Genomic DNA, 288358 nt, shown 5'->3' on the forward strand with positions numbered 1-288358 from the left:
ACAACAAACTCATTGACATCTCAAAACTTATTACTGGACATTTCATTGTACTCGAGAGAAGAAATCCAGCTCCACACACCAGAACACCGACACAAGCTTCCCTAACCAGAAAACCTTGACAAGTCACCCGTCCATCCCCACCCACAGTGAGGAAATTCCACAATAAAGAGGAACCACCACTGCCAGAATACAGAAAGGCCACCCCAAACAAAGCAATATAAACAAGATGAAAAGGCAGAGAAATATCCAACAGGCAAAGGAATAGGATAAATGCCCACCAAATAAAACAAAAGAGGAAGAGATAGGGAATCCACCTGATAAAGAATTCCAAATAATGATAGTGAAAATGATCCAAAATCTTGAAAACAAAATGGAGTTACAGATAAATAGCCTGGAGACAAGGATCAAGAAGATGCAAGAAAGGTTTAAAAAGGGCCTAGAAGAAATAAAAAAGAGTCAATATATAATGAATAATGCAATAAATGAGATCAAAAACACTCTGGAGGGAACCAACAGTAGAATAATGGGGGCAGAAAATAAGATAAGTGAGGTAGAAGATAGAATGGTTGAAATAAATTAAACAGAGAGGAAAAAACAAAAAACGAATTAAAAGGAATGAGGACAACCTCAGAGACCTCTGGGACAATGTTAAATGCCCCAACATTCAAATCATAGGAGTCCCAGAAGAAGACAAAAAGAAAGACCAGGAGAAAAGACTTGAGGAGATAATAGTTGAAAACTTCCCTAAAATGGGGAAGGAAATAGTCACCGAAGACCAAGAAACCCAGAGAGTTCCAAACAGGATAAACCCAAGGTGAAACACCCCAAGACACATATTAATCAAATTAACAAAGATCAAACACAAAGAAAAAATATTAAAACAAATATTAAAAGCAGCAAGGGAAAAACAACAAATTACACACAAGGGGATTCCCATAAGGATAACAGCTGATCTTTCAATAGAAACTCTTCAAGCCAGGAGGGAATGGCAGGACATACTTAAGGTGATGAGAGAAAATAACCTACAGCCCAGATTACTGTACCCAGCAAGGATCTCATTCAAATATGAAGGAGAAATCAGAAGCTTTACAGACAAGCAAAAGCTGAGAGAATTCAGCACCACCAAACCAGCTCTCCAACAAATGCTAAAGGATCTTCTCTAGACAGGAAACACAGAAAGGGTGTATAAACTTGAACACAAAACAATAAAGTAAATGGCAATGGGATCATACTTATCAATAATTACCTTAAACATAAATGGGTTGAATGCCCCAACCAAAAGACAAAGACTGGCTAAATGGATACAAAAACAAGACCCCTATATATGTTGTCTACAAGAGACCCACCTCGAAACAAGGGACACATACAGACTGAAAGTGAAGGGCTGAAAGAAGATATTCCATGCAAATAAAGACCAAAAGAAAGCAGGGGTAGCAATACTCATATCAGATAAAATAAACTTTAAAGCAAAGGCTGTGAAAAGAGACAAAGATGGACACTACATAATGATCAAAGGATCAATCCAAGAAGAAGATATAATAATCATACATATATATGCACCCAACATAGGAGCACCTCAATATGGAAGACAAATGCTAACTAGATAGCATATTCAAAAGCAGAGACATTACTTTGCAAGCAAAGGTCCGTCTAGTCAAGGCTATAGTTTATCCAGTAGTCATGTATGGATATGAGAGTTGGACTGTGAAGAAAGCTGAGCACCGAAGAACTGATGCTTTTGAACTGTGGTTTTGGAGAAGACTCTTGAGAGTCCCTTGGACTGCAAGGAGATCCAACCAGTCCATTCTAAAGATCAGTCCTGGGTGTTCTTTGGAAGAAATGATGCTAAAGCTGAAACTCCAATACTTTGGTCACCTCATGTGAAGAGTTGACTCAATGGAAAAGACTCTGATGCTGGGAGGGATTGGGGGCAGGAGGAGAAGGGGACGACAGAGGATGAGATGGCTGGATTGCATCACCGACTCGATGGATGTGAATTTGAGTGAACTCCAGAAGTTGATGATGGACAGGGAGGCCTGGCGTGCTGCGATTCATGGGGTCGCAAAGAGTCGGACACGACTGAGTGACTGAACTAAACTGAACTGATGAAAAGGGAAATTAACAATAACACAGTAATAGTGGGAGACTTTAATACCCAACTCACACCTATGGATAGATCAACTAAATAGAAAATTAACAAGGAAATACAAACTTTAAATGATACAATATACCAGTTAGACCTAATTGATATCTATAGAACATTTCACCCCAAAACAATGAATTTCACCTTTTTCTCAAGCACACATGGAACCTTCTCCAGGATAGATCACATCCTGGGCCATAAATCTAGCCTTGGTAAGTTCAAAAAAATTGAAATCATTCCAAGCATATTTTCTGTCCACAATACAGTAAGATTAGATGTTAATTATGGGAGAAAAACTATTAAAAATCCCAACATATGGAGGCTGAACAACACACTGCTGAATAACCAACAAATCACTGAATAAATCAAAAAATAAATCAAAATATGCATATAAATGAATGAAAATGAAAACACAACAACCCAAAACCTATGGGACACTGTAAAAGCAGTACTAAGGGGAAGGTTTAGTACTGCTAAGGGGAGGAAAGCAATACAGGCTTACCTCAAGAAACAAGAAAAAAATCAAATAAATAACCTAACTCTACACCTAAAGCAACTTGAAAAGGAAGAAATTATGAACCCCAGTGTTATAGCCAAGCATTTTGGGAAACAAGAAGGACAATGTAGATAGTGGAGTGTAGTTTATTACACCAGTGGGCCCAAGGCAGAGTCTAATCTCTTCTAATACCCATTTTTGTGATCTGGCTATAGGTATCAGGCACTGTTCTATGCACTGGAGTTACAGCAATGAAGAAAACAAACTGCTTGCCTTCATGGACCTGAGTGCCTAGAGGGAGGTGACAAGATCAATATACAAGTAAATGCACGCGATTTTAGGTTGTGATAAATCCTAGTACAAGGAATAAAGTAGGAGAATAACATATAGATTGCGAATTGAGGCCTATTTTAGTGGTTGTTGGGAAAGAACTCTTTGAAGAAGTGATATTTGATCAGAGGCCAGAAGGAAGTGAGGCAGTAAGTTAAGCAGATGTCTTGTGGGAAGAACTTTCTAAATGTAGAAGACAAAGAGTGAAGCCTCTAGAGTGAAACCATGTTTGATTCAGTGACCAGTAAGAACACCAATGTGGTTGGAGCAAAGAGGGTGAGGGGAAGAGTAGGATGAGTCCAGAAGTCCTCTAGCTCAAAGAGGATTTTATAGACTACAGTAAGCACTTCTTTTGGATTTTATCCTGAGGGTACTGGGAAGTCAAGGGAGGGTTTTGAGCTGTATAAACAAATCACCAAATAGAGATGTTTTTTATGGGGCCGGATACATGACCTCATCCAACTGCAAGGGAGGCTCAGTCCCAAATTTCTGGTGACAGGGAAGGAGCATGTTTAACATGACTTAGCTTCTGGATTAGTTAACAACTACTCTACTATGGCATAGCAAATTACCCCCAAACCAAGTGGCTTAAAGATATGTTTGTTAGCTCATGGTTTCTGTGGGTCAGGTATCAGGCATGGCTTAGATGCAGTCTATCCTATAGAGTCTCTAACAAGGCTATCATCATGGTGTTAACTGGGGCTGTAGTCTTATCTGAAGACTCAACCAAAGAAGGATCTGCTTCCAAAATCACTCACATGGGTACGTAGCGAAACTCAGTTCCTTATAAGTTGTTGGAGTGAGGCCCGAGCTCCTCATGACCTGTTGACTGGAGGCTTCTCTTGGTTCCTCTCCATAAAGCATCTCACAACATGGCAGCAAGCAAGCAAGTAGGCAGGAGATAGTCACGATGACAAAGAGAAAAACAGAGAGCTAGCAAGATGAAATTCACAAGCCATAGTCTTTTGTAATCTAGTCATTGACGTGTCATCCCATCACTTTTCCATGTTCTGTGAGAAACAAGGTACTATGTACAGCCCACACTTACAGGGCAGAGGATTGCACAGGTCATGAATACATGGAAGTGGGAATCATAAGCTGCCTACCATATCCTCTATCTACAGGGGGTTCTGATTGGCCTACAGAATTTGCAGTGTGGTTCACACCAAGGTCCAACCTGGCTCCAGCACGTGAATAGGAGCTAAGGACCCGGGACACAGTAAGCTGGAGTAAGTCAAAGGAGAACATGGTATGTTTAAAACATTTTAAAATATGTAGGAATATTAGCAGTTAGGAAAAAAGGAAGCAGGTACAACCAGAGTAAAAGGTTGAATTAATAACACTATTCTGGGCACATTCTCATCACAAGTCTATGCAAAGCCCTGCTTACATTTTTATCTATGTCAAGGATTCATGCATTCCTCTTTTACTTTTTAATTAAAATTTTTTTTTGGCCACAACATGAGGCTGACAGAATCTTAGTTCCCTGATCAGGAATCAAACCTAGGCCCTGGCAGTGAAAGTGCCACGTCCTAACCACTGGACTGCCAGGGAATTCACTATGCATTCCTTTTTAAAATAACAGATTTACTGTAATATAATTTACATATCACAAATTCTCCCATGTGAATTTGTACAATTCCATGGTTTTAGTATACTTATAGAGTTGTGTAACCATCACTACAACCCAAGTTTACAACATTTTCATCACCCCAAAATTCCATAGCCATTGTCTGTCAAGTTCTATCTCCCCTACTCCTTGCACCTGGCAACCATTAACTTGCTTTCTTTCTTTTCTAAAGTGCATTTTATTTATTTATTTTTGAGTTGAAGGATAACTGCTTTACAATGCTGTGTTGGTTTCTGCCAAACATCAACATGAATCAGCCATAGGTATACATATGTCCCCTCCCTGTTGAAATTCCCTCCCACCTCCGTCCCCATCCCACCCCTCTAAGTTGTTACAGAGCCCCAGTTTGAGTTCCCTGAGTCAAACAGCAAATTCCCATTGGCTATCAATTTTATATGTAGTAGTGTAAGTTTCCATGTTACTTTCTCCATACATCCTTCCCTCTCCTTCCATAAGTCCCTGTGTCCATAAGTCTGTTCTCTGTCTCTGTTGACTTGTCTGTGCTAGATATCTCATTTAAATAGAATCATGCAACATTTGTCTTTTTGTGTCTGGCTTATTTCATTTAGCATAATGTTTTCAAGGTTCATCCACATTGTAGCAGGAATCAATACTTCATTTTATGGCAAAATAATATTACATTGTATGGATAAAGTGCATTTAAAAAGTTCATTCATCAGTTAATGGACATTTAGATTTAGACTGACATGAATAATGCTGCTATGTGTGCACAAGTTGAGATTTTATATACATATGTATGCACACATATATACATACACCATATAAATACATAAAAACGTATCTATAAAAGGAAAATTGCTGGGCCATTGTGTATACTTAATTTAATTGAGTAATACTTGACTGCTCTCCAAATGGTTGGCCCTGTTCTGTATTCCCACAGCAAAACATGAAGATTTCAAAATTTCTCAATGTTGTCAACACTTGGTAATCTTTAGCTTTCTAATTTTTCTAGGCCAACAGGTGATATCACATAGATATTTTAATTTGCATTAATCAATTAGTAGGAACCTTTTCTATGTACACTTTTAGAGTTTCTTCTTTTAAAAATGCCCTGTTCCTTTATCCTTAAAAATGCCCTGTTCCTTTATCTTTTGCCCATTTTCTATTAAACTTCCTGTCTTTTTTGTAATGCTTTTAAAATATTGGTCTTTGTTGGTTCTAAATATTGCAAATATTTTCTGTCATTCTATTATCTGTCTTTAATTTTGTCCATGGTGTCTTTCATTAAGCAGAAATCATTAATTTTAATATAATCAATTAATTTTCACCTCATATCTTTGGTTTTATGAGTCTTATTTTAGAAATCCTTCTCTCCTCTAAGATAAAAATTTTTATAATATCTTTTTTTATTTAATTACTTTTTAAAAATAATTATTCTTGAAACAATCTGAGATTATCCTTCATAGAGGTTGTTAGATGGGAATCTAGTTTGATTTTTCTGCCCATAATGAGATGATTTTCCCAGCATCATCTACCAAATAAACTGTGGTGTCACTTTTACTGTATCCTATGATTCTATTTATGCCTTGTTCTCCCTATTTATTCTATTCCATGGTCTACTTCAATTTGATAGTCTCTAGCAATGCTTTCAGAGAAGGCAAAGACACCCCACTCCAGTACTCTTGCCTGGAAATCCCATGGACGGAGGAGCCTGGTGGGCTGCAGTCCTTGGGGTCGCTAAGAGTCGGGCACAACTGAGCGACTTCACTTTCACTTTTCACTTTCAGGCATTGGAGAAGGAAATGGCAGCCCACTCCAGTGTTCTTGCCTGGAGAATCCCAGGGACAGAGGAGCCTAATGGGCTGCCGTCTATGGGGTCGCACAGAGTCGGACACGACTGAAGCGACTTAGCAGCAGCAGCAGCACACCTTTGGGGAAGAATTAGGCACACTGTGAAGAATATCCACTCCAGTGTGCCATGAGTCCCAAGGAAAGTCTCCTTGTAGAGTTGAAGGCTCAGTTCAATGTCCAATAACCTCCTCACTCTTTTTCATTCTTTTTAATTATAAAAAGTTTGTGGCCATTCCTTGCCCCATGAGGGAACTAGGAACTTGTGCTATAAATTGCTATAAATCAAGGCCTTTGAGGCAGTTCTAAGTAATCCAGTAGCAACCAGATTTTCTCAAATAGCTTAATTAAATGATGCTTATTGTTAATTTACCCTAGCATCCCATTAGTAGTCCACAGAGATTTTTATTATCCAACACAAATAATGAGAATGAAGTGGGTCTTGTTTGAAAGACATGGGGTTAGAGTATATAAGTACCTTCAGGTGATTTCAAATAGAGTACTAGCATATATTTATATTATAATTATATTTGTATCCTCTAGTTAGCCATTACAAATACTATCAACTGTGTTTTATAGTGATTTTGTGTCATGTTTAAAGTAATCATAAGGATGTATATATATTTTGCTCAAATATTTGATCTCCAGATGAATGAAGCCCACTTTTGGTACAAGCCAACTGTGGTTCATGGCTGTGTGCAAGCAAAATATGGTATCTTTGCAGTTGGGTGTAATTACCAACTTCCTACCCTCTTCTCACTTTCAGGTCTGCCATACACACCAGCTCCCACTCCTAGACATCTATTTTATTGTAGCAAATTTGTAATTGATATATAATTCACTTATTCTAAAGTATACCCTTTAGAAGAGTACACTTTAATGGTTTTTCAGAGTATTCACAAGGTTGTACAAATACCACCATTATGTAATCCTAGAACATTTTGGTCCACTCCCAAAGAAACCCCTTACCCATTAACAGTTATTCCCCATTTTCCCTTCCCTCAGATCCTGGCACCACTAATCTATTTTCTGTCTATATTGGTTTGCCTATTCTAGACAGTTCATTATAAGTGGAATCTATTTTTATTGTGGTTAAATACGCATAACATAAAAATTTTAACCATTTTAAGTGTACAGTTTACTAATGTAGAAGTACATTCATATTGTTGTGTAACTAATCTCTGGTGAAAGTTGTTCAGTCGTGTCTGACTGTTTGCGATCCCATGGACTATGTAGTCCATGGAATTCTCCAGGCCAGAATACTGGAGTGGGAGTCCTTTCCCTTCTCCAGGCCATCTTCCCAGCCCAGGGTTCGAACCCAGGTCTCATGCGTTGCAGGCGGATTCTTTACCAGCTCAATCAATCTTTACTGCTGCTGCTACGTCGCTTCAGTCGTGTCCGACTCTGTGCGACCCCATAGACGGTAGTCCACCAGGCTCCCCCATCCCTGGGATTCTCCAGGCAAGAATACTTGGGTGGGGTGCCATTTCCTTCTCCAATGCATGAAAGTGAAAAGTGAAAGTGAAGTTGCTCAGTCGTGTCCGACTCTTAGCGACCCCATGGACTGCAGCCTACCAGGCTCCTCCATCCATGGGATTTTCCAGGCAAGAGTACTGGAGTGGGGTGCCATCGCCTTCTCTGGAACCAATCTCTAGAACTCACTAAATTCTGCAAAACTGAAGCCCATAATCAACAATTTTCTGTTCCCTCTTTTTTCTAACCTCTGGCAACCAGCCCACCATTCATTCTACTTTCTGTCTATATAAATTTGACTACTCTAAGTATCTCATACAAGTGGAGTTATACAGTAGATTTTATTTTGTGAGCACCTGATTTCACTTAGTATAATGTTTTCAAGCTTCATCCGTTTTGTATCATCAATTAGTACTTCACTTCTTTTTATGGCCCAATAAAGAATGCTCAAACTACCACACAATTGCACTTATCTCACACAGTGATGCTCAAAATTCTCCAAGCCCAGGCTTCAGCAATACGTGAACCATGAACTTCCAGATGTTCAAGCTGGTTTTAGAAAAGGCAGAGGAACCAGAGATCAAATTGCCAACATCCATTGGATCATCAAAAAAGCAAAAGAGTTCCAGAAAACATCTATTTCTGCTTTATTGACTATGCCAAAGCCTTTGACTGTGTGGATCACAATAAACTGTGGAAAATTCTGAAAGAGATGCGAATACCAGACTACCTGACCTGCCTCTTGAGAAATCTGTGTGCAGGTAAGGAAGCAACAGTTAGAACTAGACATGGAACAACAGACTGGTTCCAAATAGGAAAAGGAGTACGTCAAGGCTGTGTATTGTTACTCTGCTTATTTAACTTCTATGCAGAGTACATCATGAGAAACGCTGGGCTGGAGGAAGCACAGGCTGGAGTCAAGATTGCCAGAGAAATATCAGTAACTTCAGATATGCAGATGACACCACCCTTATGGCAGAAAGTGAAGAAGAACTAAAGAGCCTCTTGATGAAGGTGAAAGAGGAGAGTGAAAAAGTTGGCTTTAAGGCTCAACATTCATAAAACTAAGATCATGGCATCCAGTCCCATCACTTCATGGCAAATAGATGGGGAAACAGTGGAAACAGTGGCTGACTTTATTTTTCTGGGCTCCAAAATCACTGCAGATGGTGACTGCAGCCATGAAATTAAAAGATGCTTACTCCTTGGAAGGAAAGTTATGATCAACCTAGACAGCATATTGAAAAGCAGAGACATTACTTTGTCAACAAAGGTCTGTCTAGTTAAGGCTATGGTTTTTCCAGTGGTCATGTATGGATGTGAGAGTTGGACTGTGAAGAAGGCTGAGCACCGAAGAATTGATGCTTTTGAACTGTGGTGTTGGAGAAGACTCTTGAGAGTCCCTTGGACTGCAAGGAGATCCAACCAGTCCATTCTGAAGGAGATCAGTCTTGGGTGTTCTTTGGAAGGACTGATGTTGAAGCTGAAACTCCAATACTTTGGCCACCTGACGTGAAGAGCTGACTCATTGGAAAAGACCCTGATGCTGGGAAAGATTGAGGACAGGAGGAGAAGGTGACGACAGATGATGAGATGGCTGGATGGCATCATCGACTCGATGGACATGGGTTTGGGTGGACTCCGGGCATTGGTGATGGACAGGGAGGGCTGGTGTGCCACGATTCATGGGGTCACAAAGAGTCGGACATGACTCAGCGACTGAACTGAGCTGAAGTGAGGTGAAGACAGTCCACTCTGGGTTTGAAATTCAGCTCTGTCTCTTGGGACTAGTTATTTATCTTTCCTGGGCCTGTTTTCTTTTCTGTAAAAAAGATGTTGAACCACACTCATGTTAAATGTATGTGAAAAAATCTACACACATCTGGTGCAGAACAGGTACCCAGTAAATCTCCATTTATTTGTTTTTTGAGTCTTACCAACCTTTAAAAAATTGAAGGTTTACTAAAATTTCCTTTGAATTCAGCCCTTGAGTATTCCCTGTTAAGGTCCTCTGGTTTTTCATGACAGGTAACACAGAGAAAGTGGAGAATACTCCGATGACTTTTCTGGAGAGAAGAACATTTGGTTGATGTTTTAAAAGGTGGCGGGGGAAGGGGGACATGAAACCCCTTCACGTTTCTGTATTTTTGAAGCTTCATGGTCTGAGACAAGCTGTGCACCTTAAGTTGCTACAGTTGTCATGGAAGTGGTGTTTTCTTTCCATAGCAACAGAAGCTACAAATAATTAGATGAATGCAGAAAAAAGGATAAACGGAGGCAAAAGCTTGCCTCACTCACACAGTCATTAGGTTCTGCACCCGAAGCCTATGCTTTTGGTTTTAGCTGTTCCAAGATGGCTAGTAACTGCCTTACAACAGAAAGGGGTGGAGTCCCATGGCTCTTTACTTGGGGAGGGGAAGTTAGCTCTAGGGGCTTATATTGACCACCTTAAAAAGATGAAACAGGTCAGTGATGGCCCAACTTGACTGAGGTCTCTCAAAAAAGAAGAGACCAACAAGGCTCGAATTAAGTAGGGTAAGGCAAGGGAGGTGCCTAGGACACAGAATTTAAGAAGGCTCTCAGTCTCAGGGTTGTGCAAGACTATGTGGGTGTTTTGGAAATACGAAAGGTGGGATGCTGAAGCTGCTTGGAGGAGAAATTTATTTGACTTACTGTAGCATCCTGAGCGACTTCACTTTCACTTTTCACTTTCATGCATTGGAGAAGGAAATGGCAACCCACTCCGGTGTTCTTGCCTGGAGAGTCCCAGGTACAGGGGAGCCTGTTGGGCTGCCGTCTATGGGGTTGCACAGAGTCGGACATGACTGAAGTGACTTAGCAGCAGCAGCAGCATCAAATCACACATTCAACTCACCCCCGCACCCCACCCTATCCTGTTCTTGCACCATGCTGAAAATTCCCATATGACCCCTGTCCTCTGGAGTTGCCAGATGATAGTGGTGGCATGAAAGAGGGTCAGAGGGAGAAGCCTTGAGCAAGTGAAGAAAGTGGCCTGACCAGGACAGAGATGGCACCACTGCAGGAGGCAGCAGATAGGAAGCTGGAAAGGAGGTGGCCTTGAGCCAGTTTGGGGAGGCAAAGATGAACTAACATCTATCAAGTCCAGTACTTGTCAAGATAAGGGAAGCCCCCACTTCTCCCCGCCAGCCCCTGCCACTGGTTTGGATGGCTGGAAAGGCCAGAGAAAGATAGGACAGTTAAAGAAGCATTGTCACAGTCCAGTGCAGAGGGCTACCATAAGGGTCCAAGGCAGTGACTGGAATGCATTGGAATGGGAGGGTTCTTGTGGCCAGCATATTTATTTCCTTACCTAAGAACTTCCTGAAGAACTGCTTATAGTTTGGAAAGCAGCTTTTGCCAGAGGCCTTTTCTTTTCTTTCATTTTTTTTCTTTCTTTTTTTTTTTTTTGTAAAAAACAAATAAATACAAGCAAATGAGAAAAAAAAAAAAAAACAAGTAAAACTAGCTTGCTTTGATTTTTTAAAATAAAGATGCACTTTAAATTAAAAAAAAAAAAAGGAAAAAAAGAAAGATTGGCCTTGGGAAATTGTGATGGTGACCCATCCTGCTACATGAAGCTCAACTCACTTGTAACTCCCCCATATCCCTGACAGCCTTGCGAAGCATGGGCATGCACACACCATGGTGTCCATGGCACATAGCCAGGGACTCTCTGGTCAACTTGAACCAGAGTGTTCCCTCTTGCAGATGTCCCAGGAACATGTCCTTCTATTCTTTCTTTTGTTTTCTTTTAAGCTAGATTATCATTTTATTATAAAAGAACATAGTCAGTAATAGCCACGGGAAAGAGAAGCATAAGACAGGTATGTGGGAAGGGGGACCTCCTTGGTTAAGTTTCTCAGTATTTTTATTCTTTTTGATGCTATTGTAAATGAAATTGTTTTCTATTATATCTTCTTAAATCGGGTCTTTTATTGTTATGGAATCTTAGTCTTTATCTCTGGTAGTATTACTTGGTGTGCAGTCTACATCATCTAATATGAATATAGTCATTTCATCTTTTCTATGTAATCATAGGAAATTCTAATGAATTTGCAGGCTATCTAGTTTCTCATTCTTTAACTTTTAAATGCTCTTCATCTTTGTATTTAAACTTCTTCCCTGTAGAAAAGAGTAGATGTCAGCCTTGCTTTATTTCTCCAGTCTGACAATTCTTATCTTTGAATTGTGGTTTTTAGACTATTTTCATTTAATGTACTTATTGACACGCTCACGTTTAAGTCTATCTTTCTATTTATCGGGGATTTAGGAAGAGCTTCAGAAGTCTGTCCACCTTCTGTTTCAAAGCAACTTTTTTGTGGGGGCAAAATACATATTGATATGATAAAGTGGAGGCAGCCTGGCCCAGGTTTGCCATCTGGGCACAGCGAGCTCTAGCCCTCAGACTCTGCACAGTCCTTCTCACAGGACTCAGTGGGCCTCAGTGTCCTCAGTTAGAAAGTGAGGATCTGGGCCAGACCATCTAGGAGGGCCAGCCTGGATGTGCCAGGGTCACCAAGGCAGGAGCCCCAGCAAGCTCCCTACTCCCACTCACGCGCATCTCCCTTGGGAGCTTCATGAACACTCTGAAGGTGGAGAACGTAGGTAATTTCCATGTTCTAAACTGATTCTTGTTGAGAGTAGAGGAAGAAAAAAGCATAGGTGCTTAGGCTCTCTGAGAACATATTTCAACATCTTCCTTTTAGTTAATGATCTCCCAGAAGGGACCTTTTTTTTCTTTTCATGGTTCCAATGTCAGAATATGTCCCTTCCATAGTTTCTCAATTCAAAATAATTAGTAAAAGTTATAGCAAAGTTATAGATATAAAATAAGATGTATATAATATCCTATTATGTATAAGGTCATTTTTCTTTCTCTATATATATATAAAACAAGATTATATATATATGTGTGTGTGTGTGTGTGTGCGTATCTTCTAACTGTTGTGAAGTGAGGACAGAAAAGCATCCATTACAACTGAGAGGGTATTAGAGGAGGTGAGAACAGTCTTGGGCCTTCAATAGCCGTGGTGATTGGGAAGCTGACAGTATCTAGACCATAGGTATGATGTGACATGAACATTTTTAGAGGCTGTGCTGGCTGCTGGGTGGAGAACAGTTCTGGAGAGGCTGAGAGTGTGGGAGTTGAGGATTCTAGTTAAGAGTGCAGGTTAGAGCTGCTGACATGGACTAAAAAGGGGAAGCCAGTTCACACATCTTTTTTGCCTAAGGAGCATTTTTAGTATCAGAAAGTATGACTCTGTTTCTGGAGTTTTTACCAGGGAGCAACAACCATGCTCTACAGAAGATGTTTGGCATCTAGAAGCAGATCATGTTTCAAGCACACACTCCTGGCTTAATGGAGAATGTAGTAGGTAGCAACATAGAGGCTGTCCACTTTCTACTTGATGGATAGAACTGAAAAGCATCAGGACATTAAAGGAAGATCCTTCCAGAATTCATTGATAGATTTTTAAAAGTTCAAAATGAATTAAAATAGCATTCCTTAAATTCCTCCATGTATTTATCACTGAATTTTTTAAATAGCAAAATAGACCATAATTCATTAAGGTATACCACTATAATATCATATCAGGAAAAATGGGGGGCATTTAATGGAATCTCCAATCACACACTGATCAGTATATTTCAGATGTAGTTGAAATATTGCCGCAGCTCCACAAAATGGCCTCTGAATGAACTGGAGATGGATGAGGGTGTGGGTGTCCTTACAGGCCGGGAGTGACTTGTTGTTGGTTGTATACAAACATGTTATCTTTTCCTTTAAGAGATGTGCAAATGAGATAACTCCTTTGGGGATGAAGCAGACAACCAGAAGTTTGATGACCACACAGAGATAAAACTTTACATCACTGGGTTTTTCGTCTTTCAGGGAATTTCTTTGGAGACTTCCATGGAATTTGAGGGCTTGCTATAGAGGCTACTTATGACTATCCTTTCTTTGCTGAGGAATGTCTAGCTACTTTCCGATATTGGCAGGTCCCCTGTGAGAAAGACCAGAGGTAAAGTGATTCCTCCAAGCAAGACCAGTGGAAGTTCCTCAAATCTTGTACATGCTATGTTCAGGGGGGAATGGGCACTCTCCCTGCTTCTGTGATTCCTGATGGGAATTACAGCCTCACTGACAAGGGCCTCCTTCCTCCTAGACCTGGTACCAGGCATTCTGCATGCATCATCCCAGCGAATCCTCCCAACTCTATGAGGCAGGGATGGAGATATATATATATATATATATATTGCTTTAGATGTGGACCATTTTTGAAGTCTTGTATTTGGAGTCCTCCATGAGGTCCCATCATAGGTATCATGGTGGGAAACACTCTGTGTGCCTTCGGAAATTTTGAGGAAGTTTCTAGCATCAACCTAAGTCTAGAAACATTTTTTTTTTTTTTTTTTGATGTCAGTGAGTGAGGAACAAAGTCAGAGGCTTTTCTGGGTAGGTGGGCTCAGTGGGCCTCCAGTAAAACAGTAGATGTGGAATGGAAAGCCAGAGACCAGCTGACTTTAAGAGAAAGAGCAGTTGTGTGCTGTGAGTCTGTACACTTTCTGATTTTGAGGGCCATGTTGCAAAGGTAGCTTTTCAAAGGATCCCCATGAGGGTTTTCGTTCATTTTTTTGTTTTTTTTTTTAATATTAAATTTTTAAATATTGTATCATTTAAGTGGTTTTTAAAAATTGAATTATAGTTGATTTATAACATTGTGTCAGTTTTGTGTGTACAGCATAGTGATTCATTATTTTTGCTGATTATACGCCATTATAGCTTATTACAAGATAATGGGTGTAATTTTCTATGCTCTATGGCACATCCTTGTCGCTTACCTGGTTTATATATAGTAATTTGCATCTGTTAATTTGACTCTCCGCCCTCCCCTTTGGTAACTTCTAGTTTGTTTCCTATATCTGTGAATCTTTTTCCGTTTTTAAAATAAGTTCTTTCATATCATTTTTAAGATTACACATATAGGTGATGTCCTATGTTGTTTGTTTTTCTCTGTCTGATTTACTTCACTTAGTATGATAACATCAAGCTCCATCCATGTTGCTGCAAGTGACATTATTACATTCTTTTTAAAGGCTGAATGGTATTCCATTATACACACACATATATATATACCACATCTTCCTCATCCAATCATCTGTCAGTGGACACTTAGGTTGCTTCTATGTCTTGGCTATTATAAATAGTGCTGCTATGAACATTGATGTGCAAGTATCGTTTCATATTAGTGGGGATTTTTGGTCTTTAGTTTTCGAATGTGCTGGCATAGGGATGTGTGTGTGAGTGTATCAACACTGAAAGCATAGAATGCCTGGCTACTGAAAATTCTTTCTTGTAAAGTAGAGTAATACCAATATACAAACTGAAATTACATCCATATACTTAAAAGCCTGTAGTATATGTGACTGAAGCCTTCATGAATATTAACAAATGTTCCTATCAGTTCAGTTCAGTCACTCAGTTGTGTCCGGCTCTTTGCGACCCCATGAATCACAGCACGCCAGGCCTCCCTGTCCATCACCAACTCCTGGAGCTCACTCAAACTCATGTCCATCGAGTCGGTGATGCCATCCAGCCATCTCATCCTCTGTCGTCCCCTTCTCCTCCTGCCCCCAATCCCTCCCAGCATCAGGGTCTTTTCCAATGAGTCAACTCTTCGCATGAGGTGGCCAAAGTATTAGAGTTTCAGCTTCAGCATCAGTCCTTCCGATGAACACCCAGGACTGATCTCCTTTAGAATGGACTGGTTGGATCTCCTTGCAGTCCAAGGGACTCTCAAGAGTCTTCTCCAACACCACAGTTCAAAAGCATCAATTCTTCGGTGCTCAGCTTTCTTTATAGTCCAACTCTCACATCCATACATGACCACTGGAAAAACCATAATCTTGACTAGACGGACCTTTGTTGGCAAAGGAATGTCTCTGCTTTTTAATATGCTGTCTAAGTTGGTCAAAACTTTCCTTCCAAGGAGTAAGCATCTTTTAAGTACATAGGACCACTCCAAAGGCGGGGGGTGGGGGTGGGGAAAGTAGCAAAAACTTAAGTAAACAACTCAGTTTGAGGGAAATCTTTTATGGTTGGTAGAACAACTTATGTTAAAATGATTTTATTGTCTTTAAATTGATGTTTTTAAAACTTCTCTTTCTTTGAGGAATATAGTCAAATTGCTTTAGAGAGGGGACTCTCGAAAGTTTGAGTTAACTATTTGTCTAATTTATCATCATGTTCAGGATTAGGAGTCAGAGTTGCTATAGGCTGTTCTGAACAAACAAATAAATATGGAAACACCTTAAACGTAACAGTTAATTATGCTGGAGTACAGGACACTAGGGGTGTCTGGGAACATCAGTTTACATGAGCCAGGGCTCTAGCAGGGCCTTCTTGTGGTTCAGAATAGATGAACGTAGCATAGTGTGTGTTTTTTGCTTTGTGTTGTCTCATTTAGCATGGATCTATATGTTTGTATTATCCTTTTTGTCTTATATGTTAATTATGTTACATCTGTATTTACCTTATTATAATACTTTGAGTTGAGGGGAAGTTTCACTGAGAGGAGAAAAACCAAACAATTTAGTGAGGTATGCCATAAGATCATACTGATTCAAGGAAAGGGGCAGAGCAGAACATTGTCTAAATGGAAATCTGAATTATAGAGTATTTTAGGGAAATATATAACTTGCAGATAGAATGATATTTTAATTGAGGTATAAATTATATTAATGAGACAAGATGAGTAAGCAGTTATATTCAGATAGGACTGTACTGTGCTGTTTATCACACATGGATCTTTTGCCATAGGGTCAATCGCTATATCCACAGATCGGAAATGTAGTGAAAGGCATGCGTAGATTTTTGAACTTTTGGCTTTTAAAAGGGACCTATAAGGAATTCTTTCTATTGTATATAAACCCCTGAAAATTCATGGAAGACAAATCATTATTCTTTTTGCTGCATATATCATATCATCTGAAATATTATAAGTCCCAAACTTCTTGGTGCTACATGAATTCAATTTTACAATAACTCTTACTGAATATTCTTTTAAGTATTAAGTTGGGATAGCATTTAGGCTTGGTTTTTTAAGATGTGTAAAATGTTCTCTGCGAAATTGTTCAGGTCATTGTCTCCTTTTATATACAGTTATTTATTGTAAAGGTCAGCGAATTAAGATATTTAAAGTGAGAGAACCTAATTATTTACAGAAGTGAGTTGTAGCTTGTTTTTTGACAGAACCAAATGAATTTTTTCTTTTTTAAAAAAACCAAGCTTTTAATTTAAAGATGGAAGCAATGGAAACATTACTATGTTTTTGATAGTAAGAGGAACCAATAAAGTATTTTATTACCAAAAGTTAAATGAAAATGTGATAAGCTAATTTCTTTCTGTTGAAAAGTATCAAATACAGAAAATTGCATGACATGTAATTGTGTACTTTAAAGAATAGTGATGCCAACACCAGTGTAGCAGCTATTCAGATTAGCATCTCGAACTTTGTTGGTGAAAGGTCTCTGTGTGCACTTTCTTAATCACATACCCTCACTCTGTCCATATTAGTCACTATCCTGATGATTTTTGTGATAATTTTTCACTTATTTTTCCTCACTGTTTTCCCGACTATGTATGTATATCTACACAATAGACTATTTTGCCTGTTTTGAATTAATATGTGTATTATTTCATCATATATTCTCTAACCGTGGTTTTTTTTTGTTGTTGTTCACTCATGTTAATCTCAAAATTAATTCATTTTGATTACTGATTAGTATTCCACTAAATGAATATACTGCAGTATTCTTTCTGCTCTTTACAGATATTTGGATCACTCAGTTTTTTGTTGTTTGTTTCCTTATTTTCTTTTGCTGTCACAATGTTGCCATGAATACTGCTGTGCGTGTCTCTTACGGGCATTTGAGAACTTCTCTAGGAGTAATGATGCTAAGTCACCAGTGTGTATATATTCAACTTACTTCCCAAAGTGGACCACTTCCAGCACTGTAAAAGATTCACTTTGCATCCCTGGCAATACTTAATTATGTCAGACTTTTTAATTCTTGCTAACCTAGTGGGCTTTAGACATGAATCGTAGTTATAATTTTCATTTCCAGTGTTTTTGCCCATTATTTTAAATTCATAGGAATTCTTCACATATTCTGAGTGCCATTCTTACTGGTTAAATGTTTGCAAATATCTTCCCTGGGATGTGGCTTGTCCTTTCCCATTCTTGATGGTACTTTTTGATGAATAAAAATTAACTTTAATGTGTTTAGTTAATCTTTTTTCTTTATGTATTCTTTTTATTATTAATTTTTGACATCATAATGGAGAAAAATATCTTAAAGCTGTTGTTCTGTATTATCTTCTGAATACTTCATACATGGCTTTGTTCTTAAGGATTGTCATGGTTATTTGTAACCTTTATACTTTCATAAAAGTTTTAGAATAAGCTTGTTAAGTTTCACACACACAAAATAAGAAAGAATGGTATTTTCTGGACCTTGTTATGTGGGGGAGGGCACTGGCTTGACTTTTAACTCCTATATGAATTTTTAAAATGGAGTTTTCACTTACTAATGGGACCCGATAAGCTCAATATATAGGTAGAGAAGTTTAATTAATTATTTTCTCAGTGGTCCCTGACTTTATTATTAACAAACACATACTGGCTTCATTCTATAAATTCAAATTCTGCTTGTAAATAGTGATATAGTTTACAATTCTGAAAGTCAAACTACCATGAAGCCATGTGCCAGGAGTTTGAAAAGGGGAATATCCAAAAAAAAAAAAATTCCCATGAAATGTGATCAGGTCATGAATATTTTAAAACAGGGGTGCCTAAATGCCATTGCAGCCAGGACTGATGTTGGCTGCAGTGATTGTGGTAACAAGGTTAGTGGCAAGCAAGCTGGGAAAGTATGATTAAAGGTGCCAAGTAATTTGGAGGTTGTAAGCAAGTAGGAGAAGCCAGGATTTGTAACATTTCAAGGAATTTTGTTCTTTCTCAGATGGAAGCAAAACTTGAAAAAGGAGAGAATAGATAAGCTGTGAAATCTGGCAAGGCAGGGAGAGAAAGAGAAGAGATAAAAAGGAGAGGGCAAGGTCTGTATAGTTTGCTTGTGTTTTTCTGGCTGTTGTTCAGCAGCAGAATACTAAGTTCTCTGCAAAACATGAAGAAAGAATTGGAAAGCAAGGATAATTTTCATCATACTCATTAGGGAAATGTTGCATTATTATTGTTCAACCTATTTCTTTAAACAAAACAAAATAAGAGGATCAACATTTCACATAGTGACTCACCCCTCAAAAGAGTATGATTTTTTCCTTGTTTTAATTGTAAATGACTGGTGAGGAGCCCCAGAGTTCTAATTGCTTGATATTGGGAGAGCAGTGTGAACAGGCAGGCCAGTGAGTCATCCAGGTGTCTGGATGGGGCACTGGGGTTATTTTATGTGTAACTGAATTAAAAGAAGAGGCCCTTTGCTTGTACATTTCAGTGGCTCCAGGTGTTCCCTGCAGGGAACCTTGGGTGGTGGGTGAGGCCAGTGGCGGGTCGGGGTATTGAGCTAAGCAGTGATAGTTCACTTTTCTATTCTTACCTGGTTGTTTTTCCACTAAATGATTCTCTTTTTGGTCCTTGCCTTGTGAATGTTGCTATTTCTATCAGGAAAATACATGTTTAAACAATGCTGTGAAAGGTTTTGATGTGCAGTGTATCTTCATAGGTAAATGAAATAGCAAAGCAATATATTTCTCCCTGTTGCTCTTAATGGAACAAACACCTGCTTTGATCCTACTTATTCTCCCTTATTTTGAAATTAGCTGCTTAATTCCAAATATCATGGTAGAGGAAATTCTCAGGCTGAAAGTCCATCCCAGACAATGGCAAGACCTCTTAGCAGGTCTTTTCCAAACCACGGCTGCAGGTGTACAAAGGAGAAAATGTCATTTCCTGAGTAATCACAGATCCCTCCTGCTTTATAAAATTAAGCAATTCTGCTGTCAACTAGGTAGCCCAGTTTATTTTAATTTCTCCAGAAGGCTTCCCTGGTGGCTCAGCTGGTAAAGAATTCATCTACAATGCAGGAGACCTGGGTTCTATCCCTGGGTTGGGAAGATCCCCTGGAGAAGGGAGTGGCTACCCACTCCAGTATTCTGGCCTGGAGAATTCCATGGACTGTAAAGTCCATGGGGTCACAAAGAGTCAGACGTAACTGAGCGACTTATAATTAAAAATCATGAAGTATGATATCTCTCTGGCTTTGTTCTTAGGCTTCCCCTATAGTTCAGCTGGTAAAGAATCCACCTGCAATGCAGGAGACCCTGGTTCAATTCCTGGGTCAGGAAGCTCCCCTGGAGAAGGGATAGCCTACCCACTCCAGTATTCTTGGGCTTCCCTGGTGGCTCAGATGGTAAAGAATCCACTTGCAAGGCAGGAGACCTGGGTTCGATCCCTGGGTTGGAAAGATCCCCTGGAGGAGAGCATGGCAAATGGATCTTCTCTTGTGGCTCAGACGGTAAAGAATTTGCCTACAGTGCAGGAGACCCAGGTCTGATCCCTGGGTCAGGAAGATCCCTTGGAGAAGGGCATGGCTACCCACTTCAGCATTCTTGCCTGGAGAATTCCATGGACAGAGGCTCCTGGCAGGCTACAGTCCACGGGGTCACCAAGAGTTGGACATGATTGAGAGACTAACAGTAAGTTTATATAATAGACATGAACAGTCATCACATTTAGGAATAAATACTGTCAACAAAAGTGCTTGCTCTAGAAAACAGTCTAGTTGTGTCTGAAGTATATAGTCTTGTTTTGCGTATTTCTCCAGCTGTTCTAGAAGAAAAGGAAGGATTGAGGCATGGCTACACCAGACCTCCAAAGAGGATCCTTTCATGAAATTCCAGGGAATTGTTGGAAAACACTTGACCCATGACTTTGAAAGTCCTTGGGCCAGTGTGGCCAGGTGAGAGAGGCCTTTGGACTTAGTGATGAGAAGGCCTGAGCACCGACCCTTCATCAGTCATTCCGTGCACAGGGAGATTCCTGCCTCTGAGCCTGGGCCTGGCACTTGTGGGGAGGGGTGGGAACTGGACCCTTCCATTGTCCCAGAGCAGACTGAGCTGTAAATGAAGAACCAGAGTCCTCGAGGTTTCTGTGGACTCTTAGTGGGTGTGGGATGATGGCTCTGGTGTGGGAAAACAAAGTCACACCTACTTGCTCCAGCCATAAAAACTGCTTTTTCTGTCATGTCTTGTGACTTATGCTGTGTCTGAATGTTCATAGGTTCAAGCCACGTGTGGCAAAGGTTCCCACTGGGTTTGCAAGGTGATAATCTCAAAGTATCAGTCTCTTGAAAAGTGAAAGTCGCTCAGTCCTGTCTGACTCTTTGCGACCCCATGGGCTATACAGTCCACGGAATTCTCCAGGCCAGAATACTGGAGTGGGTAGCTAGCTTTTCCCTTCTCCAGGGGATCTTCCTAACCCAGGGATAGAACCCAGGTCTCCCACATTGCAGGTAGATTCTTTACCAACTGAGTTATCAGGGAAGCCCAGGAGCCAAATAATTGTCAGGTTTTGTAATATAGCACATAAACTTCCTTGGAAGTAAGTCTCCTCATTTAGACTCTGCAAGGAAATGGTGCATTTTCCCTTTGCCTTTATCGAGAGCTTAAGAACTCTGTCAGGCTTTTCCAAAACATTATATAAATATTAAATTGACTTACAAAATATTGTTTATGAGAAGTAAAATATTGTTCTTTCTTCATTTTTTTTTTTTTTAAATTTGGACTGCATCCTGCAGCATGTGGGATCTCAATTCCCCAACCAAGGGTCAAATCTGCATTCCCTGCATTGGAAGGCGGAGTCTTAACCACTGGACCTCCAGGGAGGTCCCTGAAAATATTGTTCTTGTTTGATACATTTGGAGTCTGTCTTGACTCATTTCTAATAAATGCCCCAGGATGGAAGGATACTTTGAGGGTTGATGAGTTTTTCTTCTGATTCTATTTCTAATGATTGGGCATACTATATAAGTAACAGGTTGTTCTTTAATTGTAGAGTGAGCATGACAACTAATAAATGTAATCCATATTTACATATACAAGTGCACCTCTGGGAGGGCAAGGAGCTAAGGGCAGTCAGCCTTTCATATGCTAATGCCTGAGCTCAAGGCACATTAGATATTGCTCAATCAAGCTAATATTTAGCTTTGGAAATTAAAGCATAAATTCATGAATTTGATTAGCATTCTTTCTCTTCATTGCTATTTAACCATAATATATGTATGCACACAATGTTCCAAGATTTTTCCCTTTTGCTTTTAATTTTTACAATGTATCTTTTACTTACTGCAGTATTTGTTGAATTTGTGAAGGCTGTTGTTTTTCAGGAGGAAGCCAAGAGGTGTTGAATTCCCACTGTGTCTTCTTGCTGTTTATCTCCTTATTAATGTGAACCTTAGACTTTCCATGGAACTGCCCCTCGTTGATGGTATCTGATGCTCTCTATGTCGGAGAAGGCAATGGCACCCCACTCCAGTACTCTTGCCTGGAAAATCCCATGGACAGAGGAGCCTGGTGGGCTGCAGTCCATGGGGTCGCTAAGAGTCGGACATGGCTGAGCAACTTCACTTTCACTTTTCACTTTCATGCATTGGAGAAGGAAATGGCAACCCACTCCAGTGTTCTTGCCTGGAGAATCCCAGGGACGGGGGAGCCTGGTGGGCTACCGTCTATGGGGTTGCACAGAGTCGGACACGACTGAAGCGACTTAGCAGCAGCAGCAGAATGACTGTATGGGTTTGTGGCATCAGGGCTTTAGCATTATTTTATAGGTGCTCAGAGATGGAAGGTGACTTGCCTAAGGTCACACAACTACTGCAGAGCTAGGACTGGATTCTAAGCATTCTGACTTCAAGAATGCTTTTGATTTCCACTTTTTAAAAAATCTTTTTATTGAAGTATAGTTGATTTCAATATTATATAAATTTCAGGTGACAACACAGTGATTCAATATTTTTATTGATTATACTCCATTTAATATTATTATAAAATATTGGCTATATTCTCTGTGCGGTATCTTGTAGCTTATTTATTTTATATATAGTAGTTTGTACCTCTTAATCCCCTACCCCTATTTGCCCCTCCCTCTTTCCTCTCCCCACTGGTAACCACTAGTTTGTCCTCTGTATCAGTGAGTCTGTTTCTGTTTTGTTACATTTGTTCACTTGTGTTTTTTAGGTTCCACATATAAGTGAGATCATAGAGTATTTGTCTTTCTCTGTCTGACTTATGTCACTAAGCATAATACCCTCCAAGTGCAGGAGTGAGCATGCCTTTGTGCACACTCTTCATGAGCAGAGTCTAGGTTTCCTGCAGCCCGCCTGTAAGTCCCACTGGTTTTCAAACCAGCTAAGAGGTCTTTGAATAGCTCAATCCCCAGGGAGGATCTCTGAGCACCCAATGTCCCCCTCTTCTCCCATGTCTCCTCCTAGGGGAATGGGTCCCAACCCACTCACTTCTTTTCCCTTCCTACCTGACTTCCTGTGGATATGTATGGCCTTAGTCATAGAAGAGTCTTTCTGCCGGTGTCCTGCTTGTTTCAGTGAGGACTGCTCTGCATTTAGATGTCACCTTGATGTATTTGTGAAGGGAAATGAGTTCCACATCCTCTTACTCCACCATCTCCATGGCCTGTCTGATTTCCACTAGTTTTGTGCTCTTGTTAAGCCACTTGGGGGCTTCCCTGATAACTCAGTTGGTAAAGAATCCGCCTGCATTGCAGGAGACCCCAGTTCGATTCCTGGCTTGGACAGATCCACTGGAGAAGGGATAGGCTACCCACTCCAGTATTTTTGGGCTTCCCTTGTGGCTCAGCTGGTAAAGAATCTGCCTGTGATGCGGAAGACCTGGGTTCGATCCCTGGGTTGGGAAGATCCCCTGGAGAAGGGTAAAGGCTACCCACTCCAGTATTCTGGCCTAGAGAATTCCATGGACTATACAGTCCATGGGGTCACAAAGAGTCAGACACGACAGTGTCTTTCACTTTCACTAAGCCACTTGAGTAGTAATTTTTAAAGTGTGGACTAAAGCAATTTTTTTGGTTTGTTTTTTGGCTTGCTATACTCTAACTTCAGATTGCCCATTTGGGAAAATGAACTTGTAAGTCAGTTGTTTCTTCATAGAAAGCAATACATATATCCCTTAGTCTAGGCATAAGTTGTGGAAAGCTTCATTTTCCTTCTTAGGCTGGGTCAAGACCAGTTTGAAACATTTCTGGGTACCATACAGACAGAGCTTTGTTAAATCTTTCTATTCTTTGCCTTCTATAGTATCAGCTCTGTCTGCTGATCTTCTCAGGATACTTAGGTGCGAGCTCTGCTGTATGGCAAGGACCACACAGCGCTTGGAAATAAGAACACTTGAAAGTCACAGGCAGGAGTTGCCTAGGAAACAAGGGTCTGTCTTCACAAAAGGATTGTACTTTGAGGTGAAATTCTCAAACAAAGTCAATCAACATGAAAACTCTGGAAACTCTCATTACGAGCTATTTCATTTTTCTGTGCATTCCACAAGAAGCAAGTGGGAACCTTTTGTGTAAAGTTCCAGCACATGTGATCCCAGAAAGTATTTGAAGTGTATTGAGCAGGGAGGATATTGCAGCTGTCAGCCAAGGCATTCACCGAGCATCCCTTTCATGTGGCCATGTCTCAACCATTAGCACCGAGAAAAGGACTGTGTGAGAGTGGATTTGGGAGGAGGATGTCTGGTGTGGTCATAGCCAAGAGTCAGCAACAATGAGGGAGATAATTTTAATTGAGGAGGTCTACAATTTTTCATTGAGGAAATGGAAGGTTTCTTTGGCCCCTCTCTCTAATTTGAGAACTGTGTAGCTAATAAATTAAGAATTAATAAATTTACTAAAGTGTTATGTATTTTTAAATTTTTCACTGGGGAAGGAAATGGCAACCCACTCCAGTATTCTTGCCTGGGAAATCCCATGGATAAAGGGGTCTGGTGGGCTACATATAGTCCACGGGGTTGCAAAAATGTCGGACATGACTGAGCCACTTTCACGAAAATGTAAATAGCAGATTGAAGTATTTATTTTAGTAATCTTACTAAAAATCAAAATGTCATTTGTCCTTAGCAGTTTTATTTAAATATCTTAAAAATAGCCAAATAAATTCCTCATTAAGTGACATAACAGTCATACTCTATCATCTCTTAATTTCTCAAAATCATGATACAAATAAGTGGCAAAATTATAGAACATTAACATTCTCATAACCAATTGATAGTTCATCCCAGAAGGTTGTATTTCTAAAAAAAATGACACCATAGTTAATAAAAAAAGATTTTAAGACAATGAGAATGATCTACCAAAGAGAAATTAATAAACACACAATAGAATAATGAGTCAGTTTTATAAACTAAAAAAATATAAAGTGATTAGATAAAACATAATGGCAGATAAAAAGAGGAATAAAGTAAATATTATTTTTCTTTTCTGGGTTATGAAAAATTGTTTAATAATATTTTTATTCAGTTGTTGCATTTTCCTTCCAAAATCAACATATGTCAACAAACATATGCCATTTTTTTAAGGATACTTTTGAATTGTAGCTAACCAGTATTCCAAGTTGAGCAACTATTCTAAGTTCTGAAAATCAAAAATAAAAAAGGTTTTTGAAGAAGTAAATATTTCCAAAAGTAAAACCTAAGATGCTTATTTGGAATAGGTTATTTTTTGATGTAATAAAAATACATGTATGGTTTTTTAATCTTTTGTGTGATATTTGCGCATAATTCATATATTGATCTTAAATTATTTTTGTTGCATAAGTGAATATGACCCCTTTTAAAAAATGTTCAACAGCTTCTGGGAGACAATTTTCCTGTTTTTTGGGGGTAAGGCAGCCTAGTATACACAGAATAATGGACTAGGATTCAGGAAAACTGGGGATTGGGCTGGGGAATTACCTTAAGGCAAGGGAATTAAAATAAATTAGGAGAAACCACTATACTTCTAAAGGGCTTATTATTCCTTAGTTGAATAATAGAGATCAGTCAGAGAACAAACTGTATTTATAGAATTGTCAAAGCTACATTGAAAAAGACTGGGAAGAAATCATCTGAAATGGCAGTATTTGCCTCTGAGTGGTAGAATTCCGTTTGCCTTGAGTCTCTGCTCTATTTTGTAAATCTAACACTCTCAAAAAGAGGAAATTGAAAATCAGGTTTCTTTTTAAAAATTTTAAACTGCAAAAGAAATCAGAAATCTGGCTCTTTCCCAGCGTTCTAATGGGAAATTATATAGAGATCCACAAAACTGTCGAAAAGGCTGCGCCCTGCTGATAGATTTCGATCTCTTCAAGAAGTATTGTAGGGAATGGCAGGTCCCTCAGCTCCTCTCCTTTGCAGAGATCAGGCTCCCGGACCTTTGTCTTGAGCAGCGAGAGCACCCAGCATGCAGCCACGCGCACCAGCAATGGTCTGTGCCTCGCGGAGCACCTTTGGGGGCTGAAGCTGACAATTGTCCTGCCTCTGATCGGGTAAGCTGTCCAGCCTGTGGGCTGCCAGCTGCCTGAGCTTTACCAAAAGGAGGCGGGTCATTCCTTCTTTCACTGGATTGTCAGCTGAATAAAGCGGCCTGCCACATCCTGTGCACAAAAGCTCTCCATTAGGATTACGCTGCCAGGTTGGAGAATGGCCCTTTCAACGCTGCAAGGCCTCCAAGAGAGGCTGTACTCTGCTGACCACCTTTATGCAAATCCCTCTTTATTGTCCAGAGGCCCCATGACGGAGGCCAACTAAGTCTTTCTGGGTGGATAGGCTCTGTTTAGGGCTAGGAGGGAGCTTGCCCAGGTTAGGTGTTTCTAGGAAGAAAAGCACAACGTTTTGTAAAATGCTAGTGTTAATAAATTGTACACTGGGAAGAAAAACATCTTCTTATATTTTGAGATGTTATTGATCAGGAACAAGTGATTCCTCAGATGGAACAGATGGAAGTAGTATAGAGTCTGGGAAGGCAGAAATTATGGTGCTCTGACATTATGCAAAACTGATAACGTCTGTATATGCTTTTGCCAGTTCTCTCCTGGTTTCTTTCCTGATCCTGGCCTTCTTCCTCATCCTCCAGGATGGAGAAGCTGCCTGGTCTTCTCACTTGCTTGGGCTCTCTTATCTCCCCTGGTTGCTGCTCACTCCCTCCATCCTTCTCATTGAGTATTTCCAAGGTTTTATTTTCCCTTCCTCAGGTCACTCCCTTGGAGCACTCATAGTGATGCATCAAATTTCAAATGTTCTTTTTTTAAAAAAAAAAAATTATTTATTTTAATTGCTTTACAGTATTGTGATGGTTTTTGCCCTACATCAGTATGAATCTGCATAGGTGTACACATGTCCCCTCCATCCTGAACCCCCCTCCCATCTTCCTTCCCACCCTATCCCTCCAGGTTGTCACGAAGCACTGGCTTTGGGTGCCCTGCTTCACACATCAAACTTGCACTGGTTATCTATTTTCCATATGGTAATGTATATGTTTCAGTGCTATTCTCTCAAAGCATCCCACCTTCTCCTTCTCTCCTTTGTGTGTGTCTTGTAGAATGGACTAGAAGAGATCACCAAGTGATGCATCCAACTATTGCTCTTATCTATCTACATGGTCAGATTGATCATTCTTGTCAAATAGAGAGTAGGTTTTCTTGCATGTTTCATTGATGCCTAAACATGCAAGAGAACCTGCAGTTTGTGATTTTTCTTTTCAGACTCTTCCATAATCCAGTTTCCCTCCAGTAAAGGATACCTTTGGCCTTGTGACTTTCAGCCACTTCAGCCCCTTACTGCCACAGGCCCGTAGAGGCAGTGTCATTTCTGCCTTGTAACTCATTCTTTGTCTTTTCTCCTTTTCACCTGCCTCCTTTATACCATGTCGAAAATCCATCCTCTCTTTCAGCTTTCTTCTGTTCCTTCTGCTGACCTCCTAAACTCAAGCCTTTCCTCAGCCTGTCCACTCAGCTCCTGGCATCATCTCTCTTAAAGTTGCTTTGATCCTATCAGTCCCTTCTCAGAAATTTGCTATAGTGCCCAGTTAGCTTACAAATTAAGTTAAAATGTTAACATCTTCAGTTAGAGAACATAACTTATCTGACATCAGTTTCCCCATTTGATTCTTATACTTCTCAATATTCTACCTTTTCTATTTTTAGATAATTATTTTGGCAGTTATGTAGCTCTTTGAAATAATTATTGTTTCTCTGTAGGTCTTTTAGCTTTAAGACTGACAATAACAGCAATAAAAAAACCCAGCACAGTGCTTTGCCCATAGTTGGTAACTATTTGGGATACAAACAACTAACTAAATCCATGGAAGCATTTGAAATTGCTGAAGACATCTAAATTTGCCCAGAAAACAGAAGCATAGGGCTCAATGTTCTGAAAACAGAATTCTTGCTCCCTTGGTAACTTCTTATGGAGTCAAATAGAGTGAACTTTAAGAAATATGGACCAAGAGTGGCCTAAAATACTCCAGTGTAATATGTATCAGGTTCTTGACTCAAATTCAGTATTTCTGTGAGTTTGTATATGTGATTTCCTAGAAAGTTCTTCTATGAAGAGTTCCTGTATAATTTTCCTTGTTTTTTTTTCACCAGTTTATTTTCAGAGTTTTAAACTGAAAATGGACTGAAAACAGAGAAAACTTACCTATCATATTCTTTTTTTGTGGCACATGGGATCTTAGTACCCAGCCAGGGATTGAAACCATGCTTTGTGCAGTAGGAGCTTGGAGTCTTAACCACTGGACTGCCAGAGAAGTCTCCAGAGTCTTAAGTGATTCACTAAGACTTCTTTCAGTGGTTCACTTAAAATATACCTTTATGTAAAGAGAGAAGGCTATCTACATATTAAGCTACTTCTCCTACATTTTTTCCTACATCTTTTTCTATATCTTAGACTATTATTTTCATGAATCCTAGGGCCTCTCAGTCAGTTTAATTCAGTCACTCAGTCGTGTCTGACTCTTTGCCACCCCATGGACTGCAGCAGGCCAGGCTTCCCTGCTCATCACCAACTCCCAGAGCTTACTCAAACTCATGTCCATTGAGTCTGTGATGCCATCCAACCATCTCATTCTCTTTTACCCCCTTCTTCTCCTGCCTTCAATCTTTCCCAGCATCAAGGTCTTTTCCATGAGTCAGTTCTTTGAATCAGGTGGCCAAAGGATTGGAGCTTCAGCTTCAGCATCAGTCCTTCCAATGAATATTCAGGACTGATTTCCTTTAGAATTGACTGGTTTGATCTCCTTGCAGTCCAAGGGGCTCTCAAGAGTCTTCTCCAACACCACAGTTCAAAAGCATCAATTCTATGGTGCTCAGCCTTCTTTATGGATCAGCTCTCACATCCATACATGACTAGTGGAAAAACCATAACTTTGTCTATATGGACCTTTGTCAGCAAAGTAATGTCTCTGCTTTTTAATATACTGTCTAGGATGGTCATAGCTTTCCTTCCAAGGAGCAAGCATCTTTTAATTTCACGGCTGCAGTCACCACGTGCAGTGATTTTGGAGCCCTAGAAAATACAGTTTCTGTTTCCATTGTGTCCCCATCTACTTGCCATGAAGTGATGGGATAGGATGCCATATCTTAGTTTTTTGAATGTTGAGTTTTAAGCCAGCTTTTTCACTCTCCTCTTTCACTTTTATTAAGAGGCTCTTTAGTTCCTCTTAATTTTCTGTCATAAGGGTGGTGGTATCTGCATATCTGAGGTTGTTTATACTTCTCCCTGCAATCTTGATTCCAGTTTGTGCTTCATCCTAGGGTCTCTGGAGAAAGAGAAAGCTCTTGTCACAGTCCTTAACCAGTTGACTACGACCTATTCTTCACAGTTTTGCAGGCTAGGTTCAGACAACCATGTGTTGTTGGGAGGAACTAACATTTTTCCTGCCCTTGGGGGGAAACAGACAACATAAAAAATTTCATACACAGCCAGATAGGGCAGGTGCCATTTGGAGGACAGGAGAGGGAAAGACAAAAGGCTTCTTGGGGAAGATGCTTTGGAGAAAGTGGCTTGAGGAATAGATACAGCTTCAATCATTAAAAATATGAAGAAAGGCCTTCTAGGCAGGAAGACTGGATGGGTCTGGATAAAGGAGTGTGTGACAAGGCAATGGTGCATACTTCCTGGAATTCAGAAAGATGTAAGCTATGGTATGGCTAAAGAGGTGAGGTGTATTATATTCTAGAGGGTCTTGGGTGACAAGCTGCAAAGAGAACACATGTAACCATGTATGATACCCACATTCAGTAAACATATGGAACCTCTTATATTCTCCCCTTACTAACGTAATCTTATCTGCAGTGAAATGACATGGAATTGGCCTAGTAACCGAAGTGAAACCCAAACCTACCCAATTAAGGTGGGGCCCAGGGTCCACATTACTGCTCTTGCTGGCTTCATAATGGTTTCAAATGACAAATTTTGTCAGAGGCTCTTCCTTGAGGTCAGAGCTGGACCAAATAGTTCTGGATGCCAGTCACCAGTGGAGTGTGAATTGGGTGTGAATGCCAGACGGCTTCTTGCAGATGCTCTTTGGCCAGTGTGAATTGAGGTCACATATTGGGAATGGCCCCTGATTTCCTTCAGTGGGTGCTTCTTGCACTTCCATTCAGTGCCAGGTGCTGGGGACAAGGAGTCAGGAGACCAGATTCTGCCCTTGCACTCATACTCCAGTGGTGGGGATAGACAAGGACTCAAATAGTGATCAGACATCCTAGAAAGTAACAAGTGCCCTGAAAGAGAAGTAGACAGTGAGCTCTAGAGGGCTCAAGCAGGAAAAATCTGGGGAGAGCATGGGCGGGATTCTGGAAAAATTTGAGAAAAATGGTATCTTTTTGACACAAATTCATATAATCCAGACCCCCGGATACCTTCAGAAACAGATTTTTATTTGAGGACCATACTATTTGGCTTTATCCTTAGTACCATCCAGATAGTACAAGGATTATGTGTCCCTCAGAGAAGGCAGGGACACTTCTTGTTTAATGCAAAGAAAATCCATCACACTTGATAGAAGAAATTCCTGAACGTCAGCATCACTTCTGTATCTAAAAACCAAGTAAAGGATTACAAGTAAACATTTTTCTCTAACTGCACTAAGAGGAGAGTTTGTATAGTGGCAGGTGTTCACTTCATCTCTAGGGCTCTTATCAAGCAGACAGGTCAAGTTAGCATAAGAAAGCTCAGTGCCTTGAGTTGAGTAGGCTGCCATTGTGATTCAAGAGGGGCTACAATTAGTGAGAAACTCTGGAAATTTGACTTCATGTAGAAGCTGGCAGCAGTTTAAGAACATTTTTGGGTGAAGAGCAATCCCAGTTTATCCAGCCCATAGCATTGGTATGAGAATCATAGCATTCTGGAAAAAGTCACTTCTAACCTGGGAAATCTTAGTTCTTGAAAAGGGTTCTCTTATCTTTATTTGGGGGCTTCTCAGGTGGCGCTAGTGGTAAAGAACCCACCTGACAATGCAGGAGATGTAAGATACAAGGATTCAATCCCTGGGTCAGGAAGATCCCCTGGAGGAGGGCATGGCAACCCACTCCAGTATTCTTGCCTGGAGAATCCCATAGACAGAGGAATCTGGCAGGCTACAGTCCATAGGATCGCAAAAAGTCAGACATGACTGAAGTGACTTAGGACACAGCACACATCTTTATTTTAAATGTACGTGATTGTTGACTTCCGTGGTGTTGCTAGAAAGGCTGTTTTGATCTAGAAACTCCTCTTCAAAAGTCAGCTAGATAGACTATAAGTGTCCACAGACAGAGATCACAGTTTCTTCAATTCTTATTCTTGCATAAGAAAATGCCTTTATCTTTTGGATTTTTTCCTTTATGCTTACTTTTTATATTATACTGTGTGCTTGTAACCTAATGAAAGTAAGAGTCCTCTGTGTTTTGCAATTGATTGGCAAGTTCTAACTGACTGGGGGGAAATCTAAGTAATGAGCCATATTTTAAAATAATAATAATAATAACACCTGAGTAATTCATACAATCAAGATGTCCTCAGTTAGTTAAAGCACAGGTCAAGATGTAACATTATTCAAGTAGTCACAATCAACTCCTAACACATGTGAAATTGTGTAGCACAAGGAATAAAAGGATCTGTTTAGAGATGTCATTGATTTTTACCACCTACAAACTTAAAATGCAAATCATATTATTCTACTTGGACACTTTAAAGGTAGCACTGTACCCATTTCCCTGAGAGAATTTTAAAACCAAGTGAGGGAAAGAAAAGATGTCTTGGCTTTGGCAAACTGGATATTTTAGATCAGTGATATGTGTGTTTGTATGTGTGTTTGTGTATGCATGCATATAAACTCAATTGTTGAACAAATGCAAATAAAACTGAGCTTGAATGTTAATTTTTCGCTTCTAATTTTATATTTATATAGGTATATATATGGTAACATGTTCTCATAGATGAAAAACCAACTACGTATTTCCTTTGAACTGTGATGTATAAAATAAAACTTATTGTTCTTGCAGTAAATATAATTTGGTGTTTAGGTTCTCTGGAAACTTTGTTACTTCTATAATTAGAATGTGAAGAGATGAAAAATAAGATCATAAATATTTTTCTTTTAATATAAATTTATTTATTTTAACTGAAGGCTAATTACTTTACAATATTGTATTGGTTTTGCCATACATTGACATGAATCCGCCACAGGTGTACATGTGTTCCCCATCCGAACCCCCTCCCACCTCCCTCCCCATCCCATCAGCCCCGAACACCCTGTATCATGCATCAAACCTGGACTGGCGATCTATTTCACATATGATAATATACATGTTTCAATGCCATTCTCCCAAATCATCCCACCCTCGCCCACTCCCACAGAGTCCAAAAGACTGTTTTTTCTATACATTTATGTCTCTTTTGCTGTCTCGCATACAGGGTTATTGTTACCTTCTTTCTAAATTCCATATATATGCGTTAGTATACTGTATTGGTGTTTTTCTTTCTGGCTTACTTCACTCTGTATAATAGGCTCCAGTTTCATTCACATCATTAGAACTGATTCAAATGTATTCTTTTTAAAGGCTGAGCAATATTCCACTGTGTATATGTACCACAGCTTTCTTATCCATTCGTCTGCTGATGAATATCTAGGTTGCTTCCATGTCCTGACTGTTATAAACAGTGCTGGGATGAACACTGGGGTACATGTGTCTCTTTCAATTCTGGTTTCCTCAGTGTTTATGCCCAGCAGTGGGATTGCTGGGTTATTTGGCAGTTCTATTTCCAGTTTTTCAAGGAATCTCCACACTATTCTCCATAGTGGCTGTACTAGTTTGCATTCCCACCAACAGTGTAAGAGGATTCCCTTTTCTCCACACCCTCTCCAGCATTTATTGCTTATAGACTTTTGGATAGCAGCCATTGTGACTGGCATGAAATGGTACCTCATAGTGGTTTTGATTTGCATTTCTCTGATAATGAGTGGTGTTGAGCATCTTTTCATGTGTTTGTCAGACTGGTTCCAAATAGGAAAAGGAGTATGTCAAGGCTGTATATTGTCACCCTGTTTATTTAACTTATATGCAGAGTACATCATGAGAAACGCTGGACTGGAAGAAACACAAGCTGGAGTCAAGATTGCTGGGAGAAATATCAATAACCTCAGATATGCAGATGACACCACCCTTATGGCAGAAAGTGAAGAGGAACTAAAAAGCCTCTTGATGAAAGTGAAAGTGGAGAGTGAAAAAGTTGGCTTAAAGCTCAACATTCAGAAAATAAAGATCATGGCATCCGGTCCCATCACTTCATGGGAAATAGATGGGGAAACAATGGAAACAGTGTCAGACTTTATTTTTCTGGGCTCCAAAATCACTACAGATGGTGACTGCAGCCATGAAATTAAAAGACGCTTACTCCTTGGAAGGAAAGTTATGACTAACCTAGATACCATATTCAAAAGCAGAGACATTACTTTGCCAACAAAGGTCCGTCTAGTCAAGGCTATGGTTTTTCCAGTGGTCATGTATGGATGTGAGAGTTGGACTGTGAAGAAGGCTGAGCGCCGAAGAATTGATGCTTTTGAACTGTGGTGTTGGAGAAGACTCTTGAGAGTCCCTTGGACTGCAAGGAGATCCAACCAGTCCATTCTGAAGGAGATCAGCCCTGGAATTTCTTTGGAAGGAATGATGCTAAAGCTGAAACTCCAGTGCTTTGGCCACCTCATGTGAAGATTTGACTCATTGGAAAAGACTCTGATGCTGGGAGGGATTGGGGGCAAGAGGAGAAGGGTACGAGAGAAGATGAGATGGCTGGATGGCATCACTGACTCGATGGATGTGAGTCTGAGTGAACTCCGGGAGTTGGTGATGGACAGGGAGGCCTGGTGTGCTGCGATTCATGGGGATGCAAAGAGTTGGACATGACTGAACGACTGATCTAATCTGATCTGATCTGATGTCTTCTTTGGAGAAATGTCTGTTTAGTTCTTTGGCCCATTTTTTGATTGGGTTTTTTATTTTTCTGGAATTGAGCTGCTGGCGTTGCTTGTATATTTTTGAGATTAATTCTTTATCAGTTGCTTCAATTGCTATTATTTTCTCCCATTCTGAAGGCTGTCTTTTCACCTTGCTTATAGTTTCCTTCGTTGTGCAGAAGCTTTTAATTTTAATTAGGTCCCATTTGTTTATTTTTGCTTTTATTTCCAATATTCTGGGAGGTAAGTCATAGAGGATCCTGCTGTGGTTAATATCGGAGAGTGTTTTGCCTATGTTTTCCTCTAGGAGTTTAATAGTTTCTGGTCTTAAGTTTAGATCTTTAATCCATTTTGAGTTTATTTTTGTGTATGGTGTTAGAAAGTGCTCTAGTTTCATTCTTTTACAAGTGGTTGACCAGTTTTCCCAGCACCACTTGTTAAAGAGATTGTCTTTAACCCATTGTATATTCTTGCCTCCTTTGTCAAAGATAAGGTGTCCATAGGTGCATGGATTTATCTCTGGACTTTCTATTTTGTTCCAGTGATCTATATTTCTGTCTTTGTGCCAGTACCATACTGTCTTGATGACTTTGGCTTTGTAGTAGAGCCTGAAGTCAGGCAGGTTGATTCCTCCAGTTCCATTCTTCTTTCTCAAGATTGCTTTGGCTATTCGAGGTTTTTTGTATTTCCATACAAATTGTGAAATTATTTGTTCTAGTTCTCTGAAAAATACCATTGGTAGCTTAATAGGGATTGCACTGAATCTATAAATTGCTTTGGGTAGTATACTCATTTTCACTATATTGATTCTTCCAATCCATGAACATGGTATATTTCTCCATCTATTAGTATCCTCTTTGATTTCTTTCACCAGTGTTTTGTAGTTTTCTATATATAGGTATTTTTTCCTTTAGGTAGATATATTCCTAAGTATTTTATTCTTTTCGTTGGAAAGGTGAATGGAATTTTTTCCTCAATTTTATTTCTGTTTTCTCATTATTAGTGTATAGGAACGCAAGGGATTTCTGTGTGTTTATTTTATATCCTGCAACTTTACTATCTTCATTGATTATTTCTAGTAATTTTCTGGTGGAGTCTTTAGGGTTTTCTATGTAGAGGATCATGTCATCTGCAAACAGTGAGAGTTTTACTTCTTCTTTTCCAATCTGGATTCTTTTAATCTCTTTTTCTGCTCTGATTTCTGTGGCCCAAACTTCCAAAACTATTTTGAATAGTGGTGATGAGAGGGAGCACTCTTGTCTTGTTCCTGAATTTGGGGGAAATGCTTTCAAGTTTTCTCCATTGAGGATAATGTTTGCTCTGGTTTTGTCATATATAGCTTTTATTGTGTTGAGGTATGTTCCTTCCATTCCTGCTTTCTGGAGGGTTTTTTTTTTTATCATAAATGGATGTTGAGTTTTGTCAAAGGCTTTCTCTGCATCTATTGAGATAATCATATGGCTTTTATTTTTCAATTTGATAATGTGGTGTATTACATTGATTGATTTGTGGGTATTGAAGAATCCTTGCACCCCTGGGATAAACCCCACTTGGTCATGATGTATGATCTTTTTAATATTTGTTGGATTCAGTTTGCTAGAATTTTGTTAAGGATTTTTGCATCTATGTTCATCAGTGAATATTGGCCTGTAGTTTTCTTTTTTTGTGACATCTTTGTCAGGTTTTGGTATTAGGGTGATGGTGGCCTCATAGAATGGGTTTGGAAGTTTACCTTCCTCTGCAATTTTCTGGAAGAGTTTGAATAGGATAGGTGTTAGCTCTTCTCTGAATTTTTGGTAGAATTCAGCTGTGAAGCCGTATGGTCTTGGGCTTTTGTTTGTTGGAAGATTTCTGATTACAGTTTCAATTTCTGTGCTTGTGATGGGTCTACTAAGATTTTCCATTTCCCCCGGTTCAGTTTTGGAAAGTTGTACTTTTCTAAGAATTCATCCATTTCTTCCAAGTTGTCCATTTTATTGGCATATAGTTGCTGATAATAGTCTCTTATGATCCTTTGTATTTCTGTGTTGTTTGTTGTGATCTCTCTATTTTCATTTCTAATTTTGTTGATTTGATTTTTCTCCCTTTGTTTCTTGATGAGTCTGGCTAATGGTTTGTCAATTTTATTTATCTTCTCAAAGAACCAGCTTTTGGCTTTGTTGATTTTTTCTATTGTCTCTTTTGTTTCTTTTGCATTTATTTCTGCCCTAATTTTTAAGATTTCTTTCCTTCTACTAACCCTGAGGTTCTTCACTTCTTCCTTTTCTAGTTGCTTTAGGTGTAGAGTTAGGTTATTTATTTGACTTTTTTTTGTTTCTTGAGGTAAACCTGTATTGCTATGAACCCTCCCATTAGCACTGCTTTTGCAGTGTCCCACAGATTTTGAGTTGTTGTGTTTTCATTTTCATTCATTTCTATGCATATTTTGATTTCTTTTTTAATTTCTTCTGTGATTTGTTGGTTATTCAGCAGTGTGTTGTTCCGCCTCCATATGTTGGAATTTTTAATAGTTTTTCTCCTGTAATTGAGATCTAATCTTACTGCATTGTGGTCAGAAAAGATGCTTGGAATGATTTGTTTTTTTGAACTTACCAAAACTAGATTTATGGCCCAGGATGTGATCTATCCTGGAGAAGGTTCCATGTGTGCTTGAGAAAAAGGTGAAATTTATTGTTTTGGGGTGAAATGTCCTATAGATATCAATTAGGTCTAATTGTATCATTTAAAGTTTGTGTTTCCTTGTAGATTTTCTGTTTAGTTGATCTATCCATAAGTGTGAGTGGGGTTTTAAAGTCTCCCACTATTATTGTGTTATTGTTAATTTCCCCTTTCATACTTGTTAGCATTTGTCTTACATATTGTGGTGCTCCTATGTTGGGTGCATATATATTTATAATTGTTATATCTTCTTCTTGGATTGATCCTTTGATCATTATGTAGTATCCTTCTTTGTCTCTTTTCACAGCCTTTGTTTTAAAGTCTATTTTATCTGATATGAGTATTGCTTCTCCTGCTTTCTTTTGTTCTCTATTTGCATGGAATATCTTTTTCCAGCCTTTCACTTTCTGTCTGTATGTGTCCCTTGTTTCGAGGTGGGTCTCTTGTAGACAACATATATAGGGGTCTTGTTTTTGTATCCATTTAGCCAGTCTTTGTCTTTTGGTTGGGGCATTCAACCCATTTATGTTTAAGGTAATTATTGATAAGTATGATCCCATTGCCATTTACTTTATTGTTTTGTGTTCAAGTTTATACACCCTTTCTGTGTTTCCTGTCTAGAGAAGATCCTTTAGCATTTGTTGGAGAGCTGGTTTGGTGGTGCTAAATTCTCTGAGCTTTTGCTTGTCTGTAAAGCTTTTGATTTCTCCTTCATATTTGAATGAGATCCTTGCTGGGTACAGTAATCTGGGCTGTAGGTTATTTTCTTTCATCATTTTAAGTATGTCCTGCCATTCACTCCTGGCCTGAAGAGTTTCTATTGAAAGATCAGCTGTTATCCTTATGGGAATCCCCTTGTGTGTAATTTGTTGTTTTTCCCTTGCTGCTTTTAATATTTTTTCTTTGTGTTTGATCTTTGTTAATTTGATTAATATGTGTCTTGGGGTGTTTCACCTTGGGTTTATCCTGTTTGGGACTCTCTGGGTTTCTTGGACTTGGGTGATTATTTCCTTCCCCATTTTAGGGAAGTTTTCAACTATTGTCTCCTCAAGTATTTTCTCATGGTCTTTTTGTCTTCTTCTTCTGGACTCCTATGATTTGAATGTTGGGGCATTTAACATTGTCCCAGAGGTCTCTGAGGTTGTCCTCATTTCTTTTAATTCATTTTTCTTTTCCCCCTCTCTGTTTCATTTATTTCTACCATTCTATCTTCTACCTCACTAATCCTATCTTCCACCTCCGTTATTCTACTATTTGTTCCCTCCAGAGTGTTTTTTTATCTCATTTTTTGCATTCTTCATTATATATTGACTCTTTTTTATTTCTTCTAGGTCCTTGTTAAACCTTTCTTGCATCTTCTCCATCCTTGTCTCCAGGCTATTTATCTGTGTTTCCATTTTGTTTTCAAGTTTTTGGATCATTTTCACTATCATTATTCGGAATTCTTTATCAGGTAGATTTCCTATCTCTTCCTCTTTTGTTTGGTTTGGTGGGTATTTATCCTGTTCCTTTACCTGCAGGGTATTCCTCTGTCTTCGTCTTGTTTATATTGCTGTGTTTGGGGTGGCCTTTCTGTATTCTGGCAGTTTGTGGAGTTCTATTTATTGTGGAGTTTCCTAGCTGTGGGTGGGGTTGTACAGGTGGCTTGTCAAGGTTTCCTGGTTAGGGAAGTTGTGTCAGTGTTCTGGTGGGTGGAGCTGGATTTCTTCTCTCTGGAGTTCAATGAAGTGTCCAGTAATGAGTTATGAGATGTCAATGGGTTTGGAGTGACTTTGTGCAGCCTGTATATTGAAGCTCAGGGCTGTGTCCCTGTGTTGCTGGAGAATTTGCATGGTATGTCTTGCTCTGGAACTTGTTGGCCCTTGGGTGGTTCTTGGTTTCAGTATAGGTATGGAGGCGTTTGATGAGCTCCTGTCAATTAATGTTCCCTGGAATCAGGAGTCCTCTGGTGTTCTCAGGATTTGGACTTAAGCCTCCTGCTTCCGGTTTTCAGTCTTATTCTTGAAGTAGCCTCAAGACTTCTCCATCTATACAGCACCATTTATAAAACATCCAGGTTAAAGATGAAAAGTTTCTCCACAGTGAGGGAAACCCAGAGAGGTTCACAGAGTTACATGGAGAAGAGAAGAGGGAGGAGGGAGATAGAGGTGACCAGGATGAGATGAGGTGGAATCAAAAGAGGAGAGAGCAAGCTAGCCAGTAACCACTTCCTTATGTGTGCTCCACAGTCTGGACCACTCAAAGATGTTCAAGGAGTTATACAGAGAAGAGAAGAGGGAGGAAGGAGACAGAGGTGGCAGGAGGATAAAGAGGGGAATCAAAAGAAGAGAGATCCAGCCAGTAATTAGTTTCCTAAGTGTTCTCCACTGTCCGGAACACACAAAGAGATTCACAGAGTTGGGTAGAGAAGAGAAGGGAGAGGGAGGAAATAGAGGCGACCTGGTGGAGGAAAAGGAGAATCCAGAGGGGGAGAGAGCAGTCAAGCCAGTAATCTCGCTGCCAAGTAAAAATGGGTACTGACGATTGGGTTCTTAAAGGTACAAAATTGATAACAAATACCAAAAAGCAAAGATTAAAAATCTAGAGTAGAGATTGGATTTTCAAAAATAAAATATTAAAGAAAAAAAATAAAAAAAGTCACATAAATTATATAATATATATATATATATGAAATTTGTTTTAAAAAATAGGGTCTCTCTTTTTTTTTTTTTGCAAAGTAATAGTTGGTTATAAAAATTAAAATTAAAGAAGTAATAGAGGATTTAAAAATAAAAAAATAAAGAAGATTGTAAAAAAATAAAAATATATCTAGGACTTTCTCTGGTGTTGCTGTGGGCAGTGTGGGGGTCAGTTCATTTTCGGATAGTTCCTTGGTCTGGCTTATATTTCTCCAGATCTATAGGCCCCTTCCTATGTAGTCAGTACTAACTACAGGGTTTTAATCTATTGCACCTGTCACTTCCAAGGCGGGTCCCTCTGTTTTAGCTTCTTCTGTTTGCTGGTCTCTTCAATGTCTAATTTCTGCCCTGGCACAAGGGGGCGGTGGTGGACACTTTTTTAGGCTCACTTGTTCAGTCGTGCTGTGGGGAGGGAGGGATGCCGCAAACAAATATATCTGGCTTGTGTGGGGAGTGCTCCCAGTGTCTTGGCCACACTGGGTTTGCCCCCGCTCATGGCATGTGTGCTTTCCCCATTTACACAGATTAGGTTCTAGGTTGCTGTGCCGGGAATTGTCTGAGGCTGGCCCTGGGTTGTATGCACTTCCCAGGTCTAAGCCACTCAGGTTCAGGTACTTGTGTAGTCCTCAGAGGCACAGACTCGGTTGGGCCTGTGTTTTGTGCCCTTCCCAAGTCCGAGCCGCTCAGGTGACCAGGTGTTTGGCGAAGGTGGTCGCTGTGACTTATCACCTCCCCTGTCCCTACCGCTTGGTTTTCTGGGTGTACAACTGGCGCACCTTCTCAGGTGGATGTTGACTGTCCAGAATCCCAAGAAATCTTGGTTAGCAATGAAGCCTGCTTGCAGTTTGGTAGACGATGCCTCTCTGAGGCCACGATTGCCCCCTTCTGGCTCTGGCTGCCCTCGCCTGCCTGTCACCGGAGGGGGATGGGCTGGTCTGCAGCCGGCTAGCTCTGTTCAGTCCTTTGTTCTGTGAGCGGGCCTGACAGTGTCTTGCTGCTGCTACTGCTAAGTCACTTCAGTCGTGTCTGACTCTGTGCGACCCCATAGACGGTAGCCCACCAGGCTCCCCCTTCCCTGGGATTCTCCAGGCAAGAACACTGGAGTGGGTTGCCATTTCCTTCTCCAATGCATGAAAGTGAAAAGTGAAAGTGAAGTCGCTCAGTCGTGTCTGACTCTTAGCGACCCCATGGACAGCAGCCTACCAGGCTCCTCCATCCATGGGATTTTCCAGGCAAGAGTACTGGAGTGGGGTGCCATTGCCTTCTCCGGTTAGGGCTTTTCGTGTGGTATCTATCCCACAGTCTGGTTTGCTAGCCCAAGTTAGCTCCCTCAGATTGCCCTCGGGGCATTCAGGCCCTGTCCTTACTCTAAGGAATGCAGCCCGTGCCTCCCTGCCCAGCCCCTGCTTGCTTGTGGCGGATGCAGGCATCTGCGCTGTTTCTCCGCTGGGGGAGTTACCAATGGGCATGTAATCTGTGGGTTTTAATTATTTATTTATTTTTCCTCCCAGTTATGTTGCCCTCTGTGGTTCCAAGGCTTGCCACAGACTCGGCAGTGAGAGTGTTTCCTGGTGTTTGAAAACTTTTTGCTTTTTAAGACTCCCTTCCCAGGACGGAGCTCTGTCCCTACCTCTTTTGACTCTCTTTTTATCTTTTACGTTTTTCCCTACCTCCTTTCGAAGACAGTGGGCTGCTTTTATGGGTGCCTGATGTCCTCTGCTGGCATTCAGAAGTTGTTTTGTGGAATTTACTCAGCGTTCTTTTGATGAATTTGTGGGTGAGAAAGTGGTTTCCCTGTTCTATTCCTCCACCATCTTAGGACTGCCCCCGTCCTTTAGCTTTTTAAGTTACAGTGTTTTCATATATCTGAGTCCTAAAGGAATTCAGATGAAGTCTAGGGGAAATCAGAAGAGAATCTAAAAGAGACACTACAAAAATCTTTGTATTTTTGCTTTATATTCATTCTCAGCTAGATTTATATTTGTTCTCAGCTAGATTTACATTCATTCTCTGCTAGATTTTTAAAATGTCAGTCAGAAGATTACAAATTTCATGGACTAATAAAAAACCAAGGTTGATATTCAGTGCCATGGCTCAAAGTATAGGGACCACAAAACATAGTTTTAAGAGTACAAATAGTTTTTAAGAGTACAAACTTTCTAGCATAAGTTCTGGAGGTCTAATAATGTACAGCAATGTGATGATAGTTAATAATGCCATACTCGAAGTTTGCTAAGTTTGTCCATTCTTACTACACAGACACATACACACACACCAAAGATACTTATGTGAGGTGATGGATGTGTTAATTAATTTTATGTGGTTATCATTTTGTAGCTTATACGTATATAAAATGTATAGAATTTTATTTTTCACTTATACCACAAGAAAGAAAAAAATAGAAATTTATTTAGGGAAAAAAACAGAACTCCCACCCGAACCCCACAGTAGATGATTTTCATTGTAAAGTGAAGTTTAGCATTAATAATAAAGGTTAAAGAACGGGTCTGGGGAGGAAGTGCCAGATGGGCCATCCAGAAGCAAAACAGTAGTATTGTCCCTGTGAATCTTCCATCATTAGAGCTCCTTTTCTGCCTCTCAGGGGTTAAGGCTTCTAAGGATTGATATCTAGGTTTAATTCTAGGACATGCTTTGGGAATAATGAAAAACATTAAGTTCTACAGGGTGACTGAACTTTAGTTGAAATCTAGTCTGCCACCTGGATACCTACAAGGCTCATTTGCTAGTTTTTTTGTTGTCCAGCTACAGTGACTAGCAAATAAATCAGGCACATCAGATCAGCAGAGACTGTGGATCAATTCTGCTTTTCCAAGAAATGAAGTCCTAGGAGATGTTTTGTCCTTTTAGTGGAAGTCAGACTGAGGCTGCAGTTCTTTTTGCCTGTCATGGAGTGGAAGTAGCCATGGACAGTTAAAGTTATTGTGAACCAGCACTTTAAAAATGCCAGACACTTGGAATTCATTTATTTTGTAAGTGCTTTCATAGGTCATTACCCATTCTTTACCCCTTTGAAACCATTTAAGATATGCTAGGATTGGTAATCGGAGAAAGCAATGGCACCCCACTCCAGTACTCTTGCCTGGAAAATCCCATGGATGGAGGAGCCTGGTAGGCTGCTGTCCATGGGGTCGCTAAGAGTCGGACATGACTGAGCGACTTCACTTTCACTTTTCACGTTCATGCATTGGAGAAGGAAATGGCGACCTACTCCAGTGTTCTTGCCTGGAGAATCCCAGGGATGGCAGAGCCTGGTGGGCTGCTGTCTATGGGGTCACACAGAGTCGGACACGACTGAAGTGACTTAGCAGCGGTAGCAGCAGCAGTAGCAGCAGCAGCAGCAGGATTGGTAAGCCTCACACAAAATTCACTTTGGACATTGAATAGATTGGATTTTTTTGAGCAGTATTTATTCTCTAAGATTCTAGGACTCCTGGGGACCACATCCCTTTGATTTTTGACATTCAGAATTTCCATTTCTTCCATTCTGTCATCTGGGTGTATGAGACTGTGAACCTTGCAAAGAAGAGAGAGAGCTGTTAACATTAGTTTGTGCCAGCACTCTCACAATATATCTAAGTTCTCTATATTGTATTTTGTACTTTTGTAAATTTAATTGGATTAAACAGGTACCCAGTGCTTTGTGTGTCTGGAGAAGATTTCTAGGTACTTTAATGTACAGAAAGCAGAGTAAGAGTCCTATGGCCCGAGAAAGCTTACATTCTAATAGACACAAGGCACAGTGTGTATCATAGTCTTGAAAGGAAAGACTTTGGGGAGATCTGGGAAGACTTCTTAGAAAGGATGACATAAGACTAGAAGGCAGTCGGGTGTAGTTTTGAACTCTAATACTAGTTTCTTTGAATTCAAATTGCTGGTGTACCACTTACTCGTTGGATGATCTCGGGCTATCTTCTTGCGCCTGTTTCTTGAGGAACTCAGATGATAACATCAGATCAGACCTCACAGCAATGTTGTGAGAAACAAATAAGTTGCTTACTGTAGAGGTCAGGGCCTCTCCATTGGTCAGGGATAGCAGAGGACCCAGGGGGAGGGCTTAGGAGGAGGGTCAGGATTGGGTTGGTGGATTGGATCATGCTGTCTGAGAGGTGAGGATGGAGTGGAGTGGGACAAGAGTGTAGATGGATGAGGGGGATGTGGTTGCAGGGTTTGAGATGAAAGGGCCTGAACTTGAGGTCTGGTGTAGATGATCAACAGAAGCAGACAGGCATGAGCCCCAGTGCAGAGGCAGATGCTGATCAGACTGGCCCAAATGGGGGCAGAGAGACAAGAGAGTTATGGAGGGTACCTTGGCAACCTTCGTTTGCAGGACTAGATTGATGATGGTCATGCTTAGGAGTTTGGTCATACAACTGGGGTTTTTCTCTGCTAATATCTTGCAACCAAGGGAAGCAAATGTTGGGTTTGTTGATGAATGAGGAAGGGGCAGAAACAAACCTTAGGTCACCTCCTTGCTGTTGATCAGCCAGATTCCTAGGTAGCCTTGGGATTCAGGAGGACAAGGTTGTGGAAGGAACACTCAGTTTGACCATGGATGAGGATGGAGATTACTTAGAGACTTCATGTACAACCCAGGCAAAGGCTGGATGATAGGATGTAGAGAGCTGTGTCCGAGTAGTGGGTGGCCAGAAAACTCAGAAGTGTCCCATTTATTCAGATGCTGTCTTCTCCAACAATTGGGCCTCCAAAATAGTTTAGAGAGCTTTCAGAGTAATCATCTCAGGATTTAATGAAAGAGAAATAAAGTGGGTGGTGTAGCAAGACCTTTTTACTGAGGTTTGAAAAGCAATGTAGGGGAGACGAGGCACATGTGCAAAGACTCATTTGAATCCCACTTCTGTCAGGTACTTACCTGTGTCCTGTGTCCTGTGTTGATATGCTTAGCCGTGTTTGACTCTTTGAGGTCCCATGGACTGTAGCTTTCCAGGCTCCTCTGTCCATGAGATTTTCCAGGCAAGTATACTGGAGTAGGTTGCCATTTCCTTCTCCAGGGTATCTTCCCAACCCAGGGATCGAACCTGCGTCTCTTGTGTCTCCTGTACTGGAAGGTAGATTCTTTACCACTAGCACCTCAGACAAATTACATCAGCTACAATCCTAAAACTTCTTTCCAGTTTTATTGAGATATAATAGGCATATAACATTGTGTAAGTTTAGGGGGTACAATATAACAATTATATATATTTATGAAATGATAACTTCAATACATTTAGTTAATACCTATCACCTCACATAGTTAAATTTTTTCCCCTTGTGACAAGAACTTTTAAGATCTACTCTCTGAGCAGATTTCAAATATACAATGCAGTATTGTTGACTATAATCACCATGCTGTAAATCACCTCCCTAAAACTTATTTACTAAAATGGGAAGTTTGTATGTTTTGACCACTGTCATTAATTTCCCCCTCCATCTCCTCTCCATGGCCCACCTCTGGCAACGCCTGATCTTGTTTCTATGAGGTTTGTTTGCTTGTTTGTTTTTAGATTCCACATATGAGTGGCATCATGCAGTATGTCTTTTTCTCTGTCTGATGTATTTCACTTAGCGTAATGCCTCAAGATCCATCCTTGTCAAAAATGGCAGGATTGCCTTCTGTGTTATGGCTGAATGATATTCCACGTGGCAAGTGAGAGTAATAGTACGTTATGCACTGGGCTGTTGTGAGGAATGAAGAGTGGTTCATGAAATACTGACACGAGCTATGTGTGAATAAACTCCATAAAATTGTGGCTCCACTCTGCTCAAGCCCTCAGCCTCTCCCAGCCCAACTCCTTGAGTCTTCTAGCCCAGTGCTTCTGCAAGGTCATTGTGCATCGGCACCACCTGGAGATCCAACACCACAATTTATTTAGCAGGTCTGGTGCAGCCTGAGACTATGATTTCAGGTAGGACCCATTTTGCCGAGCTGGGAACCACATTTTTTTAAAAAAAAAATGTTTTTAGATTTTTTTTTAAAATGTGGACCATTTTTAAAGTCTTTATTGAACTTGTTACAGTATTGCTTCTGTTTTATGTTTTGGGGTTTTTTGGCCACAAGGCATGTGGGATCTTAGCTCCCTGACCAGGGATTGAATTTGTACCCCTTGCATTGGGAAGTCTGGATTTTGCAATCAATGGGACCTGGATTTAAATTCCAATTCTACATCTTTATAATTGTGTGAGTTTTGTTGAGTTCTTTAACCTTTATAAGTCTTAGGTATCCCAACTGTAATATCTGGATTATAATACTGACATGTCAAGGTTTTTGTGAGAATTAACATATAGAAAGTGGCACAGAGTAGCTACTCAAGAAGTGGTAGCTTTCATTAGAGATATATTAACAGCAGTGTAAAGTCAAAAGGACTGTGAGGAAGGTGCAATCTTCTGAGAGGGAAGCAATGGCAAAAACAAACAAAACAAAACAAAACTGGCACTACAGAGTGGTTTCTTGATACCACTTGTTGGGGCAAGAAGGAGAGAACCCTGAGATCAAGCCCCATGCAGTCAGCAAGCCGCAGAAATCTAACACGCCAGGGACTGGTGGTATTTCAGATCTGGATGTAGGGTTGGGCCATGAGGATACCTAATGGATGTCCCCATCATCAGCAATGTCAGGGGAAAGAGCCTGGCTCCGTAGCGGTACCAAGCTGCACAGAAGCCTCATTTTCCCTTAGCAAAGCACAGCTGCCCCTCTGTAGCAATGGAGGAGGGGGGTGATCAGATTGACGCTTCCTGGGCGTCTTTCTGAGCACCAAGACAAGGATATTGGCCAGAAAACGTACTTGAAGTCTGGGACCATAATGTAAAGATGAACTAGTAAAGATGCTGTGGGATTGGATGGAGGCGGGGAGGTTCACAGAGAGGAAAGGATAGCAGTCAAGTGGCTGGAATGAACTGGAGGAAGGTGAAGAGGAGGGCTCCTAAATGTGCCACAGAAAGGGCAATGGTAGAGAGTGGTCAGGGGACATTGCTGGGGAGGAGGCAAAGGAAAACGTCCCGGTGGTTTCCAGTAATCCCTAATATACCATCATGAAAAATACTCTTTCACAGAGAGAGAGAGCATGCACAGCTCTTCACCCTTCCACACCCCTGAAGGGGCTGAAGTTAACTAGTTAGTAAGCACTCAGTCACCAAGGAAAAACTGCCTTCTCTGTGGGGTTCCCTGAATCCCCTGCAGTTCCTGGGAGGCCTCATGAGCTAGTCAAGCGGATTTAGTCTTGTGTTAGCAGCAAGCCGAACTCCACTGGGCTTTCCCCCACCTTCCTCCTGCCAGTCTGACAGAGACAAGGAAGCCCCTGTGACCTACACCGTGCAATAATGGCCAGAAAGTGTTTGGCTTGTGTAAACATCTTTTCAAATGTTTATGTGGAATTGGAAAGAAAACCAGAGAGAGTCTGAAGAAAAGCAGAATGTAGAGGTGAATGCATCTTTGGCTCTAACTGTGGTTTCCATGTATTTGTTTCTTTTTCAAGTAAAAAGCTCCAAGTATTTTAAATGACATTCACAACATCATTGTGGAAGACAATCACGAAGTGTATTTGGAGTTATAAAATTTGCTGCACATCATCAGGGATTAACTCTAGTCTTTCTACAGACACACGCATTTTTCTATAAACAATTGCTCAAAAAAGTGGTCTTTCAAATTTCAGTAGAATGCTGTTTTTTTTTTTTTAAGTTTATAGGAAGAAATGCATGATGGCATGCTTCATCAATTTGAAGTTATCTTCTCTCACTTGTATAAGGTTTATTAAATATATTTAATCAGTGAGGATGAATGAAATTTTTACAATTCTCATGTAGACAATAATGTCATTAAATGTGTATGGCATAAATACATCAGCCCAGTCGGTGGGATTTTCCAATTTATTTTCAATCAAAACTTTCTTCAAAAATTATAACTCACAAGATTATATGTCATCACTTGTTCATCCATCTGAAGGGAACATAATTTTCCAATTGTTAAAGTCAAGAATGGAAATTAACCTACAGTGAATTATGCAGTATGTGTACCACATACCATGCCAAATAAGCCAGGAAGGGCAAGTGGCAAAGCCACGCTGCAAAAGAGACCCAGAAACAGAATCAGGCTTCCTGATTCCGTCAGGGTCTCCCTAAAGAGTGGCTTTTCTTTTCTTGAACATGAGTTCCTCCACAGGCTCTCCCTGCATCAGCCAGAGTGCTTACCTGGGTGAGGTGGTGGACAAGCCAGTCAATGAAGACAATGAGCCCCATAGCACAGGTGCACACACAGCAACAGGTCAAAGGTCCACTCCTTCTGAGATTGAAGCTGAGGTCTGTTCTCAGCATATCTTGTGTCCCCTTCTGAGGACAGTGTCAGGTCAACTGTGTCCATTGTTGTATTCCTAGCATCCCACACTGAATAAATGTTTGGTGAATAAAAAAAAAATGAATGAAAAAACACCAAGTTCTGCCTGCCAAAATGCTGGTGAACAACTCTCACCCAGTTAATCCTGTTCCTAAAAGACAGACTGGCTAAAAAAAAAAAAAAAAAGGCAAACTCAGATCTGCAGAGAAATCTAAAAGTCTCAAAGTGTATCTCTTACTGGTTTTGCACTTTGAGGGAATGTTGTCTCCAGGTCTCTTACCCTGAGGCAGTGAGGAATACTAAAAGGCAAAAGGTTCTTCCATCCTTCACCATTCTGACAGAATAGTTCAAGTTTCTGTACGGTGTAGTAAAAACTGGCACTGAAAGAGATCTGCAATTCATTAAATTCCTAATCCTAGTCTTACTTCAATTGCGACTGTGGATTGTCTATATACCCCTCTGAAATTTTGCAATCCATTTAATCCCTGTCCGCACTATTCCTTAGAAGCACACTGATTTACGGCTGATATCTATATAAATTCACTGACTCAAGGCCAGGGAATAAGCACTGCAGGACAAGAAGCTTCACAGAAGGCAGTACCAAAGATTGTTGTGTAATGGACACAGACACCTTCAACCAGTGGGTGGAAAGAACATCACAGGCAGAAAACAGAGCCTGAGTAAGGGCACCAAGGTGAAAGGTCATGGTTACATCAAATGGTCCTTACTGCTTCCTAGCATGTGATCTTGGGTGAGTTACTTAACTGTTTTGAGCCTCTGTGTCCTCATCTGTAAAATAAGAATAATACTAGCACCATTTCACAGGGCTGTTGCAAAAATTCACAGGCATACTGGATATCAAAGTGCCCACCCGAGTGCCAGATACAGAGTAAGACCACAATAAATGCCTATAAACAAAATGTGATAAGAGACAGAAAGCAGAATAGTGGTTATCAGCTGCTACTGCTAAGTCGCTTCAGTCGTGTCCAACTCTGTGAGACCCCGTAGATGGCAGCCCACCAGGCTCCCCCGTCCCTGGGATTCTCCAGGCAAGAACACTGGAGTGGGTCACCATTTCCTTCTCCAATGCATGAAAGTGAGAAGTGAAAATGAAGTCGCTCAGTCGTGTCCGACTCTTAGCGACCCCATGGACTGCAGCCCACCAGGCTCCTCCATCCATGGGGTTTGCCAGGCAAGAGTACTGGAGTGGGGTGCCATTGCCTTCTCCGTGGTTACCAGGGACACAGTTTAATAGGGACAAGGTTTTAGTTTGGGATGATGTAAAACTTCTGGAAATGAAGTGTGGTAATGGTTGCATGCTGTGATTCATGGGGTCGCAAAGAGTCGGACACGACTGAGCGACTGAACTGAACTGAATGGTTGCATAGCAATGTGTATGTATTTAATGCCACTCAACTGTGGGCTTACAAATGTTAACTGTTTAACACTGTTTAACACACTGTTTAACACTGGTTCTCATATTATTTTTTGTTTGTTTTATTTATTTATTGGCTACACTGGGTCTTCGTTGCTGCATGGGCTTTTCTCTAGTTGCACAGAGTAGGAGTTGCTCTCTAGTTGCAGTGCTCAGGCTTCTCAATGAGGCAGCCTCTCTTGTTGCAGAGCACAGGTGCTAGAGCACAGATTCAATAGTTTCGGTGCACAGGCTCAGTTGCTCCATGGCATGTGGGGTCTTCTTGGACCAGGGGTCGAACCTATGTCTCCTCCATTGGCAGGCAGATTCTTTACCACTGAACTATCAGGGAAGCCCTCTTGTATTATTTTTGAGAGGTGTTTCTTAATTTTGAATGCCACACATACTAATTAGAGCAGACTTTAAACATGCAAAAAAAAAAAAAAATTTACCTCCCAAAATTTCATCATCCAAAGACACCTCTGAATGTTTTTTTTTTCTCCTAGTCCTGTTTTCTGCACAGTATTTTATTTGTTCATCTGTATATCATGGTTTAAATGATTGGACTGATATATATTATACAACATTGTTACCTTTTCCAGCTAGTATTATAATAATTTTTTCATAATATAGATTCTTCACAAACATACTTTCCAGTGGCCTCTGCACTGGTTAAAAACCATATGAAAAGGTCACTGGAGAGCGTCACAAATGCTGAGACTTTCCATGAAATAAGAAACGCAGTCTTGGGAGGATGGGTAAAGGGAGTTTGAACTCCTAGTCCCAGGCAAATATTACCCTATTTCAAATTGAAGAATGCAACCGGTATAGACATTCCACATGGAACTTCATTAAATTTCAACTGTGGGAGAGGGAGAGGGTGGGATGATTTGGGAGAATGGCATTGAAATATGTATAATATCATATATGAAATGAGTTGCCAGTCCAGGTTCGATGCAGGATACTGGATGCTTGGGGCTGGTGCACTGGGACGACCCAGAGGGATGGTATGGGGAGGGAGGAGGGAGGAGGGTTCAGGATGGGGAACACATATATACCTGTGGCGGATTCATGTTGATATATGGCAAAACCAATACAATATTGTAAAGTTAAAAAATAAAATTAAATTAAAAAAAAAGTTTCAACTGTGTAACTCCTCAGGCAGAACAGGCCGAGGTGGCTGAGTCCTTGAATCTATCTGAATTGGTGGAGAGTTTGTTGGAAAGGTCATCAACCCTGAGATGTGTAAGAAAATTCCTTAGTGTTGTAGTCCTTATGCACAGGCTTTCTTCTCCCCTAGGTGTGCATCCAGAAAAAGTCCTGCTCTCGCTGCTCTGCTTCCCTTACTGCAGTGTTAAAATGCTGAGACTCTTTAAAGATGTCCAGGGATGATGGGAGACTGAACACAGTGGGCCTAGCTGAGTTGTCCAGTAGTTCTCAGGACGTGTTCACTTTGTCATTCAAGATTAAGACTTTAGTGTCATTTAGTCCTAAACTGTTTGTGCACATGTTATGTGTGTCACATGGGCCCCAGACATGGCCCCTGCAACGTGCTGCAAGAGCATTAGCAGCAGAAGCCTAGATTGGATCAGCAGAAGCCTAGACTGACATCCATAGACTGGTACTTCCCTGGAGCTGAACTGTGACTGTGTTGACTTATTTGCTTTTGGCAGTTATGAGACTGTGAAACAGAATGAAGATTTCTTTGACTATAAATCTTATCCCAACTGAACATTGACGACCTATGCTATCCTAATCATCATACTAGAAAGTATCTGCATCAGTGATTCTCAACCACAGAGAGTAATCATAATCCATCTACTCAGTGTGTTCTCTTGTGAACTAAAACAAAATGTGTGTGTATCTGTGTACACACACCAGAAAATTGGAAGTGGCTTTGCCTCCCCAAAAGAGGAAATCTTTGCAAGTATGACTCACTTGACTTTTTTGATCTTTGTGGTTCAGATGGTAAAGAATCTGCTTACCAATGCAGGAGATTCGAGTTCTATCTCTGGGTCAAAAAGATCCCCTGGAGAAGGGAATGGAAACCTACTCCAGAATTCTTGTCTGGAGAATCTCATGGACAGAGGAGCCTGCCGGGCTTTAGTCCATGGGGTCTCAAAGAGTCAGACACGACTGAGCAACTTTCACAAAATTTGATGAGATTTTTTTTTTAGGTGATTTCCCATTGACTTTGGAAAAAGCCACTCAACACACAACTCTGCTATTCTGAAAGAAAATAATTATTACATTGCATAGGAAAATACTTTGCTGGCTACTTTTGGCCTTCTTTTTTTCATTCTTTGTGTATTCTTTTCCCTGTGTCAGTTTCTAAGTCTTTGTTTTAGAATGAATTACTGAGCGGAACAGATCAGTAATTAACAGGTGCCTGGAACGACCTTGTCCAGTGATTAAGGGAAGTCATTGAATATTTAGCAGTGTGGGTTTTTTAAAAAAAAAATAATAACATTTATTTAGCATTCAGAATTTACCACTATGCCAAAAAGACATGTTCATGTAACATGTAACAAGTGACATGTTCATTCAATCTTTACAACAAGCCTGTGAAATGGTGGGTACTATTATTATCCCCTTTTCTAAGCAAGGAGATTGAAACTTAGTTTAACTTGCCTAATCAATAGTGGAGACAGTATGAAATACTGCCCCTTATATTTATATAATCTGAGAATATATTTGGAGATTCTGGCAGGAAAATTTTTTTAATATATTTTTTTATTGAAGGATGATTGCTTTACAGAATTTTGTTGTTTTCTGTCAAACCTCAAAATGAATCAGCATAGGTATATATACATCCCCTCCCTTTTGAAACTCCCTCCCATCTCCCTCCCCATCCCACCCCTCTAGGTTGATAGAGAGCCCCTGTTTGATTTTCCTGAGCCATACAGCAAATTCCCATTGGCTATCTATTTTACATATGGTAATGTAAGTTTCCATGTTACTCTTTCCATACATATCACCCTCTCCTCCCCTCTCCCCATGTCCATAAGTCTTTCCTCCATGTCTTCATTGCTGCCCTGTAAATAAATTCTTCAGTACCATTTTCTAGATTCTGTATATATGAATTAGAATACAATATTCGTCTTTCTCTTTCTGACACATTTCACTCTGTATAATAGGTTCTAGGTTCATCCACCTCATCACAACTGACTCAAATATTTTCCTATTTATGGCTGAGTAATATTCCATTGTGTATATGTACCACAAATTGTTTATCCATTCAAAAAATATGGAACACTTCAAGAATTTGCATGTCATCCTTGCACAGGGGTCATGCCAATCTTCTTTGTATCTTTCCAATTTTAGTATATGTGCTGCTGAAGTGAGCACTGGCAGGAAAATTTAATGGTGTGTTTTGAGTGTCTTCTCTGTGTGGAGCTGGGTGCTGTTTGGAAATAACAAAGATATATAAAGCATGACTATTGTATGTATGTATTTATTTATTTTGGCAGAGCCTTAACCACTGGACTGCCAGGCAAGTCACCCAACTCTTCTGTTATTGAAGTATTTTTATTTATTTATTTTATTTTTTTAGACTTGTGTATTTAAATAGCTTGCAACAAACTTTATTGCCCCATATATAGAAAGGGCTATATGAAAACACACATACACACATACTCTATGGTTCAGTTCAGTTCAGATCAGTTCAGTCACTCAGTCTTGTCCAGCTCTTTGTGACCCCATGGACTGCAGCATGCCAGGCTTTCCTGTCCATCATCAACTCCCAGAGTTTACTCAAACTCATGTCCATTGAGTCAGTGATGCCATCCAACTATCTTATCCTCTGTCATTCCCTTCTCCTCCCACGTTCAATCTTTCCCAGCACCAGGGTCTTTTCAAATGAGTCAGTTCTTCACATCAGGTGGGCAAAGCATTGGAGTTTCAGCTTCAGCATCAGTCCTTTCAGTGAAAATTCAGGACTGATTTCCTTTAGGATGGACTGGTTGGATCTCCTTGCAGTCCAAGGGACTCTTAAGAGTCTTCTCCAACACCACAGTTCAATAGCATCAATTCTTCAGTGCTCAGCTTTCTTTATAGTTCAACTGTCACATCCATATACATGACTACTGGAAAAACCATCGCTTTGACTAGATGGGCCTTTGTTGGCAAAGTAATGTCTCTGTTTTTTAATATGCTGTCTAGGTTGGTCATAACTTTTCTTCCAAGGAGCAAACATCTTTTATTTCATGGCTGCAGTCAACATCTGCAGTGATTTTGGAGCCCAGAAAATAAATTCTGTCACTGTTTCCCCATCTATTTGCCATGAAGTGATGGGACCAGATGCCATGATCTTAGTTTTCTGAGTGTTGAGTTTTAAGCCAACTTTTTCACTCTCCTTTCACTTTCATCAAGAGACTTTTTAGTTCTTCTTGGCTTTCTGCCATAAGGGTGGTGTCATCTGCATATCTGAGGTTATTGATAGATATTTCTCCCGGCAATCTTGATTCCAGCTTGTGCTTCCTCCAGCCCAGCGCTTCTCATGATGTACTCTGCATAGAAGTTGAATAAGCAGGGTAACAATATACAGCCTTGACATACTCCTTTCCCTATTTTGAACCAGTCTGTTGTTCCATGTCCAGTTCTAACTGTTGCTTCCTGACCTGCATACAGATTTCTCAAGTCAGGTGGTCTGGTATTCCCATCTCTTGAAGAGCTTTCCACAGTTTGTGGTGATCCACATAGTCAAAGCCTTTGGCATAGTCAATAAAGCAGAAGTAAATGTTTTTCTGGAACTCTCTTGCTTTTTTGATGGTCCACTGGATGTTGGCAATTTGATCTGTGGTTCCTCTGCCTTTTCTAAATCCATCTTGAACATCTGGAAGTTCATGTTTCACATATTGATGCCTGGCTTGGAGAATTTTGAGCATTACTTAAATAGCATGTGAGGTGAGTGCAATTGTGTGGTAGCTTGAGCATTCTTTGGCATTGCCTTTCTTTGGGATTGGGATGAAAACTGACCTTTGCCAGTCCTGTGGCCCCTGCTGAGTTTTCCAAATTTGCTGGCATATTGAGTGTAGCACTTTTCGCAGCATCATCTTTTAGGATTTGAAATAGCTCAACTGGAATTCCTTCACCTCCACTAGCTTTGTTCGTAGGGATGTTTCCTAAGGCCCAATTGACTTCGCATTCCTGAATGTCTGGCTCTAGGTGAATGATCACACCATTGTAATTATCTGGGTCATGAAGATCTTTTTTGTATAATTCTTCTGTGTATTCTTGCCACATCTTCTTAATATCTTCTGCTTCTGTTAGGTCCATACCATTTCTGTCCTTTCTTGAGCCCATCTTTGCATGAAATGTTCCCTTGGTATCTCTAATTTTCTTGAAGAAATCTCTAGTCTTTCCCATTCTATTGTTTTCCTCTATTTCTTTGCACTGATCACAGAGGAAGGCTTTCTTATCTCTCCTTGCTATTGTTTGGAACTCTGCATTCAGATGCTTATATCTTTCCTTTTCTCCTTTGTTTTCACTTCTCTTCTTTTCACAGCTATTTTTAAGGCCTTCTTAGACAACCATTTCGCCTTTTTGCATTTCTTTTTCTTCTGGATGGTCTTGATCCCTGCCTCCTGTACAATGTCACGGACCTCTGTCCATAGTTCTTCAGGCACTGTGTCAGATCTAACCCCTTGTACCTATTTCTCACTTTCCCTGTATAATCCTAAGGGATTTAGTAGAATTGTCAAAATGATAATGATTTTTTATCACAAATCAAATTTCTATTTGTGCATGGAACTGTTCCTAATGGGTCTCTCTGTCCTATGCTTTGTACCCTTATCTATTTACCTCAAAGATATGTAGTCTTGATGTCTAGTAGAACACATCTTTGTATATTTTTATTCTTCAAAATTATTGTATATTTTTGACTTGTTGATATTGATGGGAATTCTGTAATTAACATGTGAAGTTATATAGAAAACCAAACCCAAACAAAAATATACTGAGTTTTGATCAGAGTTAATTGGTAGATTAGTTGGGGAGATCTGATAAAACTATGAAAATTCCTGCCCAGGAATATGACGTATCTTTCTATTTATTTAGATATTTTTATATTAATCAATAAAGACATTATTTTCTGTGTAATACTTTTGCACATTATGTTAAATTAGCTCCTAACACTGTATCATTTCCTTTACTATATATATGAAGAATCATGTATTATTTAAGAACACAAAAAATGATTTGAGTAATTATAGAGATTTGGCTTTTTGATGGAACTATATAACATCATAAATACATATAATGCAATTTTAATAAATTTCAATTAGGTTATTGAATATTTTTCAATTTAACATTAATATTCATTATAATCCAGTTAGAAATACTGTCTGATTTTCTGTTTTTAAACCTTTTCCAAAGGTTTATTCATTGATTCAGAAATGATTTACAGGGATGTTATTTAATTTCCAAATGTTTGGGGGTTTTCCAGGGATTTTTCTGTTTATTATTGATTTCTAATTTTATTCTGTTTTCATCAGAGAACATAGTTTGTATGCCTTTAAAGATTTAAATTCACTGAAACCGGTCTCATGGCCCAGTACATTTTGAATCATCATGACAGTTAGAATGTTAAGCCTGTGTTCTACAGTTGCTTGGTTGCAGTACTCTGTCATCAAATGAGGCCAAGTCTCATGGCGCATGCATTTTGCATCATCATGACAGTTGGAATGTTAAGCCTGTGTTCTCCAGTTGCTTGGTAGCAGTACTCTGTCAACAAATGAGGCCAAGTCTGTTGGCGGGCTAGTAAGTCTCCCACATCCTTACTTCTTTTCTCTTTATTTGGTCCATTAATTGCTGATAGAGGAGTGTTTGAACTCACCAGATGTAATGGTGGGTTTGTTTATTCCTCCTTTTAGTTCTTACTTCATTTTCAAACTTTGTAATTAGGAGTATACCTGTTTAGGATTGTTTTACCTTCTTGACTGACTCCTTTATCGTAATGACATGTCCCTCTTTTTCTCTAAGACTATTCCTTACCTAGAGTCTTTAGTATTAATTAACCACTTAAGCTTTATGTCATTAGGGTTACATAGTATATATATTTCTGTTATTTTACTTATAAGCTGTGACTTTATAATTGAAGTGAGTATCCTGTAGACAAGAGAGTTTGGTCTTACTCTTGTCCCCAGTTTTGACACTCCTAGGCTTTGTATTGGTGCCTTTTTCCAGGGATTTATCTGTTTATTATTGATTTCTAATTTAATTCTGTTTTCATCAGAGAACATAGTTTGTATGCCTTTAAAGATTTAAATTCACTGAAACTGGTCTCATGGCCCAGTACATTTTGAATCATCATGACAGTTAGAATGTTAAGCCTGTGTTCTACAGTTGCTTGGTCACAGTATTCTGTCATCAAATGAGGCCAAGTCTCATGGCGCATGCATTTTGCATCATCATGACAGTTGGAATGTTAAGCCTGTGTTCTACAGTTGCTTGGTAGCAGTACTCTGTCATCAAATGAGGCCAAGTCTCATGGCGCATGCATTTTGCATCATCATGACAGTTGGAATGTTAAGCCTGTGTTCTCCAGTTGCTTGGTAGCAGTACTCTGTCAACAAATGAGGCCAAGTCTGTTGGCGGGCTAGTAAGTCTCCCACATCCTTACTTCTTTTCTCTTTATTTGGTCCATTAATTGCTGATAGAGGAGTGTTTGAACTCACCAGATGTAATGGTGGGTTTGTTTATTCCTCCTTTTAGTTCTTACTTCATTTTCAAACTTTGTAATTAGGAGTATACCTGTTTAGGATTGTTTTACCTTCTTGATTGACTCCTTTATCGTAATGACATGTCCCTCTTTTTCTCTAAGACTATTCCTTACCTAGAGTCTTTAGTATTAATTAACCACTTAAGCTTTATGTCATTAGGGTTACATAGTATATATATTTCTGTTATTTTACTTATAAGCTGTGACTTTATAATTGAAGTGAGTATCCTGTAGACAAGAGAGTTTGGTCTTACTCTTGTCCCCAGTTTTGACACTCCTAGGCTTTGTATTGGTGCCTTTTTCCAGGGATTTATCTGTTTATTATTGATTTCTAATTTAATTCTGTTTTCATCAGAGAACATAGTTTGTATGCCTTTAAAGATTTAAATTCACTGAAACTGGTCTCATGGCCCAGTACATTTTGAATCATCATGACAGTTAGAATGTTAAGCCTGTGTTCTACAGTTGCTTGGTCACAGTATTCTGTCATCAAATGAGGCCAAGTCTCATGGCGCATGCATTTTGCATCATCATGACAGTTGGAATGTTAAGCCTGTGTTCTACAGTTGCTTGGTAGCAGTACTCTGTCATCAAATGAGGCCAAGTCTCATGGCGCATGCATTTTGCATCATCATGACAGTTGGAATGTTAAGCCTGTGTTCTCCAGTTGCTTGGTAGCAGTACTCTGTCAACAAATGAGGCCAAGTCTGTTGGCGGGCTAGTAAGTCTCCCACATCCTTACTTCTTTTCTCTTTATTTGGTCCATTAATTGCTGATAGAGGAGTGTTTGAACTCACCAGATGTAATGGTGGGTTTGTTTATTCCTCCTTTTAGTTCTTACTTCATTTTCAAACTTTGTAATTAGGAGTATACCTGTTTAGGATTGTTTTACCTTCTTGATTGACTCCTTTATCGTAATGACATGTCCCTCTTTTTCTCTAAGACTATTCCTTACCTAGAGTCTTTAGTATTAATTAACCACTTAAGCTTTATGTCATTCAGGTTACATAGTATATATATTTCTGTTATTGTACTTATAAGCTGTGACTTTGTGATTAAAGTGAGTATCCTGTAGACAAGATAGTTTGGTCTTACTCTTGTCCCCAGTTTTGACACTCCTAGGCTTTGTATTGGTGCCTTTTTCCAGGGATTTATCTGTTTATTATTGATTTCTAATTTAATTCTGTTTTCATCAGAGAACATAGTTTGTATGTCTTTAAAGTTTTAAATTCACTGAAACTGGTCTCATGGCCCAGTACATTTTGAATCATCATGACAGTTAGAATGTTAAGCCTGTGTTCTACAGTTGCTTGGTCGCAGTATTCTGTCATCAAATGAGGCCAAATCTCATGGCGCATGCATTTTGCATCATCATGACAGTTGGAATGTTAAGCCTGTGTTCTCCAGTTGCTTGGTAGCAGTACTCTGTCAACAAATGAGGCCAAGTCTGTTGGCGGGCTAGTAAGTCTCCCACATCCTTACTTCTTTTCTCTTTATTTGGTCCATTAATTGCTGATAGAGGAGTGTTTGAACTCACCAGATGTAATGGTGGGTTTGTTTATTCCTCCTTTTAGTTCTTACTTCATTTTCAAACTTTGTAATTAGGAGTATACCTGTTTAGGATTGTTTTACCTTCTTGACTGACTCCTTTATTGTAATGACATGTCCCTCTTTTTCTCTAAGACTATTCCTTACCTAGAGTCTTTAGTATTAATTAACCACTTAAGCTTTATGTCATTAGGGTTACATAGTATATATATTTCTGTTATTTTACTTATAAGCTGTGACTTTATAATTGAAGTGAGTATCCTGTAGACAAGAGAGTTTGGTCTTACTCTTGTCCCCAGTTTTGACACTCCTAGGCTTTGTATTGGTGCCTTTTTCCAGGGATTTATCTGTTTATTATTGATTTCTAATTTAATTCTGTTTTCATCAGAGAACATAGTTTGTATGCCTTTAAAGATTTAAATTCACTGAAACTGGTCTCATGGCCCAGTACATTTTGAATCATCATGACAGTTAGAATGTTAAGCCTGTGTTCTACAGTTGCTTGGTCACAGTATTCTGTCATCAAATGAGGCCAAGTCTCATGGCGCATGCATTTTGCATCATCATGACAGTTGGAATGTTAAGCCTGTGTTCTACAGTTGCTTGGTAGCAGTACTCTGTCATCAAATGAGGCCAAGTCTCATGGCGCATGCATTTTGCATCATCATGACAGTTGGAATGTTAAGCCTGTGTTCTCCAGTTGCTTGGTAGCAGTACTCTGTCAACAAATGAGGCCAAGTCTGTTGGCGGGCTAGTAAGTCTCCCACATCCTTACTTCTTTTCTCTTTATTTGGTCCATTAATTGCTGATAGAGGAGTGTTTGAACTCACCAGATATAATGGTGGGTTTGTTTATTCCTCCTTTTAGTTCTTACTTCATTTTCAAACTTTGTAATTAGGAGTATACCTGTTTAGGATTGTTTTACCTTCTTGACTGACTCCTTTATCGTAATGACATGTCCCTCTTTTTCTCTAAGACTATTCCTTACCTAGAGTCTTTAGTATTAATTAACCACTTAAGCTTTATGTCATTCAGGTTACATAGTATATATATTTCTGTTATTTTACTTATAAGCTGTGACTTTATAATTGAAGTGAGTATCCTGTAGACAAGAGAGTTTGGTCTTACTCTTGTCCCCAGTTTTGACACTCCTAGGCTTTGTATTGGTGCCTTTTTCCAGGGATTTATCTGTTTATTATTGATTTCTAATTTAATTCTGTTTTCATCAGAGAACATAGTTTGTATGCCTTTAAAGATTTAAATTCACTGAGACTGGTCTCATGGCCCAGTACATTTTGAATCATCATGACAGTTAGAATGTTAAGCCTGTGTTCTACAGTTGCTTGGTCGCAGTACTCTGTCATCAAATGAGGCCAAATCTCATGGCGCATGCATTTTGCATCATCATGACAGTTGGAATGTTAAGCCTGTGTTCTCCAGTTGCTTGGTAGCAGTACTCTGTCAACAAATGAGGCCAAGTCTGTTGGCGGGCTAGTAAGTCTCCCACATCCTTACTTCTTTTCTCTTTATATGGTCCATTAATTACTGATAGAGGAGTGTTTGAACTCACCAGATGTAATGGTGGGTTTGTTTATTCCTCCTTTTAGTTCTTACTTCATTTTCAAACTTTGTAATTAGGAGTATACCTGTTTAGGATTGTTTTACCTTCTTGACTGACTCCTTTATCGTAATGACATGTCCCTCTTTTTCTCTAAGACTATTCCTTACCTAGAGTCTTTAGTATTAATTAACCACTTAAGCTTTATGTCATTCAGGTTACATAGTATATATATTTCTGTTATTTTACTTATAAGCTGTGACTTTATAATTGAAGTGAGTATCCTGTAGACAAGAGAGTTTGGTCTTACTCTTGTCCCCAGTTTTGACACTCCTAGGCTTTGTATTGGTGCCTTTTTCCAGGGATTTATCTGTTTATTATTGATTTCTAATTTAATTCTGTTTTCATCAGAGAACATAGTTTGTATGTCTTTAAAGTTTTAAATTCACTGAAACTGGTCTCATGGCCCAGTACATTTTGAATCATCATGACAGTTAGAATGTTAAGCCTGTGTTCTACAGTTGCTTGGTCGCAGTATTCTGTCATCAAATGAGGCCAAATCTCATGGCGCATGCATTTTGCATCATCATGACAGTTGGAATGTTAAGCCTGTGTTCTCCAGTTGCTTGGTAGCAGTACTCTGTCAACAAATGAGGCCAAGTCTGTTGGCGGGCTAGTAAGTCTCCCACATCCTTACTTCTTTTCTCTTTATTTGGTCCATTAATTGCTGATAGAGGAGTGTTTGAACTCACCAGATGTAATGGTGGGTTTGTTTATTCCTCCTTTTAGTTCTTACTTCATTTTCAAACTTTGTAATTAGGAGTATACCTGTTTAGGATTGTTTTACCTTCTTGACTGACTCCTTTATTGTAATGACATGTCCCTCTTTTTCTCTAAGACTATTCCTTACCTAGAGTCTTTAGTATTAATTAACCACTTAAGCTTTATGTCATTAGGGTTACATAGTATATATATTTCTGTTATTTTACTTATAAGCTGTGACTTTATAATTGAAGTGAGTATCCTGTAGACAAGAGAGTTTGGTCTTACTCTTGTCCCCAGTTTTGACACTCCTAGGCTTTGTATTGGTGCCTTTTTCCAGGGATTTATCTGTTTATTATTGATTTCTAATTTAATTCTGTTTTCATCAGAGAACATAGTTTGTATGCCTTTAAAGATTTAAATTCACTGAAACTGGTCTCATGGCCCAGTACATTTTGAATCATCATGACAGTTAGAATGTTAAGCCTGTGTTCTACAGTTGCTTGGTCACAGTATTCTGTCATCAAATGAGGCCAAGTCTCATGGCGCATGCATTTTGCATCATCATGACAGTTGGAATGTTAAGCCTGTGTTCTACAGTTGCTTGGTAGCAGTACTCTGTCATCAAATGAGGCCAAGTCTCATGGCGCATGCATTTTGCATCATCATGACAGTTGGAATGTTAAGCCTGTGTTCTCCAGTTGCTTGGTAGCAGTACTCTGTCAACAAATGAGGCCAAGTCTGTTGGCGGGCTAGTAAGTCTCCCACATCCTTACTTCTTTTCTCTTTATATGGTCCATTAATTACTGATAGAGGAGTGTTTGAACTCACCAGATGTAATGGTGGGTTTGTTTATTCCTCCTTTTAGTTCTTACTTCATTTTCAAGCTTTGTAATTAGGAGTATACCTGTTTAGGATTGTTTTACCTTCTTGACTGACTCCTTTATCGTAATGACATGTCCCTCTTTTTCTCTAAGACTATTCCTTACCTAGAGTCTTTAGTATTAATTAACCACTTAAGCTTTATGTCATTAGGGTTACATAGTATATGTATTTCTGTTATTGTACTTATAAGCTGTGACTTTATAATTGAAGTGAGTATCGTGTAGACAAGAGAGTTTGGTCTTACTCTTGTCCCCAGTTTTGACACTCCTAGGCTTTGTACTGGTGCCTTTAGTCCACTGACAGTTAACATAATTATTAACACAGGAAGCTTAAGTCTACCATCTTTCTATATATTTTCTCTTTGTCCAATTTGTTCTTTGTTTTCTTTGCCTTCTTTTTCTGCTTCTGGATGAAATGAGTAATTAATATTCCATTTTATCTCTTTTCATTTATCATCTATATCTCATGTGTGCTTTATTTGTTTCTCTAGGCAGTTTATACTATACATCTTTAATTTATTACTGTCTAATGTGAATTAATATTGTGCCACTTCATGTATAATGTATGAACCTCATAACAGTCCTGTCTTTTGTATTATTATTGTAATAGATTTGATATCAATATGTATTACAAACCTTACAGTTCCTTGCTTTTATTTCAGTTATCTTTTAAAGAAATTTAAGATGCAAATATTATATTTACTCATGTACATATTATTTCCAGTTATTTTCATTTCTTTATGTAGATATAACTTTCCATCTGGCATCCTTTTCCTTCTGTTTGAAGTCCTTAGTTTAACACTTTTGATAGTGCTAGTATGCTGGCCTTGAATTCTTCCATTTTTTGTTCATCTGGAGGTGTCTTTGTTTTGCCTTCAATTTCTTTGAAGGGTTCATTCTTAATGGATATAGAATTCTAAGTTGATTTGTTTGCCCCCAGAACTTTAAAGATGTTTCATTTTCTCTTGGCTTGGGTTATTCTGATGAGAAGTCAGACAGAGGACATTCTTCCCCATTCTGTATTAAATGTATCTTTTATTTCTGTTTGCTTTTAAGATTTTCTCTTTGCAATTGCTTTTCAGCAGTTTGTTTATGATGTGCCTTGGTAGCTTTTCATGGTGTTTAGTTCTTGGATTCATTGAGCTTCAAGAATATATGAATGTATGTTTTTCATCCAGTATGGGAACAATTGGCCATTATCCAAATATTACTTTTCCTCTCCCTTCTAGGAATCCAGTTACCTATATTTTAGATTGTTTGATGTTATCCCATCCGAAAGCTCTGTTCATTTTTTCAGTCTTTTCCTAGCACTCTGCTAGATGTGAGGGATGTAAGTTATGCTTCATCATCTCCCCAGCATCACAGGTTGGTGAACTAACCGGCTTGTTCTCAGTATCTGCCCAGGGTTTGACACCTGAGCTTTCTCTTATTTTCTTGAGAGCATTTACAAGATGTTTGCTATATTTTAACAGTGCCTTCTTGTTTAATGCACATGTATTTGAATGTCATTGAATTCTATCTTGAGGTTTCAACCTTGAGATGATATGTGAGTGTAATTATACAATTCAAAGCAGAGACTTCTGGTGTTGTCAAGGTCATTCTTCTATGCCGAGGATATCAATGATATTCTGTGATATCAATGATAAGTGCAGGCTTTTGTCTATTGCGGCATGATATAGTGGCTAGGTATGAAGTTTTCAATCCACATCTATCTTTGTTTCACTGTCTTTGTTTCATGAAATCAGTGGAAGTTAAAGGAATCTAAGGGTACAGAATTAAACCAACAAGTACCTGACTTTGGGATTAAGTTGTGTAACTTCACAGTGTTTTTGCAACTTTTTCCAAATGCATTCATTTGTAGTATTATTGTGACAAACATTCATTGGGGATCACACAATAAAGCAAGTCTTTAGCATCTACAGATGCTTAATGAGATTCTCTTTAAAAGAAGTAGGCATTCCTCAAGGGAAATTGAGAATTTTGATTAATCTTATCGCTTTATGTGATTCATCATAGATTGATTTCTTAGTAAAATGTGGCTCCACTTTGATTTCAGGATTCTTTGTTTTTTCATTGAAAAATGGATGAAGATAACGGAAGAAAAAGGAAGCGGTATGAATTCCTAATTGACTGATATTTTCCTCAAAGACCTCTCCCCTGTCCTTCCTTCCTTTTTCACACCTTGCAAAATTCTCCTTCCTCTGGGAAACTTGACAAACTCAGAGAAATTTGACCTGTCTCGTGGGTACTTCGTATCCCTCACCTAATTGTATTATAATACTTTGTAGGCTTCCTATGGGCTTCCCAGGTGGTACTGGTGGTAAAGAACCTGCCTGCTAATGCAGGAGACTAAGAAACTCAGGTTCGATCCCTGGGTTGGGAAGATCCCCTGGAGGAGGTAACGACAACGCACTCCAGTATTCTTGCCTGGAGAATCCCATGGACAGAGGAGCCTGACAGGTTACAGTCCACAGGGCTGCAAAGAGTCAGACACAACTGAAGCAACTTAGCATGCATGTACCCTTATGAATAACCTTCTTTATCTTTTATCAATTAGGTACAGAGATTTATCTGAAGATGAGAAAAAGAGGCACATCAATTCTGTCCTCAGTGGATTGCGTTATTTTCTTCAGAAGATAAGTTCTCCTGCGAAGAAAAACAAAATGGAAAAATCACAGGGTATTTCTGCTTTTTCACAAAAGACAGGTTTCAGCTGAGCTTAGCTATATTGAAAATTAGCTATGGGTGGGACAACTGGAACTCTCCCTTTACCTCAAACATCATTGTGTGGGATTAATGACGAGATGGGGCTTCCCTGGTGACTCAGTGGTAAAGAATCTGCCTGCTAATGCTGGAGGTGTGGGTTCAACCCTGGGTTGGGAAGATCCCCTGGAGGAGGAAATGGTAACCCACTCCAGTATTTTTGCCTGGGAAATCCCATGGACAGAGGAGCTTGGCAGGCTATAGTGCGTGGGGTCACAAAGAGTTGGACACGACTGAGTGACTAAATAGTAACAGCAGCAGCAATGATGAGAAGATCTCCTGAAGCAACTTCTATTATGTGGATATTTAGTTTCTCTCCATTTATAATTTTCTTATGTTCGATGCTAAAAGCATTATTGAGGTTCATGCAAAAGTGGAATAAGGAAATGAGAATTAGTGGAAGTATTCTGGGCAACAGTAGTGCAAATTTCTGTATCTTAGGCACTTGAAGGCATATGTAAATGTTGCTAAGGGAAACAGGGCCCCAAGGGTGTCAAATAGTACCTGTAATATTTAAGTATATTTAACTCAAAACATCTGAGCAGGTTACGCTCACAAGCATGTAATCATGCTGTAGAAGATCTCTCTTACCTTAAAAATATTTTTTCTTGGCCCCATGATACCTTCAGCTGTTGCCCTATTTCTGTGTCCCCTTCACAACAAAACTTCTCGAAATGATTGTATTGACCCTGTGTTCACTTCCTCATGCCCCATCCTTTCTCAACCCACTTCACTGAGCCTGGAGCTCCCCACCACTCCAGGACAACTACTTCTGTCAGGAATAGCAGTGGCCTCCACATTGCTGGGAGAAGGCAATGGCAACCCACTCCAGTACTCTTGCCTGGAAAATCCCATGGGTGGAGGAGCCTGGTAGGCTGCAGCCCATGGGGTTGCTAAGAGTCAGACATGACTGAGTGACTTCACTTTCACTTTTCACTTTCATGCACTGGAGAAGGAAATGGCAACCCGCTCCAGTATTCTTGCCTGGAGAATCCCAGGGACACGGGAGCCTGGTGGGCTGCCGTCTATGGGGTCGCACAGAGTCGGACATGACTGAAGCGACTTAGCAGCAGCAGCCACATTGCTGAGGTCTTTGGTCCCTTAACTATCCTCATCTTTCATGATATTTCAAAAACATTGGACAGGTGACCACTCCCTCCTTCTTGAAGCATTTTTCTCTCAGCTTCCAGGATACCTGGGTAACTGAATTCTGGTTTCTCTCCTAACTCATTGGCCATTCCTCCTCTCTTTTTCCCATCCCCTTTGCCTTTTCAACTTTGAATCATGGATGTGCCCTAGGGCTCAGCCCTAGGACCTTTTGTTTTTTCTGTCTACAGTCATTCCCCACGTAATCTCATCCAGTCCCTTAATTTGAAGGGCTACTTGGATGTCAGTGCCTCCCATTTTTAAAATCTATCTGCAGCCCGAACCTCCTCCCTTACCTCCATACTTGAGAATCATACTCATTATTAAATCAGCAAGAGAGTTTCCTCTGTGACTTCTTTGCTTGGATGTCTAACAGGAAAGGTAACATCGCCATTCAGGATCTCTCGATTCCTCTCACACTCCCAGCCTTGATTTTCCCAGTTTCAGTAAAAGTACCACCATTCTTCTAGCAGCTCAAAATACACTCCAGCTGTCATTCTGTGTTCCCCACCAATCCATCAGCAAATCCTTTTAGCTTTGCTTCTAAAGTATATTTCAAATCCATTCACTCTGCCCCTTCCATAGCCTTGGTGGACCAAGCTAATCTAGGCCACCACCGTCTATTCCATTTGAACACGCTTTCCAGCGAGGCTCCCTTGCTTCACTCTTGCTCCCTAGCTTGACCTATTTTTCATAAACAGCCATAGTGATCTTTAAAAAATATATATCAAGGGACTTCCCTGGTGGTTCAGTGGTTGGGATCCAGTGCTCTCGATGCAGGGACCCCTGGTCGGGGAACTCGTTCATGTTTGCCTTAATGAAGTATAGAAAAATATGTTTTCTAATAAAAGTATTAGGAAAAAAAACATATGTCACTCTTCTGCACATGCTGTTCCAGTCAAAACAATGCTGGCTCCCTCATGTACACTACATAATCTGGTCCTGCCTGTCTCTCGGACTTCATTTCCCACTGCTCTATCCCTTGGTCACCCTACAGTAGTCCCTTTGACCTCCTGTTATTTAAATTGGCCAAAATCTTTCCTGTCTCCCTTTGTACTTACTGTTTCCTCTGCCTGAGATGCTTTCCCTGCTCCTGGATTTTCACATGGCTCTCTTTCTGCTGTTTTTTACTTTCTCAGCAAGGCTTTCCCTGTACACCCAGTTGAAATTATTGTACTTCAAGGTATATGCAACGACTGATTCCCTGGTCTATGTGTTGGTTATCTGTTTACCTTCCCCACCGGTCTGTAAGACTCAAAAGAATGGTCACTTTACTTGTCTTGTTCATGCTCTATCATTAGCCTCTAAAACAGAGTAGGATATGTAGTAGGAGCCCAGTACATGGTAGTTAAATAAATGAATGAATGAGGTTCAGCTTAACAAGAATTGCCAAGTTCCTATTGTGAGTTAAGTACTATGCGGGACACTGGGGTTTTAGTGAAGAATTGTATATGGTGCCTACCCTAGAAACAAAACAAGGACAAGTTCATGGGTAATATTAATGTAGAAAAGCCCTTTATGGTTGTTTTATAAAATACATAGGTTTTATTTTCTGGAAATATATGGACTGTCTTTTGTCTTTTGTATTTCTTTGTAGGGAGTACAGGAGATGAAAGTCACTAGATGGACCTGAAAGTCAGTGGGGAAATGACCTCAGAAATCAGCCATGGGAGAGGGGCATGGTTTGTTTTCTGAGTTGGAGAAATTGTGACTGGAATTCAGTTTCCAGGCTGGGACAGGGGTCAGGAACACTGATTGTGAGGTGGTTGTGCAACCGGCATGGTTTATATTTCGTATTATTCCTCCTTCCCACATAGTTACACACCCTCTTCTCATCCCCTTTTAAGTGAGGGTTCAGGAGCTCTTCTGCTCATGCCTGGGCCCCTTCTTATCTACTCATAGAGAAGGATCTGAGACTCCTTCCCACCAAGAGAGCAAGTGCTGCTATTAGATTTGTCTTTGTCAAGGAATGTAACATTTTGAATAGGCATTACAGTTTTATGGGTCTCCTCACCATTTTTGTGAGGAGAAGAAACAAACATTTATGGACATACATTCAAATAACTGGAGATTGGAGGGCTGTGTTAATGAGGTCCCCGGGTTAGTGAAGTCAGTGGAACAGGTGGGACTTGGGGAGGTGAAGTGGGGTGGTTGTTGATAGCAGAGGCTCTGAGTTAGTTCAGGAGCTGAAACTGTTCATTGGGAAAACCAGAAAACCTTAAAGCATGGAGATAGGGGTATGGGAGACCAAAGAGTGTCTGCAGCTTTGGAGAATTACAAGATACAGCTTAAGGATTTTCTAGTTGAGGGCCTTTGCTAAAAACTTAATTTGATGAAACAGTCATGGAATTCTGTATTTTAGTCAGGGACTGAGGACATTTTCAGTGTCTTAATACACCTGGAGCATTCAACAGCCTGTACCTTATCTGGTATATTGTGAATATTGGGTTTGGGTAGAATTTGGAAGACTTATAGAAGTCAAGAAAGGGAAAGAACTGGGAGTTGAAGATCATAACGTTGTTAGAAAGATCATCCTGCATACAGTAGAAATTGAGATGGATGATCTTCAAGGTCTTTTTCAATTCTGAACACTTCTTTGTTGATGATAGCTTATAAGCAATTAGTTAATCTACCTCAGATTCTTCATTAGCACTCAGCATTTTCTCATGAGAATCTTTTCTATAAAGTTAATTATAACTTTGAAAAATCTAATACCGATAAGCTAATCATTTTAATGTGACTGTTTTTTATCCTTTCTTCCTTATAAAAACGTCTACAGAAACACCGAATTGGACTCCATCGTTTCAAAATTACGAAGATTTTATCCAGAAGACACTACAAGTAAGAGGGAGTTTGTTCTCTGATTGCTTTATATGTAGAATGCATGCAGTAAAAGATACAGAATATTGTTTTTCAAAGTGTGGCTAGGGGACTCTACCTTCAGAATTACCTAGGGAACTTGGTAAAAACACAGATGCCTGAGACCCACCTTAAACTATTTGAATTGGAATCTCTATCTTGGTAGGGCCAGGGGCCTTCATGTCTAGCAGGCTGCTTGGATGTTTCTTATGCCAACTGAACCCACCGATCTCCAGTGACAACAAAAACGAACAAGTGCTTGCATAGTTTAGTGGCAAGTTAATTAATTATCTGGTAGATTCATTCAACACAGGTTGTTAGATTCTACAGATTAAGCCTTTTCATTCCTTACTTTTTTTTTTCCCCTCAAGGACATGAGATGTTTATGGTTTCTACTTCCAAAGGAACTGGTAGGTTTTACTGAGTTCAAAGGCCACAGACTAAAGCCCGAATGACCATGATCCTTTGAGTCAGATAGAGAGGGATATGATCTGTGCCTTTATTACTTACTTGTTATGCATCCTTGAGAGAATTGCCATCTCTCAGCTCTGACTTCTTTCTCTGTACAATATCTCTGTTTCACAGAGTGGTTATGAGAGTAAAATGAACATGTGTAAAATGTCTAGTGCACTTTCCTGCTCTTCTGTGTCATTTCATTTCTCTTATCTTCCATTCCCTTGTCTCCTTGTGTTGCATCTGAGTCATTTCTTCGGCTTTGTCTTCCACTTTAGAAGTTATCTTTCTACCTATGCTCTAACTTGCTATTTGACCTACATATTGAGTTTTTATTTTGATATCATTTCTAGACAATTTGATTAATTTTCACATCTGCCTAGTCAGGAGTCTCCTGTTCCTTCATTATATTTTCAATACCCTTTTAAGATTTATTTAAGCATATTAAGCATGTTTTGGTATATATATTTATTTTTATTAATTTTTATTGCAGCATAGTTGCTTTTAAGCATACTTATTTTACTTATTTTATATTCTATCTCTGATATTTCTTGTATTTCCAGTTTTAAATCTCATTCTGCATTTTATTCTTTATACTGCCTCTTGTTCATGTTTCATGTTTTTCCTGTGTTTGTTAATCAATTATGACAAACTTATGGTATTTGGAAATTTATCTACATTCTTTGAGCCCTGGTTTTAAAATCATTCTCAAGAGGTGATTTCAATTTATTTTTCCTAGATATTTGGGCCCAGGACCATTTGAAAGTAAATAATAGGCTTGGGGTGTTGAGGGCTACACAGGTAGTTAGTGTGAGTGTGGGCTTCTGTTTGCAATTCCCAGAGGAGACTAGTTCTTCTTTTCCTTTTCTAGCCAGAGCTGAGGCTGAGGCAAGATAGGCAGGTTATGAGTTCCCTGGCTCTTTGTTGGATAAGATCTTTCTATTTTGTCTGCTGAGAGTGTTCCTTTCCTGGCTTGATACAGGAGTCTTTGATTTCAACCCCCACTTTGTGTGGGTCCAAGCTTTGTTTTCTGTCCCCCTGGCTCTATGCCATCAATGTAGCATAGATGCTCCCAAGAATATGCTTCCCATGCTCCAAAGCATATGCAAGCTTCGATATCCTTTGACTTCTCATGTTCTAGTCATCTCTGTATCAGATTGTTTCCCATACTTTACCATAAGCTTCTCCCTGTTTTATATATTTTATCCATCATTTTAGGTGTTCTTTACCAGGAGGCATTTGTCTGGATATCTATTCCATTATATAGCAGGAAAGTGAAGGCAATAGCCATATTTATAAATAGAAGACTAAACTAACTACAAATGAAAATGCCCTCCAAAATATTCTTACTGTTTTTGGAATTAATTTTGAATTAAGTGTGAAATAACCAACACATGGAAATGAATCTTCCTAGCTTGTGTTGGAGAGTTTTGTGTTAATTGGGTGTACACTGAAATGTGTTTGTCTAAGTGAAACATCATTTGATAAACATCTCATGCTTAAGGTTAAGTAGATTCTGTGTAGGAGGCAGAATAATGGAATTTTAATTAATTCTGGGCTTGTTTTATTGATATTTAAGAACCACAATACATTTTCAGTGTGTGATTATAATTATGCATTTAGAAATAAAGCTATCATTTTATTATTGTTCCACTATTTAATTACATTATTATTCTCTTTTCATTAGTCGTTGGATGGATTTATGCTAATAGTGAGCATAGATGGAATAATAGTTTCCGTGGGCCCTCGCATCACTTCACTTCTTGGCCATTTACCTGTAAGTTCTCTCAGTTTTTGGGAAAGGATCATGCGCTTAGTTGTATAGGGGTTCATTATTTGTTTTTAGCAGCATACAACTCATCAGAGAAGACATTGTTAATGTGGTCAAAATGTGCACCTGTTTTATTGTCCTCTCCATTGGTTTCAGTTTTAAAGCTATAGAAAACAAACTGTGACATAAGGTAATGAAACACTGGGTGTGCACTGGTGTGTGGTTTGTAAACTGCCCTTGAAGGTGATGGTCCCCAAGGTGACTGCTTTGCTAGGCAGCCCTCAACCAGATGGATGTCTCTGATTTTGTACATTTGAGTCTACCACATACTGATTAAACAATGAATGTTATGATTTGGTCATGCTAGCTTGTGACATCCATTTCCAGGTCTGATTTGTGTTTTGTTTCTTTATGTTGAAGAACAAGCCATGATCTAATTTGGGGAAAAAAACAAATGATTGCCTAATTTAGCAATGTTGTACATATTGCTGGAGAGACACTCACATGCGTTATAGTCAGAGTATCAGATGTTCAAAATAGCCAGTTCTTCCTGAGTCTTTTGGTGTCACTATATCCCTCTCAGGAGAGCTTTCTACAATCTTCCCAGCACCACTGACTTAGAATATGATTTCCTGAATTTTTTTCTGGATCTTCAGGCTGTACACCCACCACATATATCACTTAAACACGAAAGGACTGCAAACCTTCATAATGCGTGCATGCCTGTGTGTGAAAAGGAGCTGTGTAGCATACATCCACCACCACTCCAAATCTGTCACTTGACTGACTGTGTTAATCATATCTGGATTGTTGCTTTCATTGCACATTCCTCACTCCACAGAATTGTCTGAAGACCTTGACACACCCTCACCCACAGATGTGTGGCATTCAAGTTGGAACCACACACATTAATAGAATTGTTGTCAAATTTTTCTTTAGTTAAGTTCAAAGAGGATTGCATGCTTATTCCACTAGTTATACTGTTCCAGCCAGCATGTTCTATGGCCCACTTGGAAACTCAGAGAACTTTTCTCCTCTTTTCTCTTTATTTAAAGATACCTGTATCCATTTTTAAACTCCTCATTCTCTTCCTTTCTTTTAGAAAGCAATTTACATTTCCAAATTCAGCTTATATTTATAGGATACCAAAACAGCTGAATAAAATGCAAATATTAGAGATATTCCTGGAGAAGAAGATGGCAACCCACTCCAGTATTCCTGCCTGGAGAATTCTGTGGACAGAGGAGCCTGGTGGGCTGCTGTCCATGGGGTCCCAAAGAGTTGGACATGACTGAAGCGACTTAGCATGCATAGCATTAGAGATATTCATTGCCTTGGACTTTAGAGGAATCTTATCATAAAAGGAGAATGGTTTTATTAAATGTACATTAAAAGAAAGACTATGAATGTAATACATTCATTAAAGTTTGTTATAGTGAAGACCAGAAAACTACCCAAATTCTTGTAATATTTAATATTACTTAAAGCAAATTGGCCATTGACTGAGACCCATGACTTTTCCTGAGGATCCTCCTATGAGGCTTCTTATTCTGTTATCCTTGATTCTTTATTCCTTTTTGGTTCAGAGCTTTCACTCTTAAGAGACTCTTTCACCATTCAACATTTGAGGTAACAAACACACACGCACAGAGTCACCCTAAGGTAGACGTGTCTGGGACATGGGTTTGAACTGCTCATCTTAAACCAGGTATATGGTAATCTGAGTTTGGTGTACTTAAAGTAAAGAAGTGAAGTGAAGTAGCTCAGTCGTGCCCGACTCATAGTGACCCCATGGACTGCAGCCTACCAAGCTCCTCCGTCCATGGGATTTTCCAGGCAAGAGTACTGGAGTGGGTTGCCATTGCCTTCTAGGGGATCTTCCCAACCCAGGGATCGAACCTGGGTCTCCCTCATTGTAGACAGATGCTTTACCGTCTGAGCCACCAGGGAAGCAAAGCTATAACTATTATTCTGTACATAAATATTAAATGGAAATGAATTTATATATTCTTTTCAGTGAAAAAGAAAGTCACTCAATCATGTCCGACTCTTTGTGATCCCATGGACTATACAGTCCATGGAATTTTCTAGGCCAGAATACTAGAGTGGGTAGCCTTCCCTTTCTCCAGGGGATCTTCCCAACTCAGGGATCAAACCCAGATCTCCTGCCTTGCAGGAGGATTCTTTACCAGCTGAACCACAAAGGAAGCCCATATTATTTTAAAACTGGGTTGAAAAATACCATACCTGGGACACAGTTTCACACTTGTGTTTAAATCCTAACTCTTAGTTTTTAACAGCATGTGATTTTTAACCAAGCTTTGATTTAAAATTTCATTTTATAAATCACCCATCTCATGTAAATATGGAGACAAAACCATTTCTGGAGCATCTGCCCAGCTCCAGGAATCTACAATTTCATTAAAAATCAAAGGTCCATCTAGTAAAAGCTGTGGTTTTTCCAGTAGTCATGTATGGATGTGAGAGTTGAACCATCAAGAAAGCTGAGTGCTGAGGAATAGATGCTTTTGAGATGTGGTTTTGGAGAAAACACTTGAGAGTCCCTTGGACTGCAAGAGATCAAACCAGTCAATCCTAAAGGAAATCAGTCCTGAGTATTCATTGGAATAACTGATGCTGGAGCTGAAGCTCCAATACTTTGGCCACCTGATCCGAAGAACTGGCACATTGGAAAAGACCCTGATTCTGGGAAAGATTGAAGGCAGGAGGAGAAGGGGTGAAAGAGGATGAGATGGTTGGATGGCATCACTGACTGGATGGACCTGAGTTTGAGCAAGCTCCAGGAGTTGGTGATGGACAGGGAAGCCTGGCATGTTGCAGTCCACGAGGTCGCAGAGTCAGACACGACTGAGCATCTGAACTGAACCTCTGTCTATTGGGCAGCTCCAAGCCGATAGGATGGTGAGGTGGAAAGAACTTGGTCTTTGGAGTCAAATAATCTAGAGATTAAAATTTAACTCTCAGTCACTAACTACATGAGCTTTCATTTCTCATCTGTCAGTAGGGGACAATATTACCCAGAGAGTGACTGCAGGTGGGATATTACACATGGTGTGGTTAGTGAAGGCCTGTGTGATCAGGTGACGTTTAGACAGGTACTAGAACAGGATAAGTATGAGAGTCATGCAGAAAGTGTGTTCCAAACAGAAACAAATGCAAGTGAAAAGACACTAAGGCAGGACTATACTGGTGTGAAAAGCTATCATAGAGAGGTCACTGGGACCGGAGTGCTGTGAGCAAGAAGAAAAGTTGTGGGAGGTGATAAGGTCAGAGCAGTAACAGAGGTCACCTGGTTTAGGGCCATTGTAATGACTTTGCCTTTTCCTCAGAGATGGGAGGAAGCCATTTGGATCTGATGCAGGAAATTATCTGAATCTAACTTTTATCAGAATCACTCTGGCTCTTGTATTAAGAATAGGCTATGAGGGTAGGACAGAAATGGCAAGGACCTAACAGAAGCAGAAGAGATTAAGAAGAGGTGTCAAGAATACAGAGAAGAACTTTACAAAAGATACCACTCTAGCACAAGAGACAACTCTACACATGGACATTGCCAGATAATCAATACTAAAATGGGATCGATTATATTCTTTGCAGCCAAAAATGGAGAAGCTCTATACAATCAGCAAAAACAAGATATGGAGCTGACTGTGGCTCAGATCATGAACTTCTTATTGCAAAATTCAGACTTAAATTGAAGAAAGTAGGGAAAACCACTAGACCATTCAGGTATGACCTAAATCAAATACTTTATGATTGTACAGTGGAAGTGACAAATAAATTTAAGGGATTAGATCTGATAGAGTGCCAGAAGAACTATGGATGGAGGTTTGTAACCTTGTACAGGAGCCAGTGATCAAAACCATCCCCAAGAAAAAGAAATATGAAAAGGCAAAATGGTTGTCTGAGGAGGCCTATAGCTGAGAAAAGAATAGAAGTGAAAGGCAAAGGAGAAAAGAAAAGATATACCTGTCTGAATTCAGAGTTTCAAAAAAAAGCAAGGAGAGATAAGAAAGCCTTCTTAAGTGAACAATGCAAAGAAATAGAGGAAAACAATAGAATGGGAAAGACTAGAGATCTCTTCAAGAAAATTAGAGATACCAAGGGAACATTTCATGCAAAGATGGACACAATAAAGGGTAAAAATGGTATGGACCTTACAGAAGCAGAAGATTTTAAGAAGAGGTGGCAAGAATACACAGAACTATACAAAAAAAGGTCTTAATGACCCAGATAACCATGATGGTGTGATCACTCACCTACAGCCAGACATCCTAGAGTGTAAAGTTAAGTGGGCCTTAGGAAGCATCACTATGAACAAAGCTAGTGGAGGTGATGGAATTCCAGCTGAGCTATTTCAAATCCTAAAAGATGATGCTGTTAAAGGGCTGCACTCAATATGCCAGTAAATTTGGAAAACTGCAATGCCCACAGGACTGGAAAAGGTCAGTTTTCATTCCAATTCCAAAGGAGGGCAATGCCAAAGAATGTTCAAACTACTGTACAATTGTACTCATTTTGCATGCTAGCAAGGTAATGGTCAAAATCCTCCAAGCTATGCTTCAACAGTATGTGAACCAAGAACTTCCAGATGTTCAAGCTGGATTTAGAAAAAGCAGAGGAACCATAGATCAAATTGACACCACCTGTTGAATCATAGAGAAAGCAAGGGAATTCCAGAAAAACATCTATTTCTGCTTCATTGACTATGTGGATGAAGCCTTTGACTGTGTGGATCACAACAAACTTGAAAAATTCTTAAAGAGTTGGTAATACCAGACCACCTTATCTGCTTCTTGAGAAACCTGTATACAGGTCAAGAAGCAACAGTTAGAACCAGACATGGAACAACAGATTTGTTCCAAATTGGGAAAGGAATACATTAAGGCTGTATATTGTTACCCTGCTTGTTTAACTTCTGTGCAGAGTACATCATGTGAAATGACAGGCTGGATGAAGCACAAGCTGGAATCAAGATTGACAGGAGAAATACCAATAACCTCAGATATGCAGATGAAGCCACCCTAGATTAGGCAGAAAGCAAAGAGGAACTAAAGATCCTCTTGATGAAGGTGAGAGAGGAGAGTGAAAAAGCTGGCTTGAAACTCAACATTCAACAAACGAAGATCATAGCCTCTGGTCCCATAATTTCATGGCAAATAGATGGGGAAAAATTGAATACAGTGACCGATTTCATTTTCTTGAGCTCCAGAATCACTGCAGATGGTGACTGCAGCCATGAAATTAAAAGGTGCTTGCTCCTTGGAAGAAAAGCTATGACAAACTTTTTTTTGCTTTGCTATGTCGCTTCAGTCGTGTGAGACTCTTTGCAACCCCATGGACTGTAGCCCGCCAGGCTTCTCTGACTATGGGATTTCCCAGGCAAGAATACTGGAGTGGGTTGACTCTGTCAACCCCTTTTCCAGGGGATCTTCCTAAGCCAGGGACTGAACCCTTGTCTCCTGCATTAGCAGGTGAGTTCTTCACCACTAGTGCCACTTGGGAAACCATGCCAACCCTGTCAGCATATTCAAAAGCAGAGATATCACTTTGCTGACAAAAGTCCATTTAGTCAAAACTATGGGTTTTCCAGTAGTCATGTATGGATATGAGAGTTGGATCATAAAGAAGGCTGAGTACCAAAGAACTGACACTTTCAAACTGTGGTGCTAGAGAAGACTCTTGAATGTCCCTTGGACAGCAAGGAGATCAAACCAGTCAATCCTGAAGGAAATCAACCTTGATATTCATTGGAGGAACTGATGCTGAAGCTGAAGCTCCACTCCTTTGGCCACCTGATTAATGTGAAGAACTGACTCATCGGAAAAGACCCTAATGCTGGGAAATATTGAAGGCAAAAGGAGAAGGGGACGACAGAGGATGAGATGGTTGGATGGCATCACCAACTCAATGGACATAAGTTCGAGCAAGCTCCAGGAGACAGTGGAGGACAGAGGACTCATGTGCGGCAATCCATGGGGTTACCAAGAGTTGGACACAGCTTAACGACTGAGCATGCTCAAGCATGCATTGTCACTGTCACCTTCCTTAAAGAATGTAGTTAATTAATAAGTAACTTATGGCTGCTATTTCCATCCAAGAGAATGTGCATGATAAAAAAAAAAAAAAAAAAAAAAAAACTGTTCACTTTTGATAGGGTCCACAAGAGGTCTCACTCACCTGGGCACCTCTGGAATTCAGCAGCATGTCTCTTTGGTATGCTGCTGCCATGCCACCCTCAGGGGGCCACAGGTGGGAGCTGCAGGGAAATACAGCATCACCAAAAGCAAACAGCAGGAGTACACCAGCAACTGACATTTGGGGCGTACACCCAACAACCTCACAGATCACATGCTTCCTCCCCAAACGATACATAACACCCTGCAGAGCAGAGGAAATCCCTCGATGATTCAGACATGTGTGCAAAGATCCTGTACACTGGAGACAAGGGGAACAAGCAGACAACGTTATGCATCATGCCCTGCACAGTAGGAAGTTAGCACCTGAAAGCTGGAACCAAATCTCTACTTTGCTCTTCCCTGCCTTTAAATGGTGTCATCCTGTTTCCACCTGTTCTGGGCGTTAGTTCAGGATAAGATGGCAGAGAGGAAGGGGAAATTAGGGGAGGGGCTGACAACCTATAAAACAAGATAACAATACAAAAATGCAAAAACCAGACTGAGCACTAAAATATTTTATAACACTTGATATAGTGAGTGGTAGGGTATATAAGGGACTTTCTATTGGTAGTAATGTATCTTTTTGTTGGTGTTAAAAGGACTCCGAGATAGGTGACTCTGGGAAGAGAAAGCTGAACTTGGTGGGAGATACTGGATAGCCTCTATCAGCTAGAAGACTAAGGAGTTGTATAGTGTGGTGTTGAGAGTGTGTAAGCCAAGGACTATAAAGGAGAAGATCATCCACATATTGGAGGACAGGGATTTCCTTTGCCCTGCAGGGCGTTATGATTGTTTGGAGAGGAAGCATGTGTTCTGTGAGGTTGTTGGGTGTATGCCCCAAGTGTCTGTTGCTGGTGTACCCCTGCTGTTTGTTTTTGGTAATGTATTTCCATCCACCTCCCACCCTTGCCCCCTGAGGGTGGCGGGGCAGCAGCATACCAAAGAGACATGCTGCTGATTCCAGAGGTGCCCAGGTGAGTGAGACCCCATGTGGACCCTATCAGCTTTGAATTCTTTTAGGTGACAATGCTATACTTTCTTCCACCAATGAAAGAACTGGTGAGCCTTAGCACTTTGTACCTCTTGTTGGGGTATTATTGTATTATTTCAGGGGCTGAAATGATCTCAACCTATTATTTTATACTTTGCATTGTAATTGTGCACGTGTCATCTTCCCTACTGAACTCAGTGTTTATTGAAATTTAGAATAGACATGTCAGGTTCATCTTTTTAAACTATCATAGGTTTCAGCAAAAAAAAAAAAAAATAATAATAAGTTACTTCATGTAAAATATCCAAAATTCTTACTTCATGTAAAATATCCAAAATTCAGAAGCTGGCCCAGTAGCAAATCAGCCGATTGGACTCAAGGTAGCTGTGGTGTAGTGGAAGGAACAATGAATTTGTAGTTGGGTAGAGCTGGGTGTGAATCTCATCTCTAAACTTCTTTCTATTCCATAATTGGACAAGCCTCCATTTCCTCATGAATTCAATAGAGGAGAGTTCTTCCTCTCATAGGGAATCTGATTAGGTGAGCTAGTTTGTTTGAATGTACCTAGTACAATGTTCTGGCATGGAGCAGTTGTTAATCAGGTGTTAGGTGAAGGAATGAATGAGTGGTCTCTACTGATCAGAGATAACTTGGTTTGGTACCTGAAGTGTATTTCATAACTAAATCAATAAAGTATTTTCATTGAAAAAATTGAAAGAAAAATATCCTATTCTTTTGAGAAGTCAGTTTCTTACTATGTGGCTTTCATTGTCAAAACCTATTGCCTATTAATTCATGTTTTCTTTGCTAAACTAGGGTTGTATTTCTGCCCTGAATTGAGCCAAGAGTTTTCTTGATTGAGACAGGATCTATCTGCTAATTTGAGCATTGGCCAGTTTGTAGGCTGGCTTCTACAAATGGACCATAAAAATATATTTCTGAATTTTGACTGTAGATTAATAATATTAATCAGTTAAAATCTTTTAAATTTGTAGTTCATCACCCAAAGCCATCATTAAACTACAAAGAGTACTTTGCTTATTATTTTGTTTCTATCACATTAAAAACTCTTTACTTAATGTCTGACATTCAGTTAATTCATGTCACCACATTTCAACTACATGGTACAGCATTATTCATTCATCCAACTAATATTTATTGGTGCTCACTCATGTCAGACTATGTTTTAGGTGTTGAGGATGTAGCAGTAAATAAGACAGTCAAGGTTTCTCTTTTAATACAAGTTATATTTTATTTAGGGACCCTATGCATTTTTTATTTTATATTGTATATTTTATACATGTGACTATGATGTCAGGTAGTAATAAGTGGTATTCAAAAAGACAGGACGAGAATGTCAGGGAGTTGATGCTATTTAAAATAGTTTTGAGGGACTTCCCTGGTGGTTCACTGGCTAAGACTTCGAGCTCCTAATGTAGGGGGCCTGTCATGATGGAAGGAAGATCAAAGATCCCACATACCACAGTTAAGACCCAGCACAACCAAATAAACAAATACTTGCATGAACACACTGGAAAGGTAGGAGGTGATGGTCATAGAATGGGTCAATGTGAATTGAGACTTTAGAAGTTTAACAGGTCTGACTATAAGATGACTGAGGTGGGGCAGGTGATAAGTTTAATGGAGGTAAGGAGATAGAGAAATTAAATGCCAGTAATGCATATAACAAAATTGATTCCCTCTTTCCCTCTTGAGAATGACATCGTGGGTAAAAGCTTCTTAAGCCTTCTGCCTGATGACGAGAAAAGTAAAATATTTTCAAAGATGGCTTTCAAAACTGCGGTATCGAATTCAGGTACAGATTTTTTTTTTCAAATAGTAAATGCTTAGATTTTAAGAGACAGATAACAATCACTTAAAGGAATAATAAAGACATTAGCGCCAATATAGCTGCCGATCATATATTAATTTAACTTACTATAGTTTTTTATTTTATTTTATTTTATTTTTAAACTTTACATAATTGTTTTTGCAAATTTTATTTCTAATATTAAACTTTCTCCACTATTAAATCTTGTTCTTTATCATGAACCTTGAATTTTTCAGCTTTTGTATAATTGAATTATTATTATGTAAATTATGTTTTAGATGATACCCCACTCTATAGGGGTAGAGGAAAGATGGAAGGCAGGACAAGAAGGGGGCAACAGAGGATGAGATGGTTGGATGGCATCACCGACTCGATGGACACGAGTTTGAGTAAACTCCAGGAGTTGGTGATGGACAGGGAGGCCTGGCGTACTGGAGTGCCTGGGGTTGCAAAGAGTCGGACATGACTGCGACTGAACTGAACTGAACCACTCTATAGATACAACATAGATAGCTATGCAAGTGCTAATATTCATGAAAAGAAAATAATATTTTTAAAATCTAGTATAAGTAAGACAATAGTCATATGAAATAATCCTTCAGAATATAGTTAAATACAAATGTAAAATTGTTTTGTGTCTGTTTTTGTTTTTTTTAAGTGGGAAAACATATTGACTTTTGCTGTCATTTCAAAAGAGGAGAAGCTGAATCAGATAACACCTCTGCTTACGAATATGTTAAAGTCATCCTGACTCTGAAAGATGTTTCTTATGGTAATCAATAGAGTTTTTAATCTTATTTATATGAAATTCATGAGTTATGCAGCCCTTCATTGGTAATATAAATGCCCTTCTACTATTGGCTACTCTCTCTGCTACCCCTGTGATCACAGGTTTTGGTGGACCACAAACATCAATTAGACTTTAAAAAGTTATAGCAAAATTTACAAGGTGAGGTCATATGGTAACATGGTAGACTGAGCTGATAAGGATGGCTCTTTCCTTCTACAAAAAACAAGGAAATTATTGCTTAAACCTAAGGAGTGTATTGCATAGACAACCTTAAAAGAAAGGATAAAGTACAGGACACAGTGATAAGAAGGAGTTGATTTTGTGCTGGGCCTAAGTGATTTTTAAATCATACATTGATTCCATTGACTGCAATCTGGAATAGTAACACTTGTTCAAGGACCAACACATAAAACTTAGAGACTTAAAATGATCAGTAAAATTCTGCCCATTGGCTTAGATGAACAGTAAGTGTGCTAACTCTCTCAGGGTTTGAGAAAAAATATATGTTATTTAGAGGAAATCAAAACCCAAATCTGTGTGTCTTAATGTGAATACAGGATCAGAATTTGAAATTCTCAAGGTTTCAGGAACCGCACACTGATAAATTAATATAAACACTGTCTTGGGGCCATTAAAAGATCTAGGGCTTGAATCTGAGGTAAATAGCCCAACAAATATGTGAAAAGATACTCAAACTCACTAGCAAGTAAAGAATGAAAAATTAAAAAACCAATGAGTCGCAATGTACACACATCAGAACAGCAACAATTAAGAGTGTGAATAATACCAAATATTGGTGAGGATGTGAGAAATGAAAACATTAATACAGTGTCGAGAGGAATGTAAACTCAAGAAGCCATCCTGGAAAACAGAGTGAAATTAAGTCAGTTGTCTTGTAACTCAGTAATCCTATCACTGGATGGAGATACCACAGAGGCGAAGCTGCAGAGATCTGTGTCTAAGGGGACTTGCACTATGTATGTCATAGTGTTGTTTGTAGTAGGAGGGAGTTGGAGACAGCCTAGGTGTAATCATTAGGGAAATGAACAAGTAAAATTTGGGGGAAATATACAATATAGAAAACTTTATAGTAGTTAAAAATAATGAACTCTAGATATACATAATACCACATGTATTTTAGATCTTAAAACCATGTTGTTGACTGAGAAGCAATGAGATCTATAGCACAAGACAACTTCTGTAAATTGTGAAAACATAATAGTACATAGAACCAGGCTACATATTTGACTGGGGCTCCCAGGTGGCGCTGACTTCCCTGGTGGCTCAGATGTGGGAAACCCAGGTTCAATCCCTGGGTTGGGAAGATCTGCTGGAGAAGGGAGAACCCGGGATTGAACCTGGGCCTCCCGCATTGTAGGCAGACACTTTACCGTCTGAGCCACCAGGGAAGTCAGAGCCAGCTGGGAAGCCCCAGTCAAATATGGCCTGGTACCTGGTGGCTCAGAGATTAAAGCGTCTGCCTGCAATGTGGGAGACCTGGGTTCAATCTCTGGGTCAGGAAGATCCCCTGGAGAAGGAAATGGCAACCCACTCCAGTGTTCTTGCCTGGAGAAGCCCATGGACAGAGGAGCCTGGTGGGCTACAGTCCATGGGGCCACAAAGAATCGGACACCACTGAAGCAACTTAGCACATATTTGACAAGGTGGTATATTTGACCACATGTTAAAGGTGGTAGATAATAGTGGGTGCCCATGGGTGGGAAAGGGACAGAGAGAAAAAATAAACAAAAATGAGAGTGGGAATTTTATCTGTGTTCATAATATGCTATGAACTAAGAATATGATTAACTCAGTTCTTTGCCACTGAGGTCTAAAAATATAACAAATGAATGAATGGGTAAGTAAAGAATGAAAATTAGCTCACACAGTGGTTGGCAGGTATCTTTGTCACATGCCTTGGAAACTAAAAGTCAAATACCTTAAAAAATACTTGATTCTATGTACACACAAATTACACATATTTGATATCCACGTGGTCTGTGTAAAGAAGAGGAGCAAATTTCTTTTGGAGTTAAAACATCCATTCCCAAGGTAAGATTAGAAGGCTGAAAAATCACCCTAAACTCACAATTATTTCCCAGTAATGACTCCTTGTTCTTGTGGAGACCAGGGTGGGGAAGGTGGTTGGAATGGAAGGAAGACAGGAAAAATTGGTGGTTCAGAATTCTGAAAATTGTCAATGGGTTGATAAATGGCACATGGATGGGACAGGTGACTGTTCTTTTGTGTACTTGGCCTGCCTTTCTATTAGATTGTCACTTGTGTGTCTCTCTCTCCCTTAGAGCACCCTGCATTGTTCCACAGCTTCTCCACACCTGTCTGTGGGCCATCTACTGTAAATCTTCCTTTGGATGATGCATTTTACCTAGTGGGGACCATTTGTGTCCTTAGCGCTCGGACTCTACAGGTAAGTATGTTGGGTGTGTGTCTCCCCCGTTGTGGCCATGCAGGCTTCCTTTAAAGGGACATGTCCTCTTTGGTCTCTCAGCTACTGGACAGCACTGCTAAAGCACCTGATGTGTGCAGAGGGTTGTGTTAGGATATGTGAGTGAGAAAAGACCAGCCCCTGTGTTTCAGAAGATGAACACCCTAAAGAGATGCACACTCATTGACAAGTGGTTTTGATAGCATATTAAACAGGTATACAAGGTCTGGGGGCTGGGACATAGTAAGAGAGAAATCACCATTTTGGCGGGTGGTTAAAAGAAGGCTCTGTCACCAGGTGAGTTTTGAAGCAGCTCTTCTGTCTGCCCGTTGCTCACTTAGTATCTTTCTAATAGAGAATTTCCAGATTCTGTCTCAAAAAAAAAAAAAAAAAAAAAGGAAAAATCTTTAGTCTTTAGATTCATTTGATTGGTTCAGACTAATGAGTTATTTACCAAGTGACGTACTTAGCAAGCACCTACTATGTGCCAGGCACTTTGCTTGGTGCTGGAAAAACAGACAGTAGACAAGTAATATTAACAGATGTCATGGAGATGATAAAACAGAATTGTGTGCTAATGACTGGTGGGAGTGGGAGTCCAGTAGAGTGTCAGGGAAGATCTCTCTCTGACGATGTGCCTTTTGAACAGAGACTATGAATGATGATAAGATGCCAATCCAGGAAAGAAAGGAAGGCAGTTCAAGTAGAGGGTTCAGCAGCTGTAAAAGTAATGAGGTAGTAACTTGCATGGAGAGTTCCAGGGAACAAAGACCATCATATGACTAGACAAAGTTGTTAATATTGTGATGATGTTGTAATATACAATACATGTACTTACATGAGAGGCCTCTGGATCCAGAGTTCACAACCTTTCTTACTAGCTACAAGATAAGCTCTTGTCACTTACATCTTTTAGCCTCAGGTTCTTTTTCTATAAATGGCGAAAACAGTACCTCTTTGAGGGTTGTTGTGAATTGCAAATAAGACAGCCCCTGGTATATGGTTCAGTTCAGATCAGTTCAGTCGCTCAGTCATGTCCGACTCTTTGCGACCCCATGAATCGCAGCACGCCAGGCCTCTCTGTCCATCAGCACTCAGTAAATTTGAGTCCTTACAGTCAGGATCATCATTGTCATTTTTATCATTATTATTAGTATCATTACAATCCAGAGGGGGCAAAAGATCTGCTTTACTTTTCCTCTCTGGTTTAAAATCTGGGCTTTAACTGACCACATTTCAGAAGCTGTGAGGGACTTCTTCACACTCAATTTAGAGTAGTGATCTATGTGATCTTTAGAAAATTGGTCAAGAGAAAAGCAATTAAAGTAAGTTGCTAAATCTGTTGGCCCCGTTCAGTATCCCTCTCCAGCAGTTCTCTGGGATTTGAGCTCTCATATTCGCCATGAGAAGGCAGACATCCCATTTAGAGGTGGCTCAATGGTAGAGAATCTGCCTGCCAATGCAGAAGACATGGGTTGGGAAGATCCCTAGGTCGGGAAGAGCCCCTGGAGGAAGAAATGGCAACTGATTCCAATATTCTTTCCCGGGAAATCCCATGGACAGAGGAGCCTGGTGGACTACAGTCCATGGAGTCACAAAGAGTCAGACATGACTGAGTGACTAAAACATCAACAACCCCCAAATCTACTTCCTCATCTGAGAAAGAAAAATCTCATTTGAGACGGTGCCCTCACCCTGGGCTCCCTTTTGGCACGAGGATCTCTGTTTGTGACCTATGCCAGTTTTTCTCTGGGCTTCTGGGATATTTGTTTCATATTAGTGGTCATTTCAAAGAACAAATCTTGTGAGAAAAGAGGGCTTTTTGGAGGAAGACTTTGTTCCCAGCGTGGCTGTGTAGCAGTGGAAGTGTGGTGAACTCAAGAGTTCAACTTTGAGGTGGACCTACCTTGATCCTGCATCTACGAGTTGTACATCTTTGACCAAATCATCCTAGCTCTCAAATCCTCGATTTTCATGTTTGTAAAATCGAGTGCCTTTATCACAATGATATACAGATGAGTTGGATTTTCAAATTTACTAAAACCTATACAGATATGTCAGATATTTTTACTATGTAAGTACATTTTAAGTATCTAAAATGCCAATTTTTTTGCAGGGCTTTTTCCGTACAAATGGGCCTAGTCCATTGGTCCCAAATTTGGGTGAGGATGAGCTATCTGAGGACCACAGGTGAGAAACTATTGTTGTAAGTAATGGGGAACTAGGGTACACTTTTATCCAACAAAACTGAAACAAGAGAAATCATATCTATGACTATTTTTCCATCAAAATGGGGAAAAAAAAAATTGAGTCCAGATGAGCAATCTACTAGTTTGAACTTCCTTTCTCAGCTAGTATAATTCATATTTTTTTCTAACATATAAATACAAGTAATTGGCTTTCTATAAAAGAAATAAAGCAATAAACATAGCAACCTTAACTGACACAGATGTTTAATTACTTTCAAATTAAGACAATACAGTACACATAGACTTGATTGCTTCTTTTTTAAAAACACTTTAAATGGTAGAAGAATGAATAAGCATTGTAGAAACTGCTATTATACAGGTGTTCCTCTTTTTTGTGAATCTAATCTATTCTTTAACATTTGTTTGTTAACAAATTTTCAGAGAATAAAGGGGGTAATTCCATTATTTTGACTGGGAAAAGTAAAAATGCACTCCTGACCTATAGAAAAATGCCAACTTGCTAGATATCACTTCAACCCCTTAATTCGCCTATTTAACAATCTACCAAGAATTTTTACAAAATAGAAATTTTTTGCAATACTATCTAGTCACTTCATATTTGATAAACACATTAGTAGATATTTTATATGTAATAAGCCATAATAGTAGACATTGCTCAGTGTAGGATATTGAGAATGGATTACATATTCCTTCTACATTGCAGTGTATGTGGAGATGTAAATAAATAGCAAAATAATACATTAAAGATGAGCACTAGATGCCAGTAAAAGTTAGCAAAATAAAATAAACAAGATGATGCTTTGAGAAGATTCTTCTGATGGAAGGCATGTTTATGTGAGGTCTGGTGGTGGGAGAAGAGAGCTGGAGGCTGTGGTCTCTGTTAGGCTTTGGTGGTGAAATGAGGTAAGGAAGAAACAGCTGGTACAGAAATGAGTTAAACAGGAAATGCCTGAGGTTCATCTGTGTCTGAATCTGAGGAACAGGGGAGAATCTTCCCTTTCTGGCAGGAGAGCTCAGACGTGTTTGGTGAGGAACCATTGTCTAAAGCTGCACACCAGAGCCACAGGATGAAAAACAGAGCTCATGGTGGCAGTCTGTTTGCGTTCCTTTTGCTTGGTGCCCTACAACTCTTGCTAACACATGACCGAGTTTGTAATTGTGTCACAGGTCTGCTCGTGCCACCATCACACTCACGTGCCCCAGCAAGATTTTTTTTTTTTTTTTGGAGAATCTCAAATTTTTTGTACATATTCATCACTATATTTATGGTTCATAGGAGTTAGGGACACGTGCATGGCCAAGTTTAAGACTAACAGCCATTCAAAATTCTTAATGTGTTTTATCAAACACTACAGTGTTTCTTGTAGTGCATGCGCTTCTTTGGGCCTCTTGCTGCTGCTGCTACTGCTATGTCGCTTCAGTTGTGTCCGACTCTGTGCGACCCCATAGACGGCAGCCCACCAGGCTCCCCTGTCCCTGGGATTCTCCAGGCAAGAACACTGGGGTGGGTTGCCATTTCCTTCTCCAATGCATGAAAGTGAAAAGTCAAAGTGAAGTCGCTCAGTCATGTCCAACTCCTAGCGACCCCATGGACTGCAGCCTACCAGGCTCCTCCGTCCATGGGATTTTCTAGGCAAGAGTACTGGAGTGGGGTGCCTTTGCCTTCTCCACTGGGCCTCTTAGACTTACCCATCTTCTTCATTAGTTCCTTTACTTTATTAGAAGACCTTTTACTGCATAAGGTGGGAGAGAGGATATCTATAAAGCATACAGTGTTTAAACACGAGCTCTAGGTACTACTCTGTGAGAATACCTGAGCTACAATAGCAGCCAACCATATCCTTTCACCTGAGGGTACATGACTTGAACATATTCTTCCATGCAACTTACAGCAGGTTTGTTTAGTAGGTTTGGGTAATGAATTTTGTGTCAATTAGTAGATCATTATGGCAAATCTTCAGAGAGTGAGAGTTCAGAGACTGAAGAGACCTGCATTTTATTTTTAAGTGGAACTTAATTGAATGAAAAATATTCTGATGCAGAAACAAGCCAGCTACTACATCAGTGCCACTTGGTCTCCACTCAATATAAGGAAAGGCTTAAAATCATATCTTTTCTAATATAGTGAGAAATTATCATTATTGGAGGGATGCACCATAATGCTATATATTTTAATACTTTCATAAATATGCCTGCAGTTTCTTCAAATATTAGGCAATAGATTTTTCATCATGTAGACAATAAGATAAAAACATGACAAGAAATAACTGATGGATTTGATGAAGAAAATTCTGTATAATTCCAGCTGTCCTCACTTCCCTCTCATATCCCTCTCCTCTTTTCCAACACTATGGCTGCTTTTCCAGGTCCAACCACCTCAGGTCTCACATGATGGGTTGTTGGTGGACCTGGCTCATCCACTAGTCTGAAGTCTATAAAGGAGGACCTGGCAGCCTCATCCCTGTTTAGCACAGAGCTTGACATTGAGCAGGCATAAATGAACATCTGCTTAGGGACTCACTGATGGATCCTATCAAAATGATAATCCATTCTGTGTCATGAGACTTCACAAATATAGTACAGTATTGTTACACCTCAGTGTGAACCAGTATTGCCTTATTTTTTTTTCATAGACTTATTCTTTGTCCTCTGGATATTTTCAGATAGCAACAAGAAGAGAGATATACGTCAGGCATTAGTTTGTAGGCACCCTGAGTGGCAATTGATAATCTGTTCCGCTTTTGTGGTCTGAGGGATGGTTGAAAAAGTAATCAGGCACAAAGTTCATAGGGACCTAGAGCTCCCCAGATGCTTCTGGAACTTCCCTTGGTAATTTTCAGTGTTTTTTTGAAAGGCAAGAAGCATCCTGTTAAGAGGCTTGAAAGGTTTGTGCTTATGAAAGAAACAGAGAGAGGGAGATTTTAAAATGTTTAGAAGAAAGGGTTTCTTTCCAGGCAAGATGTCCTGTCCTTGCATGTTTCTGAGGCTAAAGAATCTTTCATTTCAGAAGAGGGACTCAGTGGTTGGGTTTTCCATTTGAGCTACAGATACACTGGAGGAGAAGGTCTTGCTTGAACATAGAAAAATAATGAATACTTCAGAACTGGTGAGGAGTAGGCACAGAATTGAATACTGTATGGCCCTTTCCCATCTTCCTACTGCTACAATCAGAGGAAGCACTGAACTACTGTTACTACTCTTAGCTTCTATGTATCAGTGAGGCCCCAAATTATGTCATAACATCATCTTGATAGAAGTGCATCTTGTACTTTATTCCTCATGAGGTGATCTCATGTTTATTGACTTATTCTCCACAAACTGTTAGCTAGATTTTAGACTCATTGTAAAGATGAGAAAGTGCAGTCACAGAGGATGCATGATTTACCCAAAGCCATGCAGTTGGTTAAGCAGTAGAGCTGGCATGGGGACCCAGATTCTCCTGGGCTGGTTTCTGTTAGGATGTCACTTAAAGGCACTGTGGCTGGTATCGGGTTCCAAGGAGAAAACTCCAGGAGTTTGGGAAGTACTTGATTGGGGACATTACTTTGAGAAGACGTTTTTTCTTTTAATGTATGTCGTCTTAGATGGAGAGAGAGAGGAGTTGTTAGTATGGTAGGAGATCACATCAATTAGCCCAAACATTTTCGACAAAGATAGTATCTTTTCCCCCAAAGGTAGAGTAGGTAACACTGGAAAATCAGATGACAGGTATGTCCGAGAGTTCTAGTAGCTCTTCCCTTTGTCTGCAGTCTTCAGAAACTCTCCTGAAGAAGGTGGTCCCCAGGGAGACTCCACCTGTCAGCAACTGCACCAGAAAGAATGTCCCTGGTGAATTCCCCTTTCATCTTGTTTCGGTGAAGTGTTATCTTGTACAGAGCTGTGAGGAGAATCTTGCAAAGATGTTCAGTTCAGTTCAGTTGCTCAGTTCCATCAGCCTCTTTGTGACCCCATTGACTGCAGCACGCCAGGCTTCCCTGTCCATCACTAACTCCTGGAGCTTGCTCAAACTCATGTCCATCCAGTCGGTGATGCCATCCAACCATCTTATCCTTTTTCACCCTTTTCTCCTGCCTTCAAGCTTTGCCAGCATCATGGTCTTTTCCAATGAGTCAGTTCTTCACATCAGGTGGCCAAAGTATTGGATATTCAGCTTCAGCATCAGTCCTTCCAATGAATATTCAGGATTGACTTCCTTTAGGATTGACTGGTTTGATCTCCTTGTTTTCCAAGGTACTCTCAAGAGTCTTCTCCAACACCACAGTTCAAAAGCATCGATTCTTTGGCACTTGGCATTCTTTATAGTCCAACTCTCACATCCATACATGACTACTGGAAAAACCATAGCCTTGACTAGACAGACCTTTGTCAGCGAAGTAATGTCTCTGTTTTTTAATATGCTATCTAGGTTGGTCATAACTTTTCTTCCAAGGAGGAAGTGTCTTTAATTTCATGGCTGCAATCACCATCTGCAGCGATTTTGGAGCCCCCCAAAATAAAATCTGACACTGTTTCCCCATATATTTGCCATGAAGTGATGGGCTTGGATGCCATGATCTTTGATTTTTGAATGCTGAGTTTTAAGCCAGCTTTTTCACTCTCCTCTTTCACTTTCATCAAGAGGCTTTTTAGTTCCTCTTCACTTTCTGCCATAAGGGTGGTGTCATCTGCATATCTGAGGTTATTGATATTTCTCCTGGCAATCTTGATTCCAGCTTGTGCTTCCTCCAGCCCAGCATTTCTCATGATGTACTCTGCATAGAAGTTAAATAAGCAGGGTGACAATATACAGCTTTGACATACTCCTTTTCCTATTTGGAACCAGTCCGTTGTTCCATGTCTAGTTCTAACTGTTGCTTCCTGATCTGAATACAGGTTTCTCAAGAGGCAGGTCAGGTGGTCTGGTATTCCCATCTCTTTCAGAATTTTCCACAGTTTCTTGTGATCCACACAGTCAAAGGCTTTGGCATAGTCAATAAAGCAGAAATAGATGTTTTTTTCTGGAACTCTTGCTTTTTCCATGATCCAGCAGATGTTGGCAATTTGATCTCTGGTTCCTCTGCCTTTTCTAAAACCAGCTTGAACATCTGGAAGTTCATGGTTCACGTATTGCTGAAGCCTTACTTTATTATAAATATGACTTACTTTATTATAAATATGGTGCAGAACTACTTTCTCTGTAGGAAAAGTGACACCTCAAAGATTGACAATGTTATGTATTAAGAAAAATAAGAGAGTTAATATTAGTGTATCATATGTTAATTTCTTTTTTTATGAATAGTATTTCTTTATATTCTCAGGTCTAATTTTCCTTGTTATGGCTTCTTAGATACACCCATCATTTAAAAGTGGACATTTAATTTCCAATTACATGGGTTTTTTAAAGTATCTTTGATGCTAATTTCTCATTTAAATGCTTTCTTCTCTGCAGTCACCCTCTGCGTTTTTTTCAGTCTTTTAACTTTATTGATGCTTTCAATGGCTAAGTCAAAGATATCTCGTGGTAAATGTCACATTGCACTTGAAAATATATGGGTTATTTTCAAATATCTTTTGATATTGATTTCTAACATAATTCCACAGTGATAAGAAAACAGACTCTATGATTTCAATACCTTTAGACCACCTAGTTTTACATCCCTGGATATGTTCCAGTGTCTCCTAGTTTATAGTCTATGGGAATTTAAAAGAATTTGTATCCTACTCTTGTGTGAAAATGGTACAAATCTTAACTGTGTTGAATTAATTGGTTTACAGTGCTTTTCAGGTCTACTATATCCTTCTACTTTTCTATATATCCATTCTGTTAGTTTCTGAGAGTTTGATATTGAAACTCCAACTAAAAATCTTAATTTACCTACTTCAAGATAATTGTAATATATGGTAGAACTATATGTAACTTTGTTCTGTATTTTTCAACTCGCCTATAAATATATTATCAATAATTTTTTTTAAAAAAAAGAAAAAAAGGAAAATAAAAGAGTTTTTTTTTTCTTGTTTGAACTGTTAAAAAACAAAATTTAACTGAGTAAATACGAAGATCTAATTGACTTTATGAGGCGATTCATGAATTGGGCAGCATCCCAAGAGTTATATAGAATGGAAGTTTTTTTATAGGAAGAGGAGTGGGGCCAAGGAATTACTAGCAAAAGCAAAGAAAGGATTATTTTGGGGCCAGGACATTCTTCTTCCTTTGGAGGATAGAAAGGACCATGTGATAGATTACCTAATTGGTGCTGACTAGGAAGTTCCCAACTGGTTGATTAAGATTCCACTGCTGGTAAAGGCTGAGACTGCAGTTAGGTTAGGCATTAAATCTGGGTTTAGTAACATGGGTTTTAGCACAAGTGATACCATTTGGGGTGTTTGTTTTTTTTCTTAACAGAACCTCATTTTTACTGTATTACAGAGAATTTAGTGGTAAGTGAGATGTGTTTTAGTTCAGTTCAGTCACTCAGTCGTGTCCAACTCTTTGTGACCCCATGAATCACAGCATGCCGGGCCTCCCTGTCCATCACCAACTCCCAGAGTTCACCCAGACTCACATCCATCGAGTCAGCGATGCCATCCAGCCATCTCATCCTCTGTCATCCCCTTCTCCTCCTGCCCCCAATCCCTCCCAGCATCAGAGTCTTTTCCAATGAGTCAACTCTTTGCATGAGGTGGCCAAAGTACTGGAGTTTCAGCTTTAGCATCAGTCCTTGCAAAGAAATCCCAGGGCTGATCTCCTTCAGAATGGACTGGTTGGAGCTCCTTGCAGTCCAAGGGACTCTCAAGAGTCTTCTCCAACACCACAGTTCAAAAGCATCAATTCTTCAATTCTCAGCTTTCTTCACAGTCCAACTCTCACATCCATACACGACCACTGGAAAAACCATAGCCTTGACTAGAGGGACCTTTGTTGGCAAAGTAATGTCTCCGCTTTTCAATATGCTATCTAGGTTGGTCATAACTTTCCTTCCAAGGAGTAAGCGTCTTTTAATTTCATGGCTGCAATCACCATCTGCAGTGATTTTGGAGCCCCAAAAAATAAAGTCTGACACTGTTTCCACTGTTTCTCCATGTATTTCCCATGAAGTGATGACCGTTTCTCTTTTCACCTATTTATAGACGTATTCAAGAGGAAACTGGATGTTTTGGAATGGAATCCTCAGAAGTTGAAATTACTGATGTAGAAGTACGTACATTGAGTACATAGAGTCATGCCTTATTTCCATAATGTTGACTGTTTAGTTAATGTGTGTGGCCAAGGTGGGGGGAAGAAAAGAATTTTCCTGCTACCCTTCTAGGTTCTCAGGTAAGATGCCCCTGTAATTAAGACAGGATTAACAGGAGAAGGATGAATGGAAGCTTAGTAATGGGTATTTATATATTTCTTACATACATGGGAGAGACCCAATAATATTGAATAACTCTCTGAAATGACTCAAGCCACCATCTTGAATACCATTTTCAGCTAAGATAAAAGAAGGTGATGGGAGTGGGGAGTCAGCAGTGGGGATACAGTAAACAAGGGTTAAGGTTTTCTGCAGATTTAAGTCCTGGTCTTCTGCATTAATAAGTTTCTAGAAACTAAGAGTCATCCTTTTCTACCTGGTGCAGAAAGGGAGACATACTTATAAATGGAGATTTCCCTTATAAATATAAATGTATCTTACAAAATGGTAACTTCTATTGGTTTTCAGAGCTCCTCCTCTGCCTGCTGTTTCTTAGAAATAACCAGCTCAAAATAACCCTTATGCCAACAAGTCATATTTTGGGGTGGCAATTTCAGCCTCCCTCGAACCTACATATAAAGGTTTTTAATTTGAAGTATCCCATATGGACACAGAACATGAGTGGTATTCCATAGTTGCCATTTTATAGTTATTTCTTATTGGAAGCAGTAACAGCCATGCTTGGAATGGTCCCTGTAGTAGCTTTAAAAAGAATTAAGCTAGCCTCTGTGCCAGACATCATTCCAAGTCTTTTTGACTTGTGAGTGCATTTTGAAATCAGAGGTTATATAGCCTATAGCCTGCTCCTATAGGCTATGTGAGTAGACTCATGAGATGGCAGAGTCCTCTGCCGATTATGGGTAGAACGAATCCCTAATTAATGTGAATTGTCCTCCATCCTTTCCTTAAGCCATTAAATGTATCATTCAATTATCCATTCACCAGACGTTCCGCTAGAGAACCCTATAGGGATATACCTGAATAGAAATATGAAACTTGGGTCTGCCCTCAATAATCTAAATTCTAGCCTGGGGGATAAGATCAAAGTGCAAGAAAAACAGATATAGAACAACAAATAACCATCCCAGGAAGCCTTCCCCAATGAATAGGCTTTCACCTTACTTGTTACTCCATGGGTGCATACAACATAGCTACTAGGCTGATTCAGGGTGGTGGTGATAGTACTATAGAGAGAAAGATGGCTTGGGTATCAGAAGATAAGAGCTCAATTCCTGATTCTGCCTTTACCAATTAATTATGTGACCTGGGGAATGTTATTTTACCATGGGAAGCTTCAGTTTCATTATGTGTAAAATGGGAGTGGTAATAATCTCTGCCAGGCTACCTCATAAAGATTAGATAACACTCAAAGGAACTGCATTTATTGAACTGGCCAAAAAGTTTACTTGAGTTTTTCCATATGATGTTACAAAAAACCTGAATGAATTTTTTAGCCAAACCCATCTCAGGATATTGTCTGTATTCCTGCAATAGAATGAATCTTCTATGAGAGCGGGGGTAGTATTGTTCATCAGCATGTCACCAAACACCTTGAACAGTACTGGCCACACATAGTAGGTGTTCATAAATATTAAATACACAAAAGAATATTGTATGATAAAACAGTCTATTTTTATAGCACTCTTCAAATGTCTGGTAAAGGGATTTAAAGAACAATATTGACAGGTTGGATGTGTAGACTGTCAGTTTGGCTTTCAGCCTTTCACGTGATTTTGCTTAAAAGTGTTCACATTCATGAGACTGTGCAGACAGCAGGTGTTTTTAGTATTTAAGTTCTTCTGTAACATGGAAATACTATGAACATGTATTTTCAATATGAAGTGCTGGTTTTTCTATTATATTTTCTAACTCTTGCTCATTCAATAAGCTACTTCTGTGTAGATAAAACTTCTCCCTTCTGAAGAGGTACCTCTGCTTAACCCAGCTTTCTGTTCAAGATGGTATGAAACAGCGAGGAAATTAGGTAGAACAAAGTTAATTTAAGTGGAACAATGCTCTGTTTATACACAAACTAATTTCAGTTATGCTAGGAAAAGAGGCCAAGACATCCATATAGCTCTGGCCATCAGTCTGACATCTACATAGCTGACAGCCTGACTTCATCAGTCTGTCAACAAATATTTACCCAGGACCTGTTGTGTGCTATGTGTGAAGAATCCAGTCCTTCAACTTAGTGTTTTGAGGAAAGTTGGATTAAAAAAACTCTCACTTTATAAAACCTAAGTAATTTTAACATTTAAAGGTCAGTTTGTTTTTTTTTTAAAGAATCTCATAATCTTATCACAATGGCCCAATTGCTATTTAATTTTGCTATTTCCATTCAGTCTCGGTCTACCATCACTTCTGTTTTTAACTTTGTTATAAATGATAGCTTGCCTGCTACTCCATTTCCTTTGGTCATCACTTATTGCTAAAGTCTGTCTTTGGACAGTCTCAAATTTAGTCATTTCAGTAACTGGACAATATACTATGGTATTAAGGGACTTGTGTTTCCAATCAAGATGGAGCAACAGGGACCAGATTGACTTTCCTGCCCAAAACAGCCAAAAATAAAAAACAAAAAAATACGACATAACAGTTTTCAAGATAATGGACAGAAGGCAACAAAAGACAGGGACTCTTAAGAGATAGGAAATGAATGAAATGAGCCCTGCAATTGCCATAACTTACTACCCAGAGAGTTACCAGGCCATTTAGCCAAGAGGGAGGACACACAGGGATCCCAGTAGAATTCCTGAGCTGAGGAGACTGAGGTGAGACTAGATAGTCTAAAGTTGCTTGCAGATTACCAGAGAGGAGAGGGCTGCATGGATGAAGGTTGCTATGGGGATCTGTAAGGGGAGAGAACCACTCAAGAAATTAGAGGAAACAGTGCCAAAATTCTTACAGGGTCAGTAATGCTTCCTGTTTCTATCTGCCACATTGGAAATTCTCATAATACACAGGACACGAGGCATAAGAGTACACAGAGAGATCTTGCCTCAGTTATGGGGGAAAGTTAGCCCCAGGCTGACTATTGCTCTGGTTCTGACTATCAAGTCATTAAGGCAAGACCAAAGGGATCCTAAAGGAAATCAACCCTGAATATTCGTTGGAGGGACTAATGCTAAAGCTGAAGCACCAATAATTTGGCCACCTGATGCGAGCCGACTCATTAGAAAAGAACTGGATTCTGATAAAGATAGAAGGCAGGAGGAGAAGGGGACGACAGAGGATGAGATAGTTGGCTGGCATCACCAACTCAATGGACATGAGTTTGAGTAAACTCTGGGAGATGGTGAAGGACAGGGAAGCCTTGTGTACTACAGTCCATGGGGTTGCAAAGAGTTGGACACGACTGATTGACTGAACAACAGCAACAGCAAATGGGCCAAATTGTTTTCAAGTAATTTAACTACAATCCAAAACAAAGATAGAGTGTTTCTAGGAATGTAAAATAATCCATAATCCAATAAATAAAATTAACAATATTTGGCATCTACTCAAATATTACCAGGCATTTAAAAAAGCAATAATATGTAACTCTTATTGAAGAGAAAACCCAATCAATAAAAACTCACCCAGATCCAATACAGGTTTTAGAATTAGTGGACAGGGATATTAACATATGTGTTACATACGTTCAAATTTTCAAGTAGAGATGTGGAAGATGGGATAAAGTCTCAAGTTAAAATTTGAGCAATGAAAACAACACTGGATGGGATTGATGGCAGATTAAACCTTGCAGATTTTGTAGATTGGGAAATTTAAAGACGTTATAATAGAAATTCTCCAAATAAAGAGAAAAAAAAGTTTAAAAAGAACAAGAAAAAAGGAAAGTGTATCAATTGGCTGGTAGAAACTTTTCAAGTAGCCAAATGTACATGTAAATATAGTCTCCGAAATGTAGAGGGAAGCACAAGAAAAAATATTTGAAATAATAATGGCCAGAGATTTGTCCACATTTGATAAAAGCCGTAAACCCAGAGATTCAAGGATCTCAACTGAATCTAAGCAAAAGAAGAGTGAAGAAAACCACACAAAGCATACCTTGGTCCCTGCCACGTATCATAATATTTTGATCTGTCGGCTGTTACTATGGACTATGTTGTATTTAATAAAGCAGGTTCTGTTGAGAGCAGCTACTAAAAGGCTTCTCTGATAGCTCAGTTGGTAAAGAATCCGCCTATAGTATGGGAGACCTGGGTTCGATCCCTGGGTGGGGAAGATCCCCTGCAGAAGGGAAAGGCTAGCCACTCCAGTATTCTGGCCTGGAGAATTCCATGGACTGTATAGTCCATGGGATCGCAAAGAGTTGGACACGACTGAGTGACTTTCACTTCACTTTTCCAACTGGCAAGGAATTGAGAACAAGGCAAAGTATTGAGAACAAAGTTCTCTCCACAAAACCACCACTTCACTGTTTGATCAGCAGTGGCTTTAAGTAGTAGTATCAACGCTCAGTTCAGTTCAGTCGCTCAGTCGTGTCCGACTCTTTGAGACCACATGAATTGCAGCATGCCAGGCCTCCATGTCCATCACCAACTCCCAGAGTTCACTCAGACTCATGTCCATCGAGTCAGTGATGCCATCCAGCCATCTCATCCTCTGTCGTCCCCTTCTCCTCCTGCCCCCAATCCCTCCCAGCATGAGGGTCTTTTCCAGTGAGTCAACTCTTCACATGAGGTGGCCAAAGTACTGGAGTTTCAGCTTCACCATCATTCCTTCCAAAGAACACCCAGGGCTGATCTCCTTCAGAATGGACTGGTTGGATCTCCTTGCAGTCCAAGGGACTCTCAAGAGTCTTCTCCAACACCACAGTTCGAAAGCATCAATTCTTCGGCGCTCAGCTTTCTTCACAGTCCAACTCTCACATCCATACATGACCACTGGAAAAACCATAGCCTTAACTAGACGGACCTTTGTTGGCAAAGTAACGTCTCTGTTTTTCAATATGCTATCCAGGTTGGTCATAACTTTTCTTCCAAGGAGTAAGCATTTTTTAATATCATGGCTGCAGTCACCATCTGCAGTGATTTTGGAGCCCAGAAAAATAAAGTCTGACACTGTTTCCACTGTTTCCCCATCTATTTCCCATGAAGTGATGGGACCAGATGCCATGATCTTCATTTTCTGAATGTTGAGCTTTAAGCCAACTTTTTCACTCTCTTCTTTCACCTTCATCAGGAGGCTTTTTAGTTCCTCTTCACTTTCTGCCATAAGGGTGGTGTCATCTGCATATCTGAGGTTATTGATATTTCTCCTGGCAATCTTGATCCCAGCTTGTGCTTCTTCCAGCCCAGCGTTTCTCATGATGTACTCTGCATAGAAGTTAAATAAGCAGGGTGACAATATACAGCTTTGACGTACTACTTTTCCTATTTGGAACCAGTCCGTTGTTCCATGTCCAGTTCTAACTGTTGCTTTCTGACCTGCATACAAATTTCTCAAGAGGCAGGTCAGGTGGTCTGGTATTCCCATCTCTTGAAGAATTTTCCACAGTTTCTTGTGATCCACACAGTCAAAGGCTTTGGCATAGTCAATAAAGCAGAAATAGATGTTTTTCTGGAACTCTCTTGCTTTTTTGATGATCCAGCGGATGTTGGCAATTTGGTCTCTGGTTCCTCTGCCTTTTCTAAAGCCAGCTTGAACATCTGGAAGTTCACGGTTCACATATTTCTGAAGCCTGGCTTGGAGAATTTTGAGCATTACTTTCCTAGTGTGTGAGATGAGTGCAATTGTGCTGTAGTTTGAGCATTCTTTGGCATTGCCTTTCTTTGGGATTGGAATGAAAACTGACTTTTTCTAGTCCTGTGGCCACTGCTGAGTTTTCCAAATTTGCTGGCATATTGAGTGCAGCACTTTCACAGCATCATCTTTCAGGATTTGAAATAGCTCAACTGGAATTCCATCACCTCCACTAGCTTTGTTCATAGTGATGCTTTCTAAGGCCCACTTGACTTCACATTCCAGGATGTCTGGCTCTAGGTGAGTGATCACACCATTGTGATTATCTGGGTCATGAAGCTCTTTTTTGTACAGTTTTTCTGTGTATTCTTGCCACCTCTTCTTAATATCTTCTGCTTCTGTTAGGTCCATACCATTTCTGTCCTTTACTGAGCCCATCTTTGCATGAAATGTTCCCTTGGTATCTCTAATTTTCTTGAAGAGATCTCTAGTCTTTCCCATTTTGTTGTTTTCCTCTATTTCTTTGCATTGATCACTGAGGAAGACTTTCTTATCTCTCCTTGCTATTCTTTGGAACTCTGCATTCAGATGCTTATATCTTTCCTTTTCTCCTTTGCTTTTCACTTCTCTTCTTTTCACAGCTATTTGTAAGGCCTCCCCAGACAGCCATTTTGCTTTTTTGCATTTCGTTTCCATGGGGATGGTCTTAATCCCTGTCTCCTGTACAATGTCACGAACCTCTGTCCATAGTGCATCAGGCACTCTGTCTATCAGATCTAGTCCCTTAAATCTATTTCTCACTTCCACTGTATAATCATAAGGGATTTGATTTAGGTCATACCTGAATGGTCTAGTGGTTTTCCCTACTTTCTTCCATTTCAGTCTGAATTTGGCAATAAGGAGTTCATGATCTGAGCCACAGTCAGCTCCCCAGTCTTGTTTTTGTTGACTGTATAGAGCTTCTCCATCTTTGGCTGCAAAGAATATAATCAGTCTGATTTCAGTGTTGACCATCTGGTGATGTCCACTTGTAGAGTTTTCTCTTGTGTTGTTGGAAGAGGGTGTTTGCTATGACCAGTGCATTTTCTTGGCAAAACTCTATTAACCTTTGCCTTGCTTCATTCTGTATTCCAAGGCCAAATTTGCCTGTTACTCCAGGTGTTTCTTGACATCCTACTTTTGCATTCCAGTCCCCCATAATGAAAAGGACATCTTTTTTGAGTGTTAGTTCTAAAAGGTCTTGTAGGTCTTCATAGAGCCGTTCCACTTCAGCTTCTTCAGCGTTACTAGTTGGGGCATAGACTTGAATTACTGTGATATTGAATGGTTTGCCTTAGAAACAAACAGAGATCATTCTGTCGTTTTTGAGATTGCATCCAAGTACTGCATTTTGAACTCTTCTGTTGACCATGATGGCTATTCCATTTCTTCTAAGGGATTCTTGCCCACAGTAGTAGATATACTGGTCATCTGAGTTAAATTCACCCATTCCAGTCCATTTTAGTTCGCTGATTCCTAGAATGTCGACGTTTACTCTTGCCATCTCTTGTTTGACCACTTCCAATTTGCCTTGATTCATGGACCTGACATTCCAGGTTCCTATGCAATATTTCTCTTTACAGAATCGGACCTTGCTTCTATCACCAGTCACATCCACAGCTGGGTATTGTTTTTGCTTTGGCTCCATCCCTTCATTCTTTCTGGAGTTATTTTTTCACTGATCTCCAGTAGCATATTGGGCACCTACTGACCTGTGGAGTTCCTCTTTCAGTATCCTATCATTTTGCCTTTTCATACTGTTCATGAGGTTCTCAAGGCAAGAATACTAAAGTGGTTTGCCATTCCCTTCTCCACTGGACCACATTCGGTCAGACCTCTCCACCATGCTAATCCAAAGCACATTGTCATTAACTGATTCTGTCCCAAAGACTTTATTTTAACGATGAGTTTAGATGAGTTGTTGCCAGCTATTGACATTCTGTCACCCATCTGTAGAGATCTGTTGTTCCTGAACTGTGTTTCACTACATAGGCATTTTGGCAAAATTGGAGCTTGTACATTTTCAGAATGCTTTTCCACTCAAATCCATTCTGCCTGGAGGTGGCAGGCAATTATTCAGAAGATGCTGGCTTTGACCCTGTACCAGGGGCTGAGTAGGGCAGGAGAACTGTAGTGTACATGAGACTTGGAAGCACTTTACCCAAGCTATGTATTAATGAGGAGGACAGGACAAACCTGACTCAGGGAGCAATCATGAAAGCTTCTTCCATTGATTTTATAGCTACAGTGTTCAGTTCAGTAGCTCAGTCGTGTCTGACTCTTTGTGACCCCATGGACTGCAGCACTCCAGGCTTACCTGTTCATCACCAACTCCTAGAGCTTGCTCAAACTCATGTCCATTGAGTTGGTGATGCCATCCAACCATCTCATCCTCTGTCATCCCCTTCTCCTCCCACCTTCAATCTTTTCCAGCATCAGGGTCTTTTCCAACGAGTCAGTCCTTCCCATCAGGTGGCAAAGGATTGGAGCTTCAGCTTCAGCATCAGTCCTTCCAATGAATATTCAGGACTGATTTCCTTTAGTATGGACTGGTTTGATCTCCTTGTAGTCCAAGGGACTCTCAAGAGTCTTCTCCAACACCACAGTTCAAAAGCATCAATTCTTCAGTGTTCAGCTTTATTTGTGGTTCAACTCTCACATCCATACATGACAAAAACCATAGCTTTGACTAGATGGGCCTTTGTTGGCAAAGTAATGTCTCTGTTTTTAAATATGCTGTCTAGGTTTGTCATAGCTTTTCTTCCAAGGAGCAAGTGTCTTTTAATTTCTTGGCTGCAGTCACCATCTGCAGTAATTTTGGAGCCCAAGAAAATAGTCTGTCAGTGTTTCCACTGTTTCCCCATCTATTTGCCATGAAGTGATGGGACTGGATGTCATGATCTTCATTTTTTGAATGTTGAGTTTTAAGCCAGCTTACGGGGAAAATGTTAAAATTGGGGGAGAAACTTCTGGAGTTCCACCCTTGCGATATACACTCATTTCTAGTTCACAGTTGCATCAGGTCTTGGAGGCTGCATTGGTAGCTTGCTCCATATCTAGCCTCAAAGGCCATACTTCTCTTTTAAATCCTTTAATGTATTATTCATAGAAACAATTATGGAATAAAAATGAATCTGAAAGTCCTCTTGAATGTGTGTGAGCTTACTGTTTGCTTTTCTGCCCCATGTGTTCATGTTGATTTCATCTTTACTTTTAGCTTCTAGCTGCCTCTTTTGAAAGACTGTCTTCAGGCCTTCATCCTAACAGTATTTTAAACTAGAAGATTCTTTGCTTTGTTTCTTTCCTTCATTTTTTCCCAAGCCGTTTACTATTACTGTACATGATTCCATCAGTTAAGATCACTTAACTCACCGCATTTCTGTTGATGGGCTAAAAATTATGAATGTACAAATATGGACATCTTAACATCCAAGTATATATATTTCCCTTGAAAATCACCCAGGAAGCAAGGAGCTAGTGATTAAATTGATATATAGCTATGATAAAGAACAGAACCAAGAGGACAGAGAAAGAGAGGTCATATCATATCTTAATGAATATCTCCCCAGCCGAATATCTTTCTCAGCGTAATGAAAAGATTACCACATCCTCAGAAACATATTGCTCATTTTGAAGAGTACAAAACACTGTACTTGAGCAGTGAAGTTGCATAGTTTCCTGAAGTTCAAATGCTGGGACCAGATCTAGATGAATGTGCTCCAACAAACAGCTTCCTTAAGAAAAAATGAGCATGCGTCTATGTGTTAATCTAGTCTAAAACAAACACACAAACACATACACGATCTTTTGGCAGAGATTTCCAAGATTTCACTGATAAACCAGATACTTAAATTTCATATGAACAGTGAGCCCCAGACTATTCAGAAAGGCTCCAGTTGTTATGTAAGTGGAAGTGGATCACTAAGTGTGAATATAATGTATATGGTTTAAAACAACAGATAGCTTAGACTGAGCTTGAAATCACTGGAGTATATCACTCATTCTGCTTCTCACTTGCTGTATGACCTTCTCCTTTTTGACACTATCAAATGGGGAGTTTGCACTAGAAGCTCCCCAGGGTCATTGCTGTCTCTCTGCTACTATATAGTAAAGGTACTTTTGTTAATAATACTTTCAACTTTAGTTTGTATAAAAAAGAGAGAAGTGGTTAAACAGCCCCCAGTTGTCCTTTCCTTTCTCTAAACCTAGTCTGCATGTGGAAGATCTGTAGAAAAATGGCCCCATCAGTGGAGGGTAGTTCTCTTACAGCCTTCCCACTTTTCTGAACCAGCATGCTACCAACACCTCTGAAATGCACACACACACGTGTGTGTGTGTGTTTGTATAGCAACAGCCTTCGACTGGTACACATTTTTCTTATGCTTGTGCTTTTACCACATCTATACCATATTTCTCTTCTGAGTTTTGATGTTGGATAGCATATGACACCCATAATCTCTGCTTGTTGTTACCTTCCAGCAATTTTTTTCAAGTACATGTTTCATGATAATTTTCTGTTAGGTATTCAATTTATTGAAACAATGTTAGAAATGATGTGAAATATATCAAAGTTTGTGTTCTACCTGTGTTTTCTGTTGTTTTATATATCTCTTTGTCACCAAATTGAGATGTCATCTTCTCCTTCCCTTTTGGAAATTCCTAGGAACCAGCAAATACTATAGAGACTGAACTTTCTGAATCATCAGATTCTATGGACTCCTTTAATGTAAATCCCGTTATGTCTGATGACTTCAACACAGTGTCCCCCCTGCCAAGCATACCTGCATCTTCTGGTGGGTACATTTTAACATTTGGATGGGGACTATCAAAAGAAAAATAGTGACCTACAGAGTAGTTACAGTTTTTCAAATGAAGATAGTGTTCTGTTTATAATGGTATGAAATCACAAAAGTGAATTGTAACTTTCTTCATCATCTGTAAGTTTTTGTGAATGATGATTTGAGAGCAGTGCAAATTAATATCTCAGCAATGATTCAAGTGTTTGGGAATGGTATTATTATCTCCAACTTATTTTTTTAAGGTTTTTATTGAAATATGTGGAATCTAGATAAAAATGGACTCACAGACATAGAAAACAAAATTATGGTTATCAAAGGTGAAGCATGGGAAAGGGATAAATTGTGAGATTGGGACTGAGATATACACACTACTATTCATAAAAAAGATAACTAATAAGAACCTACTGTATAGAACAGAGGACTCTACTCAATACTCTGCAATAACCTATATGGGAAAAGAATATATATATAACTGAATCATGTTGCTTTACACCTGAAACTAACCAACATTGTAAATCTCCCATTTAATTTTGATCTAAAGATTGGTGCTAGATCTCAGTCCTTGGAGGAGTAGCACCTTATCTTTTCAGACTTATGCAGCCTTTTTTGCTATGGTATATTAATTGCAGTCCAAAGAAATCTCTTTTTTTTAAAAAAACTGTACTATAAGAAGAATTGTTACTAAAGAGTGAAGTGATAGTCTCTCAAAAACAGTGATATTTACTACAGAAGTTTAAATATTAAAAACATTTCATTAATATAATTGTATGAAAAATAGAATACAAAACAACAGTGAAGGCCAAATGCAAATCATGCCCTCCAATTAGCTGATCTTATCATTGATAACTTGTAGAATCCCCATATATAGAAGTAATGCCTGTATTTTTGAAATATTCTAGTTAAAAATTCTTCCAGTATTGTTGTCAGTCTCAAAGCTTTGTTTAAAAAATCCTTCTAAGACAAAGACAAGTAGCATATATTAACACATATATATGGAATCTAAGAAGATAGTACCGATGATCCTATTTGCAGAGCAACAAAGGAGACACAGACATAAAGAACAGACTTTTGGACACAGTAGGGGAAGCAGTGTGGGATGATTTGAGAGAATACCATTGAAACATATACATATATATACGTACACTATATGTACACTAGATAGCCAGTGGGAATTTGCTGTATGACGCAGGGAACCCAAAGTCTCTGTGGTGCTCTGCGACAAACTAGAGACGTGGGATGGGGAGGGAGGTGGGAAGGGCATTTAAGAGGGAGGGGACATATGTATATGTATAGCCTATTCATGTTGATGGATGGCAAAAGCCATCACAATATTGTTAAGTAATTATCTTCTAATTAAAATTTCTTAAAAAAGAAGAAAAATCCTTTCTAACCAATTGTTTTTGGTGGAGCATGGGCAAAGTCCATGAACCCATGACTGTGATTTTGAAAATGTGTAAGGCCAATTTAGTTTACACACTGTAAAATCCGCTCTTTGAGGTGTACAGTTCTTGACAAAGGCAAAGTCATACAGCTACCACCACAGTACAAACAGAACAGCTCTGCCACCTCTCAAATTCCTTTGTGCTGCGTCTTTGAACTCAAACTCTGTCCCCCATCCTCTGGCAACCATTGATCTCTACTCCATTGATCTCCGGTTTCCTTTTACCAGAATGTCATGTAAATGGAATCATACAATGTCTAGCCTTTTTGGCCTGTCTCTGTTAACAAAATGCATTTAAGATTCAAATGTGTGAATCAGTGGTTCATTCCTTTTTTCTTGCTGAGTAGTACTTCATTTTATGAATGTACCACGGTGTTTTTTTTTTTTTTTTTTTTAATTCATTCATCTGAACAAGAACATCTGGATTGGTTCCAAGTTTTTGGTGATTATAAATAGAGCTAGTAAAACATTTGCATAGAGGTTTTTTGTGTGCCTATACACTTTTAAAGCATTTGGGTAAATTCTTGGGAGTGGGACTAGTGGGTCCTGTGGGAAGTGTGTGTGAAGAGAACTGCCAAACTCTGTACTGAAATGATTCTATCATTTCGCATTATTCAAATAATGTTCTGGGGGCTGCTGAAGGAGAGTCATGTCACACCACCTCCAAGAGCACTTCAGGCAGATCCAAGATCCTGTCTGCTTGGGAACCTAGTTTTTCAGAAGTGCATTATGACTAGGTTTGATTTGATTAGTTGAAACATACCAAATTCAAGTAGCAGAGCCAAAAGAACTTTTATAATGAAAAGACACAATGTGAATGGGTTGGGTGCCTGCTTATGCTTGGGTGTATGGACTTCAAATGTGAACAGATTTTTAAATAATGTTCTGAATTACTCCTGGTACCTGGTGCATCTAATCCATAACATGGAGTAAAAGTGTACCTTCCTGTTTCTATAATATATAACAAGAAATAAACAGAGAAATCTGTGTAATCTGTTTGGGGATGTTAGTAATTTAGCCTTTTTCGTTATGAATTCCAATTTTTTCTTCCTCAGAAATGTACTCGAGGCAGAGCTTTGAATCAGAACGTGGGATGGGACATGTGACTCATGTGTATGAGTTGAAGCATGTACACAAGGTGAGTGTTATGGATCATACAGAAGAGTCAGACAAGGATGTCCATGAGAACCAGGAAGATCAAGAATATGAAGAGAACCATGAGGAAGTCCAAAAGGACTGGAAGGATCAAGAAAACAAGAAGGACCAGGAAGACGAGGAGGGCCAGAAAGAACAAGAGTATCAGGTAGGCTGGGTGGGCCAGGTGGACCAGAAGGGCCTGGGGGACCAGTAGTAACAGCAGTATGAGCAGTACCAGCAGACCCAGGAAGACCAGGTGAACCAAGTGGAGCAAGAGACTGGTCCTCCAGTTTGGCTGCTGATATCAGAGATCGGGTGCTCTGGGAGTCTTGCTCCACATATCTATCTGTACCACTATCCCTAAAAAGCCCCAAATTTCCACTCTTGTGCTCAATTTCACTTTGCAGAAAGAACACTCTTTGTTTATTTTAAAACTGTATCATCATTTCTGTTGTACTGGATTTTCTGATGCTGCTGAGAATCCAATGGGCCCTAGCCAACAGGGAGATTGGAGGTTCTTTAAGTAAGATGAAGTACTGTTCTCCTCTTAACTTGAAATATCCAAAGACACTCTGTACTTGAGAGAAAGTTTGAGTCAAATAGGAAGTTTGACTACTAACAAAAGGCACTGTTTTTAAGCGCTCTGCTCGTTATCTGTGAGGAGATGCTAACTGTCCCATGGGAGGATGGTTTTCCTGCCTACCCATACCAACACTTCCACACCACAAGCTAGGTCTCCCCAATGGGTTGTCAGAATGTTAGATATATCCCACTTTCAACTGTCAGCACCAATGTATGGTTCAAGGCCAAATCAAAGCAGTTGGATTCATGACTCTTGTTGTTCTATGTCCAAATTTATCTACATAATCACAGGTTTGGGTGATTATCTTTATATTAGAAAGGATTATTGTCATCAGGATTGGCAGCCAAGATAATGAGTTTATGGTCTGTTATGTGGAATTGTATGCAATAACTACCAAGCGTTAGGTGAGTCTCTTCATTAGATGGCATCCTCTTCTAATGAGAAGAAGCGAGGGCTAGAAAACAACTGTGTTTTGGCCCCAGCACTGTGACCTTGGCACACCCCTGAGCCTCAGTTTCTTCACCTGAAGTGGTCTGCTTGCCTTGCAGGGATTTTTAGACTGCTCTGAAAGTTCTTTCAGCTATTTAAAAGAAAATTTGTGAAGAAATACATTTGTCTTTGTTTATGTCCCTATCAGGCTAGAAAGTTGTGCTTCCCCTTTCACTGATGATGCTTTCTCTTCTTTGAGTTAATTTCTTTTTAAGCTTTAAATATACCTTTTGTTTAAAATGGTCAAAATAATCAGCAATGTGTATAGCCTGGCTCTTCCTGTGATAATGTAATAGGCTTGTTTCTGGGTGCCATGGACTGACAGACTGGAGTATACCCAGAAGACAGAGAAAAGCTGGAGAAGGGAAATTTTAGAAGATTTTTTCCTTGTGACAAGAACTCTTAGGATTTGATCTCTTAACAACTTTTATGTATAATATACAATAGTGTTAGTTATATTTTTGTCACGTTGTATGTTACATCTCTGTAACTTATTTATCTTTAACTTGGAGTTTGTATCTTTTGACTGCCTTCATCCATTTCCCCACCACCCCCACTCACCTGTGCTAACCACAAATCTGATCTTTTTGTCTATGAGTTTATTTTTGCAGTGTAATTGACCTAGAACACTATGTTAGTTCCTGGTATACAACACAGTGGTCTGATATTTTTATACATTTTTAAATGATCACCACAATACGTCGTTACCATCTGTCACCATACACATACATAATTATTGACTATGTTCCCCATACTGTACTTTTCACATCTGTGACTCATTTAATTTGTAGCTGAAAGTTTGTACTTCTTAATCTCTTCATCTTTTCCTCTAATATCTCACTCTTGTCCCCTCTGGCAACCACCTGTTTGTTCTCTGTATCTATGACTCTGATTCTGATTTGTCTTACTTGTTCATTTGCTTTGCTTTTTTACTTTCCATATTTTAGTGAAATCAATGTGTTTGTCTCTCTCTTTCTGACTTAATTTAGCATTATACACTATTGGTCCACCCATGTTGCTGCAAATGACAAAGATTCATTCCTTTTAATGACTGAACATATATATTCCATACAACATATAATATTCCAATTATATGTTTGGGCTGTGCTCAGTTGCTCAATCGTGTCTGACTCTTTGTGACCCCAAGGACTGTAGCCTACAAGGCTCCTCTGTCTATGGAGTTTTCCAGGCAAGAATACTGTAGTGGATTGCCGTTTCCTTCTCCAGGAGATCTTCCCAACCCAGGAGTTGAACCTGCATCTCTTGTATCTCCTGCATTGGCGCACGGGTCCTTTACCATTGTGCTACCTGGGAATCTCAAATGTATGTATGCTCCATCTTTATTCATTCATCTTTTGATGGACATTTACATTGCTTCCATATCTTGGCTATTGTAAATAGTGCTGCAGTGAACATCAGATCAGATCAGATCAGTCGCTCAGTCGTGTTTGACTCTTTTCGACCCCATGAATCACAGCATGCCAGGCCTCCCTGTCCATCACCAACTCCCAGAGTTTACCCAGACTCACGTCCATCGAGTCAGCGATGCCATCCAGCCATCTCATCCTCTGTCGTCCCCTTCTCCTCCTGCCCCCAATCCCTCCCAGCATCAGAGTCTTTTCTAATGAGTCAACTCTTCGCATGAGGTTGCCAAAGTCCTGGAGTTTCAGCTTTAGCATCATTCCTTCCAAAGAAATCCCAGGGCTGATCTCCTTCAGAATGGACTGGTTGGATCTCCTTGCAGTCCAAGGGACTCTCAAGAGTCTTCTCCAACACCCTTCTCTAATTAGTGTGTTTCTTTTCTTCAGATAAATACCCAGGAGTGGAATTTCTGGATCTTATGCTGGTTTCATTTTTCATTTTTTGAGGAATCTCCATACTGTTTTCCCATAGGGACTATACCAATTTACATTCCCACCAACAATGCAGGAGAGTTCCCTTTTCTCCATATCTCCACCAACACTTTGATTATTTGTTGTCTTTTTGATAATAGCCATTCTCACAGGTGTGAGATAACATCTCGTTGTGGTTTTGATTTATGTTTCCCTGATAATTAGTGATGTTGACCATCTTTTCATGTGCCTCTTGGTAATATGTATGTCTTCTTTGGAAAAAAAATATCTGTTCGGATCCCCTGCCCATTTGGGGACTGTTTATTTGTTTGTTGATGTTGAATTGTATCAGTTCTTTGTGTATTTTGGATATTAACCACTTATCAGATATTTCTTTTGCAAATATATTCTCCCATTTTGTAGGCAGCCTTTTCATTTTGTTGATAGTTTCCTTTGCTGTCCAGAGGCTTTTTAGTTTGACATAGTCCCATTTGTTTAGTTTTGCTTTTGTTTCCCTTGCCTGGGGAGACATATCAAAAAATATTACTAAGACTGATATCAAAGAGCATACTGCCTATGTTTTCTTCTAGAAGTTTTATGGCTTCAGGGCTTACATTTAACTCTTTAATCCATTTTGAATTTATTTTTATGTATGTTGTGAGATTCTTTGGCATGTAGCTGTACAGTTTTCCCAACAACACTTATTGAAGAGGCTGTTTTCTCTCTGTTGTATATTCTTGCCACCTTTGTTGTAAATTAATTACCCATATAAGTGTGGGTGCATTTCAGGGTTCTCTCTTCTGTTCCATTGACCTATATGTCTGCTTTTGTTCCAGTACCATTCTGTTTTGATTACAGTAGCTTTGTAGTATAGTCTGAAGTCAGCGAGCATGATACCTCCAGCTTTGTTCTTCCTTCTCAAGATTGTCTTAGTTATTCAGTGTCTTTTGTGTTTCCATACACAATTTGAGAGTTATTTGTTCTACTTCTGTGAAAAACACCATTGGTATTTTGATAGGGATTCCTTTGAATCTGTACATTGCCTCTGGTAGTATGGTCATTTTGACATTATTTCTATCTATGAATACAGTATAACTTTCCATCTGTTCATGTCATCTTTAGTTTATTTCACCACTGTCTTACAGTTTTCAGAGTACAGGTCTTTAAACTCCCTAGGTAGGTTTATTCCTAAGGATTTTATTGCTTTTGATGTAATTATAAATGGGATTATTTTATTGATTTATCTTTCTGATAGTTTGTCGATAATGTATACAAATGCAACAGATTTCCATATATTAATGTATCCTCAACTTTACCAAATTCATTTATAAATTCTAGTAGTTTTTTGGTGATGTCTTTAGACGAGATCCTGACAGGGCCGTCTGTGGGGCTACTGTGGTCCTGGAGCTGGTATCTTCCTACCAGTGGGTTGGCCTGGGACCCAGGGTGTCTTGGGGACAGTGACAGCTCCTGCTGAATGGAGCTGGGACCTGATATTTCTGGCTGCAGAGCCCTCAGGGTCCCAGAGCTGATGTTGCCCAGCTAGTGAGCAGGGTGGGGACCCAGGAGGTACCAGGAGTAGTGGCAGTTCACTGGTGGGCAAGTCTGTGTCCTGAGCCCTCTGGTGGATTGGGTCAGGTCCAGAGTTAGCTGAAAGCTCAGGTGGTCCTGAGGCAGCCAGCCTGTTGGTAGGTGGGCCTGTATCCTTGTATGGCTATTTGCTTGGCCAGAGGCATCTTAGAACTGGCACCTATAGACTGTTGGGCCAGGGCAGGGCTGGGTCCCAGGGCTAATAAGCTTGAGAGAGGATCCCACAATGGCCCTTGCCAACACCAGTGTCCACATAGGAGAATGAACTCCAAAAATGGCTACTGTCAGTGTCTATGTCCCCGAGGGGAGCCACAGTTGCCTTCTGCCTCTTGGGAGGCTGTCCACAATCAGCAGGTGAGTCTGACCCAGCCTCCTATCCAGTTACTGCTTCTGTCCTGGATCCAGGAGTATGTTAGACTTTGTGTGCATCCTGTAAGAGTGAAATCTCTATTTCCTATGCCCCTTGGCTCTCCTGAAGGTAAGTCCCACTGGCTTTCAAAGCCAAATGATCTGGGAACTCAGCTTCCTGGGCAGGACCCTCAGCCTGGCAAGTCTGAAATGGGGCTCAGACCTCTTACACCCCAGGGAGAACCTCTGCAATTGTAATTGTCCTCATGTCTGTGGGTCACCTACCCTAGGGTATGTGACTGAACTGTCATGCAACTCCACTCTTGCTACCCATCTCTTCATGGTTCCTTCTCTGTAGAGAAGATCTGTAGTTGTAGAAGATCTTTTGTTCTGGTCTTCAGATCTTTCTCATCAATAGTTGCTCGGTAGATAGAATTTTGGTGCGCCCATGGGAGCAGATGAGCTCAGGGTCTTCCTACTCTTCCATCTTGGGCACTCCCCTGACTCTTCCTGTCTGTCTCCTGTCTCTGATCTGTTTCAGGTCCCAGTTATCTCTATCTTAAATTAACTCCATTGCCTCCTCACTAGGTTTTTTTCTGACTCCAGACTTACTTTGTCCTGTCAGTTCATCTTCCACACTGCTGCCCAAAGGCATGTTCTACAACACTGATCTGAGCATGTCACTTCCCCAATCAAATCTGTGCTTTAGAACATGCCTCCTGGCAGCAGTGTTTAAGTTCCCTGGCCACCTAAATGTGTATGGTCTGCACAAGGCTCTTTTCGCAGCTTCCCTTTCAAGTGTGACTTGCCTCATCCCTTTCCTGCCAGTGCAAAGCATTAGTTTGTCCTGCAACACAGTTTCTAATTTTATTGACCTATACATTTGTTTGGGCTTCCCTGGTAGCTCAGTTGGTAAAGAATCTGCCTGTAATGTAGGTTCCATTCCTGGGTTGGGGAAAGCCCCTGAAGAAGGGATAGGCTGCCCACTTCAGTATTCTTGGGTTTCCCTGGTGGCTCAGGAAGTAAAGAATCCGCCTGCAATGTGGGAGACCTGGGTTTGATCCCTGGGTTGAAAAGATTCTTTGGAGGAGGGCATAGCAACCCACTCCAGTATTCTTGCCTGGAGACTCCCCATGGACAGAAGAGCCTGATGGGCTCCAGTCTGTGGGGTCACAAAGAGTCAGACACAACTGAGTGACTAAGCACACACATACATCTGTTTATCAGCAGATCTGAGGCTGATACTCAAGTTAAAATTAGATTTCTAGGGCTAAGGGGAGAGTGTTCCACACAAGTTGTATGTGGACACCATAGTTGTGTGAAAGTCAGATCTGTGGATTCTGATGGTGCTTAGACGAGTGCTTGGATGAAAGGAAGTGCCAATTGAGCCTCTTTCTTCTTTCTGCATCACTAGCAGGAGCTTTGATGGATGTTTCCACATGTCTCATTTGTGATCTGACCTGCTACACTCTGACTCTTCCACTAAGGACTGTGGGAAGGTTATTTCATGTCTCTGAGTCAATGTTTGGGGAAAAATTAGACTAAACATTCCCCGTAATCTTTTCTGATGATAGGATTTTTGGATTCCCTAACATTTCTTCACACTTTCTAGTAGTGAATGAAATCAGGGTTGGGGTGTTGTTGTTCACATTCTCAGTATGCCAAAGCTTGGGAATGAAACAATGTGGTAGAATTTGGAGAAGCTGGTGGCCCCATATATAAACCATAGTGATGTCTCCCCACAGCCCCTACAGCTGTCACCACACATCACATCATACCTCAAGAGTCAGGAGGAAATGATGAAGAAATTCCAGGAGCAGCTGAATGAGAAAATACAACTACTGAACACTGAACTAGAAAAACAGAGGAGCTCCCTGGAAACTTTGAAGGAGCAGCTCCAAGAGAGGAATAATTCCAAGCCACAGGTCAGAGACCAGTTCCATGCCAGTGGCAAAAGGGAGACGAGTAAGGGACCTGGACAGCCTCCAAGGGGTTAGTCGATAGGGCCTGCTAGTCGTGAGGGCAACTGCCTCCAGGGAAGCATGGCACATCTGGAATGATCTTTTGCAGGGACTTAGGGCTTTGCTCCTTTTCTTTTAGTTGCAGGAGCTGAGATGGGCCAAGGCTCTCTGTGAGCTGGAAGTCTTGCTCCATGACCAGCATGTCTTCTGCCCTGAGGAAAGCTGTGGGCCCTGAATAAGACCTTTGTGATACTGTGTCCTTACAGGCACTGCCATCCATCGTAGGCCGTGTTCTTAGCCCTGATTTGCTGGAGCCAGCACCTGAGAAACCACGTTCTGAGGCAATGAAGAGTCCCTTCTCCGATATTTCGGAGCCCACATCTGTCAGTGGTTCATGTTTACCGGGTTCTTCTCAGATCCATGAGGAGCTTCAGCAGACTTTTGACACATCTTCTCAGGTACAGCAGGCCGCTTTCATCGCTGTAGCCAAAGGCAGAGTTCATTCTTATGAAAGCGTGGGCTCCCCTGTTTCTCTGGTGGGAGTGGTGGTTTCCCGGTTGGGTACAGTTCATTTGCCTGAGATAAAACGTCCAGGCCAGCTGTACCTGGGTGCACATGCACACATGGGTTCTGGACCACAGCTTCTCACAGCTGGGAGCAGAGTCACCAGACTGCCGGGGCACCCAGAGAGGAAGTGTTCCTGTTGTCTTCTGCCACAGAAGATGGAGAGTTTGTTCCATGTATGAGGCTCTGGCAGACACTGAGTTGCTCTTCTCTCTTTCCTGTGGATGCAGGTGCCCATTCAGGAAGAGGTGAACCAAGAGCAACAGCAGCAGCTGCAACAACAGCAGCAGCAGCTTCTGCCACTGCCTGAGCAGCCACAACAGTGTAATACCACCAGAGAAAACCAAGAAATGCAAGTATTCGTGCCAAACCAACTTAGCTGCTCTATGTTGTGCTACAATGATGGTTTCATGCCCCTACCCCTACCCCTACGACGACCACCACCACCACCACCCATGTTTATTCCTACCCAAATGGTGGCTGAACAGCAGCCTTCTGGCTACTATCATGCAGAAAATCTCAGTGCCTCTGGCTACTATCGTGCCGAAAGCCTCAATGCCCCTGGCTACTACCTTACTGAAAACTTCAATGCTTCTGGTTACTATCATGCAGAAAACTTCAATGGCCCAGAAAATGGTAGATTCAGGTAAGGAGGCCATGAGATGGTCATAAGGACTGAGGTCACTGCTTTCCTATGGTGGCTGGACATCACGTCCGAAACCATGGGCGACGTGCCCATGGGCACCCAAAGTCCCCTATCCCAAGCAACATGCTCCAATTCATCCTGTTCTGTGGCCTCACTGCCTCTGCTGGCATGATCCATAGCCAAGCATGCCTTGATGGAACAGAGTTGTCTCCGAAAATAAGAAGGCTAGATCAGGAAGTCTCCAAGCTAGGGAAGTAGCATGCCGATCTTGAAATTGCTTGACTTCTTCTAGCCAAGCCAAGTCTCACGGTACAGGGTGTCTATTGGGAAGTCTTGAGCGTCCCCAGCTGAGTGACTCCTGGCTCCTAACTTCCTGCTTCCATTTTCCTGGGATCTTGTGGTCACAGTAGAGCAGGTGAAGGGATCTCCATGGCACTGACAATCCATATGGCATTAGATACCTAAAGAGCCAAGAATATAGAAAGACAAAGTCCTGGGAGGCACTATGAGGACAGGAACAGTTTCTGCTCAGGGATAAAATCTTTGGTCTCAATGCCAGAAAAAGAAGCTTCTGCTCAGCAATGAAAGGTGGTGTAAGCACAGTCTTGGTGCCCAATATTTATTTTTGAATGAATGCCAGTCTCTGAGCAGCTCTCCTAAAGCTCTCCTGAGTTCCTTCTGGGTCTTCCTTTAGGAACAGTGACCCTGACATGTGGGATGGGTTAATGCCATGTTTCCCACTGGCCTAATTATCAGAATCAACCTGAGGAGGTTATTGAAAGTGCATATTCAGAGTCTGGGATGATGCTCAGAAATCTCTGTTTATCACACAACCCTCAAGTTTAGGGTGATAGAGGGAGCCCTGGACTTAGAGGAGAAAGCAGACTTGCAGCCTCTCTGGGTCTCGGGCTCCTTCGGTGATGAAGGGCAAGTCCCTGACTTCTGAGTCGGTGAAGTGACTTACACAGAGATCACCATATTGAAAGAAGCAGGACCATCCAAGTAATAGCAACAATACCACTTGATACAAATGACTAAATTTTCTCAGTGTTTCCATTTGCTTTACTTTGGAGAATTGAGTCTTATTCAGGCCAAAGTGAGAGTCCAAGCAAGTGACTCCTGATTCGGCCACCCAAACCAAAGGTTCTTTGAGTACCTCTTAATGAGCAAGATGATGTCTCTTGGGCCTCATTGTTAGACCCGTGTCTCTGTAACATGTTTCTTCCATTACAGATTATTTCCTGAAGATCACCATCAGCCCCACATGAATCTTTTTCCTGTGACCCACGGCCCAGGGTCCCATGACATTTATTCTACCAACCTCCCTCAGACTACTATCACTCACAACCCGCAGCTTGTAACACTGGAGACTCCACAGGACTACATCTGCCTCTGGCAAGAGCCTCAAGACTCGCAGAGTCATCTTTACCAAGCAGTCCAAATGAGTAATTGGTCTCCCAATGAGCAGGCCACCCTGGGCCAAACCATCTGTACTCAGGTATAGCACTCCCTTCTTCTCTGCCCCCGACCCAGGTTGGAGGTTCTGCACAGCACTACACCCCTTCTGCATAGGCTCTGTGTGTGAAACCCACACTTGAAAGCACAAGAAAATTTGAGGACAGGTACCCACATGGAGGTAGCAGTCATGGCTGAACAAAAGACTCTCTAGGCTTCCATGAAAAAGTGAGCTGTTCTCATAGATATTAAATGCAGTCCTACTTGGAAACTTATCAAAAATGTGTTCCCTGGGCAGAGTGAGTCTTGCCATATGCTGAACTCAGTGCCCTAGATGGGATACCTTTCTGAACTTCTGTATCTTTAGTTCTGCTACAAAATCCAAGGCTTGGTGTGAGTGTGTTTCCTTGTATTGAAAATAAACCAGGAGTCCTTCTGATGAGTGCTTGGCATCCAACCATGCAGTGCCCTGTATTTGGCAGGGCAAACCCCACCTTGGGGACCACCTGCAGTGCCCATGTTGCTAGGGCAGGGATGCGAGCTGATCGAGACCACAGTCACATAGCAGGTTTGGCTCCCAGATATACTCCCAGAAGTCCCCTTGGGGACCACAAACTCTCAATCTGACTAATGCCACAAACAAAGGGTGTTTGGGTTCTGGCTTTAGAAATCTTAAAAGAACTTAGTTCAGTTCAGTTGCTCAGTCATGTCCGACTCTTTGTGACCCCATGAATCACAGCACACCAGGCCTTATTGTCCATCCCAACTCCCGGAGTTCACTCAAACTCATGTCCATCGAGTCGGTGATGCCATCCAGCCATCTCATCCTCTGTCATCCGCTTCTCCTCCTGCACCCAATCCCTCCCAGCATCAGAGTCTTTTCCAATGAGTCAACTCTTCGCATGAGGTGGCCAAAGTACTGGAGTTTCAGCTTTAGCATCATTCCTTCCAAAGAACACCCAGGACTGATCTCCTTCAGAATGGACTGGTTGGATCTCCTTGCAGTCCAATGGACTCTCAAGAGTCTTCTCCAACACCACAGTTCAAAAGCATCAATTCTTCAGTGCTCAGCTTTCTTCACAGTCCAACTCTTATATCCATACATGACCACAGGAAAAACCATAGCCTTGACTAGATGGAACTTTGTTGGCAAAGTAATGTTTCTGCTTTTCAATATGCTATCTAGGTTGGTCATAACTTTCCTTCCAAGGAGTAAGCGTCTTTTAATTTCATGGCTGCAGTCACCATCTGCAGTGATTTTGGAGCCCCAAAAATTAAAGTCTGACACTGTTTCCACTGTTTCCCCATCTATTTGCCATGAAATGATGGGACTAGATGCCATGATCTTAGTTTTCTGAATGTTGAGCTTTAAGCCAACTTTTTCACTCTCCTCTTTCACTGTCATCAAGAGGCTTTTTAGTTCCTCTGCATGTTCTGCCATAAGGGTGGTGTCATCTGCATATCTGAGGTTATTGATATTTCTCCCAGCAATCTTCATTCCGGCTTGTGCTTCTTCCAGCCCAGCGTTTCTCATGATGTACTCTGCATAGAAGTTAAATAAGCAGGGTGACAATATACAGCCTTGACGTACTCCTTTTCCTATTTGGAACCAGTCTGTTGTTCCATGTCCAGTTCTAACTGTTGCTTCCTGATCTGCATATAGGTTTCTCAAGAGGCAGGTCAGGTGGTCTGGAATTCCCACCTCTTGAAGAATTTTCCACAGTTTCTTGTGATCCACGCAGTCAAAGGCTTTGGCATAGTCAATAAAGCAGAAATAGATGTTCTCCTGGAACTCTCTTGCTTTTTCGATGATCCAGTGGATGTTGGCAATTTGATCTCTGGTTCCTCTGCCTTTTCTAAAACCAGCTTGAATATCTGGAAGTTCACGGTTCACATATTACTGAAGCCTGCCTTGGACAATTTTGAGCACTACACTACTAGCGTTTGAGATGAGTGCAATTGTTTGGTAGTTTGAGCATTCTTTGGCATTACCTTTCTTGGGGATTGGAGTGAAAACTGACCTTTTCCAGTCCTGTGGCCACTGCTGAGTTTTCCAAATTTACTGGCATATTGAGTGCAGCACTTTCACAGCATCATCTTTCAGGATTTGAAATTGCTCAACTGGAATTCCATCACCTCCACTAGCTTTGTTTGTAGTGATGCTTTCTAAGGCCCACTTGCCTTCACATTCCAGGATGTCTGGCTCTAGGTGAGTGATCACACCATTGTGATTATCTGGGTCACGAAGCTCTTTTTTATACAGTTCTTCTGTATATTCTTGCCACCTCTTCTTAATATCTTCTGCTTCTGTTAGGTCCATACCATGTCTGGCCTTTATTGAGCCCATCTTTGCATGAAATATTACCTTGGTATCTCTAATTTTCTTGAAGAGATCTCTAGTCTTTCCCATTCTATTGTTTTCCTCTATTTCTTTGCATTGATCACTGAGGAAGGCTTTCTTATCTCTCCTTGCTATTCTTTGGAACTCTGCATTCAGATGCTTATATCTTTCCTTTTCTCCTTTGCTTTTCGCTTCTCTTTTCACATCTATTTGTAAGGCCTCCCCAGACAGGCATTTTGCTTTTTTGCATTTCTTTTCCATGGGGATGGTCTTGATCCCTGTCTCCTCTACGGTGTCATGAACCTCCATCCATAGTTCATCAGGCACTCTGTCTATCAGATCTAGTCCCTTAAATCTATTTCTCACTTCCACTGTATAATCATAAGGGATTTGATTTAGGTCATACCTGAATGGTCTAGTGGTTTTCCCTACTTTCTTCAATTTCAGTCTGAATTTGGCAATAAGGAGTTCATTATATGAGCCACAGTCAGCTCCTGGTCTTGTTTTTGCTGACTGTATGGAGCTTCTCCATCGTTGGCTACAAAGAATATAATCAATCTGATTTTGGTGTTGACCATCTGGTGATGTCCATGTGTAGGGTTTAACCCCTTAAAAAAAAAAAAAAAAAAAAACTAACCACAACAAAAATCCAGTAAACTGAGGAAGAATGAAGAAGTTTGGGTATTTTAAATGGTATGATTCATTTCACAAACACCCCTTGACCAGCTGGGCCACCAGCCCTCCAGAAAGGTGGCCCATTAAAGGGACAGCCTTCATGATGCCATCAGATGGTCAGTGTGTGCTGTGGTTCATTTACAAAGCCAGACTCTGCTGAGACCTTCATGCATGTTCTCAAGCACTTACCCTGAGAGGCAGATGCCCAGTTAGTGGAGAAAAGAGGACCCAGGGATGTGACACAGGTGGGATAAGAACCAGGGGAGCAGCCAAGGGCAGGACCGTGTCAGATGCTCCCTGTCCACAAGACTGTGGGGGCTCCTACACTCTGCCCTGGCTCCTCTTCTCCACGCTCTGGAGCCTTGCTCTCCCTAGGTCCTCCAACACCTTCAGCCTCTGCCCATAGCCCAGCCCTGCTCCTTCTGTTTCCCTAGTCTTGTCCTCCACCCCCTTGAGTTCAACTCACTAAAATCTATCACCTTCAAAAACCAGCCCAAGGGGGTTGCTCTTTCTCCTGCACAAAGTGCCCCGCAGTCCACTCTTGGTGACACCATCTGTGTGTCTGTCCCTCCTCCCCTGTCCACAGGCCAGAATGGGTTGTTACCTCTCCATGTCACGTTGAGTGAGCCAGGTAGCTGCCACTGAGGCTCTGCATGGAAGTCATCTAGTCTGTGTAGAATGGTGAGACCTAAAGGTAGAGGCAGGGAGAGGCCAGAGAGATCTTCTAATTTCTTGGCTGGCCATGGCTTGTTGGAAGCTGGGTTGGGGGAAGCCAGACAGGGAATCCAGTAGCCTTAGGCATTCAGACAAGTTTTTGGAGAGCCCAGGCCTACTTCTGCTGCTCTTTAAGCTACTATGCTGTTGGGAGAGAGAAGCTGGGGAGGATCCCATTCTCCCAGATTCAACTTCTACTGGCACCTTGCAGGCTTGTGCTTTCCTTCTCAGCAGCTTACTGGCTCAGACCAAAGGGATCCTCACACCACTGCAAAATGGGCCCAGGAACTCTAGAAAAGGACTCCATCTTGTCCCTTTTCTCTCAGCAGGTGGCACCCACTGAACAAGTCCAGCATTCTTCAGAACTGGGGACTGTCCAAGCCGGGAATAATGGGCCGAACGAGCTAAACTCCTGTATGTCATCACAGCAGTCCCACTTGAATCTGTAGAGCCACATTAGCTCTACTTTTCTCTCAGGCCTTGAGAGAAGGGGGATAAGACAGGCCAACGAAGCTTGCGTGGCCAGGGGACCTCCAGGTTCCCTGGACTGGGGGGTGGGGGGTGGGGGGTGAAGACATTTATTTCCTAATACTTTCTGTTTTAATTGTTAGTTCTTTAAAACCTGTGTCTTGGAAATTTTGCTGCCCAGTGTTGCACTTAACTATTCTACCATGGGCAGGCAGGCTGCAGTCTGCTCAGCTTAGAATACCCTTTTTCTGCCAAGAAATATTTTCCAGCACAGTTTGCAATCTAGTAAACAGCTGTTCCATCTCAAGCTGTGAGAATTTCGAGGCCTTGGCTTCAACCATCAAGGCCTGTGCCTCCTCCACAGTTGTACTGGGGAAACCCATGGGAAATAGCAATCCAATTGTGGGAAGCTGAAATAGGTCAACAAATTGTGCTAAAATCATCACAGTTCCACTGCTTAATAAAAACTATCTTTGACTACAACTCTCTGTGAACTTAGGATTGACTTTGGGAACCTAGAAATGGCTCCTGCCTTCCCAAGTGGCCGTGTGCCCAAGCCCTCTGGATAGCCGAGGCCCGACACAGTTGGCCTGGTGCTAACCTCTCTTTGTAGACTGTGGCTGTGCCTGGTATATCCCATCAGAGGTGAGCCTGGTTGCTCAAGGGCACAGTGCCCATCTGCTCTGCACTCAGGTTCCTTCTCTTCTTTCGGGCAAGTGTTCTCCCTGGAGGAAGAGTGATTTGCTCTTAGTCAAGCACCAAGGAGAGCATCTTCCCAGGTGTGTGCACTGGGGAGGGGAAAAGGGGGTAGGGGGTGCTTGGATAACCCAACCTAAAGTCATCATGTACTTTGAATGTCAGTCTTAAAGTATTGAGCCATTGCTGGAATAAGGCAAAGGAAGCCCCCATCCCCAGTGGTAAGTTAAAGGGGCAGTGAGGCCACAGACCCATAGGAGAAGCTTGACATTTGCCAGGCAGCCAGATCTCTACCATGGTGCTATGGACTGAATGCCTGCCCCCCTTCGACTCATATGTTAAAGGTCTCTCACTAATGGGATGGTATTTGGAGGTGGGGCCTCTGTGAGATGATTAGCTGTAGATGAGGTCATAAGGCTGGGGTCCTCATAGTGGAATTAGTGCACCTAGAAGAAGAGACACAAAGGGCTTTCTCCCTCTCACATTGTGTGCACAAAGAGGCACTCACATCAGCTCACAACTAGTTGGCTACCTACAAGCCAATCGAAGAGGTCTCAGAATAAAACCTACATTGCTGTCACTTTGATCTTGATCTCCTTGACAGCCTCTAGATCTGTGAGAAATAAAAATCTGTTGAAACAACCACCCTCCCCAACTATAGTTCAGTTCAATTCAGTCACTCAGTCGTGTCTGACTCTGCGACCCCATGGACTGCAGCATGCAAGGCCTCCCTGTCCATCACCAACTCCTGGAGTATAGTATTTTCCCCTTTACACAGAAAAGAGAGCTGGTCACGCAGGTCCTAGAGCAGCACACACCCCAAGATAATGCAGCTGGGGCCTCATTCTGCTGTACAAGTCACTGAAGCCCTCTGGGCCTCTGTTTATCCATCAGAAAAAAAGGAGGGAGAAAGAGACAGTGCCTTTTAGCTAGATGATGCTTAATGGCATTGTAGAGCCTTCAAGAGGGGCACCACAAAAGTTGACTCAACCAGAGGCATCCAGTTGGGGTTATTATTTGAATTTGATGTTTAGGGTGTTTCTGGGCCAGGATTTGTCCCATCTGACCCAGATGACTCCGGCTTCACCACCCTCTGGATTTCAGACAAGAATCCTGAGCTGAGGTAGTCTGTGGTTCCCTCAGGCTCTACCTTGATCAACAGTTCGGCTCCAAGCTCAACCCCCAAGCCAGGTGGTCAGAGGGTCATAAGGGCCTGCTTTTTTCCAGGGATCCCCACAGCAGTAGCTGCAGTGTCACCCCATCTTAGGATGGGGAAAGTGGAGGGCACGGGACTAAAGCCCAGAACCAGTGCTCATGTGCTGGCTGGTTCAGCATGAGTTTGATTTGGATGTGACTAAAGGCAAAACACACTGAGCAAGCTCTCTTAGGCAGTTCTAGTCCCAGTTACTGCTCCAAGGCATTCTTGGCACTCTTGGCTGAGACCTTAGACTTGGCTGCCCGGGCAGACTGATGGCTTTAACTGGGATCTTTCTTTTCCCAGGCATGAGCCCTAATTCCCCCAGCTTCAGAGGGTCTCTTGATGATTGTAGCCCAAGAGAAAGCTGTCTGATGTCAGGTGCTGGGAGAGACAGGGTGACCAGACCAAGAGATGGCAGTGTCCACACGAGGGTCAGGGGTGGCTTTAGTACCAAAGGAATGAGACTTGCATGCACTCTGCATCACAAACTGAGGGGGCGGTTCTGTCCCAACCTTGCCCAGGGAAGCAGACTTGCGTCAAGAAGACTGATCATGGGCCAAACTTCCCAGGCCACAACTCCACCTGGAAATAGCTATGGCTGTCCCCACGATCTGTGCTAAACTGCCCCAGGAGGTGCTGGGGGCTCTGCAGCCCATGCCACAAATGGAAGCTACACCTGGAATGACACAAGACAAAGCTTTTCTGTCCATCACCCTCCCTCCGGGCCCCACAGGCCACTCATACACGGTGCACAACACACTCAATCAGCTCGTCTTTCCTTCCAGACTCCTCTCTGAGGGAGACAAGAGGTTCTTCCAGCAGCCCAAGGGCAGGCGTGTGTCAGGGAAGGGCCTGGGAGGGAGACCCCATCCAAAGGCCAAGTGAGCCTTGCTCCCAGGATGCCCATGCCCAGCATGCTAGCTTCAGCCTCATGGCTTTCCTTACTGGGTAGTGCCCTGAGCACTGGGACCCATACACAACTCAATGGCTGGGCACATGGCTTGGGACATGGGGGTAGCTTACCCCAAATTTCCTGGCCTTGCTGCTTCTGCTGGACAGTTCTGACCTCACCACAGCTGCCCGGCCCCCACCAGCTTTGATGTTGGGGTGGGGGTGGGGTAGAGCGGCCAGAGCACTGTGATCTTGTGGGCACAGGGCTCCTACAGCTGAAGGGGGCCCAGACATAGTTGATCCAGGACCCCAGACCCCGGCCTCCCTTCCTTCAACAGTACCACCAGCAGCCCCGAGATGTAAAGTATGCACCCCTAGTAAGGAGGTCAGCAAGAGTGGCCCCTGACCCAGACCACTGTTGCCTAACCACCCCAGAAGACCTTCTGGTGGCTGGGCAAGGATTTCTTTACTCCTCCAGCACAAAGTCAAATTGGCAGCTCCTGTACAGAAAAGTACTGGAGTTGCAGTTCTCTGTGGGTGGAGAGGGCAGAGGAAGTTGGAGGAACATGACACAGCAGCCCCTGTGTGGCAGACCCTTCCCAACACAGACACCATGATCCCCACCCCCGTCAGCTCATCCCCAGGTGGGCAGCACAGCCACCTCACTGACCAAGCCTCAGTCTGGATATAATAGGATATTCCAAGTGCAGATTTTACGAGCTGAATATTCATGTAATTTGTAGGTCAGCAAAAATTGATAACTGTTCCTATTCCCAAATGACTTTGATAATAAAGAAGGATGTGATGTCATGATGTGAAAGTTGCTCAGTCGTGTCTGACTCTTTGCGACTGTATGGACTATACAGTCCATGAAATTCTCCAGGCCAGAATACTGGAGTGGGTTGCCTTTCCCTTCTCTGGGGGGTCTTCTCAACCCAGGGATTGAACCCAGGTCTCCCACATTGCAGGCAGATTCTTTACCAGATGAGCCACAAGGGAAGCAATAAAAAAGGCATTATTAAAATGCCAGCCCTGCTCCATGATCTTCCTTATCTGCATCGGTGGGGCACCACCCGGCCAAGGCCCTGCATGGCATGTCAAGGGTTGCTGCTGAAGGCAGTGAAAGTGAAGGAAGCCTCTGAACATTCTGGGATGTGAGTGTTGTTCACTTCTGCCAAAATCCCTGGGAGAAATGTCGGGCAGGAGAGAAGGGGCCAGGGTGGGCTTGGGGGGCTTAGGGCTGCCGCAAATTCCATCCCCATCTCTCAAAACAGGCCCCAACGACCATAACAAAGACTCCAGTTTATTGCCATGACTCAAGTAAATGTTCCACAGGGCATAGAAAAGCACTGTGCTGTTTTTCTGTTTTCATGGCTAAGCAAGACGATGTGGAATGGCTTCCACTGCTTATCAAATAAAACCAAGATCTTAGTCTGGCCTGGTGGCCTGGCCTCACCCTTCCTCCCCAACTGCATAGCCCTCCACCCTTCATACACTCTGCCCCAGCCTTGTGGAACCGTTGGGTTGGGCACGAGTCCTGGTTCTCCTACCCTCATGGATTTGTCCCTCTTCTCCACACCCTGAACACCCTTCCATCTCACCTCTGGATTTCTGATTCTCACCCATGAAGCAGAGCCCAGCTGGAAGGCTCTCTGCTCACCTTTCTTCTGCCTCACCTGGGCCTCACCAAAGCCCATGTGTCTCTGCTCGGCCCCTGCTGCACACATGCCATTGCCTCCTCTAGACTGAGATTCAGGGGAAGGCGTTGGGGCCACCAGAACCTTCTTTGTACAAATGTCCCCATGAACGTCCTCCACCAAGGGCCGTCCAGCTACCCAAAGAACATTTCACAAAGAAAACCAGCTGGTTGATGCAGGATTTTCAAATGACAAGTCAAGCCCTCAAGCCTTCTAGGGCTAACTCCCAGGAGGCCATCTCTAGGGCACAAGGCAGCCCACTTTTTCAGCCTTGGGCCCCAGGAAGACGGCTTCCCCGTACACCTAACACTTAGCTCAGGTGTTGGTGTTCTTAAGCCTCTGAACCTCATCCAGTCATCTTGCCACCCTGCCTCAGGCTTCGTCCTCAGCAAGAGACTCAGAGATGAGGATGGACCGAAGCTGCTGTGGGGCAAAAGTCCTGGGCTCTGGTGGGACTTGGGGGAGGGCTTGGTGAGTGAGAGAGACCAGCAGGAACACTGCAGGGAGGTGGGGTAGTGGTGGGGGGGAGCATGGGAGTGGTTGGCAATGACAACTAAATGCCAAGAAACTCCTGGAGCTTTGGGTGTTTCCTGCCCAGATGGAGGCCCTGACCCCGAAGGTCAAAGGATAATTAACCACATGGTCTCCTTGTTGATGAAACAAAACCCACAACCCTGGAGAATCAAAACATGTCAAAGGCATGGAGGCAAAGGTCAACAGACAGGACAGACAAATTGCAGTATTTAGAATTGTGCATTCAAATGTTTGTGTAATCTATTTAGAAGTTAGTCTACCAGCCCTGGGGGAAGAGGGGTTGGAAGTTTGGCTGAAGTGGGGTGAGATTTCAACTGAGGGTGCAGGTCTCTGGAAAAGAGCCTGGCTCATGGGGAGATTCACACCCAGAACCTTGGAGCATGTGGTCCACTGGAAAAGCAGGCTTCCTGCAAAGAGGGGCCTGTGGACAACAGGGCACGTGGGAAGGAGCCAGAGCCATGCAGTTTGGTACTAAACCTCACCCACACACAACAATGCCCACCACTTCCTGGTCCAGACATGGGGCCGAGGAAGGCAAGACATTAAACTTTTATTTTAAGCTTCACTTGCTACCCACTTGCTCTGAGACTGTGAGCAAGTTGTTTTACCTCTGTGTGCCTGGTCAGACTCTCTAGAATGCAGGAGAAGGATATGAGGCCTGTTCCAGAGTGGGGCCAGAATGAAGAGCCCTCCTCGACTGAGGGACCAATGGATGAAGAAGTAAACACAAGTCTGATCCTTGCCGATCTGGCCCTTGTGCTGCCCCCCTACCTTAGTTCTCATGAAGATTCAGAGGGAGTGCCTGGTCCCTGAGAAGATGGACAAAACTTCAGAGGCTCTCCACCCTTGTTCTGAGGACCTCCCCCCAAGTCCCACTGAGTACTTTCTGATCAGTTTACAAGCATGTTCAGGACAGCAGGCCCCAGGCAGCCACTCTTCAGACCCACCACCATCTTTGACTCCCGTGCTAACCCCTCCCCAGCCCGTAGCCCTTACCTGGGAAATGACGTGACTCCCAAACCCCAATACCCCACCTTTCTTTACCCATTGGCTTCCAGGCCCTTAGATCCAACTATGTACTAGATGTCTCCCCATGGGTGTCCCCTGGAGAAGGAAATGGCAACCCACTCCAATATTCTTCCCTGGAGAATCCCATGAACAGAGGAACCTGGCGGGCTACAGTCCATGGGGTCACAAGAGTTGGACATGACTTAGCCACTAAACCACCACCCATGGGTGTCCTCTGGGCATATCAAGGTCGATACAGCCCAAAACAGGTTCTTCAACATCTCCAGAAACCAGGTCTCCACTCAGGGAGAGGACCCTTCCTCCTCTCAGTCACCCCTGCCAGTAGTCAGACATTGGCCTTGACACCTCCCTTTCTGTGGTCTACCCTATTGGGCATAATTGTCTGTTACCTTCACTAACACACAGTAGGGGCAGGGAAAGCTTGAATAAATGAGGGAGCACGTGGGTGAACAGATGACTGGAGAATCGACCTTGTTTTGTGCTCCCAACATAGGCTGGGCATACAGGAGGCATATGGAAGGTATGTTGAGCAATGGGTCTTTCCTCTCCCCCAGAAGCTCCCCAGGCCCCTGCTTCAGCAAAACACCTTTCCAGGTTTGGGGCACATAGCTCTAGGGCCGCTCTAGGTCGAGTCAGCATATGAGGCTATATCCCATGGGACAAGCCTCGGGGGAAGTGGGATGGCTCCTCAGGACCAACACATAGATTGAACTTCTTGGTACCAGTTTTCTGTATGTGAGGGTGCACAAGAACACTTCGAGTCTGCTTCCTGTGGTTGCTCACGACTGGGGCATTGTCCAGAGCCCAGACATGGAAGAAGAGCCCAGGACAGGCATACATGAAGGAGGTCCCATTATCTCTGTCATAGGGCTCATGATTTCTTCTGTTCCTGCCCCACACGCTCCACCACCAGCCACCTGGTGGTACCTTCAGTAGACTCCAGCTTGGATACGCAGTATTATTTGCCCCCACTGCCTGGGGAAACTGAGAGCAGGCAGGAGGGGGCCTGGAGCTCTGGCCACACAGCCCCCAGACTTTAGGCAGGGCTTGATTAGACTCATTTCTTGTCGTCTCTTGCCCCCTGGTGTATGGTTGCAGTATTGCAGCTCTCCAGTGTCCTCCCTTGTGACCAAGTCAATTAATATTTTCTGAGCACCTACATAGGGCCAGGCTCTACATGTGGGACAGAACCTTATTCTCAAGATTTCAGTCCATCCCTTGATCAGATCTCTTTATATCTCCCGTCTCTACTCTCCAAGTGCCCTTAGAGTCATGAACCATCATACCATCACTCCCTGCCCCTTCTTGCCTTCTTTCACAATTGACTAGCAAATCCCCAACATTGGATGAACCCAACTATTTATGCTTTGTGCATCTGCACTTAAGCATCTCTGTGTTGGTAGAAAGAATCACACAATCTGGCACATTGCACAGCCTTATAGATTTATGATCTCCAACTCACCTGGGCACACCTCACTGTGCGGGAGGACCTCTGTGTCTTGTGTTTTTCCAGTCCATCTTACAATGGTGATTTGCTCTCTTCTCAAAGTATCCATGTCTTCCCACTTTCCTCCTGCTCACCTTGTCCATATTTGATTTAGAAATTAGAAAATATGGAATGTAAACTCCCTCATCATACCATCACCAAGCATATTCACCTGCCTTCCTCTATAACCAACCTTTCCTCCTTTCCGCAAGCTAAAACAGCATATGCCTCCCTTCTGTTCTCCAAGGCTGATGCCTTCTCTGCACCCTAGATCCATCCTTCCCACTTGTCCCTCTATCCAGCATCACTGAATTCCCCCTCTCTACTTGACCGTCCCCACACCATGCAAACCTGCTGTCATTGTTACCAGCTGGAAAAAAAAAAAATCATCTCTTGACTCCTATCTTCTTTCCCCTACATTTTCCTGCTTCCTTTCAAAGCACTTGTGTGTAGGTATTATCTTCAATTCCTCTCTCTTCCCAGCATAGGCATCAACACTCTTGAATCCAGCCTCAGCTGCCACCAGTCCACTAAAATAACTCTTACCATGGTCACCTATGAACTCCGTGTTGTCAAGTTCACCTATCTGCCCTAGTGTTACTGTAGCTCTCAGCACTGTTGAGTCACTGGACAGCCTTTCCTGTAAACACTCCCTTCTCTAAGATTCTAGGACACCATCACTCCTGTGTCGCCATCTGCTACCTCACTGGCTACTCCTTCTCACTCTCCTTTGCTGGTTCTTCCTCCTGACTCCTAAAGTTGGGTCTTGGATTTTTATGCACCTCTTTCATACCCTAAGTGATCACATCCAGTCCCCTATAACACACACACACACACACACACACACACACACCTCACATTTCTTTTTTTTTTTTTTAATTTATATTGGAGTAGAGCCGATTAACAATGCTGTGATAGTTTCAGGTGGACAGCGAAGGGACTAAGCCATACATATACATGTATCCATTCTCCCACAAGCTTCCCTCCCATCCAGGCTGGCATACAACATTGAACAGAGTTCCCTGTGCTATATAGTAGGTCCTTGTTAGTTATCCATTTTAAATATACCAGCCACACCACATTTCTTTACCAAGCCAGAGTCATATACACAACTGCCGACATTACACCCCAAAACTTAGATACCCATTTGGCATTTCAAATATATTATGTTCAAAACAAAACTTTTGATACCCCCACAAGCCTGTTTGCCCCATAGTTTTCCCTCTCTTGGTAGATGGAGCTCCTTGTTCACCTAGTTCTCTAAGGCAGAAATCTCCTGTTATGGGCTGAGTTGTGTCCTCCAAACATTCATATAGTGGCATCCCAATCCCCAGGACTTCCAAATGGGACCTTCTTTGAAAATAGGGTCATGCAGATGTAATGAGTGAACATGAGGCATCATACTGGAGCAGGGGTGCCTCATCCACCATGACTGGTGTCTTTATACAAAAAGGGAAACGTGGACACACACACACACAGAGAACCACAGGCGAAGATGAAGACAGACGGGGTGATGCTTCTACAAGCCAAGGAACACACAAGGTGGCCAGTAAACCACCAGAAGCTGGGAGAGAGGCCTGAGACATGTTCTCCCTCTCAGCCTTTGAAGGAAGCAACCCTGCCCACACATTGATCTTGGACTTCTAGCCTGCATAGCTGTGAGACAATGAATTTCTTACTTAAACCAGTGTTGTAGACTGAATTATGCCCACCCTCCAGATTCATATGTTGCAACCCTAACCCCAGATGGGACTGTATTTGGAGACGAGATCTTTAGGGAAGTAATTAAGGTTAAATGAGATCAAAAGGGTAGGGAACTAATCCAATAAGACTGGTATCCTTAGAGGAAGAGGAAAGAACACTAGAGATTCCTCTCTCACTGCACTCACACAGAGGAAAGGCCACATGAGGACACAGTGAAATGGTTTCCATCTGCAAGTAAGGAAGAGTGCCCTCATCAAGAACCGTATTTGCCAGCATTCTGACCTTGGAGCTCCCAACCTCCAGAACTGTGAGAAAATTGATGTCTGTTGTTTAACCCACCCAGCCTGTGGTATTTTGTTATGGCAGCCCCAGGTGACGAAGACAGCCACCCAATTTGTGGTATTAATGCTCTTGGGACCAACCCTAACCTCTTCCTTTTCCTTAACTCTCCATATCCACTCAACAGCAACATCTTGTTGGCTCAAGATCTCCTCCAAAATCTATCCGGAATCCATCTGCTGCTCTTCACCTGCGAGTTCCCTCACCTGCAGGACATTCCCTGAAATGTCTCTCCCATGTCTTCTTCACTGGTCTCCTTACTTACATTTTTGCTCCTTACCATCCATTCCCTATACAACTTCCAGAGTGGTCTTCATAGAATATCAAACTGAGCATGTCACTTGCTTGTTTCAAACCCTCCAACACCTTCCATTGTACTTAGAGAAATTGTGAGCCCCTTGCAAAGTCCTCTAGGGCCCTGCCATCTCTTTGAACTCACCTCCTGTGTCTGCCTCCAACCCTTGCTCGCCATATGCCCCAACCATGCCAGCCTCCCCTATGGCTGTTGAACATCAAGCACTTTTGTGCCTTCGGCTTTTGTACTTGCTATTGCTTCTGCCAGAAAGGCTTCTACCTTAAAAGCTCCTTACATGGCTGACTTCATCTTTTGCTTTAGGTCTCTGTTTAAATATCTCTTCCTCAAAGTGGAAGTTGTAACTGTGAGTAGTATTTTTCTCCATTCTATTTTGTGGCTGATTAATAAAAAGGTTAAGTTTTTTGGATAAAATAGTCTTGTATTCATCTGCCTTCCTAAAACGATTTCTTAAACATCTTCAGCTTTCTAAGTAAGCAATCATAGAATTTGCTATTAATGATACACTTTTACAATGTATTATTTTCGGTATGTATGTCTCTTGTTTCTTATTCTAATGTTACTATATTATTTTAACTAAACCCTCTCCCTTTCCATAAATGCTCATAACAGCACAATTTATCTCTATGTGTACTTATATATTATTTTGCTTAATAAATAAATCATTTAATAGATTAAGCACATTGAATAAATAACTGTTTACCTTCTGTCCTTACTTCTGAACTATTAGTGTCATAGAGGGGGTCAAACTGATTCCCCACTCTCTCCCGAGCCCAGGAAACAGGGTGGATAAGTGTTAGATGTATATTGGGGAAAAAAAGTGAAAGAAATGGAGATGTTCTAATGGAGGCAATGATGACAAGACCCCTTCTAGCTGTAAGAGGAGTTCTGGGGGAAGGGCAGGTTTATCCTGGGTCTCAGCTCCAAATGAATGTTATGAGTTGGAGAAGGGGGGCTGGTGGACATTACAGGGAGAGGAAACCTCCATAGCAAAGGTCTGGGAGATTTATTGTTTCCCTCCAACTTTGAAGTCATGACTTAAAACTCATGGACATGAGTTTGAGGAAACACCGGGAGATGGTGAAAGACAGGGAACCCTGTCAAAGAGTCAGACGTGACTGAGTGACTGAAAAAAATAAAGCCGTAAAAAAACTAAGAAAAAAATGTATAAAATATCTTTCTGACCCTGGGATAGGTGAGATTTTCTATGTTTAAAAGAAATGGAAAGAATCACAAAGGATAAACAAGAAGATCAGATCAGATCAGATCAGTTGCTCAGTCGTGTCTGACTCTTTGCGACCCCATGAATCACAGCACGCCAGGCCTCCCTGTCCATCACCAACTCCCAGAGTTCACTGAGACTCACGTCCATCGAGTCAGTGATGCCATCCAGCCATCTCATAAGCATTAATAAAAGGCAAGTGAGTGTAAATATGTACAAAGGAGTCAGACATGACTTAGTGACTAAACCACTATGACCACAAAGTGATGGAATATTTTAATAAGCTTTGTAAAAAAAATTAAACTACCATACTTTTTGCTAGCAAAAGTGAGGTGAATCCCTTTCACACTGGGATTTAGACCAACCTTGTTGTATAGCATCTCAGTTCTCAGAATCAGACCCTATAAAGGTTCAGATTTTTTAACCAAATGATTTTATACCTCTGCATGCATGTTAAGTCATTTCAGTTGTGTCCGACTCTTTGTGACCCTATGAACTATTGCCTACCAGGCTCCTCTGTCCATGGGGCTTCTCCAGGGAAGAATACTGGAGTGGGTTGCCACGCCCTCCTCCAGGGGATCTTCCCGACCCAGGGATTGAACTCATGTCTCCTGCAGCTCCTGCATTGCAGGAGGATTCCTTACCACTGAGCCACCAGTGAAGCCGATTTTACAGCTAGGGACCCTTGATTTGCTTTTTTTTTGGCCATGCCTCAAGGCTTGTGGGAATCTCAGTTCCCAATCAGGGACTGAACCTGAGTCATGGCAGTGAAAGCCCAGAATCCTAACTAGTAGGCCACCAGGGACTTCGCCATGATTCTACTTTTTTAATTTTATTTTATTTTATTTAACTTTACAATATTGTATTGGTTTTGCCATATATCAAAATGAATCTGCCACAGGTATACATGTGTTCCCCATCCTGAACCCTCCTCCCTCCTCCCTCCCCATACCATCCCTCTGGGTCGTCCCAGTGCACCAGCCCCAAGCATCCAGTATCGTGCATTGAACCTGGACTGGCGACTCGTTTCATATATGGTATTATACATATTTCAGTGCCATTCTCCCAAATCATCCCACCCTCTTCGTCTCCCAGATCTGTATTCTCATTTACATGAGGATGTGCTGACTAAGAGACCCTTAAAGGCAGGAGCTGAGTAGAGTCTGCCTTTAATCCACACCATCTCTGATTCACAAGAAGCATTCAGGAGTTATGTATTGAGCTGGATTAAGCTGAAAAATAAATAGAAGTCTAAAAAAGAATAATTAGACTCCTCTGTCTGTGTTAGCTGCTTCCTATTCATTTGCACATTCACCAAAATTTAGCTGCTAGAAGTGTCCCCCAACTAATTCAAACATGGGTGAACCAGAAAGACCAGCAGATTTGAAAGACCAACCCCAGTACTAGAGCCAGAGGAGATGCTCGACAATCTTGGTCACTTGCTTTTCTTCCTGCTCATGTAAAAAAAAAAAAAAAAAGATGCCTATTTATTTTTTATAAAGATATTAATTTACAGCATCATTTACAGTAATGAAAGTTGGAAAAAAATCTAAGCCTCCAATTCCCTGAGGAATGGTTGGGTACATTTTGAAACCTCCATACAATGAAATTGATTGTATTCATTAAAAAATACGGCAAATCAACGCAAGTTATTTAATAAAATTCAACTTCCATTTCTGATTAAAATAACAAATACAAGTGAACCAGGAATAAAAGGATTCTCCTTCAACATGATATATTAAATATATCTGAACCAGTGGTAAATGAAACATCAGTATGCATAGTGAATCCCTAGCAGTGTTGCCATGACAGCCAAGGGCAGGACTTTGTGGTGGGATCAGAACAAGAAACAAATGGGAGGAATCTGAAAAAAAGAGACACATTTATTCTCATTTGCAAATTCTATGTCACCTACTTGGAAAACTACACAATAAAGAAGCATTTTTAGCCAGACAGATGGGTACAAGATAATTTTATAAAAATCATCACCTTTCTCATAAACCAATGATAATTAGCCAGAAAAAAAGATTCCATTCACAATTGCAATAAATATATATACTTTGTACATTATGTAATTAATGTTAATAATAACATGTCATGTATAATATATGTTATCTTCTACATATAACATTGTATAACATATGTTAACATATTGGTTGTTCAGTCTCTAAGTCATGTCTGACTCCTTGCAACCCCATGGACTGAATGTAGCACAACAGGCTTCCCTGGCCTTCACTATCTCCTGGAGTTTGCTCAAATTCATGTCCATTGAGTTGATGATGCTGTCTAACGATTTCACCCTCTGTCACCCCCTTTTCCTCCTGCCCTCAATCTTTCTCAGCATCAGGGTCTTTTCCAATGAGTCAGCTCTTCGCATCAGGTGGCCCAAGCGATTAGTTTGGAGCTTCAGCATCAGTTCTTCCAATGCATATTCAGGATTGATTTCGTTTACAATTGACTAGTTTGATCTTGCTGTCCAAAGGACTCTCAAGAGTCTTCTCTAGCACCACAATTTGAAACCACCAATTCTTTGATGCTCAGCCTTCTTTATGGCTGAACTGTCACATCCATACATGACGACTGGAAAAACCATAGCTTTGATTATATGGACCTTTGTCAGCAAAGCGATGGATGTCTCTGCTTTTTATTATGCTATCTAGGTTTGCCATAGCTTTGTCATGTTAACATATATGCTATATATTTATATACACACTCTATACATAAAATATTAAAACATATGTAGGACTTATAAGAACAAAACTCAAAAAACTTGCTGAGAAAAATCGCATAAGATATAGGAAAATGAAAAGAAATACCAGGACTTTCCTGGTGGTCCAGTGGTTAAGAATCTGCCTGCCAATGCAGGAGACATGGGTTCAATGCATGGTCTGGGAAGATCCCACATGCCCATGTGCCACAACTACTGAACCCACGCACCTAGAGCCCAGGAACTGCAACTACTGAAGCCCGTGTGCCTAGAGCCTGTGCTCGGCAATAAGAGAAGCCACCACAGTGAGAAGCTACTCAACACAACTAGAGAGTAACCCCCACTTGCTGCAACTAGACAAAGTCCAAGTGCAGCAATGAAGACCCAGGGCAGCTAAAAATAAATCAACAAATAAATAAAATGAAAAATATACATATAGAAAGAAATACCATTAGCTTGAGAGAAAAGATTTATGTTGTAAAGATACCAGTTTTCTCCAAATTTAATGCAATTACAACTGTGATATCAATGCTGTTATTTTTCTTTTGTAACTTTATGAAACTATTCCAGAGTTTTGATAGAAGAGTAAATCACTAATAATGGAATTACTGGGGGAGAGAAGTAGATATGATTGGGGGCAAAGGGTGAGAGGGTACTTGCCCTAGCCTATATTCCAGGTGTGTTAGAGTTTACACTGGTCTTAGGAGTGTATGGCTGGCATGAGGAGACAGGCTACACTAGAAACAGAGGCAAGGATATATGATACAGACACGGCAGGACTGACACCTCAATCAGTGTGGTGTAGCTGTGGCTTCAGACTTGCTTTAGAGACAAATTTTCAGGATGGCTCTCTAGTCAGTAGGAGTAGGTGGTGATTCTTGAAGGCTATGGGAACCTTAATTGTCCACATCAAATATATATTGGGGGGAGGTTGATAGATATTGTAGGGGCTCAAGTCCCCTTGTTGTTGTCGTTCAGTTGCTAAGTTGTGTCCAACTCTATGACCCCATGGCCTGCATGCCAGGCTCCTCTGTTCTCCACTATCTCCCAGAGTTTGCTCAAATTCACATCCATTAGCTACCCTTTCTCTTCAACTCAGGTGGAGAAATGATGATATTTCACAAACAGATTAAACAATCAGAAAAATAAAGCTAATCCTGAGCTTAAATATTAAACCAAATTCAATTCTGGACAGATTAAAAATTTACATGTTCACTAACAAAAACACAAAAATGGTGACAAGTCATTTATTTTGAAATGTTGAGGCTGGAGAAAGCCTTTGCAAGGATGAAAGCAAAACAAGAACACAGTCACACACCAAGGACATGTGTACCAATGAGGCCACAACAGTGTTGTTGACAATGGAAAGAAAGCAATATACATTGGAATCAGAAAGAAGTGGGAAATAAGGAAGTATTGGTTCAGTCATACTTTGTCTCATGCTGACAAAGGAAGATGCCTGCTGAGTCATGAGATTTTGTTAAGGGGGAAAAATGGTGGAAAAAAGCATACACAAGAATAAATCCGAACTACTAAAATGATTCTCACCAGGCAATGAAATTATGGGTAATTTTTAACTTTCTTGTTTATACACGTTTTTCCTCAATGTTTTTATAATGTGCATACTATGAATTTTATAATCAAATAAAAATGTTCTTTAAATTAACAAAAATCTTTACATCACATAAACTAAATGATGTAAAGTTGGATTTATAGAGTGAAAAACAGGAGGGCAATAAATGCAAATTTTAATAGTGGTTTTCTCTATCTGGTGGGATTGCGACTGGTTCTTTCTGAAATTTCCCAATGGGAGCATATATTTTCATAATCAGAACTGATAAAAATATGTACAATTCCTAGTCTAGATGGTAGGAAATGAGATGAGAAAGGCAGGAAGGAGCTGAGGCTACAGAGAGGATCTGGCTGGGGAGGCAGACAGATCACCATGAAACATGAATGAATCAGCAAAATGGCACATCTGCAAATGCTCTAAAGGCAAGAAACCAGGGACTGGGAAGGAACCCAGAGTGGGGAGAGGTGGCCTCATCCAAAATCACTTTCTCTCACTCCTCCACACTGAGGTCCTGTCACCCCCTCGTGGCCCTAGTTCCTTGAGGATCAGGCAGCCAGAACAGAAATGGAATGCTCTGTATGGAGGAGCCAGTTCTATACCACAGCCAAGCAGTTGTACAGCTTGAAGCTAGGCCCTAAGGTGGCGAGGGGAGGTAGGGGGGGAATGGGACAGTGGAAGATTCTAATTCCTCACCAGAACCAGAAAAGTAGATGAGAGACTCCTTTAACTTCTAGGAACCAATGGCTATGGGGACCAGGTGGGGAGATGGTGCCCAGGCAGTAAATCAAATATGATCAGTGAGATGAATTACATTCCCTGAGCAGCAGTCCAAACTGGCCAACCTCTGGAAGTTGCAAAACCTGCTTTAGGGCCTGCAGGCTTTTTAAAAAAAGATTTATTGGAGTTTATTTGCTTTACACTTTTGTGTCAGTTTCTGCCATACAGAAAAGTAAGTCAGCGATAAGTATACATGTGCGTGTGTGCTAAGTCACTTTAGTTGTGTCCAACTCTTTGTTGTCCCATGGACTGTAGCCTGCCAGGCTCCTCTGTCCATGGGATTTCCCAGGCAACAATACTGGAGTGGGTTGCCTTGCCCTCCTCCAGGGGATCTTCCCTACCCAGGGATCAAACCCATGTCTCTTGTATCTCCTGCATTGGTAGACAGATTCTTTACCACTAGTGCCACTTGGGAAGCCTTATATGCATACATATATCCCCTCTTTTTTGAATTTCCTTCCCATTCAGGTCACTACTACACTGAGTAGAGCTCCTTGTGCTATAGAGTTGGTTCTTATAGTCACCTATTTTATACATAGTAGTGTATCTGTGTCAATCCCAAATTCCCAATGCATCCCACTTTACCCCCTCTGGAACCAATACATTTGTTCTCTACATCTGTGTCTCTATTTCTGCTTTGGAAATAAGATCATCTATACTTTTTTTCTAAATTCCACATGTATAAGTCAATATATGATATTTCTTTTTTTTCTTTCTGACTTACTCCACTCTCCATGATAGTCTCTAGGTTCATCCACATCTCTGCAAATGACATGATTTTGTTCATTTTTATGGCTGAGGAATATTCTATTGTAAGTATGTGTTACATCTTTGGGCTTCCCTGGTACCTCGTTTAGTTAAGAATCTGCCTGCAACGCAAGAGACCAAAGTTTGATCCCTGGGTGGGGTAGATCCCCTGGAGAAGGAAATGGCAGCCCACTTCAGTAGTTTTGCCTGGAGAATCCCATGGACAGAGGAGCCTGGCAGGCTACAGTCCATGGGATCACCAAGTGTCGGCCACGACTTAGTGACTAAAACATCACCACCACATCTTTATCCATTCCTGTGTTGATGAACACTTAGGTTATGTCCATGTCCTAGCTATTGAAAATAGTGCTTCAATGAACATTGAGGTGCATGTATCTTTTTGAATTATGATTTTCTCTGAGAGTATTCTCTGGAGTGGGATTACTGGGTCATATATTAGTTCTATTTGTATATTTTTAAGGAACATCTATACTGTTCTCTGTAGAGGCTGTATCAATTTACATTCCCACCAACAGTGTAAGAGGGTTCCCTTTTCTCCACATCCTCTCCAGCATTTATCACTTGTACATTTTTTTTTTTTTTTTTTGATGATGGCCATTCTGACCAGTGTGAGGTGATATCCCATTGTAGTTTCAATTTGCATTTCTCTAATAATTAGTGATGTTGACCATCTTTTCATGTTGTTGGCCATCTGTATGTCTTCTTTGGAGAAATATCTATTAGGTCTTCTGCCCATTTAAAAATTTTTTTTTATATTGAGCTGCATGAACTGTTTGTATATTTTGATTAATCCTTTGTCAGTTGCTTCATTTGCAAATATTTTCTCCCCTTCTGGGGTTGTCTTTTTGTCTTGTTTATGGTTCCTTTTGCTGTGCAAAAGCTTTTGAGTTTCATTAGGTCCTATCTCTGTATTTTGTTATTATTTTCATTACTCTAGGTAGTGGGTCAAAGAGGATCTTGCCGTGATTTATGTCTTAAGATAAATGTCTTCTGCCTATGTTTTCCTCTGAGTTTTATAGTGTCTAGCCTTACATGTAGGTCTCTAATCCATTTTGAGTTAATCTTTGTGTATGGTGTTAGGAAGAGTTCTAATTTCATTCTTTTACATGTAGCTGCCTAGTTTCACCAGCACCACTTATTGAAGAGGCTTTCCTTTTTTTTCTTGATGAGTCTGGCTAAAGGTTTATCAATTTTGTTCATCTTCTCAAAGAATCAGCTTTTAGTTTCATTGATCTTTGCCATTCTTTTCTTCATTTCTGTTTAATTTTTTCTGCTCTGATATTTATGATTTCTTTCATTCTACTAACTTTGGGGGGTTTTGTTCTTCTATCTCCAGTTGCTGTAGGTGTAAGGTTACGTTCTTTATTTGAGATTTTTCTTGTTTCTTGAGGTAGGATTGTATTGCTATAGACTTCCCTCTTAGAACTATTCCCTGGTGGCTCAGATGGTAAAGAGTCTGCCTGCAGTGCAAGAGATCCAGGTTCGATCCCTGGGTTGGGAAGATCTCCTGGAGAAGGAAATGGCAACCCATTCCAGTATTCTTGCCTGGAAAATCCCATAGGTGGAGGAGCCTGAAGAGTCGGACATGACTGAAGCAACTTCATTTCATTTCATTTCCCTCTTAGAACTGCTTTTGCTGCATCCTAGGGGTTTTGGGTTGTCATGTTTTTGTTGCAATTTTTCATTGTATTTTGTTTTTCTCAGTGATCTCTGTTATTTAGTAGCATATTGTTTAGCCACCATGTGTTTGTGCTTTTTAGTTATTTTCCTGTAGTTGATTTCTAATCTTATGGTGCTGTGGTTGGAAGAGATGCTTGAAAAGATTTCAATTTTCTTAAATTTACTGAGGCTTGATTTGTGACCCAAGATGTGATCTATCCTGTAGACTATTCCATGTGCACTTGAAAAGAAAGTGCATTCTTCTGCTTTCAGATGGAATGTCCTACAAATATCGACTAAGTCTATTTGGTCTAATGTGTCATTTAAGGTTTGTGTTTCCTTATTAATTTTCTGTCTGGATGATCTTCCATTGGTGTAAGTGGGGTGTTACAGTCCCCCACTATTATTTTGTTACTGTCAATTTCCCCTTTCATGACTATTAGCATTTGCCTTCTGTATTGAGGTGCTCCTATGTTTGGTGATCTTTCTGTGTTGTTGGGTGTTGTCATTATAGACATGCCTGAACCGGCTAAGTCTGCTCCTGCCCCTAAAAAGGGCTCTAAAAAAGCTGTGACCAAGGCCCAGAAGAAGGATGGTGAAAAGCGCAAGCACAGCCGCAAGGAAAGCTGCTCCATGTATGTGTACAAGGTGCTGAAGCAAGTCCATCTGGACACCAGCATCTCGTCCAAGGCCATGGGAATTATGAACTCCTTCGTCAACGACATTTTCGAGTGCATCGCTGGTGAGGCATCATGCCTGGCTCATTACAACAAGCGCTCGACTATCACATCCAGGGATATCCAGACCGCCGTGTGCTTGCTGCTACATAGGGAGCTGGCCAAGCACGCCGTGTCTGAGGGCACTAAAGCTGTCACCAAGTATACCAGCTCCAAGTAAATATAATATGCCTTGCCACTGTTAACGGAGAAGGCAATGGCACCCCACTCCAGTATTCTTGCCTGGAAAATCCCATGGATGGAGGGCCTGTTGGGCTGTAGTCCATCGGGCCGCTAGGAGTCGGACATGACTGAGCGACTTCACTTCACTTATGTTTGGTGCAGAAATACTTACAATTGTTATATCATCTTCTTGGATGATTATATCATCTTCTTGATCATTAGTGTCCTTTCTTGTCTCTTGCAGTAGTCTTTAAAGTCTAATTTGTCTAATAGGAGTATTGCTAGTCTAGCTTACTTTTGATTTCCATTTGCATGGAATATACTTTTCTATTCCCTCACTTTCAGTCTGCATGTGTCACTAGAGCTGAAGTGAGTGTCTTGTAGACAGCATATACATGGGTCTAATTTTTATATCCATTCAGCCAGTTTGTGTTTTTTGGTGGAAGCATTTAATCCATTTACATTTAAGGTAATTGTTAGTATGTATGTCCCTATTATCATTTTCTTAATTGTTTTGAGTTTGTGTTTGTAGATCTTTTCCTTCTTGTTTGTTTTCTGCCTAGAGAAGTTCCTTTAGTATTTATTGTAAAGCTGGTTTGGCGGTGCTGAATTCTCTTACCTACTTGGTTGCAGGGGGATTGATCTTATCCTCTCAGGTGTCCAAAGTCTTCTGCTAATGTTGAGCAGGTGCTCTGTGAAGACTGTTTCATTTGTAGATGTATTCTTAATGTACTTGTGAGGAGAGACAAATTCCACATCACCCTATTCCACCATCTTGACTCCTCCCTCCCTGCAGGCTTTTTTTTTTTTTTAATCATTATTTAAAGAAAGGCCCCGTCCCCAACACGCCTGAAGCCTCAGATGCTGTGTGGGAAAACAGTGTCATCTGCAAGTCTCAGTTAAAAAGTTATTCAGGAGAGTTAGCCTTGAAATCAAATTTATTTAATTTTACTTGTATTTTTCTTTTTCTATAAACACCTGAAAGATCTATGAGAAAAATCATCATCTGATGAAGTCTCATAGAGCTTTTTCAATAAGTACAAAATAAAAATTGTATGCACTAAGAAAGCATTGTATCATATATTAATTGTAAGTATGGCCTAATTTCTAGGTCGTGCGATTGATGTCATCTTAGATTTGATGTGTCTACTGAAGACCAGAGGCTGGTGGCAAGTGACACCTATGATGCTTGGTGAACATTCCTGTAAAGGTAGTGGCTCCAGGAGGCTCAATCTTTTCTGAAAGCATGATTCTGGTGCCCCCACCTCCAATCATCAGAATTAGAGGCAAGGAATGTATTTGGACTTGAATTTGGAGCCCTCAAGCATGGTTGTCACATCTTGTATGATCATGGTATCCAGAGAGGAAAGAAGTGTGCTTGCCAAGGATCATAGTGGCAGGTACCCTGCCCACAATGTCCAGGAGAGGGCAGCAGGGAAAATGAAGGGCAATAGGGCTCAGGGCTCTGGGAGCTTACTGCTTTAGCACCTTCCTGGCTTAGGCTCTATGTGTGTTATTGTTGTTGTTGTTCAGTGTCCGACTCCTTGCAACCCCATGGACTGCAGCACACCAGGCTTCTCTGTCCTTCACTATCTCCTGGAGTTTTCTCAAACTCATGTCCATTGAGTCGGTGATGCCATCCAACCATTTCATCCTCTGTCACCCTCTTCTCCAAAGTATTGGAGCTTCAGCTTCAGCATCAGTCCTTCCAATGAATACTCAGGGTTGATTTCTTTAGGATTGACTGGTTTGAGCTCCTTCCTGTCCAAGGTTGGGACAAAAAGGATGTGTGGATATTATGAGCCATATAATGGCTATCCAGCCTTGGCTTTGGTTTCTCAGCCCTGAACAACCTGGTCAACCCATGTTACCCTGTTCAGACCTCTCAGGACCCCTGCCCCAGGTCTTGAGATGCTTGTGCTGGCTCCTAGGGTTTCTGAAGGCTCCTAGGGTTTCACATGTGCTTGCTAACTTCACATGCCAAATCTGAGGTTAGGCTGCTTCCTCTTACAGTCCATCCTCTGGGAGTCATCTGCTTGGGGAGGGGGATGTGAAAGGGAGAGACAGGGGGGCATTCTCAAACAGAAAGTCAAGATCAGAGTTGTGTTTCTGAAAGTGTGGCTCACCCAGGGGCCCAAATCCACATCATAGAGCCGCCAGCACACTGGATATTGGGTAAGCATGCAGACTTTGGGCTCACCGTCAGGCCTACTGCTTCTGTATGGGATACAGAGCAAGACATGAGAGATGCCATGATCAAAAAGCATACTAGAGGATTCTTGTGCATCATAGTCTTTGATAAATCCTGGTCTAGGGTTCTTCTACCCTTAGCTGGGAAAGATGATCAAAGGGAAAATGACTGTTCAACAAAAGGGAGGAAATTCCACTGCCAGGGTAGGGGCACTGGGGACCTTTCAGTAACTGAGGGATCTTTTTCTTCCTCTCACAAAAGGACGAACCTCTAATTCCAGGTAGTTCCTCAGCTGCCCTCAACCTCCCAGTGCTCTGGACCATCAGACCCTGGATTCCCCAAGGACCACTCTGGGCCACATGGAGGAAGATTCTCAGAGGTAGCTGGAGAGGCACAAGCTGCTCTGACAGCCCTAGACCTGCAAGTTCAGGATCAATAGGCTCTCTTCTTGTTCCACTTCCCCTTCCAGAGTTTGTCAAAAGGACATCAGAGCTTGCCAGGAATGTTCCAAAGTCCAGGGTGAGGGCCATGCTGGTAAGGGTAGAACTTCCATTTTGATGGTTTGCATACTTCCAGGCTGGATGAAAGAAATCAACCCAGAAGCACCCCCTGTGCCACACCATTTACCCCAGACTAATGTAATTTTTTAGTTGGTGTTGATTGAGACCCTGTTGAACCTAGCTCTGTGCTAAGCTCTTGGCTTGCATTGTCTCAATCAGTCTTGACAAGGATTTTTGAAACTGAGATTATCATTCCCATGATTTATATGAGAGACCTGAGGCCTGGAGAGGTAAAGTCACTTGCCCAAGGCACCCAGTGAGCAAGTAGAAAGCCTGACTTTGAACCTAGATGGTCTGACTCCAAAGCAGGATGAAGTGAGGAGCAGGCAGAGGTGCTGAGGAGGATGTAAGTGGTCAGGAATAGGAGCTAGAGGAGAAGCTTGGTGAGGAGGAAGGAGATAGGAGATGGAGTGCAATCTGAGTGAGGTGATGGATGGTATTGGGGTGGGACTCAGGAATAGATCGTGGACCAGCTGAGAGTTGAGGAATATGATGGATGGCATTGGGGGCTGTTCTGAGGTCAAGGCCAGGAAGAAGGTGAAGGTCAGAGCTGGGGTTGGAATGGGGAGACTCTGGGGGAGTGATTGGAGCTCTCTAGTGTCACCAGGAGCTGGCCTGGAGTGAGAACCCCACCAGGCCGGGGTTAGAATCAGGATGAGGTAGAATCAGGATGAGGTAATGGTCAGTATAGCAGTCCCCCTTCCCAGCTTTGCACCTCTGCCAACTGTCTTCTTAGGTCTTTTCCATGTTTGCTAGTTTACTGTCTCTCTCCTCCAACCAGAAGGGAATCAGGGCACAGACTTAGTCTTTTTGATTCACCTTTATGTCACCATCATGAGGCAGAATTCATGAAACATAATAGGTGCTCAATAAATGCTCAGGGGCAAGGCTCAGGGGAGTAATGATGGATTAGAACATGGGGTTTGGCTCTCACTAGAGTGTAGGCTCAGGTGGGGTGATCTCCAGGACAAATGAGTTTGAAGGAGGGGTCAGGCCCTGGGAAGAGCTGAAGGGCACAGTGGGGTGCCCTTTGTGAACTCTCAGGTTCACAAAGAGTCCAAAGAATAGAGTGAGGTGTTGGGGAGGAGGTAAGGCTTCAAGGGCTATGGTACAATTCAGTTCAGTTCAGTTGCTCAGTCGTGTTCGACTCTTTGTGACCCCATGAATCGCAGCACGCCAGGCCTCCCTGTCCATCACCAATTCCCGGAATTCACTGAGACTCACGTCCATCGAGTCAGTGATGCCATTCAGCCATCTCATCCTTTGTCGTCCCCTTCTCCTCCTGCCCCCAATCCCTCCCAGCATCAGAGTCTTTTCCAATGAGTCAACTCTTTGCATGAGGTGGCCAAAGTACTGGAGTTTCAGCTTTAGCATCACTCCTTCCAAAGAAATCCCAGGGCTGGTCTCCTTCAGAATGGACTGGTTGGATCTCCTTGCAGTCCAATGGACTCTCAAGAGTCTTCTCCAACACCACAGTTCAAAAGCATCAATTCTTCGGCTCTCAGCCTTCTTCACAGTCCAACTCTCACATCCACACATGACCACAGGAAAAACCATAGCCTTGACTAGACGGACCTTTGTTGGCAAAGTAATATCTCTGCTTTTGAATATGCTATCTAGGTTGGTCATAACTTTTCTTCCAAGGAGTAAGCATCTTTTAATTTCATGGCTGCAGTCACCATCTGCAGTGATTTTGGAGCCCAGAAAAATAAAGTCTGACACTGTTTCCACTGTTTCCCCATCTATTTCCCATGAAGTGGTGGGACCGGATGCCATGATCTTCGTTTTCTGAATGTTGGGCTTTAAGCCAACTTTTTCACTCTCCTCTTTCACTGTCATCAAGAGGCTTTTGAGTTCCTCTTCACTTTCTGCCATAAGGGTGGTGTCATCTGCATATCTGAGGTTATTGATATTTCTCCTGGCAATCTTGAGTACAGTTTGTGTTTCTTCCAGTCCAGCGTTTCTCATGATGTATTCTGCATATAAGTTAAATAAACAGGGTGACAATATACAGCCTTGACGAACTCCTTTTCCTGGCTTCAAGGGCTATAGTACAAGAGCTCCTTAAATATATGCCTTCTTGCTGATTTCAGCATCCACGTAGATGATTCAACTCCTTGGTCTGTCAGTCCATTGACTTTCTCTTCTCTCTACCTATCACAGCAACTTAATTTTCTGGTCATATCCTAATACCCATCCTTATCTGTCACTACCACCCTTCCATAATCACCATTATATCCTGCTGTCCCAAAGCCAGTTCATTCCTTTTAGTTCTACAAGAACTGCAACAATCCTCCAACTCCAGCCACCACTGGGGACCCTTCAGACAGCCATACTTTTTTTTCTACTGCTTTTTACCAGACCCTGACTCTATCCTTCCCTTCCCTTCTTACCCAGCCTACAATCCAAGATCAGTCATCAAAATCTCTCTTTTGAATCCACTCAAAACTCCTATGTCCCACTGCCGTTTCTTTGTACTCAACTAGCAAAACTCGGCCCTGATAAAATCCAACTTTCCACCTACTCTGTGAAGTTCAACATGACTGGAGAAAACCATGCAGACATGCTGAGTAATTTCACTTTAAACGAATGATCATTAAACCTCAAGTGAGCCCTTAACGCAGCCCAGCAATCATGTTATATTTCCATAGAACATCCAGCTCTCCATCAGCAGCCGATGCCCGTCTCTCACCCTTACTCCCAGCTGGTGGCCTGGTTTCCTGTTTCAATGAGAAAATAGGATGCATCAGAAGAGAGCTGCTCTGAGCTCCAGCATCACCTCTCCCACCTACGTGCATCTTGGCATGTCTCTCTGGCATCATCAACTGTTCCCTCTTTACTTGCTCATTAGCACACATATGTTGCTATGCTGTAATTTCTCCCATATTAAAAAAAAAAAAAAAAAAACACTTTCATGTGGTCCCCATGTACCCCTACAATTACCAGTTTCCCACTTCTCTGCTCTCCTTTACAACACAACTCCTCAAAAGAACTGCCCATTGCTACTCACTGGCATTTCTTTTTTTCCACTGTAGATTGAAAGCATTCTCAGCTGCCTTGTTTCCCCACGTCTTTCTGGAAATTGCTCTTAAAGGATGGGCTGCCCTGGTGGCTCAGAGGATAAAGCATCTGCCTGCAATGCAGGAGAACTGGGTTTGATCCCTGGGTTGGGAAGATCCCCTGGAGAAGGACTGATCTCCATGTTGCTGTAATTCTTTGTCCTCCTCTTATCTGTCCGGTCAACAGGACTTGAGGAGCATATGGGTCCTTCCTTCTTGATACACCTTCTTCAGTTGTTTCCACTTTCTCCTGGTTTCCCCCACTACCTCATTGATCACTCGTTTATTTGCTGGTTCCTTCTCAGCTATTGCCCTTCTAGATGTTTGCCTGCCCAGGGCTTGGTTCTTGGGTTGCTTTTCTTTTTCTACACTCACTCTTTTGTTGATCTCATCCAGTCTCATGACTTTTAGTATGGATTAGATGCTAATTATTCTCGTATTATATCTCCAGCCTTGATGTTACCCTTGAACTCCAGGCTTCTCTAAACAACACCATTGCCATCTTCCTCAATTCAGTTCGTGTACTTCCATCCTTCTTGTTTCTCTGAATAAAATCCTGAGAGCTGTCCTTGACACCTGTCTTTCTGTCATAGCCTAATACCAATCTGTCATCAAATTCTAGTACTCTACCATCAAAATGGACCCCGAATATGCTTACCTCCTACCACCTCTGCTGCATCACTTAGTGGGAGCCACCATGACCTCGCACCTGGATTATTTCAATTAATCTAGCATGTCCCTAAATAGTCTGTTTCTGCCCTTGTCTCTTTATATCACTCTAGCAGTCGAAGTCCTTACAATGACTTTCAAGGCCCTGCATGATTGCTCGCCACCCCCATCGTGGCATGTCTGATCTAATCCCCTACTATCTTCCTCTCTCACTTGCTCTACTTCAGCACACTGACCTCTTGGTTGACCCTAGGACATGTGAAAACTGTTGCTTCAGGGCAGAGGGTGTTTACATACAGTGGTTGTGGAAGACCTCACTGAGAAGATGGCACTTGAGCCAAGACTCTTCTCTGCTTCATTTTTCTCAACACCCAATATCCTGTATATTTGCCTTCTTTGGAGTTTCTTTCTTTTTTTTTTTTTTTTTTGTCTCAGTTCCATGAGGGTAGGAGTTAATGTTTATTTTGCTGGCTTCTGTAATCCTGCATTCTAGAACAGTCCTTGGTACATATTAGCACTGAGTGAATACCTGACATCTTAGCGTGCAGAGTGCCACAGACTGAGTGGTGTAAACAAGAGATATTTGCTTTCTCACAGATTTGAAGGCCAGAAGTCTGAGATCAAGATGTCATCAGGGTTGATTTATTCAGAGGTCTCTCTTCTTGGTTTGTTAGTGGCAGCCTTCTTCCTGTGTTCTCACATGGTCTCTCTCTGTGTATGTCTACGTCCTGATCCTCTTTTTGTTAAAAAAAAAAAAAACAAAACCAACTTTTGATTTATTTTTTCATTTATGTATTTATTTATTTTTGGCTGCACTGGATCTTCGTTGCTTTGCTCAGGCTGTTTCTAGTTGTGCAGAGTGGGGGACTACTCTTCACTGCAGTGCTCTGGTTTCTCACTGGGGTGACTTCTCTTGTTGCAGAGCACAGGCTCTAGGCACATGGGCCCAGTAGTTGTGGTGCACAGGTTTAGCTGCTTCACAGCATATGGGATCTTCCCAGACCAGGGATCAAACCCATGTCCCCTATATTGGCAGGCAGATTCTTATACACTGAGCCATCTGGGAAGTCTGACTATTTCTTCTTATAAGGACAACAGTCAGATAGGAGTTGACTCCATACTAAAGACCTCACTTTACCTTAATTGCCTCTGCAAAGACCTTGTCTCCAAATATGGTTATATTCTGAGGGGATTCCCTTGTGGCTTAGTTGGTAAAGAATCCGCCTGCAATGTGGGAGACTTGGGTTCAATCTCTGGGTTGGGAAGATCCCCTGGAGAAGGGAAAGGCTACCCACTCTGGTATTCTGCCTTGGAGAATCCAATGGACTGTATAGTCCATGGGTTCTCAAAGAGTTGGACACGACTGAGTGACTTTCACTTCATTTCACTTCAATTCTGAGGGGATTAGAACTTCAACATATGAATTTGAGAGGGGGGTGTAATCCAGTGCATAATACTAGATTAATTTATTGATCAGTGTACAGAGATGGATTGAGACACTGATGGAGTAAGGATCAGTGTTAGGCTCAGGAATACAGCAAGGCTTGGTGAGGACATAAGAGATTGGTGGGCAACAGAGCTCATAGGAGCAGTCAATTCTGGGCTGGATGACAATGGGGTAGAGAGTGATGTGCCAGGGTTGAATAAGACTGGAAGAGAGTACTTTTCTCAGTCAAAGGGAGAGGCCATGGCGAGGAAGATGATGGAGTCAATGCAGTTGAGGGGTGAGGAAAGGAGAGACTGGCCAAAGTGGGCAGAAGGGAGGAGGGAAGGAGTCAAAGACTGGTTGGGTGGTTGAGACCTTGGGATGGGACCCTCGGGAATGTTGGGAATGTCCTTGATGGGCAGGGTCATACATATTCTTTGATGGGCCCAGTGAAAAATTCAGATCTCTTACTCAAAAAGTATTAATAATTTTAAATGGTGACAGCAGAGCCTTGAACCAAACACAGGGAACCCTTCTAGATATTGAACCCTGTCCAACTCCATTGGTCCAACAGCCATGGGCCTGGTCCTGCCAGATGGGCTCTGGATCAGAAATGGAGACAGTTTAGAGGTTCAGATCAGGTTGGGGTGGAAGATCTAGCCTCTTGCATTGCATTGGGCATTTTTATATGATCTACCTTTTGCCATCTTTGTGTCTTATTAGGAACTGTACCACACACTTTTTTGAAGCTGGGTCATCCCACAATGTACCCTACACATGTGATTTTCATGTGTGCCAAGGTGTGTTTGTTGAGATCACCAACGTACTAAGGGAGGCTGCTCATTGAATTTGATGGAGATGGAGGAGAAGTGAACATGCACAAGAAGACCAGGGCAGGTCTAGAATTCAGGCAATGAAGATCTGAACTGTACAAGTAGCCTGGGAGAGGTTATAAAGGAATTGTGATTTGATTGGAAAAAGAAAACCCCTCGAAGTGCATCTAGCTGCCCAGTGCCTGGCCAAGGCAGAGAAACCAGTATCCAAGCCCTTGCCATCCTGGTGCAGAAGGGGCTGTTCAGACCATGATTTACAAATGGGGCCAGAGGGAAGATTGCAGCCCTCCCCATCCAGTCCTTGGGAGAGCCTGGAACCATCCTGAGGGGTGATGGAAAGCATTCTGAGCAGGGCAAAATCTGGAAGAAGCCAGGACACAGGCTCCCACAAGAAGGATGCAGCGGCTGGGGCTGCTGGTGCTCTTGGGGCAATATCTTGGTGGTAAGTTGAAGGCTGACTCCCACTCCAGCTTCTCACTGCACCCCAGCCTCTCCTGCCTCATCTCTGCAAGAATCTACTGAGCCTGCTGTGGATGTGCCTCTCTGTTGGATGCTAGGGACACATGAACAGACAAGGTCCCTGGCCTCAAGATAGAAGAGGCAAATGTGCAATGCCAGTGAGCAACCAAAGAACACAGCACAGCTGGGTGTGGGCAAAAGCTAGCATGTGTCAGACTCATACAGCAGGCACACTTGATGGGATTATCCCAATTTGCCCTCTTCCCCACCATTGGAAGGCTCCCCAGGTAGCTCAAATGGTAAAGAATCTGCCAGCAATGCGGGAGACCTGGGTTTGATTCCTGGGTCAGGAAGATTCCCTGGAGAAGGGCATGGCAACCCACTCCAGTATTCTTGCCTGTAGTAGTCCACGGGGTCGCAGAGTTGGACATGACTGAGCAACTAACACAACCACCGTTTGAGGCAGGTACCATTATTGTCAGTCTCGTTTGACAGATGAGGAAACTGAGATGCAGACAGGTTAAGTCACTTGCTGAGAACTGATCTGTGGTACTGCCAAGAGATCACGCAGGCAGCATGCTGCAGACGCCCTGCTGTTATTCCTTCTTGCCCTTGGCACCCACAGAAGGCCCCACATTTATAGTCTCTGCAGACAGAGAGCTGGGAATGGAACAATCAACACAGGGCCCAGGGTGGAGAATCCCTAAGACCTCAAGAGTAGAGATGTCATCTGAGCTCCTTGGGAAAAATGAATACAAGTGCACAGAAGCTGACGGTGGGAGGAAAGGAATTCTGGGCAGAGAGGGAACTAGAAGTAGACTGGCTTTGCTGCATCCAGAAGCTTAGCTGGGGCTGCTGGAAGACGGTGAAAGCCATGGACCTTCACCTCATCCTGAAAGCTTGTAAAGTCATCTGTGAAGATCAGGATGGAGGACACAGTGAAGGAGTAGGGGACCCAGGAAGTGCGGTCCTGAAGAGCCACAGACCATTTCCCCACGAACTAGGGCGCAGGATCTCAAACTCAGGGTGCCTTGAAAACATACATAGCCCTCTGGGCCCTGAAGGAGCTCCATTCGCAATCCTAGGTGAACTTGATTTTTTCCGTGGAAGCCCACTCAACAGGCCAGGGAGCTGGGCTTGCTGCCTTCGTTGGGGAGGGTTCAGATGGTCTGTGCTGAGCAAAGAAGGCTCCCGCAGCCTTGGAAGAGCAAGCCAGCCAGGAGAGGACTCTGCAAACAGGGGGCAGGGTTGGAGAGGAAAGCACCACTGGGGTGGGGGAAGGGGAGGAAGAGGGGACCGAGGCCCTGACCAAGGCTGCTTTCTGCCATTCCCCGCCCCCGGGACAGAACCGGAAGCAGCTGGGTGGTGGACGCTTTCCTGCCAGAGCAGGTAGGTATTTCTCTGCTTGGAATCGGGGGCGAGGGTAGTTCCGGGGTACGTCTTCCAGGCTCATTATGCCCCCAAAACACCAAATTAGGGGGATGCATCAACTCCCTGGTGGGGCTGGGCTCCAGAGGTGCAGAGAACAAAGAGAGCCCCCCAGAATCCAGCAGGCCTGATGGGCCTCTCCTGGGAGGCTTTAGCAGCCTGGGCCCCAGAACTGACTTGCCATCTGTCAGCCGCCCACCTCTCCTGGGTTCTCCCCTCACATGTGTCAACCCTCTACCACCAGGGTCCAGTCGGTCCTACTGAACCTCCCACAGGGCCCCCCACCCCCAACCCGGCGCTCCCCTGACAGACCCAGAAGATTCCATCCTCGTCCATTTCTGTGCCCCAAGAGTCCCCAAGCCCATCTCTTCCTTTATTTCGCGGCAGCACCCCGCGAGGGCGGCGGGATTCTTCCCATTTGCCAGACTTGACCAGAAAGAAGGCAGCCATTCCGGGGCAGGGGTGAGGGGTGGGGGTAAGTGACGAAGCCAAGGTCACCCAGTCATGGGCAGCGGAACGTGGCCTCGACCCGGCCCTTCTTCTGCAGGCCGGCTGGCACCCGGCTGAGGCAGGTTGGGGCGGCCGGCTCGTGCCCCTCTTGGCTCCGCGGGCAGTGGCCGGCCAGAATGACAGGTGAGCCGGGACGGGGGACACTTAGGGGGTTGGGCTGCGTGGTGCCACCTGGCGCGCCGCCTTTGGGTGCGGCCGCCCGAGCCTGAGGCGGCGCGGGGCCTCCGAAGGCCAGAGCCCGTGGGTAACGCCGGGGTTGGTGCCTCAGGCCGAGGGTCGCGGGGGCGCCCCGGGCCCGCCGACCAGGCCCCGCCCCCTGGCGGCACGGGCGGGGGCAGGGGCGGCGCCGGCGGAGTGGGGCGCGGGCGCGCGGTGCTCGGTGCGCGCCGCCGCCCCTCCGGCCCAGCTCGCCCGCCCGCCCTACCCCCTCAGCCCGCTCGCGTCGCCCCCCACCCCTTCTCCTCTCCTCGGCCTGGCGGCCCCGCGCGCGGTGCGACGCGACAATCGCGGCCTGGCGCTCGGGGCGCGGGGTTCGTGGCGCTCGAGGGTGGCGCGCCAGGCGCGGGGCGCGAGGCCAGACCTGGCGCGGCAGGGAGTTGGGGGGGCGGGCAGCAGCGGAGCCCCCAGAGGAGAGCAGGGCCAGGGGGGTACAGAGGTAATGGGTAGGGCCTGGGAATCCGGCTGCGAGGGGCGGGGAGCTCCAGGCGCACTTTGGCCCGGGCCGGGCTGAGCCCCGGGGCGCTCAGGGGTAGCGGGGCGGGGAGGGAGGGTGGGAGGAGACGGCGGGGCCGGGCCGGGGGGCTTGGCCGACGGGGAGCAGGTGGGCGGGGACAGGGGCCCTGCTGGAAGAGGCGCCGCAGCGAGGTGGCGGGCTGCGTGCACAAACAGGGCGGCCGCCTCCTGGGCCCGGAGAACGGTGAGGCCGCTGGGGTTGGGCGCCCCGGCCCCGAGGGCACGGTTCCGCGTCCAGGACCCCTGAGCCGGGCGCTGGGCACTGTCGGGGGAGGATCTGGAGGCCTGGCCGGGCCACAGCGCCAGGGATTCTGCAGCCGACCCAGCTGTTGGGCCAGAGGCAGGAGTTCTTGGGCAGCGCGCCGGTGGCGGGCACTGGTGGCGAGCGATGGTGGGCGAGGACAGGCACCTTCAGGGTTAGCATGAGTGGAAAGGGGACGAGGAGGGCCCAGAGTTTGAGTTGGAGGGTCATTTGGGAGTTCCGTGTCACCGGGTGGGTTGATGAGTCATGAGATTTGGGGATCACAGAAGGCTTTCCTGGTGATCAGTTCTGAGTGAGGGCAATGAAGAGGGCTGGGATTTGGAGAAGCGTTTTTGAGGCCACCTTTGGGACACTCGGTCCTCCTGTGGCTGCCGGTCCCCCGCGAGGGACTTTAGAACCGACGTCCCAGAGTGCTGGGATAGGGCAGCTGCGGTCCGGGGAGGGGTTAAGGAAGGTCTTTGTGGTGGCGGGTCCCAGCCTTCCTTCCTTTCCAGGCCTTCAGGATTCAGCTGAGTTCCTGTGGGGAGTGGGTTAAAAATTCCTCCGGCCTACAGTCAGCCTTAGAGTATCCACCAGGGGCAGGAGGGACATATACGTGCGTGACTGCCGCAGCATTCTCTGTCGTGGAGCCCTCGCGCTTCCTCACTGTTGCCATAGTAACGGCCTATTGATGGTGTATTTATAGGGAAGAAGCAGGCGCTAAATTTTGGGGAAGGAGGGGGAGGAGGCCTCAGGCAGCAGCAGTGAAGGCGGTCACGGAATTGTTAATGGAGTGGGCCATGCCCGGGAACTGTTTGGGAGAGTTACTGGCTTGTCTGAAGCTTAAAAATGAACTAATGACTTATGCATGTGTCAGGCTAACCTAGTCGGCCTGTGATACCTGTGGGTGTGCGTCCACCACGGTCGGGTGTGTTTGGGACAAGGCATAGCTATCTAGAAGCTGTTACATAATTTCTGCACAGAAGAAAAATGTAAAAAACAACACTGCAGTTCTCATTGATAAGCAATGAGACATGTATTTTTCTGTCGTCACTTATTAGTAAGCCTTTACTCATTCTTTTCAATTCCTGACAACAGCTCCATTTTTCTTCAATCAAAAACCTTGCTGTTAGGCACGCCACACCCACACCCTAGACACATGACTGGCACTGGCCTTAGGGGAACCTCAGAGATCCAGAATGGAAGCAGGATTTTGAGATAATATTCCATCTTCTCTCTTCTAAACACCAAGGGTCAACTTTTCTCACCATGGCAGGCCCGTCTGTGGAAAAATTCCCATGTTAAGAGTTTTGGGTGGGATTGTTGTGGGGTGCACAAGAGAAAGGCTCCCTCAACATGGTGTTTCCATAGATGGATGTTAGCTTTGCTTTTTTCCTTCAGTTTTCATTTCATTTATGATTCACATTCTACCTGTTTGCCAAAAGGATTAGAGGATATATTTTAAATATACATAAGATTGAAAACATAAGGAGAAAAGTGGATACCATGTCACAGGGGAGAAAGCATATGCGTTTAATAGCTAGGCTTCCAGGGATCCTGTGCTTTATGGTTAATGTTAACACTGAACTTCTTGACAGCCTAGGCAAAAAGGGTAGCCCCGTGGGTGACACCGTTGTGTCTAACATTCAGTTAGTCATAAAACCAGAGCTTCTGCTTGGGGAGGGGAGCCATGGCGTGATTGCTCCCAGATGTGGACACCTTGGCCAGTGCTCCAAAATATGTGCGTGAGTGGGAGTGTATGTTGTGGGTGGGGGCAGTGTGCTGCTGTCATGGTTTACATACTGGCTGGATAATTCCCGAGCTTTTGGCTGATAGCTGCGATTAGAAGGAACAGTCTCATCTAGCCAGCAGCTCAGTTTTGAACATGTCCATCCATGTCTAGGTCCTCTGCTGCTGTGTTGTTTAATGCACAGAGAGGAGAGATGACTCTGTTTCAGGAGATCCTTGCCAGCCTGTCTGGTGAAGAGGAACACAGCAGGTTCTCTGGGCTTGGGCTGTGACTTTGGAGATGGTTGTTGTGGCTGTGGGAAGCATTACCAGTGCCCACTTCTTAAACACGCATTGCCTGGTTTCAGGGACCGTGCTTGTCATTAGAGGTATGTGAGACTTGCCATTGTGAGGAAGCTTTGTTCCCCAAACAGGTCCTGTTTCTGTCACTGTTGACTTGCTGGACCTTCCCAAAGTGCCCCTCTTTTCTGTGGGGTGTTTTCCAAGTCAGAAGTGCACATGTTCATCGAATCCAGTAAGGAAGGCAGAACCTCAGACTGTAGGAGTTTTTCTTTTTTTTAAAAGAGAAAAGATCAAGCCTTAGGTCTAGACTCTCAGACTGTGTTCTTGGGGGAAATAGCTGGAAGGTTTTCTGTGGGTTCTGCTGTGCCTCGGGAAGCTCTACAGGACAGCTTGGACAAGGATGAGAGTGCCAGGGCTGGGAGTGGCTGCACAGAGGGTGATGTGCGCCATGAGGGGCTGCTGTGACCTTTGACCAGGCCAGTGTGGGCGGGGTCACATCTCAGGGCTGAGAGGGTGCCCTGTAGGTTTGGGGGTGTGATTTCACCATGACTTTGCTTTCCTCCTTTGCCAGGTGAGTGACACACTGGATCTGACAGAGAACCATGGCAGGTGAGTTTATCTGGGCCCTGGCCAAGCTGGGAAGGGCCGTGCCTAGGTCTTATGGAAAAGTGCTAGCCTACCTTTCAAGGCTTTTCCAGCTTTCATCATACTGAGGGTGTTCCCATGGCTCCTGTTCAATTGTCTGGGTCTCATCTGTCCACTCTCAACTCTTCATCTCCCTTCTGGAGCACAGACTCCCTTGGAGAGGTGCGCCTACCCAGGCTACTCGGAGAGAAGCTAACATAGCAGGCCATGGGGGTTTAGGGAGAGATGCCTACCTGGGACCAAGAGGGCCTGGCTGACATGAGGACTAAGAAATCCCAACTCTAGGGGCACACTAGGAGCAGATGTCACCTCTTCTTTCATCTTCCAAAGTCTCAGCTCAGGCTTCTGGGGTTGCCAGTCAGCTCAGCTGGAACTGGGGGTTCCCCTTGGGAATAAGAGGATATGGCTCCCACTCCATGACATTTTGGCTGGAGGCTATCTGTGCCCAGTTTCCAAAGGCCTAGATTTTCCATCTCGAGCCTGCTACCCCTCTTCCCAGAGGTCCTCTCAGATTCATGTGTATCCAGTCTCCCGATCTCCTGCAGCAGGGTTTGTACTAGACCGTCTAGGGCAGGACTCTTGATACCAGGCCATCCGACAGCCCAGGTGGCCATTCAGGTGGGGGATGCCAACATCAGCCTCACAGGGAAATGCATCCTTATGATAAAGGCTCTGATTTTCTCTTTTGGAGGTGAGGCTGAAGATACTGGGGACGTATTCACTGGTGATTATAACATTCAAGATGTGTCATGTGCAAGGTTCTCATGCAACACACACTTCCCTCTTACGAGGGCCCCATTGTCCTCCAGAGTCTTGTCGGCAGATACAGCATGGTATCAGAAAAAGTCAGCCCTCCCATCTGTTGTACATGTCCAGGAGGGTGTCCTGCCTGCTAACTCTGCCTTGCTTCCCTCCATCCTTGACCCTCTGTGCCCAGGCTGAGTCTGGTTGGCAGGTGCCTCTGGGCCCCTCCACCCTCCAGGCCTCAGTGCAACTTTCTCCTCAGTGTTTCTGGAGGCCAAGAATGCCCATTCAATCCTGAAACGCTTCCCTCGTGCCAATGAGTTCCTGGAGGAGCTGCGCCAGGGCACCATCGAGCGGGAGTGCATGGAAGAGGTCTGCAGCTACGAGGAGGTCAAGGAGGTTTTCGAGGACAAGGAGAAAACGGCACGTACCACCCTGGGGCTGGGTGCTGGGAGGACAGCTGGCCTCGGGAATAAGCCATGCCCACCCTGGGATCTCAGATGGATCAGAAGCAATGAAGGGAAGCCATCCGAGTCCAGGGAAGGGCCACTGGAGCCCTATAAGAACAGCTCACCTGTCTTCAGAGCCCCATCTGCCAGACCCATGGCCATTGTTGTCCTTGGTCCTCAGGGCATTCCACGGCCTTGTCAGTGGCTCTCAGAGGCCAGTCAGGGTAGGGGCAGGCACAGACCCTGCGGAACTTGATCCCGACCTGCTGAAATCAGAAGTGCTTACGTGTGAGTGTCAGCTGCCCTTTTTCCTTCTTTTGCAGATGGAGTTCTGGAAGGGGTACCCGAATGCGGTCTACTCAGTCCGAGACCCTGCACAGAGCTCAGATGCCATGTACGTGGTGGTGCCCCTTCTGGGGGTGGCGTTGCTGATCGTCATCGCCTTGTTCATCATCTGGAGGTGCCAGCTGCAGAAAGCCACCCGTCATCACCCCTCATATGCTCAGAACCGGTACCTAGCGAGTCGCGCAGGGCACAGCCTCCCCCGGGTCATGGTGTACCGGGGCACGGTGCACAGCCAGGGGGAGGCCTCCGGGCATCGGGAGACAGGGAGCCACCCACAGGTGGTGCTGGGGCCCAGTCGGGGAGGCAGAACCACTGTCCGGCTCGAGAGCACCCTCTACCTTCCTGAGCTGTCTCTCTCCAGACTGTCCAGCGCCACCCCTCCCCCGTCCTATGAGGAGGTGACCGCTCCCCAGGAGAGCAGCAGTGAGGAGGCAAGCGTGTCTTATAGTGACCCACCGCCAAAGTATGAGGAGATTGTGGCAGCCAACCCTGGCTCAGACAAGTAGAGGGACGCGTGTCTGGTCCCATGTGAACGCCTCGTTCAGGGGCCTCCTGTTTCCTTTTAACTTTTTTAAGACTGTGCCACCACAAAACAGCCTTAGCCTCCTCGTTGCCAAATAATTTCCTTACCGTGGATCTGTAGGAAGTCAGTTGTCAGAGACAGGTGGAGGCGGGTAGGGATCATGCATGCAAGCAAACCCCCTGGTGAGAGCCACGGGCAAGAGAGCCCAGCTCTTCCAGAAGCCCCTACACCCCTGCCATCCAGCCCTCCTGTCAGGGACTGGCTTCTCTTACGCCAAAGGAATCACCCCATGCAGTTGACTGTGGCCCCAGGCCCAAGCCCTGGGATCCCACAGCTGGCCAGAGACCTGTTTGTCCAAAGCCTCACCACAGAGTTGAGGGAGAGAAGCCAGCCCTCAGAGCCCTTTTCCCTCACTAGCCCTGTGCTCTCTGTCCTCACTCACATTGGACAAGGACAAGGACAGAACGAAAACAACAGTAATAACATAATGAACACAATACAACAAAATGATACCACCTGGGCCACTGATAGGGGTTCAAGGGAGATCAGTCACACAGATGGGTGACGCCCCCCCATACCCACCCCACACTCCCAACCAGGTTCAAAGGAATGTCTGGAGCCACCTGAGAGGAGGACAGGCTGTGTGAAGGATGAGGGCTGGGAGCTGGCTGGCCAAGCTACCTCCTCCACATTGGGGACGTGGTCATCTGGAGGGACTCTGGTCCTACTGTGCTTGGCCTCCCTCAGACGTTGGCTCTCCAGGTTCTCTTTCAGCTGTGCTAAAAGCCACTACCCATTGGCCTGAGCCATATCATGGCCTCAGGAAAACAGATAACGCTAGCCCTGCCTATGGAGCCCGTGGCCTTTGAACGGTTAGGCCACAGGCTGGGGTAGAAGGCTGAAGTTTTCTCCTTGTGAGGTTGGCCTGTAGGATGATTAAACCCACAAACTTGGTTTCCTCAGCATTATGCTCTCTAGCCTTAAACTTTTAGGCAACTGCCCTTTTTTGTGAGTAGGTGTGTTGAGATGAACTTGAATTTCAGATGGCTGATTTCTTCTTAATGATGGTGCCCACCTGGGGAGAAGATCAGAAAGTGTCCCTTTTTAGAAATTTCTTTGTCGTGGAGATGGGGAAGCCCATGACCTGGGTTTGAGGGCCTGTCTGGGATATGCTCTGTCATTGCCAGGTGCTGGTCCATTTTTAGCAACCCCTTTCTGTGGCCCAGGAACTGTCCACCTCTCCATTTCAGTGAGGCTTTGGGCAGCAGTGGGGCAGAGGTGACCCGCCCTTTAAGTGTCAGTGACCACGCAAAAGACACTGTCAACACTGCCTCCCCACCCCTCCATCTTCATCCTCCTGGCCTCAGCACCAAACCATTTTTCCTCTGTGGTGCTTTAAAAAATGTAGCAAATTTTTGTGGGGCCCAAAAGAGTGCACAGCCAGGGTCTATTGGCAACCACAGCAGTTTAAAACCCACTGAGAAGATAAGCTTCTCTCTGTCTAAACAGGTCTCCAAGGCAGGCCTTGTGCCTCATTCTTTGAATGTGGCCCTGCCTAGAGGCCACAGATAACTTCTGGAGGCCCCTCCGGTCCTCACTCACCCAGAAACATGCCACAAGCAAGGAGGCTTGTGTTCTTACCCCAGCGAGGCCACCAGCTTGGCCAACTCAACCCTGTGGCCCGGTTCCATCCTTCCCCTACCTCACAGGCCTGCTGGAGGGTGATTGAGCTAATGCCTGTGCAGTGCTTGAGACACCAGGAAGCCCAGTGCGGTTTGCCCTTAGGAAGATTCTTCTAGAAATACGTAGATCACGAGGCACCTGTTTTAGCAGAGGTCTTTGTAGGACTGTGAAGTCAAGTCTCAACCTGGGGAGTCAGTCTCCTGCCAGTTGGACTGTTCCTCCCCTCTCTCTCCCCACCCACTCCACCCCGAGAGCTCCCTGATGCCAGAGGTGCTGACCAGGTGGCATCCCACCTTTCCTTCGTCCCTCTTTTCCTCCTTCTGGGCCTCCAGCACCGCACTCCTGCCCTTCCTCCCAAAGGCATTTTGGGTGTACACTGTCCATGAGGGATGCTGGGATCCATCCTCTTCAGCCATGTTGGAGGACCCTGGGCAGCCTGAGCCTCCAGGGCCTGTCCCTGCCATCCCTGCATTTTCTTGGGGGCCGTGCCTGTGTGTCAGCCAGGAGCATGGGAGAAGACACTTAGCCCTCTGTGTCTCCTCCCCACTGGGCAGAGAGCCAGGGGTGGGCCCCGCAGACCCGAGCCAGAGGGAGGACGCTGGGGAGTGCCTGCTCCCATTGGCCCGTGTGAAGCCCTTTCCTGCCGAGCTGCTCACTGTTTGGAGCCAGTTTGAGGTGGGAGCCGGAAGGATGGCCGGGAGCCCATTGCAGGGCGGAGACCAGCCTGCGTCGTGCGGGTACCAAGCTCTCCGATTCCAGGCCTTTGCAGCATTGTTCCACATGGGGTTCAGTGGTCCCCGGGACGTTTCTCACAGTTTATCTTAGACAAAAAGGCTGTACAGTACACCATGGTCATAACTCCCTTGCCGTGCACATTTGGCTTTAAGAACGCCCTGTACATATCTTTTCGAACTCTGTATGGATGTCGATTTGATACAATGTTCAATCTGCGATAGCCACATTTTTGTTGCTTTTGGGCTTCGGGTGTGTGAGTGTGTGTGTGTGTGTGTGTGTGTGTGTGTATACAAGTGTATGTGTTGTTGCCTTTTCTCACATGCTTATCTGAAACAATAGCCGGTGTGTGGCTATATTTGTACCAGGAGGGTTCCGGTCTGAGGGGAGGAATGTCACCTCCCAGGGCTAGGCAGTCTGAGGACAGGACCCTGAGTCAGGAAAACTGAGATGAGCTGCTGGAGTGAGCCCTCCAGAGTTACCACCTTCTGCCCTCCTTCACTAAAGCTTTTGGAAGAGGATGAAGCAGCTCTATCCTGTGGGCCTCCCTCCTGTGGGACCTTCGACTCACACACTCTTTTGGAGCAGTGCCCCCAACCTCGGCTCCTGTTCTGTGGGTGTCAACAATGGAAGGAAATCAGCACTCCTGGGCCTTTTTGGTTTTTCTTTTTCTTTTTGGTGGAAAGATGTGTGACTGTTGATTTTGGGGTATGGTGGGCTGGTTATTTAGATATTTTTCATTTTAAAACTAAAAGGCTTTAACAAATTCCATGGAATGTGACTTTCACGTGTTTTCAACCAAAACCTTTTTAAGACTTTTTGAAGCAAGCATCACTATCTTGTCCCTCCCCTGCTACTCCCCATCACCTGGGGTTTTTCAAAATGAAAGCACAAGCAGAAGTGTGTGCGGCCCCAGGACAGCTGCCTTGTGCCCTGGCTGACGGACACGCGACACTGTGCCGTCTTACCCAGAGGCCAGGGGCCTCCTCTTCAACTTGCGAATCCCACTGCCATTAGTGTGAATTCCTTTGGGTGCTTTGGAAAATAGGAACCTGCCCAATCTGTTGGACTGTGTCTTTCGGCTAGCCTGAAGATGACCGATCTGGGATACAAAAGCATCTTTCTGCTAAGGAGTTGGAGCCAGATGGTTCCTCTCTGGCTGGGGGTTGATCTTTTCACAACCAAATGGCATCACACAAGAACTAAGAACAACACTGCCTCTAGATTATTCCTTTGTCCAAAAGAGAGAGACAGAGAGAGATTACTAAGAGCATTTCTCTTACTCACCTGTGCTCTGTCTTTCCAGGAGAGTGCATGTGTGTGCTATGTGTCATGTGTGTGCCCTCACGTTCAAGGCCAAGATGGAGAGCTGGGTAGCCAAGCTGCTGTCTAGGCTGCTTTGAACGCAGCTCCATCTCAGGATTGCACCAATTCAGAAACAAGCACATCCTCCCCACTGAATTCTAGTCATACTAATCAGTGTAATTAGCTAATTTAAAAGTACTGTAATCAAACTGCCTGCAACTGTGGTAAAAGCCCATTAATTCAAAGCCCACTAGTTCAAAATGTAGGAAAAAAAAAAATCACTTTTTTTTTTTTTTTTTTGCCAAACTCTAGATAATGCATGGTATCTGCAATTTTTCCTCTGTAGAAATATTTCCAATATTCTTCCCTTGAGTCAATTTTCAGGTTCATATGTGTAAGAGGGATCTAGTTTAAAACGAGTCCCTTTTCCCAATAAAAGGCTCATGATATGATGGATCCCTTCACTGTGCCTTCAGCAGTTCTCGTATGTCAGGCTCTTCGTGTACACGATGACCTCTGTTCTGTCTCTACTGTGTGTATGCTGGGTATGGCAGCGTTTCATTCTCCTCCTTTATTTGCTCTGTGAATAAAAGAGTTTGTGAACTAAATTGCAATTTAAAGTGATATAACTGTGCAATAGTCTGTAAAGCAGATATTTCGCTATCAGTCTGGCCACTCCCATCATTCGCCCCCAAATATTCAAACATAGCAAGCTTTCCCTTTCCCAGGCTGTGGGTGGTGAGGCTCATCTGAGCAAGAATTTCCCTGACAAAGAGGTCCAAACAGCGCAGCCCACCCGCTCAGGCTCAGTGCCTCAACAGTTGTCCCACTGTCCTGAGCTATGTGACTGCCCCCAGCCCACCCCCAGCTGGAGCATTAACACAGATATTTAAGATGGGGACAAGTCCCACAGCTTTTTATGCCTCCCCATCTGTCTCCCCATATGGATGCCACTTTCCCAGGCTTGAACACACCTGTTCTTTCACTCTGATTGTGACTCTGTGACAGTGGAAACCCTGATATGTGCAACCGAGCTTCTAGACGTGATTACTATGAAATGGATTCATTTTGGTATCACTTTAAACTGTGCTCGTAATTCGTGCTTTGACCCATGTTGGCTGGCAAATCTGTACATTCACTCATATGTCAGGATTTCACTGGAGCCTGGGGTAACAAACAATTGTACTTCTGCTTTCTCTCTCTCTCTGTAATTGTTGAGTTTAGCTGTTAAGTTTCGTCTCTTTCTGTACCAGAAGGTAATGAATAATAATAAAAAGCAAATGGCATTTACTTGTGTTCTCTCCTCACCCATCTTGGATCGCTGCTGACTCTAACTTCCTTGGGATATGGAAGGTTGTGGGCCAAACTTGTTTTTCCAAGAGTCAGACTGTAGATAAGGAAACAGCCTGAACCAGTTTAGAAGCAGGAAGCAGAGAGGTCCTGGGTCCTAGAGCTGGTCCCATATGTGTAAGATGATCTGTGTAAGGTTAGTAAGGTCTGCCACAAATCATGTTAACAACTTCCCTGTCGCCTGATCCCTGGTTACTCATCGAGATGGCCTTTACTAGAAAAGATGTTCTGCTTGATTTCAGAGCTGGAGGAGGGGCAGGAGGGAGGAATTTTTTGGAGCTCTACATAGGTGGGATGTAATCCTCAGCTTTTGCTCTGGCTCAGTGTCCTGAATTCTGAAGGTAGCAGGAGTCTGAGACTATTCAGTGGGCACTGACAGTTTAGCCTCCCCTTGGAGGAAGCATGGTCTTAGCCCGGAACACTGCCAGCTGTTTATCTGGAGTGAGATGGGGCCAAGGGAAGTTATTGGTAAAAGTTGTGCCTGTCCCCCATAAGGAAAGTAATCCATCCTTTAATAGGAAAAGCCATGGCAGTGATGAGACAATGGCAGTGACATTCACAGCCTCCTTCGAGGATTGAATGTGGAGGCCCAATGCCAAGAATGACAGCCAGAGGCCTTAGGTTCTTTTCTTATCCTAAGCTGGCTTACTGAGTGATGCCAATCTTCTGAAGATGCTGGGCAGTCAAATGAAGACTCCTCAGGCAGACTCCAGCACACAGATGGGGTCATGTTGTAGACATAGGTTTGGAACTTTAAGTTCTTTTTGTTAGAAACTAGCACTCTAGGCAGCCACTAAGGGTCCCAGCCTAGCCCACACAAGGAAAGTAATACACGAGAGCGTCCCCCTTTCCCCAGCCCCCTCTTGTACCACAGCCACACCCTTAGAGCAGCTGGCTTGAGATCTCACAGAATGAAGGCACTGAAGGACAGTGGAGAGGGGCCACAAACTGGGCTTGAAAATGATCACAACCAGCCCTTATTGAGCACCTGGTATATGCCAGGCCCTGTAGAAGGATCAACTGAGACGATCCTCCCAACAAACCTGTGATGTCTGAGAGAAGCAAGGACCAAGAGGATGCCATTTGACCAAGGCCTCCGAGAGAAGTGCTGACCTCATTGTGTGAACCCAGGTCTGTCCAGATTGTCCCACCCCCAGCCAATTGTACTGCATTGCTGGTCTACTCTGGTGATCACTTTGCTTTTGTGTTCTTGTTGACTGTTCATCCTCCCAGCACCCATCCCTCCACCTCTTTCTACCTAACTGTTAATTCCACAAGGGCAGGGACCATGGATAACTTTTGTTCTCATCATTTCTTCGCCAGAGCTCAGCTCAGTGCTTGGCTCACACTCAGTGTTCAATTAAAAAAATGTGTTGAGTGATTTTATTCTGAAGTCATAACTCAGGCCCCTTGTACTAGTTTGCTCAGGGTGCTGTAACAAAGTCCCATAGACTTTATAGCTTAAATAATAGAAATATATCGTCTCCCAGTTCTAGAGGCTGGAAGTCTGAGATCAAAGGTTTGGTAAAGTCAGTTGCTCCTGAGGCCTCTTGCCTTGGCCTGTAGATGGCCATCTTCTTCCCGTGTCTTCATATGATCTTCCCTTTGTTCATGTTTGTATGTTAATCTCCTCTTCTTATAAGGTCCCCAGTCATATTCAATCACGGACCACCCTATTGACCTCATTTAAACTTAATGACCTCTTTAAAGACCCTACCTCTCAGTACAGTCACATTCTGAGGTACCAGAGGTCAGGATTTCAACATAGGAACTTGAAGAGGGGATATAGTTCATCCAATAATACTCTATTCATGGTGGACAGGAGTCTTTGTTGCCCTTTCTCCCAACCCTGAGCGCATCATACACACTCTGGAAAAGCTTAGGGGTGGACATTATGACTTCTCTGAGATTCTGGCAAACACAGGGGCACCTTGCCATTCTCAAATCACACTCCAGAGCAGATGCTCCCCTGCCACAGATGGTGCACCCAGGACAGCTGTCAAAGTTCCCCACAGGGCAGGTGGACTTCGGTGAGGCGACATGGGCTTCAGAATGGTTTTCCCAGGGTACCTCTTTGGAGAGTGATGGGCAGACCGAAAGCCTGAAGAATAGACAAAATATTTGTGCCCCTTTAGATTTTTTTTAAATAGACAAACGTTGTTTTCATGAATCACAAGCCTAGCAGCTCCAGTAACAGTGGCTTTCAACAATTTCTCTGAAGAGCTCAAACTGTGTGATGGATTCAGTTTCACTGGGCTTTATGTACTGTAAAAATAGAGGCTCTAGAGGCTGGGTAACATTTGTATCATGCTGGTTACACTTAATCACAGGAGCACAGTGGGTGGGCTGGTGGATGCCAGCACCCTGGAGTTCCGGGACTCACTGGGCATAGAGGGAGGGGCGCTGGTGGAGTGCAATGTTTACCAACCTGGGAGTGTCACTGCTTCCACTCTGGCCATGGGACTCCTACCTGTTTGGAACGTTGGGCCTAGCTTGGTGGGGGAGGCATGAGATAAGAGATAGCAGCAGAGCATGTAGAACTTTCTGCTACAGGACAACCATGGGTCTGGAGGTGGAAGATGCCAGAGAAAACCTTCCTGGAGAAGCCACGTCCAACCTCAAGCTTACAGGATGAGTATAAATCAGTAAGGCAAAGAGCATGAAAGAAAACAAAAGCAGGCAGAGGGACCTCACGTGAAGAGGCCTGAAGACCAACAAGGCCATCATGATTTTAAGGAAACAGGAAGCCAGGACAGCAGAAAGGGAAAGACTTGTGCAAGACTGGAAAGATAGAGGGAAGCCAGTCCACACAGGACCCCCTAGGCCACACTCGGTGGTCTTTACTCCCTGGATGACAGCCATAGCCTCCTACCTTATCTCTTTGATCCTGTTGAGCCCATTCTCCATACAGCAGGCAGAGAGATTGTTTCAAATAGGCTTGCTCATGGCCTCTTGCTCCCACTATCGCCAGAGTAAATCCCATGTGGCTGTGGGATTGGCTAGGCTGGTGAGACGGGAGACAGACAGAAGTAAACCCCTGGGAAGATTTGTGTTCAAACACTGAATTATATATTTAAGAAGTTGTATTAGGGTCCTCCAGATACAGAATGCATAGGAGATAAAGTTCTACAAATACAAATATACCTATCTATACATATAGAGATATAGAAAGATATTGATTTATCCTAAGGAATCACCTCATGCAATTGCAATTATGGAGTCTGGGAAGTCCCTCACAATATGCCCTCTGATAGCTGGAGTTCTGTGAAAGCCATCGGTATGAGTTCTAGTTCAAAGGCAAGGGAAGATCAATGTACCAGCTCAAGTCCTCAGGCAGAGAGAGAGAGGGAAAGGGAAAAAGATGTGTGTGTGTGTGTGTGTGTGTGTGTCGGGGGTGGGGGGCTGAACAAGTTTCTCCTTCTTATACCTTTTGGTTCTGTGTAGGCCCTTCATGGATTATATGATGCACACTTACATTGGAGAGGGTCATGTGTGTTACGCGGTTCACCAATTCACATGTTGATCTCATCTGGACACTGCCTCACAGACACATCCAGAATTCATGTTTAGCTAAGTATCTGGACACCCTGTCATCCAGTCAAGTTGACACACAAAATTAACCATCACAGAGGGAACAGAACCATGTACAGTGACTGAGTGGGTTGTGAGAAAGTTGGGAGGACCCTCACATATGAGTTTAGGGGCTCAGACAGTAGGATAGATGGTGAGCCATTCTAGAAGGTTGAATAGGTTCACTTCCACTGGAGGAAAAGTAGGTTGTGGCATGTTGAGTGTGTGGTGTGGAGTGTCTTAGGGGAATGAAAGAGGGAGGTCTAAGCTGAAACAGCAGGTATTGGAGTCACTTGAGGTACCACGAAGATGCTAAATGAAGTCTGGGTATGGGCTCGATGGGCCAGGCAGGCAGGAGACTATAAAGTCCTAGAAAGCAAGGGAGGAGAGTGTTTTTAGCAGAAGAGAGAGGACAGTAATACAAAATGCTTCAAGGAAGTTGAGTAAGATGAGTAAGATGGATTGAGCTGTCAGAAGGGCATTGGTGACCTTGGCCTGGGGCACTTTTAGTTTGCTGGTGGGCCAGAGTCAGGTAAGCAGAGGAACGTCTGGGAGGTAAAAGGGTGGAGACAGAGTTGGGGCAACACTTTCCAGGAGTTAGGCTTCCCTGGTGGCTCAGGGGGTAAAACATCTGTCTGCAATGTGGGGGACCTGGGTTCGATCCCTGGGTCAGAAAGATCCCCTGGAGAAAGAAATGGAAATCCACTCTGGTATTCTTGCCTGGAAAATCCCATTGATGGAGAAGCCTGGTAGGCTAGAGCCCATGGGGTCACAAGGAGCCGGACACAACTGAGCGACTTCACTTTTCCAGGAGTTGAGAAAAGATAGTAGCACCAATGAGACAAAACACCATGGTAAGAGAGTTGGGTTCCTTAATATTTGTTTGTTTACCATTCAGGTCATTTTTATTCAATAATTATGAGTTTCTACCATGAGGGACACAGTGCAGTAAGTGCAGGGGAGACAGAGAGAGGCAAGCAAAGCCCACAAGGTCTCTGCCCTCATGGAACTGCTATCAAACGCTGAAAAAGATGTGGCAATATTTTTGTGCTGAAGAGAGTGATCCTGGAGAAGGGAGTACCCAAATGCCCAGGAAGCTGCATAGATAAGTCCCTGATAGAGCTGAAGCTGAGCACAAACATGAGGGCCACCAGCTCTGCCAAGGACGGCCTGCGGGCAGTGGGAAAATCCCATGGTGCCAGCTTCCAGTGAGAACTCTGCTAGAAGCTGAGTGCTTCACAGTCCGTGGCCCCTTCCCTGCCATTTTCTGAAGGGATCACCGAGGTACATTGCCTAGGGTCACACAGCTACTCTTGAGGAGCCATGGCAGGAAGGGCAGAGCAGCGGGATGGCAGAGCCTGGACTCTGACCCACCCCATCCTCCCTGGTGTGTCCTACTTGTGTTATGACCTGTCTGCTGGCCCTGTCTTGCAAGAGTAAAGGGCAGGGCAGAGTGGGTCAGGGGCAAGAGGATATTTCCTGAAACTCTTGTGAGTCATTTCCTCCCTTGGACCTCCTCCTGTTCTGTCCCAGGGTCCTTGAGTTAAAGGCAGGGACCTAGCCTCATGGATCTGCATCTAAGCCCTGTCTATGAATTGCTATGTGAACTGACTCACAACCTTGTCCATCAAGGGCCCCAGATTGCCTGTCTGTAAAATGGAGGACCCTGGGAAGAGGATCGGCTTTGTGGATCTTTGGAGACCTTGTCATTAGTTTGCCAGGCCTCTCTCTCACTCACCCGGGGTTATCGTCTCTGTGTCTTCCTCCAGGTCAGAGGGGCTGCCGCTGGATGTGCTTTTGAGGCTTCAGCGTTTGCGTCTTTACAGAACTTTTTCCACCTCTCCATTATTGTGGGCCATGTTCCTTTGGCCCCTGACTGTCTTGAATTCTACAGACATGTCACATTTCTCTCACTGGATATGGAAACAATGGAAAGCAGGTGCAGCGCTTTGTGACGAGTTACCTGGCAGGCAAGGCCAAGGACTCGGTGAGGTCACCTGGTCCAACCTCATCCCTGGGGAATCAGGAGAGAAGTCCTTCCCCACCCATGACAAGGATTCCCTGCACCCGAGGGACTGATAGGCAGTTGTCTATGCCCTCCGGGTTTTTGAATCTACTGCCAGCTTCTAGTGGAAGGGATTTGTGGGTCAATGGGGAGATGGAAAGGAAGAAGGAGCTGCGGGGTGAGCAGCTGCTATGCTGGGCTAGCCGGGGGAAGGGGGTAGAGGGTGAGCTTCCTGTCATCACACTTGCTCTTGGCCCTGCTTCTGTTCCACCTGAAGGGCAGTCCAGAGTTATGCTTCGGGCCATTAGCCAGCAGCTATCACCCTAAACTAGGTGGTTACATCTCCCCCTGACTTGTCCAGGCGGCCACTCTTCACAGGAGGAGCTGAAGGAACTCAGAGCATCTCAGTGGTCCCTTTCTGCAGGTAGGCTCATCAGCCAGGTCTGGGCCTGTGCCAGTGTCTTTAACTCACTTCTGCTGGAGCTGCTTCCCCCACACTCCCAGGGAAGCAGAATGTGGCAGTATTAAGGGCAGGACCAACACAAAACAATGCCCTGCTCCTCTCCCCATAGAGCCATGGACTTCCGACCCGTCGGTTTCTATCTGTCCTCGAGAGCAGGAGCCCCATGAGGATGGGGACCTGGCCCCTAGCCCCAGAGCCTGACATGCAGGCAGGCTTTTTTAAGATGGTCCTTCTGGATGAGAGAAGCCCACACGTGGAAACCAAGGAACCCCCTGTCGCTTCCCACTGATGACTGTGTCCCCTGCCATTTATTTCCCTCTCTCTGCTCATGATGTGGCCCCCCTTCCCTGGGCCAGCTACCATCCTTGAAGTTTGCTTTCTGTCCTTCCTGTTTTTTTTAAGGAATGGAGGGACATCTGCCAGGCTCTGGCTTGGGGAAGGCCCTGGGGCTCCAGGCATGACCTCAGTACCAGCTGCTTCCAGAAGCAGGAAGCAGAATTGTTTACAGGTTCCTAAGTTTCATTAGCAAGTAGAGAGGAAGCTCCCAGATGCCTGGAAGAACTGGGTTTGCAGCCAAAATCAGGCTTACTAGCTGGGGCTTGATGTGGAGTTGCCTGAGACTCTGCTGTCCATGGAGCGGCGGGCAGCAGACCGTCACACCCACTGGGTCTGAATGGTCTCTTCCATAGAATCCCAACATAAGAAAGGGCTTAAAGAGCACTGCTCTGGGTCAAGAGGGGCTGGAAGAACCCCACCATACTTCCCTGAAACCATGAAACAGTGGGAAGCTGGATTTTAGCCCCATTTTCCATGTGCAATGAGAAACTGAGGCTCAGCACAGAGGAAGCAATTTGCCTAAGATGCTCCAGGGTCAGAGGTAGGAGACGCTCCCAGGTGTACTGACCCCAGGCCTCGGTTCTCACCACCTCCCACTTCTGCTTGCAAGGGAGGTGGGAGCAAGTAGCAGCTGTGGCTATCAGACCTCAAGCCATTCAGGAATCTCTCCACAGAGTGCGTGGCCGGCTGAACAGCTGGGAGAGGCCAGTGGTTGGAAGCTATTGGTGGGGGCAGGTGGTTGAGCAGGCAGAGAAATAGACAGACACAAGACGAGGGCAGACAGGCAGACATGCAGGAAACAGCCTGAGGTGAACCCTTGCTCTGTGGGGAGGGCGGGATTGGAGCTGTCTAGATTTCAACATGAACTTGTATGCAATTAACTGGGTTTGTTTGCTCCCCAGTGGAGGCTCTATGCTCAGGATCACCTTTAGGGAAAAAGATGATATGTTTTCTTTGGAGACGCTTAGCTTGAAGGGAGGGAGAACTTTCACCCCCAACCCTTTCTGTTAATAAAGTAGCTCTTATTTTAATAAAGATTCAAGCCCTCCAGCAGTCAGTTCACAGGAAAGAAATACAGAAGATCAATAAACATATGAAATATGCTCAGGTTTATTCATAATTAAAGCAATATAGATTCAAACAACAATGAGATAGAGATAATTTTTCACCCATCATAATGATGCCTTATGGAAAGTTTCCTAATATCTTCCACTGACATGGCTGTGAAGAAACCAGCACTTTCTTCCCCTGGCTGAGGTCCCACTTGGTCCAGCCTCTTCAGAGGGAATAGTGTCAACAGCATTCAAAACTGTCAGCACGTGCACCCCTGAACCCCACAATTCCACTCCTAGGCTCCAGCTCTTCAAAAAACATGTTTGCAAAGAGGCATGTCCAGGAATGTTCCTTGCTCCATTGTTTATAAGAGAGAAAGGCTCTAGACACCCCACTGCCCGCGAGTACGTCAATAAACAGAAGTGCAGTAAAATACCATGTTGGGTTCAAATGACGTGAGGCAGATTTGTTCTGACACGGGAGATCCCCAAGGCACACTGTTCACTTCAAAAAGTAAGTTTCAGAACAGCACGTACTGCAAATGTATGATCTCATTTGTGTAAAACACTGCAAATACACAGACACACACATCTAAGCCAGATGTTCTCTGCACCCATCCTCCCCGCTTCCAGGTCATCAGTCTAACCTACAGCTGGGGGAGATATTTGGGCTCCCTGGCTCTCTTGTCTGGAAGCCTTCCACTAGGGTTGAGGTCTCTATAGCCCACCACTCACACTCGGCCCTGGGCCGTGTTCCTGGCCCCCCTTAGACTTAGAATACCGCTCTGTTCCCGGGGTGCTCTCACTCTCTGGGCCCCTAAGGTTGTCCAGCCAGACAGTGGGGCTTCTGGAGTGTTTGGAATGAGAGTTTGGGGCAATTTTAGAAGGAAACTGTGGTGTTGGTGCCCAATCCAAGAGAGGTGGACATGTTAAGGTGGTGAAATGCCAAGGTTTCTGGGTGGCACTGGGGGCGTAGGGATTGGGAATGAAGTCTCCCCACCCTTTTTGCTTGGATTTAGGTGGTAGGGTACTTTGCCACCAGGGGACAGTTCTTCTGCATGCACCTGGTCCTAGTGACCCAGTGCCCAGGAGTGACCCGGGCACCCAGGGCCTGGGAGTGACCCGGGGGCTAGAGTCAAGGCCAGTTGGTAGTCAGAGAGGAATCTGATCTGAGGTCAATAGTGCAAAGTCATGCCCATACCTGGTGCTTCCCAGGTGGCATTAGTGGTAAAGAACTCACCTGCCAATTCAGGAGACATAAGAGATGTGGTTCGATCCCTGGGTCATGAAGATTCCCCAGAGAAGGAAATGGCAACCAACTCCAGTATTCATGCCTGGCGAATTCCATGGACCAAAAAGCCTGATGGGCTACTGTCCAGGGGTCGCAAAGAGTTGGACACAGCTAAACAACTTAGCATGCACGCATATCCATACTTATTCAGCTCTGCTGACTTGACCGCTCTCAAGATCAGCCACCCTGTAGGGAGGAGACTATTAGTTCAATTTTCCAGTGGGGAGACTGAAGTCCAAAGAATTAAGTTCGTGTGGAGGATAGGCAGGGCATATGGCTGCCACGTAAAATACAGGGTACCCAATTAAATGGGATACTGTTTTAGTGGACATACTTCCCAAATGTTGCATGTGTGAGTGTGAGTGTGAGGGAAAGGGACTGAACCTGGGTCTTCTGCATTGCAGGTGGATTCTTTACCATCTGAGCCACCAGAGAAGCCCACATGTTGCTTACTTAGGCTAAAAAAGAAAAAAAAAAGCATTGTTTATTTGAAATTCAAAGCAAGTGGGCATCCTATATTTTTCTCTGTTCAATCTGGCAACCAGCGCCTGCCAGAAACCTATGGCTGGTTTCTGCTTTGCAGGCTCCTAAGTCCCACAGAGCACACTTCTTTCTCCTAAGGTGACCCTTCAGAAAGCTCAGATTTCATCACAGCTGCTCCACCAGAGCTGGAAAGGGCTTCTCCTGGGCCCTCAGGAATGCAGGCAGGGCCTCTGTAAGCTCTGTTCTAGAGAGCTTGTTCCTAGCACTGGACAGGTGGGACCAGGGAGGAGGTTAGGCAACCCAGATCAGCCGCCCTCTCTAAGGGAGCTGGCCCCTCACTTTCTTCTTCCTCACTGTTTTCTTCCTCCCTTCCTCTCCTCCCCCCACCCCCGTCCTCCTCTCCCTCCCACCTGGCCCCAGTTGTGCTTGGTTTCTTTACAAATAGCCTCCTCTTCCTCAGGAGCTCTGAGGCTATTCCCAAGAGCTGAGGGTTTGCCTTTGGTGGCTGTATGAGTCAGAGTTCTCCAGAGAAACGGAACCAATAGGATGTATGTATGTGTATGTATGTGTGTTGTTGCACTCACTCACTGAGTCGTATCTGACTCTCTGCGACCCCATGGACTATAGCCCACCAGGCTTCTCTGGCCATGGGATTTCCCAGGCAAGAATATTGGAGTGGGTTGCCATTCCCTTCTCCAAAGGATCTTCCCGACCCAGGGATCAAATGTGGGTCTCCTGAACTGGCAGGTGGATTTTTTTACCACTGACTTACTATGCATATATGTGTGTGTAAAGAAAATTTTATTTAAAGAAATTGGCTAATGCCATCATAGAACTAGAACGGCCAAAATTTGCAGGACAAGTCAGCAGGTTGGAATGTTAGGGAGGGGTTGAGGTGTAGTCTTGAGCAGAATTTCTTCTCTGGGAAACCTCAGTCTTTGTTCTTAAGGCCTACAACTGATTGAATGAGGCCCATACAGAGTATCAAGGATACATAATGTCCTTTACTTAAAGTCCACTGATTATAGACATCAACAGCTACAAAAAATGTCTTGATAGCAACATCTAGACCAGCACTTGATGGAATAACTGGAGACCTTAGGCTAGCCACATGGACCATAAACATGACCACTGAGGTCTATTCGGTAGGGAAGCTGAGGGAAAATTTGACTTAGAATAGGGGGTGCAGGGCTGGGGACACTGGGGGCTCCAGTAAGCAGGCCCCTCTTCTCCTGCACATCCCTCCTTTGGTTCTCATGGTTTCTGTCCAGGCTGATCCAGGGCATCAAAAGCCATGTCCCTTGCCTGGGAACTCTGGATGGGGGAAGGAAGGATGCACTCTGTAGAGGATGCTTTCTGAAGGGGGCTATGGCCTGGACTACTAGCCAGAGCTGGCTTTGCAGAAACCATGATGGGATCTAAACCTGCTTTGGCCACTGACTGACTCTGGAGTCCTGTGCCAGCCCCTGCCTCTATCTAGAAATGAGGTCAAATCGGATGAGCTGAGAGCTAAGGCAGTTTTCCCAGGCAAAGATTCAGAGCCTATCGCTTCTCCTAAGTTGCTTACAGAGTAGCAGAGACGAAGACCTTGAACCCAGCCAGCAAGATACAGCAGGAACAGGAGGTGCTGGGTCCAAGGCTTGAACTCAAAGTGGGAGTCTGGCTCCACCCCTGTGTCCAGCTATATCTTCCTCAGAGAGCTGATTTCCCAAGCCTCCTCTGAGCCTTGGTCCCTGTGCCTTCTTGGCCATTGCTTACAATTGGTGGTGATGGCAGGAGGAGCAGTCCCTAACCTTAAGGAAAAGATGCAAGTGCCAAAGGATGAAGACCTGCTTCTTGGAAGCTTTAGGGATAACCAAGAGTGCTCAGTGGCAGCAGGTAAGGAGCCCCCGTAATGTCCCTTCCCTTGGGTATCTGCATCTGTGCATGTATGTTAGAAAATGCACAGGTGTGGCTTGGCAGAAGCATGAATGTGTGTTTGCGTGTATTTGTGGGTACCTGTGTTTGCGTGTATTTGTGGGTACCTGTGTGTGAGGTAACGGGATTGATAAAGTGAGTCTTTTGTAGCGTGTGAGAGGGAAGGTTGGATGAACACCCCTCCCATTGCAAGCCACCAATGGGTCTTATTGCAAAACACTCAGTGGGCTCAATTTATAAGATCATTCAAAGCAATTCTCTCTCCTAACCTTCCAGTACCTTTTTCTGCCCTTTAGAGTAAAGCTCCTTAAGATCCACATAAGGTCACCTCCTCAATATACTTACTGCTGTGGCATGCTCACCCAGTCCATAGTGCCTTTAAGCCTGTCCTATAACATCCCAAGACTCTTCTTCACAGCCTTTGCACTAGGTGTTCCCTCTTTCCCCAGATTTTCTATGGCTGGATTCTTTCAGGTCTCTGCCTCAATGTTGTTTCTGACTTTTCTAGAAGTATCCCCTTCTTTCTGTCTTGTTATCCTGTTTTTATTGTTTTGGGAGCATGCATCTCTTGATTTGCACTGATGGATTATTTCCTGTAACCCCCGCTTTTTCGTCACCACTTTCTTTGTACACATACAGACAATCAATTTTTTATTGGTGTGATCTTATTTCTTGGCCATTGCTTGCTCTTTAAGAACCTAGCCCAGAGCTTGACACTCAGTAAACACTTACTATATTTTGAGTACATGAAGAAATTGAGATCTGAGATTAGCCAGTAGATATCAGAGAATGGGTGTTGAGTGCTTCCTAAGATGTTGGGGGACCCTATCCTATTTTTTGGTGTATTCTGTGCCCATGAAGCCTTGGGATAGCCTCTATGGGTGTTCCTTGGGTCTCTGTTCTTCTCCCTAGAAATGAAGGAGCATATGTCTCGGTTGCTGGGTGCTTCTCAGCGGCGACAGAGGGTGGATCCAAAGGCTGTTGGCTCTGCTGTGGTTTGGAATACGGCTGCAAACCAGTCCAAGAAGATGGTACTGTATGGCATTTGGTGGCTAGCTTGAGTTTGGGGGAGTTTCCTACAGTTGTAGCAGCTCTGGTATGGAGATGGTAGGTCAAGCAGGGCAGATATTGACTTTGGGGGAAGGACAAAGCTCCTGTGTACTGGGCAGGCAAATGAGGGCAACGAGGTCTGGCAAGAGATCATGGCCATTCTTTGTTAGTTCAACCTTGAGGGTCCAGAATGTCTGAAACACACATTGCTTGGGGAGTACATATCTACTTTCTTTTATTAATAAATGAGTAAATGTATCTATATTTGAATCTCTATATGTATATATATGTTATGTCTACTTCTCTCTATATATATATTTCTGTATAGAAATATGCAAAAGTATAAAAATCATTATATATATATAGTTGCTGTTTAGTCTTTAAGTTATGTCTGACTTTTTGAATCCCCATGGACTGCAGCACGCCAGGCTTCCCTGTCCTCCACTATCTCCCAGAATTTGCTCTAATTAATGTCCATTGAGTCAGTGATGCTATCCAACATCTAATCCTCTGCTGCCTCCTTTTCTTTTTCCCTTTAATCTTTCCCAGCATCAGGGTCTTTTCCAGTGAGTTGGCTCTTTGCATCAGATAGCCAAAGTACTGTAGCTTCAGCAACCGTCCTTCCAATGAATATTCAGGGTTGTGTACATATATATCTAAGCATATATAAATATAGATATACATGTATCTATATCTATCTTAGGGCTGGGACTAGGATAAGGCAAGTGAAATGCCTATGCTCTCTGGCTACTAGGAAATCCAGTCAATTGAATCTGAGCATTTTGTAGCCAATTCTTTAAGTTACATTCTATATGAGTGAGGGAATGTTCTAGAAAAAATGGTGGCTATGCTGTTGCAAAGGATACTGGGAAAAGGCAGCTATTTTGGAGAAGAGGAAGTCCTGACTCTTCTTGGGAATCACATGAATCCCATCATCCTTCTGTAGCCAATTCTTTTAACTACATTCACCTTGGGTGACAGAAAGTTTTAGAAGCATGGTTGTTAAACCATTGCACGTTTACTAGGAAAAGGCAACACCTTTGGAGAGGAGGGAGACCTGACTTTTCCAGGCAATCATGTGGGTCTCATGTTTTGTAGCCCATCTGATAAGTAAGCTACTTTTACTGCAGATGCAGGCAATTTTAGAAACATGGTTGTTATACTGTTGCAAAGGTTATAGGAGGTGGAGGGAAGGCAAACTGACTGGAGAGGCAGGGAGACCTGATGTTCTAGAAAATCAGCTGAGTTACATTTTGTTCCCTTGTAACGAATTTTTTAAATTATGCTAACCATTTGAGGGAGTGTTGTGGAGAAAATGGTGGCCATGTTGTTGCACTCAGTTCAGTTTAGTTCAGTCGCTCAGTCGTGTCCGACTCTTTGTGACACCATGAATCACAGCACGCCAGGCCTCCCTGTCCATCACCAACTCCCGGAGTCCACCCAAACTCATGTCCACCGAGTCAGTGATGCCATCCAACCATCCCATCCTCTATTGTCCCCTTCTCCTCCTGCCTTCAATCCCTCCCAACATCAGGGTCTTTTCAAATGAGTCAGCTCTTCGCATCAGGTGGCCAAAGTATTGGAGTTTCAGCGTCAACATCAGTCCTTCCAATGAACACCCAGGACTTATTTCCTTTAGGATGGACTGGTAGGATCTCCTTGTAGTCCAAGGGACTCTCAAGAGTCTTCTCCAACACCATAGTTCAAAAGCATTAATTGTTCGGCACTCAGCTTTCTTCACAGTCCAACTCTCAAATCCATTCATGACCACTGGAAAAATCATAGCCTTGACTAGACAGACCTTTGCTGACAAAGTAATGTCTCTGCTTTTTAATATGCTGTCTAGGTTGGTCATAACTTTCCTTCCAAGGAGTAAGCGTCTTTTAATTTCATGGCTGCAGTCACCATCTGCAGTGATTTTGGAGCCCAGAAAAATAAAGTCTGACACTGTTTCCACTGTTGCCCCATCTATTTGCCAAGAATTGGTGGGACCGGATGCCATGATCTTAGTTTTCTGAATGTTGGGCTTTAAGCCAGCTTTTTCACTCTCTTCTTTCACTTTCATCAAGAAGCTCTTTAGTTCTTCTTCACTTTCTGCCATATCTTCTTCACTTGCATTAAATATGGGGAAAAGGCAGCCATTTTGAGGAGGAGGGAGACCTGATTGTTTCATGAAATCACTTAAGTCTAGTAGTTCTGTGGATGATTCTGTTAGCTATATTCACCTTGGATGTGGGCAAGCTGCTTATGTTCTAACTTTGATGTAGAAGGTGGGGGCACTGAGAGGGATTTAATTAATCTCTAGATTAATTAGAGTTGCCTGTTAGGACTAGAGGAATTTACCTTTAAAAAATAGAGTCCTTATATTAATTGTACAAATTAAATTTAGACATTTAGAATTAAATGTATCAATTCTATATATTTATTCATTATTTATTTTTGAGTAAAATGTTAATGGAATGCTATTGCCTCTGAGAGAAACACATGAAAGAAAAAAATCATAATACTACTCTGCTCATTTGGGAAAAAAGTGTAGTGTGCCTTAAAAATATATGAAAATAAAAATAACATTTTTTGGAAATAATTGACAGAGGGAAGCTGCACTTGCTGCAATTCATAGATTTAAAAAAATCCCCATCAAATGTAAATAAAAATCTGATGTTTTGAAATGTATATAACTCTAAGTAGAGAGTTTCTAAAATTAAAAAGAAAAGAGAAAAAAAGACAACTCCTTTGAACAGTTAGACCTGTCAAATGATTGGTGATCACAAGTTATCATCAGGCTTGCATATGTTGTTAAATTAATTCTTATGATATTGATGTGTTAAAAATAAAATGTTTTACCTCAAACAAACAAACAACACATCCTACTCACTCATCATTATTTTACCTTCAACTCTCTCAAAAAGCATTTTCTCCTTCTGATCCCAATCTATAAGAAAATCAAGGGGGTGGTATGGAAATTTTTCTAGGAGAGACTCTCCATTTAACTCTTCTTTATAGTCCTGGAGTCTTCCTGACACACACTGTCCTTTTAATGCTGTTTTTGAGATATCTTACTGCTTGCAATGCAGGAGACGTGGGTTTGATCCCTAGGTCAGGAAGATTGCCTGGAGTAGAAGACTCCTGAAGTCTTGCCTGGAGAGCCCCATGGCCAGAGGAGCCTGGTGGAGGTGGGGAGGTGGCAGGCAGCCAACTTGTGTGACTCTCAGGCTCTTCTGATTCTGGAGGATCAGGCACCACATGACTCCCAATGGGGTGTGCTGATGCTCCCAGACAAAGTATGGGCCCAAGCAGGATACTTCGACTGATGGTTCCTTTCCCTAGGGGCCGCAGCTGCGGGGAGTTGGAGTGGTGGGAGAACAAGGCGATGGCGGTGCCCAACCCCAGGAGAATCCTGGCGGCTCCCAGGGCATGAGGTCCCAGTTTGAGCGGTAAGAAGGATCCCATGGACCCTGCGGGAGAGAAAGGCCAGGGCTTTGTGGGCAGGGACCCAGGGAGTTGGCAAGCAGACTGCCCAAGAAGGAGCAGTGAACAGCTGGCCATGCTTGGAGTATGGGGGCTCTGTTGCCTCCTCACCACAGCCATAGAGCCCCCTGGCCCCTTGCCTGTTCAGGGCCTCCTAGCATCCCACAGCTGGGCCAGCTCCCAGCCCTCAGGCTTCAGGACCTGCGACCAGAGAAGGGGAAAGCTCCAGGCGGACAGACTTACGGTCCAGAGGAGTCCACAACCTTACCCATCTGCCTTTATGGCTCTCCTGGGACCACCAGAGGCTCTGACTCTCTGTGTTTTATTTCCCAGCAGCCGAGAGTTAAATACACTGGCTGAGATTGGTCTGGAAGAGCTCAATGAGCTGGAGATGGAGATCATGAGAAGACAGGTGAGTGTCTGATTGCCAGGGACCCACTTGAAGGTGGGAGGCAGAATCATGGTGAATGGGTGGGTGGGGCCACCCACCTTGAGGATACCCAGCCTCTCCAATCGTATTCACCTGCTAGCAGTGGAGGCGAAGTCAGACTTGCTTCCCCATTCACCCAGCCTTCTTGTCTCCAGTGTCCTATCTTGAAGCCTAGACTCAACTCCATCTCTCTGCCTGACATGTGGGAAGGGAGAAGGGAGAAGAGGAGGAAGAGGGGACATCAGAGGATAAGAGAAGTTTATTCATAGAGAGTGATGCCAAGAGGTCTGATCCAGGGGTCATGTTCATTCAGGCCAAATTCAGGTCTCCTTGGTTTGAGACCCCAGCAGGCATGGGCATGGGCAGGAGGGATGTCTTCCCTGGTGGCCCTCTCTGGCCTTGCATGTCACCCCATCCTGAGGCCCTCATTCTGGTGCTGCTGCCCCCATCCCCTTCCCTGGCAGCTGGGATGGGCTGGCTTCTTCCAGACAATGGGAAGAACTAGTGATGGTAGGGGCAAGGTGGCGGGGACTGAGAACACAGACCACCCAGTCTCTGGGTTCCACTGGGCCCACCCCCAGCCCCTGGTCAGCTGCTCTGCCTGTTTGTTGCCCAGAGACCCATTTCCTCCCACAGTGCAGCAGAAGCCTTTTTTGGTCTAAAGTCATATTTTCCCCCCATTGGTGTGTTGTGGACTTCCCTAGAAGAGCCTTGTTCACCAGCCAGCTCTGGTCTCTCTGCAGCTGTTCATGATTACTGAGCGTCTGCGCTACCTGGAGGACCAGAGTGCCACCTGGCACCAACGGGAGGTGCTGTTATTCACCATGCTGCTGTCTTCCTGCATCACCAACCTCTGGCTGTGGATGCGCCAGTGATGTTTCCTGCCGGTCCACCGTGCAGCTAGAGCCCTTCAGTCCTCCCCTTCTTCCCTTCTCTCCCTCAGCCACCTCTGCCCATCCTCCTTCTAACTTTCAGCAGCCTTCAACAGCATCATGACCATTTTCCACCTCTGCCCGAGGGAGGCCCTAGCTGCCAGGAGGTGGAGGAAGTGTAGAATCGTGAGGGTCAGAATGGGCTGAGATCGAGCCTCTTTGCAGGGAGAGGATGGTGGTTTCCAGTCCCCACAGTAACAGCAGGGGTATGTGCTTCCTCCTTCCCTGTCAGGGCTCCATGGTGACCATCTTGGAGCTAGACCTTGCCTCTGGGCCCTCAGTGTCTCTTCTGTTCCATCCTTAGCAGGAGCTTGGCTGTGTCTTCCCTGTTTTCTTCAATGTTGTGCTCAGGGCTCTGCACATAGAATATTCTCAATAAAAGTTCAGTTATAGCAGCAAACCCTGGTGACTGAGTTTCTTGCATCCAGAACTCGCTTGGGGACAGCCCCTCTGGACAAAATCCTTGGTTCCTCCTTCCCAGGCTCCTCCTGCCTCTCCATTGCCAGCCCAGGTTGGGGAGGCACTCCTTAGGAGCAGAGTTTGGCAAAGCCCTTCCTGTGGGACTTCCACCAGCAAATGCTTATAGGGATGTGGTTTTGCAGCAGCAGCTTGTCCTGGTTGGACATTACAGGGATTCAATCAGAGAAATCTCCTGGATAGGACTACAAACTTTTCCATTTGCTCAGGAAGAAAGTGAGGCCCAAAGAAGGGAAACATGGCCCTGGGGTCATCTGAGACAGGGATGGGTCTAAGATGGGTTCTCCTGAACCCATCTAAGGTCTAGGGCTTGGCCTGCCTCCAACAGATCGCTCGATAGCAGCAAACCCTGGTGACTGAGTTTCTTGCATCCAGAACTCGCTTGGGGACAGCCCCTCTGGACAAAATCCTTGGTTCCTCCTTCCCAGGCTCCTCCTGCCTCTCCATTGCCAGCCCAGGTTGGGGAGGCACTCCTTAGGAGCAGAGTTTGGCAAAGCCCTTCCTGTGGGACTTCCACCAGCAAATGCTTATAGGGATGTGGTTTTGCAGCAGCAGCTTGTCCTGGTTGGACATTACAGGGATTCAATCAGAGAAATCTCCTGGATAGGACTACAAACTTTTCCATTTGCTCAGGAAGAAAGTGAGGCCCAAAGAAGGGAAACATGGCCCTGGGGTCATCTGAGACAGGGATGGGTCTAAGATGGGTTCTCCTGAACCCATCTAAGGTCTAGGGCTTGGCCTGCCTCCAACAGATCGCTCGGGGACCAGCCCCAACTCGGCTCTGGAGGCTGGATGCAAGATCACATAGAGGGACTTTGAACCCTTCTCTGTGTCCACAGCTCTGAAATGTTCTCATAGAGGACAGGGTGCTGCGTAGGATACTGGGACTTGGCCTAAGAGGGCAGGAGTGTCACTGCTTCAGGCCTGGCCTCAGGGCCAATGTGCTGGGGCCATGAGGCCATCAAAAGAACTGTTGCCCTTTCTCTGGGACCAAGGGTTAAATACACATTTCTCCATGGGCAAGGACCTGGATCATTACATTATTATTGGCTTTAGTGGCTCAACAGAGCTTATCCCAGCCCCCAAGTCGGTCAAGGCTTCTCCATTTCTAAAGGTGAGAGAGTGTGCTAGTCACTAGATATAAAATAAACATGATGGCATGTGTGTGTGTGTGTGTGTGAGAGAGAGAGAGAGAGAGAGAGAGAGTGTGTGTGTGTAAGTGAGGAGGGAGGGTGAAGGGAAGAAAATTGAGTCCTGGAGCCTGCTCTGACTCCACCTCACCCCCTCTTTGTCCCTCATTGGCCCCATACATTGAGGGGGAATTCCTCCTCTCTTGACACTCGGGGGCTTGCGGTACTTCTGAGAGTAGAGTGTGGGTCTCCTGTTAGCACCATGCCATCCCATGCACATGACCACTGGAGCTTGGGCTCTGCTGAGAGCAGAGATAAGAGCATTTGGCAAAGAAACCATTGGAAGATTCCCTCTCTGGTCCCAGAGCAGAGGGGTGGGACTGGGGTGCCAGAGGAAAAGCCCTGCAGAATGGGGACGAGGCAGTGCCCGGCCACAAGGCCCAGGGAGGACCAGGAAGCCACCCCTCCCCGCCTCCACCGCTCCTGAAGATGCTCCTTGCTTCTGCTCCAATCAGGCCATGGCCACACTCAGAGGCTGGCGGGTACTGCAGGGCGGGGCTGGGCCTGCCCTCTGGGACACGGTGTGCATGTGTGCGAGCAGACACAGACATGTTTGCAGAAAAAGTCTGGTTGAAAATATGTTGTGAAACAAAGGTTCACCCTTGGGAGCAATTTAGCTACGATGCAAACAAACAGTGGGGCGGCCCCTGGAGAAACGCCTCCCGGGCCAGGTGGCTGCCCCTCCAGCCTTTGCAGTGACTGCTCACTGATCTGGGCCCTGCCTGCCTGCACCATGTCCACTCCAGGCTGGCCTCCTCTTCAGGACTCCACGGGGGTCCTATTGTGGGGGCTGGCATGGTCTGCCTGGCCCTCCAGCCCTAGTCTACCTGGAACATCTGTCCCCTTGCTGATATTTCCCTGTCAAGCTGCCCTAGCCTCGCCAAAGCACTCCAGCAGGTGCCCAACCCTTTTCCACCTTGAACTTCCTCATGGACAAGCTGGGCCAGTGCGGAGGAGATGGACGCGTTGATAGTTGGGGTGGGTGGGTGCTCCTCTGCAGCAGGTTGTTTAGCGCTCTGCTGTGTTACTTCCCACGAGTGGCCCAGGCTTGGTGGCCATGGCCATTTCTGCTCTGAATCAGGAGCTGCTGGAGGGGCAGGGCAACCTTCCATTGCCTTCCTCACCTGGCACCCAGCAGAAGTGAAGGGGCTGGCGGGGTGGTCTCTGACCAGGGTCTCCAGGGAATAATTCTGCCAAATGGCCTCCCGAAGGCAGGGCTGGCCTCACCTTGTTCACATGGGCCTGCTTTTCTGTGGAAAACCCGTAGGAAAGTCAGTCCATTCGGACCTTTACTACCCCTAGCACTCTCACTTTGAGCCAGCACGCTGTGTCTTTAAGGTATTAGATCACAAGGGTCCTGCTTCACTACGTCCTCCAGAAATAGGTAAAAAACATGGCATGTGCAGCTAACAAAGCCCCTTGTCCTCCCCACAGCCTCTGCCCCATCAAGTGCCTGCATAGAGGTAAGTCCCATGATTGGCTTGGTGTGCACCCCAGCAGACTCTGACTGTCATGTGCAGACATGTGTCCCTGTGCATGCCCTGGCCTCTGTGCAGAGGAGCCGTGCAAGCCATCCCAGGCAGCCCTCAGAGAGGGGCTGGGCCCCCCAGCTATGAGCCCCTTTCCTGTGTACTCAGTGGTGTTCGACTCTTTGAGACCTCATGGACTGGAGCTCGCCAGGCTCCCCTGTCCGTGGAACTCTCCAGGCCATAATACTGGAGTGGGTTGCCATTTCCTTCTCCAGGGAATCTCCCCAACCCAGGGATAGAACCCGCGTCTCCTATGTCTCTTGTATTCGTGGGTGGATTGTTTACTGAGTGTGTGCAGGTGGGGAAAGCTATACACTTGCTCCATTGGGCTGGCCCTCAACCCCCCTCCAGCCCTTCCAGAAGCTGGAACTCAACATATTCCAGGTTCTTTGTCTCAGCAGCTGGGAGAGGCGGCACGTGGGGTGGGAGGGTGTGTGGAGGGGCTCTGTGTACCTGGCAGCAGCCAGAAATCTGGGCCTCTTGAGTCACCACCCAAGGGCTCTCACCCACTATTGCTTCCCCAACCCTGGCCCCTCTTGGACGCCAAGTCCAGGGAGCCCTGGAGGGGAAGGAATGGATTCCCCTCAACCCTGCCCTGCCCCAAGTACCTCTTGTCTCTCCCAAGTTTCCACTTGGCTTGCCCTCTGGCCAGGTAGGTGGGCTGGGACTGTGAACAAGGCCAGGAGGCAGGTGCATGGGGGTGGTGAGCTGGTGACTCTGGGTCCCTAGACACAAAGTCCTGAGCGGTATGAGTTCCATGTAAGGGAGGGCTCCCCAGGGAGCTTGGGAGGGGCTGGCTCCTGAGTCTGGGCAGACGAGCAGCTTCCACTGCCAGGCAGCCTAGTATCCAGCCCTCACCTACTGGCAGGCTGGGGTGTGCAGGCCCCACAGTGAGAGGGTCAGACATCCAGCCAGTGGGCAGAACTGTTTCTCCAGTGGGCAAGTGCTGCCCTGGGCCGAGGCCTCGACCTCGCCTCAGCTGTAGGCATGGGCTCCTCTGAGTCACTGCCGGCCTCCCCTGCTGGCCTCAGGCAGGGCGGGCAGCTCTTTGACTGAGAGGCTGAGAAGCTGCGTGGGGATTCGGGGATCCCCCTGGTCTGGGGACAGGAGCTTTGGGAGGTCTCTACTGTCCCTTGGTGCTGATGAGCTCCCGAGGGTTCGTCTCTGACTGGAAGCTTCTTGGACAGACCTATAGCCTGTGGCCAAGGGACACCCTGCCTCGGAATCCGTCTGGTGAGGAAAGGTCGGTGGCCTCCTTAGGGTCAGGTTTGGAGCCTTATGTGCGTCGGTTCTGGAGCTGGACTTGACATGGGCCCTTGTGTGCCTGGTTTGTCCTGGGAGCTGAGAGAAAGTGGCTGTGTGGGGGGACTTTGTTCTTTGTCCAAGTGCATGAATGAAACCCTGGGGGCTTTAGGGGTATGGAGGCACTAAGTACGTGTGAGGCTAGGCCTTCTCCAAGCCTGTGCTCTAACCACCCTCCCTGCCACCTCCTCCTGCTGTTGCTGCTAAGTCACTTCAGTTGTGTCCGACTCTGTGCGACCCCATAGATGGCAGCCCACCAGGCTCCCCCGTCCCTGGGATTCTCCAGGCAAGAACACGGGAGTGGGTTGCCATTTCCTTCTCCAAAGCATGAAAGTGAAAAGTGAAAGTGAAGTCACTCAGTCATATCCGACTTTTAGCGACCCCATGGACTGCAGCCTACCAGGCTCCTCCATCCATGGGATTTTCCAGGCAAGAGTACTGGAGTGGGGTGCCACTGCCTTTTCCACTGCCACCTTCTAGGGGACAACACAGGGGCCAAGCATGCACCTGGTCAGAAGGGGTGGGGTGAGAGAAAGTGGGGAGTCTGTGGGCCTCACCTGCTGCATCGGCTTCCACTGCCAGCCTGCCCAGGGCATTTATGGGCATCCGAGGTCAGAGCATGGGGACCGCACCCCTGGGAGCTCCCTGGCTCCCTGCATGTGAGGAGTAATGGATGTAGAGCAGGGCAATGTACATGTGACGCTTCTCCCATAAACTCTGCTGGGACTGCAGCCTTTGCTTTCGGCTCTTTGAGTTGCACCCCACCCTCCTCAGGAGATTCTTGAAGGAGGGCACCTGTTGTGGGTCTCTCAGGCTTTGGGAGGCAGCCCCACTGCCATTTTGGTAGATATTTCTACAGTGAAGCCCATTACAGCTTCTGCCTGAGGGAAGATTCCAGAACCAGCCTGCAGGCCTGGGGCAGGGATAGGCTCCCCATTTCGGCCCTCCAGCTGAGCTTGCCCTGCATGTCCCCTTGAGTCAGACCAGCCAGTGTCTGCTCCATCCCTGTCAGACTGTGGTCATAGGAGGCAGCTAGCATGGGCAGCCAGCTCGGTCTATCTCTTGCCAGTGTCTGGGCCCTGCTGCTGGTGGAGCATGCACAGAACTTTTAGTATCACTTGTCAAATGGTGGCTGACTTCTCCAGAGGGAGGGTCCCTGAGTGCTTGTGCTGTACACATTGCGCATGGAATTGAGTCCCAGCTGTGGCTGACATGGTGTGAGCCTGGTGGTCCTTGGCCTCAGAACTGCCAGTACTTGCCCTGGCCACCTCCCTCTACCAACAGGCTTCAACATGAGATGGTTTTACAGGAGATGAAGCTTCAAAGATGGCTCTGGTCAGATCAGGAAGGGGTTTTAATGTCCAAATACAGAGTTTGTATTTTTAATGTAGATGATCTTTCAATCCATTCAGTGAGTACCTGACACTCTCCTTGGCCCTGGGACGCAGTAGGGAATAAGGCACTCCTGGTTGCTACTCACATGGATGTGATCATCTCACCAGGGACAGAAAAGAAGCATGGAAATCATGATCAGGACATGATAAGTCTATGATGCAAATAAAGTGGGGAAAAGTGAACACAAAACAAGGCGTGGATTGGGAATGTGCAGAGCAAGTTTAGGGAATTCATTCATTCATTCACACATCCAGAATATGTATGTGCTTGCCATGGGGCTAGGCTCTGAGACTTAGTGATGAAACAAAACAGACAAGTCCCTGCCCTGATGAAGTTTATTTCTTTGGTGAGGGCATCTGTCCATGGGTTTTAAAAGCAGGAGTGATACATAGATCTGGGTGTGGACTTACTGAACTCACCCTGGGGTATGGAAGGTAGAGGAGAGAACATGCTGGGAATATGAAGGCAAAGAAGCAATGAGTCAGAAGACTATGACAGGGTTGAGGCCAGGCCTAGGGCAGCAGCAGGCAGGATAGACACAGAAGAAGGTACTGGAGAGAAATTTCAGCAGTAGAACCAATAGCATTTGAGGATGGGGAGGAAATGTCAAGAATGACTCCTACCTAGGTTTGTAGATTGAGCACAGATAGGGAGAGATGTACCTTTCTCAAGATAAGGCACTGGGGCTGGGGCTGAGGTCAGAGAGTCATGTCAGTCTGGGACACACTGAGGCAGTCCAGTGACTGCCTCTAGGAGATAGAGCTGGCCTGTGGGCACCTGGGAGTGTAGAGCTCAGGAAGGGCTTCTCAGTGAGGACAGCACGGGCTAGGGGCATGTGCTGCTATCTCTAGGGTCCAGTGTATCCTGCGGGGTAGGGGATGACTATGACTGGTGTCAGATATACTGCCCCAGTCTCACATTGATTTATAAAGAAATAAAGCCTCAGGTGGCAAAAGCAGTCCAAGTTTGGAAAGTTTCTGATGTGATGGTGTCCACACTAGAGGCTCCAGTCCCTTGTCGAAGGAGTGACCCAACCTGGTGTTCTGCCAGACCAGCTGGGCAGAGCCCTGTTTTCTGTGTGTCCCCCCGGAGATTTCATTCATTTAGCAGATAGTTGTCAAGCATCTTTTCCATGGAGGTGCTAGCCTGGAGCCTGACCGCAGGGTGGCTTCTGATAGCCAGAGGCAAATTGGCACCAAGGACCCATGCCTGCCCAGTGAGTGCCAAGCCCTTGCTCTATCCTCAGCTTGGGGCTGCCTATCCATAGCTGAACCCCTTCTAACTGTCCCTCCAGACCTGGGGCACAGGGTCACTGCTGTGCCCACTGCAGTGCTGAATAAGTCTCCTCCTAGTACTAAGGCCCAAGTCCCTTCCAGGCTGGCCCTGTGGTTAAGCATGCTTTTGGAGCCATGCTGCTTAGGTGTGAATCTGTAAAATGGGGATAGTAATAAGATTAGCTTTGTCAGATTGCTGTGAGAATTAAAGAAGTCAACTTAGGTCAAGTGCTAGTAGCTCATGGTAGCTGCTTCCTGAACAAGAAGTTGCTCCCTACACCCCACCCCTCTTCTAACTTCCTCTTGTTTCTCCTTGTCAATGTCTGCCTGCCTGCCCACCTCCCAGCCACCCGTGATGCACATGACCCTCCCCTTGGCACTGTTCTCTGCCTGCTATTCAGGATTTTTCCTACTGCATTGGCTAGAATTGACTATCTGGGGCACTAGTTTCTGGCTGGGACTTAGCATCTGCTTCTCTGGGCTGTCTGTCATGGAAGAGTTCCCTTCTCAGTCACAGTGTAAACATTTTGGCTGGTATTATCTTGAATCTGAGGCCAGAATGGCCTGAATTATAAAAGAAGCTGAGAAACCTGGTCACCTGTAGGGTTTTATCAGCCTTTTGGGAAGACCCACTGAAACCAGTGTCACCCACCAACAGTTAGCTCCCTCTTCTGAGCTCTGTTTTCTAAGATTCCTCAGAACCGTACAAAGATTTAGCCTGTGCGTCTCCCTCCCCAACTCCCTGCCTGCCTTCCTTTCTTCCCTCCACTGTTATGTATGGAGTGTTTACCCGAGCCAGCCCCTGTGCTGTGTAGGGATGCAGAGCATCACAAGCAGACGCTGATGTCTGTCCTCAGGCAGTGCTTGTACCTCTCCAGTGGGTACTGGCAAGAGGGGTGGCATAGTCTGGACTTGGACTTCATCCCAGGACTTTGAGAACTTGGCAAAGTGGTGCATGGGGAGAACGGGCATGGACATACTCTTAGGGGAGAAGTTTGAGTGCCAAGCCACACTGAAGGTCAGAAGCTGAAGGCTTGAAGGCTCAGTCAGTCACAAACATTTAAAGGCCGACAGTGGTGATGCACTGAGTATGATTTGGGACAAAGTAAGCTGTCCTTGTCCAAGGGCAACCAGAGACTAATGTCCAACTGGCAGATGGAAGGAAAGCCTGAAGCTCTTTAAAGAGGTTCTGCTGTTATCCTTATCTTTAGTACCGGGCAGTGGATGCCATCCTTACTTCTGTGACTGTGAATAATGTGTTTTACTTCCCTGGCTGCTTCTCAGGTTTCCCCATTATCAGTGGATTTGGGCAATTTGATTACAATGTGCCTTGGTGTAGTTTTCTTCATGCTTTTTGCTCTTGGGTATCATTGAGCTTCTTATGTCTGTGGATTTGTAGTTTTTTTAAAAAATAAGATTTGGAAAAATTTTGGCCATTATGTCTTTAAATACACTTTCTACCTCTCCCTCCTTTGGGAACTTCAACTACATCTCTATTAAATCCACTTGAAACTTCCCCACAATTTGCTGATGCTTCGCTCTTTCTTTTTCTGATTTTTTTCCCCCCTCTGTGCTTCCCTTTGAATAGTTTTATTGTGTTGTCTGCAAGTTCATGGATATCTTCTTGTGAAATAGCTGATCTCTTGTTGATTTCATCTAGTATATTTTTTATCTCATAGTTTATAGTTTTCATATTTAGAAGTTTTATTTGGGTCTTTTCATATATTCTATACCCTTATGTAACTTTTTGAACATATGGAATACAGTTATATTAACTATTTTAATACCCCTGACTAGTAATTTTGTATTTGTGTCAGTTCTGGGTTTATTTTGGTTGGTAGTTTCATCTTTATCTTGGAGAAATTATTTGTATACCTGGTAAACTTTAAGTGGATGCAACACATTATGAATTTCATTCTGGAGGGTATATCTGACCCCTGTTACTCCATCTTCTTCAGAAGCAGAACTGTCATATACTCCTTTAAAATCAACAAATTGATATAGCAGAGGTCTAATCTGACTAATAGAAGTAGAGAGACGGAGTAATGGACAGGGAAAGTGCAAATATTCATTGAGCACTTACCATGTACCAGGCACTGAGAAAAGATGGTAGCTTGGACTAAAGTGTTAATGGTGGAGACAGTGAGAAGTGGTCGGAAGTTTGGAAGGTGAGGTGAGGTGAGGTGAAGTCACTCAGTCGTGTCCGACTCTTTGCAACCCCAGGGACTGTAGCCTACCAGGCTCTTCCATCCATGGGATTTTCCAGGCAAGAGTACTGGAGTGGGTTGCCATTTCCTTCTCCAGAGGATCTTACCGACTCAGGGATCGAACCCAGGTCTCCCGCATTGTAGGCAGACGCTTTATCATCTGAGCCACCAGGGAAGTCTTTGGAAGGGAAGGTAGAGACAACATGAATTGCATATGACCAGATGAATCACATAGGTATGAGGGTATGAAGGGGCTTCCCATGTGGTGCTAGTGTAAAGAACCCATCTGCCAATGCAGGCGATGCCAGTTCAATCCCTGGGTCTGGAAGATTCCCTGGAGGAGGGCATGGCAACCCACTCCAGTATTGTTTCCTGGGAAATCCCATGGGCAGAAAAGCGTGGTGGGCTATAGTCCATGGGGTCACAAAGAGTCAGACATGACTGAAGTAACTTAGCAGCAACAGCAGCAGAAGGTGTGAAAGAAAGGGAGGAGGGAATGATGACTCTAAGGTATTTTAAAACATTTTTATTGCAGTATAGTTGATTTACAATGTTGTGTTAGTTTCAGGTATACAGCAATACCAGTTACACATATAACATATATTCATTCTTTTTCAGATTCTTTTCTCATATAGGATGTAAGAGTATTGAGTAAAGTTCCCTGTGCTATACAGTAGATCCTTGTCAGTTTTTGACTTGGGAGAACTGCATCACCTTTATTGAGATGCAGATGCGTATTGGAGGATAAGGTTTTGAGGGGAAAGATCAACTATTTGGTTTTGGACATATTCAGCCTGTGATGTCTATTCACATGGTAATGTCAGGGAGATAAACTGGAGTCCAGGAGAGAGGCTGGATAGGTGTTGAAATTTGCAAGTCATCAGTATACAGACATGTTTAAAGCCAGAAGACTAGATGAAGACATGATGAAGAAAGAAAAGATAAGGCATCTACTCAAACACTGAGTTCAGGACACTCCAAAGTTTAGAACTAAGAAAGAGGAGGAAGCTTCATCAGAGGGCACTAAGAAGAAGTGGCCAGTGAGGCAGGAGGAGAATCGGGAGCATGGAACCCGTTATTTCAAGGAGAGAGTGTCTAAACTGTGCCGAATGCTGCTGAGAAACACAGTAGATGTGGACAGAGAACTGACTCTGAGGATGAACTGTATTCATGGCTTTCCCTGTTTTTCTGGGAGAAATACTGAGGTCAGAGACTCTGCAGAGTCATCTTTCTCACCCCAGCCGCTTGGAGGCCTGGTGCACAGTAGGTGTCTTGGCCATATGCACGGGATGGATGAATGAATAAAAGGGCACTGGGCAGCAGTGAGACCTGAATGAGCCACAGACTGGAAGGTAGTAGCTCTGGCCTCTAGCCTTCACTGTATTTCTAACTTGTTTCTTCTGCTCCTGGTCTTAACATCTCTGAAGGAATTGGCCTCAGAATGCTTTCAGCTAGCGTCCGAGAGATTCTTGGGACCAGGCTGGTGTTTCTGTAAAGGTCTTGGGCTGGATGTTCAACTTGTGGATGAGGAGAAAAGAGGCCCAGAAGGGCACCATGATTGCTGCTGGTTTTTTTGTGGAAATAGTGTGTCTTACTCCTAGTTTGGGGCTTCCCAGGTGGTAAAGAACCTGCAGGAGACATAAAGAGACAAGGGTTGGATCCCTGGGCTGGAAAAATCCCCTGGAGAAGGAAATGGCAACCCATTCCAGTATCCTTGCCTGGAGAATCCCATGGACAGAGGAACCTGGTGGGCTATAGTCCACAGGGTCTCAAACACTCGGACACGACTGAGTGACTTAACATGCACACACGCATTCTTGGTTTGAAAGCCTCCCTCCTATCTACGTTCAATGTCCATCTCTTGTCTTTACCAACTATATTTGCTGTCTTCCTCATGCAGCTTAGCCCTGAGCAACACTTGCTTGGTTTTGCCACTGCATCTACTGCTGCCTGATGCCTCTGAAGATGAAACCCTTCCTGTTTCACTGAGAATGCTGGGGGTTGGCATGAGTGAGCCTCTTCACCTGTCTCTCACTCTTCCCTAGCTGCATCTAACATGTTTGCTTGTCACCTCCTCCCTTTTCCGGCCCGTTCATCCAGCCCCTCTGCTCCTTGTTCTTCATAAGTCACCTTTCACATCCTCTGCTCCCTGGACCCACCCATTCTATCCATCTTTCATGAGCTCCAGCCCTAACTGTGGTTATGTGTGTGTTAAGTCACTCAGTCATGTCTGACTCTTTGTGACCCCATGGACTATAGCCCTCTAGGCTCCTCTGCTCATGGGATTCTCCAGGCAAGAATACTGACTGGATTGCCATGTCCTCCTCCAGGGGATCTTCCTGACCCAGGGATCGAACCCTCCTCTCTTCATCTCCAGCATTGGCAGGCAGGTTCTTTACCAGTAGCGCCAACTGGGGTTATGAGCACAGATATTTTCACTGTCTATTGAATCCCTCCTCAAACCTTTTAATTTGCTTCTCTATGTCCTTTCTGTACAATGGTAACAATAATAGCAACACAAAAAGTTTACAAATTTACATGTCCCAGTTCCCACTCTCTCTCCCTCAAGCTTCTAGAAAGAGTTAGCTATATTCCCCATCTATTGTTCCTCACCTCCTACCATTCAATCAGAAACCCTGCAAACATGCCGTCTCTGCTTTTGACGAGGTGGCCAGTGAGGCCCCTAGTATTTGACACAGGGCTGCTCCAGCTCTCATCTCAGGCTCCTCCCTTCCTGAGACTCCCTCTCCTGGGGCCTGTCCTCCATAATCTCCTCAGAACTCTCCCCTCAGCCTCCTCCTCTGCTCTTATGCTATGAGAGTGCTCATCCCCTCTGAGAGCTTGAACTGCCAACAACCCTGATGGTGTCCACGTCTCCCCTCCAGTCCAGACCCCACTGAGCACGGATCTGGTCAGAGACTGCTGCCCCAGGCCTGGAGGGTGATTGGAAAGGCTGAGACTAGGCTGGGGCCTTGGGGACAGAGGGCAGTGAATGGAAAGATTTTTTGACACTTTGTAGAGGGGATAATCAACTGAGAAGGAAACTGCTTGGAGGTGGTGACTGAAGGTTTCTGGCTTGGGTGACTGGGTAGAAGGTAGGCCATATTCTGAGGTGAGGAAATTAGAGGAGAAGCCACTTTGTAGGTGAAGGTGTCAAGTTGAGTTTTAGCTAGGTTGAGTTTGAGGCTCCTCAAAAAAGAAGATGCCTGGCAGAGACTGGAGAGATGGGTGGGCACCTTGGAAGAGATGCCTGGGTGGGGACGTGATGATAACTGAAGCCTGGGGCTAGATGAACTTTCTGGAGCGAGCATGTAGACCAGAAGCACTGGCCTGGCTACCTGTGGGCCATGGATAGCTGACAGCCCAGGTGCCCTCCGTGAATGGCCCAAGGGGCAGTTCTCTTGAAGGGCAGTGTGGGTGGCAGCCAGACTGAGGGAAGAGCCTGTTTCTGGCAGAGAAGAAGCAGGGATCATGGGAGAGGAATCTGTCTTGGTGCCAGAAACTCACAGAGGGTATATGACTTGTCATATGCCCCCAGGGCTGCTCCCCTTGTGGGCTCAGGGCCACTGCTATCCCAGATGACCAGGAAGGATGGGAGGGGTCCGAGTGCTGGCAAACAGGGCCGATGCTGGCTCTCTATCAGCAAGAAGCTATCCCGAGTCCTTGGCCTGGAGTTTGCAGCCTCCCTGGGCTGGCCTTGGCTTCCTCTGCCTTCTTCCTATAAGCAGAGCTCACTCTGTACTCCGGGTCCCGCCTCCCACACCAGTGTCCTCTACACCCCTGCCATGGACAGGACCATTACTTCCACTGCTCCACCCCAGCCATTCAGCCACTGAACAGGTCTCTACTGAGTACCACTCTTGAGCCTGTGTTCCAGCCCCACTTCAGCTTCAGGCTTCCAGGAGGCCAGCCCTGAAAGCCTGCTTAGTGCAGGTGGCCCCAGCTTTGTTTGCATTGCTTGGAACTTTCTGTCACCATGGTTGGCCACCTCTCGGGTCCAAATGAGGACACAGGGATGCCAGTTCCTGTCCCTCAGGTGCCCTCATTAGCATCCCGGTGACGTGTTCCCACAGGGAGCAGTGGGTGAGAGGCTCTGAAGCTGCTTGTTATTACCACTCACTGCAGAGCTTGATGTGCCTGCCGTCACCATGGGGACCACTTCCGAAGCTGGAGAAGGCTGGGCTCCAGTAGAAGCTCCAGCAGTTGGAGGCCACCGGTCATCCGTGGGGTATGCTCATCCTTTCTGAGAAAATCTGGCAGGGCAGCCTCAGTGGGGAAGGGCTGTCCCACCTCCCTGACCCCGTGTAAGACACACGTGGAACACCAGGTCTCTCTTCTGGACTTTTCCTTTTCAGGATGCTCCTTCTTGGTCTGTTTTGTGGCTGTCTCCTCCTCTGTTCAATTCTTAAGTGTTGGGGTTCTTCAGAGCTCTTCCTGTGTGACCTCACCCACTTGTTCTCCCTCAATCTCTACCCCCAGTGGCTTCTTCCTTCTCTCGGGCTTCATCTGTACCATCTTCTTCAGACTTCTCCACTGCACATCTCTCCACCTCTCTGCTCCCTTCAGGCCAGCCTCCACTTAGCAGTCAGAAGGCTCTTTCTCTAATATAACACTGTCCTTATCATCCTCCTGCTTAGCCCTTGCAAAGCTCCCCATAGCCCAAAGGAGAAAGTATTCACTTGCACCACTTCTTATAGAGCCCATGGGTGCTCTCCTTTCTCTCGTCTCACCCTCAGCCCCACCCACTGTTTGTTCCTCAGCTTCAGGGTGCTTGAAAGAATGTGACTGAAGCTTAAAGGAAGGGCCCCCAGAGTCCACGCCCCTTGTGAAGAAGTCAGTGGGAGGCAGGACTCTCATCTGAGGACAACCAGAGAGCTGAGCAGGCAGGTGGCAGCTTCTTTGGGCAAGGAGGTATATCTCCTCTCATGGGGCAGGAATTCGGGGGCAGTGACTAGTTTGGAGGTACTCAGTGGCTTCAGTCTCTGCCAGATAGCTGCAAACAGGGTCACCGGAAGATGGCTGAAATAGGTTTTTGCTTGTTTTGTTTCAGCTTGGTTGGTTCACGAGTCAGAGAATTAATTCCGGTAAAAGAAAAAGAAACACACCTTGCAGTTTAGCACAGTTTGCCTTTTAAATAACCTGTCAGGGCGGGGATAGCACCAGCATCTTGCCCTGTACCACCATAGAAGTACTGCAGGGAGTCGGGGTTTGCCGACTGGGCCCTGGTGTTATTCTCAGTGCTCACCTGAGGTTCTTATGTGGGTACTGGGGTCTTCTGTGAACTTTCTTTGGGCTTCTCCCTGGCAGGTGAGGGTCCTGGTTGTACATGGAGGATGACAGAAAAAGCCAATGGCGTGAAGAGCTCCCCAGCCAATAACCACAACCACCATGCCCCTCCTGCCATCAAGGCCAGTGGCAAAGATGACCACAGGGCCAGCAGCCGGTGAGTCTGTTGACACTGGATCATTTCAGAGATGGCCTTGAGCCTGCTACTTCCTCCCAGCTCTGCCTCATTGTCACAGAGTAAACAATCCTTGGCTCAAGTGCAGCCTCTAAAAGGACCATGGGATTTCTAGGTTATCTCCTAGGAAGGGGGAGGGCTGATAGGAGATGAAGCATGCACAGAAACAAACAAACAAACAAAGCCTTCAGTTAATTCTGCTCCTTCCTCTGCAGGCCACAGTCTGCTGCTGATGATGACACCTCCTCAGAGCTACAGCGACTGGCAGAGATGGATGCCCCCCAGCAGAGGAGGGGTGGCTTCCGCAGGTGGGTCTCACCACTGCCCTGCCACTATCCCTTCCCTCCCATGGGGCCTGTCAGATCATGTGGTCCTCTCGGCCCCAGGGGCCTTTCTAACAAGACCTCTAGGAAACCCTGTCAGCCCTGCCCTAGCTCAACTTTTCTCTCTAGAGGAGGCTCCTGTCAGCAAGTTTGGAGGGGCCGGAGGAGGTTTCTCTTCAGACTTGCCTGTGGCAGTGTCAGGAAGAGACTGTCTTCCCAGCAGAGGGGCTCAGGTGGAGGGCTCTGAGGTCTCCAGCCAAGAGTTGTAGGCTCCATGCAGAAATCAGAAAGCTTGAAGCAATCTTTCTCCTGACTTGTAGGAGAAAATCTTTCTTCTCAGCACCATCTCCATTTTACCCCAGAGACCCCGTGTTTGTTCTTCAGAATCGACAGAAATGGCACCTCCTACAGGAAGTCTTCCCAGAGTAGCCTCTTCAGGCTGCTGGGCTGAGTCATGCCCAAGCCCTATTCCCTGTCTTGGGCGTGGGTCCTCTCTCCAAAGCACAGGTCTCTTATGCCTCACGCTCCCTCTCTCTGCTCTAGGATTGCCCGCCTGGTGGGGGTCCTCAGAGAGTGGGCTTACAGGAACTTCCGTGAGGAGGAGCCTAGACCTGACTCATTCCTTGAGCGTTTCCGGGGGCCTGAGCTCCACACCGTGACAACACAACAAGGAGACGGCAAAGGCGACAAGGACGGCGAGGGCAAGGGCACCAAGTACAGCAATCCAGCCTGAGGGATGGGAAGGGCCCCAAGCATGTGTTGGGAGGGCTTGGTGGGGTTCCTTAGACCACAGCCAGGGAGGCCTGCTGTGCTTTCAACTCTAAAATGTTCCTTGGTCTGTGCCCAAAGTCTTTCTAATGGCCAGTGGCCCACCAGCTGTGGGATCCCCTGCTGGCTCCTCTCACCTTCACCACCGATTCACAGAGCTTCTCCTGCTGCTCAGGAAGCAAGGGGCAAGGGCACGTGGATGTGGGTGGGAAGAGGACTCAGCCAAGGGTGCAACGGAGGGTGCAACTACAGAGTGCTGTGGAGCCCATGTCAACCCCAGCGCCCATGTGAGTGCAGAGTGGGGGTGTGAAGAGGCCATGCTGGGGGCTGCCTGGCTGCTGGTGCAGGGGAGGAGGCCCCGAAACAAGTGAGCAAGACAGAGTGAGTGGGGAGGCCAGAGAAGGCAGGTCTGGAGGGCCTCTTCTTTGAGGAAGGAGTAGGCGACGGGGGATGTCTGGCCAGGCCGACATTCCCCACCTCTGACCAGTAAAGGAAAAGCGCTCCCGCCAAGGCAGGACCTGGCATCTGGAAAAGTAATTTGGGAGCTGTAGGCCAGACCAAACAGCAGGGATGGGCAGGAAGCACAGTCACTTAGAGGCCCTCTCTCTTCCCAGGAGGGATGTGGGGACCTGCCCTGAGCCCTCATCACCATGCTGTGTAAGTCCCTCCCTGGGGCCCGAGGCCTGCCTCAGTGACAGCACTCTCCCTCATGCACCCTCTCGGCAAGAGGCCTCCAGAGGGCCCAAGAGTCAATGGGTCCATGTAGGGTCAAAATCAGAAGAAGGCTGTTTCTTACCCACCAAGCTTTAGTTAGATGCCCAGTGCCAGGCTGTGGCTTCCTCATAAATGAGGCCCTAAGAAAACCCACGCATCACCCTGGGCATCCTGCAAGGCACTGCATTTTCAGGGTCCTCTGGCCTCTGGGAGCCAGGGTGCTGCCACATCAGGGAGCTGGTTCCCAAGCCTGGTCTCTGTGTGTCTCCTCAGGAAGAAGTTTGAACTCTTTGTCTTGGACCCAGCCGGGGACTGGTACTACCGCTGGCTTTTTCTCATTGCCTTGCCCGTCCTCTACAACTGGTGCCTATTGGTGGCCAGGTGAGCAGAAAGTGGTCTGGGAGGGGGTGGCCCGAGCAACCTGGTCCAGCTGTGGACACAGAACTCACCCTACCTCAATCATTCATTCACCAGAGCTTTAACTGAGCACCTAATGGGTGCCAGGCTCAGTGCTCAGGGCTGGGGACCATGTGTGAACAAGGCACACATGGTCTCTGCACTCCTGGAGCTCTCAGGCTTATGGGAACACTGACAGTGAACCTGAATATACCAGTGCCCAAGCCAACTTCAGGGACTGGAGGCAGGGAGCTACTGATACTAGAGAAAAGGCAGTCAGGGTGAACCTCTCTGAGGAGGTGGTGCCTTAGCTAAGACCTGAGTGATAAGACAGGGTCTGGAGGACTGCAGGTAAAGTGTTGGAGAGGCAGGTGCAGGCCGGCGCTGCAGGCTTTGTGCACCAGGGAGGGGGCTGGGTTTCATTCGAAGTGTAACCAAGTAGTCAGAGTTAACTGCTCCTATTTTTGACTTGTACACTCACTGAGTCATCCTGGGTTCTATCCCTTCCTTTGCCTTCTCCCATGGCCCTTACCCACCCAGGCAGCAAGACTCAACTCCTCCTAACACTCTCCTGCAGTCTCCAACCTCTCTTCATTCCCACTGTCTCGAGTCTAAGCCCAGCTACCACTCTCTCTTGGGTGGGTTGGCCAGTGCTCCATGTTGGGTTCTCAGTAGGTGTGTGTTGAAGAGCCAAACATGGAGGCTAGTCAGCTGTGTATTGTGGGCATTCTTCCAACGACTCATTTTTCATTCAACTCACTTCTGTTGAGCACTTGAATCCTGGGCTAGGATGTGCTCTGGGCTAGCACATGGGGCACCAGCTATGTTGTAATACTAAGAGGTAGTCTCTGTCTCCATGGAGCTCACAGTCCAGTGGGTCAGATAGACAAGTAATGTTCAGGAGCAAAGTCTATGTATAATAAGGGTTGGAGTAGGAGTTACTTGTGAATCCGTGTCTTCTGGGCAGCAGACTGACTGTGACTCATCAGTGCCCCTGGTGGCCTTCCCAAGCTCTGCTTGTGGTGGCCAATCAGTTTGGGGACTTCAGGAGTCATTGGATGGCTTTGAGGGTGAAGCTCAGCACTGTCTTCCTGCAGAGCCTGCTTCAGTGACCTGCAGAAAGGCTACTACATAGTGTGGCTGGTGCTGGATTACGTCTCAGATGTGGTCTACATCGCAGACCTCTTCATCCGACTGCGCACAGGTAAGTGATAACTGGGATGCACAGGCAGGAGCATGACCCCTGAGTCCAAAGGCTTGAATCTAAATTCTCAGGAAATCCCCTTGGCATGGTGTTAGCCTCAACTATCTAGCTGGGACACAGGCTGATGCCTTTCCCTCTTTGAATCTCAACTTCCCTACATGCTCAGTGAGTTTTGGATCTGGGGGTGATCTCTTAGGATACTTATGGCCAGCTATACAGTGTGAGCCTCCTATACCCTTCTTGGGAAGGAGGGTTCAGTGATCATATGCTCCTTCCTGAGCGTTAGTCTATTAGAAGGGACAGGTACGAAGTCAGAGGTGATATACATTGGCTTGTGTCTCCACTAGGTTTCTTGGAGCAGGGGCTACTGGTGAAAGACACCAAGAAGTTGCGGGACAACTACATCCACACCATGCAGTTTAAGCTGGATGTGGCCTCCATCATCCCTACAGACCTGATCTATTTTGCTGTGGGGATCCATAACCCTGAGGTGCGCTTCAACCGCCTGCTACACTTTGCCCGCATGTTTGAGTTCTTTGACCGCACTGAGACACGCACCAGCTACCCCAACATCTTCCGAATAAGCAACCTGATCCTCTACATCTTGATCATCATTCACTGGAATGCCTGCATCTACTATGCCATCTCCAAGTCCATCGGCTTTGGGGTAGACACCTGGGTTTACCCCAACATCACTGACCCTGAGTATGGCTACCTGTCTAGGGAGTACATCTATTGCCTTTACTGGTCTACACTGACCCTCACCACCATTGGGGAGACACCACCCCCTGTAAAGGATGAGGAGTACCTGTTTGTCATCTTTGACTTCCTGATTGGTGTCCTCATCTTTGCCACCATCGTGGGAAATGTGGGCTCCATGATCTCCAACATGAATGCCACCCGGGCTGAGTTCCAGGCCAAGATTGATGCTGTCAAACATTATATGCAGTTCCGAAAGGTCAGCAAGGAGATGGAAGCCAAGGTCATTAGGTGGTTTGACTACTTGTGGACCAATAAGAAGAGTGTAGATGAGCGAGAAGTCCTCAAAAACCTGCCAGCAAAGCTCAGGGCTGAGATAGCCATCAACGTCCACCTGTCCACACTCAAGAAAGTGCGCATCTTTCAGGACTGTGAGGCTGGCCTGCTGGTGGAACTGGTATTAAAGCTCCGGCCTCAGGTCTTTAGCCCTGGGGACTACATTTGCCGCAAGGGGGATATTGGGAAGGAGATGTACATAATCAAGGAGGGAAAATTGGCAGTGGTGGCTGATGACGGTGTCACTCAGTATGCCCTGCTCTCGGCTGGGAGTTGCTTTGGAGAGATCAGTATCCTTAATATTAAGGGCAGCAAAATGGGCAATCGGCGCACAGCCAACATCCGCAGTCTTGGCTACTCTGATCTGTTCTGCTTGTCCAAGGATGATCTTATGGAAGCTGTGACTGAGTACCCTGATGCCAAGAGGGTCTTGGAGGAGAGAGGCCGGGAGATTCTGATGAAGGAGGGCTTGTTGGATGAGAATGAGGTGGCAGCCAGCATGGAGGTAGATGTGCAGGAAAAGCTAGAACAGCTGGAGACCAACATGGACACCTTGTACACTCGTTTTGCCCGCCTGCTGGCCGAGTACACGGGAGCCCAGCAGAAGCTCAAGCAGCGCATCACAGTTTTGGAAACGAAGATGAAGCAGAATAATGAGGATGACTCCCTGTCAGATGGGATGAACAGCCCAGAGCCACCTGCCGAGAAGCCATAATGGCTTGGCCCAATTGCCCCTCCAGCCTTGGCTTTGACCCCAGGGCTGGAAGAGCTGTGTAGGTCCCCACATATATATGCATTACCACATCCCCTTGAATTCTCCCAGAAGCCTCTCTGCTGGAAGGTTTAGGGCTCGATCATCCAGAAGCCCTCCTCCAAGTCCGACTAACAGCTAATCTTGTGCAGGGCATAGACTGTGCTTAGCTCGGCTTCCAGAAGCTTCAGCCTGTCTAAGTTTGAGGAAGAAAGAAAAGAGGAGCATCTCTCCAGGCTCTTTTGCATCTAGTTACCTCCTACTTGATTCTTTTCTAATATGTGTTCTGAATATTTCCATTTCCCTGCAGCAGTATGTAGTTAGAACACTGGCTGCAGACACCCAGCACTGGTCCCAGTGTCCTTTTCCCAAGGCAGGCAAAAGGTGTGGAGGGGGGCAAGGAGGAGATGCTCACTCCAAGTCCTGCCGTGCTGATTCCTCCGCCTGTCTGCCAACCCAGAGTGGGAGCCCTGTGGTCTTTTCTGAACCAGGGGGAGGAGGATGCTCCTGGTCTCCAATCCATCCCAGGACATGGAGTGAGGAACTAGCAGTTGGCCAGCAGGCAAGGCACCTGGAGAAGGTGGTGGGCAGGAGCCTGGCCATCACCCCTCTATGCAGAGTGTTTCTCAGGAGGCCCTGAGGCTGATGGTGGGTGGATGACTCTTCAAGTTAACATCTGCAGTAGAGACACTTACAAGTTAATAAATTCCTCTGAACTTTTTGTGGTGCTTGCTCCACTCTGCTATTAAGATTCTCTCCCTTCTTCCCTCCCAACCCATCTCTTTCCCCCTTATTTCTCTCTTCCCCTTATCCAAGACTCTGCCTGGAATCCCCTCTGCTGTTTTTTGCTGCCTGTTTAAGCCCTACTAGGGCTTCCCTCATGGCTCAGTTGGTAAAGAATCTGCGTGCAGTGCAGGAGACCCTGGTTTGATTCCTGGCTCAGGAAGATCCCCTGGAGAAGGGCTAGGATACCCACTCCAGTATTCTTGGGCTTCCCTTCTGGCTCAGCTGGTAAAAGAACCTGCCTGCAATGAGGGAGACTTGGGTTCAATCCCTGGGTTGGGAAAATCCCCTGGAGAAGGGAAAAGCTACCCACTCCAGTACTCTGGCCTGGAGACAGTTCATGGGGTCCATGGGGTCGCAAAGAGTCGGACACTACTGAGCCACTTTCACTTTAAGCCCTACTGGTCCTTCTGTATTCAGCTCAGGTACCACATTTTGGGAGAAGGTTCCCTTGTCTGAATCAGCTCCCATATTAGGCAATCATGAGTCTAGGCTCTAAGCTGCTCTAGGCTGCTCATGAGTCTCAGTCCTGGCTCTTTATCACACGGTGGGGTCTGTTTTGATGCATCTGGTTTCCACTGTGGGCTCTCTGCAGGCAGGGCCAAGACAACCTCTCTCACTGCTCTGCTGGCAGCCTTGGAGACATGCCTGGCACAAAGGAGGTGTTCAGAGAAGTTTATTCACTGGGGTGATAAGCGAGCACATCCAAACTCCTATGCTTGCATTTGCCAGCAACCATGTCTTTACAGTCATGTAGGCTACATCTGGGGATTTGGGAAGGCTCTCCTGAAGGCATAGATACTTGAGTGGGTACCACTAGGTGATCCAGAGCCTGAAGGACATTGCTAACTAGTGTACAGGAAGATCTAGCTGCAGACTCGGGTGTCTCTGTGTATACCAGTTATCTCTCTCTATCTCTCCATTAATAGTGGTTCAGTACACACACAATTTATCCATGATTTTAACATTTATCTTTGTTTTTAAAGTGTACAATCTGGTACTGTTAAGTATATTTACGTTGCTGTGCAACCAATCTCCAGAACTCAGTTCAAACTGTGAAACTGAAACACGGTCTCCAGTAAGCAGCCTCTCCTCATTCTCCCTCTGGCAATCAGCATCCTGCCTTTCACCTCTATGAATTTGACTCTAGATATGTCACATAATGGAATCATATAACGTAGGTCCTTTTGTGACTGACTTATCTCACTTAGCATAATGTTCTCAAAGTTCATCGTGTTGTAAAAAGTGTCAGAATTTTCTTCCTTTTTAAAGGCTGAATAACATTCCATTGTATGGATAGACTGCGTTTTATTTATCTACTTCTCCATCAATGAATACTTGCATTGTTTTCATCATTTGGTTACTACGGATAATGCTACTGTGCACATGAGTCTACAATTGTCTGTTTCAGTTCCTGCTGTCACTTTTTTGGAGTGTATACCTAGAAGTAGAATTGCTGCATCATGGAGCAATTCAATGTTTAATTTTGAACAGTATGAAATGCCATACTGTTTTCCACAATGACTACGCCATTTTCCATTCCCACTAACAGTGTACAAGGGTCCTAGTTCTCCACATCCTCACCAGCACTTGTTGCTTTCTGCTTTTTTTTTTTTCCCACACAATAGCCATCTTAATAAGTGTGAGCTGGTATCTCTTTGTAGTTTTGAGATTCACTTCCCTGATGTAATTATTGATGTTGAGCATCTCTTTGTATGCAGCTGACTGGACCATTTGTATCTCTTTTGTAGAGAAATGTCAATTTAGTTCTTTGCTCAATTTTTAATTGGATTATGTCTTTTGTTGTTGAGTTGTAGCAATTCTTTATATATTATGGAAATTAACCCAAATCAATTATATTATTTGCAAATTTCCTCCATTCCATGGGTTGCCTTTTCACTCTGTTGATCACGTCCTTTGATGCACAGAAAATTCTAGTTTTGATGTAGTCCAGTTTATTTTTTCTTTTGTTGCCTGAATTTTGGTGTCACCATTCATTTTTATTGGAATTAATTCTTTTAGCGAGACTTCTTTTAAAATTTAATGTAATTTCTTGACCTCTTCTGTAGCTTACAGTGGTAAATGGTAATCGGGAGAAGACTTACTTGCAGAGATCTGGAACATGTTCCATGCCTAGGCTCTGGTCCCTAAGAGTGGCAGCAACAGGGTGGCAGCATTTGTGATGGGCCAGTGTTCTCTGACTGCCCTCCCTTAGGGTATAGGACTGAAAGAAAAGGCTTTCCCCTTCACTTCCAGAGAGGCTAGGCCACTAGGAATTGGAATCCCTGGAGACCCAGCCAGATGCTTGCCCAGATTCACATGGCTAAGGCTGTGCTAAGGCCATCAGTTTCCACAATCTGCTAAGACTGGAAGTAGACGTTAGTTTTGTAGCCCTAGGATGGCACTGGGCCCAGAGGCAGGGGGATGACTGCACTGAAGAATATGACCTTGGTTTCTGCAAGACATCTGCAGCATTTCACCCTCAGTCCAGCACCAACGGGTGCCTGATTTCCAGTCCACATCAACCAGGTGAACATTGCATTTTGGATCTGGTTTTCCCCTGGGAACAGCAAGTGACACATCTGGGTCACAGAGGGAGCCCACCAGTTTGAGATGCAGACTTCAGGGCTCTCAGCTCTCACTTGCTTCCCCACTTCCCTTTCCCTAGACCTCCTCAAGTTTAATCACCTATTTTTGTGTGTGTGTGTGTGGTGCCTTGAATGCCTATGTTCTCTTAGGTGTCTAGGATTTTTCTCATGCTGTTCCCTCTTCCTGGATCAGTCTTTTCTGCCTTTTCTTCTAAGACTCAGCTCCTCCTTCTCTGAGCTTTCACAGACTCAAAGCCTTCAAGGTGAGACCCCCTTGCACCCAGACTGCCAGTGACTGTGGCAATTGGTCTCTTCTCATCTAAACACAGTTTAAAGTGAAAGTTGCTCAGTTGTGTTGGACTCTCTGCAACCCCCTGGATTATACAGTCCATGAAACTCTCCAGGCCAGAATACTGGAGGGGGTAGCCTTTCCCTTCTCCAGGGGATCTTCCCCGCCCAGGGATTGAACCCAGGTCTCCCGCATTGCAGGTGGATTCTTTACCAGCTGAGCCATCAGGGAAGCCCAAGAATACTGGAGTAGGTAGCCTATCTCTTCTCCAGGGGATCTTCCCGAACCAGGAATCGAATCGATGTCTCCTGCATTGCAGGCAGATTCTTTACCAACTGTTCATTGAGAAAAGGATGAAGGAGCAACAGCAGGAATATCCATGCAGCTTGGGGCATGTGAGCATGTGAATGTGTGTATGTGGGCACCTATGTTAAGCCCCATGTGAGCACCTGGGTGTGGACCCTAGGCAGACAGTGTTCCTCTCTGTGCTCTCCGTCAGCCTGCCCAGCCCCCTCCTCAGTTGCTCTCTCTACAACAACGTGACTGTCTCCTGCTTGTCTCTGGCCACCACCCCCGCTTCTCTCCCATAACTGGCTGTAATATAAGAACTGAAGTACATTTTCCATTATGTGTCGTTTTTATTCAGCACAGTCTGAAGTTTCCTGCTCTTAAAAAATGTTTCAATTGGAATGTTTTTTTCTTTTCCTCTGAACATACCCACGAAGGTAAATTGCCCTCTTGGTATATGGTCATGAATTTGCTTTTCTCTGCGTTGATGACGTTCTATAGAAAACAGAAGCCCTTTCTCCTGCCCACCACTTCCCCTCCCCTTTCAGTCTGACCCTCAGTGGCTCCTGCCTGGCTTGCAGACGGCCGCCCCCACATTGGCCCAGCCTAAGTCCCAGACTCAGCACTATTTATCTGTCCCTCAGTCTGGAGCCTAAAGCTAGTGTGATCTCTTGCCCCCTTCTCGGGGCTGGGGGCAGCGTGTTGGGGGAGGCGGTGGGCAAGGCAGAAGGTTACTCTCTTCTGGAAACATTGACCCAGGAAGCCCCTGGTGCACAGAGACAAGGAACCTGGCCACCAGAGGGCGCATGGACCTCAGGAAAGGGGGGTGGGCTCTCCTCTGTGAACCCTTAAGCAGAGGGCTGAAGGGTGCCCGTGGAGGTAGCTAGGTGGCTCCTCACGGAGCCTCTCTGAGCTGTAGGACCACGTCTGTCTCCCTGAATGCCTTGCTGTGATCCTTGTAGATGCCCTCAGATGGTCCTGGGTTTCAAAGCCAATGGCTCTGTCCAAGTCTGTGTGCCAGGTGCCCAGACCTGGCTAGAAGCTGGGTATAGAAGAAATATCAGGGTTGAACTGCAAGGGGGCCTGGTTGTTATTATTTTAATGTGTATTCAGAAAAAATACTACTAACCCACAAAACACTCGTTGTTATGGATATTATTCCTTCAGTTCAGTTCAGTTCAGTTGCTCAGTCGTGTCTGACTCTTTGAGACCCCATGAACTGCAGCATGCCAGGCCTCCCTGTCCATCACCAATTCCTGGAGTTCACTCAAACTCGCATCCATTGAGTCAGTGATGCCATCCAGCCATCTCATCCTCTGTCGTCCCCTTCTCCTCCTGCCCCCAATCCTTCCTAGCATCAGAGTCTTTTCCAATGAGTCAACTCTTCACATGAGGTGGCCAAAGTACTGGAGTTTCAGCTTTAGCATCATTCCTTCCAAAGAACACCCAGGACTGATCTCCTTCAGAATGGACTGGTTGGATCTCCTTGCAGTCCAAGATACTCTCAAGAGTCTTCTCCAACATCACAGTTCAAAAGCATCAGTTCTTCAGTGCTCAGCTTTCTTTACAGTCCAACTCTCACATCCATACATGACCACAGGAAAAACCACAGCCTTGACTAGACGAAACTTTGTTGGCAAAGTAATGTCTCTGCTTTTAAATATGCTGTCTAGGTTGGTCATAACTTTCCTTCAAAGGAGTAAACGTATTTTAATTTCATGGCTGCAGTCACCATCTGCAGTGATTTTGGGGCCCCCAAAAATAAAGTATGACACTATTTCCACTGTTTCTCCATCTATTTCCCATGAAGTGGTGGGACCAGATGCCATGATCTTAGTTTTCTGAATGTTGAGCTTTAAACCAACTTTTTCACTCTCCTCTTTCCCTTTCATCAAGAGGCTCTTTAGTTCCTCTTCACTTTCTGCCATAAGGGTGGTGTCATCTGTATATCTGAGGTTACTGATATTTTTCTCAGCAATCTTGATTCCAGCTTATGCTTCTTCCAGCCCAGCGTTTCTCATGCTGTACTCTGCATATAAGTTAAATTAGCAGGGTGACAGTATACAGTCTTGATTTACTCCTTTTCCTGTTTGGAACCAGTCTGTTGTTCCATGTCCAGTTCTAACTGTTGCTTCCTGACCTGCATATAGGTTTCTCAAGAGGCAGGTCGGGTGGTCTGGTATTCCCATCTCTTTCAGAATTTTCCTTAGCATGGACCTAAAAAAAGAGAGCTGATTTAAGATTGATTTAAATGATTACAGAAGTAACTATTCCAATGACCCATGAAGGTGAAGCATGGATGATGGTGTTTCAAGATGAAGATGGTCATGACTCACCTCTTAATTACTTTTCTCCAAGCCAGCTTTCTCCCACCCTCCCCACATCAGTCATGACATGTACACTGTTTCAGTTGCTCAGGCCTAAGCATTGGAGCCATCCTGAACTCCCCTCTTTGTTTCATTCACCATATCCGATCAGCCTGGAAACACTCTCTACTTTGCTCTCACAATAAAATCAGAATCCATTCACTTCTCCCACCTCCACCAGCCCCACCTGAGTCTGGGACATTGCCAGCTCTCTCCCAGATTCCACAGTCACCTCCACACTGTTATCCCTTGCTGCCACCCTGAAATCAGCCCAGGTAAACAGGGAGTGCATGTAGGCAGGCATAGGGTGCCATCTGGTCCCACTGTGAGCAATAGCTTGCCATACTGGCTGTGGGTTCAGTTGCAGGTCACCTCCCCCTGGCATGGACAGAGCTGCCAAGGACTAAATGATTTTGCTTCTTAGTCTGCTTCGAGGCAGACATCTCCCTAGAAAGACAAGCCAACCCTGATTTAGGGCCTGACACCAGCTAGCCCTGATCAGGAGGGTGATGAAAATGCATCTCTAGCTAAAAGGTTTGCTAAGCACAAGTCCAAACAGGCTCAATTCTCTGGTTGGAACTAGGGCTGTGCCTGTGGAGGGCCTGATAGTGGCCCTGGCCTGAGAGCCCAGGAACGTGCTGGGGACCTGGAAATATCTACCTTTGGAAACCTGGAATATACCACAGCAGGGAAGCTGAGGAAGAAGATGCTGTCTTATTTCCAATCAAATCATCCTTTCTTGGCTTGGTGAGGCTCTGTCCTTTTCCAGAACCTTCCACTTAGTTGTACGCACGTGACTCAAACTGGGCAGTGCTCTAAGGGGGTCTGAGCAAGTTGCTATTTTGTCCTCCATGGACAGATTTGTCCTGGAGAACCTGAAATTTGCCTAGGGTCTTGAAGGATGCAGAGGAGCTGTCTGGGCCAGCGAGGTGACATTCCAGGTCCAGCTTCAAGGTGCTAATGGGGGAAAGATGCTGAAGAGCAAGGCAAGGGTCCCAGTCTGTTGCTGGAGTGGAGCATGAACCCAGTGAATGCTCTCTTGGGCTCCACAGACCCTAGAATTAACTTGGCCTCACTGGTTGAACTTGGACAAGTTTCTTCCCCTTTGGGGCTAAGTTTTCAACTTATTTTAAGGAATGCATTTCTCAGGGCCCCCTGCAGCCCTTCTGGGGGTGGAAGGAGAATGGGTTTGTCTTATTTTCACTCATATCCTTGCATCACTCAAATGTGTCAAATGGCTAACATCCAGGCAGTCTTTCAGAGTTGCCAGTTTCTACAGATCAATGTATTTAATTAGATGGGTTTTCTTTTTTTTCTTTTATTGAATTGAGTAAGCAAATAAAATTTGAGCAATTTGTTATTAAGTCATTTAAATGCCAACTCAGTTTCATAATCTGGATTTGTGCCACATCCAAGTCCTTCCAATTTCTTTCCGGAGGGGTGGAATCTGAAGCCAGCTGGAGGAGTGGGTATTACTGGGGTCTGTAGTACTCCTGAGGGTCTGAGCACCTGCAGTCTAGCTGGAATCTCTGTTGATCTAAGAGTACAAGCTGGGTGGTTAGAGAGTTTAGGGCTAGTGTTGGATGGGGGCAGTGGTGACATGGTAATAATCAGATGTTCTTGGCGTTCTCCACGAACAAAGGCTTGCCTTGAATCTGCAACCTCTGTTTTTTTATCTGTATCACCAGTAAGGTCTCTGCAACACTCTAGTTCTGGGGAGGTGGAACTGCCCCAGACCCATCAAGGTATAGCTGGTCCCTCCAGTGCTGGGAGGAGACAGCCCTTGGGATCCAGGTTTTGGAGGCCAAGCGAGGAGAAGTGGGCAGGAGTCTGGGATGGGGAGGGCAGCCTCCTGGGCTCGGCCTGAGCGGTGCCCGGTCTGAGAGGTGCCCACTGGCCAGGCTAGGCTGCATTGGGCTCAGGACCGCTCGCCCCGCTGCTGTTCCACCTCTGGCCACAAGGCAGGGTGGGGGCGCTCTCGCTCCGCCGATGGAGCGGGCCGCGGCGCTTTCCAAGCCCTTGGCCACCCTCCACGTCGCGGGATCACTTTTGCTGGTCCTGGACTCCCGGGAGCGTGGGCACCTTAAGACCCCCGGGCGAGAAGGGGTTTGGATGCTGAGAGATGGGCAGCCGTAGGCACCGAGCATGGCAGGAGGAAGGTCTCCCTGGGCGTCCGCCCTAGGTCTCCACATTCCCATCCCCTCTTTGAGCCTCGCCCTTCGCCCCTTCTCTCCCTCCCTGTTGACACCCCCTTCCTGCCGAGGAGAGGCAGGAGGGAGGTAGCCGTGGGTCATTCCCCTCTGGGACCTGCTCTGAGAGTGTGAGGCTGGGGACACTAAGACGCCTTCCTGGCTCCTGCAGCCCAAAGAGTGAGCAGGCAAGTCTGTAGACAGGCTGCTCAGACCTGTTGAACTCAGGGAGGCCGTGACAAGGCGTGACAGGCGTCCAGAGGCAATGGTTGGAGGGCTTTCATAGGGATCTGGGGACAGGCATTCCGGGAATCAGGCTTGGTAAATAACATTAGCAAGGCGACAACCCTGAGCAGGCAAATTGGGAATGCAGACAGGGCTTGGTGACCACGCTGGCTGTCTGCCTGTGAGTCATCTCTGCTGATGGATTCATCGCAGAGCGCTTGGATGGGCAATGTGCTTAGAAAGAGAGGCCTAGTACAGCCCTCCCTGCAGACCACAGAGCTCACTGGGGTGCACCATGGTGGCCAGGAACGCTGCCTCCTCCTGCTGGGCACAGAAGCCACTCAGGGCCCTTGTCCTTTCCCTACTTGCCCCTCTTTTGCAAGAGCTGGTACGGGTTCCCCAGTTTTCAAGTTGAAACTGAACTTTCCTAAAGCTACCCTGATTTGGGGGACTACAGGGATCCCCCAGCCCCGCTGAATCGAGTCCCTTCTTATGGCTCCATCTCCTTGTCTCTGTCGAGTGCTTGGTGCAGAGTAGATGCCAATGAATATTGGTTGTCAGAATGAAGAAACCACTGTATTTCTCTATTTTTGAACATGCTTGGCTTTGTGTTTCCTTCTAAACCTAGGAAATAAATGGACGGCCCTTTAGGAAACAAGTGGGTGTCCAGTGTATACATAGCACAGAGTGGTTTCAGGAGATAAACCAGTTCTGTGCAGATGTAGGGTGGGGGCAGGGGCTGGTGGAGTGGCAAACAGGGTCTGGGAAAGAGGAAATTTGCCTGCAAAGAGTCCCGGGAACACAGCTTATTTCACAGGCTCTTCCTTCCTGCACTTCCTTTTCAGTTCTGACCCTATGAAACAGAAAACAGCTTTCTTTGACCCAGAGACAAGGCAGGCTGTGACTGTAGTGTGCAGACGTGCTGAGAGCTAATTGTGCCCACTACGGGACAGCTCCGGCACTCTCCACAGGAGATACCTGTGGTGTGGGCAGGTCAGTGCCCTGGTTGCTGAGGGCATGTGACCTGGAAGCTGCTCCTGAGCCCCCTCCACTTTCTACCCTTAGTCACAGTGGCCCCCTAATCCAGGTTTCTGATAGGTTGTTTACCTAAGTCGGTAGATAATATCTGAGCCACATGGAGAAAGCACTAATGGGTGACATTTGAAGATTCTGAGCTGAATCTGCCTGGAATTTGATTTTTGCCTCTTAAAAAACAAAACAAAACAAAACTTTCCACTTTATATTTTCAAATCTTGCCGTGCATTGAGTCATTTCTTAATGGCACATAAATCCCATCCATTAGTTCGTATTTGCCTGTTGTTTCAAGAGGATATTTTTTTATAGCCAGTGACCATAGCTAGTTTTGTGTCATGCACTCCTTGCATTTGGGGACATGTAGTCCTTTGGGCTGGTGGCCCTGCAAAGCCACAGCTTGGAGCTGGAGGCAGCTTTGCCCTTTCTGCACAGAGGAGTGGGGGCTGCAGGGGGTGGCCAGCTGTGAAACATGCCCCACACAACTGGGTTCTACCTGGCTTCCATTGTGAGGCTCACTGGGGCACGGAGGGAGTTGCAGGAGAGGTCAGGCTGTGGCCAGTTCTGAGTGGAGGAAGAAAGAAGCGGGGAAGGAGAGAGGGAGGGAAGGGAGAGGCAGGAGACTTCTAGTGACTCATGGCCACAGTGATGACAGCTGGCACAACTTGACTTCCTCGGAAGCCAGGCAGCACCCAATACCCAGCGCTGAGTGCACAGCTCTGCGGGGTGGTGGGGCTCACCCCAAAGGGAGGGATGGTGCAAGTGTCACTCTGGAGTGGAGACAATCTTGACAGCTCGTGCAAGTATGCTGGCTTTACTCTTGGGGAATACCACGGTGTTTCTCAGGAGCCTGGCCAGCCGGCCATGGTCACATCCTCTTTGAAATGTGTCTTCACAGGCTTGGCTGGTCATCCCTCACACCCAGGTCCCAGGTGCCACCGGAAATGGTCCTCCCCTGCCTTTAACCCTCTTTGACTTTCTTTCCCTGGATCTCTCTCCTCTGCCGTCTACCTCCTCCCTCCCTTCTTCTGCCAGGTCCTTCTCTTCAGCCCCATCCCTGTGCCCCTAGCCCTCTTTCTCCAGTTTCTCCTGCCCCTCCTCCCGCCTCTCCTCTTTCTCCCTCAATAGCTCTCTTGCTGTCCCTGCACCTTCTGCCCTTTCCTCTGCCTCTCTCTGGCTCCTTCTTTCTCCTTCCTTTCTTCTTTCTCCCTTTGCCTCCCTCCCCCTCCTTCCTTGTCCCCCCCAAGGCTACTCTCCGCTCCTTAGTCTTGTCTTCATGTCTGTTTTTCACTCCTCATCCCATCCTTTTTCTCCGTTTCCTCTCCACTCCTTATTTCTCTCTGCATCCCTGTCCTCAGAACCCTTTACCCACATCTGCTCACCTTCAGTCATTCCTTCAGAAGCTCTCTGCCCTCCTTTCCCAGTCTCTCTCCTCCCGCTCCTCTCCTCTCATTGTTCCTGCTGCTCTGTGTTGGTCTCTCTCTGCCTTCCACCATCCTTCCTTCCCTCCTCACAGTTCTTCCCTCCACCATCAAACTCTCTTCATCTTTCATCTCTCTGCCAAGCTGCCCCTCCAGCTCCTTCTCCCTGCCCTGTGCTCCTCTGTCTCTCCTTTCCTGTTTCTTGAACCCCTGCCTTTCCCCTCTACTTCTCCCAGCATTCCATGTGGCAGAATCCTGGGAGCAGATAAGCCCTCCCCCACCCCGCTAATTGTTCTAAGCACTGCCTCAGGGACACTCATTGGGACACAGGGGAAACAGCAAGCCCTGGGAGTCAGGCAGGAGGGGGAGACCGGCTCAGAGCTGATGTGCCATGTGGGGTTGCTGATGCTTGTAGCCCAGACAACAGGGAAGAGGATCCTTGAAGGTTGCGAGGTTTTAGTGGGTTCCTAGTCAATGTGCCATCAATGGGAGTTGCTTCTGATGGGCACCTCTAGAGATGAGCCATCTGTGCGGGAGCATGGTTGAACTGCAGGCAGATCTCGTGTAGGATGACCCTTTTGTCTCTAGGATCCTCCCTTGGGTGGTTGGCCCTCCATGCCAGCCTCTTCCCATAGGGCCTGGCCATCCTTGCCCATCACCTACATCCTTAGCTGCCCGTTGCCCCTGCCTGTATCTCTTAGCCCCGAGGCTCATGTTCCAGCCCTCCATTTCCCACTTACCTCATCCTCCACCTCCATTCAGTTTGCTACTGTGTCCATCTGCTCACAGCCGGCCATGGGGCAGTAGGGCACGCGTCCTTGGGAAGCTACTGCCTCTGCTGTTCACCGTAAAGGAGGCAGTGGGGGATGGGGGATTCCTAAAGGTGGTGAGGACCCTAGAACAACCCAGACCTGAGCTCTGCCAGAGCAGGAAAAGCTGTGGACCCCTACAACTACATTCCTAGCCAAACGAGGTTTCTGCCCTTCACAGAGAGCCCCCCCGGGGCCCAGGGGAGCTCCTGTGGAAGTAACTCACACATCACCTACTGCGTGTGTTTCTGTCTTTGTGCCAAGCCCTGCCAGAGAACAGTGGCAACAGCATTCTGTCGACTCAAGAAGGACCCAAAGGAGCGGGGGTGGGTGTGACTGCACAAACTCAGTCTCAAGCCTCTTGTGCAGGAGACACGGGCCAATCAGGACCTACGCCCAGGCTGTCCAAGACCTGGGGCCAGAAGCAAATCTAGGGTGACACTGGCAAGCCTGGGCCTCTGGGTCCTCATGTCAAGCAGAGTAACAGACTTCCAGGGACTTTCGGCTGGCGTAACGTTGGCTTATCAAGGCGCATTTTTCTTCAGGCCCTATATTCATACATATGTGCTTTCACTGAAGCCTCTCATTAACTCAACAAGCTGGTTTCTGGTTTTGCCCAGACAGTAACCAAGGTGCAGGACATTTAAGTGATCCATCACAAATGTGCGGCGAGTTAGTGGCAGAGTCAGACCTGGCACATGGGTCTACTGTCTCTGCATCCCCTCGCCAGCTCTGTCAAGGTACTTCCTGTTGGAGGGCCAGGGCTCCAGCATTCTGAGCTCTTGTCCACCAGAAGCAACTGGATGAATGAAAAGGCAAACACAAGGGGGCAAACCTCCAAAGCCCTGAAGGGAGGGGGTGGCTTTTTGACCATTGTTTTCTTTTCATCTCTGCTAGAAGCTGGGCGGCAGGGTACTTTGCCCAAGGCACTATGTGTTTTATCATTGTTTTGTGTAATGTTTGATTAATCACTTGCTGTTCCTGTTGCCTGCATCCTCTGCCCTCAATCTGTATATTACCAGCTTCTTCTTGACATTCAGTCTTCAGCTTAAATGTCACCATGTTTGGCCACCCATTCTAAAGTGGCCATTTAGCCACTCTGTTTCATCATCACATCTTAATTTTCTAGCCAGCACTGCTTGTTTCTATTGTCCTCCTTTATTTATTCCTTTGTGCCATCTCTCTCTCTCTCTCTCCTAACTAGACTGCCAGCTCTGTGAGTGCGAGACCACATCTGGATCCCTTTTGTACTCCCAGGTCCTGGCACTGTGCTTGGCACCCAGTAGGGGCTCAATGAATAGTTGCTATGAAGCCCAGGGAAGCAGGGACCAACCTTGTCCATGAGAATTAGGGAAAGTACTGAAGGAGGGTTAGGAGCTGTCCAGGCAGAGAGACAGGACCAGACATTTCTAGTAAGAGAAGCACACACTAGAATGTTAGCAATACCAGCTACATCCTTGATCTTCCCCAACCAGAGGTTCTGGACTTGAACACCAAGACCTTGGGGAGGGCTGCTTTCTTAAGCACCCTGAGCCCCAGTAGTACCAGTGAGAGAACTGCAGGGACCTCCAAAAAATATACATCTGCCAGTGCCCGTCTTATTGTTGTTCAGTCACTCAGTCATGTCCGACTCTTTGCGACCCCATGGACTGCAGTGCGACAGGCTTCCTTGTCCTTTACTGTCTCTCAGAGCTTGCTCAAACTCACGTCCATTGAGTTGATGATGCCATCCAATCATCTCATCTTCTGTCATCCGCTTCTCCTCCTGCCTTCAATCTTTCCCAGCATCAGGGTCTTTTCTGATGAGTCAGCACCCGTCTAAAGAAAGGAAATATCCCAAAACCTCTCAGCAGCTGGTCCTATAGCCTCAAAGTGTCTTACTTTACCAGAGCTGGCTCCTCTAAGGTCATCTCTGAGCAGGGTAAGGATGAAGGCCCCTGGGCATGCAGCCTAGTGCACAGACGTGAACCTGCATACACATGCTGTAGGTTTAGAGCTCTGTCCTGTGTCTGAGGGATGGACTCTGAGCTCTGGCCCTTGACCACCCCCCTGAACCACGTGCCTTTCAGTCGTTGTTTTGACATCAGGAGGATGACCAAATTTTTGGCAAGCCCTGGGGAAGAAGGTAAGGATTGCAATACTGCATCCAAAAGTCCCAAGTCACAGAAATGGAAATTGGCTGCCATGTCAGGAAAGTATAAGGAAGAGGAAACTGCCTTGTGAGCAATTCTGCATGGTCATAAAAATCCCCAATCCTTTACACCGGTGTGGCTCTCTATCAGGTGCTGAGTACCTTCCCACACATCAGTCCACCCGAGCTTGGCCATAGCCTGCGAGGTAAACAGGGCCAGGATTAGCTCCCCAAGGAGGCACTGGCCAAGCTAGGGCCAGAAGCCAGGCCTCCTGCCCCAAGCCCAGGGCACTGCCATCAATTTTGCACAGGCCCTTGCCCAGGCCCAAGAGGTTGTTGTGCTGCAGTGGGGCATCTGGCCTTGTGCACCAGTGGACTGGAGACAGGGTTTTGGTTAGGAGAGTCAAGGGCAGTGGACTCCATTCTAAGGAGCCCTGAATGGCTGATTTGTCTTCCTTTCTGCTCTTCTTCCGCCCTCCCTTTTTTTGTTTGTATTGTGGTAAAATTCACATAGCATGAAGTTCATCATTTAACAATTTCAAAGTATACACTTCATTAGCATTTAGTACATTCATGGTATTATACAACCATTACCCGTGTCTGGTTCTAGAACATTCTGGTCACCCCAAAAGCAAACTTCACCTTCATGAAGCATCCATCCCCAATTCTCCTCTCCCTTCTTTTCACTTAAAAAAATAAAATAAAATAAACCCTTATTACTGCGATTTTTTTTGTGGACTTCGGGTGTACAGAGTTGAATTAAATGCATATCTCATTTCAGGGTGGGCTACTAAAATCACCTATGGGGTGTATGAGGACCCCTTCTCCTTTTATGTCTTTTCCCTTTTATTTCAGATCCTCACCTCTTTTCCTCCCTTTCATGGACACCCACTCTAATGCATTTGAGATGCATCTCTGAATATGTATGTGTTCTTGTAAAATATAGTGTTGTTTTGTGTATGTGTTCTTAATTTGCATAAATATTATTGTGCTATAAATCTTGTCCTATTTCTTGCTTGAAAAAAAAAAAACCAGCACTATAATTTTGAGATCACTCTATGTTGCACATACATCTGGTTACTTCAAACTCTGCTTAGAATTCTATTTATACTATCCATTCTCCTGTGGATGGAAAAATGGCCTGTCCCCAGTTGCATGCCATGGCCCTCCTTGGACATGTTCCAATGGTACCTGCATTGGGATAGACCCCCAGATGTGGGCTCAGTGGATCACATAGTACATATGTACTTAATGCTACTAAGCCCTGTTGGTTTCCTCTCCAAAAGAGCAGGTCAAAAAAAGAATGAAATAGTGCCATTAGCAGCAACATGGCTGGACCTAGAGATTATCACACTGAGTGAAGTGAGTCAGACAGAGAAACACAAATAACATGATATCACTCATATGTGGAATCTAAAAATGGCTACAAATGAACTCATTTGCAAGACAGAAATAGAGATACAAATGTAGAAAATAAACATGTTTACCAGGGACTAAGGTGGGGGAGGGATATATTGGAAGATAGGGACTGACATATATACACTGCTATATATAGAATATATAACCTATCATATAGCACAGGGAATTCTACTCAATACTCTGTAATGACCTATATGGGAAAAGAATCTAAAAAAAGAGTGAATATATGTATACCTGATTCACTGTATACCTGAAACTAACACAACAATGTAAATAAACTACACTCTGATAAAAATTCATTCTTTTGCATTTAGTCCATTTTTATTTTGGATTTCTACAGTTTTTAGATACATGTCCTTTTCTCAATTAAAAAAAAATGTGACTCTGTGAGGTAGATATTATAATCCCTACATTTCTTTCTTTTTTCAAAAAATAATTATTTTAATTGAAGGATAATTACTTTACCTTGTGGTATTTAATTTACTTTAATATCGTGGTGGTTTTTGCCATACATCGACATGAATCAGCTATGGGTACACATGTGTCAAAAGGTAGTTCAGCTTATAGTCCCACCAGGAAGGCATGGGGGTTCTGGTTTCACCTAGTCCTTGCTGACATCTGGCATTTTCACAGTTTCTAATACTTTCTAAACTGATAGGGTCTAAGAGAATCTTATTGTATTTTGCAATTTGCGTATCCTTGATTACCTGCGAGTTTGGGCATCCATCCTCAGGTTTATTGGGTATTATGCAAATTGCTTGTTTAAATACTTTCTCTTTTTTTTTCTTTTCTTTTTTTAAAATTTGAACTCCTGTCTTCTTTCTGAACTATCCCCTCTTGTTGGTTTGGTTTTAGACATCACATATATATTCACCTCTTGGTCATTTATCTTTTTATTCCCAATGATATCATTTTATGAATAGAAATCCTTACTTTTATTTAATTGAACCTATCAATTTGTATGGCTTGAAGGTTTTATTTTTAGTCTGATCCCTGTCCTCTCCAAGACCTAATGGTATTATACATTTTCTTTCAATACCTTTTTGGTTTTACCTCTTATATTTAGGTTTTTAAATCCATCAGAAATCACTTTTTATTTGTGGTGTGAAGTGGGAATGTAACCATTTTTTCAGCACTATTTACTTAAAAATGCTTGTTTTCCTTATTGGCTTGTTGTTCCAACTTCAACATATATATTAAATCACTATTATTTTCCTTGGGATCTGTTTTTTTTTCTACACCAGTACATATTGCTTTTTAAAAATTGCTTTAACTTTGTATTATATCTTGTCTTGTAGGACAAGTGTTTCTCTTTGCTCTATCTATTAGGATGACTCTTTCTCTTTGCTCTTCTATACAAATTGACTTACGTCTTTTAAGGCCTTTTTTCTGTCAATATCTTCTTAATTCCCATATAAACAAATTCACAGCATTGGCAGAATGGAAAGACCTCTTTCCTCTTGGGTCCTGAGGAGAGCTACTCTTTTATGGCAGCTAATACTTCAACCATGATAAAGTTCTTTCAAGACATTTGTTTTATTTCAGAACCCTAAAGAAATCCCTGAGGAAGGCAGCCCCATTTTACAGATGAGGACACTGAGGCTTAGAGAGGGATAGGTTTTTCCAGAGGTGCCCAATGAGTTAGTCAGGTGGTAGCTTTCTGAGCCCCTGTCCTTGTCTATGAACACCACGCCATGCTAACACACAGTGTTCAAAGACCATAGACGACTCAGGCTCCAAAGCACGAATATTTGCCACTCAGTCTCCACCCAGATAGACAAGGTAAGGGGACAGCAAAGCCAGAATTGCTTTGAAGGAGTGACAGCTGAAGACCAATGGGCATTTCAAGGGAGGTCATCAAGCATAGTTAGGAGGCTATGGTCAAAGCAGAGAATGGTTTGGGAGACAGTGGAAATAGTTCTAGAGCCAGATGTGGGCACATTGCAGGGGTGGCCATGGCAACTCAGTGCTAATGACACTGCAGATGAACAAATCATTATACATCAAATTTTCCCACACTCTATCAGGCAAGCAAGGAGCATGGGTCAGAAGGAGGGAGAAAAGGACATGGTGGCTCTGGTGACTGCAGTGAGGAAGCCAGCAGTAGGCTCTGCAGGCACAGGTGGTGTGCACAGCAGGACTTCCTTGAAGAGGGGCTGGGAGTCTAAAACAGGGACTTAGCCTGAGCAGCAGGTCAGTGGAAAGACTTGACCCAGGCACCCCATGACATCACTCCAGTGGAGTCTGACAGGGCCCAGCTACCCATCAGCAATCCAGCTCCGTCTGAGCAAGCACTTTTTTAAGGTCAGGGCCCCTGCCTCAGAATGGGTACCCTCCTTGGCCCTGGATGTGCGCAAGGAGTGGTTGCATGGCCACAGGAAGGTGGAGGTTGAACATATGTTTGAGGTGGAGATGGCTCTACAGCACTGGCCCACTGGTTCACAGGTGGACTTCAGACTCACTTGGGGGTGGGTTAAAAACACAGATGCCAGTTCCTACCCTCTGAGTCCACCCCTATGCTGTGGAACCTCTAGTTTAGAGCAGTTCTTCTCAAACTATCTGAGATAGAAAGACTAGTTTTTCAATCTCTACTCTGTCACAAGATAGATTATACAAAGGGCTTCCAGGTGGCTCAGTGGTAAGGAATCTGCCTGCCAATGCAGGAGATGCAGGTTTTTCCCCTGGGTCTGGAAGATGCCCTGGAGAAGGGAATGGCAATCCACTCCAGTATTCTTGCCTGGAAAATCCCATGGGCTGCAGAAACTGGTGTGCTACAGTCCATGGGGTCGTAAAGAGTCAGACATGACTTAGTTACTAAACAACAACAAATATTTTCTAAAAGACAAAATCTCACCTTTCTCTGTTGTAGCCAGGTCAAATTGCTAAAACAGTGCCTAGACACCTACTCTTATTGCTGTACTTAGGAATCAGCACTAGCATGTGAAATGTTCTTGTAGAGTTCATTGCCAGCCTGGAGGTTCGAGGCCACAATGCCTCTGCTTCTGATCAGCAAAAGCTGTCCTGCCTCTACTCCAACTTGTGAGGCTCCCCTGGGATAAGGGCCTTTGGGCTTGGTCCACCCGCTGAGGACCCAATTGGCTCTATGCTTGTCTTGGCTCCTCAATTTCCTCTTCACTCCCTGTGAAGGGAGCAGCTGCCATAATTCCTTCCTAAAAGCTCAAAGAGTGATGGAACAAGATGCTTATCCAATCTTTCTTTGAGGGGGCCCTGACCTTCCCATTATGCATATCCCATTAAGTGGTAAATAAAGCATATGTTGACTTTTCAAAGACCTGGCCTGGGCCAAACGGGTACATCATGGTTTCCAAAGTGGAATTCCCAAACCAGAAGCTCAACTTCTCTGGCTGCCCTCCAGAGGCTGTGGTCCAGAAGGTGGAAGAGATTTTGGATGGGCTTTACTACAGAATGACAGCTACACAAAAGCTCCTAGGGCAGGCCAAAGAAAGACTATGTTGAGGGACATGGGCCACTTGATGTCAAAGGAATGGAATGTGCCTGCCGCAGTGATCGCTGAGGCTCTGTACCACATGAATATTCCATGTTTCAAACAGGCTGTTGGCTAAGATGCTTGATATATGTGCACTTTTTCCCATGACCACAGAGACAAATTCATTGCCTTAAAACTTACATAGCATCTTCTAGCTGCTAGTCCGTGTGCTGAGCCCTGCTGAGGGAGGTGAAGAATCATACATAGCCCCAAGTCTGGAGATGCATGCAGCTCACAGTCCAACGGGAAGAAAGAAAATAAACATCCCTCAGTTCAGTTCAGTCGCTCAGTCATGTCTGACTCTTTGTGACCTCATGGACTTCAGCACGCCAGGCCTCCCTGTCCATCACCAACTCCTGGAGTTTACTCAAATTCATGTTCATTGAGTCAGTGATGTCACCCAACCATCTCATTCTCTGTCACCCCCATCTCCTCCCACCTTCAATCTTTGCCATCGTCACGATCTTTTCCAGTGAATCAGTTCTTCACATTAGGTGGCCAAAGTATTAGAGTTTCAGCTTCAGCATCAGTCCTTCCAATGAATATTCAGGACTGATTTCTTTTAGGATGGACTGGTTGAATCTCCTTGTAGTTTAAGGGACTCTCAAGAGTCTTCTCCAACACCACAGTTCAAAAGCATCAATTCTTCACCTCTCAGCTTTCTTTATAGTCCAAATTTCACATCCATATGTGAGTACTGGAAAAACCATAGCTTTGACTAGACAGACCTTTGTTCGCAAAGTAATGTCTCTACTTTTCAATATGCTGTCTAGGTTGGTCATAGCTTTTCTTCCAAGGAGCAAGCATCTTTTAATTTAAACTAAATTACATTAAATATCCCTAGTGAAGTCACTCAGTCGTGTCTGACTCTTTGTGATCCCATGGACAGTAGCCTACCAGGCTCCTCTGTCCATGGGATTTTCCAGGCAAGAGTACTGGAATGGGTTGCCATTTCCACAATTGCCAATGCATAGACCTGGCTGGGTTTGTCAGCTCCATGAGGGCTAGCTTGTTTACTAATCTGTGCTCAGTGCATGAAGATCACTCGATATTTGTTGAATAAAAGCTCTTTAATGTCCCTAATGTGGGGACTGTGATGGATGAGCAGTTTTATGTGTCAACTTGGTCACGCTATCAGTTCAGTTCAGTTCAGTTCAGTCGCTCAGTCTTGTCCGACTCTTTGTGACCCCATGGACTGCAGCATGCCAGGCTTCCCTGTCTATCACCAACTCCCAGAGCTTGCTCAAACTCATGTCCATCGAGTTGGTGATGCCATCCAGCCATCTCATCCTCTGTCATCCCCTTCTCCTCCTGCCCCTAATCCCTCCCAGCGTCAGGATCTTTTCCAATGAGTCAACTCTTCACATGAGGTGGCCAAAGTATTGGAGTTTCAGCTTTAGCATCAGACCTTCCAATGAACACCCAGGACTGATCTCCTTTAGGATGGACTTGTTGGATCTCCTCGCAGTTCAAGGGACTCTCAAGAGTCTTCTCCAACACCACACCACAGTTCAAAAGCATCAATTCTTCAGCCCCAGTTATTCAATTAAACACTAGTACAGGTGTAGCTGTGAAAGTGTTTTGAAGATGTGGCTCATATCTGCAGTTAGTTGAGTTGAGGTAAATGAGATCACCCTTGATAATGTTGGTGGGCCTCAGCCTATCAGTTGAAAGGCCTCAAGGAAAAAACTGAGGTATCCATGAGAAAGAAATAACACCTATGAATGGCAGCATCAGCTCCTGCTTGAGGGTTTCCAGTCTGTTCTTCCTGATGGCCTGTCATGGCTATTAGCCTTGCCTAGCCAGCCCCACAATTGAGTCACAAATTGACTGCAATAAATTGAGTAAGCCAATTCCTTTCAATAAATCTACATCTATCTCTCTATCATCCATCAATCTACCTATCAATCAATCATCTATCTAAAGGATTCTATCAGAGAAACAGAATCAGTATCTCTATATCTCTATCCTCTGGAACCACATCTCAACTCCACCCCAGCCCCCAGTGTTCCTAGCCATGAAGGATTACTCAAGCTGACTGTGAGTTCTGCTGTCTTCCACAGCAGTCTGTGAGTAGGCAGGAACTTGGCTTCCCTCATGTCTGTAACCATGGTGTCTTATGAGACACATGCCCTGAATGGTCCTCTCGAATGATCTTTGGATGAACGGATGCGCAGATGCTGGGAGGCTGAGGGCAAGGTATACTGGTGATTTCTTCCTAGGCCAGCTTATCTGCCTTCTGTGACTTCTGTGATGACCTCTGTGTTTTTGACTGCTAATCCTCTAGCTCTAGCCAAGACCTCTCCTCTGATCACCAGATCCATAGCTCTAATCACCCACTGGACCTTGTAAGACAACAAACTCAGTATTAATAGCATCGGAGCCTTGTACCTAGGTGTAGACTCCTGGGCCCAATTGCCCGGTTTAAATCTTTGCTCCTTCACTGACAGGCTGTGAAATTATTTAATCTATAGGACTCAGTTACCTCATCAAAAAATGAAACTTATCATCACCATCATTATCATCATCATGTACCTTATAGGGTTTGCGAGGGAATGAGGTAAGACATGCAAAATGAGAAAAAGGAACCTGGAACACAGAAAGTCCTCTACTGTACTAAGGACCTGTTAGCTAATGTGATCATTTTCCATTCCAATTGGTCTAAAGTAAAACTCAAGTTCTTCTCTAAGTTGTTTTTCCTGTCCTATATTCTCCACTCAGTAAATATCTCTACCGTCCACATCCCATCCATTTCTCAATATATTTTTAATTATGTCAACCCTAATTCTTAAATATCTCCTTTTCTCCATCCATACTATTATCATCCTGATCCTAGCCACAATCATCTCTTATCTGGATGACTCTTTAGCCTCCTAAATTGTCTCTTTGCCTCTGTTCTTGCCCACTTTCTCAAAGTCTACTCCCAATACCACAGCCAGGAGGATCTCTACATAACCTGTAACTCCTGTTTAGAACTTTCCAGTTTTTCCATGTCGTGAAGAATAAAGTCTAAACTCTTCCTCCTGGCCTCCACACCCTACTTAATCTTGCTTCTGCTTACCTCTCTGACCTTGTGTTTGGCCTTTTCCCCCATCCTCCACTATGTTCTGGTTACACTGACTCCCTGGCTCTTTCTGAAACACAGATGAGCATCGTACTTCAAAGTGTCTGCACATCTTGGTCTCCTTGGCCGAAACCTAGGTAATTCCTCCTATTTATGCCTTGGTTCATGCATTAGCTCTCCAAGAAAGAGTTCCTAGACCTCCTATGCTTGATCAAGTTCTCCATTATGTGTTCTCATTGCATCCCAGATGCTCCTGTCATAGCTCTTAGCCCAGATGTCATTTGTCTTTATTGGTCTGCTCATCTGATATATATCTTTCTCTTTCACTAAAGCCAAAAGCTTCATCTGTTTTGTTCAACTCTGCTTCCAGTAGTTAGAAGAGTATCTAGCACATAGTAGAAACTCAATAAAAAGTTATTAAGAAAGCTGAATAATTGAGGCAACTTCTCATTTGGTCTTGGGGGATGAGCAGTCCTTTTCAGCAATTTAATTTACAGGAGATCGTCAACTGGGAGGGCTTCCCTGGTGGCTCAGCAGTAAAGAATGCACCTGCAATGTCAGGAAACACAGGAGATGCAGGTTTTATCCCTGGGTCAAGAAGATCCCCTGGAACAGGGCATGACAATCCACTCCAGTATTCTTGCTTGGAGAATCCCACGGACAGAGGAGCCTGGGCTATAGTCCATAAAATCAGAGTCAGACACAACTGAAGCAACTGAGCATGCATGCATGCACATCAGTTGGGTGGCGAAGAAAGAGCAAAAGGTTTTTTAGGTGAGTCAACAACATGAGCAAATGCATGAAGCAATGAAAAAGAGAGTGGACTGAGAGAAAGGTGGGGATCTTGGAATGGCTGATGAAGGTATATGAGGGGCAAGCTAGAGAGTGAAGTTGGAGATTATAGCAGACCTTGTGCTCCAGGCTACAGAGATGTGTGTGTTTTTTTTTTTTTTTTTTTGGTCTGGAGGGGAAGAGGAAGGAGGGGCTAGGAGAGGGGCGTGCCATGTGGAAGAATGCTCCCAGTGAAGACTCTTCCTCTTTCATCTGGCCCCAGGTATCTCTCATTCATTGTAAGCCACCTCCAAGTGCTTGGGTGCAGTTTTGCCAGCCAGGCTAAGCCCCAGGGAATCCCAGTGTTCACCTTCTTTCTTATGTCACATTTTCCTAAGCTTAAGAACCTCCCCTTTTTTCCCCTTTGAGAAAAGCATGTGTGAAATCCTTAGCACCATATGTTCCATGAACACTCATTGTTCAAAGTTAGACAACTAGGGGCAAGGGCCACAACTATACATTTGGAGAAAAACTGCTGGTGTTTCTGAGAGGGGTTAGAGCACTATAATCTCCAGGTTTCAGGGCCTGGGATGTGGACCTTTGGCCAGAGTGAGGAGAGACAGTGAAAAAGAGACAATGGAGAGAGAGTGACAAAGAGACCCAATCTGGGAGAGAGGTGCGAAACAACAAAGAGCACAAGGAAAGACAGAGACAAATGATCATGAAGACCTAGGAGCCAGAGAGAGATGGCCCTGGTGAGAAAGGCTCAGAGGCCTAGTCAGAGGCACAAATGTGTGTAACCGGCAGCTTGATTGGCTCAGCTTCTGATAAACAACCTTTTCCTCTCAGTGAAAGGGATGTATGAGCTAAGTACTTGGAAGTTAAGTGAAACAAGAAAGAATATCAAGGGAAGCTAAGTGAAAAATAAGCTTATTGGCCACCTAAGAAGTTTACCAGCAAAATTTTTATATCTATTGCTTTTCTTCCTTTCAAGAACAAACTGAAAAGTATGTATGAAGGTAGGTACACAGGCTTCTCACCTGTAGAGAAGAGCTTGAAATAACTAATGGCCATCTGGGCACCCTGCTGAGGGGTTTGGCCCTAGTTTGCCTCATGCTCTAGCCTCAGTCTTGCCATCTGGAATGATCCTTGGAGACTGTATTCAGCCTTGACAATTGTGTCCCATACCTCAGTTTGTGTCTCTAGGGTCATTGCTGCAGCACTCTGGGATTTGCCTTGACACAGTTATCTGAGAACTGGGTGCCGTGAAATGCCAAATGGAAAGAAAGAATAATGTTTTCTGACTTTCTACTGCTGTACCAGAGAATAGACTGTGGGGTGGCTTTTCTTTGCTTTTATTTCCAGAGTCAATTAGAAGGAAGCTTCAAGATATATACACCCCAATGTTCACAGCAGCACCATTTACAATAGCCAAGACATAGAAGCAATGTAAATGTCCATCGACAGGTGAGTGGATAAAGAAGATGTGGTATATATATATATATGTGTGTGTGTGTGTATAATATATAATATATATGTATATGTGTGTATACATATATATAATGGAATGTTACTCAGCCATTAAAAAGCATGAAATGAGGCTATTTTCAGCAACATGGATGGACCTGGAGATTATCATACTAAATGAAATGAGAAAGAGAAAGACAAATACCATATGCTATCACTTATATGTGGAATCTAAAATATGACATAAATTAACTTACATCTAAAACATAAACCAACTCACAGACTTTGAAAACAAACTTAACAATTACCAAGAGGATAGGTATGTATATGTGTGGAAGGAACAAATTGGGTGTTTGGGATGAAATACACATGCTACTATGTATAAAATAAATAAGCAACAAGGACCTACTGTACTGCACACGGAACTCTACTCAATATTCTGTGATAACCTATATGGGAAAGGATTCTGAAAATGAATATACATGCATATGTGTGTGTGTGTGTGTGTCTGTGTGTGTATTTAACTGAATCACTTTGCTGTACACCTGAAACTAACACAGCATTGCAAATCAAGTATATGCCAAAAAATTTTTTAAAAAAGAAGGAAGCTTTACATATTCTAGTGATAGAGATGATGCTACTGTCTATTGCTTCTTGTAAACAGAATCTGCCACAAGGCAGGGAGGACAAGGTTTGTATTGTGTGGGGCAAGAACTTCATTCTGTTCTGCCACACTGCTGGCTTTAGGTAACCTCTTCCTCTCTCTGGGAGTCTGTTTTAACTGTATAAACAAAGAAAAGGGACAGACGGTCACTAAGGGACCTTCCACTTAGACATTCTAAGAGTCTAAATGTTTTAAAATACCCAACCCAGACTCTCTTGATCATCTCAGAAGTATGAGTTAAATGTTTGTATGACTGGGTGGACTCAAAACTACCTAAGCAACTACCCCAAAAGGGTTTGCCTTGAGAATTGGGTTTCAACATTGAACAGACATTGAGCGTGACATGTCTCAGAACTGTGTTTTCGATCCTATCCAGATCAGCCCCAAATTTGAAGACACATAAAGCATTTTTGCCAAATTTGCCAACAATACAAAGTTTTGAAAGAAGCATATAGCCAATGTGCATTGAAGCATCCTGGCCAAATTCGGCAAGATAAATTTTTAAAGAGTCACATAGGAAGCCATCATGTTTTTAAAAAATAAATTTTGTGCCCCTGATTCAAGATTTCTAGCTCAGAAGAAACGCAAGAGAAAAATTCCTACTAGGGTTGACCACAAATCTCAGAAGGAGTCCAGAGTGTGGTGTAGCTAGAGAACGAGCTGTCCAAGGAGCCATTCTCCACTGAGCAGACCGGCCCAGAAACTCAAGCTTAGTTCTGGGCCCCAGACGTGAGAAGGGCTGGGGACAACTTGGAGTGTGAAAAAGAAAACTAGCAGGATGCGTAAAGAGGAGAGGTAAGTGAAAGGACTGTTCATCACTGAGAAGAGCAGATTCTTGAGGGGAATATGGCCACCCTCTGCTGTTGTTTAGTTGCTGACTCATATCTGACTCTTTGCGACCCCATGGACTGCAGCAATTCCCTGTCCTTCACCATCTCCCAGAGATTGCTCAAACTCATGTCCACTGAGTCAGTGATGTCATTCAGCCATCTCATCCTCTGTTGCACCCTTCTTCCCCTGCCCTCAGTCTTTCTCAGCATCAGATTCTTTTCCAATGAGTTGGCTCTTCACATCAGGTGGCCAAAGTATTGGAGCTTCAGTTTCAGCATCAGTCTTTCCAATGAATATTCAGGGTTGATTTCCTTTAGGATTCACTGATTTGAGGACTTGCTATCCAGGGGACTCTCAAGAGTCTTCTTCAACACCACAGTTGAAAAGCATCAATTCTTCAGTGCTCAGCCTTCTTTATGGTCCTACTCTCACATCTGTACTAATCACATCCTACTACTCACGTCCGTGACCACTGGAAAAACCATAGCTTTAACTAGATGGACCTTTGTTGGCAGAGTAATATCTCTGCTTTTTAATACAGTGTCTAGATTTGCCATAGCTTTCCTTCCAAAGAGCAAGCGTCTTTTAATTTCATGGCTGCAATCACCATCCACAGTGATTTTGGAGCTCAAGAAAATAAAATCTGTCACTGTTTCCACTTTTTCCTGTCTATTTGCCATGAAGTGATGGACTAGATGTCATGATCTTAGTTTTTTTTTTTTTTCTTCTGAATTCCACCCTCTGGAGGCCTCTAAAAGTCTTTCCTGGGGAGGAGAGAATAGGCCCATCTGCTTGTGGGCTCCAGAAGGAAATCCTAAGATGAGCCATCAGGCTACAAGTTAGAGGAAGCAGTTGGTTCCTGGAACGCTGTTTTGCCAACATCAAAAACTAAGTGCTTTCTGTGATCCCTGATCCTAATAACAGATTGCACTGTTTTGTAAGGATATTTGAGCTGTGAGTCTGAGGAAATGCTCCATGCCCTGTCTCAGGCTGGGCCAGCTCTCCAGCTGATGGATGGTCTCCATTTCCAGCACTAGGGGCTCATAGAAGATGTACAGCACTCTGGGCAGAGGATTCTCAGCTCTTAGCACAGGTCTGGCTGATTCATGGTTCAGGGGGCATCTTGCTTCCATGGGAAGCCTTCTGGCCTAGAAGCTCCTTTGTTGACAAGGTCTGAGTCTTGTTTGCTTCTCAGAAAAGTATTCTTGAACAAATTAATGTTGTACAAATGAATGAATGATTAGCAAACAAATGAGCAATGAACAAATGCATAACCAGGAGTGAAAGAAGACTTCTCTGCTTCAAGGGGTACAGCTCACTCATCTAGCTTCCCTCACTGGCCAGCGGCCCCACTGCAGCATCCCAGTCTGGGATGGGGCATGGAGCCCCACAGAAGCTGTGCTCAACTCTGTGCCCAGCACTGAGCTGTGATCTTCACGTCACTGGCACCATGGTATTTTCATCACCAACCCCCCACTTGCCCATTGCCAGAACCACAGTGGCACTTGGTGGCATTGCAGGCAGCAGAGACACCGGGGAGCCCTCCCTCAAGGAGATATGACTCACCAAGAGTGAGAATGGGGAGACTGCAATGACGCAAAAGCCTTGGAGATGAACTTGCCAATTAGTATGGAAAAGCATGAGGTCCTAGGGCTGCAGCACTCTGAATCCATTCCTTCCCTTTCAGAGCAGCAAAAATTTTGGAGGCGAAATCACATACCATGGCCCAGAGGTGGATTTGGTTACCAGGGACGCTGGAGAAATGCACAAATGTGGAGATTGCTTGTCAGTCCCCCTCTCCTAGGGCTCCCTGCAGCCTCCCTCCAGTCACCTCCTAGTTTGAATCCATAAAGCACTGCCTTGCATGCCTGGCCTGAAAGCCCAGGCCCATGTCTTTTTGGGTTGGGGGCTCACCAAGAGGGAAATTTAGGCATTTGCACTCCTGGGGCTACTAGCTAGCTGGGGCATCAGCAAGCTTGCTTGGCATCCTTCCATCAGGGCAGACCTGTGAGCCTGGTGAACCACAGGTGAGCTCGGGTGCAATGCTGTGGATGCAACACTTATGGCTCCAGGGACCACACTCCCTGTATAGGGTTGTCCTGGTTGGATCAACTGCCACTGGCTGCTCTATGGTGACTTGGTATTTTGGCCCCTGCTGCAGAGGCCATTTATCAGCCCCATTAATATTTAATCCACAGCCAGAGCAGCAAGCACAGTGATGGCTCTAGATAGATGCCAGGGGAGGCCCAGTCACACCACCGGAGCCGACTTTATCATGGGCAAACAGATAATGAAGGGAGTTGATGATGAAGGTACTTTTATGATATGCATGAAAAGCCCACTGCTCTGTGGTTCTGCAGTGTGTTGGATGCATTTCAACAAGGAGACTGGCAAGTAAAGACGCTGGGCAGGGTATCAGGCTGATAATGTAGCTGAGGACCTTTGGGGCCAAGCAGAGGTTCCTCCTCCTGAAAGAAGTGAGCGGGGCCACACCCTCCATTCTTACCACTGCTATCGCTGCCACCACGGCTGCTGCCAGGGCCTTCTCTGGGCTCCATCTGGCCCCCAGCATATGCTGGGGTTTCCAGGGTCTTCCTAAGAGACTCCAAATCTCTTGTTGAGGAAGGAAGAGAGAATGGCCACTGATAAAGGCTCAGAGGATATAACTGGTTTTTCTCAGGATTAGTTGAGGCAAAACAAACTGGGCAGGGGGTGGATCTCTGGGTCAATCAGATTCTTCCCTTTCAGAGCAGGTGCGGGGAAAGAGGCTCACGGTTGCTTCTGGAAGACTGGAATTCTCCTTACGTAGGACACCTGTTTCAGAAACTAGCTGAGGGGGGTGACTGCCTGCCGAAAAAGAGCACCTCAGGATATTTATGACAAACTCCAATGTTTCTTCTGCCTTCTGCACTGTCATGAGAAAAGAGGAGAGACAGGGAGGCCAAGCAGCCATGGCAGATACCTCCGAGGAGAACAGGGCTCTCTCAGGGAGGCCAGACATGCTCATGCCCCAAGTTACCCAATCAGCCGCCAAGGCCTGTCCGGCTGAACTGAGACCAAATGCTGGCTGGTTGCCTGGGAATAAAACTCGATGAAAAACATCTGGAAGGTCTTGAGCCTACCAGATACCATGCTGGGGGATTTTCTCTTCAAGCCAGGCTGTATCATTTTCTTGGTGGATGATGGCAGGAGGTGGGTGACTGGGGACTTTCTTCAGCTGCGTGCTTTTAGAAACCTGTATCTCTTTTTAGAAACACCGAGTCTAATAAATATGTATACTTGTCTGTTTAAATCCATAGTAATGGTTCTGGACTAATTGACTTTCAAATTTTTCTGCCCAAAGTTGAAATTCTCGTATTATATTTTGTGACAATAAAGTATTATGGATTAATGGAAACACTGGCTACATTTTCTTTGATCCAATTAATGACGTTTGTCAGAAGCCAAGCTGTAATACCATGATGCAGTAACCTCAGCACCACTATTCCACTATTCCCTCGAAGTTTATTTAAATTGGAACAAAGTTCTGGGCCATGATCAACTGTTTCTGATATGCCTATCTCATAAGTGTAAGTCTTGACAGGGAGGGTCAAGAGCTTGGCAGGCACTTTTTCTCACAGGGCTGGCCATTCAGCAGGCCTTTGGAGATGCTTGTTAAATAAACAGGTGAATGAATGCCCAGTCCCTTATCCCTAAGCCTCTTACCTAGGAAATTTGACTGTTTCTCTCAATATCTTCACCCCGCTACCTTCCAGCTTGTCCACAACAGTGTTGGAGTCATGAGAATAAGGCTGGTTGAGATCCAGGATCATCTAAACTCTTTCTCTGGGTCATCACTTTACTCTTTCTAGGACTTTTCCTCTTCTTTATTTGAGTTGTATTATTATTGGAGCTTCTGCTGCTTCATTCAGATTCCATGTTTTTTTTTTTTTTTGGTTCTTTAGGTAGTGTTTATTTATTTATTTATTTTTAAATATAAATTTATTTATTTTAATTGGAGGCTAATTACTTTACAATACTGTATTGGTTTTGCCATACATCAACATGAATCTGCCATGGGATTCCAGGCTTTTGAAGCCCTTTCTCCTCAGATTTGTACTGTGCTAGCAGTTGGTGGTGTCCTTAGGCTCTGGCTTCAGCCCTCTTTGAGTCTACATGCGTCCATGCCCTGAGATCTCGTAACTGGCTAAGCAGTAGCTGGCTTTGTCCCCTGCTTACTGCCCCCAACCACCCCCAGCAACAGCCATGCTGCACTCTATAGGCTCACAGGTCCCTGTGCTTGGGACCCATGTTGGATGCTAACGGTCTTCAAGTGAAGGAATGCCAGGCATCTGGTGTCTGGCCCCAGTTCATTTTCCACTGACAATTCCCACACACTCAACTCTTCAGGGGCTGCCCTCTAGGGTAGCTTGTTTCTTCCACCCTTTCTGTCTGTGCAACTGCGTTTTCTTCTACCTAGACTAGACTGCCCTTTTCCAAATCTCTTAACAGAGTTTCCATTTCCAAATCTCAACTCTCATCACCACCTCTTCCTGAAGCCTTCCCTATGCCCTAATGGATTCCAAGCATCTTTACATTGGAACAAAGTGTCAAATGTCTCTAATCCAGTATCCCACTACACAGAGGGGAAACCTGTAGTCCTGGAGGGTCAGGCATGCCAAGCACCAGGGAGCACATCAGAAGCATGGCAGGAAGTCAGAGGACACTCTTCTGACATTTACATTGCCTCATTCTGCTTCCTCCTCCTCACCTGGTTGTCAGTTGTCGCTAAGCTGTAGAAATAAAGCAAACACATATAAACCCTCTGTTCTCAGAAAGATTAGAGGAAATATTGGAAGAAAACATTCCAAAATATTAGTCGTGGCTATCTTTGGGTGGGTGAAATGTAGATGACGTTTTCTTCTTCTTTCTCTTATTTGAAATGTTTCAAGTATTCTTTAATGAGCATATATTGCTGGGAAAATGGAGAAAGTCAATACACATGCAAATATGGAAGAGGAATAGGAACCAGGAGGAGGAGAAGGAAGAAGAGGAGGAGGGATGGGGGAGAAATGCCTCGCTAAGCTGGTGTGGGTGTGGGAAACTTTTTGAGAGGCCAGTGCTTCTTTAAGAGACCTTGCACAGCCCTCTTGAGTGGGGAAGCAAGCCAGCTCTCCTTTAAATTCATAAACATACAGCTCTCACATCACTCCAGCTCCAGCTGTGTCCCGGGATTACTGATCTCCTGACCCATATCTGCAGTGCTGACTTCACGCTTCATCTTTATGGGTTTCTCAGGTTACTGGGCCCCCTCGCAAACACTGAGCTATCATCTATTCAGTGCCAGGTTTGAGGGCGTGGGCTATGGGATGAGTGTGATGGAAACGGATCAGAGGCCATTACTGGTCTGGAGAGACTCTCAGTTAAGTGAAAAAGACAGATGTACACACACAAATAAGGCAAAAGCAGGCTGGAGGGGGCCCTGCAATCCCACCCAGATGCCTGGGGGATGACATCAAGCCCTCCAGTGCAACACAGCTGTCTTCATGGAGTGACATCGCAGCAGCTGCTTTCGTGGCCCTTGGAATTGACTTAGCTCCTGCCCGCTGAGCTTGGCGGGACCAGGGTGGGCCCTCACAGGCTTCTCTGGCCTCCTTCAGAAGAGTCTCCATGCTGGGATGGAGACCTCCCCTTCTCATTCTTCTACCTACATCACCAGGAGTGAAGATGGCCCATTCCAGAGCAGTCAGGGATTCTCTGAACAGTCTCCATGCAAAATGCCCAAGTAGGCAAGGGGAAGAGCCTTGCGCAGCATGCTGGGTCCCTGCAGGGTGGGCCTTTGCATATCTGAGCTCTTGGTTTGCCTCCTTCTCTCCCAGTGCACTCCCTCTACCTCCAGCTTTCTGCTCCTAGGGGCAGGACTGTCACAAAGCAGCATCCATAGGCCTTGCCTCCCTTCTTCTCTCTCATCCTGCTGCAGGGAGGCCTTTACAGCCTTGCTACCTCCCTCCCCACCACTTCAGCCCCTGGGGCCGGTTCTCAGAGCACACTGAGTTTCCCAGTGTGACTAGACTCTGTGCTGTGAGCAAAAGGAAACCAGGAATCTATGCCAGGGGCTGGGGACTTCAGAGGACATGGCCTTGGGTTGGGCTCGAAGCTTTCTGGGACAGTGAAGATTAGAGTTGACCCTTGGAAAGTGCCCAGGCCTTCCAGAGAGGGCGAAAGCTTAGTGAGGGCAAAGGTCTTTGGGACAAGAGCTTCAGCACCTCTGGCATGCCACATATGGTGTAGGAGGAGCACCCAAAGACCCGGGATAGCTCGGGTCCCCTTGGGGTGAGATTTGCAACCTCAATGCCAGGACTTGTGGGCAAAGCTAGGCTGTTCCATTTGGCACTACCCCTGAAATCACTGTGGCTCAGGACACAAGATGTGGCAGGAGAGGGCCGCCTCATGCATCCCACCTGGAGGTTGCGTCCACCCTGTTTTCTCTGGCTGGCATGCTGGTGTTTGCAAGTGATGATGAGCCCTGAATATTTCATGAGCTACATGAACTTGTCAGCTGCAGGATATGAAAGACAATATTTACTATGTTGGTGATGAACCAAATTGGTGGCTGTGTGTTTTCTGCTACTGGAAGCATGTCTTCCACTTGATTTGGGGTTAATCACAGCCTCTGGACACAAGCAGGTGGAGCTGACTTGCACACTTGAGGGTCAGAGCATTTCTTCACAAGCCACATGCCATACATCACCCTGTGCACACCCACCATCACGGAAGGGAGGCCAAGAACCAGCTTCCTGAGGGTCCTCAGAGGCCTCCACTGGGTGGGGAGATACAGAAACAGGAAGCAGGGCCTCCTGCCGTCAGTGCTCTAAGACAATATGCTGCTGTTTTTAGAGGGATAGGCAGTGGGAGGAAGGGGGACAGAAAGAGAAACAACTTGTTTTTCACTAGGAATGGAGCATAGGAATCATATTTTCAGTCAGTGCTTCTCTTGTGAGCTGAATTGTGCCTCTAAGATTCTTATGTCAAAGCCTTTATCTCCAGTATCTCTGTATGTGAGTGTATTTGAAGATACGGTCTTAAAAGAGGTAAAATCAAAATGGGGTCATTACAATAAGCCTTAATCCAATAGGACTTGTATCTTTATAAAAAGAGGAGATTAAGACAGACATATAAAGAGGGAAGGCCATGAGAGGACACGGGCTGTCAACAAGCCCAGGAGAGAGGCCTGGGAGAGATCCTGCCCTCTAAACCCTCAGAAGCAATCAATTGCCCACACCTTGATCTGGGGCTTCAAGTCTCCATAACTAGCAGACAGTGCATTTGCCTGTTTTTCAGCCCCCCAGTCTGTGAGACTCAGTTATGGCATCCTGAGCAAGCTGATACACTCTTCCCTGTTGTTGGGACGTCTAAACATCATAGAACGGCTGGCTGGCTAAGCTGCAGATTCATGGGTTTATATTCAGTTACTGTGACTTGGTAAGTCTGGGATGGGGTACCCTGGTTATGCTTGCTCAAGAAGCTCAGCAGGGCAGTCTGAAACATATTGTCCCTGGGCCACACTTTGAGAAATTGGGGCTAAGATACTGGACTTGAACTCAAAAGTACTTGGTTTGAATCTCAACCCCCAAACTTGGTCACTTTGTGAACGTGGCCAAGTGAAGCTACTTTCTGGGCCTCAGTTTCCTCCCCTGTAGCAGGGGGCTAACACTTCCTTTCATACCTAGCCCATAGAATGCTGATGTAAAGGCCAAAGCTCTGGTTTTCTCTTAGGAGTATTGTCTTAGTTGGGGTGCCTTAACAAAATCCCATAGACTGGAAGACTTGAATAATAGACATTTATTTCTCACTATTCTGGAGGTTAGAAGTCTGAGATTAAGGTGCCTGTATGGTTGGGTTCTGGTGATGACTCTCTTCCTTGTTTGTAGATGACTACTTGACCATCTTCTCAATATGTCCTCACATGGGAGAGAGAGAGAGAAATGGAGAAAGACAAAGTGAAGGAAAAGAAGAAGAAGGAAGACGAGAAAGGTACTGTGGGGAGGGGGGAGGGGAAGGGAGTGGGAGGATGAGGATGAGAAGAGGGCATGAGGGTTCTCTGGTATCTCTCCTTATAAGGGCACTAATCACATCATGAGGGCCCCACCCTCAGGACCTCATCTAAACCTAATTATCTTCCAAATATCATCATATTGGGGGTTAGGCGTTAAACATTTGAATTTTGAGGGAGACGCATTCAGTCCATTTCAATGATACTGATGAGCTTAGACTGTATATGTGAATCCCTAGATCTCTGAGACTCAGAGTCTACATTTCAAGTGACCGCAACATGAAATAAACCTTGAGGCCCTGCTCTGCTGACTCTTCCTTGAGGTTGCTCACCCTTTCTGAGGAGAGGGTATTCTGTGGCCTGCTTGCCCCAGGCTGGGGCATATGGAGAAAGAGGTGGCAGAGTACCTAGTGGGCTATCAGACAGGCCAGACTAGTAAAACTCTTCTATATGTAACTCAAAGCTGCTGCAGTCTCCTTGGGTGACACCTGCTCTGGCACGAGGCCCTTCTGGAGGGTTGTCTCAGCATACTACGCAGACCTCAAAAGGGATAAATCCAAAAGCAAAAATGTATTGACAGTTAACATGCCATTTCACTGAAGCCTTCAAGGAGAGGCCAGGGAGATATTATATATCATAAAGCAACATTTATGAAATAGCTTCTTTAAACATCTTGGCTCTTTTCCCTGAATTTCTCTTCTATGGTGGCTGCTTCATTCCTCCTTTCTCTCCCTTGACCCTGTTCTCCTTAGGCTTTCTAGCCTCTCAAACCAGTGTCCAGCTCAAGAACCAGTAGAGTATATTTCTAGTACTGCATGCCTGGGAAAATCTAAGATCCCTGTCTGCTTGCCTAGCTTCTTGAGCTAGACTCTCTATCTCCTAATCCAAGGCCCAATTGGCTCTGGGTATGCTGTGTGAGTACACAGCCCTTCACCAGGGTCTTTTCGTAGTGGAGGCTGTTTCTAAGCCTCATTTCCTGCTGGCCAGATCCCTGTCTCAAGCCCCACCCTTTCCAACAGTGTATCCAGTCCAGTACCCTCCCACCTCAGAGTTCATGAGGCAACATGGAAGGTTGGAAGGTTCTCGGTCAGGAGTCATTTGGACCAGCTTTCCATTTTACAGATGGGAGGACTGGGGCCCAGAAATAGAAAGGATCTTCTTACCCAAGGTAAGCAACAAGGTAAGCAGAGGATAGCTGCAAAGGGGTGACCAGTACCAGTTGGGCTTTCACAGTCAGTTCAGAGGCCTGAAGGCGTTGGGTGGGAGCAGTGTATTTCCTGCAGGGGGTCTGCAGGGGGCCAAAGCTGATATATCTGAAGCACCCTTTGGAAGCAGAGCTAAATCTTCCAGTATTTAGTCAGATTTGACCCCTCCTGATCCACCAAGTGGAGCACCAGTGGTCCTGGATTACCAGCATTCATTCTGGCCTCACTCGTAAATCTTTCCTCCCCTCACCCTCCTTGCCCATGTCCCATCTCACACTGTCTCTGGTGCTCACCTAATTGAGCCTGCCTCCTTCACTGTGCTTACCTCTGGCTGTCTTTCTGTCCAGTGCTCTGGGGAAGTGAACTCTGAGCCTTCAGGCAGGAAGAAGAGGACATGGCAGGGAGGTTTCTACTGCTGAGGTGGCAGGAGAGTGAAAGGGATTTGTTCCACTGGGAATGTATGCTTGGGGAGGGAATTGTGGCTTCCTGCTTCAAAGCCATTCTCATAACTCTTGGTTTCTGTCTTGGAAAGGCCTGGCAGCACTGTGAGGTAGAAAAAAGCATGGAGTTAGGAGCCCAGAAAGCTGGATTCAGGTCCTGGCTTGGCTTCCTCCTCTGAATGTGGCCTTGGGCATGGCCTAGCCCCTATCTGGGCCTCCTTCCTGTCTTCCTGGTGTGGCAAGTCAGACAGAGCCCATGCACAGATGGGAGATGGCAAGCAGTAAGAGGTGGGCGGTGCAGCATTCAGTCCAGTGCTTTGCACACAAAGGTCCTGCCTCTGTGAACACTGGCTGCCAATCTTCCAAGTTAGGTTCTTTCAGACTTTGGTCAGAAGACACAGTAAGGGGAGCCTCAGGCCTTTCTGCCCGAAAGAGATGCTGGAAAGAAGTTGCACAGTTGGTGCGTTTATAGCACCATGATGTTGAAATGGCAGAAAGAGGCAGACATCTGGAGATCTTCAGGAGGATCAGGAACCAAGGCTAGTGTGCCTGTGGGAAAAGGGATCTCATCTCTTGACTCATTCCACTTATTTTCTAGCTTTCAGGTTCTTGTTGTTGTTTAGTAGCTAAGACTTGTCTGACTCTTTGTGACCCCATGGACTGTAGCCCACCAGGCTACTCTGTCCATGGGGTTTCCCAGGCAAGAATCCTGGAGTGGGTTGCCATGCCCACCTACAGGGGATCTCCCTGACCCAGAGATCAAGCCTGCATCTCCTGCATCGGCAGGTGGGTCATTTACCACTGAACCATAATGATAGGATTAGTGTCCTTTTAAGATGAGATGTGAGAAATTTTGCTTCTGCTCTCCCTGCACTTCACCATATGTTGATACAGGAAGAAGACTGCCATATGCAAAACCAAGAAGAGGGCCTTTGCCATGAACCCAACCATGCTAGTACTCTGATCTAGGACTTTCCAACCTTCAGAACTGTGAGGAATAAATCTGTTGTTCAAGCCACTTAGTCTGTTGTATTTTGTCACGGCAACCTGAGAAGACTAATATACTCTTGCCTTGCCTCCCAAGCTGCTCTTTGTTTAATAGCTAGTGATTTTTAAGCACTTCAATGACATATAACTGACATACAGAAATTTTACATATTCAATTTATACAAGTTAATGATTTTGGAGTGAGGTATACAGTGTGAAACCACCACCACAATCTATACCATAAACATATGTCATCTCCAAAAATGGACTTGCCAAGTGGTACAGTGGGCTTCCCTGCTGGTTCAGAGGGTAAAGCGTCTGCCTGCAATGCAGGAGACCCGGGTTTGATCCCTGGGTCAGGAAGATCCACTGGAGAAGAAAGTGGCAACCCACTGCAGTACTCTTGCCTGGAAAATCCCATGGATGGAGAAGCCTGATAGGCTACAGTCCACCGTGTCGCAAAGAGTCAGACACGACTGAGCAACTTCACTTTTCACAAGTGGTACAGTGGTAAAGAATCCGCTTGCCAATGCAGGTGACATAAGAGAAGTGGATTCCATCCCTGGGTTGGGAAGATCCCTTGGAGGAAGGCATGGCAAAGCACTCTAGTATTCTTCCTGGGAAATTCTACGGACAGAGGAGCCAGGTGGGTCCCAGTCTGTGGGGGTCACAAAGAGTCAGATGCAACTGAGCACACACACACCTCCAAAAGTTTCCCTTTGCCCTACCTATTTATCTATCTATCATCTACCTATCTATTTTGGTAAGAACACTTAAAATAAGATATAATTTCTTTGCAAATTTTTAGGTATATAATACAGTATTATTACTTACAGACATTATGTTACACAGTAGGTCTCTAGGGCTTATTCATTTTTATAACTGAAACTTAGTACCCTTTGACTAATAACTCCCTGTCTTCCACTTCCTTCAGCCCTTTGGAAACCACCATTCTACTCTCTGCTTCTATGAGTTTGAGTATTTTATTCCTTATATAAGTTGTATCACGTAGTATTTATCCTTCTGTGTCTGGCTCATTTCACTTAGTATAATGTCTTCCAGGTTCATCCATGTTGTTGCAGAAGACAAGATTTCTTTCCTTTTTAAGACTGAATAATACCCCAATGTATGTGTATATATACACTGCATTTTCTTCATCTATTCCTCTGACAGTGGACATAGAGATTGCTTCCACGTCTTGGCTTATTGTAAGCAATGCTACAATGAATGTGGGAGAGCAGATAGCTCTTCAAGATCCTAATTTCAATTCCTTTGGATATACATACCCAGAAGTGAGATTTCTGGATCAGATGCTAGTTCTATTTTTAGTTTTGTGAGTGATCTCCATGCTGTTTCCTACAATGGATGTACGAATTTATATTCCCACTAACAGTGTACATCTTCATCAAGACTTGCTTATCTACATCCCATCTTCACCAGCATTTATTTACTTTTTAGACAATAGGCATTCTAACAGATGCGAGGTGATATCTCATTGTGGTTTTGACTTCCCTGATGATTAGTGGTATTGAGCACCTTTTCCTCTACCTATTCATCATTTTAATATTTTCTCTGGAGAATAAGTGAATTCAGGAAAGTTGCATGATACAAAGTCAAAGTACAAAAGTCAGTTATGTTTCTATACAGTAACACTATCAAAAGAGGAAATCAAGAAAGCAATCCCATTTACATTAATATCAAAGAGAATAAAATATTTAAGATTAAGTTTAACCAAGGAGGTGAAAGACTTGTACACCCAAAACTACAAAACAGTAATGAATAAATTTTAAAAGGCACAAATAAATGGAAAGATGTCCATGTTTATTAATTGGAAGAATTAATATTGTTAAAACATCCATATTACCTAGAGCGAATTACAGATTCAATGCAATCTCTATCAAAATCTTACTGGCATTATGTTTAGAAATAGAAAAAAACCCTAAAATTCATACAGAACCACAAAAGACCCCAACAGCCAAAGCAATTTTGAGCAAGAACAAAGCTGGAGCCATCAAGTTTCCTGATTTCAAAATAATTTGCAAAGCTACTATAATCAAAAGTGTGGTATTAGCATAGAGGCAGATATATAGATCAATGAAATAGAATAGAGAGAACAGAAATAAGCCCTCACATATACGGTCAAGTGATTTTTGACAAGGGTGGTGAAAATATATAACAGGGAAATGCTATTGGGGAAAATTTCATCCCCAAAGAATGAAACTGGACTCTAATCTTACATCATACACAAAAATCTTCTCACAATGGATTACAGACTTGAAAGTGTAAAGCTCCTAGAAAAAAGCATAGGGAAAAATCCTCTTGATACTGGTCCCAGGAATGATTTCTTGGATATGACAAGAAAAGCAAGGCCACAAAAGCAAAAATAAACAGGTGGGACTACATCAAACTAAAAGGCTTCTGTACCACAAAGGAAACAATCAACAAAATGGAAGGTAACCTACAGAATGGGAGAAGATACTTGCTAACTATATATCTGATACTGAGTACTTTTAAAATGCAAAATAACTATCCTTCTAAAATATCCCATGGCTGCTTATTGCAGGGTGAAAATAAAACTCATCCTTCTTATCCTGACCTCAAAGGCTCCATGTTACCTGGCTCTACGTACCACTCTGACCTCATCTGGTATCACTCTCCTCTGATTCCCCATATGCCAGCCCCATGAGCTTTCTTTCCTCTTTGTCCTTAAGTAGACCAAGCCCAGTCCCTCTTTAGAGCCTTAGGATTTAGTTTTTCATTTGCATGAAAAGCTCTACCTGTCGGATTATTATGTGACTGACTTTTTCTAGTTAATCACTCTCAACTCAAATGTCATGTCCTCAGAAAAGCCATCTCTGAAATAGTCAACTTAATGCAGCTATTAAGATTGCCCTGATCTTTCTTCCCTAGGGCTCTTATCACACTCTGAATTCTCTCTGTATATGTTTTTGTTTACTTGCATTTTGTGCATCTTTCCCATTTGAATGTAAGCTCCACAGGGCCAGGACATTGTCTGCCTTGACCTTCACTGTATTTCCAGTGTTTGACAATTGGCATGCACTCAGGAAATGTTTGGGGAGTGAATGAATGATGTGTATTGTAGTGAATGAGTGAAGTGTAGAAGTTATACAGGGAAAGGGATAGATGAGAAAAGCAACGTTATACAATCCCCCAGGCAGACTTAGACTCCCTGGTCTCGTAGTCCTCATGCTGTAATCACAATGTTTGATAATGTACTTACTGCATGGGCACCCCACCCCCAACGAAGATGTTAAATCTCATGTGGGTCCAGATCATTTCTGTGTTATTCACACTGTATGATTTGTGTCTCAGTATACCTGGTACAAGGCCTTCTCTGGTGGCTCAGCAGTAAAAGAAATCCACCTGCAATGCAGAAGACACAGGAAACCCAGGTTCGATCCCTGGGTTGGGAAGATCCCCTGCAGGAGGGCATGGCAATACACTCCAGTATTATTGCCTGGAGAATCCCATGGACAGAGGAACATGGCAGGCTGCAGTCCATAGGGTCACAAAGAGTCGGACACAACCGAAGTGACTGAGCATGCATGCATGCATACGGTACAAAGGAGGTCTTCAGTAATTTTTTTGTTGGTTGATTGGATCTATCCTCCTCAAGTGACAGAGCATAGATGGAACAAAATCCAACATAACTATCCTTTACAAATGAGAAAAAATGAGGCCTGGAGAGACTTGTCCACTGTCATACCCAAGTCAGTCCCTCTTAGCAGCAGGACTATTTTCCTGTAAATGATTTAAAAGTTAGCTCAACTGAGATGGCTTTTCAGAGCTGAGTCCCTAAGCAAACAGAAGGCCAATCCATCATTTGTGCTTGGAGATGAAGGGAATCTCGTTACAGAGGCAAAGGGCATACTCGATTAAATGCCACATCATCCAGGGCAGGGTTAACCTGGACAAGATACAGGAATTAGAGCAGCTATGTTGAGCCCTGTGTGCACCTGCCCATACTAATAGGATCCAGACTATCTTTCCACTCTTCCAGTGGCACCCCTTCCCAGAAATGCCAAACCAGATGCCCCCATCCTATAGAAGGTGTTGTCACAAGCTTCTGATATAGGGGTCATTGGCAAGGTCAATGTTTGCTGAGGCCAGCCTTGCAGAGTACTTAATACGATCTTAAGAAGACAGGCTTCAGAGTCAAACAGATCTAGATTTGAATCCTGTATTTTCTACTTACAACACTTATCCGTGGTCAAGCGATTTTCCTCTCTGAACCTGTTTCCTTCTTTGTAATTTGCTTATAGTAAGAATGAGATCTATTATGCAGGGCTTTGTGAGAATTAGTTAAGATAATGTGAGCACTTATGGAGCTTTCAGTTCATATTCTTGGATCTTTAGATGTCTTCCCACTTTGTATTCAAGTGACTGCTTATGATCTTTAAGGATAGAACTGCTGTGTTTAAATCTCTGGGCACCTCATTTGCACCCAGTACAGAGCTGAGCATAGAGTGGGTACCAGTACAGGCTGCCAACTCTCTGGGATCTAAGACTCAATCAAGATAGGAAGAGCTGTTGTCAAAAGCTGTCACACTTGGTTCTTTATATGTGTGCAGTTGGAGCAGTGGGTACCGTGCCCAATTCTGAGACAGGCAGACTAAATTTCTAAGGGGACAGGCAGCAACATGGTTTGATTTCAGCTTACCCCACGGCAGTTATGGTACATGAAGGCAACTCTAATTCTGGACCCAAAGTGCTTCCCAGAATAGATTCACGTGTTGTTTTGGTTGCTAAGTTATGTTCAACTCTTTGCAACCCCATGGTCCACAGCCCACCATGCCCCTCTGTCCATGGGATTTCCCAGGCAAGAATACTAGAGTGAGTTGCTGTGCCCTCCTCCAAGGGATCATCCTGATCCTGGGATCAAACTTGAGTCTCTTGTGTCTCCTGCATTGGCAGGTGGGTTCTTTATCACTGGGCCACCAGGGAAATCCAGATTCACAGATAGATACATGCAGTTACTAAGTACTACCTCTGCCCCAGCCTAAGTCAGTTCTGAGGACCTAGGCCACTAGATATCAACCTAATGGGAATGGAGATGGGCTAGGAAGCCATGATTCCTGCGTTCTTGGCTACTGGAAGGAAATCCCTGGCTTGGTTGTCTGAAACACAGGCAAGAGAAGAGACAGTATTGAGGTTGTGGAGAAAGGACTGGTCTAGGGCACTGTTGTATTAAAGATCTTCCCCAAAAAGGAGCCAAAAACAGAGCCTTCTCCTTGGCTGCAGCCTGAGCTATTAATTCAAATTACCACTCAATCAACTCAGAATCACTCAAAAAGCAAGACCATAGTAGATTCAAAAGCTGCTTCTTTATTGCCTGAAATGGAGGCAGGACTGACTTTGGAGAAGATGCTTACTTCTTTGGAAGCATCACTATGAACAGCTGTATGGATTATGCCCAGAGTAAATACTGCTGTATGGTACATCACAAAGCAGCATCTATATTTTTACAGCCTCCCCATCTATCATTAGCCCAGCCAGTTCACAGCCATGTTTGTGATGAAGAGCAGAGTAAATCATTCATTGGCACCCATTAAGGAGGGGAGAAGATAGTCATCAAATGTGGTGATGTCCAATCAATTCAGTTCAGTTGCTCAGTTGTGTCTGACTGTTTGTGACCCCATGGACTGCAGCACACCACGCCTTTCTGTCCATCACCAACTTCCAGAGTTTACTCAAACTCATGTCCATTGAGTTTGTCATGCCATCCAACCATCTCGTCCTCTTTCATCACCTTCTCTTCCCACCTTCAATCTTTCTCAGCATCAGTGTCTTTTTAAATGAGTCAGTTCAAGTTTTGGAGTTTCAGCTTCAACATCAGTCTTTCCAATGAATATTCAGGACTGATTTCCTTTAGGATGGACTGGTTGGTTTTTCTTGCAGTCCAAGGGACTCTCAAGAGCCTTCTCCAACACCACAGTTCAAAAGCATCAATTTTTCAGTGCTCAACTTTCTTTATAGTCCAACTCACAAAGGGAAAGGAGAAAAGGAAAGATATACCCATTTGAATGCAGGGTTCCAAAGAATAGCAAGGAGAGATAAGAAAGACTTCCTCAGTGATCAATGCAAAGAAATAGAGGAAAACAATAGAATGGGAAAGACTAGAGATTTCTTCAAGAAAATTAGAGATACCAAGGGAAATTTTAATGCAAATATAGGCACAATAAAGGACAGAAATGGTATGGACCTAACAGAAGCAGAAAATATTAAGAAGAGGTGGCAAGAATACACAGAAGAACTTTACAAAAAAGGTCTTCATGACCCAGATAATCACGATGGTGTGATCACTCACCTAGAGCCAGACATCCTGGAATGCAAAATCAAGTGGGCCTTAGGAAGCTTCACTACAAACAAAGCTAGTAGAGATGATGGAATTCCAGTTGAGCTATTTCAAATTCTGAAGGATGATGCTGTGAAAGTGCTACACTTTATATGCCAGCAAATTTGGAAAACTCAGAAGTGGCCACAGGACTGGAAAAGTTCAGTTTTTAGGACTGGATGTCCAATAAATGAATTTAAATTTGGTACGCAGCAATACTTTATTCATTGCTTATTGTTTTTTTCCCTTGTGTCATCAATCTCTCTTGAATTTTTATTCCTGTCCAATGACTGTCCCAATCTTCTCCTTCACTTCATCACCAAAGTTTAACACCCCCCCAAAAAAAAAAAATGTAGTCTGTTCTCACTCCTTCCTGAAGCCACAATAGTAAAGTTACCACCACTACTTCACAAACATTGAAGTGACCTAATGCAGATGTTTCTTCAATCTTTATTGATGTTGACTTCTTGGTAACCAGGTCACTTTCTCAGATTTTCTCTTCTGCTGTCAATCACATCAAGCTGTTCATCTAGATTGTCTTTGCTCTCTCCTTCACTGATTCTTCCTCATCTTCAGTGTTGGTATTCCCCAGAGGTCTTCTATAGGTTCCCTTCTCATTCTACAGTCTCTCTAGCAAAGCGCATGGTCATCTACATATTGATGACTTCCCACCTTTATATTTAGGCTCTTGAATGTGAGACCCTAGGTGGTCTCATTTGTGTCCATGACTTCATTTACCATCTATATGTAGAAAACTTCTTCTGAACTCAGACCTGTATATCTTACTCTACACCTTAATTTGGATATCCAACAGGCACCTTAAATCATGCATGTCCAAAACTGAACTCCTGGTTGTTTTTAGTGTTCTAGTCTCAGTGAGTCTTGTATCAGCCACTCACTTGGCCAAACCAGAATGTGGGTGTCATCCTTTACCTGTCCCTTTGCCTCCTGCCACCTCCCATTGCTCTTAAGATAAAGACAAAAACATTTAATAAGGCCTTCAAAGCCTTGCACATTCTGGCTCCTAGCTATCTGTTCCACCATATTTGGTACCATATTGATCATGCTGCTTAAAAAGTATTAAGCTTATTTCTGTTCCTTGAACATATCATGTTTCTTTCTACCTAAGGGCCTTTACTTTGATGTTGCTTAGACATTCATCTGCTTCATCCGTCTGCATCCTTTAGATCACAGATAAAGAGTAATTTCCTTAAGGAGCCCTTCTCAGACCTTAGTCACCCTTAGATCATGCACTTCTCCTTTAGAGAACTTTTAAAAAAATTAATGGACTTTATTTTTTAGAAAAGTTTTACATTCACAGAAAAATTGAACAGATAGTACAGATTTACCATATATCTCTCCACCCTGCACAGTTTCCCCTGTTATTAACACAGCACATTAGTGTGGAACATTTGCTTTAATAATGAAAGTTATAATATTGGTATGTCATTAACGGAAGTCTGTAGTTTCTTCAGATTTCCTTAGTTGTTTTCTAATGCCCTGTTTGCGTTCCAGGATATCACATTATATTTAGTTCTCTAAATATGTGTTTCCATAGGCTTCTCTTGACTGACAATTTCTCAGACTTTCCTTGTTTTTAATGACTTCAATAGTTTTGGGGAAAATCATTCAGGTATTTTGTTGAATGCCCCTCTATTGGGATTTGTCTGATATTTTTCTCATGGGGTTATGTTTTTCGAGGGGAGCAAAATCACAGAAGTAAAGTGATGTTTTCATCATACCATATCAAAGCAACGTACTATCTGCAGGGTTTATGATTATTGATATTGACCTTGTTCACCGGGCTGAAGTAGTTTGTCAGATTTTCTCATTGCAAAATTAATCCCCCCCACCCTTCCTGCACTGTACTCTTCATAAAGAAGTTGCTGTGGGGACTTCCCTGGTGGTCTGACGGTTAAAGCTTCACCTTTCAATGCAGAGGGTGCAGGTTCAATCCCTGGTTGGGGAGCTAAGATTTCACATGCCTTGTGGCCAAAAAGATAAAACATGAAACAGAAGCACTACTGTAACATATTCAATAAAGGCTTTCAAAATGGTTCACATAAAAAAAATTTATTAAAAAGAAGTTACTATGTTCAGCCCACACTTAAGGAGTAGATGTTAAGCTTACCTTCCTTTAGGATGGGTAATATATACAATTTATTTGGAATTCTTCTCTGTGAGAAACTGCCTCTTCTCCCTCACTTAATAACTTATTCAATTGTTTATTTCTATCACTATAAGAATATTTACCTTACTGCTGCTGCTGCTGCTAAGTCGCTTCAGTTGTGTCCGACTCTGCGCGACCCCATAAATGGCAGCCCACCAGGCTCCCCCGTCCCTGGGATTCTCCAGGCAAGAACACTGGAGTGGGTTGCCATTTCCTTCTCCAATGCATGAAAGTGAAAAGTGAAAGTGAAGTTGCTCAGTCATGTCCGACTCTTAGCGACCCCATGGACTGCAGCCTACCAGGCTTCTCCGTCCATGGGATTTTCCAGGCAAGAGTACTGGAGTGGGGTGCCATCGCCTTCTCCGATTTACCTTACACTTTGGGTTATATTCGAATACCACTTCATTATTTTGTCTTTCAGTTGGCTCCTCTCTGTCACTTTGACATACTCCCATCCATCATAATGAGACTTTTACTTTTATTTTGATCACTTCTATCCGTTGTAGTATTACAAGATTCTCAGTTTATCTTGTATATTTTCTGCTCCTGCCTCAGAATCAGCCATTTCTCCAGGGACACCGGGTTCCTTTTATTGATGAAATGAATTAGAAACCAAAGTTTAGTTGGTAGATGTGCTTTCTGTAGAGCATTTTTATTAATTGCAAGTTTACATCTACTTGCATGGTTAATAAATGTCTTTCTCATCCACCAAATGTTCCAGTAAGGCGGGGACCATGTATGCTTTTGCTCTTATTATGTCCCTAATGGCAAGCGCAGGTTCTGTTACATAATATGTATTTAATACTTTCTTGATTAAAAGGAGTGTATGTTTTATGGAAATGTCATCATCCTCTTGATCATTGAGTGCAGAAATACCTGAGTAATCTAAATTTTAATTATCTTTCTCACTCTTCACATTCAGTTATCAAATCCTAACAATTTCTAAAATCTATTTGCTAACTTCCACTCTGCTACTGGTGATCAGTGGAAAAATAACTCCAGAAAGAATGAAGGTATGCAGTCAAAGCTAAAACAACACCCAGTTGTAGATGGGACTGGTGACAGAAGCAAGGTTCCATGGTGTAAAGAGCAATATTGCATAGGAACCTGGAATGTTAGGTCAATGAATCAAGGCAAATTGGAAGTGGTAAGTAGGAGATGACAAGAGTGAAAATTGACATTCTAGGAATCAGCAAACTAAGATGGACTGTAATGGGTGAATTTAACTCAGATGACCATTATATCTAATACTGTGGGCAGGAATCCCTTAGAAGAAATGGAATAGCCAACACAGTCAACAAGAGAGTCTGAAATGCAGTACTTGGATGCAATCTCAAAAACAACAGAATGATCTCTGTTCATTTCCAAGGCAAACCATTCAATATCATGGTAATCCAAGTCTATGACCCGACCAGTAATGCTGAAGAAGCTGAAGTTGAACAGTTCTATGAAGATGTACAAGAACTTCTAGAACTAACCCTCAAAAAAGATGGCCTTTTCATTATAGGGGACAGGAATGCAAAAGTAGGAAGTCAAGAAACACCTGGAGTAACAGGCAGATTTGGCCTTGGAGTACAGAATGAAGCAGGGCAAAGGCTAATAGAGTTCTGCCAAGAGAATGCACTGGTCATAGCAAACATTTTCTTCCAACAACACAAGAGAAGACTCTACACATGGACATCACCAGATGGTCGACATCGAAATCAGATTGATTATATTCTTTGCAGCCAAAGATGGAGAAGCTCTATATAGTCAGCAAAATCAAGATTGGGAGCTGACTGTGGCTCAGATCATGAACTTCTTATTGCCAAACTCAGATTGAAATTGAAGAAGGTGGAGAAAACCACTAGACCATTCAGGTATGACATAAATCAAATCTCTTATGACTATACAGTGGAAGTGAGAAATAGATTTAAGGGACTAGATCTGACAGAAAGAGTGCCTGATGAACTATGGGCAGAGGTTCATGACATTGTACAGGAGACAGGGATCAAGACCATCCCCAAGGAAAAAAAATGCAAAAAAGCAAAATGGTTGTCTGAGGAGGCCTGACAAATAGTTGTGAAAAAGGGAAGTGAAAAGCAAAGGAGAAAACGAAAGATGAATGCAGAGTTCCAAAGAATAGCAAGGAGAGATAAGAAAGACTTCCTCAGTGATCAATGCAATGAAATAGGGGAAAACAATAGAATGGGAAAGACTAGAGAGCTCTTCAAGAAAATTAGAGATACCAAGGGAACATTTCATGCAAAGATGGGCACAATAATGGATAGAAATGGTAAGGATCTACAGAAGCAGAAGAGATTAAGAAGAGGTGGCAAGAATATACAGAAGAACTATATAAAAAAGAACTTGATGACCCAGATAACTATGATGGTGTGGTCACTCACCTAGAGCCAGACATCCTGGAATGTGAAGTCAAGTGGGCCTTAGAAAGCATCACCATGAACAAAGCTAGTGGAGGTGATGGAATTTCAGTTGAGCTATTTCAAATCTTAGAAGATGATGCTACATCTCATCTGATGGTGCTACATCTCAGTGTGAAAGTGCTGCAGTCAATATGCCAGCAAATTTGGAAAACTCAGCAGTGGCCACAGGACTGGAAAAGGTCAGTTTTCATTTCAATCCCAAAGAAAGGCAATGCCAAAGAAGGCTCAAACTACCACACAATTGCCCTCATCTCACACGCTAATAAAGTAATGCTCAAAATTGTCCAAGCCAGGCTTCGGCAATACGTGAACCATGAACTTCTAGATGTTCCAGCTGGTTTTAGAAAAGGCAGAGGAGCCAGAGATCAAATATCCAACATCAGCTGGATCACCAAAAAAGCAAGAGAGTTCCAGAAAAACATCTATTTCTACTTTATTGACTATGCCAAAGCCTTTGACTGTGTGGATCACAAGAAACTGTGGGAAATTCTGAAAGAGATGGGAATACCAGACCACCTGACCTGCCTCTTGAGGAACCTATATGCAGGTCAGGAAGCAGCAGTTAGAATTGGACATGAAACAACAGAATGATTCCAAATAGGAAAAGGAGTACACCAAGGCTGTATATTGTCACTCTGCTTATTTAACGTATATACAGAGTACATTATGAGAAACACTGGGCTGGCGGAAGCACAAGCTGGAATCAAGATTGCCAGGAGGAATATCAATAACCTCAGATATGTAGATGACACCACCCTTATGGCAGAAAGTGAAGAAGAACTAAAAAGCCTCTTGATGAAAGTGAAAGAGGTGAGTGCAAAAGTTGGCTTAAAGCTCAACATTCAGAAAACTAGGATCATAGCATCTGGTCCCATCACTTCATGGCAAATATATGGGGAAAGAGTAGAAACAGTGTCAGACTTTATTTTTTGGGGCTCCAAAAATCACTGCAGATGGTGATTGCAGCCATGAAATTAAAAGACGCTTATTCCTTGGAAGAAAAGTTAAGACCAACCTAGACTGCATATTAAAAAGCAGAGACATTACTTTATCAACAAAGGTCCGTCTAGTCAAGGCTATGGTTTTTCCAGTGGTCATGTATGGATGTGAGATTTGGACTGTGAAGAAAGGTGAGTCCCGAAGAATTGATGCTTTTGAACTGTGGTGTTGGAGAAGACTCTTGAGAGTCCCTTGGACTGCAAGGAGATCCCACCAGTCCATCCTAAGAGAGATCATTCCTGGGTGTTCATTGGTGGGACTCATGTTGAAGCTGAAACTCCAGTACTTTGGCCACCTGATGTGAAGAACTGACTCACTGACTCATTTGAAAAGAACCTGATGCTGGGAAAAATTGAGGGCAGGAGGAGAAGGGGACAACAGAGAATGAGATGGTTGGATGGCATCACCGACTCAGTGGACATGTGTTTGGGTGGACTCCAGGAGTTGGTGATGGACAGCGAGGCCTGGCGTGCTGCAGTTCATGGGGTTGCAAAGAGTCGAACATGACTGAGTGACTGAACTGAACTGCATCAATTCAAGCACATTCTATCTATGGATAACCACAGTAGCATGTGGTATCCATGCTGCTTGTCCACTCTACACTCCATACTGCTCCAAAATTAATCTCTCTAAAGCACAGCTCTGACAAAGAGAATTCTTTAATTAAAAATGCATTATAGGAATGGAAATATAGACCGTGATGTTATTTGTGAGATGTCAATTTTCACAAATTGACTTATACATTAATAGACTTTATTAATAGATTACTGATTTAACACAATTAAGTCATAACCATGACTGCTTTTTCAGTAGAATTTGACAAACTGTTCTGAAATGGAAATGCAAAGCGCCTAGTAAAACTAAAGCAATATTGAAAAATACAAGCAAAGTTAAAACACTAACCTAACCTGACTTTAAGAATTTCACTACAGCTATATTAGTCAAAATAGTGTGCTACTGGCATAAGTATTGACCAATATATCAAAATGACTGAATAAAGATCCCAGAAATAGATGCATATTTATTCAGCAATTTTATTTTTGACAAAGGTGCCAAAGCAATATAATGAGAAAGAAAAAAGTCTTTTCAACAAATGGCACTGGAAAGCTGTCCATCAATATGGAGAAGGGAAACTTGAACCTAGAGAATCTCACATCATAGAGAAAAATTAATTTGGCATGGATCAGGGACCTAAATACAATGCAACATACCATAAACATTGTTAAAGGAAATTATGGAAGAATATCTTTGTCACTTGGAGGTAGGTAAATGTTTCTTAACCAGGACATAGAAAATAGAAGCAATGAGAAAAATTGAGAAATTAGACTTCATAAAACTTTAAAACTTCTGCTCATCAAATGATACTGCTTAGCAAAGTGAATGGGTAAGCTAGGTAAACTGTGTCAGGTAGGCTACTAGGGGAAATTATTTTTTAAATACTTATATTTGACCAGGGACTCACATTCAGGATGTGTAAAGAACTTCCACAGCTGAATGATAAAAGATAGTCAATTAAAAATGAGTGAAAAAAAATATTGAAGAGCACTTCACAAAAGAAGATATACAAATGGCCAATAAGCATATGAAAAATTGCTTATGTCATTAGTCATCTTGAAAATGAAAATGAAAATCACAATGAGATACCACTACACACTCACCAGAATAGTTAAAGATAAAAAGACTGCCAGCATCAGATATTGATGAGGATGTGGAGAAAGAGGAACTGTCACACATTGTTGATAAGAATGTAAAATGATACGATCCCTCTGGGAAAAAGTCTGGTCGTTTCTTATAAAGCTTAAAATCCACTTACCCTATGATGCAACCATTCAACTCTCAGGTATTTACCCAAGACTCATGAAAATACACGTCTACGAAAAATCATACTAGAAAGTTCATAGCAGTTTTATTAGTAATACCCCAAAAGTGGAAACAACTCAGGTGTCCACCAACAGGATAATGATAAACAAACTGGATAGACTTGTATATACCAACAGGATACACAAACTGGGTACACTAACTGTGGCATACTCATCCAAGAGCCCTGCTCAGCAACAAAAGAGACTTACTGATACATGCAACAGCATGGATGAATCCCCAAAGCATGATGCTGAGTGACATCATATAGACAGCGAAGAGCACACTATTGTTCACATTCAGATTTCGGCTTCTCCAGATGTCACTATATAAGAGGTTAGTGTTAGATTGTGGTTCTACGTGACAAATATAAGTTAACTCCCCCTCCCCAAATATCTATCCATTTGTCTCAACATGTTTACATACTGATTTGAGATGCCTCCTTTATCATATGTTAAATATTCATAGATTTGAATCTGCTTCTAGATCTGCTCTGTACACTAATCTGTGTCTTCTGTCACATCTCATTGTGATTATTGTGACTTTAGAATACATTTTAATGTTAAAGTGAACCCCTTATTTGTTTTTTAAAAATATTTCTAGCCATTACCAGTTGTTTATATTTCAGATAAGCTTTAGAATCATTCTGTCTAGGCCCTTTAAAATCCACCTGGGATTTTGTTAAATCTGTAGGTTGATTTGGGGCGAGTTGATCTTTCTTTGATAATGAGGTTTCTTAACAGGAATAAGCTCTCTTTGTTCATTTATTTAAATCTTCTTAGATGACAATGGAAGTTTATAGTTTTTCTCATATAGGTGAAAATGAAAACGGCCAACAAGGCTGGGATATAGCAAGGCAAGGTAGGCCCAGCACTCTGGAACTCCTCACTAAGAGAGCTATGAGTGACACGACTTGAGGATCCCTACCTCTCCCCATAGGGCATCAACCCCCTTTTCTGGTATGGCCCCATTGGCAGGTGAGCTGTTCATTAGTCATTTGTACATTCTTTCTTCATCTTTATTCCAGAAATTCCACTTGAGGAAAAGCATAATGTGCTGCATCTCCATGGTCTCACATGGTAGCCACTATTGGACAGTGTTGACCTAGGATGCTGGTTTCCAGGTAAGCCTGGGATTTTACAGGTGCTATGGAGATGCTGATTATTCATATGAGCACTCAGGCCACCAAAACTATAGCACCAGGAGGTTTTCAGTTGTCTTTAGCCTCAATATCCATATGGACTAACTCCATTTATGGATAGGCTCCTCTTGACTTCTCTTGCTGGCTATAACCTTGGGCTATGTGCGTGCTCCTGGAGCAATCCTGCTTCAGCCAGAGAAGTCTCTGGTGACTCTTTAGAGAGAGTTCTCCAGCCGCGTTAGTTTCAGTCATTATCTCTCATCAGATTTTGATGCTCTGAGCCAGGAACTTGGATAATTAGCTTTGCTATAAACTCCATGTGGAGGCAAGAGCACAAGCCTCTCTAGGCCTCTCAACTGTCACTGACACATAGGCTGACTGGAAAATGGGAAGACTATCCAGAGCTGTGTTAGAGCTGTGCACGGACATCTGGGCTGAGGCCTGCAATGGGGAAGGTATCCAGGAACTTGAGGCCTGGTCCAACTGCTGCAAGTAATCAGCAAAGGGGTCCAGCCAGCGGTCAGTGCCATGAGTCACAGAGCAAACAGAGCCAGGGCCAAGCTACAGGTCAGGAAGGAGGCACTGACATTCTGGGATCAGGCAGCCCCTGCACAGACTTGACCAGAAGGTTAACAGGGGAGGCTCAAACACAAAGTGAAAAGGAAAAGAAGGGATGCTGGCAGGTACCAATTTTCTGGCATCCAGTCACTCTAAAGAGGGCTGGTCATTTGTTCTAGAGAAGGGCTCACGTGCAAGGCTCCTCAAAGCAGGTTGGCTGAGACCAGAAGACAGATGAATGGCTGGGCCAGGAGGGAAATGATAAACAGCAAAGCTGCTGCTGCTGCGCTGCTAAGTCACTTCAGTCATGTCCGACTCTGTGCGACTCCATAGACGGCAACCCACCAGGCTCCCCCGTCCCTGGGATTCTCCAGACAAGAATACTGGAGTGGGTTGCCATTTCCTTCTCCAATGCATGAAAGTGAAAAGTCAAAGTGAAGTCGCCCAGTCATGTCTGACTCTTAGCGACCTCATGGACTGCAGCCTACCAAGCTCCTCCGTCCATGGGATTTTTCCAGGCGAGAGTACTGGAGTGGGGTGCCATTGCCTTCTCCAAAACAGCAAAGCTAGGAGGAGACAAACCACTGATACAGCACAGAGGCTTCTCTGGCTCTGGCTCTGGGCTGGAGATCTAGGTTTCTGGGCAGACAGACGCTGGTTAGGGAGAAGAGTGGTGAGAAGACCTGTCTTGTAGGAGAATCCATGCCAGTCCAAAGTGGGCAAAGGCCGTAGAGGAAGCCAAGATTTTTAGACTGGTTACTGTAGAAATGCTGGGTGAGATTGCAAGGACTTGTGGGGTCTCAGATCTTTCTACTGACAGTTCAGTTCAGTCAGTCAGTTCAGTCGCTCAGTTGTGTCTGACTCTTTTCGACCCCAGGAATCACAGCATGCCAGGCCTCCCTGTCCATCACCAACTCCTGGAGCTTGCTCAAACTCATGTCCATTGAGTTGGTGATGCCAACCAACCATTTCATCCTTTGTTGTCCCCTTCTCCTCCTGCCTTCAATCTTTCCCAGCATCGGGGTCTTTTAAAATCAATCAGCTGTTCGCATCAGGTGGCCAAAGTATTGGAGTTTCAGCTTCAACATCAGTCCTTCCAATGAATATTCAGGACTGATTTCCTTTAGGATGGACTGCTTGGTTCTCCTTGCAGTCCAAGGGACTCTCAAGAGTCTTCTCCAACACCACAGTTCAAAAGTATCAATTCTTCAGCACTCAGCTTTCTTTATAGTCCAACTCTCACATCCATACATGACTACTGGAGGAACCATAGCCTTGACTAGATGCACCTTTGTTGACAAAGTAATGTCTCTGCTTTTGAATATGCTGTCTAGGTTGGTCATAACTTTCCTTCCAAGAGTAAGTGTCTCTTAATTTCATGGCTGCAATCACCATCTGCAGTGATTTCGGAGCCCAGAAAAATAAAGTCAGCCACTGTTTACACTGTTTTCTCATCTATTTGCCATGAAGTGATGGGACCAGATGCCATGATCTTTGTTTTCTGAATGTTGAGCTTTAAGCCAACTTTTTCACTTTCCTCTTTCACTTTCGTCAAGAGGCTCTTTAGTTCTTTACTTTCTGCCATAAGGGTGGTGTCATCTGCATATCTGAGGTTATTGATATTCCTCCTGGCAATCTTGATTCCAACTTGTGCTTCATCCAGCCCAGCATTTCTCATGATGTACTCTGCAAATAAGTTAAATAAGCAGGGTGACAATATACAGCCTTGCCATACTCCTTTTCCTATTTGGAACCAGTCTGTTGTTCCATGTCCAGTTCTAACTGTTGCTTCCTGACCTGCATACGGATTTCTTAAGAGGCAGGTCAAGTGGTCTTATCAGGTGGTCTGATATTTCCATCTCTTGAAGAATTTTCCACAGTTTATTGTGATCCACATAGTCAAAGGCTTTGGCATCGTCAATAAAGCACACGCGGCTCCAGCGCCACACAGCCACCACTCGCTATTGACAGTTACAGAGTGACAAAGGGCTAATAGGAGTCTCTGTGTTCTGTGAAACCCTCAAGGTGTGTTGTAGAACCTGGGCTCATTCTTAAAACTCCTCTATCTCCCTGCTGCTCTCAGGCCACTGTTTCCTTCCATTCTCCTCCTCTTGCTCTTTTGGGTACCTCTCTTTTCTTTGGGCAATGACCCGAGAGAATCTTCCTGGCTCTCACTTGTATGTTTCCTGTCCTAGAGAAGTCACCAGCCTTTTGTATTAGGGACTTCTGGGGGATGTTTTAGAATCTCTCAAAGTTCTCTTGCACACTCTTTGTTCTGGTCATCTTCATCTACTTCCTCTTCCCCAACTTTTCTGTTATAGTGCCTAGATCCCATGCCTTAGGGCTCCTCTGTTATCCTGGAGGGCGAAGCTCATTACATTTCCCTCATTTCTCAGCCCTTTTCCAGTCTCTGGATTTACAGGTTTTGGCTTCCAAAAGCTGCTTTCTAACTTTTGATCTAAACAAGAAAAACCAGATGTTTATCTCCGAATCAGACTCAAGTAAGTAATCCCCATCTCAGGATTCACAGGTCAAGCAACCTCCAATGGTCCCTATCCTCAGCTTACAGAGCAAAATTACAATTGGTCATTTCCTACAAGGAGCCTAGACCAGAGCTATGGTGGGGGGCTCTGATGTAGAGTCTGATTTCACAGCACATGTGGAAAAAACATTTACATATGATGGTTTAGAAATCTGCTTATGCTCTTGGAATATTCTCTTAAACATTTCATTCTGGCATAATTCAGTTTTGCAAGTCCAAATTGTAACAGAAAACATTTTGAGGAGCGGTGACTGCTAAGGAACCATCCAACATATATTATGAATACCATACGCTCTGGCTTTAGAAGGCAAAAAACTTAGGTTTGGAGAAGGAACATTTAATCCCTCTTGATTGGGGAAAAGACAGTCATCACAGGGTTTCATGCTGAGAAGCAGAGCATTCTTGGCCATCTTCATTTCCTTTTGGATTCTGTCAGATTCCTTGGAAACAAAGACAGAAGCACTGTGATGGGAAGAAAATGGCATCTTTGATTAATGACTTGAGTAGAGAGGGCTGTTATGAAACAGTTCATGATGGGGGAGGGTGGTGTCAAAGGAGAGATGCCCAAGTTCTTCTTCCTTCCTTTCTTTGCCTGTAAAAACTTTGAAGGAAGCTCAGTATAAACCTGACATAGAAACCAATAGATTAAGAAAAGGGGAAAGAGGAGACAGTACTAGGTTGATCAGTTTAGGCTTTGCAAGAACATTCATTACAGTTCCTAGGGAGTTCTGTTTCTCTAAACCTTGCTCTAATTTGTATTCCATTTTGTTATTCTATTTTATTTTGATGCTGGGGCTTTCCAGGTGGTTCAGTGATAATAACCCACCTGCCAATGCAGGAGACACAGGAGATCAGACACAGGTTTGATCCCTGGGTTGGGATTATCCACTGGAAGAAGGCCTAGGCAACCCACTCCAATATTCTTGCCTGGGGAATCCCTTGATCAGAGGAGCCTGGCGGGCTATAGTCCATGGGGTCGCAAAGAGTCAGACATGACTGAACGACTAAGCACTCTCACATGCCAGCTGTGTTAGTTAGGTTAAAATTAGTAGTAAAGTTTATTAATTTTATTCACTTAGCCATTTCCCAAGAGTTTAGCTCTTTTTACCAGAAGGACATAGCCAAGACACTGATACCTACTACTTAGTGAATGTTAGTCCTAACTGCAGGATCATTCTAGAGAGGAAATCAACATCTTTGGAAAGTCTGCCTACACAATCTCACATCTGTACAATACTGTTTTTTCCAGTGTGTCTGAGGGACCTGGAGCCCACTTTGCCTGGAAAATCCCATGGATGGAGGAGCCTGGTAGGCTGTAATCCGTGGGGTCGCTAAGAGTCGGACACGACTGAACGACTTCGCTTTCACTTTTCACTTTCATGCATTGGAGAAGGAAATGGCAACCCACTCCAGTGTTCTTGCCTGGAGAATCCTAGGGACAGGGGAGCCTGGTGGCTGCCGTCTATGGGGTCACACAGAGTCGGACATGACTGAAGTGACTTAGCATAGCATAGCATAGCATAGCCTGATGGGGGAATCTGTGGGGAATGAGGCCAGCTAAGACGTATGACCTAGAGAAATTTTAATAGTTCATTCCTGACTTTGGGGTTTATTGGTGTGTGGGCTTTGCCTTAGAGATTGGTCCCCTGCTGATAAACCACATATGGTCTTAGAGGTCACAGAAGGAAGAGGGACGATAAATTATTCTCTAATTGACTAGAACCAATGAATCTGACCTTTCCTGAACAAAGCTATGGATCTTTCAACAAGGAAGCAGCCACTTGGCAGATTAGTCATTGTCAGGTTTGTAAAGAGCTGAGCTACCCAGACAGAACAGCTTCCTATTACTAAAGAAATGGAGGAATTTGTGCTCAAAGACATTGCTAGACCTACCTCTGTGTATTGGCAGGGATCTTCCTGTGTATGTATGCTTGGGAGGAAGGGAAAGACTAGTGGAGAGGGCAGCCATGATTGGCACATTGGTGAAGGTCATGGACTAGTTAGGTCCTGTAGGCATCAACACTAACATTGAATAGCAGAGTTCAGAAGCAACCAGGAAACATGCTGGGTCAGCAACGGGACAAAGAGTCATAGATGAGGAGAAAAACATTTAAGGGGAGGTGAGAAGGATGAGAATTCCAGAGTGCTCATGGCCTTCCTCTCGCTAGTAGAGAGCTGTGTGACTGACGCCGAGCTGGGTCATCCTGGGGCCCTGAAGAGACCTGAACAGAGAGCTGCATCCTGAGCTGCAGAGGACATGACCAACCACTCCTTTAGGCTGCAGTCAATTCAACTTTGCTGGGGATAAGCTGGACTAAAGTTCCTGCTGTGGAGTGTGTCTCATCAATCAGAGATTTTTTTTCTAACACCTACATTGCCCAGAACACTGTGAGGCAAGCTCTGGCCAGGACACTTAGAAGACACTGCTCACCAGTGCCTCCCCTTTACCTGTGGGACAGGGACCAAGTTTCTCAGCCACCTTGACAGCCTCTGGGAGCTGAAGCCAAGCCACCTCTCCAGGTTCATGTGTCACGTTTGCCCCTCACTTCCTAAGCCTTATCTTCAGTCATGTGGATTGATTTGCTGTTCCCAAACTCATGTCCCTCCCTGCTGCTGTGCTTTTGCTGAAACTTTTCTTTTCATCCTTCTGACAACTACTCCTACCCCTCACACATCCCTCACCTACTCAGGCTTCAAAGCCCAGTCCGAATGTCACTTCTTCTGAGAAGCCCATTATGATGCCTACACCCTCTGCTTCAATTTGGTCTGTTTAGTGGCAGAGTTAGGTGTGTGCAAGTGACCCGAGGTAACTATTGGCCAACAGGGACCAAAGCTGACTCAAGCCCTGTCACACAGCAAGGCTTGTCCAAATCCTGGTCTGGAGCAGTTTCCAAACACATTCTAGCTAAAATGAAGTACATTCCTTCTAACTCAGAGAAGGAGAAAGTCTTTTCTTTTCCCTTTTTCCAAACTTTCTCAATTTTGATTTATGGAGTTCATTAACTTAGTTATTTTCCTCTCTTCTCATCCTCTGTGCCTGGTTCTCTAGAAAGCTGATCTTTTAGTCCCAAGGTAGAATTAAATAACTAGCCTTTATGGGGACACTTTGTAGTTTTCAAAGCACTTTCCCATCTACTACCTAACTGATCCCCACAGTCACTTGTGAATTACCCCCAATTTAGATGTAAGGAAACTGGCTCCTGTGTGAAGCAACTTGTCCAGGTCAGAGAAATTAAGTGGTCAGCCAGAGACTAGACCCCAGACTGTCTGTTTCTAAATCATGTTCTCCCCACTAACAGCACTTATTGGCCACTCACTCAGTGCCAGGCAGAGGGCTATGCCCCTCCTGTGGGTTATCATACTTCACTCTGACAACAATCTTGTGAGGTAGGTGCTACTATTAGTTCCAGTTTACAGACAATTTGGGCAGCTGACTGAAGGCCACATGGCCATTCAGTGGGGTCAGAACCTCGATCCAGATCCAGTGGAGCCCGCAGTGCCTAGCTGCTGCCCTTGTGTGCTGGGTTGGGCTGTGCCATGGCATTCCCAGCCACAGGGGGCATCCTGCCACCAGCCTGGAAGAACCAGCCAGTTCCTTGCATTCAGAAGTTTTGGGCACCTGTCCTGGCCTAGCCATCTCTGATGAGGAAATCAATGTCTGTCTGACTGTCCCTGGACATCATCAGGTTTTCATTTGTAAAAAGACTTGGATTTCATTGTCTTACAAACCTGGGGTGGAGTCTTGTCTCACTAAGCACTGGGGCAAGATTGGATATGTATGAGTTTTACTTCTTTCCTCTGTAAAATATGGGTCATAATCCTACCTGTCTCATGGGTCATTGTGAAGATCACAGCAAACGTTGCCTGTGGAGCACTCAGGCTGATGCATGGCACCGTGTATACACTTAAGAAGTGGTGGTTGCTGAAGATCTCATTTCTTCTCTCAAGCCTAAAATGTCAGCATGTCACCAATTCACTCTTTCTCCTCTCCTCTAGTCTTGAGGTCCACCCCTTTCTTTGGGCACTAATCACCCCTTCCCCATCCAACTTCCTGAGGTCCCAGCTGTGCAAACATAACCATCCATGCTTACTGCTCAGCATCTTTTGCTACACTGGTTCTTTCTCTGTAGTCTAGAAATGTCTAGGCGTGTCTTAGTCTCCTGGAGCTACTTTAGGTTTTCTTCTCGCTTTACCCGAAACATCTGGAGAGTGGAAATTGCCTTTAAGTCCGTCCCATACTTACCCCAGGTCCCCTCCGTGGCTCCCAGCCATTTGTCTCTGTCTCCCAGTGAGCCCCAGAACCTGATTCTACAACTGACCCTCAATATCCTGATCACCAAATCCAATGGGCTCTTCTCGCCTCTGGCTTTCTGCTCAGAGTTTCTCGCTCTATTCTCCTGAGATGAAGCTCTTTGCTTCTCAGCTCCCATCTCTCACATTGCAGATTTGGTTTCCTTTTCTTTCACCAAACATACCTTACCTATGAGTTTCCCAGAAAGTTTCTGAAAACTACCGTAAGCAAAGCCCTGAGTCAGGAATGTTAGCCTCTTCCTAAACTTGTTGATTCCCCATGGCTCCTGTCCATCCTCCCATCTCCCAACACAGTTACTCCCAAGTTTCTGTCCTTGGCCCAGTTCTCTATCTCAACACTCTCTCCCCTGGAGATCTTCCCACACTCCCATGATTTCTGTGCTCACTTCTGTGTGAATGGCTCCCAGGTCCCCATCTTCAGTCCTGTTCCCATATGAGCCATCTGCCTGTTGGATGCCCAGAGGAAGAATCTTCACACATCTGAAGTAAAACTAATTGACTCTTCCATCCAACCTGTTCTGTCTGCTTAGCCTATTTCTGATCACAGTGCCAACCCCTCCTAATCATCAAAGTTTGAGCCCTATGAGTCATCTAGGAGGAGCCTCCTCTGTGTCCCCTCCACCAGAAACCAAGTCCTAAGAAAACTGCTCCTCTACTTGAACTTCTCCCCACCCCTCCTCTTCAATCCCACGAACCCTGACTCATTCCAACTCTCACTATTCTCACCTGGATGACCATGGTGGCTCCTGCCTATATCTGACATCCAACCTTCCTTCCTCCCAATCCTTCCCCCATCACAGTGGCCAAAGAGGTCTTTTCACCACCTAGACCCTATTACCTCTTTCCTTTGAGGTGTCACCTCTTCTTTAAGACACCATCTCTTAAATTGAAAGGAAATTAACTTTTATATTTTTTTGTTTAAGATACCATTTATACAAGGATACCATTAAAAATTATTCACAACCCTTCTCTCTTCCCATCCCCCTGCAATCTTGCTTTCTCTCTCTTTCTATTTCTGTCTCTATACCCATCCTCATCTCAAACCATGAACATAAAGGCAAAGTTAGAATGAGGCTTGCCCTAGCAATGATTATTGTGTGGGAGTTGAAGTTATTTTTAATTTCCTTCTTTGACCTTTCCTGTATCAATTTAATTTCCAATTAGGAGAACACAGAAATTTTATAAAAACAGTAAAGTCATTATTCAGGGAAAAGAAATAAAAAATCTCCAGTAACTCCTCATTGTCACTAGGACAAATTCCCAATTCCTTAACCTAGTTTAAGAGGCCCCCTGTGATTGGCCTCTGCCCGTCTCTCTCCCCTCACTGAAGGCCACACTTCTCCCCTCTACTCTCCTGAAATCCAGCCACTGGCACTCTTGAAGACTCACCATTCCTAGAACATACCTCGTTCTTCCTCTTTCGTCTTCTTTGCCACCTGAAAACCTGTCTATCCTACTAGATGAAGAAGGTAATGAGAAAAATGAGATATCTCTATGGACAAGTAGGTCTCTTTGTTCCTCAAGTGCAGCTCTAGCTTCCAAGTGAAGTCATTGGTAGGCAGAAAGATAACCCTCCCCTCTCACGTAGCCAGCCTTCTGAAGGAGGGGCAGGTCTGGGAACAGGAGCTGGCACAGGTGGAGGGAGCTCTGACTGTGGACGAGGAACAGAAAGAAGGGCTAAGGAAAGGAGTTGGGAGACCAGGTGGCCAAGATGAGCTTTGCCACTCCTTACTCCTCTGCATACATTGAGTTTGGTGACCCACCTTCCTCCCCAAACAAAGCAGAGGAGGCAGAAGGAGAATATGCCTTTAGGCACGAAAATGGCTTCAACTGTTCAGATTCCAGGTAGTGCAGCAGTCCTCACCCCAAACTTGGTTCTGCCTCAGGACCACAGAACCTTCAAACAAATGACACTGCTTTGGATGGCCCCTGTCCCCCTTTTCTCATTCCTGTTAACCCCTAGTGAGAAAGAAGGTGGTGGGCAAGGTGTCTGACGCAGGTCACCATCACCTTCCCTCTGTCTTCACAGGGAGCTTTTTGTGGAGATTACCTAATGACTCCTTGGGTACCACAGACACAGTATGTCCGAGACAGAACCTAACCTTGCTTCCCCACCTCCGCTGTCATCACAAGCTGTGCTGCCATTCTTCTGCATCCCAGATCACAACTAATGGAGCTACCATCTGCCTTGTCCCTGGCTCCACACATGCACCATGCTGTTTCATACCTCACTGCCTTCACGCATGTTGTGCACTTGGTCACAGTACCTTACCCTCTTCTCTTCAACTGGTCCCTATCAAGATCAGTTGACTTCTGTGAAAAATTTTCTTTTAGCCTTCTGTCTTCTTGAGACTAGATGTGAAGTGCCTCCTTTGTGCTCCTCAGCAACTAGGGTTACCTCATTGCTATTGTCACCTTCCTGTTTGGTTTTTCCATTAGACCTGGAGCTACTTGAGTGCAGACACCACATATTATGTGCCTCTGAGTTCCTATGACTAAGCACAGAGCTCTGTATACATTTGATCCTTAGTAAAAGCTAGTTAATATTTTTATAGATTCATAGATCCTTAACTTTTCCCTGGCTCCTATGTCTTGAATTTAGTCAATCACTACGTCCTGTTCCTTTATCTTCTCAATGAGGTCTTGATCCCATCTACTCTTCTTCAACCATAAGACTTTATTCCTAGTGCAGGCTATTACCATCTCAATGCCCAGCCACCTTAGCCTCCTGAGTGGTCTTCTAAACACCACACAACAGCCAAACAGAACCTTTCAGAGCATATATTCACTTGTGTTATTCTTCTGTTCAAGCCTCGTTTCAAAGGCTCAGCACAACCCTCGGCACAAAGCCCAAGCCCTAACAACAGCTCACGTCATGGGGAATTCAGTTCTTGAAACCCTCTTCAGCCTCATTTCCCACACTCCTTTTCCAGAGTCCTGGAGTCCAAGCAAACAAAACAGCTTGCCATTACTTTCAGTCATTGATTTTCCAGCTTCATTTCTTTGCTCATGCCTTTAGCTCAACCTGGAATCCCATCCTCAAAGCTGAATCTCCTCCCTTGTGTGCCTTCTGCCCACATTTGTTCCCTGTTTCAAGGCTCCAAACAGCCCAGCCACCACCAGCTCAACAGTTCATACCAGGGATGCAAATCCCTTGGACCATCTGAGAAAAGACAGGCACCTTCTGAGTCAGTCCTTGACTGGGACTTCTGAGTCTCCCAATCTCAGCAGAGACCTCTTTGTTCCCAGAAAGCTACTTCTCAGTTTAAAGGTTAGAAGGTGGCCACTGACCCCTGTGGATGCCTTAAGGACACCACTTTGCTGTTCAGCCGAGCCTGTGCTACAGCTGCTGGCAAGGCTGTAGGTTGCTGTCTACACATGTAGAAAGCCTTGGGGACACTTAGGCAACTGACCAACGCTGAGAGCTGGGACTCTTCCCCAAAAGACAGCCTTTCCATCAGCCAAATCAAAGTTGGGACCTTACATAGGAGATGAGGCTAAAGAAGCCAAATGGAAATGAACTTGATCTTGTACTTCTGTGGGGCTATGGCTTTTCCTGAGATTGGGAGAAACTTGAGCCAAGAGTTCTCCTTGTAGGCAGATGGATGACTTGGCTGAAGTGTCCAGGGGACTTTTAGCAAAACAACTCTGTGCTATTATAGGTTACAAGGGATGATAATACTTAATAATGTAGGGGTAGACAGTAGAAGGGGGTGTCCTTTGTCCAAACTTATGCCAGAAAAGGTAGAATTCAGTCCAGCATAAACCTGTGGGCAGAATTCAGGGACTGCTAAGTCCTGGCTGGGGGATTCCTAGGAAAGAAGCTAGAAACACAATGCTTTTTTTTTTTTTTTTTTTAATTCAGAGAGGGAATAACAGAGTGTCTACTTGGTGTGTCAGGCACTGGGTAGGCAGTGGGGATGCAGGAATGACCAAGGCGACTCTCATCCTATCCCTCCTTCAAGGATCATCTGGTCTAGACTGAGAGGTTTTCACACCATCAATAGGCCTGTGAGCTGAGAAAACTCAAGTGTACGTGGAGCTGGAAAGAGTCAGCCAGCCTCCCCATGGAGATAGAGCAGCCCCAGCCCCACTCTCAGCAGGCAGTGGTTCTCTGAATCTGTCCAGCTCTATATGAGTTAGTGTCCAGTGATGTCTTGCACTGTGGAGGATGGCTTACAATTTCCTTATACTTCCAAGATCTGGAATTTTTGATTTTTTTAAACTTTTTTTAAAATTTAAATTTACTTATTTTATTTAGAGGCTAATTACTTTACAATATTGTATTGGTTTTGCCATACATCAACATGAATTTTTGAAAAACAGCTCATGTGGAATTTCTTGGCCTATTCTTTCTCTTTTTTTCCTCTCCTCTGGAATGACTTAACTTCAACCCTCAGCCCTGCCTTCTTACATTGATAGATGTGTCTAGAGGGCCATCGTGGCTTAGGAGGTGAAAAATGAAACACAGCTGGTCCTAATTGCTTGCTTTGTCAGGACCCAAAGTGTTTTATTGACCAGAGCAGCTACGGCCTTACTCCTCAGCTTGTCTCTGAGTCACTGTGGCTGTGTCAATAGCAATGCCGCCGACGTGTTGTCTTAATGGCTGAGACTGATTGACCATTTGCTGACCTGATTGATTACTTGACTCTCAACTTGAATCTGTCCCAAAATAGCACCTTCAGTAGAGTGCATGGGCTCGCTCTATGTGGTTTCAGTGCGATCACTTCAACCTTCTGTGCTTTGGCTTCCCTGGCAAGTCAATAGATTTGTTGTGAGTGGGTGTGCTGATTGGCTGAGAACACCCAAGGGTTTAGTGGAGGCTGAGGACAAATATGTTCCAGCTGTTTCTGGAGGCCTGCTCTCTGTCTTAGTTACTTTAGGACCTCCAAAGATAGGAAGAGTGGGTGCAATCCATGTATGTGCACACATATGTACCTGTGCATGAATATGAGGATCTCTCCCTGTCGAGCACCCCACCCCCCCAACCACTACTGTTACCTCAGGTCTCAGATCCCCCATCAGCTCCTTGGGGAAGCCTACCCTGACCCCGTGGGCTATGTCTGGTCGTTTTGGGTCTTCACTCTCAGAGGAGCTCACCATTTTCCTTCTTAGCACTTAGTTGACAATGATATTTATTTGTGTCACTATGTGGTTAATGTCTCTCTCTCCCACTAACAAGCTCCACAAAGAGGGGAACCACAACTCTTCTACCCCTTGAGCCCAGAATACAGTCCAGCATCTAGTATGAGCCCTTCTCTTTCTACCTGTGTAGACACCACTGTAGTCTGTACACCCTTCCCCCTTCTTCCTCCTCCTCCTTTGTTTCCTACCTCCACCAGCCCCAGTCACCAGACTTCTCCCATAGCCCGTCCTGCCCTCTCGTCACTCCTTGAAGCCCATTCAGATGCACAGAGGCCAGGTTCACCTTCCAAAAACATCTGCCTTTAATAACCTGAAGGGACGCCTGAATCAACTGGGCAGGTATGTCTTTTCTGCTCTTGCTTCCACCTCTGCCTCTCTAGCCTCATCTTCCTTATTCTCCACATCAATTTTTCTCTTTTAGTCAAGCCAGTCTTCTAGGTATTGTATTCTTTGCATTGATTCTACCTTTTTATGACATCTAGGTCCACTATCACTTTGTTATCTGGTATAAAATGTAATTTCCTTTCAGGAATTTTCACTGAGATATATATATAGATATAGATATAGATATATATCTATCTATATATAGATATAGATATGTATGTATATATATAGTAGTTTTTCTAAAACCAGCTTGAACATCTGGAAGTTCATGGTTCACGTATTGCTGAAGCCTGGCTTGGAGAATTTTGAACATTACTTTACTAGCATGTGAGATGAGTGCAATTGTGCGGTAGTTTGAGCATTCTTGTGTGATTACAAGGACTGGCAAGTCCACATTCCTCAGGGCAGGCAGGCTGGAAACTCAGGTCGGGTTTCTGTATTACAGTTATGAAAACAGAATCGTTTCTTTTTCAGTAAACCTCAGTTTTTTGCTCTTAAGGCTTTCAACTGATTGGATAAAGCCCATCCACATGATAGGATTCTCTGCTTTCCTCAAAGTCTATGATTGTACATCTTTATCACATCTCAAAAACTACCCCGTCAGCAACATCTTGACTGGTGTTTGACCAAACAGGGTCTATAGCCTAGCCAAGTTGACACATAAAATTAACCATCACATGCAGTTTAAATTTTACTACTCTGTGAGGAAGGTGTCATTGTGCCTACATTGCAGATGAGAAAACTGAGGTTCAGGGAAGCTAATTAATCTGCGCCAATCTACCTGACTAGTAGATCACCATGCAATGATTAAAACTCAGGTCTTTAGGCCTTTACAGCTTCTCTTGAAACCAGAGAGACCAAAAGTTTGTTTTTCTGGTGGTCCTTGAGACTTGGGCTGTGCTGACTGAGGAATGGAGGCCTTAGCAGCGCTCCTATTTTTTTCAGTCAGAGGGACAACAGGTTCTCATTTCTTTCTTCCTTTCATATATGCTCTTCCCCATGGCTCTCTGTAGCGAGCCACCCTTTGCCCTTTGTGAAGATATAGAGTCTTTCCACGAACTTGCTGGGGAGATGACCTGCCTTTCTGACCCAGGGACTAAGCCACTCACCTTCCCCAGTTTCCTTCTCAGTTATAATCAAGTTTCAGTGAAGGTGCTAACACCTGGAGATCAGAACTTTTGTTTGTAGCTCTGGGGTTTTTTCATAGCTCTGAGGAGCCAAGGATCTTTCTCCTCTGCTGTGCTGGTACCTGGCTGGTGGGATTTGATGTTTCTGCTCTCGTTTCAAAAGGGCTTTTACCCCTCTTCCTTCAGGGAAGCCTGGGATCTAAAGTTCAATCTTTCAAATGATTCTAGACTGGTGTTCCAAGCACCAGCCTGCTAGTGCAAATGATAAATGTTCTGTGGGATTTTGCAAAAAGAAAACAAATTTCCATTTGCAATCCAATGGGACTAATTTCTGTAACTCTTGCCTCTGGCATCATGGTTTTCTCAACAGCTGTTTGCTCACATACGTGGTGGGAATGATCATGGCTTCAGCAGGAGAGCTGGTTTCCCTACAGCAGCCTCTAGGCCATTCAGGGTCTGAGAGAGGGTGGGGAATTGGTCAGGAAGCTGTTAGGTGGATGCCTGGGACGAGGGCTATATAGCTCTACCAGGTAGGCTCACTAGGACCCACAGGGACTATAGATGTCAAGGTGTCCCAACTCTATCAGAAATTTCAGTTTGGCAAACAAACATTCCCTGAGTATTCATGCAGCACCTGGCCTAGGATGATTCAGACAAGAGCACTGACTTAGAGGAGTTCATAGGACATCATAATTGTGTGCACAGGAGCACAGAGAAGAGGTATGGATGCTCAAAAGAAAGGTATAAGGGAACGGTGCTTGGATGGTATGTTGCTTGAAGCCAATATTTTATTATTGGAGTGTAGTTGCTTTACAATGTTGTGTTAGTTTCTGTTGTACAACAAAATAAATCAGCTATAACTATATATACATCCCCTCCCTTTTGAGCCTCCCTCCTTGAACTAAATCTTGAAGCAGGACCCATTGAAGACCTGAAGAAAGGATATTCCAAGAAGAGGGGTAAGGTCAGTGGTGTGCTAGTAAATGCTCCAAAATCAATTTCCTGAGGAAAAAAAATCTAATTTATAGTTTTCCCCCACTAATTTCCATGGTTTAAGTAATCCCACCGTGGCCCATTTCAAGCTACTAGCTTGACATCACTGAGTGTGCAATTGGGCAGAGATGCACACAAGATGCCAGGATCAGTGAACTGGGTTGCTTCATGGTCCTAGAGGCTAAAGAAGTGGCTCTTGGGCTGATGGCAGGTAACATTGCAATGGTCAACAGGACTAGGTCATGAGAAGTGAGAGAGATTAGTGAAATCTTACTGAGGCAGAATCCACAGGATTCAGTCATGGATTGAACTTGGGAGCATGGAAGAGAGAGGAAACAAGAGTAACTGCTCTGTATACAGCCCTGAACAAGGCACTGTGGAGGACACACAGAGTCACCAGCCACTTTTCCTGTGCAGGAATAACAGCAGGGTTTGAGATTGGTTCAGTTGCTCCTGGCTTAGAGGCCTGGCCCACTCTCTCCTTCCCTTGCTACCTACAGAGCACAGAATCTGTGGCTGGATGGGAAAATGAGGGGAGAGAGCTTGCAGACCGTGATCCATAGTGTTTGTCCTCATAATTGTCTTTAAATACGGTGAGGATGGCTTCTCTTTCTAGATCATTTGTGGTCCCGACAGCTTCAGCTCACTGAAGGCTTCAGACTAGCCTCTGTTCTCGATTTACTATAGCAAAAATATTATAACACCATTAAACAATATTAGAGGAAATCTACAAAGAAAAAGAAATAGCTCATAATTCCAACACCCTCATTCATGAGAAGTTATTTTTTATCCCAGATTGCCTCCCCAGTCTTAGCATCTTTCATGTATTATTTTTTACATTGCTGTAGTTACTGTTTATTTGAAGTCTTATACTGTTTACTCCACTTACCATTAACTTGTTGACATTTTCTATGTTGCAACATTGTCTTCATGACTATCATCTTTAGTGGCTGTATAATATTCCTTGGAGATGATGTACAGCAATTTTCTTAACCATGTCCATGTTGTCTAACATCTAGATTTTGTCTAATTTCTTGCTATTAAGGATAATGAGGCATGAATTACTTGCATCTGGGTTCTAATTTTGGCTAGCCCTGACTTGCTTGAAGTGAAGGATTGCCCTAATTCTCTCCTCTTAAACAGAAGCATTATGCAACATGATTTCCAGCCAGAATACTACTAGATCCAAATAGAGCTTGGATTTTCATTTCCTGGTGGGGGAAAATAGCTTGTCTCTTTATATTCAGTGGTAAATAAAAAGATATTCAAGGCGGGAATTGGAATCGTGTGAAGTAAGGCAAGGGCTGAGACCAAGGACGGAAGGTGAAATTGCAGTGTGTGTGTGTGTGTACTTATTTGTATGTGTGTTTGTGTGCATGCACATGTGTGTATGTTACGGGGTTAAAGACCAGAAAGCAGGCTGGAACGAGCCAGTATTGATGCAGGACACATGACAGGAGAAGCTCTGGGTTAGGGGGTGGAATTTGACATTTGGGACAATTTGACAGTTGGACCTTGTGACATTCTTAAATAAAAAACACTCTTGACAACTGGAGGAGGGCATGCCAACCCACTCCAGTATTCTTGCCTGGAGAATCCCATGGACAGAGGAGCCTGGTGGCTACAGTTCATGGGGTTGCAAAGAGTTGGACACGACTGAGAGACTAATATTTTCACTTCACATGTCAGCTGTAAGTATGATGTAAGTGTGCACAGGGATCGCATGTCTTCCCAGAGGCAACTCCATCCCCATGTGATCCCATAGTTCTCCTTACTCTCAGCCTTCTGTGAACCTCTCTCATCACAGTCCCGGTCTCAGAAGCTGCAGAGCTATGCTAGTCAAAGGCCTCGTATGCTGTAGATTTGTTCCGCAGCTCTGATTTCCGGGCACAGTCTGAAGTGGGCCCTGCTGGGAAGATCTGAGCTGTGCTGATTGGTCCTGAAGGCTCTGCCTGTGGGGAGGGGTATTACAGTTAGTTCATGAGGAACTGCCACAAGGACATGGCCCAGACTCAATATGTCTCAGCCACTCCAGGAGGCACCATTTCATGTTTCACACTGGGAACAGTTCAGGTTTTTTAATAAATTCCAGGCAACAGGATTACTCTCTTGCTTCTGCTCCCTTTGATATGAATGAATCCCAGTTTATTAGGCAGATAAGATCTTTCCTCTTGGGGCCTCAGACATCACTTTGAGAGATGACTTCCCATAAACAAAAGAGAGCAGATGGCACTGCAGTCAGTTCTGGTTCAGAGGATAGACAGTCCCTGAGAGAGGAGGTCCCTGTGAGAGAGGAGGTGAAGACCCCACTCACCAACCAGGCAGAGGAAGCCAATGCTCCCTTCCTCTGCCTTTCTATTCTATTCAGGCCCTCGGTGAATTGGATGAGGCCCTCCCACATGGAAGAGTGTGATCCCCTTTACTCAGTTCTCCTATTTAAGTGCCCATTTCTTCTGGAAACACCCTCAGAGACACACCCAGAAATCCTGTTGAGGCAGATCTCTGGGCACCCTGTGGCCTGGTCAAAATGATACATAAAATGAACAGATGACCCATGTGGCTGTCTGGACAAAGGGCCTCACTGGCCAAGGGAACAACTTGGGGCAGATTATGGCTGTAGATGATTGACAGAGACATCCACAACCCTTAGGTTCCTTAGTGTCTCCACCCTGTTAGTTCAGGTCCATATGAGGAGAAGCTGCCTTGATGGTCAGGTCTCACCATTGCCCACCTCACAGTTTCAAAGGTCCAAGGCCTGGCAAACCACTGACAAAAGAATCCACACATCGTTAGCAAAAGTCAATTCTGTTATGCAGCAGGGCCTTTGCACATGTGAGCTCTGTGACCTTAAGCCAGACACTTTCTTCTTTTCATTTGGGATGTGGGGCCATGATGGCTTCTCCCACTGGGGGTTGCAGTGAGGTTCCAGTGATCGAATGACCATGGAAGTGCTTTGTGCCCAGCTCTCTGAAAATAATGGGGATTGTTCCCACTGACCCAAAAGATGTACTACCTGCCCATGGATCAGATGGAGTCAGTCATTAGCATGTCTCAGCAACTCAGCAACCGGCAGGTCCCTAGTGAGAGAAGTCCTGTGACAGGAGTTCAACTCAGCACTGCAGAGGGGAACAGGGCCTTGGGTAGCGTTTTCACATCTTGTTCCCACTCATGCAGAGGGCTGAGATATAGACTTGACACTCCTGGGGATGCTTTAGTGTCCTGTATTAGTTTTCTATGGCTGTGTTACAGATTGTGCCTGTGTGTGTGCTCAGTTGTGTCTGACTCTTTGTGACCCCATGGACTATAGCCCATCAGGCTCCTCTGTCCATGGGATTCTCCAGACAAGAATATGGGAGTAGGTTGCCATGCCCTCCTCCAGTGTTACAGATTACCAGCTGTAAATAGCACCCGTTTGTTCTCTTCTTGTTTCCATGTCAGGAGTCCTCTGTTGCTGGGTCCTCTGCTCATGGGGTTCTCACGAAACAAGATGTGAGTTGAGCTGGGCTCTTATCTGAGACTCGGGAAGAATCTGTAAACTCTGCTTTCAAAGGGCTCCTATGATTAGATCAGACCAGCCTGGATAATCTCCATATCTTAAAGTCAACTGACTTGAAACTTTAACTACATCTGCAAAATCTGTTTACAACACTAGCAAGATTACTATTTAATTTAGTAACCTGGGAACAGATGTCTTGGGGAACCATCCTTAGAATTCTGCCCACCACATGCCCCCACTGAGTTATTAGAATCATGTCAACAATTTCCCTCTGGAGGCCACTTCAAGCCCCATAAAATGAAACAAAGATTTTGTCTCACGACCCTCAGTGCAGGAAGGAAACAAGACCTTCTCCTCCTAGTGTTGGTGTTTTTTTTTCTTTAGTGGTCTGGCTAAAGCTACACCCTGAGCATGGGGGCTACACATCCAGGAGTTGTACTTCCAAATGTCAGTCATCAATATGGAAGATTCTATTTCGCAGGCAGGTAGATTCTATTTCCAAGGCAACTTCCAGGCAGGTAGTGAGGCTCATGTCTCTCAGGATAGTTGGAAGGGACCAAGGTCCAAGTGGGTCATGGTCTTTCTGGCAAATGATACTGAGACTCCTAAGAGGAAAAACTTTTTAAAGCTCAAGAGTTGTGGTTATGTCAGGCTATCTGCTATCCACGTCCCTCTGGAAGGTGATGTTTAGTTAAAGCTGAATTATTTCTAAATAATGACACAGCCCACAGGCCAACAACCCAGCTTAGGAAGGGTTTGGTGTTGGAGGAAACTATAATGCCCACCTAGAGAGACACCTAGTAAGCTATCCATTTGGGTATTTGTGGGCACTTGGGTCAGTTGGGGATGGAATATTGTCTTTTTCAAACTTTCCACTGGAGTTCAGATCAATGAGTGACTCAGTCCGCGATTTCTTCTGATGAGAACATTGCATGTCCATCCAGATAGTGAATCGTGTAAGAAACTTCTATCCCAAACACTGAAGCCAAGCAAAGAAAGATATGGCTGAGCCAAGAGTTGGAGGCAACATGGAGGGCAGGGTGAGGCCTGACAGAGCTGCTGGAGCGCCATCTGCCACTAACCATCCCAAAACGATCAGAAGGGGGAGGAAAAGAAGGAGCTCTGGGACTGAACATGATGATTTTTCCTAAATTCAACTAAAATCGCAGTCCACGTGGTTCAGAGAGAAGGATCCTGAAACTTCCACCTCAGGTCTAGGGTGGGAGGACAGGAGAGTTGGCCCTGTCCTCTTTAAACAAACAAAGCTAGCTCGCTGGGTTCTAACTGCAGCTGTCTTTTCACAGCTGTGACTATGCCAAGAGACAAGTCACATCCTTCTTCCTCCAATATACAGCAAACCAGCAAAAACCAGCAACACTGGCACACAAGGTGGTGCTGAGTTAATGTGAGTGAGTGGAAAAAAGACAGAAGACAGTTAAGTAACAGAGTCTAGAGAGAGAGGGTAGTCCTGGTACTGCCTTATCACATGATGAGGTGACATTTTGCCTCAGGAAAGTAAGGGTTCTAAAGCTTTTCCACCTAAACGTGGTGGAGGGGTCAGGAAGATATTCTTTTTTTTTTTTTTTTTTTACATTTTTTTTTATTTTTTATTTTTTTTAGTTTTTATTTTATTTTTTTCCCTAATTTTATTTTATTTTTAAACTTTACATAATTGTATTAGTTTTGCCAAATATCAAAATGAATCCGCCACAGGTATACATTCTTTCAAGAAGCGTCTTACCATGTTTGACCACCATGGTATAAGATGCATGAGACTTGGTAGGTAGGACTCACCTGACAGTTGCTATTATCTTCCCTCCTCTCCTTCATCTTGTCTTCATTTGTATCTGAGCTGAGCTAACTGCAGCTCCTAAAAGAGAGAAGTCGACAATTTACCTTTTTATCAAAAGTACCATTATGAATCCGACTCAGCCTAGCCCTTGGATTTCAGGGGTGGTGTTATGAGAAATCTCGTGGTGAAACAAAAGACTGAAAATCAGAGGAATGAGATAAATATCTTGATTTTTTTAATGCAAAAATTGGGCTCAGGAAAACTGAATGGATCAGTGACCATGTAAAGTTGCAGTAGTTGATTAAAATCTCATCTCCTCCCCGAAGGACCAGCTCTAGACAGTTTTATGGGTTGATCATTTTGTCAAACTTCACAAGAAAAGATAATCTCTCTTCTCTACATGTTGTTCCAGAGATCAGAAAAAGTGGGAAAGGTGCCCAATTGAGTTAGATGGCTACTATAATCTTGATGCCATATCTGCATTGGGACAACAAAAGAGAAAGACCATAGAGAGGAAATGTCAGTTGAAAATATAGATAGCAATTGGTAAGCAGAATATTAACCAAATCTGACAGTGCATTAAAAACAAAACTAAACACAGCAAGCAAACAAACAAACAAAAGATTGCACCATGGCCAAATAGACTTTCTCCCCAGGATGCAAGAATGGTTCAGCATTAGGAAATCTGTCAATGTCATGTATCACATTAATACACTCAGAGAAAACAACGAAAAAAATCTTTATAGACACATAAAATCATTTTAGAAAGGCAAACATTTATTTGTGCTAAAAACATTAAAAATTATTGATAAAGGGATCCTCCTCACCTCTATTAAGACTACCTGTTAAAAACCCACAGCAAATATTATACATACTAGAGGAGACAAACTTTAGAAGCATTCCCTTTAAGGTAGGAAGCAAGATGAGGTTGCTGCTATCACATCTGGGAAGTCCTAGAAAGAAATAAGCCATCTAAGAAATGAGTTGCCAGTCCAGGTTCGATGCGCGATACTGGATGCTTGGGGCTGGTGCACTGGGACGACCCAGAGGGATGGTGTGGGGAGGGAGGAGGGAGGAGGGTTCAGGATGGGGAACACATGTATGCCTGTGGCAGATTCATTTTGATATTTGGCAAAACTAATACAATTATGTAAAGTTTAAAAATAAAATAAAATTAAAAAAAAAAGAAAAAAAAAAAAAAAGAAATAAGCCATCTAAGGATTGTTAAGGAAGAGACAAAATAAGTGTGTTTGAAAATGATGTGATTGTTTACATAGAAAGATCGAGAAATTAGACAGACGGTTAGAACTAATGAAAAAGTTCCTTTTGTTTACTAGATGGAATATCAATACTCTAACATCAATAGTATCTTCTGCACTGGCAGTGACCAATTAGAAAATATAAATGCACCAATACGGGTATGGATATAGGAAGTGCAGGAGATGCAAATGATGGAAATATATAGCAGTTAAAGGAGAAGAGCTATGAACACGGGCAAATCTCAAAGTTGTAGTATAGAGCAACAAGAATAAGAGGTAATCAGACCACACTACTAACTGCCACTTCTTCGTGCTAAGCGTTTCCTGGTTAATCCTCACCACAACGTATCAGCTTGATATTTTAAAAATCCCTTCTTTATTGGTAAGAAAATAGAGAAGAAATGGAGAGCTGGGACTTTAGTAAGTCATGAAGGTTGGGTCCAAATCCAGCCTGACTTCAGTCTGTGCTCTTCTTACCACTGTGCTAGTACCCAGGGCCACTTGCCAGGCAGGGGTGTGGAGTGGCCACAGGATGGTAGCATCTTCGCCATTTAGCCCTCATTTAACACTGCACGTTACAGTTTGTAAAGGGCCTTCTTGCCCAAGCTTTCATGTGGTCCTCATGAGACATTTATAGATGAGAAAAGTGAAGCTCAGTCATTAAACAACTTGTCCAAGGAGATGAAGGAACTGGGATGAGAAGTGTGATTTTTTTTCTTTTTTTTTTTTGCTGTCTACAAGAGACTCATTTTATTTTTTAAATTATACTTAATTTATAATATGTTAGTTTCAAGTGTACAGCAAAGTGATTTTGTTACACACACACACATACCTATATACTTTTTCAGGTTCTTTTCAATTATAGGTTATTACAAGATACTGAGTAGAGTTTCCTACTATATATAAAATAGATGAATGAGAAGTCTGATCTTTTGACTCCTACCTCAGTGCTTTTGCTGTTACACTAGAGTCAGGGGTGCCATGGCAAAGCTGGCAACCATCTGCTGTGAAACACCTATTTTTTTTTGGTTTTGCTTTAGTTTGTTTTGTTTTTAATTATCTTTTCAGATTTCTAAATTGCGTGGACCAATACTTTGGCAAAATGCAATAAAACTGAATTACTAGAAAGGTGAAAATTAAGACAAATTATTTTTATTATTTTATTATGAAATTTCATAGGCAATATGAAATTACTATAAAAGTTTTCCAAAACTTACTCTCTAATTACCTTATCACAGTCTGGCACTGAGCCATGGAGCACCTTTGCAGTCCTGCTGTTCTAGGTCTGTACATCTGTTCGGCCTTCCATCCCCGTCATTCTCCTCACCTTTTCCCAGAGACCTGTGAAGGAAGCATCCTTCCTTCTAGTGTTACCTGAGAGATGGCCAGAGAGCCACCCACTAAGGCTCAAGGTTACCATCAAGACGAAGAGTTGAGCCAATTGGCACCTCCCCTAGAGGACACCTGTGCTGGGGCAGATGCGTGTACTGGAGGGGCTTGTTTTTGTTGTTTTAGTCACTCACTCTTTTCGCAACTCCATGGAATGTAGCCCGCCAGGCTCCTCTATCCATAGGATTCTCCAGGCAAGAATACTTGAGTGGGTTGCCATGCCCTCCTCCAGGGAATCTTCCTGACCCAGCGATCAAACCTGCATCTCTTGCATTGGCAGGTGGATTCTTTATCACTGAGCCACCAGCAAAGCCCAATGGAGGGATTGGGAGAGTAGAAATCATGTGGAGTCATTGCAAAAAGTAACAGCAGGAAGAAAGGCAGCTGCTGGTCAATTAGAGTTAGAGAAGATATACCCCAGAGCTGTAGTGCCAAAACTCTGACTCTGAGTTCCATAACCACCAGGCAACTGCCCAGCCTGCTTTTTGAAGAAACAACCTGGAGGGAGGGAGCTCTTTGCCCAGAAGTGACTCTTCCAGTGCAAATGTCTTTCAGATGAGTGTATGACTTTGTTCTGAATCCTCCTTCAACAAGATCAGGGCACTGAGTATCAGTTCGGTGCAGGGACTACTTCATCAGTGTGCAATCAGTGTCTTCACATGGGGCCCCATGCTAGGTTTGATGCTCTGCTGTCATTATCTTGAAATTCTTGATGATTCTGAAGAAAGGGCCCCATGTTTTTACCTAGCATTGGACCCCACAAATCATGTCCAGTGCTGATATGGGGTTTGTGCTCAACAGGGTAACCCACAGTGTGCCACAATGGGAGGCACTGGGTGAGGGACAGTCAGGCTGGATTCCCTCCTACATGACAGATGAAAAATGCCAAATTCCCCATAGAGCACTAGAGAAATTGGCAGTCACTGCGAGTCGCATATTTCTCCTTGTAAGTCAGACAGCATCCATTGTGTGTGTGCAGAGGATAAAACTGTATTGAGAATACCTAATGAGATGTTAAGATCTGGTGCATTTCCAAGCTGAAGGAAATCAAACACTGTGGTCTCAGTTCCCTCTCCTGAGATTCCAGTGACCTCAGGAAGAAAAAACCAACATCATATGATATCACTTATATGTGGAACCTTAAAAATGATAGGAATGAACTTATATACAAAACAGAAACAGACTCACAGACATAGAGAGCAAACTTATGTTACCAAAGGGGAAAGGGAGAGGAGGGATAAATTAGGAATTGAGGAGTAACAGATACACACTACTGTATATAAAATAGACAATCAATAAAGACCTACTGTTTAGCACACAGAATTTGACTCAGTATTCTGTGATAAAGCATAATGGGAAAGAATCTGAAAAATGATACACACATATATATATATATATATATATATGCACATATATATATACATTGTCTTTTTTAATCGCTAAGTCATGTCAGACTCCTGTGACCCCATGGACTGTAGCCTGCCAGGCTCCTCTGTCCATGAGATTGCCCAGGCAAGAATACAGGAGTGGGTTGCCAATATACCTGTAACTATATATATTCACTTTGCTGCACACCTGAAATTAAGACATTGTAAATCTACTATATTTCAATTAAAAATTAAAAAAAACACAGATAGTTGCTTTGTATGCATCTCTTTTAATCCCCAAGCCTTTTCAAGGTAAATGTCATTAATACCATTTTGCATACAAAAAAACTGAGGCAGAGAGCAGTTAAGGAAGTTTGCTTTAAAACTGATTCACTCATATATAATAACAGAGCCTCTAAGCAGTGACCATGTGAGAGAGCCACCATGGGGGTTATACTCTGTTACGAATCCACATTCCTGGGACTGAGAAAATTTGCAGAGTGTTGGGGACCTGATAGCATGGGGTGACCTCCATTGGTCTCATGCATATGCATATTATCTCAGCATGACCACCTGCCTCCGACTGAGTTCCCTCTGCTCTGTCCCTCCCTCTCTGAATCTACCCTGCCTGTCACCCACTATCTCCTTCTTCCTTCTGGAGTCAAGAAAGACCCTTCTCTCCCCAACAAGAGCTAGGCATTTGATATTGTGCTTCTGGGTCCTTCTGAGTCCTTCTGTGTGAGCTGCTACCAGGCAGCCCTAGAGCAAAGGGGATTGGAGAATGGGCGGAAGGCAGCATGGGAGAGACAGCAGGCCAAGAAGGAGGCAACAGGTGGTCCAGAAATGTATTCTGCTCCCCTACACAAGTGTGTTGTTTCCATTTTGCCTGGGAATTTGTCACCTCTGTTAACCACAGAAGATAGCAACTAAGCCTCGGATCTATGGATGAGTATGATCAAGCATTGGTGGGCATGGAATCGACCAAGTCAATCTTCAAGCTGGTCTAACACGCCTCTCAGTAACACATCCAAGATCCTCTTTCCTGCAATTAACATTTACCAAAGCTTTTGCTTTCGACTCATCACTGGAGCATCCCTGACTGCCTCACTTTCGTCTTTCATGTTCAGTTTTTTCTTTATTCCACCTTTTCTGCAATACTCACATTCACATTTGTCTCTGCATCTCCCCCTCCCCTCACTGCCCTACTCTACTTTCTTGGGAGTCTCTGGCTCCTTCAAGGGTCTGTTTGTCTAGTCTCTGTGCTGTCTCTGATCTCACTTCCAGATTCATTTCTTGAACCCAGCTCTCATCATGACACAGCTCTGCTCAAAAACCACCCTTGGTTCCTCCTCTATCCTACAATCAAACCCCAATAGTCATTCGAACTCTTGCCTGATGGCTAAGCCTTATTTCCACCATCTTCGTATGATATATTCTTTGCTCTAGAAAAATAGGACTGTTTACCTTTCTCCAAACACAACTTAAGTTTTCTACCCATGGATCATGCATGTGTATCAAGCACTGTCCCTTTACCTGCCTTTGTCCCAAAAAGTCCTATACCTTCTTTAAGGCCTAGAGCTATTGTAGACTCATTCTTAAGCTTTCCATGAACAGAGTTCATTACCTGATTTTTGTATCACTGTGTCTCCCAGCAATTCAGCTTATTCATATTTTATGCCAATTATCTAGTCTTGTATCTTTTTCCACTATTGGATATTGAACTCTGTGAAGGTAGGATCATGTCTTAGTCCTCTCTGTATTTCCAGGATCTGCTTTATAGAAGATGCTCAGGAAAGTTCGTGAGTGGAAGGCTGCATGCAGTCTTTCTGCCAGAATCAAGTGATTATTATTTGGATTCCTGTCTCAAATATAGGAATTTCTGAAAATACTTATCTCTCCAAGTGGACTTGTCTCCCCGAGTCAGGGGAGGACATGGTAAATGTCATATGTATCTCTCTGCTCTCTGCACAAAGTCTCAAGCAGCATAATTGAATGAAAGGGCTGTAGGACAAGCCAGCTAATATTATGGAAGAAAAGGTCATAATTTTCTTTGCATATTAAGATGTAAAGATCTCCCCTTAGCCCAGTTGGTAAAGAATCTGCCTGCAGTGCAGGAGACCCTGGGTCAGGAAGGTCCACTGGAGAAAGGATAGGCTACCCACTGCAGTATTCTTGGGCTTCCCTTGTGCCTCAGCTGGTAAAGAATCCGCCTGCAATGTGGGATACCTGGGTTTGATCCCTGGGCTAGGAAGATCCCTTGGAGAAGGCAAAGGCTACCCACTCCAGTATTCTGGCCTGGAGAATTCCATAGACTATAGTCCATGGGGTCACAAAGAGTCGGACACGACTGAGTGACTTTCACTTCCAGTAAGATGTGTTTGAAGAAAATTTATAGTGAGCTAAAGCCTTAAGTCACCATGGAGCTATGGTGGTACAGGGACAATGTGTGACACTGTGTGCATGAGGAAGTGCACAAGGGACAGAAAGAAGAAATGACCTTTTTTGTGTGTGAGTTAGCGAGTGAGGAGATGAGAAAGAAGGGAAATAACTAAGCCACTGAATGAATGAATGAGTGAGTGATCAAGTTAACTAATTTGATGAATAAGCAAATGAATAAATGAATACATTCTTTCTCCTCTGTCTTTGGGGAATTTGTTTAGATTTCTGGGCTTCTTGATCCCTTGGCAAGGGTCTCAGGCAGTTTGGAAGGGTCTTTGCTTCCTCAGGTTTTCAATTTCATCAAGCACTTTCCTTTGATCTCATTTCCTTTCATCCATAGGCAGTCTCTAAGGATGATGTATTTCAAACTTTATATGTATGATATATAAAATATAATATATGGTATATAAAATATATTATATATTGTAATATATAATGTGTTATATAAAATATAATATATATTATATATAATATGTGCTATATGAAATATACCATATATAATAATATATATTATATATTTTATTAATATATATATACATCTCTCTCTCTCTCACCATGAAGGCAGCGCCACTTGAAAACTCGATTAATTGCTAACGGTCTTCATCATTTATCAAGTGCTGGTTCTTGCTTGTAATCTTTAAAGGGAATGAAATTAAAAGAATTAAGAAACAATTATGTCTGGCAAAAGAAATAACTCTCCCAAATCTAATCACCTTCTGATGGAGAGCTTCCTGCCAAGGTGGCTGGGAAAGGAGGAGCAGAGAAGCACCCACGCACTGTTGAAGTTCCCGCAGCTGGTCTGGGGGGAAAATGAGTCATGACCTGCCATCGTGAAGTGGGTGAGAGCCCCTCCTGACGTGGGCTGTGGAAGCAGGGCTGTGTCATGCTTGCCTGTCTGCTGAAGCAGAGCTAGTGCCTGTGGGGCTGGATCTCTTGCTACTGCTATTGCTGTACTTCCCCAGAGCGGGGGCACCAGGACTGCCAAGGGGACTGAGCTGCTGAGAAGCCAGGGACCCCCTCCCACACTCTCTTGTCCCTTAACACTGGGGAGAGAAAGAGGTTTGACTTGGGGCAGTTTGGGAAGGGCTGAAATAAATTCTAGGGCAAGAGCCCACCAGGCAGATAGCCAGTCACGAGAGTAACAGGGTCCATGTGGGGCTCCCCGCTTGAGCCATTTCTCAGCCCTCCAGCTCGCTGCAGGCATCAGCTAACTCCCACCTGCTGCCTGCCACCGCCTGCCTGCACTGTCTCCGACTTTGGGACTGGGAAGAGAGGCAGGGGCTTCACTATGGCTGGCCTCCTTCCTAAGATGACCGCAAGGGCCTGAGATGCTTTCTCCTTGGCAAGTACTCTGGATAGCTCAGGCTGACACAGAGCCCTGACTGTTATTCCTTAAAAATGCGGAAGTAGACTTTTTTTTCCTGGGTGCTGGATCCATAGCTGTAAGACAGGCTATTCCATAGAGAAGTGTCTGGGAAGGTTCCTGTGAGAACATGGTCTCTTACTTCCCACAGTGTGGTCCTAATAGGTCACCCCTGAGAGGTGCCCACAGGCTTGTCTTTTAGCCTTGGGACTAGCACTTAAAAATGCTCTATTTGCAAATTTGTAAGGAGTGAGTATCAGGGTCTCATATTCAACCTGAACTTTTAGGGGTATCTGCCCAGGAGAAGGGATCTTCAGCATTGCTCAGACTGGTGTCCCAGCAAGAGTACCACGTGGGAGACAAGAGACCTTGGTCTCATGGGTACCCTACACGGCTACCTTGAGACCATTACTTCCCCCTACCCAGCACCTTGCTCCCTGTGAATATGCAGTCCTTGGTCTTTCTCTGGTCCTCCATAGCCTTGTCTTTGTGAGTTTGAATTAGAAGACTGGTCCACAAGGCCTTTCACGCATTGGATTCCCCTGAAGAGCTTGTGAAAACATGACTTACTGGGCCCACCACCTGGAGTTTCTGATTCACTAGGTCTTGTGTTTCTAACATTTTTTTTTTTAATTGGACTAGCTGCTTTACAATGTTGCATCAGTGTCTGCTGTACAGCAAAGTGAATCAGCTGTGTGTATCTGTATATCCCTTCTTTTTTTGGATTTCCTTCCCATTTAGGTCACCACAGAGCACTGAGTTCCCCATGCTATACAGTAAGTTCTCATTAGTTATCTGTTTTATATATAGTAGTGAATATATGTCAATCCCAATCTCCCAGTTCATCACATCCCACTTTTTCCCCTTGTGGTCCATGTGTTTGTTCTCTATGTCTATGACTCTTAGACACAGAGAACAAACATATGGACCATACCAGCTTTTTTAGACTCCACATATATATGTTAATATGCGATATTTGTTTTTCTATTTCTGACTTACTTCAACTAGTATGAAGTCTCTAGGTTCATTCATGTCCCTGCAAATCACACAATTTCATTCCTTTTTATGGCTGAGTAATATTCCACTATATATATGCCACAGTTAACATGTTCTAATATGATGCTGATGCTGCTGGTCTGGGGACCACTCTGAGAACCACTGACATAGATGGTATTAAAATAGGTTTCTGAGTACAAAGCAGTGTCCTATCTGTTTCCTCATCAGCTTCTGGAATAACCTGATGATGTGTGGAGTCTCTACCCTTTCAGAGTCAGAGAAGCAGGCTCATGGTGGTACCCAAACTTGTGTAAAGCCCCACTGCCAGTGAATAGTGAAGCCAAGATCTGAAGCCAGGCCTTTAACTCCCAGACCTCTCCCTGCTTCTCCCACATCCCACAGCCTGGGGGAAACCCTAGCTTATTTTTCAGCTTCCACAGTTGCCAATGCTATTTGTAGTTTCATGAAGATGACACAAATCCTAATACTTGTATATAGCTGACTACATGCCAGGCACTGTTCTCAGAGCTTTATAGGTATTACAGCATTTAATTTTCACCTTAACTCTAGGACATTGACATGCTGTTATTACTTTTATTCATTTATGTATTTATTCTTCATAACCATTTTTTTCTTTTTTCTTTAAATCTTTAAAGTTTAATTTTGAATAGATAAGACATTCTTGTGGTTCAGGAAAACATAAAAAGTTATACAGTGAAAAGTATCTTTTATAACCATGTCTTTCATTTTTTTATTTGCCCCTAGGTCATCTTAGATATGAAGAAGCTGAGGCATGGAGTGGTCAGCTCCCTTTCCCAGGGTCAGAGAGCTCAGCGGTACCAAAGTCAAGACTCAACCCTGGACAGTCTGACTGCTAGGACTCCGATTTGAGCATTGTACCCCAGGGACAATGGTGCTCTTGGGAGGCTGCCTTGGGCCTCTGCCCTTCGTGGCAGGTGAGCTCAGGAAACCAGGTCAGGGTTTGAGAGACAGGAGTGACATGGGCCAGGTAGTGTCTCCCTCCTGTGAAATTTCCACAGCTTTTCAGGTTGCCTATTACATGATGTCTTATGTCTGGGGCTCCCAGTCTCTTCCCTGCGTCATCACTCCCAGCCCCCACATAACCAGGGCTGTTTGTCGAAGGGAGCCCAGACACGCTCAGTGAGAGGTGTTGTAAGATGTAGCAGTCAGAGCACGCATGTAGGCATGCGAGCCTGCCGGGCTGGCTGCAAAAGGCTTGATTGCATAATGGCATTTAAAAAATGGCACTTGTCTTTTCTTCAAAGACCTTCAAGATGATGAATTGGGGCTTATTGAAATGGCCTTAAATCAAGCTTTCCATGCACAACGGTTTGCTCAGACTCATACAAAGTATATTTCTCTTTGGAGTCGCTGATTCTAGAAGCTCCCTGCCACTGACCACCTTCTGGGCCCAGGGACTGGGCCAGGGACCAAAATCACAGAGGAGTAGAGTCTGGCACCAAAACAACCTGACAAGACAGAGATTGCAAGGTCTCTATGTACCTATGGGGACTCTGAAGCCCCAAGAGAAGAGACTGACCCAAAGGCACCTAATAAAGCCAGTCAGGCAACTGCTTTCTGAGTCCTTTGAAACCTTCTAATGGTTATTTTCCCATAGGGCTACTCTGAGGTCTGCCCTTGTGGGTAGCATACTGCCTGGGGGTTGTCATTTGGCCTGGTGGGCCACCTCCCTTCTGTGTTCCTCTCTTCCTTGCCTTCCAGGATGGGTCAGAGTGATCTGCAGGCTGCTACATCCACTCCCAAGTCCCATGGATTCTGAGGATACTGGTATTTGTGACTTCAGTGTATGCACTCCCCTCCACTCATCACTCAAAAACCATCCCACCACCATCTTAAGAGTTTGGAGGACACTGCATGAAAATTGCCCATCCCATCTCCTACACCATCTCCCAGCACTTAGAGCCTCAGCTGCCTTGTCCACCCGCAGGCTATCACTCTCAGGTGCCAACCCTGAACTTGCATAAGCCAAAAATAAGCGTCTCCTGAAACTTTGTGCTCTAGTTTAGGTTGTACAGGCAATCACACCTGACCTCCTGTCCAGGAAGCAACATTCTTCTGAGAGACATTAGTGACCCTTTCACATTCTTAGTGCTTTGGTTTCCCCATCAGCTCAATTAGAATAATGGGAATCCTTAGCTTCTATATATCTTTCAGTGGTGAGGAAGATAGGGAAGGTTAGGAAGGAAGATGGGCAGAAAGATGAGGGAAGGTTCTTGTACACTGTAAAGTGTGATGCAGGTACAGTGTGTGTGGTTGTGGCTCTGCAGCTGGGCCCATCTCTCTTTGGCTTTCTCCTTGGGCCATCTTCCTGGACCTCCACAGGTAGAGGCTGCCATGTGGTTGACTGGAGAGAGACCCCCTGGGATTTGGACTAAGCCTCCAGGGCCTGGCAGTCATGTCACTTGAGATATAAAAGTAAAACAAAACACAGCACAAGATCACAAAACACTACCGTCAACCAAAAAAAAAGTCAGGAAGAAATAAAATCATGAATATGGAATTGATGAGCTTTGACAACAGAATCCTAAAAGTTTTAAGAGGAGGAAATGTGCAAGCAAGGCAGAGCTGTACATAAACTGGGACTGTGGGGACAGATGGGAGGAAACAGGAAACTGACCTTGTGTGTGCCTCCTGGAAGCAGAGATGATACAGCCGCTCAGAGACGGTCCCTGCTTTTGAAGATCCCCCTCCCCCTGTCCTGGGAACTGATGGATGTGGATATGACGGCATTCTTTGTAATGAGGATGGATGATAAGGAAACATGGGAGGCTGTAGGAATCCAGAGGAAAAGCCCATAACCCAGATCCGGTAGCAACATGGGAGGGGAGCATAGAGACAGAGAAATTTTATAGCAGCTGACGCTTGAACTAGGAATGAGTATACCATATGGAGGGAAGGGAAAGGCCATCCCAAGCACAAGGGCCTCTGCGTGAGCAGAGGCACAGAGGTGGAAAGGAGGGGTACACGTGTGCTCTAGTGAGGTTAAATCCTCAGCACAAGGACTGGTGAGACATCTGAGTTGCTGCTGTAACTTCTACGTGTGGAAATGGGTAGTGGACAGTTGAATACACAGGTGAAAGTGAAAGTCACTCAGTTGTATCCAACTCTTTGCGACTCCATGGACTATACAGTCCATGGAATTCTCCAGGCCAGAATACTGAAGTGGGTAGCCTTTCCCTTCTCCAGGGGATCTTCCCAACCCAGGGATCAAACCCAGGACTCCCGACATTGCAGGTTGATTCTTTACCAGCTGAGCCACAAGAGAAGCCCAAGAAAACGAGTGGGTAGCCTAACCCTTCTCCAGTGGATCTTCCCAGCCCAGGAATTGAACCAGGGTCTCCTGCATTGCAGGTGGATTCTTTACCAACTGAGCTAGAATATTCGGTACGAAGTATGAATGAGAGATAAAGGTTTTATGGAGTATAGAAAGAAGGGCCAACAAAGAAGACTGATAATGAATATCCAAAGAGATAAGGCTGGTGCTTTCCTATTTCCCATGATCCCGAAAGGCCAGACAAGATGAGGCAAGATCCACACTCAGTGGCTTTTGTACCATGGAAGTTCTGGATAATGCTCATCAGTGGAGTGTGGTCAGATTAGGCTGGATGAAGGGTTGAGTGCAGGAAAGGGACTGGATGGCCCAAGCCAAGTAGATAGTTTTCTTTTCAAAGTCTGTGCTGGGAGAGATCTGAGCTTCTTTTGTCTTTGGTTTGTGTCACTTCAGAGGATGGTGGTGACCTCTGTGTAGGTAAAACCTGAAAATGTCAGTTTGTGGATCCCCAGAGCTTCCTAGTTCCTCCAGCCAGCCCAGTGGGAAATGATCCTTCTCATCTTGGTGCTCCTAGAGCAGTCACTGTCTGTACCATTTGTACTACTACTGCCTTAGGCTGGGAGTAGTGGCCTGAATGTGGAGGAAGAATACTGGGGACAGAGATACCAGCCAAGCAAAGACCCAGAAGTAAGAAAGATTACAATGAATTTGAGGAATAGATAGAAAGTGAACATAACTGACAGTGAGTTTTAGGCAGAGTGGAAGGAGTTGTAATTTCAGACATGGGCAAGGGTCAGGTTTATGGCAAGGCTTGTCAACCACTGTAAAGACTTGGAGCTTTGTTTGTTTGATGTGCAGTGGGAAGCTATTAGGGCTTCCCTGGTGCCTCAGATGGTGAAGAATCTGCCAGCAACGTGGGACACCTGGGTTTGATCCCTGGGCTGGGAAGATCCCCTGGAAGAAGGCATGGCAACCCACTCCAGTATTCTTGCCTGGAGAATCCCATGGATGAGCCTGGTGGGCTACAGTCCATGGGGTTGCAAAGAGTCAGACATGACTGAGTGACTAAGCACACACACCACAGGGAAGCTATTAAAGGATTTTTAGTGTCATGATCTAATTTACATTTTAAAAGATCACTCTGTCTTTGGTGTAGAGAAAAGATAATTGGAGGCAAGCTAGAAGCAGGGAAATCATTTATTCATTTACCAAATATTTATTGCTCAATCATTCTTTGATAGAATTGATCTGGTGCTTGGGATAAGGTCATGAAGAGTGAAGACCAGGGCCCTCTTCCCATACAGGCATTATTTTACTTGGATAGACAGACAATGGCAACTAAATAACTAAGTGACACAATTTTAGGTTCTGACAAGTATCACAGAGAAATTAAAATAGAGTAATGATATAAAGAGTAACAGGATCTGAACAACTATATCAAGGTGACCAGAGATGGCCTTGATGAACAGTTAATATCTGAACTGAGACCTGAATAAAAAGGATCCAGCCATTCAAATATTTTTAATAAGAGCTTTCCAGATCTCTCAGAAGAGTAACAGTAAATGCAAAGAGCTTGTGGTAGGCACGGTCTTGGTGTGTTTGAGGAGCAACAAGTAGAGAAGGGTGCCTTGCAGGTATGAAGCAGGAGGGGGAGAGTGTTAAGAGATTGGAATTTAGAAAGATGGCAACAATAACCCTGTATGCATGACAGCAAAAGAGACACAGATGTATAGAACAGTCTTTTGGACTCTGTGGGAGAGGGCGAGGGTGGGATGATTTGGGAGAATGGCATTGAAACATGTATATTATCATATGTGAAACGAATCTCCAGTCCAGGTTTGATGCATGATACAGGATGCTCGGGGCTGGTGCACTGGGATGACCCAGAGGGATGGGGGAGGTGGGAGGGGGGTTCAGGATGGGAAACTCATGTACACCCGTGGCAGATTCATGTCAATGTATGGCAAAACCAATACAATATTATAAAGTAATTAGCCTCTAATTAAAATTTAAAAATTTATATTAAAAATAAAATAAAATATTTAAGGTTAAATATAAATTCTAATTAAGTCAGGGGCTTTGTTCTTTGGACTAACTGTGAAGAAACTGATGGGATATTTGTTTATTATGTTATAAATGGAATTTTGTTTACTACTCAAAATAAAGTGGTTCTCTTTTAAAAAAAGAGAGAGATTGATGTCAGAGAGTGAGGTGGGCAGAAACCATGTTTAGAGTTTGAAATTTATTCTTAGATCCAGATTTGCAAGGTAATCCACGCAGCAGTCTCTAGTGAGTATGAGGAGGATAGGAAATAGGATAAAGGTCAAGACCATAGATGGACTTGAAGGTCACTGCAGAAACCTCTGCCCAGAGAAGGGAAGGAACTTACACAAAATTCCATAGATTTAAGAGGTAGAGTTGGAACAGGAGCTCAGCCTGACTGATGGCAGAGCCCGTGCTCTTTCTCTGTGGTGCTCCACCTCTGGGTGGAGGTTGGTTTGTGGATTCCAGCACCCAGAGAACATTCTTCCTCTACCAGTGTTTATAGCTGCTGGCCATTTGGCCTTGGCATAGAGCTGAAATGTGGATGATCAAAGGTAGGAGGCTGGCTAGGTGATCTCTGGCCTTTCCTGGGTCTCAGATCTGGGCCTGAAAGGTCAGAGCTTGAAGCATGTTTTGGCCTTGTAAATTGTTCATAAGCTCTGACGGTGAGCTCCAGATTTGTCACTCCCTAATCTGGCCATGGCTATAGCTAGCTGTCATCAAGCTCTGGGGAGCAATGCTGTAAATCATTTTCCCCTTTGTGCAAGGAGAAAAAATAGAAAATTACATTCTTCTCAGCACTTTTGAATGTGCTGGTGCCTCTGTCAATAGCTCCTTCTTGCGAGCAGAAAAGCAGCATGATCCCCAGGAAGAATGTGTTCTTATGGGCATCAGCCCAGTCATCCACACACAGAGGGAGAGCACTGTTCACTCATCAGAGTGCTTTGCCCTGTCAGGTCATGGTGTGTACCTCTTAACAGCAACCTGGGGTACAGGTCAGATCCCCCCTTTTGCATATTGGCGACCTAGACTTAGGAAGGTTGAAAATTCACTCAAGCTATCAGGAGGCAGAGCTGCACCTCAAATCTGAGCTGAAGTTCAGAGTTCTGTACTCTTGGCCCTGAGTGTGATTCAGGACTGGGGAACTGCCTACCGAAGTGAGGATAAAATCTGCCTAAGTAATAAAATAGCAAAATAATAATAGTGACAGTTGTAAAATGCTGCTGCTGCTGGTGGTGGTGATGGTGCTGATGGTAAACAATTCTTCACTGACTTCTCTGGAAATCAGAGAAGGGGGTTACACATGCAGGGATGCCCAGGGTGTACTCACAGTCCATACCCTGTGGCTAAGACGGGACCCCACTGGGGGCTCCATCGTCCAGGCCAGCCTCCCTCCTCCTCACCTTCTCCTGACCCTGAAGCAGAAGCAGAAAATCCACCCTCTCCCTTTCTTCTCAGTTTCCTTCCTGCCTCAAGTCCCTAGCCCGTACACTTTATGGCTGGCTACACCCTGCCTGCAGAATCACACGGGGCCTTTGATCAATGGGACTGGCCATCCCATTAAACACAGCGGCGTCTGAAGTATGACCAGTCTTTGGCTCCCTTCCTGAAGATTGTGGTATTAATTCCTGTGCTTGCCACCAGAGATACAGCTGCATGGAGGCATGGGGAGCTGTTGGCTATTTTGAACACTGCTTCCAGAAGCAACTCCACACACAATTGTCTCATGGGTTCATGCTCACTTCTGGTCAAGTAGGCAAGAGTTACAGAGCAAAGAGCAGGCAACTGGCCAGTGAGTGAGCTCGGATCTGAACTGCTCTGTGGCCCCACCAGGGCACGTCCCTTCTCTGGGCCTTGGTGTGTCCAACTGAGACAGTGAAGTTAGACTGGAGGGCCTCTGAGGCCTCTTCCAGTTTTTACTATCACTCACTCCATCTCTCCTTCTCACTTGTTTCCTTTGTCTCTCTCTCTCTCTCATTCTGTTTTGCTCTCTTGCTCTCACTCTCCTTCTTATTCTGTCATTTGCTTTGTCTGCCAAACACCTTAGGGCTTATTGTAAATGTGTAACCGGTCTTGTAATAAACATTCCACACTCTATCCAGCCAGAAGCGTGTTCTGGCTTCAGAGGACTCCCCTGGGGTGGCACTCAGTTCAGTTCAGTTCAGTTCAGTCGCTCAGTTGTGTCCGACTCTTTGCGACCCCATGAATCGCAGCACCCCAGGCCTCCCTGTCCATCACCAACTCCCGGAGTTCACTCAGACGTCCATTGAGTCAGTGGTGCCATCCAACCATCTCATCCTCTGTCGTCCCCTTCTCCTCCTGCCCCCAATCCCTCCCAGCATCAGGGTCTTTTCCAATGAGTCAACTCTTCGCATGAGGTGGCCAAAGTACTGGAGTTTCAGCTTTAGCATCAGTCCTTCCAAAGAACACCCAGGACTGATCTCCTTCAGAATGGACTGGTTGGATCTCCTTGCAGTCTAAGGGACTCTCAAGAGTCTTCTCCAACACCACAGTTCAAAAGCATCAATTTTTTGGCACTCAGCACTGGCTTGTTCCAAAAGGCAGGATCATGACCTGTGCCTGGATTCCTTTGCACTCGTGGCCTAGAGCCAGTTGACAGGAGGAAGCTAATTTCATATCCAACAAGAATGCATCTGTGAACAAGAGGATCTGTGTTGGCAGGTTGATGGACTTGGATTTTGACTTGCCTGGGCCTAGTCTCCAGAAGCAGGGCACCAAATTCAGCAGCCCTAACTTCTCAAAAACATCTGTGAAAGGAAAGAATAGAATTATCTTCTAAGCTGGCTATCAAGAGTCAGAGCCCACTTGCAAGGACACATCATCAGTAGGAAACCCAGGAGTAGGTCTGCAGTCATCTGTTCCCAAGTCTAATGAATTCCCATTGCACTATGCATATCGCTCGGTGAGGACCCCTGTGATATTGGGAGAGAAAGAATTGAATTTCTATTTTTGTTAACTTGTAATTGAAATTTCTCATTTCATTTCATTTTGTAGGCAATGAACCACGACAGCATTAGTAATTCGTGAAACTTTGTCTCTAACAGAAATCACAGATTATTTTCCTAGTGTATTATTATCATCATAGCTATCTCGAGATAGTCTTTACAGGCCATAGTATTTTGAAATTATTGCAGCTGTTAGAATCACCATAAAAATTTTTTAATTTCATGCATTAATAAAGAAGCATTTATGTTAGCATTTCACTGTAAGTTTTGTTTAATATTTTGATATAATTTGTGTCTTTTATAATCTTATGCATTTTAATGCATTTAAAGTATTATTCTTAGATAGGGTTCACAGGTTTCATCTGTCTGCCAAGGCTCCACAGCAGAACAGAACCGTAACACAGCAGTCTAGGGCCCACCCACGTCTTGGAAATCATTGAGAGTTGAGCCTGGTGAAGCAGGCTTTCACTCTCACTAGACCTTACTGCAGGCACCTACTCATTACCCTCATAAGACACCTGCCTGGACGTTATTCGTTGTCCAACCTCAAAACAGCTTGCTATTCTCACAAGGGTGGGTTTGAAGTCTTATTTTGATCTCACTGTAGTTTGTCTGCCCCCAACATCAGCTCTTCAGTCTAGGCTCTGCTGAAATGCGGGCATCCCATGATGTCTCCCCTCCCCTGCCTGTGGAATGTCATCCTCCTTCAGCCTTGGTCATGCTTCCTGGCTTCATTATTACCTGCTTCCCCTCCTCCTTCCTGGCTGCTGCCAGCACTCTCATGTCTCCTCTTTCCTCCTCCCTGGCTCATAGCTTAGCCCAAGAGAGGCCATGGTGCCACATATGCCCTGCCTTTTCCAGTAGGACTCCTGCAACAATTTGGCTTGAGGCTCCAAGAAGGTGCTGGGGTTGCTGTTTCTGCTGATGCTGATAGGGGTGGGGCAGCAGTGATGATGGCAGGTGCAGAAATAAAATCAGACCAGCTCTGAGCCAGATCGTTTGACTCCAAGACTTCCTACCTACTCTAATCTCTCTAGTCACACCACATCTGCTTGCAGTTTGGTGTCTTCGAATGCTCCTTCCCATCCAGGGTTGTCCTGGGCAGTGAATGAGCCATTTCCTATTGGAGCTCCAGATGATGGACCCAGAGGGCACTTTTGGAGTGAGGCAGGTGAGAGGGTGGACTGGGATGGCAAGCTAGCTGGTTTGGGATCCCTTACCAGTCACATGAACTTGGACAAGTCCTTAACCTCTCTGTGCCTCAATTTCCTTATCTGTAAAATAGAGAGGATTGTTGTGAGTGAAATGAACTTATCCCCTTAGAGTTCTTAGCACAGTGGACACACAATCAGTGATAGCATTGTCTTTATTAAGAGGTGCATGTTTGCAGGGAGGAAGCAAAATGGGGAATTCTGGGTACAAGATGCTTCAAGACTCCAGGAAGCTGTTTGACATCTGCTGCCATTGCCCTTTCCCAGAGTTCCTGCACTGGAATCTAGAAAGGAAGTGACCTTCCAGCTTACTCCACTGTTCCCACTCAGTCCATGTTGTTTG

At 44.1% G+C, this 288358-nt stretch overlaps 5 protein-coding genes and 1 non-coding gene across 14 annotated transcripts; 5 read left to right on the plus strand and 1 right to left on the minus strand.

Moving 5' to 3' along the window:
- Positions 1-11686: 11686 nt before the first annotated feature.
- On the plus strand, positions 11687-119917 carry PASD1 (PAS domain containing repressor 1). 5 transcript variants are annotated; one of them, XM_024988626.1, is made up of 17 exons: positions 11687-11726; positions 64047-64102; positions 64548-64669; positions 68679-68740; positions 70899-70988; positions 79890-79989; positions 80663-80776; positions 83098-83222; positions 85357-85430; positions 92558-92624; positions 103055-103184; positions 105687-105934; positions 112356-112535; positions 112838-113029; positions 113366-113487; positions 115015-115279; positions 119293-119917. In XM_024988626.1, exons 2-17 carry the CDS (start codon positions 64071-64073, stop codon positions 119413-119415), a joined length of 2046 nt encoding a protein of 681 aa, XP_024844394.1. In that variant the 5' UTR covers positions 11687-11726; positions 64047-64070; the 3' UTR covers positions 119416-119917. The 5 variants fall into 5 exon arrangements, with proteins under 5 accessions (XP_024844394.1, XP_005227674.1, XP_059739756.1 ...); XM_005227617.5 differs by lacking the exon at positions 11687-11726 and adding an exon at positions 61705-61861; XM_059883773.1 differs by lacking the exon at positions 11687-11726 and adding an exon at positions 61706-61861 and having other exon boundaries at positions 119296-119917.
- On the minus strand, positions 52760-52866 carry LOC112445298 (U6 spliceosomal RNA). Its single transcript, XR_003033655.1, has one exon. It is a non-coding gene; the product is annotated as a U6 spliceosomal RNA (small nuclear RNA).
- Positions 119918-138543: 18626 nt separating the features above from the next.
- On the plus strand, positions 138544-140122 carry LOC528342 (histone H2B type 1-C/E/F/G/I). The gene is made up of 2 exons (XM_002699647.4): positions 138544-138905; positions 140062-140122. Exons 1-2 carry the CDS (start codon positions 138544-138546, stop codon positions 140120-140122), a joined length of 423 nt encoding a protein of 140 aa, XP_002699693.2.
- Positions 140123-149467: 9345 nt separating this feature from the next.
- Positions 149468-160781, plus strand: PRRG3 (proline rich and Gla domain 3). 4 transcript variants are annotated; one of them, XM_005227621.5, is made up of 4 exons: positions 149468-150184; positions 153637-153674; positions 154717-154877; positions 155227-160781. In XM_005227621.5, exons 2-4 carry the CDS (start codon positions 153668-153670, stop codon positions 155752-155754), a joined length of 696 nt encoding a protein of 231 aa, XP_005227678.1. In that variant the 5' UTR covers positions 149468-150184; positions 153637-153667; the 3' UTR covers positions 155755-160781. The 4 variants fall into 4 exon arrangements, with proteins under 4 accessions (XP_005227678.1, XP_024844289.1, XP_002699716.2 ...); XM_024988521.2 differs by lacking the exon at positions 149468-150184 and adding an exon at positions 150497-150716; XM_002699670.5 differs by lacking the exon at positions 149468-150184 and adding an exon at positions 150874-150977.
- Positions 160782-171731: 10950 nt separating this feature from the next.
- FATE1 (fetal and adult testis expressed 1) lies at positions 171732-178238 on the plus strand. 2 transcript variants are annotated; one of them, XM_024987746.2, is made up of 5 exons: positions 171732-171919; positions 172871-172989; positions 176336-176442; positions 176810-176888; positions 177650-178238. In XM_024987746.2, exons 1-5 carry the CDS (start codon positions 171811-171813, stop codon positions 177779-177781), a joined length of 546 nt encoding a protein of 181 aa, XP_024843514.1. In that variant the 5' UTR covers positions 171732-171810; the 3' UTR covers positions 177782-178238.
- A 3649-nt stretch (positions 178239-181887) lies between these two features.
- CNGA2 (cyclic nucleotide gated channel subunit alpha 2) lies at positions 181888-198585 on the plus strand. Its single transcript, NM_001001139.2, is given in 7 exon segments — positions 181888-182277; positions 192520-192655; positions 192889-192981; positions 193540-193710; positions 194752-194859; positions 195972-196078; positions 196426-198585. Coding segments are annotated over 6 exon segments (1992 nt in total). The 5' UTR covers positions 181888-182277; positions 192520-192545; the 3' UTR covers positions 197829-198585.
- The last annotated feature ends 89773 nt before the right edge of the window (positions 198586-288358 follow it).

This window comes from Bos taurus, chromosome X (assembly GCF_002263795.3).
Source record: "Bos taurus isolate L1 Dominette 01449 registration number 42190680 breed Hereford chromosome X, ARS-UCD2.0, whole genome shotgun sequence".
NCBI classification, from domain to species: domain Eukaryota; kingdom Metazoa; phylum Chordata; class Mammalia; order Artiodactyla; family Bovidae; genus Bos; species Bos taurus.

What these genes read in the sequence shown, in the direction of transcription:
- PASD1 (XM_024988626.1), top strand. Translation starts at nt 64,071, where the DNA reads ATGGATGAAGATAACGGAAGAAAAAGGAAGCG. An exon ending in TTATCCAGAAGACACTACAA is followed by an intron (nt 68,741 to 70,898) that starts GTAAGAGGGAGT and finishes TCTTTTCATTAG; the next exon opens with TCGTTGGATGGATTTATGCT. An exon ending in TCTGAAAGATGTTTCTTATG is followed by an intron (nt 80,777 to 83,097) that starts GTAATCAATAGA and finishes TCTCTCCCTTAG; the next exon opens with AGCACCCTGCATTGTTCCAC.
- FATE1 (XM_024987746.2), top strand. Translation starts at nt 171,811, where the DNA reads ATGGCAGGAGGAGCAGTCCCTAACCTTAAGGAAAAGATGCAAGTGCCA. An exon ending in AGAGTGCTCAGTGGCAGCAG is followed by an intron (nt 171,920 to 172,870) that starts GTAAGGAGCCCC and finishes TCTTCTCCCTAG; the next exon opens with AAATGAAGGAGCATATGTCT. An exon ending in TGGAGATCATGAGAAGACAG is followed by an intron (nt 176,889 to 177,649) that starts GTGAGTGTCTGA and finishes GTCTCTCTGCAG; the next exon opens with CTGTTCATGATTACTGAGCG.
- PRRG3 (XM_005227621.5), top strand. An exon ending in TCGAGGACAAGGAGAAAACG is followed by an intron (nt 154,878 to 155,226) that starts GCACGTACCACC and finishes CTTCTTTTGCAG; the next exon opens with ATGGAGTTCTGGAAGGGGTA.
- LOC528342 (XM_002699647.4), top strand. Translation starts at nt 138,544, where the DNA reads ATGCCTGAACCGGCTAAGTCTGCTCCTGCCCCTAAAAAGGGCTCTAAA. An exon ending in GGCACTAAAGCTGTCACCAA is followed by an intron (nt 138,906 to 140,061) that starts GTATACCAGCTC and finishes ATGTCATCTTAG; the next exon opens with ATTTGATGTGTCTACTGAAG.